The sequence below is a fragment of the Dromaius novaehollandiae genome, chromosome 3 (genome assembly GCF_036370855.1).
Source record: "Dromaius novaehollandiae isolate bDroNov1 chromosome 3, bDroNov1.hap1, whole genome shotgun sequence".
NCBI lineage: Eukaryota > Metazoa > Chordata > Aves > Casuariiformes > Dromaiidae > Dromaius > Dromaius novaehollandiae.
The window spans coordinates 34,758,568-35,046,925 of record NC_088100.1 but is presented as its reverse complement, the minus strand read 5'-3'; the positions used below and the strand labels follow the sequence as shown (position 1 = coordinate 35,046,925).

The window sequence follows — 288,358 nt, the reverse complement described above, 5'->3', positions numbered from 1 at the left end:
TCAGACAATGTAAATTTATGCACTTGGATACATTTTTAAATGAGAAAACAAATAATATTTAGGCTTCCATTCAGTTTTTGTCAATTGTCTTGAAAATATGCTTCCTGTTACAATTTCAGATGATCATTTCCTGATTCCAGATGTGTTACCTGTTCTCAGTTGTCCAAAGTAAACCCGTTCAGAAAAAAACAGAACTAGAGGGGATTAAGCTGTCAGAAATGTAAGTCTAAATGTAGGTGAAACCTACTCTAGTTGCTGTTTTAATCCAAACAGACACTAACTTGGCCTACTCAGAAAATAAAATTAAATTTGAAACAGACATCAAGAAGTCACATACTTTATAGAAGCCCTGCCTGGAATGGCCTAACTGAGCAGGGTCACTATGGATAAACTCTGAGACTGTTTATGAAAAAGTATCAGTTCCAGAGAGAATTGGTGTATTATGGCAGTCTTCATTGTTTTCATTATTACCCATGGTTTTATAGGGTTTAGAACTCTTCTGTAGTTTAAAGCATCATATCCCAACTGAAATTCAGTGTGGTATTATTATTGCAATAAATCCCCCCTAAAAAGCATTTTTTTAGCTTTCGTTTTGAGTTTGGCAAACATGATAAGAGATAGCATCATTTGGCTTGCAGTTGCAAAGCAGTCCTATAGAAAGCTGTCTTGCCAGCAGAGCAGCTCAAAACCTCTCTGCATTGGAAGCAAAAATGAAATTCTACCACTGTGATGGGGCCAAGATGCTCCTGTTTCAGGGATGGGGGAGAAGGTAAATGGTGGAGCTGAGATGGGAGAGTGGGAAGGGAGACAAATACTGCTGCTATTCCTAGACTGCCATACGCACTCCAGTCTGTCCCTTGGCAGCAGCTGCTGTTGCAGGCAGCTGCCTTTCCAGGCTTCTAGCAGAGGCAAAAAACCTGCTGCAAATCCGTTTCACTGCTGCTATGTCACTCTTTGTTTCCTTCCATGTCTAGAACTGGCCTTAGCTGCTAGTACGAATGACACCAGTCCCATAGGTGCATCCCACAAAGGTGAAGTTGGGTATCAAAAAGTAAAGCCCGTCTCCTGACTACCTCATAGCCTGATGTGACTACACCTGTCAGCTGCTACTAGCACCAGTGCAGTCAGTCTATCTACAGCCCAGCAAGAAGCAACCAAATTTCCTTATCCATACATCCTTCCACACATATCTGCACTTTAAATCAAGGCACAAAGAGAGGCTTGCTGATTCTTGATTGCTCTGTATAGTAGAAAGCTCTAGGTCCTCACCAGGCTAGAGCAGAGAGAAGGAAGGGAGAACAATAATGTGGAAGTATATGTTGCCTCAGGAATAAGTTGAGACATTCTAGGGGTTTACTGGAACTAAAGCCTCCCTTGTTTTACTTAATTTAGCTGGGAATATTGTCCAGAATTCTTAATTTTTTTTTTAAATGCTGTGTACAAACATGCTGTCTGAAATCTGCTCCCTTGACAATGGTCCAGAGTTATCTTACTCGATTATGCTTATCTGGATTGTCTGAATGTGATAGTTTAATATCAAAACTCTAAGGGCAATTGATACGGTACCAATGGTATGGAAACTAGTATGTTTATTCCAAATGCAATTATTTGTCTACATGGAATTTTGTGCTGTCTTTTAAATTCTGTTTCTTCCTGGAGAGATGTTAGCACACAGAGGAGAGAAGTGGGAACAGGGATAATAGGGTACTATGCTAAGAACCAGTATAGGCTTGATTTTCCTGTTGGCATTTTGCCTTCTAGTCTGGAAGTCGTCGTCTTCTGGAAGGCATTTTGCCTTCCAGTCTGGTTTTTAGACAACTAATAATAAAAAATGTCCTTGCTGGCATTAAGCCTTGACATATTGGAAGTATATTGGAATTTATGGCTCCATAGGTCTGTACATTGATTGCTGATGATTTGCATGCATATAAACCACACAGTTAAAAAAAAAATCAAAAGCCTGTAGACTAAGTATCAGGAGGTACTAACAAAGACTGTTCAGCTCATTATTAGCTCATGAAAGAATATGTATCTTGTTCATTTTATAACACATGAAATACTTTCAGGAGAGCCATTTAGCAGTTCAAATGCACACATTTTTACACAAAACTAAACATATAGCTATGAAACTCAAGCTGTTCCTGTCTCTTGGATACATTTTTCTTCTGTAACATCCAGCATCCGATTTTGTAAAATCCTTTGGTCTTAATGGAACAAATGGAGGAAAATATTTCAAGACAGAAGGACCACAAAAGTGGAGTCTTGCAGTTTAGAGTGCTGCTTGTGAGGGGTTTTGGGTTTTGGTTCTTTATGAAGTGATAGTTTAGCATATGTGGATCCAAATAAAAGAACTGAGTCCAGCAATGGTTTTCCAGCCCTAAAATTATCAGTTATTTTCTATGCTAGGAATACAAATAGTCCAAAGTGATCGACTCATTCTTTATTAATTTCCCTTCCCTTCCCTTCCCTTCCCTTCCCTTCCCTTCCCTTCCCTTCCCTTCCCTTCCCTTCTTCCCTTCCCTTCCCTTCCCTTCCCTTCCCTTCTGTTGTTTTGCTTTATTCTCTGGGCTTTTTGCATGTTTTGGGCTGCATTTGACAAACAATGATGACTAAGAGTGTGACTGATGGATTAGTCTTCTATTTTCTTTTTGTTTGAGTGAACCAAATTAAACAAATGACCACAACGTTTAACTTTTTTTGGTATCAAGAAGAGCATCTGGAGATGTTTGTTTTGAGTATGTACCTTTTTGAAACATATATCCACAAAATATTTTCAGCTAGTCTCACGAGGCCCAGTTCTTCTCTCATTTAACTTTGATAAGCCAGGAATTATTTCACTCAGAGGAGAATGTTAGGTTGCTAGTAAATGAAAATTTGAAGTAAACGAGAGTAGAAGCTTTCATCAGCTGGGTTTATCTTTTTTCTTTTTTCAGCTTCTCATGTGCCAGAAGAAATGGCAGCTTCCCAAGTCTGTGCGTAGTAAGAATAGAGAGTAAGTTATTTTTTCTGGTTACAATAGCTAGATGTGAACTGTCGGATTTAGGCATGCCTTTCAGCTCCCAGGTCTAGTGTATGCCCTGGTTATCTTCTGACTGCATTGGAGGGAAACTAGGGCATGAGCAGTAAAGGTGCAGTGCATGGTCCAATGTGTGGGCTTTGGGAGACTAGGTGGAACCACCTCCAAGATTTAGATGTACGGTTCTTGTCAGTGATTGTTTCTAGAAATTACTCACTTGGGTAATTTCTGAGCAGCATTAGAATATATAAACTGAGGATTTATCTGTGATTACCTTTTGAGGTTAATTGCGACATTCCAGTATAAAATTGCATCAATTTCTCTTCACCGCTGTCTCCTCCTGCCTGGCTTCTCACCAATCACCACAATCTCCTCATTCTCACTTCTGAATGTCATGGAGATGCTCCCTTCCACTGCTATGACTCTGATAAATGATATAACCAAATTATGGTCACAGGCAGCAGGAAGAAAAACTGAGAAGCAAATAATTTGCTACGATTGGAAAGGAGAAGCATCACAGCTAGAAATGTAGTCAAAAACTTTTTATTTTCAGACCTGTTACTTCACTCAGCATTTATTTTTGTATGCTGACAAAGCAAAAAAAAATTACAGAAGCTTTTCAGTTATTTCTTCTTTTTAATTGTTGCATTCAATTGTTGCAGTAAATTAATAGATTACAAATTGAAATACAAAATGAGAGGATTAAAATGCAGAGCTAACTTGTATGCTATAATTCAGTACTTATTTTTTACATATTTACAGTATGAAGACTGGGCCCAATGGCATGGCTGACGTTAAAAGGGTCTAATTGCCTAATTAAAGGCACTGTTTTACTAATTTTCATAGTATCTCTATGAACTGTACCACATACTAACACACTTCATTGTTAGAAAACCAAAGTTAGAGAATTAGGTCAGAAGGGGCTGGAAGACAAAAGGTCCTGGGACAAATATTGTTCCTCATATATCTGCAAAAACTTCCAGAAATTTGGACCCCGCACTAGAACATGAAGGGTATGTTTTGCTTTCTCTGGATACTGGGTAAATCCTTTGAATCATCTGTGCTTTTGGCAAACTTACTGGAAAACTGCATTTAACAACTACATTTCATTGAAAACCAGGTGGTGCACCTGAAATTCACTTTTTCAGTGAACAGAAAATCTAGAAGGGATGGTTAAACAGCAAAATGTGAAGACTATTTGATTTTGTGACAAGGTACATATCATCAGATTTGGGGCTGCTTCTAATAAAAAGAAGACCTGAATTACTCTTTTGGATACTGCCAATGGAACAACCTCCTATGAGGGAGGTGTCTCTTGTTCTCACACCCCAACTCTTGAATGCTATTGCAGTGGAAGGATTGGGTCCTTTTTTCTTATTAGTACAACTTCATTCCCCCCTCCTTCGTTCTTCCTGTTTTCAAAGTTTTCTCATCTATTGTCTTCTGATGTTGTTTTTATCCAACATCTACCTTTCTTTCGTTTTCTTGCATGAGTGTTTCCTCAGTGATTTTGCCTCCTTTCACTCTTCTTGTCCTAACAATTTCCCACCTTCCTTGTTGATCATATCAGATTCAAGTGATGAGCTTTCTTAATTTTTCTCCTTTTTTTTTGCATATTTTCTGACCTGAAACCTGATGATTGGTTCAAATCTGCCCTTCAAAAGGATTTTTCAAATTCATGTCTCCCTTAGTGGCTACAGAGTAATGTAAAGCTATCCAGGCTTTACGCTGACAAAACTCAGGTAAATGCTAGAGGCATATATATATATATAGTAACATGAAGCTTAAAATGATCTGCTAAACCTGCTTGAGAATAATGATCAACTAGCTCACAGCGTGTTTACTCTTGCTGTGACTGGGCTGTAAGTGGTACCTAATCCTACTAGTTTGAAGCTAGCTTGGGTACAAGTTGCTCCATGTCTATAGTGACTATACAGAGGACTGGCTGAAGTTTTATTTTTCTGACCTTTCCCAACTCCTGCTCTCCTTCTCATCTCACTAATGATTTTCTTCCTTTTCATAATTACTTCATCAGCATTTCTGTTCACCATTTCCTTCTCTGAAGCTCTATTATGCTAGTCTTCTGTAACTGTTAATCCATGTACATAGTCCATAGTCCTTGTACAACAGTTTCTTATCACCTCAGCCCAGGCCTTATTGTGATTTCCTCCTTTCTTGATTCTCTCATACTTTACTTTTCCTCAGCTTTAAGCGTTTTATCTCTCTTTTCTCACCATGTCCACTCTGCTGACTCTGAAGCCTGGCTTAGTGTTAACATCTACATCCTCTGGCTCTTTGCTTATACTGAGCAGGCCTCTGTCAGATATACTATTGACAAGTCAGCTGCTTCTATTTTGTATCCATTATTTTTCAGTTCTTCCAGTCTTCTACAGCCAAAAATTTCTGGCACAAGTCCAATGCAGCCATCCGTCTTCTGAGAACAGATGCCTACTGTAGTAGAGGTGGCTCTTAAAAAAAAAAAACCTTACAAAAAAGAAGATGCATCAGTAGTCCCCTTCACATGCTTTTTGCCTATGAACAGAGTGTTCAGAGCACTTTCACAGACAGTGAGGCACGAGTGAGTGTGTTTGATCCCAGGTCCCAGGACTGTGTGCTTCCCCAGGCTTGAGAGCACTCTGAGGGCCTGGATAGTCTCCCTTTTGAGGCTTTGGGAAACCAGGACAGTGTGAAGGAGCCAGAAGGAAAGTACGCAAGAGAGAACCTTTTCTAACCTCTGAGGGGTCAGGACTGAGGTTGAAAGTGCAGCTTCCTTGAGCATGTTTGCTTTTCACTTCAGGCCATCACAGAAAACAGAGACCTAGGTTTTCAATGCTACCAAGCAGCACTTAGAGTTAGACACATTTTTGCCCAGTACATGGATTACTTTGCTAAACTGAGGACTGCTGTGGCCCACGGCCAATGACTCTTGCAGGCGTGACTGAAGAGTGGCCCTGCTTTGATACAGACAGAGAGAGCTATTTCTAGAATACCTTATAGACAGCTATTGAACTTCCTCATGTTGAGAAGAAGCTAATATCTCTGCCACATGTTTCTTATAAATGCTTTAATCATTAAAAAATTGAGCAGAAAGCAAGTGCTGGTATCACCGCAATGGCAGATTACATTAGTTGTGGTCAGAACCAACTTTTCAGGCTTCTTAGAGATTTAGTGGAGAGATACTTAAACTTGGACCGTAGCAGCACTCCAGCCATTTATTCCATAAAACAGAGCTCTCATGAGCGTGAGTCAGGCAGTAGGTTTAATCAGTGAAGCAATCTTCATACCCAGAAAAAAGGGTGTATCATGGGTTTAGCTGCACTGAGAGGCAGGAAGTACTATAAAGTAGATGATCAGGACTGCTTTTTAGGGCTTAGCTGGGTGCTTAGTGCCTAAATCAAAGACAGATTGACTTTGACCTTCAGTTATTAAGAACTGCTGGCATTGCAGATTTCTTGAGTGTTACTGAAGATTAAAATCTCTTGCACACAGCCCTTAACTCTTCCTTGTTATCTTTCTACTGACCATATTTTCTTTTCTAAATTTGTCATCAATCTTCTTGGGATATTTCTGATTTTAAATATTCTGTTTTGCCCACTAGTAGTGAATGCGGTTTCCAAAACATATAAATTAGATGAAAAATGTGATTAAACAATGCAAGCGAAATTTTATAACTACAAGATTGATGGTCGTATTAAAGAATGGGGTGCCCTCCTTGAAAGTTCATAAGCCTGGCTCCTAGAGGATCCAAATTTCAGAGACAGCTCAGTTGCTTGAGTAAATACTTGGTGAAATTGCTTGCGCTCTTCTGTGCTTTGATCAGTGCTTCTTGTCTACATCTCAACTCCTTTGCAGAGCTCTGCCAATGAAGATAGCACTAAAAAATAGTAATAGTTTCTTCCTTCTCATCATCATAATGCCTGGTTGCTAAGATACAGTACAAACTCTGTAGTTTTGATGTCTGTTATTTGCATATTTGTGCTACATTCTTTGGCTTTTAAGAAAATAAGTTCATTTTCTGATGGGAATGCCATGCACAGTCTGGTGGTATGGTTAAGAGAAAACAGACTCAAACGCAGTTAAACAAATATTTTTACATCATCATTTAATTATTTCAGCTCATTGCTAAAATACAGTTTGTGCTATTATTTGAAATTAATTTGTCTTCAATAAAATGATTTCCCATTTCCCAATGAGGCTAGGGAGGAACTGACATATGAATTTACCCCTCAGGTAGTCTGCAAGACTAAATAAATCTTGAAGTCCATTCAGAAGGTATATGGTTACTTATGGAGCTTTATTTCCCTTGAAGATGAAGGAGATGATATATTTCATAGTCTGTACTATTGACATTTGTAGCATGATTGTGTATTCCGCATAAACAGAACTGAGTTGCTTCTAGCGTATGATGATCTGACATGATGGGTCTGTGGGCTTTTTATGATATCCAATTTAAAGTAAACCCCTCCTATGCGCTGACAATGACCTACAGAGGTGTTAGGATGGAACAACAAGTGTCTCAGCTAGCTTCATGAATATTTCAGCCTTTTTTGCAGAACAGTCTTCAGCGTCGTCTGGTCTGCCATGGAATAGACAGTTTTTTATCTGGATACAGTATATAGCTTGCGCAGACATCTTTTTGTGATGGTACTGGCAGCATCTGGAGAAAATAAAATACTAAACTGGATTTCATCACACTTTGGTTGATTGTGGAGCCCATACAGTTTCTTAACTTCAGTCTTAAGCAAGGCCAACAGGAAAGGCTCATGTAGAAAACAGCGATATTTTAGAAAGGGGACCAGTTATCCCCTAGATATCAGTCTGTAGGTTATGCTGAAAAGGAATGGTTGAAAGCAGTGCAATGTTTTACTGTCTGCTCCAGATATGATGTCTCCACAATTGCTCTGGTCTTTTGATATGACTATTTTCAGGAAACTGTTTAGTATCCCATAGCAGCTCCGTATTTTCTTTTAAGACACATTGCAATTAACAAATAGCTTCTCTTGAGAACACATCTCACATTTTCTGATGCTTCAGCCAATGCTGAAAAATGTTTCTTCTATTTTACAATTTGGCAGCTAGAAATATTTGCTGTCAGTGCAAGTAGCAGACATTTTTGTCACCAAATTTTCCAACTGAAATTTTATGCATTTGAGAAGGTACCTTCCTGAGGGCAAAGAACATTTGCTGGCCTGCTGTTCCACCTATAAATATTAGCATGCTGCTCCTTTTATACAAATTGTTCACCTCATTTTATGCCAAGGAGCACAAGGCTCCAAAACTCCAAAAGAGAGAGAGAAAGAAGCAAATATGGAAACGAATTTCAAATGTCTTATCAGTCTCTGGAAGAGGCTAGAGATATTTATTGTTTACAGTATATTGAAGGTAAAATATTAAAGTGAAACTCAAACTTTATCCTGTTGAACACATTATATAATTTGTTTTTATGTGGGGATAGTTATGGATATTGTACCTATAAAAATCATAATGCTTATCACTGCATATTAAAAAGTGATGTTTTTGCTTATGAAAGCTGCTGAGATGAAAATTCTGGAAAATTAAATCTCTTTTTTTGTTTCACATTGGCATTTGCTAATGTGAAAAAGAAACATTTACATTATGAATCACACAAATACCACAATAATGTATTATGAAAAGGAAAGCATTTCATGGAAAGTGTACTTTTATCCAAAACATAACTGTATAAAAATGGTTTGTCTTATGAGTAGCTCTGTTTCTAGTCCTGAGTGACAAAAGACATTTAATACCTTGTCCTGTTTGGTTCCCAAAAGCGTCTTGGGAAATCTGATTGGATTCCTTTATTACACTTAAGGCACCAAAAAAGCTGCTAAGTTCCAAAAGGCCAAATTTTGGATTTATGGAGCTTGTTGGAACCAGGTGTCATAAAACTTTGACAAAAGGCGGAATTTGAAAATAACAAGGCTGCGACATGAAGCCAATGGCACAATGTGCTCTGCTGGGTCTTTATCCTGGTTCAGTGATGCACAAGTCAGAAAAGCTGTTTTCAGGATAGTAGCTGTGACTGTTTATAGCCATTATTTAGTGTTTTTGTGACGGTATATCATAAGGCAAGGGTGTCACTTTCCATTGTACCTTGCTATACTTGTCCATGTCTTCTTTAATGGTCTTGGGCTATTTCATCTGGGCTGGTGTTAGGCATTATCTCAGCCAAGGGACTGTGGGTCTGTAACTTCAGGTGTTTAAGAATATGGTTTGAATAAAGATCCAGTAAACTAAGAAAATTCTTGCTAAAATAGCAAATGAGATGGGCAAACAGACAAACAAGCCATTTCATCCTGCTAGAAAGACAACAGAACAGCACGGAGCAAGTAGCAAAATAATGTGAAACTAGATTACAGAACACACAGGACCCACAGAGGAGCACTATGGAAATTCAGCAGTACAATAGGTTGAGGATAGCTGAGTAACGTAAGGCACAGCAAAACTCAGATTGAGTCCATGACAGCCATGCTTCATTTACTTGAAGGTCCATGTTCCACACAAAGACAAAAAAAAAGCTCACATGGATGAGGGTAAGGGAAAGATCAGAGGCAAAAGAGTAGAAATAGCTATATCTGACCACTCTCAGCAGGCTCTGGTTTCCAGCATCTTTTGTTGTACTCGTTCATTGTTAGCAGATTTCAGGTTATAGCAGTGTGTAGAGGAAAAAAACAGTAGTACCAAAATTTTATACAACCGATCCTGAGAAGAGAACATTATCCCATAAGAGCCTCAACATCTTTTTAGATTAATCATGCCTGCAGATTTAAAAAAAGAACTGCATAAGTATGTCATGTCAAAAATCTAATGTGATTTTGGGAAGACACAATTTTGCTTAGACTAGCCAGACTAGTGATAAACTATAAAAGTCAAATGAAACTTTAAAAAGTATTCATCATCATAAAAGCCCAGAAATTACCCCTCAGAATGGGCATTATTTTGTTATATCAAGCAGTGGATCTTTTAATAAATGCTGACTTTACTGAATAACAAACATCTAAATGTAAGAATCACCAGCGTGTCCATGAGACTCTCTGTGAAAGAAAAAAGTGGAGGACAGCCTTCTGCATTCCTAAAGGATTACATATGATCTTGCTAATTCAAGAAAGCTAAAAGACTGGTGGCTGAGTATCTAAAAAGGGCGGAATGGATCCTTGACAGAGGTAACACAGCCTGTTCTTCGTATGGCCATTAATACTTATTTTGTACTGATATTTCATCCTGCTGTATGTTTTTCTTTAATGGAAATGTTGGCTCAGGTTTTATCACCACAGCCTCTTCAGAACTGTAAGATCCAGTGTTCAGTGGCCACAAGGGGACTCTTAGGTGGGAGGTAAGAAGCTTTGGAGACAGGAAATAAAGAGAATCTTTTCATCACCCTAGCCACAGTATGTCTGCAGTTGCCTCAGTTTTCAGTTCCTACTTTGTGTTTGCAATCCTAGCAACTGGAAAAAAAATATTTTTACTTGCAAAGCGAGTTGTGTTTGTGCTGGAAGGCACTGAGATCCAGTGATGAGGGAGCCAAAAATGCCATTTTACAGAGCAAAAATTTAGAGCAGAGTCACAGTTTAATGTAAATGTGTGCATGAGACTGTATTTTGCAGAAACACAGTCATCTCCTAAGCCCCAACAACTCTGGACCTAGAGTTTTGTTTTACGGCCAGCTGAAATAAGTGATTTCTGTTTCCATTCTTTTTGTCCTACATTAGCTATATTCCTGTGCGTGTTGCAAGAGGAATGAGGTTTGAGAAAGCACAAGTAGGAGAAAGGCCTTAGTCCATAGCTTGATCAGTCCATGAAAGGAATTAGATGATCTGATTTCCTGCAATAACATGGGACATGACTTAGTGACAAAGGGAATCTTCACCACTGTGTCCTTTACATAGCATAAAATCATCCTGGAAGAAGTTGGGCCTACTATAGTAATGACTGCTTATTCCATTCCACTACACAAAGAAACCAAGAGCCTGCATGTGTCTAGTTTCCATTGGTCATTTCTTTGGATTTTGTTTGCTGAAAACTTTTTACAAATAAACTGCATATTTGCCTGATGTTGGGCAAATGACTCATTATACACACAGTAAAAATTACACAATAGAGTTCTTATCTGAAGAACTTGGACAATAAATGAAATAGAAACTTTGGAAATAATAAAGCTGATGACTTTATTGGATAAATTAATGAGTAATTCTAACCTGTGCTTTATTGCAAAATTAGGTTTACATTAAACAGAGCATAAGAGGAGTAGACTGTAAACCAACTCTTTGTAAACCCAAAGAATATCAGGAACAGTACGTGAAATTTTGGACATCACTGCCGTTTTTCTGTAGACATAATCTCCTTTTGCTGATTACATAATTAACATCTGGATATTTTTACATGTAAGTTTCATTTGCAGCTATATCTAATAATAAAAATTCCAACCCGTGATTTACCATCAACTGAGTGATGACAAAGTAGGCTGGAATTAGGTTAGATTTTAGAATTATCTGTGTGTCACATTCACAATACTCCAATAATGTTCATTCCATGCATCCTGGATCAACTCCAAGTCTGAAATTGAGTTCCATAGCAAAATATCAAGTGGTTCTTCTGTCTCCTTCGTCAGAAATCTGGAACCGAACACAGATTCTCAGACTTGCTGAAATAATGCTAGGAAACTCCCATGACTAACTAGGTTATCACAAATAGCTTCGCCCAAAATGGAGCTATTAATTGATCCTCTTTTCCCCCAGAGACCAAATGGATGACTGTAGAAAACACCTTAACATGCTAGATGAGATAACTTGCTACTAGCTGTGTCCCTGGGTAAAACGAAACTCAAAATGCAAGTGGAGGCAGTGGTTATTCTCACATGAATGCTGTAGATATTGACAAGATCCAATAATCACAATTCTTGCTAAAAAAGGGATATTTTTCTTTTACATGTTGTTTCTTTTGCCATTATCTAATTATAGTAATTGTTTCCTTGTGTTTATTATTCTTATGTCAGATATAAGTAAAGCTTAACTTTATTTTTTTCCTCACTTTATAGCTGCTATTTCAACTTCAGATAAACGTGACTGCAGGGGTAGGAAGAAAATGATATGAATTGTCCTGAAGATGATTTCTGCAGAAACAGACCTTCTTTCTGAACATTATATAAACAAAATAAGGATTAATTAGGTGGCAGTGTAGTGCTTTTATGGGTTTAGCTCTAAATACAGCATCAAATGTTTGTGTTATGTTTAGTTTGGGGATCTGCACGACCTAGTCACCAGAGTGAAAGTCCAGATGGAGAAGCGTTTGCAAAACACATGAGAAATGGACATCAGCTGATATTTTATCTTGCCAAACTGCAGGGCATTTGGAACAATGATTTTAATTTGGAATCAAAGAACAACTTCTTAGATACACACAGATTTACTTTGACAGGTCCTGATAAAATATTTTTCCACATACAAACAACAAAATGTACTGGATTATTTTTAGGAAAAGGAAAGCAAGTTGGAAGAGTGAACAAATAAAAAGTTTCTTGATGGAGACACGCAAAATACAGCTGAACATCATTTCAGCATTGTCTCTCACAGCAGTCACCCATGTTTGACTGCTGCTAAAAGATATTGTAGAAATAAAAATTGATATCTCTGTATTACCCAGAGCGTATGACACAGATCACTTTCTGAGGCCAGCAGAGAACCTGCTATACACTCATGTCCTGTGCCTTAAACACTTCTCCTGAGTTGTAAATGAAATTTTTTTATTTCGGGTTGTTCTTTGGACCCTGACTAACTCACAAACATTATGGAAAAAGGTAGTGGCCAAGATAATCTATTTCTTATTGTACCCGTACATAGAAATCAAACATTAGGTCAACCCACACAGCTTCCCTGTATTTTACAGGCTATCAAACTGTTATCTGCCTAAAAGGGCACACCTGGTCAAACTTATTTGTATTAAAATCTTTAACATGTGTGTCATTAGAGTGAGGCAGAAGAGATTAGAGCACCTATTGCCATATTGCCTTTAAGTTTTGACTCACATAGTGCCTTATAGCGTTTAAATGTTCTGTCCAGGGCATACACTTGAACATCACTTCAACACCTTTGTCTGCTACAGAATGTGAATTACTCTATTGCTGGGAGAATGTACTGTATTATGCATCCATTTTCCATGGAGATCACTTATTAGCTTGTGATTTGAATGTAGGAGACTCTTTTTCATCTCCAGGCCTTATACAGTCAATGTTCTATGCACCAGAGGAGAACACGTTTCACTACCTCAGTCCATCTCAGTATGGGTTGGCTACATTGGAGTTACCCATTGTATTGACTTTGACCCATAAATACCTAATATTTCAATAATTTCATCTTTGCACTGTCTGACACCTCTACAATGCTACAGCTCAGAAGGGCTGTTAAACTTACAGCCCTTTTTCTATTTGAGAAAAAGATGCTGACTGCAACAGGGATCTGTTTGGGCTCGCGCTGTGGCTCTCACACTGTCCCCCTAGGTTCTATACACATAAATAAGGTATGGCACAAACTTCGTATTCCCACCACCTTCCCTCCCCTTGATGTGCAAATGAAACCCAGGAGGAATTTCTGGGGCAGGATGATTTGAAACTCTGTTTTCAGATTTTCTGGTAGTAAGGTATAATATTGGTACTGCTAACAGATGTAAATATAGCTGTTCATCATTTTAGTATGAGTACAAAGGATGTGGCTGGAAGACAGAAGAAGGAGTAACAGATTTAAATAGGATATTGTTTTCATGTGGAAAATGATGTCAAATCTTTACTGCCTTACATCTGAATTTTTGGTTCTCTAATTTTTCTCTTTCCGGACAGAGAGATGGGAACATTTTTGCTTAAGTGTATACTGGTTCTCTTTGTTGCCAAATGTTGACAGTAAAAGCAATAAAAGTGTTCAGACTTCAATTTAAATAGCATTCTTACCAACAATGGGTGGTGCAAACTGTATGTATCAGCTTCCATGCTGTTGCACAGCATTGTGTTTCCATTTACAGCACAAATTCTGCATCTCTTAGACCGTCCATCTTTACAATCCATCTTTACAACGGATCTTTACAGAAAGATCCATTTACAGGAAGACCAGCTTTACAGAACGCTCCAGCTTTTCCGTGCTGGTTCCACAGAGGGGCATAGTGTCTGGGCAAGAGCCCACATGGTCCTGTCCAGATTCAGGGGAGTTTATCCTCTCAGCACTGTGCTAGGAGAAGGGAATACAGAAAAGGATCTGAGGCACAAAGTGAGGTAAATAACTTTCCAAGGTCTGAGCCGGGAACTGAACCTTCTCCTCTTAACTTTCATGTCATGACCTTTCTACTAGCCTCATGCCTTGCTCGTGCACAAATCAGAAAAGGCAGGTCCAAAAAGAAGTACGTTTGTTATTTAGGAACCTGGATCACCATGGATCACTAAAATCAACAAGACTTCTATTCATTCATTCAGTGGGATAAGGATCAGTCCCTAAAATCACTCCCGTTACCAGAAAGTGGAAGATTTTATGATGTGTGTGTTGGCCTTGGGACTGTTGCTGATATAAGCTTTCAGGTTCACCACCTGAAATACGATATGAAGAACTCAGCTTTCACACAGTCATGCACAATTAGCTATGTTTAACAAATGCTTTAAACTCTCAGACTGAAGCAATAATTTTGATTATGACTATAGCGATATAAACCAGGCATGAAATACAACAGCAGGATTCCCTGGAGAGCAGAATGAGCATTAGGAATGAAAACCCAAGTGCAGTGAGCTGGTACAAGTGTGGAACGCTTTTTTGTGATCAGCACACAGCGGTTTTCACACATGCCTGGACAGGATTGTGCGCTCCAGGGAGACATCTAGAAGGATCCAGGCATTTGTTTTAAGATAACCCGTGTGAGAAACTAGCAACACTAGCACATAAGTGGGAGCAGTTGGTAATTCTCTGGTGAAATGCCATGTACCCTACCTACATGTTGCTGGCTCTCGTTCAGTGGTGCAGCTGGTTTCTTTTCTGAGTACCATTAAAAATATTCTGCCTGCATTAAGTCATGTACAGTTTTCCTTCAAGGTAGTAAAAAGCATCTTTGACTTATGTCTATATTTAAACTAAGCAGACAGATTCAGCCAATTAACCCAAATACACACAACTGTTTTGACAAATATCTTTCAAATTATTTTGTTTTAATTTGTGTTAATGGATGTGAATGTGAGCCTCTGATAACACTAATTAGATGTGGTAAACTACAGGCTGATTTGTCAATGTAAATCTGAGAAACAATATCCATACAGTTACTTCTGCCAAGCAGTTGTTGTTGATTGAATTTTCTGAATAGCATGATAGGTTTTTAGATGGATCAAAAGTAAACATGAATTAATCCAAGCACAAAACTTGCTCAGTTTGCAACCTGAACTAGTCTTAATTCAGCAGATGGAGAAACTGAGTGATTTGTGTTTGCCTTTGAAATAAATCTCATACAGACTTCTGAGATATGAAAAAGGTGTGACTATGAAAAAGTTTAGTTTTCAATTTCAAATGGATTTTGTTTGGCCTGGCTGAAAAATAAGAAAATTTCTGGAAATGTCACAAGACATCCTGGGTTTAACTGATTTCCAACCCCAAATATCCAGAATCAGCTTGAAAATGTTCCTAAGGGAAAATCTAATGGCAGTTTGTCCTTCCCCTCTCCTTGGGCTAGACAAACCTTGTTATCACTGAATTAAAAGCATCCAAGTTTCAAATTTCTGCAGTATTCAGCCTTATTTGTTCAGTTCAGCATTACTCACAGCACATCCTGTCTATGATTTGGATGTTGCCATTGAGGTGATTGACACTTTTAATGAATCTGAGTATCACTTGCATTTCCATTTATAACTGGAGTCACAGTTGCTCAAGCAGTACCGGAGCAAACACATGCTACTTGGTAGAGGACAAGGATCACTGATCTTTGATAGAAGTCTTTTGTTTACATAATGTCCTAAAATCTCACTTGTATGCTCTTTTCCACCTAATACTGAAGTAAGTGCTGACTCTCATAATCCTCGAAGGAATGATGGCTCATGAAGGAGAGCTTGCCAGACTGAAACTGGAGACTAGAGCAAAGAGGATTGCTTGACCATGGCTAAACAGAGGTCTGTAGTATCCTTACTGAGAGAGTATCAAAGTGAGCTGGGAAGCATGATTGCCAGTGCGCTCATGCCTCCAAGGCCTACTATGCCCTGTGAATTTTCCGTAGTACAAATCCTGTAGTTTAAATAAACTGGCAAAAGAGCAGCACATAACCTTCCTCATCAGCTTGCTAGGGTCTGCAAATGGCAGCTCCATGTTTGCTATAATCTGCAAAAATATCACCTCCTTATTTATTTGATTAATTATTTTTTACTTCCAATAGAGCTTTGGCAAGAGTAAACATGCAACTGTAGCAATCCAGAAAAAAAAAAAGCTTCAAAACCACAGGGCGAATCACATTACACTTAGGGAGAAAGAAATCTAATCTGTAATTTTCAACCTCTCACATAACTTCATAAAATAAAATTGAATTCACATGGTAGGATCTACTTAAAGTATGTACAGAATTGTTGTTCAAGAGAACTCTGAAAGGTGACAACAGGGTGCTATATTAATAGGAAGTGATCAGATGGAAATACATATATAGTCAAACATTTGACTTCAGTTAATAATAAACTGAGAGCTATTACCTGACAGCAGTCTGAGTTATAGCCTTGCTAACTAAAGATCAATTGTTTTCTGTTCACAGATATATCGTAGTTTTTAGTGTCAGTTTCATTTAAATGGCAATATGCACAATGAAAATTCTAATACAAAAAAAAATCCAAAAGTAAATAATGATTTTTTAATTGTATAGACACTTTCATTCTCCATATTCAATAGAACATTCTTGAAGGGTCGTGAAATCACATATTCATGATCCATTCAAAACCTCAAATCTTATAAAACCTCCATTTCCCAAATATCTCTTTAGAACCTGAAACTCTGTACAGTTTGTGCATCTTTATATTTCCTCTCATTTAAACAGTATGCATGGAATATGTGTTTTGAGAGGGCCTGGTTGGAACTAGTGAGTCAAATTCATCCCTGCAATATCTCCAGTCTATTCAAGAGTCATAGTTAGAATAAAGAATAATTTGAAAATAAAATATGAGAAAGTTAAGTTTAAAATACAAAATTTATTTTAGTGTTCTTCATGATATTTTTTAGTAAAGAAGTAAGTTACTATTTTGGTATTCATTATGAATATTTAAAAATCTTTTCTAGCCTTGATTGTATCACATAAACAGATCAAAAGACATGAAATTTTCACCAGGACTGGAATATGAGTGAGACCCAAGAATAAATATTTTGATTAGAATTAGCTTATAAATGTGTCCAATCTGTCTGTTATGTACTACTTGTACAGTGTCATAACTGGTGTGGTAACTACTGTTATATGCCTTTAAAATAAGTGAGGGAGATAAACCTAAGATACTGTTCCTTGCTGAGCTGAACTTCGCAGATTAACATATGCTTTGAAAGCATCTTAATAGGACTTTATTTACTTTACTTCTCCTCTGTGGGTCCCCATTTCTGCAGTCAGTTTAGAACAAGACAAGTGATGGTGGCGTGCTTTTTATTCAGACTGACACCAAAAGCAATCAGCCTCTGGACTTAAATACTGGAAACACTGCAGAGAGTGAGACTTGTGGATAAAATTAACTCAGTTCCTTTCTGAAGGGCCTGAATCAGATGCCAAGACTAGTCTCCAGGAAGGTATATTTGAGGAAATGCATAGGAAAATTCTAGACAGGATACCTGAGACATCTAATGTCAGCGTATAGAAGAAAAATAACTGCATACAAAGGACACTTTCGGAGACATCTGAGGAATAGGTAACCTCTATAAAGTTCATAACAGAACACTGCATTCATTGATGGAGGCGGCATCTGAAGGAATGATTCTTCATGTGATTAAGTTCCAAATAACTCCAAGAGAAATGACCAAATGTGGGCAATTTGACTTTGGGAAAACCATTAGCTAGGGCTGAAGAACACATCTGAAGAACAGATGAAAGTTGCACTAGGCATGTGATAAAACAAAGAGGTGTGATCGCAAGTTAGGCTGACATGCACGAGGAAGTTGCATGCAACAGCAAAAGAGCAACCATATCTAGCCTTAAAAGGGAGGCATGTAGCGAAGGCTCATACGCTGCAGACCAGCAGTTGTTGGAAAGGCATGCCTGGGAGTAGGGACAGTATGAGCAGAGCAGAAGGGTACAGACCGTACAGTGAAGTCCAGCTGAGAAATATCTTCTGGGAGAACAGATCAGTGATATCCTTAACTGTAATCTAGAACAAGGAAAAGGAGAGAGTCGAGGTCTCTTTATTTTTATACATTTAGAAAAAAATGTTCATAAAAGTCAAAATTGACACTAAGGTGTAAGAGTATGAAACAAAACAGAGGAAACAATACCATAACATTAGCAGCACTTTTCTCAATGGCATACTGTCTATATCATGTACCGAATACCTTTCACCCATTGTGGAAATGTAGTGGCAAACACAAGGACATTTGCTATTGTACAGAAACCACAGAAGTGGACATACCGGAAGTCTAGAGATAAAAAATCTTGAAGTCATTCAACTTGGTGAAAATCCCTCATTAGTAGCACAAATAAGAGGCCAAGTTACAGTAAGGGATACATATATTTTACAAAGTCCATATCTGATATTTTTAAAGATACTGAGGATAGGATTTATCTCATCTCAGTTTAGAGATCTTTCACTTCAGATTCTATAATTGAGTTCCCAGCTTTAAGCTTCCTTTAGAACTAACAGAAAAATAGGCACTTCCATGCCATAATTTATGTAATCTATTTTAGGTATCTATTTTACAGGGAAATGAATTGCTTGGTAGTTGTACTTTTTTTTCTCCACTACCTAGAATGAGAGGTTCCAAGACTAATTTGAATATAAACTGTAAAACCTGACTGCAACAAATCCACCACGACTGTCTATTGAGCCATTGCAAAAATCAAGCTCTCTGTCCCTGCAGTGCAGAGAGTGCATGCAGCAAGTACAATTAGCAAAGATGTTCTCAGTGAGGAGGGAGCACTGAAAAGTTGGGAGAGCCCTTGAATTACCTTTCTGTTTGCTACAGAAAAAAATGGTGTTATACAGTTACGTAGAGACATCCACGTAGGAACACTGCAGCTTCCTCACATAAGTATCCTCACTTAAAAGCTGTGTGCAGCAAGTGTATTACATTTAGGTCAAGGGTTCACAACCTTTACGGACACAGTCAGTGTTTCAAATTTTTTTCCTCGTCGCTTTCTCCCTCCTGTTGCTCTTGTCCTCTCATCTTTAGGTTACCAGTGCTGCCTCTTTGGCCCTTTCTGTTTCCTGATGTGTCCTCACATTTCCAGCTCTAAAAACTACTGGTGGGGAGCCTGAATGAATCAGAACTGGAAAATCTCACAAACTTGCACGTCAGGCTGCAACTCTCTCTTAGTCTGATGAGCTCCACTTACATGCTTGACTACTTGGGACAAATCAGTGTCAGGGAAAAGCACATCTGGCAGGCCAGACTGGAAGAAGGCATAGGTAACCTATTAATAGTCCTTTTGGAAGGCACCCTTCAAGAGATGTCCCTTCGTGTGTCACTTTCACAGATAGGGAGGACTTCCTGGTTTGCTTGTATAAGAAGCAGTTAGTTAGAAGAGAACATCTATCATGATCCTAAGGAATTAAGAGACAAAAGAGAAAATTACATTGGCCAAGACGAGGCCTCGAATGCTATTTCTTTTTCTGAATGTTCTGTTTTGTTGTATTATTCCCTATACACATTAATGACTAAGAGGGAACATTTTGTTAGAACAATGCTGCTTTTAGAAAAAAGCTCTCTGCTTGTTGTAAATTAAGAAGACATCACAGTTAGTCTTAATGTGTAGCAAGTGCGTAGATGCAGTGGTCAAAACCTTTTTTATGTGGCTTTTTTCTTATACCAATTTCTACTTTCTTGATGGGATAATAGACAACATTTTCTGCCAAACAGGTTAAAATGTAGAATGAAAGAGGAAGGTATCTTAGCTGCCAAAGTTCACATATACAGTGAAGCAAAATATATATAAAAGCATTTCCAAATGCCTTATATTTTGTCTTCAGGGGAACATTTTGGCCCATCCTGTTAGATTAATGTAAACCCTGTGTGTTTCATTCATACATTAAAAATTGTCTTAAAATGAATGCTGAGAATCTGGCTTATTATGCAGCTGCAGAAATGATGTATTGAAGATGATTCGAAATCTAAATATGCATGCACAAATGCATACGCAAGATGGAAAAATGTATTGGACCATTTTTTCCATCTTCCAAAGGACAGTATAAATTTCTCTAAACTTCATTCTAGCTTTTTGGAAATTCCTATTTTAAATGATTTCTAAGGTGTAACTCATATTTTTCCAGCTGTGACTCTCATTCTCCTCAATTTGCATTCTTACAGGTTTAATTTGTGTATCTGAAAGCTGTAAAACTGAGCTCACTCTGTTCCAGTGCCCACTCCATCTCATTTTCCCAGGGCTATTTACATTCCCTGTCATGGCTCTCAACCCCACTTATTCACTGTCAGTGTGCAAAATCTTTGCCCTCCTGGTGTTCCTGCCTAATTGCATAACCGTATGCCACAAGCTCCTTGGGTTGTTTATATGTTTGCTAAGCATATCAGCAGACAATAAAATGATACCACAGCTAATGGGTCTACCAAAGTCCTATTCGCTGTAATGACCATATAATGATCACTATAAGTGACAAGAAACAGGCATTTGGCCTGAAGATGGACGTACTTCATGTCATAACAGAGAAGAAACCATTTTTTCCTATTTCAAATGATTTAAGGACAACTGGTCTGCCATTTTGTGTTAGCCAAAATAACATTCATGGAGAAGAGAAAAGATGCCTTGATATTGATGAAGTACAGCACATCTGAAAAGGGGAATGGTACCTGAATTCTGCCTCCCAGGTTCATTTTTACACCACCGGACATGGCAGACCAGATGTAGATCTGGGGAGTGAAAACTTTGAGAACTCCACCTTAAATATTGTGTTTACTTTTCCCAGTAAGTCTTATCACTTCTCAGGTATTTTGGGTTTGTAATTGAAATGTAATTTAGGTTTCAGAAGATGATGATGAAAACTCCCTCCAAGGCAATGAATTAGAAAACTTGCCTCTCCTATAGACTTTACAGCACTTTCTTTTTCCTAAATATATTCCTTTATTAGAAACAAAATTTGAACAAATTGATATAGCACAACCTAACCCTAATATTTTCCTGTATAAAGAGCTGTATATCTTAAGATATCTGGCAAGAAACTAACCTCAGTTTAACAGAGTATACTGCATATTTTACAATGCTCCCTTGCTATTTTCTAATCCATTACAGGACAATTTTATTTGGACTTATTTCAGTGTCATTGGTTCTGGTATATTCATTTGTGCAGAGGCACAAATGCAGGAGTTTGCCAAATCTTTCCTGTACGTAGGTAACTCAGACTAATTTGTTTATCTTTCGTATTTGGTGTCTAGAAAGGAGAACTCTGCCCTAATGCCTCTCTAAAATTTTCTTCCTGGAAAGAATTGCCATGGCGGGTCAATACTCTTAATTCCTTTACCCCATAGCTCTGAGTGAGTTCTAAAAGACATTTAGAAGAGAAATATTTCTCTCAAATCCTGACAACTAGTGGCTGGTTTATGGACCTGAAAAAAGTAGAATTTATATCCTTAATAATTTTAATCTATATAATATGTGTCTTTCCTTTTTTTAACATTATAAAAGTCTGATCCTTCTTGATTCCCAGTAAACTCTTGGATACAGAGATTTCCATTAGTAAGCAATCCCATAGATAAAACTAGTGCTATATAAAAGGAAAAAGTACTGTTATGATTTGTAATTTGATGTTGTTTCAGTATAACAGGATGATCCCTCTGCTTGTGTTATAAAGCAGTGCTAAAATGAGCAAATGATATGACTGTTTTGTCACTGAATATCTGTCACACACCTTACATGTTTCTTCCCATGATTTTACTTTTATGTACCTACTGCAGTTACTGTCTGGGCATTAAGAAAAGCAGATTGACATTAGGAATAGAACTCAGACTATTCTGAATTTATTGCAGACATGATTGTATTTTTTTCATGCTCTCTGAGAATCCAAGCGCCTTTCCTTTCTCCTCATCTGAAGGCAGAAGTTGGAGTGATAGGCAACTGCTTTCCATTATGAGCAAATTCAGGTCATCAATACAGCAAATATGGCTCTATGAACATAGCATGGGTTCAAGAAATATAGTCAATGTGAGCAGCTTGGGTACAGGCTGCTACGCTCCATTTCTTTCTTCTGTTTGCCCTTGTAATTTGATAATACTTTAATTCATTTCTTTATGTATGGAGTATAGCAGGATGAAATGCATTTCATTCATTTTTAGGCAACATCTTAGCAAACATTGCCATAGAGAGAAATACTGGAGACAAAGGAGTTTATGAATATTTTGGCAATTAAATCTAGAATAATCAGAGAAACTTTTACAATCTGATAGATTGAAATGGCAGTTTCATGAGTCTCAAAATGTTTCTCCCTAAAATAGTCTGGAGATGGATAGGAACATGGTTTTAATAATCCCATACTTAATAAAGGAGTTATAGAAATTAAGTAAATCCCTGCCAGATTTCAGCAGATGCCATAGTTTTCTCCTAACTGTTTCCTGCTGGGCTTTTCATGCTTAGTGCTGAAGATTAAACAGGAAAACTAAAATGGAAACAAACAAAAAAGAGCCTTTTATCTTCACAGTGATTGTCTTTCTGTTTTCATTTATGCCAACTGAAATAACTGTAACATTTTGGCTCATATCCTGCTACTTTTCATGATTAGATGATATTTTTTGTGACCGTACTAAATTCACCAGCTCGGGAAAACTTTTTACGGCATTGCCTCAAGTGAGTACTATGAGATGAATCATATTTAATCCTTTATTGACTTCCTCAAAAGGTCAAGATCCATAGGCCCCTGAATGAACCTGTGGACACTGGTGAAAAATATATGAAGCATGTGCTATGGTAGCTGTTGACATGAGCCTCATCAGACGGGCAGAAATGGAGCTGTGAAGGACGTGATGGCAAGATCATTGGCAATAGGTGACCAAATGTGCTCAGGTAACAGAGGAATAATAAACTATATCCGACATAAAATTCAGAATTGTCCCTTATCTGAAAAAATGCCATAGAGAAGGTTTATTGTGCACAGTATATGAGCAGGCAGAATGTAAACCTAAAAGCTAAGGTTCACGCTGAGGCATCTTGAGCCTGCGCTACTCTTACAAGTGGTTGGGTTTCGAGATGAGAATCCATCGTGTAGAGGGAGTGTCAGTGTAGAATAAAGAGATTCATTGGAGAATGAATCTTCCCAATGTATTGAAGGGTCTGGAACTGGCAGGACTCTTCATTTTCTTCTTCCATGACAAGTCCAGAGGGAACTTGGGAAGAGGAAGAAATAGTACATCCCCATGGAGGGCTTTATGGGATGGCCTCAGGTCTTCTTTCAGTTGCAAAGCTGGATGAAACCTTTATTATTTTTGATATGAAATGAAGGGCTTTCTTTGAGCTGAATTTTTCTCTGCTAAATTAGTTAATGCATATATATGAACTACTTAGTCTTTAAGTGGTTGGGATTGTGTACTTACAACATTTAAAAAATCAAACTCTGTATTCTGCACATTTTAGTGTCTAAAATTCTGTTTGTTATTTTCAGTCCTTCTTAGAATGAAACAATTAGCAATTAAGTATTGTAATACATTTTTTTATACATGTAATCTGACCAACTCTGAAGCCAGGATGGTGTTATTCTTTTAAATGTCTGAACTCCATCAAACAATTCAGGAAATTTCCAGGGGAAGAGATTTAATCCTGAGTTCTTGGCAGGTAATTAGGAATACACCAGTTATCTCACAACTCTTAAGGAGAAAGGATAGGGAGTTTGGAGAAATCATTCATAAAAAAAGAACCTCTTAATGTTCAAACCTGTGAAAAGGACTCAAGCTGAAATTCTCATTAGCTTAGGGTACTTTTATTGTGACTGAACCCACAGTTGAAGGAAGCTCATTTGAATCTCTGCTATATGCAGACCCTAGTTTTTGATCAGACAGGGAAGATATGCAGTCACATGGAGGTGTTCCCAGAGATGACAGTCATATCAGGTCTTGGTGTTTTCATGGTTCTTACAGACAGTGAGTAGAATCCTAAAGGGTTGCAATGGAAGCACAACGCAGGGTAGTCTGTGCAATATTTCCATTCAGAAAATGCAACAGAACATTTTGAAAATCTCAGCAAAATTCATTCAAAGTGATATAATAACTGCAGAGAGTGTAAGCTGCAATTAAGCCTGGACAAGTGAAATTTCCATCTGTAAACTCTGTGAGTGTAACCTGTATCTTTATTTCCATTTCTGCAGTGGCTAAAAAACCCAGCATTTTTCAAAAGTGAGAAGTAATGTAATAAGATGACAGAGGTGCCAGAGAAGCACTTACTGCAAGAGAAGTAGCCTGTTTCTCATTTATTAAGCCTGGTTTTGCATCTATTGTGTGTTTAGGCATTGCAATTAAAATGAGTTGTTATATTTGAAAACACGTTAGCAGTTACTTATTATTGGTATTATCATGTGGGTTTCAACTTACCACAGAAATAGCAGAAAAGTTTACGGTTATCATACAGATTTCAAGCTTTAAAATTTTTCCTTTGTTTCTCAGGAAAATGCAGTGGATTTGCAGTAACATGTAGTCAACTGTCTAATGCCATCCACGACTTCTGATGTTATCTAAGGGTTTGCAGAACTTTTGTTAACTATGGGAAGAATAAGGCATGCCCCTTGTTCCCTTATAATATCTTTGTTCATAAAGCTGCCATTTCAGAGTTTCTGGAAATGCAGACCATACAAGTCCAGCCCACTTAAAACAAGAGAATGCACTGAAAAACTTAACCAAGTGATTATATTTCATGGTAGCATGTGTAAGTGTGATATATTCATCCTGTAAATATTTAACGTGACAGAAATTGTAAAAAAATTTAATACCTTTTCATCTTAAATGGAAGTATGTTTCAATTTCTTTGCTACAAATAAAGTTGATAGGTAACTTAGTTCTGTATTTTTGGTTACTTTTAACCACTGGATAATTCATATGTTTAGCTTTTCACTCCTTTGAGTGAGAATTAGCTTTTCATTCACAGTCTAAACTTTCATAGGTCTAAACTGCTGTAATTCTTAACATATCAGAGGTAAGATGGTCAGTTCTAGAGAATTCTTAGTAATATCTTCAGTATTTAAGGAAAATAGTGGTAGTCGGCATTAGCCTATTTGGTAATACATTTTATAAGGCTGCCCATTTAAATTTTATGTCTCCTATGCAAAATATAGGAATGGTTAAACTGTTCATTAATATGCAAAAATTTATGGACCCACAAAACCTTTTGTAATTGCAGCAGCAGATTGCTGCATTATACAATGAACATTTCACAGCTATCACAGCCAGAAGTGAGGAACAGAGGCATCCAACCCAATCCTCTCCGTAATATAAGTTGCATAATTTTACAGTCTGCTCTTTCTAACAATTTGTTGAATGCATTTCAGGAAAACATCTAATCTCATTTTAGATGCCAAGTGATGGAGAACAAGCCACATTCCTTAGTTACGTGTTCTAACCATGAAGTACACCTAGTTAAACAAACAGGTCTAAAACTAAAACATCCAACTTTACATGTTAACAAAGCTGTAATAAAATAACGCACACACCCACACATTCAACACATTTACATGTACACATGGCTGTCTACACAAATTCACACAGACAGAAACACCCACACAAAAAAAGGTGGCATGTGCAGCCTACTCCTGTTCCCCTTAGTGGGAAATATATACATGATATGGACCCCCATTAGCTCGCTGTAGACTTTCAGTTTACACAGTAGCGGGTCCTGGGCCCTCTTGTTGCTGGCTGCCCCCTGTACAGACATCTGCAGCCAGGTCTTGCCACCCACCCCCTGGCACCATGGTCTCCCCAGCAGCTGGCCTGGACCTCCAGTGGCCAAATCTCAGCCCCTCTGGTGTCCTCAGACTTAGGGCCGCTGCGACACCCAGCTGCCCAGCCCTCACCCCCCACCGGCTGCTCTGGTGGTCCCACTCCAGCTGCTGGCACTCGGACCTCCAGGCGCACACAGAATAGAGAGCCCCTCACACAGAAAAATAGCTAGTTAGTATGAGAACTAAGATTTCACTTACAGCATTGAAAATATACTTCGAAACAGAAGATTTATGAACCTACAAATATACAGCATGAAGTCTCTGAAGTCTAACTTAAAATCAAATTGGCATCTCATGTCTTGTGTTGTCATTAGTAAAAGATATTTAATGAGCATTTTTTACATGAAAGAGAAATGGAGGAATGTTGAAAACAAAGAGCAAACATGGAGAATGCTTGGTATTGATTTGTGTAATTAATTTGGCAGTATTATTTAATCAAACATCTGTCACAAATATTTAAAACTAGTTTTCTTAGAAAAATTTATGAGCACCACTTAATTATTCACTCAGTCACCTGTTAATGGCTTGAGATGATTTTAGTCAAAATACAGCTCAAGTAAAAGGGGATCTCCAAGACAAAGCCTCTGAAAGCAGGTCAATAGGGAAAGAAGGTACTTACACTTTGTAAGGAATAAACTGCAGACTCTCTATGGTTATATAGAGCTCAATAAGAAGTCTTATCCCTCATGAACTGGTTACATCCAGTGTATTGTAATCTCAGTTCTAGAAGCCCACAGAAAACTGTTTTACCTATGAATGTTCAAAAGAGGACTTTGTAGCCCTGATCCATTCAAAGCATTTATGCACATTCATGAATTCACAGACAGTTTTTGTAATAATTCATTGCCCTAAGATGAATGCAGCTCCTCTGCAGAACTGCAGCCAGGTTTGAATTGTACGACATTTTGAAGTAGCAGTCCTTTAATGCCTGCTTTTATTAGGTCTCCAGAAAAAGAGTGCAAAAGAAAGCTGTGGTCACATCCTTTTCCAACTATTGTATATTTTTGTATGGCAGCTGTACTACCCTGTCTGTGACTGTCTAATGGAAATTTTCCTATCTGGACTTTTGCATTACTAACAGAAAATGCAATAAGGTTTGCTCTTTATTTGTTATCATTAATGAAGAAGCTATGGAGTCAGATGAGGCACTGTTACTATACTTAAAAGTAGAGTTTCAATCAAAAGCCTTACAGCAGATTCAGCTAAATGATATAATAGCACAAAAGTATTCATTTATTTAGAGAAAATGAAGCAGAGTCACATGCCTGGGCTTGTAATATCATTATTTGTTCATTATTTACGTCATTTCAGGAAAGGGAAAAGCCAGATTTGTTAATGAAGTAATGAAATTGTGACCATGTTGTATGTGATGCAAGAAGAAATGAGGGAATTGGAGAATGCTAGACTGTCATGACAGGAAATAGACAATATGAATAATTCCCTGTGCATGTTGTATGAAAGCTAGTAATACAAAACAGTTTTATGCTCCCATGATGTCTGAAAGAATAACAGAAGAGATTGAATGTCTAATTATAAAAGCTGGTTACAAAAGGTCTGGGTAGGAGAAAAATGAAATTTTTTGCCTTTGAAAGGTCCTGATTTGCCGAAACTCAAAATGTTCCTGGGAAAAGTAAGTGTTACCAAATTTTTCAATAAAAAAAAAAATAAAAGTTTTTAAAGTGTCAATGTTTTGATATAACTTCTGAGAAATAATGCATTCTGGCTTTCTCATTTGGGGTGACATTCTGTTCTGAAATCAAGGTAATTATAATAACATTAAATACAGCTAAATATTATGTAAAGATTTTCATTGCCCAAGCCATTAAAAAAATACTTTTATTGTGAAGATCCCTCAAGCTTTTGACATTTTTTCCTGATGTAATACAGTGAAATTCTGTTGAAAGTGACTAGGTATCTATCATTCTTGAGATTAATTAACTATGACATGAAAATACTGAACTATAATTTAATCAGTGATTTTCACACTTACAAGATGAGTAGTATTCATATTTCAAAATAATTTTTTGTTCATCAGACGTGTGCATCCACTTTTAATCTGTTTTCATGAAGGCAAGTTACTTATTTCAAAGCTTCATTACACCATCTAATCACCTTGAACAAAGAAATCATCTTGATATTGTGGCCTCAGGAGAAGCACATTGCAGTACAGTGAGCCTTCAACTGAGAAAATGAACCAGCAGTCCAAACATTTAATTCTGTTGAAATTTATCTTGACATCTCCAGCTGGCACAAGCTGTCAGAGGGAGTCATGAAAAGAAAGATGGTGTCGCTAATAGCCAGGTTGCAAGAGACATGAAGGTGGTGTGATACGGTGTTGTGGGAGATCAGAACTTGTCTGAGTACCAATGGTAACATAATTTCTTAATGTGCCATTCCAGATGGACTAATTAACACATACAGAAATATTATATTAGCCAGAAGATAATCTTCTGGCATTCATTTTATGTAGAAGTTCTCATACATCTTTATAAATTAAAGTCTGCAGCTTGAGTCACAAACAGAAAGCTTGGGCAGGCCTGGAGACTATTCCTTCCTAATGACTTAATGACCTTCAGGAGCAGTCCCATATGCGGCTTTAGAAAGGCTGCGCCTGGGTGTGAAAGAAAAAGGCAAGAGTGCCTATTTAGTTGTACGAGGAAAAGAAGTACACTTAGCAGCAATATGACCCCATCTTCCAACAGGAGGGGAAGGATAAGACAGAGAATGAAGAACATACCTAAAATAGACATCTGTATATTAAATGTGGACAGCCATTTTAACAGTAGAGAGTGATGTATTTTTTCAAGTATCCTTTCTATTAGCTTCACCTTTACCTCCTTGTCCAAACGGAGCCTTGGACACTCTATTCTCTTAATCCTCATGTTTAAAAAAAAAAAAAATGAAATCTCAAGCATCCTTTCATATAGGCGAGGTTAAAAGAGCAGTTATCAGTTGGGTATCCTTTGCATGCTTGGGGTCCTACAGCCAAACCATCTTCCTGTCTTCCTGTTATTTCCTGCTGAGTATAAGGATGAGACATATGAGCCCTGCAGAGCCTCAAACAAGACCACATTCCTGTGGAGAACGTCTGGGTTGTCTTTTTAAATGATCAAAAATCTATTCTCTGAGTTTGGAAGGTATTATAGGTATTTCAGATTACAAAGTCTATGTTCTTCTATTATAGTTCAACAAGCTCATTGTATTGATGTACCAGTCATTCTTTCCACTTTGTATGTATTTGTGTAGATCAAAACAGAAAATATTTTTAACTGAATGTGTGCTTACCCATCCAGAAAAGTTCCATCTGTTTCCAGATGGAATAAGCTTTCAGTTCCACTGAATTTGTGTTCATATCAGAGACTAAATATACTTAAAACTTATCACCCATAGCGAGGCTGCTTATTTGTTTTTTTTCCAAATAAGACCATAGCTATTTCACAAGGGTACCGATGAAAACGTTTATTAAGACTTTTAATGACATACTTTGAAGCAAGCATGAAGCAAACACAGAATCACACTAGAACAATAAAATTTAGTTTCTGTACCATGTTCATTTTGATTGAATAAGCAGACAGTAAAACCCTCTATTTCTTTTATGTGGAGTATTAATGCTCTTATTTTTAGATGGTCTGTTTTTTTGTTGCTATCGTAAGTCATTGGTCTGTTTATATACATAACAATTTTTGGGGAATTAGTAACAAAGTTGATCCAGAGCTAAATGTGAGACAAAGAAGACACAGCAGTTTCAATAGTGATCCTTATCAGAGAAAGGAACACTAGAACTCCTCACTGAAACTTGGAAGATAAGTGAAACTTTTTCAGCTATTTCCATTTATCTGGGTTTGAAATTGAAATTAAATTTGAGAATTAGTAATTTCATATTCTAGTTTAAACTTTAAGGAATTCCTTTTCTGAAGTTTCTTAGGATGTGATTCATTTCACCTTCACTGAAATAACTAGAAGTTAGTCATTTACACGCAAGTTACTCTAAACTCCCTTTGTTGTCAATGTTTAATTAATTAATGTCATACTGAAAAGAACAGTGAAAAGAATAATCCCCTGAAAGTTTTCCCTCTTGGTTATGAAGGCAGACTAGAAAACTACTATAAATTTAGAAAAAAAATTTTAGATTCCAACATCTATAGGCACATAACCCTGTTACCTTTACTTTAAGTTGCTTTTAGGAACTAAAAAAGTAGGCCACATACTTCTAATCTGTAGACTTTTTTAAGATATATTTTGCACATATACATTTGTTAAAGCCATTGCTTCGCTTGATCCACCTAGACAAGATGAGCAGCATGGTTTTCATGCCTCTGTCTGCGTTTGGCCAGAAATTTCATCCTGGAGCTGTGAAACTTTACCCCACCCAAGATTTACTTGAAACTTCTGTGAAACATTACAATTTTGATACATGAGCATCTTACGATGAACAGGTCCTGCTCACATGTGTTTTATGGTGTCCAAATAATTTTCGGAAAGGGGACTTAAGACACCCAAAGTGCTTTTGGAACAGATTCAGACAATTCCACTTGCATTCTGGTCTAGGCTGATTTCAGGGTCCTGTTTCTTAAAAACCTGTTCAGTGACCTCCATTCAAGTATTGCCTGAAATTCCTAAAATATGTTAGCCAATCAATCAATCAGTCAGACTGTTCTTTCCAGCACAGATTCCCATAAGCTCAGAAAGAGCAAGGACTGGGGACACAGAGACTTCACTTCTGTCTAAACTGTGATTCACAGATGATCCATGAGGGACCAAAATGCTTATTAAGACCTGATATACTAAACCAAGCCCTGACAACTTCTAAATCAATTGAAAAGCAGAGGGTTCTGTACAAAACTAATCTAATATAATGATTTCATCATCCATATACTGTTTTCATCCTGAAGCATGGTATTTAATTACCATATATTTTACCACACAAAGCTACACATTTTACTACCAATGAATGTCACTCAGCAGAGATTCATTGCACGTTCCACAGAAGTATTATACTTATGTGAAATTGGCACTGAATGCCATGACAAACAGAGTTAAGGATATGACAAAACTACATTTATAATCACCAACTGGTTCTAAGCTTTTTGCCCATCTGAGATTATAGCCATTACTCTAATCTATGGATAGAAAGGCGAACAGAGAGATTTCCTCTTCATGAGCACAGGTAATGTTATAGGGAAATTCTAATATTATGTTTATTATGTTTTGTGTTATTACATCTACCTTCATGCTGAGTATGGTTCTGCAAGGCATATTGGACTGAGTCACTAACCTCTCAAACCATGTAATTTATTTTCTGTAACATTTTGTCATTGCAGGTTTCTCTTGTTCATTCCTTCCAATTTAAGGAAGAGACGAGGAAGAGAATATTTAAAATGAAAGGCAGCCTCTAACCTTAGAAAAACAGCTTAAATATTTGATCTTATTCAGATGATGTATGACTGTTGTAATTGCCTTGTTTAAGAGCAGTAGTAGAGGTGTCAAAAATATGAAAAGAAACCAAATCAGGGCTGCAATCCATTGCTTGGGATGAGGCTGAATGAACAAGTTTTTTAAGTGGTGTGCAGAATTTGTAAATCAGGATTGCAAATTTACACTGAAATACTGTATATGAGAGTAAAGTTGCTTTTAGGCTGTTGTGTGGTGAGAAGAGACTCAGAAGCAGAGAACATACTTAACTTGTAACGACAGCAAATTACAACACCTTCTTACGCCAGTTCAGCAGTGTTGCCAGGCTCTTAGGAAAGATCTATTCAAAACAGAAGCTTTTCTGATCCTTTAGGCCTACTCTGCACTCACCTTTCTAAGGAAGGGACGAGACAGAGGTGGGTACTATTAGACACTATTTTCCCACTGCATCAAATCATATGATAACCACTTCTTCAATCCTTTATCTTCCTTATTTCAGAAAACTCCAGGAGAACAGACAGCATTCCCTGAAAATGAGATCTATTGAAAGTATTTCAGAAACAAACACCAGAACTGAGAAAGTCTTGTAATGAAAATCCATCTAGCAATTCCGCTGTTTAAAATGAAGGCCTCTAAGCTCATGCACCCCAACTAAATCTAGAAAACAGTTATTTTTAATCATTTAGACATAAACTATGTAGTGCATTATTGGGGAAAAAAAACTGTTTAACCTTCTCCAGTAATCAGAAGGCTATATTGGATTATTCATAGGTACAGTCTCATGTGCACTAATTTCAGTTCCCAAACAGGTAAGTATATTCTTTTTCAGTTGAACTGATATAGAATTGAACCTAATGGAGCTTGTTCTCTGCCTAAAATCTAGTCAGCTTCAGTCGGCAGGTAAGAGGAGATGGAAATACAGCCCAGTGAAGGTATATCAGACCTGCTTTATAAACACGTTCGGGAGAAGAAATAAGGAAAGAACCTCACTTGCGATGTCTTCCACACAGACCAACTGGTTCTGAGTATTACCCTCTGAAACACTCTCGAAGAAAGAAAGAGATCACTTCAAAATAGTTCTTTTAGCCTTGTCTAGCACTTGCAGGTTTATCACTACAATTATGTGTTTCAAAATAGGAAAGATAAAGTAGAACTTTTAATTAACAGGAAACTAATGACCACTATAAATATGGCCATTTCTGCACCATACATATCCCCAGACCAAAAAATGGCCAACTGTGGTGAAGAATGCCAATGTTAAAAAACACACTGCATTATAAAAACCTTTCATAGACTTTTAGCCAGGAAAGAGATATGGTTGAGGAAGATATCTCTGTAAACTGATTTTATTTTCCTTTTTTTTTAATGTGAGAGCTTTAATACTGCTTCCTTATTCTATTGTTCTATTGATGGAACAGTCCTCTTCCATGAGGAGACATTAATAACTCTACAACCTGAAATAGTTCAAATTCTGTGAATTTTTATCTAGAATATTCATGAAAAAAGTAGCAATGTGTCATCATCTATGTTCATCTCTTGAGACACTTGCCGAATCCGTGATAGTTGGGAATGTAAGATTATGGTTCCCTTGTGTCTTCAGTGGAAAATGAATCACTACAGGAACTATATTGGTCTTATTTTTTTTCCACCAATTACCTTTCTAGTTATGAGGGAGAATAAAGAATGAAGGGTAGGGAGGAAGCTGGAGGAGGAGAGCAAGATACAAATAGCTGCTTAGACATTTCACGCTGTACAAAATTTAAGCATCTGTGTTTGAGAGAATCTTTCTATTAATAGAGTTTGCCATTTGTGAAAACTTCACTGAAAATAACCCCCAAATCTTCCTCTCCTAACAATGAACTGTTAATGAATTTAGGTGGCTGTGGCTTCTCAGATACTTAAGCAATTAGACAATGTTGTCTTTCAGCTGGCATTTATGAGCTGCTTCCTGAACTGTAACACTGTGCATACTGCCACCAGCTCTCGTCTCTGAACTCCATGAGGGGGGCATGGAGTATACTCCAGCCTTCACCATAGCACAGAAGTCTTGCAGGTCCTCTTCTGCCAGTTCTTCCCTGGGTGTTTGTCAGCCTCCTTTGGCCTCAAAAAAGTTCATTGCCTTTGGGTTTTCTGATTCCACAAACAGATCAAAATGCATATGAACTGGATAAACACTGGCAGAAATTGTTCCACAGAAGTTGGAACATCTACCACATCTCCTCATTAAAAACAATGCATGCAATGCCTGAAGCAGGTTAAAGCCTGCAACAGTACAGCTGCAGCCTCACAGCAGAAAAACTGGATTGACAGGGCAGTGGAAGTGATCATACATTGATCCATATATATCAAGTTGGTATTTCAGTGTCTTTGAAAACCTGAGTCAGATGGAAAGGTTTAGCGTGAGATATTAGAGTCTGTTGTGTATGTCAAAGAGGCATATTTTGTCCTAGCACTAGAAAATCTCCTACTTCATGGGTCCAACATGGATGAATCCTTCTGCTTGACACAAATTCCTATTTGGGTGCCAGCCAGGCATATTTTATGTGATGTGTCAGCAAAACATCAGATCAGGATCATGAATGCATGTCCATGTAGACATACCCATGTCTCTGCCTTATTATGTGTCACTGACGTAGTAAGTTATTCTGAAAATAAAGTAAACATATCAATGAGGCAAACACACCAGTTTATAGTTAAACATCCCTCCACTGAGAAAGTTACTTGTTGACTGTATCCAGTTAGTTATATTATTTTCTGATTAGGCTTAAGCACTTCTAACAGACTGCAGATGAAATTGGACATCAAAATGGGAACACTTAGTCATCATAGGGAAGAAACATCTCTTTCTGCTTCTGGCATGGCTAGAGCAAACTGGACAGAAATCATTGCTGGCATTTTAGAATACTTTTTTTTTTTTTAAGTAGCAACATTTTTGTGGGTTCTCTTCTAGCCAAGGAAAAACAGAAGGCGAGCTGGCCTGGTATATGGCTTGCAGCTTCTTGGTGACAGGAGGAGGAGAGCTAATTTAGACATGGTAATGTCTTAAAGGGTTAATGATCATGCCTTAGGACCTCATGGTGGTAGCACTATAAAGAAAATATCAAAAGTTTTGGGGTTCTCTACTTAATATAGACACTCTCCAAAGATGGGCATGGGTGACTGAATAATGCAACAAAATTCTTCCGTGAGAAAACCTAGGTATCATTACGAATCCTGAAAGTTTACTTGAGAAACTTGGCTCCTTTCAGACTTCCTTCTCTGAGGCCTTTTCCTACATCTGTCACTGTCAATGGCTATACTTTATACTGTACATAAATTCCTGTGAATAATTGAAAATCTGGAAATCCAGAGTTTTCTAGGAGAAGATCTTAATCAGAATACAATAAATGCTCATATATTTGATTAGACTTCCTATATCTCTGTACTTTCTCAGAACTCAGCTAGATGTTTGGAGTTTTTTTGTAAATGAAAGTGTCTTCTCATCCCATGCAGCTTGTAAGATTGTAAGATTAGCTTAATGGATTTATGTGCCTTCTCACAACTTTGTTTATATTGTTATCCTCAGCAAGCATTTTCTTATTAAAAAGTATGAGTGGAAAATGAAGGGAAAATAGAGCATGACAGGAGAGAAGCTGAATAATGACTGATACCAGAAAAAATTTAATTAAGGATAAGTAGGGCAATACAGGTGAAACTTCTGGCCTTTAGTACCCTCTCTGCTACTGACTCCATCACTGATTTGGGAGTGCCTTTTATTATTTCTGATTTAATTTTGCCATGTATAAAAAGAAGGTGATGATGAACTTCCAAACAGTAGTTTGTGTGTAATCAATAGCACCTGAAAATTATTTTGAGACCCTCACTTGCTGTATAATACTGTTTGTTATACATTTATTTAATAGAGGTCTCAAGCAGCAATTCTAACAGCCAGGGATGGCTGAGCATGTAGGCTAAAATAACAACGAAGCTGACTTTTTTCTTAAAATTAAAATTGAACCACTGATGCTTTGGTTAACTTTCTTTAGGTTATTTTTCATTTTTATGTGCTCTGAACTTCCTGGTTCCAGTGGGCCATAAAAACAGATGTGCTGAAATACAAACACTACTGGAAGGTTGCTCCTGTGGTATTTCCAACCTGAAGGAAGGCCAAAGATGTTAGAAATCCCCTGAGAATGTCTATTTCCAGCCCATTTTTGCAGACAGATTTGTCTATCAGTCATTTCTTTTATGACTGTAACCAAAGATGGACAGGAAATAGCAGAACTCAAACACAATCTGTCTGTTATTGGGTTGCACATCTACAAGGTGCCGAGTAGAACTGCATGGAGAAAGGTAATCTCATTTCTTAAAATGTTTCCATATTTGGAAGCTTGGTTGCAATTTGATTTTGTATGAAAGCAAATGATATCAACACTCCCAGTGAAAAGGGAAGGCTCCTAGCCCTGTGCTATGGGAGATGGAGTTTATGATGGACCCTGGAAGTGGACCCTGCTAAGGAGTGAGCTGGCAGAAAATCAAATAGAATTTTATCTGATTTCAATCAGAACTCTACTGAAATCAAATAATCTTTTTGAAACAATATGCCCTGATGAACTCATAAATTCAGAAGAAAATGTGTTCTAGAACTTCTTTCATCCTACTGAGGTGTGGGCACTTCTAAGAAGATACAGATTACATACTCACTGGTGTTGCAAACTCCAGTTGATTCAGGTCACCCTAAAGGAAGCATCTAGGTGTGGTGCAGCTACCTAAAAATAGAAGCCTAATGCTGTTTACGATGGCCATCTGAAGCTGTCAGATATGCACAGAACCTATAGCACACCTGTGTCCATCCAGTCTGGCAGCTAGACTGCATGTGAGATGTGCAGGAGCATGGCAAATACTTCTATTTAAGCAGATAAATTGAGACCCTAGGGCAGGATTTAGTTTAAGATTAAGAGAACTAAATCTAAGTGTCTATATGTAGACGTCCCACTGATGCAGTGAGCACCTAAGTTCCCATTAAAGATGACGAAGACGAGTGATAGATAATGATGTAATGATGTACAGGATAGCTGAGCCTAGAGGGCTGTTCAGCTGACCAGCCAGAGTCTACTTTAGTGTGGGATGAATTTCTTCCTGAGCTCCACTGACTGCCTTGATCTCCAGTGATTATAATGGGGAACTCTGTCATTTACCAGTAGTTATCTATAGACACTTAAATTTATGTATCATGATGCTGAATTGAATTCTGCTCCTAGTGGTTTATTAACTGAATTGTACTCTCAGCTCCATTGACTGTACTGACTTTGTACTTGGTGCAGTCCAAACTGAGGTCCCTAGTACCGTTTTAGCTATTCCAGATATCTCAGATGTCATATCCACCTCCACTGTGCAGATGGCTCATGTACTTTATGGAGCCTCAGGTGGCACTACCTGTCTAAGTTTAGGTGACTGAATATCACGCTAGGTCTCCATCAACTATAATGTATGCCCTGGCATATCTCTAGCACACCTATAGATACCTACATGTAGAAAAACTGGAGCTGAGTCTCACCCTAGTCTTAAAAGTGAAATAATGACACTTCTCCTGATCTATACATCTGCATAAAAAAAAAAGAAGTCGCAGTTGAATACTCTTTGGTTCAGAAACAAGTTTGGGGTGATATTCACTTCTGGGGATGGAACATAGCATCTGTTGCCTTAGAAATTAGGCCACCTAAACTATTCTTTCATTATATAGTTCTTGCTGCTGTCATTTCTGCTATAAAAAAACTACATCCTTCATTTAGTTACAAAATTCCAGTATAGAATATATTAAAGCAAAAATGATAGCTAGCTTTCAGAGCTTCAGATCTCATTTGGTTTTACATTACAGTCCAAAAAGATCAGGAAAGTGGGATATGGTTTTTGTTATTGCATTTTTAAAATATCATTTCCTTTCTGTTTTCTTTCCTGTTTTGGTTTTGCATAGTAACTTAGAGTCATCATTTTGAATTCTTTCTAAAATAGCAAGGAATTTTGATAGGCAATACTGTATATGTGAAGGTCTTTTGAGATGATCAGACACGAACAAATAAAAAAACATAAAAGTATGCACTGGACAGGTGTTCATGTCTGCCTCTGGCTCATGAACAAAGCACAGGAGACCCACAGCCCTGCATTTTTTGGCTCTGCAGATAAGTAGAGTTTAGATTTTTATAATATCTTCTTTAATGTTGTTTTTAGACACTTTAGAAACTTCAGCTGTAGAAAGATTGCATAAGGTGCAATAAGGATGTCATTCCTACATCCATTTTAATGCCAGAAGGAATCACTTTGATCATTTAATTTGCCCTCTTGTACAACACAGTCCTTAGGGCTTCTATACTTTGAATTAGAGCACGACCTTCAGTGAAATAACTTATCTTGTCCACAAGGACTCTTCATAATGGTCAATAAAATGTTTCCCCAAATAATCAGCTTCACAGAAAAAAAAAAACAAACAAAACCCAGCACCTCTCAAACAAACCTGAAACATTTTTCTAAGCTGAATTTACCTAACTTCAGCTTCTAAGGACTGTGCAGTGGTGCAGAATTTTGTGAGTGAAGAATCGACTATCGAAAAATGATTGGGACACTTCAACTTTCTCTTAAACAAAATATATTGAGCTCTTCAAGAAACTGTTTCCTATCCTCTAGTTATTCTTCTGGCTTTTCCCACAACTATTTGAATTATCAAAAGTTTTCTTTAATTGTGGACATAAAACTGGCCATATTATTCCAACTGGACCTGTGCCTGATGTGGAGATAATGTAGCTTCTTTGCTGGCAGTCTGTTGAGAGCTAAAACATCAGCATTCCCTGTTTATAAAAGGCAAGGACTATGTTAATTTGTGATAGCCCAGCATCATTTGGATTGCTCAAAGTCATCATTTGCATCCCTGCGTAAAATTTGCTATCCCATAATCTTTGCCTTCATCTCTGATGCATGACTATATTACAGCATTCAATAGTTGCATGCGTCTGCTCACCAGCAATCCAGCACATCCTGTGTCAGTGACCCAAAGTGATTAGGCTGGTCTTCGTTATTTACCAGTCCTTCTGTCTTTCATTCATACCACTGACAGAAATGACAGATTTTATAGGATGAAGATTCTTCACTGCTCAGAAATAACTGCCCGTTTACCAAACCAGTCCATTACGTGCATGTTTACTTTCTATAAGTTTCTTTTAAAAATATGGATTCCCAACTAGCCAGTTCTATATTTTGCTTGTGTGTTAGGCAGCACATATGCTCACACACAACCACACTTTCACACACTTCTCTTCTTCTTTGTTTACTTATTCCTTTTCCAAAGACAGAGGTCTTTGCCATACAGGTAGATAATTCTCCTTACCTTAAGTACTTGCTGAATAGTAGTGGCTGTTGGAGATATCAGCTCTCACATGAAAGCAATAATTCTATGGAAGAATGAAAGAACTGATATACCAGTGTTGGCTCTTCATGTACTCTTTGCTTTCTCATGTATCTTGCTTCCTTTTTAATTAAGTGAAAAAGTCCTTTTAGATAATAATCTGTGTTTTGGGTCCATGGGATAAGATTAACATTTGTAGGTATGGAGATGCGAAACACGCTTTCATGTTTTGAGTTACTGGCCTGAGCACTAAAAATCTTCTAATTTACATCAGAAAAGGAGACCTCGTCATCCATGGAGCAGTCACAGTATCGAAGAGATTTGGAGATCAAAGGTAGGTGACAGGACAAAATTAGTAGTAGCAAAATAAGGCAGGTTTTGCTAAGGCAACAGTGGAGACTTTTCAGTAAAGGTCATAACCAGACATATTTTAAAATTGTGTCCATATTTTAAAAGTAAAAGTATACACTATTTACCAAATGGAAAGGAGTGCCTGCAGATGTCCAAGCAACCTCTGGGGTGAAGCACTGCAGCTACTTCATAGCGCTTTCCAGCACTTCACAGGAGTTCTTCAGAGGGCAAGAGGCAAAGAAAAATATTGTATCCATTTGAAATTGAGCCAGGAAAGCAGAATTTACTTTCTAAAATTAAAATCCCTCTCCTTCAGATGTTACCAACTCAGCACCATGGCACATGACACACTGAGAAATCTGGTGTTGTTACAGATTCAGAGTGGAGAGTCGTTTACTGGCTTGTCTGTGTTGCTTCCTGCCTTATCCATGATACTCCTTGGGAATTTCTGATTCTGTTGCTAACCAGACCCAAGCCTGCTAGGCTCGTGAGATCTGACAGAAACACAGTATGAGTGGCATATCTGCAAGTTACTATTATAAATTGCAGGAAATATATGCTTCTAATTTCCAATAGCCTGGCTAACTTCATTTTGCTTTAATAATTATTTCATATAACTTCTACTAATCCATGGGGATGTTTCTGTGTGTATGATTTGCTCCTAAAACTGAAAAAAAACCTTCCTTATTAATTCTTACCAAAGTGCTTTCAGATCATGATGCCATGTCCTGACTACCAATACCAGAAGGACTGTTGTTTGAATGGGCTGGATCACAGTCTTTAATGTTACGATGCTAAATAACTCTACCCATTTGTAACTGGTTAGTTAAATGCTGTATGAATTCTCAAGGATCTGAAGAATCTTATCATTTCCTTGATGATTATATCAAGTGGAGCCTAGGACATCTTGCTCTATAACCTAAACCTTTTCAATACTACAGCAGGAAAGTCTGCTTAAAAAGCAGAACCCTTAAATGAATGGGTTACTTTACCTTCAAATGAGTCCGAGAGCAGTGTTGAAAACAGGCAGATGTCTATTTTGTGAAAGCATAAACTGCACTTTCAACTTGGAACAACCTATTTCATCATCGTAGAAATAGGCATGTCTTATTATGACAACATTGAAATCACTAGTGTTAGAGTGCAATAAATGTGTTGTAACAGAATAACAGAAATAATTTTTCCCTTATTCCCTAGTGTTTTTTCTCTGAAGTGTGTTAAGAAATGCTTTTAGGTTGGCCTTGTTGCTGTGTAAATCTGCAGTAATGTTAAGTGCATTATTTTTAAAAGATATTTTTACAAATCTGGTACAACCCCCTGGATAGGGGGACCAGAATCAATTTTAGAAGCTGACATAAATTCAGTGGAAATAAACTAATCTTGAACCAATCAGATGCTTGAATTCATCTTGTCTTACTTTTGTGAGCTAATAGGAGGACCTAGACAGGCATCTGATTACCTTCTTTAGCCAAGGGGGAGAGATTGGCATCTCCAGAGAACGATTCAGCGCACACAAGAACTGTAAAGATAAGTAGGAAGATTCTGAATCTGGTACACAGATACAGGCATGTCACTAAAATGATTTTAAATGATACTGTGCAACTCATTGTGTAGGCATGGCCTCTGATAGTTTCCAAATTAGGTTAAATTGTCCAGAAGATACTAGTGACCATGCCTCTTCAAGAGAGGAAAACTTAAAAGAAAATGACAGGTAACAAATGTGGTAGGACAAAGAAGAAAACAGAGCTGTATTGTAGGTTGTTACTGTACCTTTCCTTTTGTTCAGCAGATGCTAACTTTTTCTGTTGTCTCATTGTATATTTGGAGCCATCAGAATCTTATGAAAGGGAATCAACTGAAAGTTCTGATTATAAAGAATGACAGGCACTGGTTGTGGCAGGCTTTTGTTTGCTTGACTGCTTTCTTCTATGGGAGACTGTTGATAGGATTTTCTTATAAATCACTTCACTAGTAATCCAGTGTTTTTCTAGAAAAATCAATGTAGTGACTCAAACAATAGTGACTTTTACCATTATTGAGAACCTCTTAATGGTCTAAGCTGGGGAAATATGTAGAGACCTTGGTGAGGATTCAGATTATTTGACTTTTTTTTTGTTGTTTTTTAGAAGCATAAATAGGATTTGGGGCAGAAATCCATCAGTCATAGACTATCTACCTTCCAATTCTCATTCTATCCCTGGAGAAGCTCCCAAAAGTAGATGTGTTTTGTCTGAATCTCAGCACTGAGCTTTAGAATATTCACCATGGAAATGGACACACAAATCTCAGCTCTACTCACTCCTTGCAAGGACTGAATGCATGTGTGCGACCAAACTGTGGCAAAACCCCCTTCTCCTGAGCAATTTGAAACTCAGTGTTGTAAGAGTCGTGAGGCAGACAGAGACACATACAGGACTTCAGCTGGTATATCAGTAATAGATACGTTGCTGTGCCTGGGCTGTGCCTCTGCGATGTGAAAGCATTTTGCATTTGACCATCCCTGGAAAACACAAGTCTAGAGAGAAGAGTTTATGCCTTGTTTTCCTCCCAGAAAACAATGTTTGGAGCAGAAGTGTGGAGAGGATGAAAGCTTGCTGTTGAAGCTGCAACTGTTAAAATTGAAGCAATTGGAAAGTCTGAGAAAACCTGGAGAAAAAACCTCAAGTGGTTCAAGGTACAAAGGGCAAATGACAGACCTAGATGTGCTGCATGGAATTTACTCTTTGAAAATGTCATGTCATCCCTTTTCCTGTCTATTTGTATCAATGTCTCCTCTGTGACTTCAGTCTATAATTATGGCAACTTACTGTTCAAATAATGTCATGGACCACTGGTAGCTTAAAAGGGAAAAGAGAGACAGACAGACAGAAAGATAGGGTGCAGTTATATAAATGCTGAATTATTCTGAATGATACTTTTATGGATCTTTTAAAACAATTACATTAGAGGAAGGATAACCAGAAATACCGTATGTGACATGTACACTGTTATTACTGTCCCACTTCTAAAATCTTTTGGATTAAGAGTGTTCATGGTCAGTTTTGCTTCGTATCCATTTATATGATGAAAAGTAGCTCACTTTTTGTTTGTTATTTTTTATAACTTATCCTGCAACCTGATAAAATATTTATAAAACTTCCGTGTTTACCAGAGAGGAAAAAGTACACGTGCTGTGGTTTGGCATTTATTTCATTCATCCATTCCAGCTGGAAGAGGTTATCAAGCTCATTTCTGCTGGCCTGATATATTGTCCTGACTGGTGATTCATTTTAAGTTGGAAACATGTGCTTATGTGGCACTCAAATCAGTCTTTCAGGACAAATTTATAAGAGAACAGAGTGGGTGACCAGTGATCACTTACCCAGTCCTTGAATTTTGCCTTATGGTATGACAATGATTAAAAAGATCCAACTGTATGTTACATTTAATGGACTTCACCTTATCAAGAGGTCTCCTGTGTATGAAAATCTGCTTTATGAGGGAATAATATGCAAGAGCAGTGTCCTGTGAGTAATTTCCCTTTAATATTTTTCCACAAAGAACATTCAACACATCAAATGTCAAACTGTTAGAAGGGTAAATAAACAAGCACATTCAGAGCAATGAAAAACAGTCTCGATGGCCTGAAGTGTACATGTATGTTAAAAGCCATACAACTGTGTTATAAACAGAAAAAAATGCTTTTAATGAAAACTTGGACAGTTTTATAGTTGTCTGCTTGGTGAGCAAAAGGAAAATGAATGTGTCCAATTCAGAAGCTGATTTAAGCCAAAAAGATTCTTATAAAATTAAAGCTCACAGAGTTGGAAATGAACCTTCTGCAAAAGGAAATGGAATTGAATTCTTTTAAGTTCAAAAGATGCCTTTAAAATCAGAAAATTGAACTGGAAAGGAACATGAAATTTTTTTGTACAAAATCTACAATTTATTTTCACCAATGTACAGGTCCTTGGTCAATGAATGTGAATCCTTTGGGTCCATCAGACAGATAGCAATGTAGTAAACAAACATAGTCCTATGCATTCAAATATCTAATTTTTATTTCTAACCAGTGATATCAATATCTATTGCTGAATGAGTAGTATTTTGTATTCATTTTAGGATTATTGTTATAGGCAAAACAATAGTGTCACAGTTCAAAGTACAATTATGCATGGAAGAAATGACATCATTGTGTTTTGTACCTAATTTCTCTCAGTTTCCATATTCCACTTCTTTCCATATTAAGTTAGCTCAGCTCACTAGCTACAGGGAGAATATTCTGTAATGCTGTGATTGCAAACTATATTTTCAACCCAAAGAGCTGATGTCTCTTCTCTCTGTTTTATCCTCACTTGTGATAAGTATTTTGCAGTTTGTTGGGGCACAGTTAACAAATTGATGCAGGAACAGAAGATAATATAGGCTGCTTTTCCTGTCAACAGGCTCTGCAGTGTTACTAAAAACTCGGCTTGTTACAGAAAAATAAATGCAGAAAATGAATGGGTATATGGGGTATCTTAGATAGGAAGTAGTGCTTTTATTATGGGTTAGCCTACAAAGACATTACCCTGTGCTAATGATGCCTGGAAACTCAGCACAGTTAAGAGTGTTAGAAATCGTGGACAGCTGAATAACGGAATCAGAATTAGTATCTGGCAGAAGATATCCATAATCTACTTGAAAAGATTACTGGCAAAAGAAATTGGAAAAATTAATTAACAAATAGCTTTCTGGAAAGGAACTTAACAGATATAGCCTTCTCAGTGACAGTGCTAATACACTTCGTTTAATCAGTGTATTATCAAGTTACTCTTTGTACTAACATTTCTTTTTTGACTGGCTTTTAGCATGCATGAAAGATGCCAGATTGGGAGCTTTGGAAACTGAGTTTATTTATCCCCAGAAAGCCTACAGCCTCAGCAACTGCAGTAAGAACCAGTGTTCACCTCCTCACACTGAGAGGCCTGTTCTGGAGAACTACTAATAAAGTCAGAAAACAGGTCAGCTTCCACGTACATTAGCCTTTGGCCTCTCTGCAGAGGCTGCCAAAGAGAATGCCAATTAATGACAGCTGTGTTGGAGATTTGTTGACTGGGAACTAAACTGAGATTGCAGATCGCTTTCACACAGCCTACCAAATACCCATCAAATGGCAATTTCTTTTTGACCTTGGACAGAATTAGAAGTATTTTCCAAAGAGGAAAACTTCTCAAAAGTGGTAGGTTGATCAGTAGAAAAAAAGAAAAAAGGTAGAAAAAAAGGTTTTTTTTCTCTTGGTAGAATGAGTTTCTTTATTAAAGACTAACAAAAAATACTTACATCCATATGTAATTAATATAAATATGTCAGAGAAATCACATCTATGAGGTAGTGAAGACTTTTTTAAAGAATATTTGATACTTTATTCATGCAGATTTTATTAAAAATCAGGTTTCATTAGAAGGGGAACATTTTTCTAGAAAATTTTATGAGACAATTGTTTTTTGTTGGATTGAAAATTTTGCTTTGACAGTATCAAACTTGTATTTTATCAAAATGCAGCAGGACCCTTAAACAGGCTTTAAAAGATTCTTTCTGAAAAGACAGGCAACAATTAATTGCCAGAAGAACTTCCAGGTTCCTTCAAAATGTGCTTTCAGCAAAGTACTAGTCAGGCTGAGTTTTAAGTGCACAGTTTTGAAAAGATTTAAGTAGAAATCCTACTATGTTTAAAGGTATTCATATTTAAATAAGGGGCAAAAAATCTTGCTGACTCAGAGTAGTCTTTGGTGGGGTCACTGTCCATCCACACCCTCAGCGAAGCTGCATGTCTTATGCCATGCTTACCAATTTACATGTGAATACCCCATGGTGTGCAGATATAATGCTCAGTTATGACTGGTAATTTTGAATCAGATTTGCTTTTTTTTTGATTTGGTTTTGTATTTGACTTTTTATATAACACCTTACTAGAACATGGTCTAGCAATATGACATTTTGAAAGTATAAGAAGCAGAAAGCTATGAATACACAGATGAGCATATTACACAGCAAACTTTTTGAGAAAAAATATATGATGAATAAAGGAGGTGACTGTTTTGGAAGTACACTTCTGACTACTTGGTAACATTATCAGTTAAGTTCTGTCTGTAAGAATGTAGGTTATATTACAGTCACTAGTTGGAGAGCCAAATCCTTATGCCCTAAATTGGGGGCATGATCAACAGCCTTCCTTGGGGAAAAAGTATAGCCATGGCCAAGAGAAAGGAGGTACTTACAGAGTTGCATGGAGTTTCCTCATTCATTTTCCCTCTGGGAGAAATGGGCTTGCAGAGCAGTTCCCAGAGCCTTCACCAAGACGCTGCAGATTCATGGGATTTGCACAGTCCCTCGGGTGGCTAGAAGCACGTGAAATCACTTCCCATTCTTACAGCTAACTCCACCTGACTAAAGAAGAGCACAAGTATCAGAAGGCTACCTTATTTTTATGGAAAATTATATCTATTCATTATAAATATATCTACCCCCTTTTCAAGTTGATTCTCCATATCCTTTGGGCAATCAGGGCATGGGGAAACTGTTGCATGGCAAGAGGCCTTTTCTAGGTTAAAGAACTATTGACCACTGATGTAGAAGAATCCTTGCATAAAAGTGAGTGTGAAATATTAAGCCCATAATTCTTATGTCACTTGCCCCCCTCTTTGATATCAGTGTAGCTTTTGCTTCAAAAACGTCCTAAGAGTTCACTGTGTTATGGACTGTAAACATTCAAGTCTAGTACAGAAAAGTTGTTTCTATTTTCTAGTGACATTAATTAGCACAAATATTTTCTTTTCAGCAAATTTTGCATTCCCGTGGAGATAGAGAGCAATACGCCTAAACACTGAAGGAGGAATTTGCCAGTATGCTGAATTACAAGTGCATGAGGTATGCCTCTTGAATATAGTCATTGGAGCATTAGGTCAATTACTGCCCAATTTCTTCTGGCTAGAAAATTGATTCTACACCTACAGAAGAAGATCCTTTTGGTAACATCACGACTATGCAATAACTAGCTTTCTGATTCTTTTCCTACTTTTGTGCTATATTGTCCGAATGCTTATGTCTGTGTCAAACATATACTATCTATTGCACCAGTTCAATTCTTCTTCTACAGTTTATTCAAAGGAAAGAGAGAGAAAAAGACAGAAAAAGGAGCATTTTTTTTTATTGTGGGATCTAAATAATAAGTAACTGACATAAGGTCTTTTTGATGCTTTTGGATCATGTTATGATTTCACACTATATGAGGAATCTCTATATGACAACTGAAAAAGGAATAATGTGAAAGGATACCCTCATGAAGAGGAAAGACATTTTTTTCTGTATTGTTCTAAAATAGTGTAGTGGATTAGGACTGAATGCATATTAAATTCAGGATAAGTCTGTGCAATATAATAACAGCTGGTCAATCAGCTTTAAACTGATCAAAAATTCTTTGTGGATTTATTAGGATCAAAGTTATTGATTACCTGGTATCTGATGCTGGATCTACTGAAAGCTGTAGATGTTTTGTAATTTTTAAAATGAGATTGCTAGCTTCTTCTGGCTCTCTTGAGGGATATGTTTATCATCTTTAAAATTAATCTCTTTAATGACAATTTCAAATTTTAGCGGTATGTAAAATACAAAGAGGAAATATAAATACTTAATAGCCTTATATCGCTCTGCAGATCACATGCAATTTTATGACTTAGTTGGCAACTACACTCTTGTAATGAAATTCAAGACTGAAAGACAATTAGCAATTAAGAGACTTTTACATGTTTTGTGTTACATCATTGAACAAGAAAAAGCAGTTAAATTCAGGGGACATTCTCATAAATGTTCTTATTGTCCTGAAGCAAGGAAAATTTTGATACTGCCATGAAACACTGGACTAAATTAGCAAAGTTTGTGAATTTGGAGAGAATCTGTGTTAATGTAACTACAGTTTCTGCTGACCACCCTTTTTGCTTACACTGTGCCAGCTTAAACTTAGTTCATTTTACTTCATTGCCTTGTCAGGAACCCTTTGACTTTTGCCTGCTGACCAAATGCATGAGAGACTCTAAATGCGTCTAGAAGAATTTTACTTTGCTGTTATTCATGCCTTCCATTCCTTCCTATAGTGTTATACCGAACTGTGCTGCAATGAGAAATCCTTTATGGATTTATTTATTTTTTTAGAGCACATCTGCACAGACTTTTGCAAAATATTCTTGGAGTCCTCATCAGTAACTATATATCTCTGTACACTACTTCTGTTCCTATAACTCTCGTCCCTTCTCATACAGAAAATGCCAGAAGCTCTTTAGGAACTCTGAATAATCATGAACTTGTTTTTCACATATTGGAAGCTGGAGGTGCCTCCAAGTTTAAAGTGCTCTAGCGTAGGATTGAGGCAGTGGCTTGATTTATTATTTCAGAGGAATGGATGCCTAAATCATCTCTACCATTTGTTGTGACACTTTCAGTTTCCTGAAATTCTTCCAGCTCTTTGCTATGTAAATCCAAATATGTTTAGCTGGAAAGGTCTGATAAAACTGTTTCTAATAAGGCTGCAAGAAAAATGCTCATAAGAGTGCAAATTAACCTCTAGCACATACATGTTTCATCTATCACTTCACATTATATATTTATAGAAAGCTGGCTCTTAGACTGAGATTCTAACACAAAATTTTTTGCTGATGAAAATAGTCTGATATTTTAAATTTTCTACTTTATTATTTTTATCTCCACTCATTTAGGATCTTTGCACCACCTATCAGATAAGACTGTAGCAAGATGAGGGGGCTTTGAAGAACTTTATTATTTTTAGTTTACTGCATCTCAATCTGTTCTCTAGGTCAAAGTTTTCCTTAGTGTATATGACTCAGTATCAAGCCAAAAATTCTTTGTGAGTTTTCAGCAGCAGAGTGATGTCAGCCATTTGGCTTTTTGAGTGATTTTCAATGGATTCAAGCCATTGGTGGATATGGGAAACTTATTTGGAAAGATGTTACATTTCTCCGTAGACTATATCCAACTTTTTGAATTTCTAATGATTGATTGAGCATAGCCCATCAGATGGAATTTGTGATCGAGCAGATTAATGTTTTCTAGTCTCAGCAGAAGAGTGCTTATTTAGCTATGGTATATATTTGGCAGAGAGCTGCTTTTTCAAACATGTTGTTGAAAGGGATTCTTCAGATCTCCTTAACTGCCACCGCTAATCACTAACTCTGACTTCAGTGCTAAAAAAATTGGCACAAGTTTTAAGAGAAAGAATTCTATGCAATCAATTAGCTGAGTACCTATACTTGCAGCCACATTTAGTATACAGAAAAAAAACCCCACTAGAAACATGCTTTACTATTTTAATCACTTTTTAAAATAGTGTGGAGCTGCTAGTAACTGCATGAAACCACATGCTGTCTTCTGATTTCAAACATTAAATGTGTATCTAAATCTTTGCACAGCTGAAGCCTATAGAAGTAAAAATGAGAAGAATGCAGGATTAAACTGTAACTTTTTTTATAAATACATGAATTGCTTATTAAGATGGTTGTGAAAAACTATGCCCAGTTATGTCAGGGTCCAGGAAAGTAAGAATATTTAGATTTTTTTTTAATAGTGGGCTTTGGAGAAACAAACAGGAAGACAACACACTAGTTATATAAGGTATAGCCCAGCAAATACTCCAAAAGCAGTGACCTGAAGCTACCAAGGGGCAGATTCCAGGTGCCAGCCCAGACTATCCTCCTTTTTGATACAGCTAAGAATGTAGAGATTAAAAAAGAAAAAAGAAAAAAAAAAAGGATAGCTTTTCCTTTTGAGAGGAAGATGTTAACAGAGGCAGAGACTGCAGTGAGCCTATAAGTGTCTTGCTGTCCAGTGAAGAGGTAGCTGTGTTTAATGGAGTCTGTCTTAATTTGCAAGAGAATGAAAAGGTTTAGGTTACACTGAAGTGCATAGTATGCTTCATTTTAATAGATTTCTTCTGTTGTTCTATTCCTTTGGAAAAAATCAATTAGACAGTTTTGGAGATGCTGTTTTTCTTGTTAGTCCTTGGTCAGGGTACCTGGCCAGAAGTGCAAGAAAGGTTGGACCTGCTGTGTTAGCTTTTGAGGTGGAAGACAGGGCAGTGCAAGCCAGGATTACACTGAAGAGACACGTCTTCTGAGAAATGTCTTGAACAGGCAAAATAAAATCGTCAAAAGCACCACCTGTTTTTAACTTCCAGAAAGCCAAAACCACAAGCAATGAGCAAAATACAATTATAAAAAAGAGATGAAGCTGATGGTACTTTATAGTTTAAAAGTAGAATTTCAAAATTATGAGAATAAGATCAATATTTGCCTGAACTTGAGGTTAAAAGTTTGTAGTAACATTTCTATATCTCATTACATTTCATTTCCAATATTAATTCAAACTGACTTAGACCTGATTGAAAACAGCCTGAGGAACAATATTTGGGGCAGTTGTAAAAGTAAGCAAAAGCATATTGAGTTGGAATGAGGTGTTTAATGAGTTTCCACAGACATTCTCCTTTACTTAACTGTATACTATTTTTCTCTGTGTGCATGTAGGGTGAAGAATAAGTTAAAATTAAAATGTATAGAAGTCACAGCTGTCCTTCTTGTTTTCTGCTCATATTGTTAACTTCTGTATATACTTTAGCATTAGTCTTCTTTCATTCTGACATATGCAGCATCTTCACTTTAATATCCCTTCCATTTTCAGTCTGCTTATACTACAGAAAGAAAGACTTAGCTTTCTACTCAAGATACACATTTAGATTCAGCATAATACTTAGTCTCCTAATTCCAACTTTCCTGAGAGAACAAAGGAAATATCTTCTCCTTTAGGAAGATATAAGCATCATCTTCATAAATCACAACACATTTTAAATATAGTGTTCTCCAAGCCTTAGTGGACTTACTTTTTACAGAATCTTTTTCTCAATGGTTACTCAGAGTAGTTGAAAGCAAAAAATTCTTATCTTATTCGTTTTATTGGCATCCATTGTTCTATGGGATTTGCACTTTCCTATAAGATTACTTTATTACCAATAAGTATTAAGTGTTTTTCTCACTAATTTAATTAATAGCTGGAACAAATCCTTACTTCGTGCTGTCATACCTCCATGAACTTCAGTGAAGCTGTGACAATTTCCACAGCTGCGATCTGCCCCTTACATCTAGTGACTTTTCCCAGATGACAATCACTTTGCTTTTTCATCTTTCACAAGTTTTTTCCCTTTTATTAACCCTTCTTGTTAGAAGATTTGAAAAGCAACCAACAAATAATAAAAAGAAGGAATTACTCAACCAATGAATTATTTAATGTTAAAATGTATTGTATCTGAGTTGGGGGTCGGGGGGTCTGCCAGTATTCTCTGAAGAATAGAGTTCAGTATTATTAGGACTTCCTTTATTTTTGACCTTATTCTTTTACTGTTGTATTTAGGGAGAAAAATGTGGAAGGATACTGAGCCTTTGCCAATACTGCAGTGCAGGTCTGCTCTGCAGTGAGGCCCTGCAATCCTCATCTCTTATCTTTCAGACTGCCAGGCATAGTAGTGCATTACAGCCCTCTTGTTATGCGCCTGTGTTTCTTTCTAGCAGAAACTGGCATGTAGGGGGTGGATGCTGTTCACCCACACTGCATCTGGACATGCAGCCAGGGCTTGCCAAAATGCACACCCACACTTGGAAGCCAAGGAGCGTTCTCATTTGCTGAGTTTAGTCTTCCCTTGGGAATTATTCTCTACAGAGAAAAAGGACAATAGCCCTTTGATACGCAGAGGCAAGAGAAAGGTCATACTGAAGGCAAGGTTGGTGTCAGTTTGATCATGGAGGTTATTTGCAAGGGTGTTCATTTTTGCTTTCTCATCACAGCTTATATCTACCTCCGCATGTCTGTTAACCCATCTGTTTCATTCTGTTGAAGTACCAGCCTGTCAGGAACTCATTTTCTTTTACTCATTTGTTTTCTACCAAGTAATGTGTCCTGGTCCCTACTGCTTATGTTCTTCTCCTGAGTTTCCTGGTAAATCCACATCATATAGAATGTTATTAATGTAATGAATGCCATGTGACCACCCAGCAGTGCCCAACAACATGAACTCATCCAGCTAGCACGAAAATGAATGAAGTGGAATGAAACCCTTCCCAAGGAAAAACTGAATGGAGGGAAAGTTTTTTTTTTTTTTTTTTTTTTTTTTTTTTTTGCTGCAGGCAGTTGGCCTTTTCTTAAAGCTCAATTTCAAAGCCATTGAATTCTTTCTGATGTGCTCATTAGCTACACTTTAGCGGATAACGGTGCATTTATTTTGGCACAGAGATGTTCGGCAGAACGAGTCTTAAGGCTATCTGAAAGATTCACATAGTTTTAATGTCAGCGGAGGGAGTGCATGGTCTGAGCAAGCAAAAAGGAGAGAACACACACTCAAGAAATCAGCGCAGTTCTTTCCTCCTTTGAATTGCAGGTGAAAGGGGTGAAGCAGGGTCTGCAGGAAAACAAGTTTTCTTCTTATATTTATATTTTTTGCAGGGCAAGGTCTCATTGTTTATGAGGTTGCTAAGAATAGTCAAACTTTTAGCTTTTATAGTTGAAGGCATATGTTTTGTTAATAAAGGAGGACAGAGCAGTCAGTGAGTGGAAGATCTCAGATACCTCTTGTTTGCGTAGTGGTGTCACTTGGAGATACTTGATAGTCTTAGGTAACACGTCTTACACACGTTCTTGAAATAATTAACATGGCCCTACATCACATAATCCTGCTATAGAAACGTACATTTCCAAATAGTAGAAGCATTTTGAAGCAATGGTTGCATGCCTGCAATATTACAAAGACTTGTTAAGAGTGAGTATAAGAAATATTGGACACGAGAAACAAACCAGCCAAAAAATCTCTACAGCCCTTACTGTATTTGTGCAAAAGGAATATATTATTTTATGCTTAATAGGCCTGATCAAAAGTTCACTGAAGCTGATGGGAGTCTTTGCATTGATGTAAATGGAGTCTGGATCCAGCTTAACATCTTTTAAGCTTGAGCTGCAGTTATAACCAGCAAAGTAGTAACACTGTGTAGAAAGCTTTAGTCAACAGCTGGACTGCCATGCTAGCCTTCTGCTCCATTGCAACCTGTTACCTAAAGGTATTTGGTGAAAGCTGTGGAGGCTAATGGAGAGCTGAGAGTAAACATGACTGCCAGTGACACATGGTGGAGCAGGCTGAAAAAATTAAAGGCACTCTGTGTATATGAGTGTCCGTGTGTGTGTGTGAGCTAGCAAGAAGGAACGGAGCCATAGTGTAATTGAATGTTTGATGTAAGCTTTCACCGAATCAAAAGAATGTATCTGGCTTGACCTTTGAAGTCCAAGGTGAAGCCAAGAATTTAACTGAGCGCAGACCCCTGGAGAGACAGCCGCTCATGCAATGGTTCTATTAAAATATCATTGAACAGTCGTGGGGGTTCTGGCTGATTAAGCCTCTTCTTCTTTTCAATCTATGAAAGGCAAAACACTCCACACATCTTGCATGTAGCAGCTTAAAAGGTATGTTTAAAAGTTTCCAGTGAGTGTGCTGACTCAGCAGAACAACATGTTGTCCAAGCACCAGTAGTAAACTAAGAGCCATTTATATATGAAAATCCATGGTCAGATATTCACCTCCATCAAGTGTATACTAACCGGTGAGAATCCAGTAACAGGAAACACGAAATTTGTTCATTCGAGGTGCAATGTTGAAATTAGCCCGAGAGGCGAAGGAGAACTGCGAGTTGAATAGGTTGGGTCAGTAGTATCACTTTGGGAAAGGCTGTAAATTTCACTTAGTTTTATTGGCAGCTTTCCTAGATTTCACTGAAGTCTTTTACAAGATCTGACATATATGACATGCCATTGGCTAAAACAGAGCCAAACCAGAGCCTTTAAATTCAGGCACAAGTAAGGGTTTGTTTTACTTGGTAGAGGGTTCACACGCTGTTCCCCACCCGGAGCATTCAGACTTCTCCACGGAAGAACAAAAGGACCAAATCCTTTGCAATGTATGTATATCCTGAGGGTCTCTGTCTGAACATGGGCTGAGCACGGTTTGCTGCCCTCAGTATGCCCACCCCTCAGCTGCCTACCCATGCAGGGGAATCCCACTTTCTCTTTCTAAGGACCTGTGTGAAAGTGATTTGGATTGAGTGTCATTTTTTCTACTTCTGGAGAGAAGGTCACTTCATCACGATTGGAACCTTTTTTTTTGTGGAACAATATTAATTGCAATCAGTTAAACTTTCTCAGATTGGGGAGAATTTCTTGTCAGCAAAAGAGGTCAAACTGTGAAAAGTCAAGGGATAAGACAGCCGTTTCGGATCTGGGATGGCTACGGGCTCTGCTTTCAATCAAATCTCTCAAATTATTCTACCAGAAGAGAAGAATGTTAATTTTTGAACGTTAAACATGTGGATGAGAGGACTGTGGTCACAGCCTGGACTGTTCTCTCATGTCTGTCATCCTTTGCTCTAAGTTTAGAGACACTTCCAAGGTGATGAAAGTGTCACTGGAAAACAATCTTATTTTTCAAAATCTTATGAACATAATAATTTCCAGTAAATATACTTCTCTGTGTGATTTTAACCTTACAATCTAAGCAAACATGTTTTCTGCTTTCTAAGTGGCATCAATAGAGCAAGAAATATATGAAATGATTACTCTTTATGAAAAGTAATTTTAAAAAACTCTAGTGCAAAACATTGGCAGGTTGGCTGCAGTATGTACTGTAAAGAGAAAATGTTCAAACATTCCTGAAGGGCCAGGGTAGCAAATTTCCATTAAAACTAATGGAAATTTGGCATCCAGGCACTCTAGGTGTCTTCTGAAGGGTGTCTTCTCCCTCCTTCTATGTTTGTGGAATATGTGGAATTTTGTAACGTAAAGCGGTGTTTTAGAAGTCACATTCACTACACAAAATGGAAGTTTGTATTTCTGACTCAGTAGTCATTTCATCTAAAAGTAGCTGCTACCAAGGGAATACAAGTCACTGGAGGGTAATGTTCTGACTGAGCTATGGTTTTAAAAACAAGGTTGCTTAAACATAGTATAAACATGGAACAATCTGTTCAAGCTTTAAAACAGTTTCTGAAATTGTCACAAACTAGATTGCTGAGGAAAGCATCCTTTCTCCTCAAAATAATCACTGAAGGTGAGGGTGCACATTGGAAGAGAATGCCTTGCAGGAAGTGTAAATCTAAGGTGAGCTTTCAGTAGTTGCTGGAATTCACTATACAGTGAGGTGTTCCAGTCCTTTCTAAAAATGTAGCAAAAGGTCTGAAGGATCTGTGCGCAATCCTGTGCACGTGGAAAAAAGGCAGACATCTCACATTCGAAAAACAAAATTAGAATGAGCATCCATTTTCTCTCTGGCCAAGCAAAACATTTGGTTCCTTAAGAATTCCAGGGTAGTTTGGAAAAGAAATTAAAGCAAAAGAATGACTAGCTCCCAAACCTGCCCTGGGATCCACTGACAGCTGTCAGTGGGCTGATCACAGACACAAAATATTTGTATCCTGTTGTAGCCTTAGTTTCCCAGTAAGTGAAGCTGCATGGCCCTCAAGATCATCTCCATGTGGTCTCTTTGAAAACTGGAATAATATCAGTCCAACTTAAACAAGGTTTCCACGCAATAATAAAATACTAACTCCCCGTGATTGTTTGCAAATAAGCAGCCTTTGAGGCCTCGTGAACTACTGAGTCAGAGTTGTTTTGTCTGGAATGACATTTCAAGAACAGCAAGCCTCTTTATTTATTGGATCTGAAAATTTGGAAATATCATTTGTTGCAAGCATTTGTAACAGATGGTTGTTAAGCGGTTGCATCCTAACAAAGAGAAAAGGGGCTGACCTGAGCACAGCCTCTCTATGAAGCATTGTGTAAATCAGCTATTCTTTACATTTTATAAATCTTTCCTAAAACACAGGAAAACATATTCAGAGAAAATTTTTAATATTTTCTTCCCTGTCTACACACCTGTTTACAAATCTAGTTTGTTTTATTCAACTGATTTCTTATGGATTCTCCCTTTTTTCTTTCTCCTTTAAAGCGGATTCCTTTTTATCTTTTGTCTGTTTCTGACTGCCTATTGTCCCTATTGTATGTTACGAGAACTCCATAAAGCCTTACTGACTGTGACAGCACTACCCTGTTGCAAGACTCTGTCCCCACTTATGATTTTACATTCCTCTTTCCAACAGATAATTGCCTGCCATATCTTCCAGCAAATGCCTCTTTAAAGCTAACTTCTGTCATGAAACTTCCTTGTGATGATCTCTTTAGCAATGTGATTCTCACCTCAGTGCATCAGACTGCTCAGCTGCGTTAGTACAGAAACTCCTTATGGATAGCATTTTCTCAGGACCAAGAATATCAGGTCAAAATAAAGATCCACTGCTCTCTTATATTCCACCTCTGACAGTGAGTTGTACTAAGTGTATCAGAAGAAAACACAGGAAACCTGAAGTAGACAATTATGGAACAGTCTGCCACAGAGAATATTTTTCTTTAACTTACCTCAAAGAGTGACATGTGCTAGAAGCACTTGTATTTCTACCCTAATCATTTTCTTTATCCTGCCTGATGCAGAACAAAAGAACAGAGGTGACTGTCATCCAAATAAATATTGAATTTCTTTTGATTCTTACTAAGCTTGGCCTTTATGAGAGCTCTTCAGACAGGACTTTTCCTTGCCTTATAATTTTCCAATGACCTTCGTTATTGGTTCCTGACTCTCTTTCGAGTAGATTCTATTAGAAAAGTGAAGTAAGCAAAGATGAATGCAAACTCAAGGAGAGAAAGTGCACTGAAAGTGCCACAGGTGAGAATCATCACTGCACTGTACATGTTCTGCAATGTAGTGAGGCTGCTCAGGCATTCAGAGAGGTTTTGATGGTTCAGTTGCTGAGCCAAGCATACGTAGTGTCTCCAGGTAGAGCAATGGGTTAAACCTGAAATAGGGCTCCTCCTAAAAGCATTTCAGAAAGTCAGACTCTTATTCTCTGAAAATCAAAGGAAAGGAATGGAGCATTTTCTACTATCCACTCTGTCTAATGAGCGTCATCTGTGAAGTTGTGCTTCTCCCAGCTAGATTACTGGCATTCAGAACCAACTTCATAAAGTGGAACTACACACTTAAGTTGCATAACTGTCTCGGATGCTGACAGACAGTCACCAAGAAGTAAAGGGAAATAACCAAAGCCTTTTATATTTATCTGACAATCACCAATTAATATTTTACAGTGTAGAAGTTATATAATTACTAATGGGAAATTACCTGGGAAATTAAAAAAAAAAAGAAAATAAAGACATATAATAATCTCACTAGCTGAGAATACTCAGCTCTTCATGAATGTAGGACATCAGCCAGTTGGCTGATCCAGTAAAAGTTCTGTCTTTTTGCAGGTTTATTTGTTGTATTTCGTAAATTTATCTCTTCGTAAAACTCTAACTACAGAAAAAATATTTCCTATATTTTCATGCTAACAGGGACCTTCCTAAACGTACCAGCTTAATTAGTGTCAGTTCTCTATAAAAAACAATCTATGTCATTTAGCAATAAGCAGATGTACGATTGTAAACTGAACAGGTATTAGGATGTTTCTTTTGCTGTATGCATCATGGGGACCATAGAACACCTATATACCTTTAGCTAACACAACAGATCAGTCTGACTGAATGCTTTAGAGCTGTTGGTCCTTGCAGTGGTTAATCAGGCCTCGTTTCTTTACAAAGGAATGACAGACAAAGCTGATTTCTGGTAAGAAATTACCATATTGTGCACATGTTTTTTTTTACCTACTTTCATACTTATAGGAAGTACCTAGTTAAATATGCCTCTTTTGGGTCCTTTTTCTTACAAATGTACACCCAAACTAATATGTGATTCCCATTTTATAGTCTTTTTTTTTTCTTCAGTGTTATCATCTCAGAACTAGTAGGGATGGATAAACAGGACGTATTCCCAAAGGCTAATTTTAAACACAGAAACCAGACTAAATTAAGCTCCTGTCCTGAGCTTTTTTCTCCAAAGGAGACTCCCTGTCTCCTTCTCTCTCTGTCTCTGTCTTTTTCTCTCTTTTGTGCTGCTGCTCAGAGGTACCTCGACAGGCTTGAGAAATGGGCAAAGAGGAAGCCTATGAAGTTCAACAAAGGGAAGTACAGAGTCCTGCCCCTAGGGAGGAATGACCCCAGACACCAGCACAGCTCGGGGACAACCAGCTGGAGAGCAGCTTTGCAGAGAAGGACCCGGGGTCCTGGTGGACAAGAAGATGAACATAAACCCGCAGTGCACCTTCATGGCCAAGAAGGCCAATGGTCTTGCTGGGCTGCATTAGGCAGAGCATTGCCAGCAGGTCAAGGTGATCCTTCCCCTCTACTCAGCGCTGGTGAGCCACATCTGGAGTGCTGGGTCCAGTTCTGAGCTCCCTAGCACAAGAGAGATATGGACATAGTGGAGGGAGTCCAGTGAAGGGCCACAAAGATGGTTAAGGGACTGGAGTGTCTGACACAGGAGGAGAGGCTGAGAGAGCTGGGACTATTTAGCCTGGAGAAGAGACAGCTCAGGTGGGATCTTGTCAATGTATATAAATACCTCATGGAAGGGTATCAAGACAATGGGGCCAGACTGTTTTAGGTAGTGGCTAGTGACAGGATGAGAACCAATGGGCACAAATTGAGATGGAGGAAATTCTGCTTGAACGTGTCTTCACTATGAGGATACTCAAATGCTGGGACAGGTTGCTCAGAGAGGTAGTGGAGTCTCCACCCTCTGGGTTATTCAAAACCTGACCGTCCTGAGCAACCTGCTCTAGGTGACCCTGCTTGAGCAGTGGGGTTGGACCAGATGGTTTCCAGAGGTTCTTTCCAGGTATTCTGCGATTTGTGAAAAGATTTTAATGTGTTTGAGAAGGAGGAGGGCCACATGAAAATGCTGCTTTCTGGCAGTCTGAAGAATCTAATGACAAAGTAGTCTTGCAAGAATTCCTGCAAGTGGTGCCACAGACATGTAAATGATTGTGCCTCTTCTGGAATTTTTCTCCATTTTTTCCCCAAAGTTCTAATAAAACTATGTACATAATGTAAATATTAACAGTCGAGGGAGCAGTTTCTTAAATACGTCTGTCCACTTTGCTTCCAAACTAGGAGATAAGCCATCCAAATATGTTCTGAAATTGGGGCAATACTATACTGGTCATCTAGGGATAAATAAGATTAAAAACTTTATTACAAAAATTTGTGTTGAGAATTTCTAAAGATTTACTGGAAAACATACAGAGTCAATAACATTTTTCTTTGAAAAAATGGCTGTGTTGTAAAACTTCAAAGATTGGGGCATAAATCCTGAGCATGCTGTATAATACTGTTTACATGGTGAGCAGTAAAACCATACCTAAAGTCTGCAGAGTAAATATGTTCAGCTGGATTTGTGAAAAATGTTAGGTGACTATAGATTTTAATGTAATTCTTCTGCATATCTATGGAGAAAACATGCAAATGTTAAATGACAGAATATAAACAAAGAATGATAGTAAATGTCAGACTTTTGCTTCTGAGATAGTTATTCTTTGTTTTCATAAGCAAAATATCACAACATAGCTTGTCTAGTAACTAAATTGTAATGACTATTCTGGTAAATGTCATCTAAACAATTTAAATATTTAATATTATATTCCACATACATACTGTTGGAGTGGCATACTAATAAATAACAACAATGACTCAAGTTTACAGCTCACCCAAATCTAATAAAAGACTCAAAATAAATTGAGATCAAAATATTCAAGCTGTGATTCAGTGAGACCCTTTAAATAAACACATGGGAAAACTATTAGAAACAGGGAGAACTTGGTTTGATAAAACATGACATTCCGCTTATGGAAAAAAATGTTTTGCTTTATTGCCTAACACAGGAAGCTTTCTGCTACTAGTTAATACCAAAGCACATTCAAAGAACAAAACGTCAAAACATTACTGTTTTTCCCTATTTGAACTATTTAAATACACAGACCCAAGAGATCTCATGGGTGACAGCAGTGACTTAGGGAAGAAATATGCCATTTTCAGTTACCATACTTGGAATCAGACATGAAAAAATGACTGTAGCAATAAAATTTGACTACAAAATAATAATAGAATAGAATAGAATAGAACGCAGTGAATTTTATTTGAATGCATTCATTATATAAGGATGGCAATTTATGGAGGTAAAAAAGATGAGTAATATACTCACATTAAAAAATAAGAAGTGTCTTGGAGGAATTTGAATACAGTCATTCTAATTCCCAGGTTCTTCCCTGTATCCGTAGATAATACTCCCTGGGTTAGACACAGTAGGTGGGTAGTATGTGGGTAGGAACCATGTTACCTACTTTTAATCCTGTAAAAGATAGTAGTTGTCTGCTCTATTCCATTCCCCCTAGATTGATATTTAATAGGGTTTTGCAGATTTCTAGAATGAACTTTTATCAATACTATTTGAGTTGTAGTATATGGAATGATTGCAGTAATGCAAATGGCTTATAGTCAAAAAAGTTACCTACAAGTTATACATGTGTTTATATTTACTGTACAAATCAGCAAAAGAAAGAGTTGCATGTGAGCATTTAGAAAAATCTTTTTTTTCTTTCTTTTTCCTTCTGTAGGGGGGAATAATACCACTCAAAACCTGTTTGTTGCCCAGTGAAGAATGTCAGAAACCTGGTGTCATCTAAGCATCAGCTGTTTCTGAAGGTGAGCAGTGGTCATGGTATTGAAAAGAGGGGGCAGGGGTTATGGTGAGAAGCTGGCAGGGATGAATCTACTCTTGCCTTCCCCTCAAGGCTGTGTGAACTCGGGCTAAATGTCTTCAGAGAAGGCAGCACTTCAGATGCTTTTTCAGAGAAGGCGGCACTGCTGTCACAGCTGAGGATACCTGGCATGACTTACAAAAGAAGAAACAGCAGCAGGAAGCAGAGCAGATAAGGACCAAGGTTTTAACAGATGATTTGGGAATTGGCAGTGATTTTAACAGCTCACTCAACTGACCAGGTCTGAACCTTTCCTAATACTGCCCTGCAGAGAACAATAAAACTCGGAGTAAGCAAGGTCGAAAGCAAGGAGCATAATCCTGTAAGAAGTAAAACAAACCATCATGTGACATTGAGCTGGCAACTGCTTAGAAATTACTGCTTAGATGGGATCATAAACTTTCTGGGAATGTTTCCATGTAACTAGAAATTTGTGACATAGTCAGTGGATTATCACTGATCAGAAATTCTTGGATTTAGCTGGAAAAGAAAATAAACTTAAAATTTTACAGCTGTGCCATCAACATTTCTGTACTTTTAAAAGATACTAACAAAGCACTGTTTTATTGTGCAAGGTATAAAGAGAGGAAAGTTAAGTTAGAAAGCTACTGAGAAAAGGAAAGTTGCTACTTCTGACACTGAGTTTCAACATAGTCAGAAAAAAAAACCCAGAAATGTGACATTTTATTGTTTTTTCCATATAAAGTACTTCTAATTTTTCGATAAAAATCAGCGTTCAGTAGTTAGCAGCTGCTGAGCCAATAGAGAGCAGCAGTCGCTGGAGCAGACTAACGTGTGCATGTTTCTGCCTCTTAACATCAGGAGGCTTACTGACTGAGAATCGTTATGACTAATGATTTATAAACAGAAAGAATATGGGCATAATTCTTTTGGTCTTGGACTCAGTCAGAAACAATTTTGTTTTGTCCTGCAAATAAAGAATGAAGTATCATTTAAAGGTATTTTTAAAGAGCACATTTTTTTAATTAAAGTGATTGCAGTAACCACATTATTTTCAGCTATTCCAGTAAGGCAATATACACACAATTCTATAGGAATGAGAACAAATTTTTTATTGAAAAGGTTACTTATTCTTTTCTGTACGTTAAAATGCTGTTAGAGAGGGAACAGAAGACACTGATACTCTCTCCATCTTGATGAATGAAATGATAGAGAAAGACAGAAGCCAGTGATCACATAAAGATGCCAAAATAGAGTTTAATTCAAAGGAATTTAAAGTATTGTACAATTAAATAAGAAATAGAAAAAGGCTGGTATGCTTCTGCAAGAGGACTGGATTTCTCTGCAAATACATATGCTTAGTTGGGATAGAGCAACATAAAACTGAATTTAAATTCTTCTAGAAAGGCCATAGATGTGCCTCATGGCTGTCATGTTTCTTCAGCCAAGAGCCTAGCTGTTTTTCCAGTATAAGATATGCATATGTTGCCAAAGGTAATTCCTTTCTCATGGAAAAGAGAATGTACAAAAAATTTAAATACTTAATTTGACTCTTGCAAAGAATACAATTTCATAGAATGTAACATTTCCTCTCACTTCTTCCTTTTCATGTGAAAATTTGAATCCTATGTGGTTAAGTTACCCACGCTTCAACAGCCTCCAATGGGGCAGAAGGTATGCTATGTACCAGACAGCTCAGGGTAACAGTAAACGACTACCTGGAGATACTCAAATCTATGGTATTCCTGTACTATAAGAACCGAGAAGCATAAATACACAGGTAAAGATTTTATGAAAATAATACATGAGTTGAAGTACGTTCAGGAATTTTTTGCCAAGTAATTTTGAAAAGGAACCAAAAAGAAAAAAAAGGAGAGAGAGAGGATGACGCTTTCAAGACAAAAAAAAAAAAAAACAAAAAAACACCATCCATTTGAGCTTCCAAAGAAGAGAAATATTAGTCGAATCAAATTATTTGCAATAAGTAGCTGACCAGGCTTACTTTTTGTCAGGCAACGCTAAAGTCACAGTCAGGCAACTCAAAACTTTCTGAAGTAATTAGATGATTACTACTACTTTCTGCCTGCTGCCACAGGCTTTTAAAAATTGTGCTATATTTAAAGTGTATATCTAAACTTGAGATCACTGTAAAAACATTGTCAATTATGTCTTTACTCATGAAGCTAGAATAATGCAAAATTTAAATAAGAATATTTATAAACAATTACGAAGTGCTACAATTTAAAAAGAAAAAAATTAGTGTAGATCTTTCTGAACTTTTCTGAACCTTTCACCTTCGACCCCATTAGGTACAACTTGGTTGCACCCCACCTAAGCTTCCATTTCAGTGTAAGGTGAAGCCTTTAATGCAGGCTTCTCAGCAGAACTGATTGATGATATTTCCAAATTCTCACTGAGATCAACACACAGACCTACATAGAGATATTTGAGACTCAGTATATCCTCTCCTCTTACACCTTTACCTCTCTTTAGTGTAACTGCCTCTGTCTGTAACACCTGTCATTAACCCTCCCCCTTTTGCCCGCAGCCTATATTCCCAGGAGCCAAGGCACCCATCGGGCCTGGCAGTGTAACTTGGGCTTGGGCTGCTGAATAAACTGCTCAGTCATGAGAAAGAGCTGTGAAAGGGCCTGTAGAAAGATAAGAAAGGTCAAATCACAAACAGAGATGAGATATTGCTGAGATGGGGATCATTAGTAACTCAAGGGTTCAAAGGAAAAATAACATGTAAAGGTATAAAATCCTAGTGGAAAAACTGAGGCTGTGGAGGCTGGCTGGGAAGCTTTGGGTCAAGTTGTTGGAGTCACCAATGTGACCAGCGGGTGGATGGTGGCAGCTCAGCAGCACTGAGGACTCATGCCCGGAGCTGCAAGGGCCATCCCTGCCCCTCCTGCCAACCAGCAAACACTTCGGTCTTTGTGCTGATCAGGGTGGTGAGCACATGGGTGCTTGGTCTAAAAGCTCAGTAAATCCTAGATAGCTTTTGTGTGTGATAACCAATAAATAATCTCTTTATACTTTTAAGTTTCAAACATCCTGCTTGCAGGGTCTCTGCATCCAGCAAAAGATGACCCAACTGACACAAAAACGGGGAGATAACATTAGCTTTTTCCATCTGCTGCTGTTTCCCCTTTACTTTCCCGCCATGAAGTTGCTACCTCTTTTCCCAGATAACAGCAGCAGCAACAGAAACTTGAAGCTGCTTGTCCACTTTTAGTGTCCGTTTTTGCAGTCCATGGCAGTGACACTACAGAAATATAAATTGGGAACTATTTGTTAGTGCTGTCTTCTATGAGCTTCTGTCTGAGCATTGCTGGTCCCAGACATTAAACACCATTTTAGCTGATGTATAGAAGCGTCATCCTTAGTCAGACAGCTGTTTTCCTGAAGCTGAAACCAAATGTTCTTCTGTAGTTGTATATACATATGATCTAATCCCAATGTTCTAACAACTATAGCTTTTGTATAAAATCTGTATAGATTTCAGATCAAGAATAGTGACGCAACCTAAGTGTCATTGATATCAGACCTTCATTTCCCTTTTAATGGCTCTGGTTGGGAATGAGGTACAGAACAGTGAGAAAGATTTGTTCATTCCTTCAGGAGCTGAACTTAGAGTAATTCATTCAGGATATAATTCAGGATACTTTCTCTTAACAAAGCGCTTTTGTTTTAAGGTTACCTGCAGCTTCAGGATAGCTTTATGTCACCAAAATAAAACCTGGACCTGTTGCAGAAGTGGATTTGACATCTTGCAGAACTTTTAGAACTTCTGGCCTGAATGTTATGAGGAATGGAAAGAGTCATGGATGAAGAATATAAATGTCACTTGAGGTGAGTGTGATAATTGGTTGTGGATCAGGGCAAACCTTTTTGAAGAGTGGAGTTAAAATTCTACAGCAGGCATTGATTTGTGGTCATTATAGCAGAAAGTAAAGTGATGCTCTTGACCTATACTACCTACCCTATGGCATAAAATAATTAGAATTTATTATAACCTTATTTGTTCTCTGTTGCTGAAGTTCTCCACAGGCATTCAAGCTTGCTTTCATGTGGCTTCAAGCTCCGTGGGTTTTTAAGAGGCATTGTGATCTGTGGCAGAAACTGTGATGGAAAAGGCATTTTGTTACCATTATATCAAATACACTGGAGATATTCGAGCCTTTAGCACCCTTTCCCAAGCTTTCTGGTTTCATGAGCCATTTTCCTGGCATCTCAGAATGGCTAAATTCTGATTTTGCAAAAGGAAAGGATGGGATTTTTTTTCCATTCTGTAATCTACTCTGAAACAAAGGGGCTTTTATGCATGTAAATTTGTTCCTCAGTGGGAATACAATCTAAGCAGATGTTTCTCTATAATGGTGATGCAGGGAGGAAGTATTTATTTTGTCTTCATCTGTTTGCCTTTCATTAGGCTGTGCTATCAGCTGTAGGAGTATTATTTTTGGTTTGCAGTTGCAGGTAATTGCTCAATAAAAAGGATCAGTTAAGAACAACAATTTGTTGCAATTAGAACTCAAAATTCATTGTCCTTACTCTGAGTGCTGTATGTGGGATTCAGCTGACCAAAAGTAGATGTTTACATTTTCAGTATCAACATCTGAAATAGTTGTCTGCATCCCCTGTATGGTTAATGGAGGGAAATATAGCATTAGGGTGAGATGTAATTCATTCCATCCTAATGCAGATGTCTACATTAAGATTTGCTCTCTGCAGGTGTCTGTTTCTCTCCATCAATTGTGAAAGGAGCCAAGATAGTCGATCCTATATGTATATATGTATATGTAGACATCTGCCTTCCGGTTAGACTGATATGTACCTAAATTCTTCTTGTCATTTGACCCTGCACACAACTTCACTGCTCAGAATCGCAGGATGGTTGAGGTTGGGAGGCATCTCTTGAGACTGTCTGGTCCAACCGCCTTCTCAAGCAGGGTCACCTAGAGCAGGTTGCCCAGGAAAGTGTCCAGTTGGCTTTTGAATATCTCCAAGGATGAAGACTCCACAACTCCCTGTCTTCCCTTGTCACTTAGCTCAGGTCACCCTTGGCCATTAGTAAATACCACAGGGAGTTTTCATTTGGAAGAAATCACCCATGCAATGGATGTACGTTGAACATATTAAATCCTCCTTTTTGGCACTTGATATAGATTCAGGTGTCCTGTTATTCTTTGTGTGTTAGTCCAGTGATATTTGATTATGATGTTTGTTATTATTAGTAAAAGGTTATGGGCTTTATACTGGCTGGACAATGGCAGATCTCAGGATTTGCCTGGGCCTGTCTTGGCTGAGCTGGTGTTAGCTTGGTTTATCTGTGACAGCAACTGTCTAGCACTCAGGTAACAATTGCTTAAAGTTGTTCCAGTTTAGTTTAAGTTTAGAGTAATAACAGGTAGTTATTTTGTGTGGACTGAACTGTCTATGACTAAAATAAAATGTGGTATGGAAGAGCATAGGCACAAGATGATACCAGAAGTCCCAGACTGCAAATACAAATCACAGTAGTCAATCAATGGCCACTGCAGGAGTGAAACCTTGCGCATCAGAAAAAAACCCAAAAAACAAAACCCAGCAGCATTAGATATAACAAGGAGAACAGAAAAAACTGTAAAATTGGGAACCAGTGAAAAGAAGGATCATGTGAGCAGACTGTGTTAAAAAAGAAAAAAAAGAAAAACAAACCACAAGTGGACCCCGAGGAAGATGTAGAAGATAGCATCACTACTGACATCATGCATCTCCTGACAAAGAGAAGGAAGAAACTCTGAACACAAGCGTCACATCCTAGTGAAGCTGTCAGGAAGCTGACAATTCATTGTAACCCCCCCACACTTTTTTTTTTTTTTTTTTTTTTTTTTTGAGGAAGACAGAAACTGTCAACCTGAGGACCAGAGGGATAAAGAAAGGATAAAACTAGAGGAAAGGGGTATTTGCTAGGACGGTTCCTGTGTAACAATTTTAACTGTATTCTTGCAAAGCTTTTTTGTATTAACACATAATTTGGTTTATCAGATCATTAAAAATTAATTGGACTAACAATATAGCTTTTTATATATAGTATGGTCCATTTTGCCCATAACAGCATTTTGGTTGTACAACTATTATCATTTGAGCAAAGCAGTCGATAATGAAGCTAATATGGCTGTTTATATACATGGGAATGACAGAAAAAAGAATGTTAAAGAGAATTTAGCAAATTAAGTCAGAAATAACTCTGGTGAAGAGAGAGGGAAAATACTATATTTTAACATGGAGATAAGCCATTTTGAGTAAATGACAATATTACAATTATAGAAAATACATGAAGAAACTGAGAGTTAAAATGAGGAAAATCATGGAAATTGATCACGATTGTTTTTGAGGAAACTGGAAAATAAATTAAATACTTCTAACTAAATGCAAGCAGAGAAAGAAGCTCAGTGGTGGAAATGGACACAAGTATGACAAATGAAAGCTAGGACATAATAACTATTACAGAGGCCTAGTTTATCCCAAAGGAAGAGACTGGGTTATAGAGTTACAGGATATTCCAAAAGAAAATGTTCAGCAGAGAAAAGCAGAGGAGGAAAAGGAGTGTATCTTTGAACAGTGGGAAAGTTAAAAGCAATCTTGAATGAAAAATAGAATCAGTTTGGTAAAATTAGTATGGAATGAATGTCTAAGCACCAAAAAAGATAAAATGGTAACTTAAAGACTTCTCATTGCCAAATAGGTACAGAACAGAGGACAGAAAAATACCTCAGCTGCTCTAAATTAGTGCAGTTCTCTTGCTTTCAGTGAAATAAGATGATTTACATCATCTACAGATAAATGAAAGAACGGTCTAGACAAAAAGAGAAGATGAAAGATGACAAGCATATTCCTAAGCAGGAAACAATGGAGGAACTGAAATGAGAACTATCATAAATGATTCCTGTTAGGGCTGGGGTTTATTAACTTTATCTGATCTCAGATTCACTTAGGCTTTGGAGCTTTGAACGCTTGGTCCAAATTAAAAGCTATTTATTTGATTTGTTTTTCGCATAAGAAATCTTGTAAAAAGAGGAAAGGGAAAGAAATGGAAGAAAAAAAAAGTCCAATAAAAAATGGGATGACAGCTGGAGAAGAAAGAACAGGGCATTAAGAACTTTGCATAATACCCTAGAAAACATATTCTTCACTATTCTGAGCCAGGCTGATGTTACAGCCCTGGTCTCTTTGTGACTTTGATCTGCTCTGTGGCCATGTTTAACTACATGGTACAGAGTTCTTCATGAAACATAGCTGTGTGAAAAGGTACAGTACGAAATTTGTGAATCTCCTCCTACACATAGTAACAAAAATATACATCCTGTATTTCATTCCCTTCTTTTAATGTTGCTTGCAGATTTAGTGTAAGATGTAACATTGTGTTTCTTAACATTTTGATTAGAGGGTATGTTGTTAGTTCCTGTATAAGGCCTATTTAGTATAAATTGGCATCACTGTAATGGAAAGGTCAAAATAAAAAAAAGCCGTGAAAGCATTCAGAAAATAACAGATGACTGAGTTTGGAGGGGGTAGGGGGTATAGATGTGAGTGCATAGTATCATACAGACTCCGGGCTCAAATTCCCCATATGTGTTGGAATTTACATTTGGAAATATAATCAGTTTCAGATGCTGGTTAAAGTTGCACCTTTGTCCTAGTCTTCAACTCAATCCCTGCTGACAAGATAGGTTTCACTGACCTCTGGTGTCTGTACACATTTTTTTCTCTACTATGTAACCCATTCTGGTTCCAAATAAAGATTGCCTTGCAATGTTTCAGATGTTTTTTTTCCCCTTTCTTCAGCAGAGATAATCAAATATAATAGAAATGCTGCATTCATGTAATAAATCCTCTCAATTCAGCAGGCTGTATTCAGTAACTTTGAATTCATATGTTGTGCTTGTAGCTTAATTGTCCTGAGAAATAATTAAATCATCTGCCATGAGACAATTTCAGCAAAAACAAGATTTGTGGCAATTGCTTCTATATCCTTATATTTTATTAGGAAAAAACAGTTGTTTCCACAATAGAATATTTTTATGAACTTTTTATAGGCCATATTTTGTCACCTTTATTGTTTTTACATGCTACGTTAGTGTAGGAAGTCCTCTACTGAAGTCAATGGGAAAATTGTAAAATTAGATACAAATCAAGGCCTAAGCATGTCAGAATCTGGATCAGAAAGAATGAATAGGGACAGAAAGAAATCCATGGGACCAATCTGAAATGCAGCTTGTTTAATTTGTTGAAATTATAGATATATGCTTTAGAGCATGTAACCTCCATTTTCACCTAAGTAATCTAAATTTCCATAAGCAATTGAGACATTAGGAGCCATCAGTATAATGTGCCAAGATGCTTTATGATTCACTTAATAAAAATGTGGCACACAAAAGTGATGTCTGTGTTCTTTTCCTCAAGTATGATACAACTCTCAGCTTATCCTTTCAAAAGATGAGGTAATCTGTATTTAAGGCCTATTCCTAGACAATGTTGTGGATAACTTGCAAAGTCATTTAACTACTCTATAACAAACATTATAACTACATTTCACACTAAGCTGAAACAGGACCTCGACTCATATAGCCCAGGCCTTAGGTAGTACAGCACCCTGTACACCAGCTGTGGCAATGGATCTTTGCGGTACTTCTTAGTAAACTTTCTGCCTGACTGGAAATCTTTCTTTACTTCCTTCTGCCACCAAAATCACCATTCATCAGAATACTTAATGTGGAATGGGATTTTCTAACGTTTGTTTTCTGTAGTCGCTACAGAAAATATTATCAAATTACAAAATAAAGTAGTATTAATATGAACCAGCAAATGCCTGGAAGCACTGGAAGAATTTTTTTTCAAATATTGAAATTCTCAGAGAAGAAACAAAACATAGAGTATATGTTTGATTCCTCCTCGCTTTCTCTACAGAGCCTTTAAGAATATGTGTGACAGAAAACACTATCTTGGAAGACAAGAACCAAAGGACAAAAATATAAGGTGGTCTAGTTACGCGTCATGGAAGGCATTACCTTGAAAGTGTATCATGGCCATCATGTAACTGATGTCCTACTGCTGACAGCATTGCTCCTAGTTACAATCCAGCATAGGTAGGGAGAAGCTCTTATTATGTACTCAAAGTACCTAATCTGTGTGCTTCCTTAGGACCATAAGCTATCTCTGCTGTCAGTGGAGAAAGATCAGTGCCAGAAGAGGATAAAGCAGAGCAGCAAAATTAGGTTATAAATAACTTTGATTCTAGCAGTTATCTTTGTAGAGGTATACTTCTCTATGTAGACCATAGAGGGAGCCCCTTCTCTTAACCTCAGCATATTAGATGCCTAAAAAAAAGATAGCATGAATAACCCCCTGAAATAACTGCTCTTTTATTAATGAATCATTGATAGTTATGAGAGGTATTCTTTTTCTGCCTATTTCCCCCCCCCCTTTTTTTTTCCTATCTGCCAATTAAAATCTGTAGCAATTCCCAGGCCACAAAATACCTTCCAAATTAATTTCCAGTACCTTCTCCAAAAGTTTTGTCTGGCAAGTAATACAAATTTCCAACCCTTTAATATGTACAAGCATAGTGAATTGACCATATAGAATGAAGAATTCTCAAAAGGCCTTGTAGCGAGTGGAAAGACCTGCACTAATACCCTCTCTTCATAGGCCTTGAAACATGAAGAAAGTACACTCTGTTTACAGGGATTTCATTCCATTGTAGTTTATTAAGAGTCCAACAGAGTAGCTCGTACAACTTCTACATGTGCCTAGCCTGAAAATCAGAATTTTGTCCTTTATTTTCCACATTTTACATTTTCCCCTCCCTGTATACCTAAGAACAATTTACATTCAACCAATACCTAGTAGAATGTTTTGTGTGCAAATGAACAAACAGTTATACTGAAAAGAGACGTGATACATGAGCTTGCTGCTGAGAAACCACACACACACAGAATGTCCACTAACTCATTCCTGCCATGATGGAAAATCTCTGTTGAAATGTCAGAGGCTTGTAACCCTATTAAGTGGAGATAAACAAACCATCTGAAACATCATCTTGGCTCTGCACTGAGCTCAGACAGCATCAGCTGTAATTATAGCTTTCCCTTTTATATGGTTCCACTTTTACAAGCTGGTGCATGTGACGGAGTTAACAGCAAGAGCATGTGTTGAAAAACCTCTTCAGGACACTCCCAGCTTCTTTTCCCAACCTGTGCATGTGTGTTTGCTGTTCAGCACTTAGCAGTTGATACTTTGCCACACAGCCGCACAAGAGAGGTGAAAATGAGAAACCTGCCTCCCCCTCCACCAAAAAAAAAAAAAAAAAAAAAAGGAAAGGAAATTTTGTTCTGACTGGTTCTTTTACAGGGTCTGAGTTAATTTTAGGTCTTACAAGCAGAATTTGTTTGTCTCGTAGATTAATCTTCTTTCATACAAAACCGATCACATAAGGTATTTTCTGGAAAATGCAAAAATGTTCCTTTAGGAAAGAGAATCTTCTACTAATTTTTTGGTGACAGGAACGATCTCACCAACTGTGGGAAAAAAAACCCCTCTATTGATTTCTTTCATTCTGGAGAGCATGAGACATGAGGTTCTGCAAGGAAAACTGGAATTGAGCATTTGTGTGGTTCAGTCTAGCTGGGACAGACACAGACAGAGCTGCTGCTGCTGCTGTTGCCTCTTTGCCCATTTCCTGATGAACTTCACATAAACACACTGCACACAGGCTGACTGTTGTTGCAGTCTCCTTATGGCCATATGTTTTTGCAGTTCCCTTTGCTGGTCATAGCTAGAATCTGGAAACAAGATTCTCTTATTAAAAGTGATTTATTTTTTCTTTGTCAAATTGTGTATGAGAATCTTAACCCAGCACTTAATAAAGGAAATATCAAGTATGTTAGGCTGGATTCTAGGTTGTCTTGGCTATCTATTGTAAGCATTTTTATTTTGTGGTATGAACAAATAATAAAACCAGAACAAATATATCCAGGCTTGGTCAAGATAAGTTGCAATGAAGAACTTTTAAGCTTTAGATTTTGAACTCCATTCTGTTTTCAGCTAGCAGGTGCTAGCAGCTATTGTTACTTATTAGTAATTTGGGATGGGACTGATTCATTTCACCAAAATCTAGCCTTTTACTAGGTGCATATTTTAAAAAACTGATCTAGATTTCTTGCACAGTTAATGGAGAGAGACAGGAAAAGGTAACCATATTCTAAGATAGGAGTATAACAAATGGGACAAATTGACCCCTCAGTTTTCCCATTTCTTCTTCTTCAAAGACTCTCTCCAGTAGCAGTTTAGACTACTGGTTTAGGCTAGATAACCAACATAAAGGGATGAACTTCGTTAAAATGTGCTCCACGCTGGATGATTTAGGTAAGATCAGTTCAAAGTGTTAGCTTGATTTGTCATAGGTGGATGTTCAAGTGATGAGTTAAGCTTTTCATAGGTTTACCAGAGATGGTTGATAATCTATTAGAGTAATCAAGATTGACTGGACCTGAACTAATTTCCATCTAAACTACTAGGATGTCCACAGAAGATTTGCCAGAGTCAGGCTGACAAGAATGGCTCCTTATTAATTTTTATAGTGCTGTAAATATGGTTGGTGTTTCCTGTAACTTCAGACCCATGCCTTAGAGCAAGTCAAATGGCTATTCAAGTAAAGGCCAGATTGACACAATTTTAGCACCATTTATATCAATCTGGACTATGTTAAAACTTCTGAGGATAAACTGGTAGCTGTAGACCAAGCCTATGTGATTTTCTTGAACACTACTTGTTTCGTTAGAAAGAAGTATCACGGCCAAATTCTGTCTTTCATCTTCATCGGTCCAGGGCTTACTGCAAGCTGAGAAAGTGACTGGGCATTATTATATTGACTTCCAAGGAGCAGGGAATTTCCACTGGTTATGTACATTCTCAGCCTTCAAACTGAGTATGGACATCTCTAAATCCAGGACTTGTTCAGACCCATCCACTGAACATCCTGAGTTTCCAGGATTTTTTCATTATAATACCATTTTTCAATAATACTATGTGGCTGACAAAAATGGAGCATGTGAGAATCTGAAGATGACAGAAATCAGTCAAGGATTATTTAAAGAAAATGTGATCTTATGTAAAACACTGCTCATTAACTGAAGAGGTGCATAACTTGGCGGTAAATAAGCATAGTTTTTCAAGACATTCTTTCACATTTCTTTAAATAAAATAACATGCCATTCTAGTTCATTAAGAGATGTACCTTCTGGTTGTAAATTTGGAGGAAGGGGTAAGGATACCTTTATAAAGTGTAGCTTTAATACTTATATTATAGGCAGCAGGAAATGTGCATTTGCAGAAGAAATTTCCACATTTAATCTTCCCAGACTGGTAAAAATGGGCAAACTTTTATTTAAAGAAAATGCAGCATTTGAGCATTAAAAGGATTAGGAAAAATAAACATGGTTCCAATAGCAGTTCATTGAAAAGGCTGTATTCCTTTCTGCAGCCAAAACATATGGCACGGATACATAATGTAGTAATCCATATACTTAATGTACAGTTAAGTATGCTGAGTTAAAACAGGGCACAATTAAATATTTTTGTTATGATTCATGATTTGGGAACACACTATATTTTGTATTTGTCAGTGTTTCCATTAGAAGCTGCTTAAAAAAGTGGGGAAAATGATGATTTTCTTATGGAATTTTTGGTAATCTATCACAGAGTTCCATGAGATACAGCATCAGTGCATATCCTGAACGCACATTCTCATGGAAGAGAACCACTTGAGAATCCAGCTTTTTGAAATAACACCTGGTTGCTTTGGAATTTAGCCTTATTTAAGCTCTCCTGTCCCTAATATTTCCCTTGCTTCTCTTTTGCCAGATATAACGGAATGAGAGGAATTCCACAGCTGAAGGCTTAAGAGCTTCTGCACGAGGCTAAAATGTTCCTTGAACATCCCAGTCTTTCTTCTATGTGATCTGTCTGTGCTGAGATTCAGCCAGCTTGCAGTCCTCTGTCCAGAGTTTTCAGAGAAAGCTACTCAAACTAAATAGCTCAAACATGCTGGAGATGCAAAAATTGCATCTCTTCGTCATAATGGTGCTATCAAAAAACCTGCAGTAACAAGATATATCGTGTTGTTGTTCAAAAAGTGGACACGACTGCAGAATTTTATACATTCTGGAACTGAGTAGGTTGTAGTGCACTCATCGAATAAGCTTTAGAAATTTGTCTGTCATAACCAATTTTTGGAACTAGAGATCAGCTTTGGTGCATAAGCTGTCCTCCCTGTTCCACTGTTAGCTTAACATCTGGATGATATACTCAGGGTGAACAAGGGGGAATCACTGCTTCAATAGCTGAGAATATGAGGTCTTATCAGGTCTCCAACAGGTAGATAATTGACCAGAATGTATGCTGGTCTCCTCTGGCAGCTTCAGGAATGGATGGAGTTCCTTATCCTGTCACGGTAGTTCCTGAACAAGAACCCTGTCTCCCACAGAAGAGGTATCACTCAAACTGGCATAAACGATTGGTCCAAATGGTCCAAAAAAAGCAGAGAGGGGAAGTGAGTTTAGGTTAGTGAACTTAAAGTGAAGTCTTCAGGAGAAAACCATCTAACAGCAGGTTTCTCTTTTACAAGAGGGTGTTCTATTTGGGTATTTTCCCTGACAGAACAATTTGGGAATTTCAGAGAAATTGGGGAATGATTCAGTACAGTATCAAACTAGTAGTTTATTAAAGTATTGCAGAGCTGTCTCCCATGTGTTTAGCTGAATAAATGTCAAAATGTTTCTTAAATAGAGTATTTTGGGGGGGAAAATGGTGAATTTGTTCTTCCCCTTCATTTTAAACAATTGTCCATACCTAACACCATAATTATTTGACTGATTTTATCTTAAATTCCACTTAGAAGCTGAAAAAAAGTTTGTGGAAGTTGGGGGTCCTGATGCCAGTCCAAGATGAGAGACTCTACTTAACAAAATTCTCTGCTAGCTGCAGCTTATAAACCAAATGCAAGTATAACCCTTTAGAGAGCTCACAGCAGTATTTTATTATTGAATAATCAAAGGCAGGGGTTAGATGGGCAACATCCAGCTTTGAAACAGTAGACCACTCCTCCTACAAGCAACAAGATACAAATCAGTGTAAGTCTTCCCCCTCTGGATAAACTAAAATCTAACTAATCTCTCAAACTGCAGGACCTGGTAAGAAATATTTCAATCATCTTTTAGATCTTTCAGCCAGTCATAGAAGTCATAAAGAAAAGCAAGAAAAATGAAACAATATCTAGAAAGCCTGGCATACAGAGGGTTAAAGATGAAAGAGAAGAGGAAGCACTTGATAACAATCTTTAAGTACATGAAATTTCAGAAAAAAAATGAAGCATGCCCATAGGCAGTGGGACAAATTGCCTCAAGGAAAATCAGCTTAGATACTAGGTAAAATTTCTTACCATAAGGAGATGTATCCATTGGAGAGCTTGGGGAAATTGGGGAACATCCAAAGTTGTGGGGTCTTAAGGAGCAAGTGAAACAAACACCTATCAGGACTGATGAAGATATAAACACTTCTGCTTGCAATTGAGGCACGGATTGGAAGACCCCATGCAACCCATTTTCTACATTCTCCATGGCTACCAATTTATTTTTTTATTTATTCTGGCTGGTGTTGGACTACTCCTAACAATATTCCCATGGCAATTTCCAAAAGAAGTAAATGTTGAAAATTTGAAAGAGCACATATAATTACTTAGATAACCTCTATTCATTGAATGCATAGCAGACTTTAGGATGACGGTTTAAATGTTTTGGCCATGTGCACAACAGATCAGGGAAGGTGAAAGAAAAAAAGAAAAAGAAAACTGCCAGGAAAAGTGAATATTTAGTAACAGAATGATGGCAGGGAGTATTAAATACATTACTATCTGAGAATGTTCAAAAGAAATTGTAAAGAACTGTGTAATAAATATAAGAACTGAGATTTAAGCCCAAAACAAACATTCAGTTGAAATACTTTTAACTTTGATAGATTTTGCACATTCAGATTCTTTGGATAAAGTGAAGAAGCAGAAAACTTTTTTGGATCAAAGTCCATCTTAAGTTTGTTACATTGTGTTAAGACATCTTCTGGCTCTTAATGATGACAAACGCTAGGGTCTTTAAAGGGTGATGAGCAAAACGATCACTGGGCATACCAAAAATGTGCATCATGCTGACCTTTGCTAAGTTGGCACTTTTGAGCTTCCAGAGACATGACATCCCTTCACGGAGGAAAAGGAATGCTGGCAGTACTGTATTTATTTGGAGCCAGCATATACTGTTTCTTTCATATGTACTTAAAAATGCATATGTTCTTTGTGGAAAACAGTTAGGCATCCAACACTGCTGTTTGTATTCAATGATAACAAAGTCAAGCAGCAAAGCAAAAGCTGACCTTCAGTCTGGTTGAGGTACCACTGCTTTATTTTTCAGCCTTTTTATAGCATCATTTTTTATAAAGAGGCATTTTTATTTCTTCTTTGTTGTTCTTTCTTGGCCAAGGACTATTTTTTAAATTAGTTTCTCTCAATAGGCTCAAGATGACTGCAAATGTTCTGGAGAGAAAAAACTTAAGGGGTAGCTTTCACAGGAGGGAGACTGTGGCTCCTTCCAAGCCTTCATGAAAGTAGGACAAGCAGACATGAGGAGAAATTACCTGTATGAAGGGAAAGAATTAAACAATAGGAAGAACTGCAGCAGACAAAAGATTGGTCTTGGTCATCATAGCTGACCGAAGCTGAACTTTACATTTTCTGTGATGTCAATGAAACGAGCCGTGTTCCAGATCTCATTAGGACACTGATTATCAAAAACTCCAAGTTTACTACAACTGTTTGGAAGTACCTTCCAGGTATTATGTCCCTACCAGAGGTGGAGTTTCATACTTGATCAATTTTCCTGAAGTGAGATCAGTTGCAGAAACATGCAAGCTACACTGACAGACCTACCAAATGCAGAGCACATAAAACTTAGGATATCAGTGTTACTTAAAGGGGATGTAGTCCATCATAAACTGAGCATATATAGTGTCTGAAAATCCATAGGAGTCTTTTCAGAGATATCTTTTTATGGAACAAATTGAGAATCCTTATATCAGAGAGTGAAAAAGGAATAACTCATATATACTATCATAAAGCTCTCCCTAATTCCTGTGTTATAGAAATCTTATGCTGTTAATCTCTCTTTAACAGATGTACTGTTGCAAATATAATAGTTCTGTCAGAACCACTTTCATTCCTTAGATTCTTAAACCTGGAAATCCTTCCTGTAGGCAAGCGTATTCTTTGTGCCAAAACACAAGACAATTTGAAAAACAATGCTGACGTTTTCTGAAGCAGATTATCTCCATGCCAGGAATGGAACATTTGATAGCCCCGAGAATTTCTGGGGGCAGAAATGCAAGACAGTTCTTGAGCCACAATGAACATCTGGCATTGTGCCTTCAGAAATAAATACTTCATTGTTACCTGTTTATTGTAAATTACTTTTTAAATTCATAAATCTTAGGGCATATTTAAATCCAATTTCTACATTGTGAATAATATGATAAATACGTTATTGAAAGAGTAATCCTTATATACAGTAACACTGCATCTGGCTGCTTCCAAGTGCTGCGAGCACGACCTTCCTAAGACAGAAGTATACTACCACCATTTGTGGATGATCAGGTATCTATGCACAGGCATGAGGGGATAGCATATGGGACTGTCATTACTCTGGCAGTCCTATTCCTACCGTGGTGAAGGATGGCTCAGGCAATAGCCCATGAATGGCATTAAATAGAGAGAAAGATCCTATTTCCTCTCTGAAAACAGATCATACTCTGGCAGGTTCAAAGAAGAAAACATGCTGTACAATTTCAAAGTAAAACCTGGCAATGTCACTGACTTCCAGCTCTCTACACATAGAAAGCCAAGGGCTTATAGAGTATACTGAACAAGTCAATGAGAACAAAATATTCAGTTTCTTTAAGTTTCTATGCAGTACAAGTTGTGAGGAACCGTATAAAGCAAAGGAAGGTTTTGGGTATTGGTTTGTAAATGTTTGTATCAACATTTCAATTCTCCTTTTAAGATTTCAGCAGTCAGACCAAGAATTAGGGAACAAATAACTTCCAAGTGATTGCAACATAACCAAGAGCAACCTGGAAAAATTACAGCTGAATTTGTCTTAAAAATCTATCTAAACTTAAAACTATTTACAACAGGGAAAAATAAAATGGGCGATTTCATTTCATTTGCAGGAAAAAAAGTAGCAGGAATATACAGACAGAGTATTTGGGTATTCACACACTATTTCTATTGCAGGATTTTGTTGTGGCTTCTGAAAGTAATGGTAGCTGCTTGTGATTCTGCACAGATACTTGTCAGAAAATACAAGACATTATCTAGAAAAGAGAAAGCTTTTTTTGATTGGAATAAAATTTCCTAAATTGGGAAATGATGTTACATTTTGAAATAATGCAAATACTTCTGAAAAAAACATAAAGTTGTTTTGGGTTGAACATATTCTACAAGTAACTAATCTCTTCTAAAGCATATTTTGCCATTTCTACATTTTTCAGGAGTTGGAATTTTGCATTTCCTCATGTGCATGCTGAGTCAGAGACTAGTAGAAATTAAATTAAAATCAGGATTCACACTGATGTCAGTGGGATGTGACTTATCACTGCACATTTCTTTATGCTTCCCTTCTTGAATGACTGAATTATTAGAATCAAAGGATCGAAGGATAATTCAGGTGGGACAGGACCTCAGGATGTCTATAGTCCATCCCATTCAAAGTAGTGTCAGCTCTAGGATTGGACCAGATGCCCAGGGCTTTAACCAGTTGGATCTTGAAAACTTCCAAGGATGGAGACAGCACAGCCTTTATGGGCAAGCTGCTCCACTGCTGGGCTGTCCTCATGGTGAGAAAGTTTCTCCTTATATCATGTTTAAATCTCTCATTTCACCTTATGCCCGTTGTCTCTCTCCTTTCCACCACATACCACTGTGAAGGGCTTGGCACTGTCTCTCAGTAACTTTCCCACAGGCACTCCCAGGCTGCTGTCAGATGCCTCTTCTCCACACTGAACAAGCCCAGCTCCCTCAGCCTCTCCTCACAGGGCAAGTGCCCCAGCCCTGATCATCTTGGTGGCCTCTGCTGAACTTGCTCAACTTTGTCGATGCCTTTCCAGTATTGAGGAGCCCCAAACTGGATGCAATATCCTAGACGCACTCTAACGAGTGCTGAGTAGAGGGGGATAATCCCTTCCCTCGATTGATAGGCTGTGCTCTTGTTAATACAGCCCAAAGTGCTGTTGGCCCTCTGCTGCCAGGACACACTGGTGAGTCATGCTTAGCTCACTGCCCACCAGGACCCCCAGGGCCTTTCCTGCAGACCAGCTCCCCAGCCAGTCAGTCCCAGCCTGTATCATCGCAAGGGGCAGTTCTCGCTGTATTTCATAATGTCCCTGCTGTACCATCCCTCCAGCCAGGCCCCTCTGGATGGCAGCCTTGCCCTTGAGCGTATCAACTGGGCATCACAATTTTATAAATCACAGATTTATAAATGAAGCACACTGATAACTGTCAAAAGTTGTGTTTGCACCTCAGCTACAAGGTTCTTAGCCCCGAGCAGAATATTCTGTAGTTTTTGAGGGAGTTCAGATCCAATCTCTCAGACAACTGCTTTGTATTCATAAACCTAATTGAAAATCAAAGGCCCAGAAAGGTCTGAAACCAATTTCTCATGCCTGAGAAAACATGCTACAGGAAAAAAAGGAACAGGGACCTAGAATATAGCACTGTGATTAGGACACAACAACCTATGCATTCAGCTTTCCGCTTTGCTCCAGGGTTCCTGCATGACAGCTGAAAGGTAAACGCCTGAATTGTTTAGAGAACAATGGCCTTAGTTTTGTACCTCAGTTTCGTGTCTGCAAAATTGGGATAATAATAGTACTTCCTTAAGCCTCAGGAGGGTAGGGGTTCTTCCAGGCTACAGCCTCAAAGGGAAAGCAGCATTGCCAGCATGGCCATGCCTGATGTCTAGAGGTCTGGAAAACAGCTCAATTCTGGAAAGAGATACCAAGGACCAGGAAGAGTTAGCTGATGCCCTTTTCTGGGCCATGGCTCCTGCGCTTCTGTATAATCCTGTCTGTATGCCTTTATCCTGCTAAGCTGAGACCTGTACACATACCATTTCTCGGCTGTATAGATTGGGAGGGAAATGTGACGCATTTCAGTGTCTTCCAGATTTAAGTAACCAAGAGATCAGGAGTGCTATATAGGTGTAGACTGTACACCCCTGAATAAGTTCCATAACAGCCAGTGCTCGGAGAAGTGTATTGCCTAGAATAACCAAGAAGGAACAAGGAGACTATTTTAAAGTTCTTTGGGAAATGTAAGTCTGTTGAAGAAAGCTGACCATCTGATGGTTGGAGGTAGTACCTCACTTTTTAAATAATAATACAGTGGTTGCAACACCCACCCAAGGATTTTGTGACCTGCGTTCAATTCCTTGCTCACCACAACAGGACTGGAAACCGAAGCATGTCTTAACTTAATCGCTAGACCTCACTTGAGTGAGGATGCATGCCTTTCCTCTTGTTGAGGCTGTGACAATGCATTGGAAGTAATTCAGGACTAATTAGACCAGGAGGTGGACAACCACAGTGTGTATTTGTTGTGGTAGGCTAAAGTCTGCTTTCTCATTCCCTCTGCCTTCCTCTTTTACCTTCTTTGAACCTGTCCCATGCGTGAAATTTCACCTCTTTTCTGGGCCTTCAGCTCTTCCTCAGCCCAAAATGCTGGGCTGGTCTCGGCTGGGCCTGCAGCTACCTTCATGGTTCTATCACCTTGTTCTTATGCTGACTCCCTCCTAGTGCACCTGGAAATCCCTTTTCCCTGACTCTTGACTCAGACTGGTGGTTATAGAGTCATGGCCAAAAATTTCAACATAATGCTGTTTTAATATCAAGATGAGATACATTAAAAACAAGATATTTGGACTCATGGATGGATCAGTGCCAAATATGAACATTCAGCTGTCAAAGTGACACTCATTTGATGAGTGTTGTGTTTTTGTGTTAATTACCTTGAGGACCTTCCTTCCAGGGTGTCCTCTTATATCTCAGGCTGCCAACTGCTATCCTCTTGTGTGTTTGTCTCTTCCTCTAGACTTCCAGGATTTTAGGGCTGCAGCCCATTTGTTTGACCTTCAGATATCTGACCTTTTTTCAGCATATTCAGCCTGTAACCTGCAACCTTTTCTTTCTTATGATTAGTGAAAGAATGATCTGTGACCAGTTTGCATTTATAAAGGGGAATAGTATTTTTATTTAGGACAAAGGTATTACTGAGAGAAAAATATAATAGAAGGAATAATAAATAAGACTATACACTTCTGAGTATACTACCTTCTCTGATGGTTTTATCCATCAGCCGCTTGGAATCCTGATAAATAAAAACACAATGTATCATGCTCTTTGTTCCTGTCTATTCATTTCTGACAGTCCATTCGCTGATCCTATAACAGGACTTTCTCTTTTACCCTTCATTGTTTGTCCCAGTTTTTAAACTAGAATGGAAGAATATATGAAATTTCTCTTAAGGGTGCATGCCTTTCAAATTTGTTGATCTGACCAGGGATCTCCAATGAGCTTAGGATACAGTATGTAATATCTAAACCACTGATGCAAACAGCTTTTGGATGGTTCTAGGTGCCAGTAGCTTCTATTGGTGTATGTTTCTTTTCTTTCAAGGTCTCATATCTCACAGAATATGGCAATATGTGCAAGTATCCCATGGCATTCAGTTCCCTCTAAAAGCTTAGCAAAACTATTCATGACTCAGGCAAGGAACAATTTCTTGCGGAATCTTCTGATCTGTCTTATGGATAGGCATGGGAAGATAAAACAGAAGTAAAAGCAAGGCCCAATAATAATAATGCTGATGCTACTATTATTAACTACATCATTCCTCAACAAGCAAAAGAGAATTTTAAACAATTACACCATTTTCTGTGAGTCACGTCTTGTATTGTTGGCCCAACTAGGTAAGTAGTGCCATTTATTCCATTTCCTTGTGTTGCTGAAGAAGCAGATAAGACCTGGAAAGTTTTCAAACCCACCTCAAGGCAATCAGAGGAACTCACACACATATTACGAGCACAAAGATTACTTTATAGAAAGCACTGTATTTGATAACTAGGATAGATGAAATAACTGAAGTGTTCACATTCTTTCTGCCCATCACTTTATGTCGGGCACCTAAAATATAGTGATGTTTGGTTTTGGTGAAAGTTTGCAATTAATATTAGGATATACCATATGTGATAAATCCTTGCAATGAGGAAGATTCTGAAATCTGAAATGTTTCATAATTGTTTTTGATTTCTAATGCTGTGTCCTAAAAAATTCTAGAGATCTCTACTAAGCCCATCAGAAAAATTTATTCATTTAAAATTCTATCCAATTGAATTCATCACAACAGGTTCTCAGCTGATGAAACTTCATTGAGGAGTTTTAAATTATAACATTGAATTATCATTCATAAAATATTTTCTAGTTCTGAAAATATCTTTTGAATGATAGGATCAAGTTTTTCTTAACCGTTTTCTCAACTTTTATGATCTTCCATAAAAATTCATATTTTTGGATTGCGAGTATTTATTATTTTATGTCTCCTTACTCACTGGATATTGCTGAGTTTTATTTGCCCTTAGGAACAAGAATCTCTTAAAAACATCAGTCTTCAATCACAAATGTCATGCATTTTTCCAAATTTGAGGTTTAATTTCTACAAAATAATATAAGCACATCAATGTATATTTTGGGATGAAAACAAAATAACTTAAAAAAATAGGTAAAGACAAAGACTGCATGAAAATGCTACTGTTTGTTCAGCGTAGGTCCAGAAAAGATCTGGTTTTATAGAACCAGGTAGGTGTAACAATGGCAGTGTGTACTCCGATGCGTACATAACTCTTCAGTGAAAATAAAGGTATATGAGAGACATGTAAGCATGAAGGTAGAGTTATTATCTTTTTTCCATCAACAGCAGCTAGGATAAACAGTCTACATACACAGTTCACCTTAATTGAAACCCCCTTAAGTTCACTGCCCAAATTTAAGCTGCCTCTGTAGACTTCTGTACTCAAAGGAAAGAGATAGGCACCTTGGGGAGATGATACCTCTCTGAGGAGCAGACAAATCACTCTGGCAGTATCTCTCTCTACTAGTTCTGTACTGCATATTGTTTAGTGAAGTCATTTTGGAAAAGAAATAATGCAGGTTTAAGAATATTTATCCTACTCTGCAAGGAAAAATACATAACATTTTTTTTCCAGGTACTTTAAAATTGCCGGCTTTGACTAGACATTCAAAACGCAAAAAGTTTTGCCTTCTTCAAGCTCTATACTTAGACATTTATTAGTGTATTGGCTGTAGGGCTTATATATTGCTTGTGAGTTCTGTCAGTTTTCACTTGAAGAAACAATGTAGGCTTGGGCAAGTAAAGTTGCGTTTGCAGCAGCAATTTTGAGGAAAAACTATCCTTTGGACCATATTACTGAAACACTTGTCCTCTCTCCAGTTGTCATAGCAGTGGCAGCCTGGAAATATCTCCAGAGAGTTTTTGAACCCAAGATCACAATTTGCCTTCCTGGCTAAGCTGTGTGCCACCAAGGGACCTGGAGAAAGCCATCCACAGACATAAATATTTTAGAGCAGCTCTAAATTTCCTCAGGGTTAAGGTCCAGGCTGTGACCACTGTCAGAGAAGTGCAAAGCTGGCAAAAATGTACCTTTTGTCCAGGCTTTCCTGTGACTTGAATTCCATTTAAATATATAGTTAGCAAGCAAATCTTGTGGTTGCAATTTACTGTTTTTTGCAGCTAATTATGGATGTGAACACAACATCCCTGGACTTTCTTAACAATTGTCAGTTCAGGAAATTCCAGAGCTGCAAGGCAAGGTCTGCAAAATGAAGATGCCTTTTGGCTTACCTTTCTGCTCCCTACTCATTTATCTTACTTCACGAACAAGTGCACTTGCCAGTAAAAGGCCTCACAATCTGTCTTTTGATTTATATGAAGTTCTGACAGAATTTTTCTTGGAACAATGCCTGTTATTTGACGTCAGAGCTTTTAGTACATTTGCTTTTCATCTAGCATTTGGGTTAAGCAAGCTGCCATCCTCTGACGCCTCTGCTTCCCCCCATCACATTTCTTGAATGCTTGATCCTAATAATGCAAGTCTGAGGGCTCCTTTCTCAAAGGAATGGCATTTGCAGCAGGGCATGGGAAATTTAATTCAAGGGTACAAACATGGTCTTTCCAAATCAACTCTTTTAAAGAAATAGTGAATACTCCTGGGAGCTTTTATAAAACCTTTTTGAACATTGATATGGTTCTATTGACTCCTAGCTTCTGAAATTCTTCCAGCATGAGTTTTTTCAGGGCTATACAGCTGTATTCTTCTCATTCTCCACTATAAGTTCTGCAGGCATTTAATGGAAGACCACTAAAATGATGTGGAGATACCTACTGCCTTCTACTGATTCTGCTGGGAGCCTGATATCTACCTTTTGCACTTAGTTTTAATCAGATTAGATGCCTAAAATAGGTCATGTCAATCCCTCCCCTGATTCTTAGGTTACGTATGTCTCAAACGGTGCAACTTCCCATGTTGAAAGGATTGAACAGAATGCCATGCTCTGTAGTTGGACATTGTAGATATAGTGGTTAGATTTATTTTCCTTATATCTAAAATATCAAAATCAAAACAACTCAGGTGACCTATTTTGACTTGTTGTGCATAGAGAGATACAATATCCTGAAATATATGCTGACATCATGTCTGAAGGCACAGAGAGATTCCGAGTTGCAGTCAGTAACAGCTACAAAACTAAATGAAGCCTGTCTGATTCATACCACTATGTTTGTAGTATTTCACGTAGATTGCAAGATTTTTAGGAAGATTTCAAATAGAAATTTTGACATCACACTGCCTTTCACCACTATGATACACAGCCTTGTAGAAGCTGTAGTTCGGAGACTGGGCCCCTACTTTCTTCAACAGGATGATTTTCTTGCCTAAACTTCATCTCCCTTAATGTAACATGGGGGTTACATATCCCCAGGTGCATTATAAAAGGCACAGTCTGGATTATATGAAAAGAGTGGGCACATCAAATCTGAATTACAGATCCTTTGTGGCCAAATCACCACAACAGAGAAATAAAGAAATGAAGAGATTTCAGGGTTGATCACTTCCAGTCCATTTCTCTGAAGTAGTGTCAAACATGGCCAGATCATTCCTGATATGTTCATTCTGAAAAATGTCTATTGAAGGAAATATCACTTATCCTCTGATCCACTTACTCACCTGTCCACTGCACCTGCAGTAAAAAATGTCCAGACTAGATAATCTTCACTCTACAAAGCACAGTACTTTCTGTACTATGTAAAAATTCTGCCCTCACTGCCACAGTAACAAGAATACTTACCTTTCATGTCTGACATGAGGATGATTCATGCAATTTGCCATCCACCAAAGCCTTTAGATTTTCTCCACATATGCTGCCATATTGTTTATTTTCCTCACATTATATATCTATATATATCTATACATATCCAGATATGTGTTTCATTTCAACATTTCAACATTTTGATCCTACTCCAAAAAAGGCAAATAAATAGGAGCATCATATGCAAGATAGGAAGATTAATATTTTGTTCTCCTCAGTGCTGGTAAAACCTCAACTGGGATATCATTTTGAGTTTTAGACACCCAAACTTCAGAAGAGATGTGTACATGTGGAAAAAGTGCAGAGAAAATTCAGAAGAAAGGGTAAAAGGTTTGAAAAATATAACGTGATAAGGAAAATCAAAGAAGTCAGTTTGTTTAGTCTAGCTGAGAGAGGACATGGTAACAACTTCCCAGAGTATAAAAGGTGATTATGGAAAGGCACTACTCAATTATTCTACTGGCCAAAAGGAAGTTGGAGGAACAAAAGCCATTTAGCTCTTAACAAAGCTTTAGTTTAGACAGCAGTAAAACCTGTTCAGATGTTGAAACACTGGAACAAGCTGCCTGAAGACATTGTGGAATGCCCTTCAGTAGGGCCTTTTTAAGAATATTTTAGCCAAGCATTTGCCAGGGCTTCTCAGGGTTCATTTCATCCTGTCTTGGAGCAGATGGTTGGCCTTGTGGAGTACCTATAGCATGGCACCATGGCACCTCTAGTCTTGCAGAGGTCTAAATGTAATGTCACAAAAGCATACACATAGTCAGCAGGGTGAGAGGGATGGGAACGGGTATCATGTTCCACCTACATCAAAAGTCCATGAATAAGCCTACACATAAGACTGTGGAACATCTGCCTGTTGAAAACCAGCCCCTTGAATGACTTTAAGACATTTAAGATTTCTAGACTATCTGGAAAAACTTTGTCAGATACCTTTGTTTTCTTTGCTATGGCCACAATCTATTTAGTGGAAAATTCTATGTGTGAATTTGTGCATAGGTAAAAATGTTGCCTTATATGCGTCTCAGCATTCTTCAGGTGAACTCTTTTATGTTCTAAGGTTGAGCAGCTGTTGTCAGCTGTCTATTGCTTGTAAAAAGTCAAATTATGCTTAAAAAGGCAAAAAAGCTTTTAAAAAGGATGATAAGTTTCAAATAGATCTGATTTCTCACTTTAATGCTCACTTTAAAGTGTTACTAAGGGGTATTATTTGTGTTGGAAGATCTCAGTAATTTAGTTCTAATAATCTACATGAATAGCAATGGGCATGATAGGGGATGTGTTTCTTTATTTGTATTTGTTACTGGAAAATTAGAGAAGAAACTCCTGCAGAATTAACAAGTTGTGGGGAAGCTGCAGTTGAGCACAACCCATTAAAAAGAAAAAGTGTCTCTTTCTGATATTTTGGCACTATTTCATACATATAGGAAAAAAATAGCACAGGACATAACGAAGTGTCAGCCATAATTTGTGGTGCTGTTAACATGAAGAATTATCCAAGTACCATTTCAGCCAGTTAACAAAGTTATCTGTCAGTCTCTTTGCAGGTTAAAAATATCTTTGCAGGTATACCAAAGGAGCAAAGCAGGTTTGAATAATCTAGTTGTCCTTAACGTTCATAAAGAACAGCTGGGTCTTTTGTCATTCTTTCTTTGACAAGAAAATTCATGGGTTTGTGTCTCAGCTTACTATTTCTGGAAATACCTAGTTTTGGCTTCTAGAAGATCATGACTTAATGTTCATTAAAACTGTTGCAGAATTTTGTGTTTGTTTTCTTTGTGTTGGCATATCAGTACAACAAGGCAACATTCAACTGTGCTGAATTCAGCATTGAGATTTGCACTGTTTTACAAGCATATAATTGCTGAAGGAATAAAGCACCAGCCATCGCTATGCCATTACCATTTGTGAGGCTGCATGGTCAATGCAGACAACAGTCAGTTAAACCACGTCAGCTCTTCAGGAGGCACAATGCAATATAATCTAAGACCTACCTTTGTGTCACAGGTAGACAGCTGAAGTGTCCCTTGAATCCAGTGTAAATATAGGAGCTTCAGATTTCGCAGTTTACTTTGATTATCCTGTAATGATCATCTTTAAATTCCAGGAATAGGTCATTTAGTATACCAAAAGATATATTAAATGAGTTATTTAAGAATGTAGAACTGTTTTTTACTGTCTTTATGGGAAATTTTGAAAGCAGAATAGAAAATGGATAGCTCCTTTGCTGCTGCCTCTCTCACATATTCTGACAAACTCATAAATTCAAGTTTGTGGCTGCATCTCTGTACAAAGGTCCATTGGCATGTGGTCAGCCTGACTTCTTAATATGCAGAGTTTCATAAAAATGTGGCACATAAAAATGTGTTCTAAGGGTCATTTGATTGTACTTCCCAAGCCGCCATCAAACGACTGCTTCAGTGCTAAAATTCAAAGTTGCTCCTGTCAGACCATTTGCTTGTGTCTGAGATGAGAAAGGATAGTCCTCAATCTGGAGAGGTCGTTGTCTTCCTTCACAGATGAAGGAAGAACAGACTCATCTGCTTCCTTAAACCCCTGGGGCTCTAAAACAATACTTATAATTAAATGTCATGCTTTATAATTTTAGGCGGCCACCTGAGGGGTGACCTTGGTTTCTGTTTTAGCCTTCATTTGAAGCAGATTTTGGTCACTTCCAAACACAAGATAGTGACTGGGCTGAGCCAGTGCTTCAAGGCAGAGGCATGCCATAAATTCTGCCAAGCATTGGACACATCTTAGTTTTCAGTTAAAAGATTAGTCTTTATTCAGTTATGAAATTGTATATTCTGGTTACCTGTTTTGGGGGTTATGCACTTGCAGTAGGGTTTTATGGATCTATGGCAAGGTTTTTTAATTTTCAGATCTCTGGTGATGACATGAAGAGCATGTCATAGAAAGAAATGAGTGAAATGAGTGCCTGTGATAGTTCACTAAGCCTGAGCCTGCTGCCATCTAAATCAGAAGACTCCTCAGATTGAACTCAGATTGACTGAAAGAGAAACATGGACAACAGCGCTTGTTCTGATCATGGTTCTGCATATCTGAACTTCCAGCAGGCCTAGAAACACATGGGAGCTGCAGAGTTATTTACCACTGGCATCACGTTGAAATGAAAATCAGAGCACAAGAACTTACCTCTAATACAGTAGTCTGAAGAAACTATCAGGCACCTTCAATTATTTGGAGAGAGATTTTGGAGCCAGTTGTTAATTTTGCTTGGAGAGAGGTGACTGCATGTGAAACTGCACGGGTATCACTAACTGGATATACAGAAGAAGTGGTCTGGCAAAGTATGGACAATTCAAGACTACACTACGTAGATATTTGCAATGCTGAGCCTTATCTGATGTCCACCATTTGATGAGGGACTGAATATCCAAAAACTTAAGTATCTGATAGCATTAGGCAGTTCTCAAGTGCTGGCCCACAGAAACGTTAAGTTGATTAATTTTATTTATTCTGCTTTAGACTTATGGAGGTCACAAGAGTATATTTCATGGTTTAACAGAAAGCTTACTTCATGAGGAAAGCTTCCTTACTTGAAGAAAGCTGTGCCAAGGTCAACATAGATTTCTTTCACTGACCCTCACTGGGACTTGTGTGCCTGTATTCAAACCCAGAATTTAATCTGTGCAAAAATGGTGCATTAAAAAGCTGAAATGATGTTTTGTGATGTTATGATTATTGTGAAGTTTCAGAAATGATACTTTGCTCTTGCACTGTTTATGTATTAGTTAATTTCCATTCATTATAAAGTACGTTCTGTAACTAAGCAGAATGCTATATGAGAGAGAATAGTCATTTGGTTTGTGTATTAATTTCCTCTGGGTTTTGATAAATGTCTTCCCAGCTGGTTTTCTGCATGTATTAGGGAGAAAAAAAGAAAGCAAGAAAAAACTGCTCTTCACCTTTATAAGGGCCACTTGAGAAGAGTTTAAAAAAAGCACTTAATGAGATTTCTGGTATTTTAAGAATATTGCTCTGATATTATTTATGAAGGTTCAGTATTATGATGGTCCATGTACATAGCTAGATTCTATAATTTCAGTCATGGCTTAATCCAGAATCCATCGCTTAATGTCAGAATAAAAAATTTATGATAAGGGGAAATCTTCTGTTATCACTGGATCCTGCCAAATCAATCTGAATTTGCTTCTCTTTAGCTCAGGTATATTAAAATAGGATAGCCTGGGTAAAAATGTTCTGCTGTTGTGTTTCAGTCAACCAGTGGAGTGCTCTATTTCTGCTTGTATAGTAGGAAAAAAACAACCATAGCAAAAGGAGGAACCCAAGCCTGTAGTAAGTCATTAGATAACGGCCAAGTAGCTCCTGTGTCCTGTTCTGTTACAAGATTAAGACCTAACTTAACTCCTAAATAATAGTGTTTATTATTTATTTATTCAGTTAATGATGATTAATGCATCTGTGTCTCCTCATAACAGAAAACTGTATACATTAGAGTGCAAATGAAGGCAGAGTGCCTAGTTTTACTCACACATAGCCTCTATTACAATTGCAATTGGTTGTAAAAATCTGTGTGCTCTCCTACACACAGTGGTTGTTCTTGATTCCGACAGCCCCTTCTCTGATATGCTTTATGGGAACTTTAAGGGTGTATAAGGAACAGCTAACACAGATGAGGAGGCAGATCTGGAAATCCCATTAACTCTGTCAGCAAGCTGGCTGCAAGTAAGAAGAGGGCTACTTTACATGTCGACCAAGAATAAGAGATTAACCGCAGGGAGTGCTTCCACTCTGCTGCTCCTTCATGTGGAAAATATCAGAGTTTATTTTCTGAAGGAAAAAAAAAAAGATGGTAGCCTGAATGCTTTTAAATGACCAGCAATAGCAGCAGATTAAATGGTGCAATTATCTAATGGTGATTCTCTCCTTTCTCATGCTGATATAATCACCATTAGCAGATTTTCCATACAGAAAATATTTTGCCACTGAAGTGAAAGGACAGCAGCAGGCTAGCCACACTTTCTTTGTCACTTCATGATTTCTGGGGTTCTCTAACACGCTTTCGCTGTGCAGACAATAAATGTGCTCTTGCTCCTGAAAGGCTAATTCTTGGGGTGTTTCTTCCTTTTCTGAGAGGGAGAGGAGAAACTTAGCAATTGTGCAGTAACGAGGAAGGCAAGGCTGGCGCTAAAACCAGGCAAGAGATTAAAGGAAAGGCATGATCCCTGCTGAGCCCATGTGGGCCCTTGCAATGATGCACTTCTCCAGGAATAACATCAGCATAAGGGCTAAAAAACCAGCAAACCAAAATGCCTCTTCCATGAAGCATTGCCTACTTCTGCTTTCAGAAGACTCACAGATGACAGAAATATGGTTAAAGTAACTCCTAGCTGATCAGCCAGGGCTAAAAAAACAGCAAACCAAAATGCCTCTTCTATGAAGCATTGCCTACTTCTGCTTTCAGAAGACTCACAGATGACAGAAATATGGTTAAAGTAACTCCTAGCTGATCAGCCAGTTCACTGACATACAGCAGCCAGGAGTCTGAGGCCTTTGCAGACTGGTGAGCACATCTGGATATAAAAGCCATGAGAAGCAGCAGAGGCAGCTGAAGCTGAACGGGAGCTTAGACCAGCCCCCTAACATCCACAGTCATTGGACTAGGAAAATCAGGGGTAAAATCCTTCCCTTTGATATCTATCAGCCTGTTAGTCAAAAATCTACTTAATTATTTTTTGAACCATCTGACCTTGCCCCACAACCTCCTATACCAGCAAACTTCATAAATCCATCACCACTGTGTAAAGATGTATTCTCAGTTATCCTTTTCAAACTGATTTTCTATTAGTTCCAGTGAGTGTCCCCTGATTCTAGTATGGTGAGATTTGGTGAATACAGTTCTGCATTTGCCTTTTGCACCACCTTCATGGTTTTACAAACCTCAGTCAGATCCCTCCTCAGCCTTCCCCATGCCAGAAGGATGACCCAGCCTTCTCCATCTTTCTTCGCAAGAGGTCTGTGTCAAGGCACCGTGGGCTGGGGGCTCCCTGGGGCTGGGGGGAGGGCCGGGGGGTCCAGTGCCAGGCAGGGGCCAGGCCGTGGTGGGGCTGCAGCTGGCACTGCTGCGGCATTGTGGGCAGCAACCGATGGCCCTGGGCTGGGCTGAGATGGGGCCAGGGCTGGGACTAGGGGGGAGGCCTGGGGGGTCAGGGACAGGTAGGGGTGGGGGGGGTCCTCCAGACCAGACAGGCTGCTCTACCTCCATAACAATTTTGCTTTCTCTTCACTGTAATCTTTTTAAATTCCTGTGGGTCCTTGAGATGCAGACACCAGAGCTGTGCAGAGTGCTGAAGATGCATGTGCACAGTGGTTTTATCTGATTGGAAAATTAGGTTTTCCTTTTTTTTCTCAATATTCTTCCTGATATGACCAGCATTTTCTAGCTGCACTTTAAGCTGATGCTTACAAATAATTTTCAGTGATACCTCCAGGATCTCTTTCCTGCATTGTAACTGCAAGTTCTGAGCTCAATATCACCTAAGTATGGTTTAGATTATTTTTCCCTAGGTGCATTGATAAGGAAATAACAAATTCTTTGGACTTGAATACAGCTGAAGACATTTTGTGTATGCAGATTCCATGTGGCTTAAATGAGAAGGTTGTGTACTGACTTCTACCCTGTCTCTTACCCTTTCCACATCTATACAGCCGGGTGTAATTCATTCACATATCTGACTACTATGGAAGGAATGCCATAAAGAAATGTTAGATAATGTTAAAGAAAGGCATGTGGGACATTATGACAAACAAGGAGATGAAAAATTATGCAAGAAAGAAGTTCAAAAATAAACAGTAACTAGCTTTTCTTGGGTTCCTCTGTGACAATTACTTTTAAATATAGTCAGCTGGATGTTAATAATATTGTAATCAGGAGTAAAAAAGCAGTAAAAAGAGAGGCTGTGCAAAAGCAAGGTAGGAAATCAAGAACTACCAAGCAAGTTACAGGAATCCTCATCTTGCAGCTGCAACCTGAATCATGAGGTCATGAAGAAGAAGATTCTCATTCCTTGTGCAATATAAATCATTTTGTTTCTCTGTTTTATTTACTGTGACAAAAAATAAGTGTACTACATATGACTGGAAAGTTCAGAAGTCTTATTATTACCTGCTGGTCTACCTAAAAATGGTGGTAGGACACTTTGCATCCGAGGAATCTCCCCTCTGTGATGTGTATCAGTCGGGGAAAGGCCATAAGTAAGACAAAGCCTGTTTATGTGATGCATTAATGCATCATGAAGTCTTCTTTCTGCTATTTTAGTGGTGCCAATAGGACTCCAAAGGAGCTGACAATCTGGCTTTTAGGGAAATCCTTGAATAGTTAAACATTCATTCCTCAGCACCTAGACAGACACAAATCCTACTGCAGTTACTCTCATATGGTCTCTCTTCTCTTCTCAGACAGATATCTTTTAGAAAAGAAACTGAAATGAGGCACCAGGCAGTGATTGTCATCAGGGTTCTTCAGGCACTGGAGACATCATGCTACCCCTGCAAGTTTCACTCTGAGCATGCCAGACCATGCTCTTTATCTGAGCATGCCAGACTATATGCCTTCTTTCTTGATCTCCAGCACCTTCCACCTCCTTCCAGCTAAGAAGCGATGGAGGTGATTCAGACCTCTATCTTACAAAACCAACAGCAAACTAATTAATGCATTGATATTGGGTGTTTTAACCTGCTCTGCTCACACACTCTGTTCATCTTTATCTTATGCTTTTTTGTTTTATCTTTTTAGAGCATTAGCTTTCAGGGTGGAAACACTTATCTCCATTTGTCTAGTAACTGACTGAGTTCTGTTCTTGGCTTGGTCCTAGTCACTTATGTACTGAGTATGAAGAATAAGTGAAATAGGAGAGGAGAAATGCTGCAGGCAAAATCAAGCAAAGCCCTTCCCATAGGGAAAATATATGCCATTGTTCCAAGTAGATATAGGAATGTCATCTGTTTTCTCAGAGGTGTGCAAACACATGTCTGTAATTCAAAGATGTATGACTAACACATGTGAATGTTTCTCTCTCGGCCTGGTCTAGGTCTAAAATGGCTGATGCTTGGACTTGATTTGTGCAATGCATATCTTCATCTCTTCATTATGGTAATCCTTGTTGTCGGACTGCAATGATTTGAATATTAATCATATTTAGTATCATCTGCACTCTATATTATACTGTCTCATAATTTTCAAAAAGTACTCTTCATATAGAAAAGAGTAATAAACATTTTAAAGAATGAGTGCAGACACTGATATATGCAGTCAAGTGTGCTCACTTCCCCCCTATACATTCCCATGAGCAGAAAACATCAAAAACACGTGTTTTCTCCAGGGCACGCAGCACAACTGCAATAGTACTTTACTTTCAACATTTTCCTCAGGTCGTCTGTCTTTCCATGAGTCTACACAGTAGGAATGTACTATGGAATCATTGGTTTCTTTAAAAAACAGGAGAAAGCCATTTTTCTGACACCTGTAGATTCTTTGGGACACTCGCTGCTTGGTGCTTTGGAAAATCCAAAGACAGATCTGTCTCACACGAGCCTTCCTAGGCTACACAGTGATGCCAGTATGTCCTGTTACGAGACTACAAAGCTTAGTCAAGGCTGGATGGATCATGTCTCTACCTGGGAGACTTAACTTCATTCCTGCAAAAAGATTTGATGTTTTGGAAAGGCCTTTTTGGGGATGAAAAGCCAAATCCACTGTTTCCACTACAGGAACATGTCCATGTTTCTAAAATGGAATATGCTCTCCAGCCTCCCTGGCTGTGTGGCAGCTTGCCCCATGAGCTGCCAAGGAGTCCTGGAGCTTGGGAGCTGGAACTTGTGCCCTGTAGGCACCTTGCTACATGATGGCCCACCCTGGGAGCTGCTGAAGTGCCATCGACCTGGCAGCCCCTCGCCTGGCTATCTGCCTGGGAGGGCTGTCACAGGGCAGGGAACCACAGTGACCCCAACTATCCAGTTCTTTGCCACATGGGATGCCAAGAAGCTAGGGAACCAGGTGCTGTCTGATATTTCAGTGAATCTCCATTTTCCTGGGGAAAAAAAAAAAACATTCTATCAGAAAATTTCCTACCATCTCTACTTAAAACAAAAATTCTCCAGCTTTCATGCTGAGACAAGAAAGAGATACAGTTTGTTTTCTACCTCAGGTGCAACTTCAGCAATAGAGAAAAGGATAATGTAGCTACAGCTCCATGTTACTGGGTCACAGTCTCTGGATTATTTGCAGAAAAATTTCTATTACCATTAGTAAAAAGAGAATACAACTAATTTGTGAATATTTTAAAAATGAAAGTGATGGGTTCTTTTCACCAGGATTACTGGTGCCACCATTTTCATAACTTGGATAGTTATGATAGTTAGGCAGGTATTTGTAAGTTTCAGAATCTTTAATGAATTTTTCAAAGAATTTTAAATTGAATGAATCTTCCTTTTGATAGGTAAGATTGTTTGTCTGCTTTCAAACCTTGCTCTGTTACTTGGAACATACCGAATACCTTTGCACATAGAGGACAAACAAAATTATTGATTAATACTGACTTTAATTATTTCTTCCTTGGTATTAATAGTATATCCTTGTAAACTGGAAAGTGTCACTAGAAGTTATTAAAAAGATCCAAATAGAATTATAGAATCATTTAGGTCAGAACAGACTCCTGCATGCCATCTTGTGCAACTCCCTGCTTAACGCAGGACCAGCTTTGAAGCTAGATCCAGCTTTGAAGTTGGATCAGGTTGCTCAGGATCATCTCCAATTACATCTCCTTCATGTAGGTCACCCTCCACAATCTGGTATTTCACACAAACTTGCAGAGGGTATATTTTATCCCCTTATCCAAGTTGCTAATGAATACCTTGAGGGTTATCGACCCCAGCATCAATCCCCGAGGAACACCATTTGTAGCTGGCCACCAGTCTGGCACCATATTGCAAGACCCACTATGCCCATCAGTCAAGCATTCATTTACCAGATGGTAGGAAGTATGAAGTGGTCAAGGTTATCTGTCCACTACTGCTATTTAACACATTAAACCTTTTCTTTCTAGTCCCTCACTGCTTCTTGTTCCTGAAGGCAGTTTTCTCTACTCATATCAAGCAACCCTCAAGTTTAACAGACCCAGCTGACACATGCTTTTGAACACTTTTCCTTTTTGACCTTCAGCTTTCTTATTTCGCTAGCTGTAACATGACCTCCTCAGGGGCTGAGATAGCAGGGGGCATATATGCACAGCGTAGGACAGAAGAGAAGCAAAATCTGACTAGTTGCAAACTCATCCTCTGTTTTACAGCGTGGGACAGAAGAGAAGCAAAATCTGACTAGTTGCAAACTCATCCTCTGCTTTAGAGATTTGTGTTTGCTCTTCTGATTTAACCATGAATGACAAACAGTAACAGAAAGCATTATATTGTACTGCATTCTCAAATGCGAAATACATGTATGGATTTCATTAGGATTTCATTAGTTCAGTGGAAAGCCCATCTGTTAACTCCAATGAATACGATGCAATAACATGGAATCCAAGTAGAACATCTGGTAAACTCTATAGAAAGTTCAAACAGAAATGAGTTGGTGTTTGACTCTGGAAAAAAGAAAATCTAACGTGAAGAAATGTACTCTTCCAATTCATGACTCAATAAAAAAAAAAAAACTCATTCATTAACATGCACTCAGCATAACAAAAATTGTATACTGCAAAGTGAACTTGTTTACATTCATTAGGAATAAGCTCTTAATATTTCGTTCTAAGAATGCAGTCAGTTATGCAAAATACGTTACTGCATTTCACTGAGAAACCTGAGAATTCAATTAATTCTGATTTTTAAAGCACTATCAACTAGTCTTACTGTGTTACAGACATACGCTAAAATCCCTCTAGGTTTTTAAAAAACACTTTCTGACAGCTCCAACCAAATAGCTTAGAGCCTGCTGATTCTCTCTGATAGAGGATAAATTGGATCAAGAAGTTGTGGCCAATGATGACAGGAAATGCTGAGCACAAAAGTGACAAACGCAGCCGTTAAATAACTTTTTGTTATTCTCTTGTCTGTTTCATGAAGCGACCCAAAAGCATGTAGCTGCCACATGCCACTTGCACCGTTGTTCACAGCATGAGGTAATTTTTACTTAGAAGCCTGCTGACAGCCTGAAACAGGAATTGATGATATCCATTAAGACAACATGGGTCTTTACCAACTCTAGCAGTTTAGCAATATTTTCAATAACTGCGTCTATATAAAAACTAAAGATAGATTACAATGTCAAAATACTTGGATCATGGATTTTTTTCTTTCCTTTTCCTTTATGAGGACAGACTTCTGGGAATTTTTACTCAAAAACAAAAGGCTTTAAAAATGCTAGATGCATACAAGCTGTGGAAAACCAATATACATATTTAACGTCTTTCGCCTTTCTTATTTTGTGCCTTAAAATTTTCAGATTCCGCTAATATGGGAGAACTCCAAAATGTAAGCTTTCTCTCATTGGTGCAGACAGACTATAAAATCAGTTTTAGAACAATGTAACAACAGTCCTAGCAGCAATGATATCCATAAATCTTCCTACCAGGGAGAGAATGAGGTGTTCAATCAGGTATATTTATATTGTAATTTGTTCATGAAATCTCAAGTTGGCAGCTGAAGAGGACAATTCGCATGCACTTGTTTTTCTTTAAATTACAAGAGCAGATATTATCATAAAACCCAAATGTGTGATTTTGCCTCTATTTTTAGGCATATTGAAGGCCTAGAAAATGTCAAGAAAATGTATTTTTCTGGAAAAATCTATCCTGTGAACAAGAACAAGTTGAATTAGATTTCCAGAGCACTGGGCCAGGTTGTCAGCTGGTGTAAATTAGCAAAACCAAAGAATATATATTAACATCATCTGATAGCTCTGTGAAATAAAAAATGACTCTGTAAGAACATTTTTAACTGTTTATTTTTAGGATAAAACTTTTACATGGATCATGTGTATAAGAAGTTTCCTTTGATTTCCTTTTTGTACTTCATTATTAAAAAGTCTTAATTGAAGTTATATGCCTTAAAAAGATTGTGATTTTCCTTTTTCATAGAACAAAGAAAACCTCTATTAGTGTCACAGCTATTTTAAGAGTTTACAAATTTTCATCTTCTAGAGGGAATAGAAATTACCAAAGTGAGTAGGAGAGTGGATCATTTAATCCAATGACTGTTCTTCAGTGACTGAAAAACTTTTGTAGAGGTTGAGTATTCAGACACTGAACACAGACCTTGTGTAAGAAGACATTGGTTTCTTCAAAATGTTAACAAGAAATAAAGAGTTAGCACATCCATCACATAGGCCATACTAGATGTTCTCAGTAACAGCTGAATATATCTTTTTTCTTACCCTGCTACATTTTTGGTCTGTAGGCATCTTGTAACAGAGGCCCTCAACGCTGGTTTTCTTTTGTTGATTTTAAATTTGTCCCTTCCCATTATTTCTGCTTCTTGTAAAAGAAGAAAATAGGATTCCTTCTGCCATTTTCTTCACTTCTGATTGTGTTTTTAATCATGATTTATTATTTTGTCCCCTCCATTAAACAGATATAACCTTCTGATATCTTTGCAGGGTTGTTCTCCTCAATTACTCCTCTATCCTCTTCACACAGTCTAAGAGCAGAGGCGAAAGAGTGCAGTACAGCAGTATTGCTCCCTCACATGCAGAAGTAGATATGGCCTTCAAAATACTCTGCCGCAGTATCACTCCAACACAGGGAGGAGGAAAGCCCCTTCAATTCCCTGTCACATCTGCTGACTTGTTTGTACCATGTCTGGACTCAGATTAGAACCAACAGATTACAGCCCATATTAATGCTAATTCTGGAGTCTGCAGAGTTTGATTAGCAGGTTGTGTTTGTATGAAGATTATAGATTCAGTTAGTGAAGTGACTTTACTGGGTTTTTAATGAGTTTTGAACATTGTCTAGTTTCTCAAGAAAGGGCATTAGGCGTTCTCAGTAAGTAAACAACTTATCAAGGCTTGAACTTGAAAATAAATTATTGACAATTTCTGTTCATTTTCTGGCAGATGAGAACCACACTGTGTCCTTCCCAAAGCATATTAACATTTTCAAAGTGGGAGACAGCAGGCAAGGAACGGGCTGATGGGAGGAAAGCCCCAGATCCCTTCCCAGTTGAGTCAGCAAATAATAAATTAGATGACCGAAAGATTGAATTTGGATCCACCCCAAATATGTGACTAGGAAAAGTAAATATGGTTCCCCAAGTCCATTTGGGTCCCCAAGGCTATTTCATAAACCTGTGAAGAAATAGGATTACACGAGGACAAGCACATCCCATGAGGAGCTCTGAGAAACATTATTCATTCTGGCAGCCTGGCCATACAGGGTGAGGCTAGCTCATGCATGTGCTAATTAGAGAGATGCATTACTGACTTTCTTTTGTTCCTCTTCACTTCTTCCTGTAAACTTTGCAACTATGCAGTCTCTTTTGGATAGTATAAATAAATACTTTCATGTGCTTTAACTTTGTCTGGCTTATGTCAAGGATGATTTTAGGGCAGCTGGCAAAACTATTAAGGCATGCCATTCCTTTAGGACAATGATCATAAAAAATAGGGTTATAAAATGTTCTTGGGGTAACCAGTATCCCAGTACACATTCCCAGACTATGCAGGGTAACAAGGAGTATTCCCTGAAGTGTTATTTTGAGAGATGGTAATATGCCATGAGACAAAGGACTGAAATCACAGTGTAAAACACTCAAGGCTTAAGGAACAAAAACAAAACTCAAGGAATTTCCGTTTTCTAGACAGCTTATTTCTCCTTGAATGTCTGATGTCCCATAATGACCACAACAATATTTTTGTACAAAGTGTGAAAACATGTTAAGCCTAAAGGAGATGTTAGCTTTGTAGGTACAGGGATTCCTGCTAGTAAGCAGCTGATTATGCAGTTCATCCCAGTGTGTGTTTACAAGCTCATTCATGATATGAAAGAGGTCAGCATAATCATGAGTGGTGTGTAGAAAGTAAATCGATCATTATCTCTTGCAACACTAGAACTAAAGGCCTACAAATGAAATCAGTAGAAGTCAAGGTCAAAACAAACAATCGGTTGTGGCTGTGGATGGTGGAGACCCGTGTACCTCTGTATGAGAGAATGTCCATTCAAAAACCTTTGCATGGCTTTAAGTAGAAAATGGACAAGGACTTGGAATACTGATCTATTGAGTTTATTAGATAGACAGAACACATCAGGCTTAGGCTTATTCTGAAAAAATGTTTTCACAGAGGAACTTGCTGGAATAGTTAAATTCTGTTGGAATACCTTCTTGGTAATAGCTTTGCTGTTCATTTCCTCCTGTCTATATGAGGTTTCAACGTGTTTCTTCTACATGGGGACTGTTATCAAGGCCTGATTCTGATTTCACTTACACAGCACCATTTTTATACTAATATACCTAAATAACTTTTTTGGTGTCATTCCTGATTTAGTCTGGTATGAGATCAATATCAAGACTTCATGGCTGTTTGAGTAGATGCTTTCTCTGTTTAACAGCCAATCCGGAAAAAAAAAGTTTGGCTCAAACTAGAAATATTTTTTGTTTATCATCCTTGGTGAAAAGAAAACAAAGTAAAAATAGTGTAATTCAATACAACACATTGAATTTGGCCTGAGATGAAACGTTTCATATATTCTAAGAAAAACAAAGAAGAGAGGATTCACAAAACAAAAAATTCCTCAGACTGCTGCTGCTGCTCTCTTCTTTTCTCTTTTACTCGCTAGTTCAAGGTTAGACTTTTCACTCATACTTAGGAAAGTAGATCCAGCTACTAAGGTTTAAAAGGATTTGAACGCATTTCAAGAAAAATGCCTTAACAACCAGGCTACACACCATCCTAAGAGAAAAATCCATCTCCTCTCCTGTCATGTTTTTACACACATTTTAAATAGCATTCATCATTACGCAAAAATCAGATTCCTCTTATTTGTCGGATGTCTACATCTAGATATCTTCCACTTCCTTTAAATAGCAGAGAGAAATAGGCATTTTGAGGATGAGATTCACCTTATCCTAATGTCTAAAGTAAGCATGACATCTTTCTTTGACCCTCAAGACCTAAGTGTGTACCCCCTCCTTGTGCCAGCAAGCTCTTCTACCACATGTCAGGCAAGCTCTTCTACTACATGTCAGGCAACCTGCAGTGTCACAGTGGCTGGAGGACACTTCTTTCTACACTGGACTCTACAATGCCAGGTCTCCACCTGACTCATACAGATCATATGGGGACTCTGTTACTCTGTAAAAACAGTGGAAGATGAGCTAGGGAGGAAATGACACTTGTTAATGTTTCCTAGGGCTCCAGTTTGTATATTTGCCATGGTCTTGGGTGAGGAATGCCTTGCTATTATTCAATTAGTCTTAAACTAGGGCAAATAAAATGCAAATATAAGCATTTATTTAAAACATCTTATATAGACAACAACTTTTTTGAGAGCTACAGGTTAAGAAATGAAATACAAATACTACTTTACTTACCTATATGGTCTAAAGATCTAAATAAGAAACTGTACAGAGCTCATTACTGACTCTCATCTTTGACTAGATAATCACCATAATGCTCTTTTCCCTGTGGCTTAACCACAGTTTGAGGTCACTGAATCTAGCATCATCCTCTTAGGCATATTCTAACAACAGTTCAGGTAAATTAAGCTTTAGGATCTTTATTTCTCCTCCTTGAATGTGGAGTAAGTCCTGGCAGCAAGCACAGGTGTAACACGGAGATATGAAGACACAGTGGATATTTAAAATTATGTGAGGTGAATCCCTGGAATCCCACCTGCCAGATGATCATCCTAAGCACTAGAGAAGAGGGTAATTCCTAGTCTTATGTATTCAGTATCAGTGACTCTTTAAATAGTTTATGCAAAGTAGAGTGCTTCCAACGGGAGTATCCAAACACTTCACCTAGCAAGACCTTGTCACTTGATGTCACTCAAAAGAGAGTGGAAGATATCAAGTGTTTAGAGTGGACTGAAAATTGGAAGTCCTGTCCATCAGATATTCACACAGTCACTACACATAGTTATGTATCCACGTAGCTTATGTGGATACACAAGCACTAAAGGAGATGCCTCTAACCCCCTTATGTTAGACCTGCTCTACTCCATATTCACATAGCTGATGGCAGAAAGGAAGCGGATGAGAAGGCCTCTTGGCTGATTTTGATAGCTGGGCTACAGTCCTTTTTTTCAGCTAACAATGTCAAAGGGTAAATTCAGGAGTATGAATTTGACTCAAATGTGCATTTGAAACCAATTGGTAAAAGAAGGGGAAAAAATCGCTGCATATACTAGCGAACCTAGTAGAGAAAGCTGGGACAGCGAGCCTTTATTTTCTTTCCTGCAGCTATGTGAAGATAGACATGTAAAAACAGCGTGATTCAAAATCGATCAGTAAATTCAGAGTGAATTTGCAATTATTTTAGGAATGGCTGACACCGTATTTAGATTTTGAGCCATTCAAAGTTTCAAAAATAGCTTTAGCTACACACAGTGTGATTGAGATGTGCTCGAGAAGGATTTGTGAGTCTTCTGTTGCAAAATGGAGAGTTGAACCTACTCATGCCCACATACGCGTGCATATCATGAAAAATTTACATTCAGTAGGTGTTAGAAACAAACATTGACATTTGTAAATATGCCTAGGAAGAAGTATGCCACCCCAATAGTGGACAAATCTGCTGCCCATTACTTATTTTAGTCACTCTTGTGTCACATCAGCAGCCTATGGGCTTCTCAGCAGGCTAAGAAACAATGTCATGATCAGTGCAATATCTACTATGCAATCACAGAAATAGCTGCAGGGCTGTAGAGGGAAGCCCAACCTCTTCTGAGAGGTAGGGGCTAGATCATACTGTGACAAGAAGTTCATACTACGATATATTATTTAGGCCAAGCAATTGAACCTAAATCTTGCCTACGTAGTTCTGCCCTAGACTACGGTCACATCTGTGATTGCAGTGTGGATATATACATCCCCTCCTAAAATAGCCTGACAGCAGGAGCAGCTCTACTTTGTAACATACTTTTGATTTTACATGCTGTGCACATATTCTTAAGGTGTTTTCTAATTGCATAAATTAAAACAGCCCATCCCACCAGCACAGCTCGTATGAACCAAAACCAGGATAAGCATTTGGGGTGACCCAAATGAAAATTCAGAGAGTCATTAATGAAGGCTCAGCCTCTGTTTCTCTAAGTAGATCCCAGTCTCAGTAAAGAAAGGAGTTTGCCATTGATGCCAGGAAAGAGGAGGAGGGTGAGAACTGTGCTGGAGAGGATTTGTGAGGTGTGGAGCTATTTTAATACTACTGGATGAAAAATCTATTACTAAAATAAGACTAGGGAATGAATCCTCCCCCACCAAAGTGGAGGAACGTTGGCTTCAATAGATTTAAATGTTCCAAGAAAAAAAGCTACATTTTCATAATTCTGTCAATGTTCCTATTCGACTTGATCTACAGAAATTACTGATACTTGATGACAGGTTTGCCCTGGGCATTTCATTTTCAAGATCAGTGCTTTGTATTTGATAAGGAGAAACAGACATTAGGCTCTGAAGAAAAAAATTATTGACCAGAAAAACATGCACTGTATGTCACAAAATGGCACAGTTCTGGAACATTCCAAGTGTGTAAACATAATTAAATTTTAATTAAAGGTTAGTACATAAACCAGATCTGAAGTGTCAGAAAACGTGCAATCATTCAGTAATTCTTGATTAAGAACTGTGTATTTCATGGCTTAATTTCATGTTCTTTCAAAAAAGCAAATATGCCACTGTTTCCAGAAAGAATGCCTTCACTTTATTTAAAAAAAAGGGAAGGGGGGAAATATCTGAAAGTGTAAATCCTGACTGTATTATTAATCATGGAAAAGAATGTAGCGTAGCAGAAATAGTATTTGAAACTGCCTTGTAACTTGTTTGGTTGCTCTTCAAAAAAATATATAAAATACTATCATATAATAACAGGATTGTTTTAAGCAGGCCTTGCATTGTCTGCAGTGACAGCGCTGGGCTGAATGCAGTGGATGACTCAGTCCATCATGTCATCTTCCAAACCAGGTTAAGTTGTGGGAGTTTATTTGCCCCTCTGAAGACATTTAGAGTGTACAGCTCTGCCCTTCAATAATTGTAAGGACATGTTAATGCAAAGTCTTGCCAAGACCATTGACGCAAGAGCTAGAGCGTTGATCCTGTTGATCTGAGTGAGACCTGTAACAGGATCACCAGACCTTCCAGCACAGCATTTGAAAACCTGGATTTATAGAGGGCTGTCACAGTGCCAGGAGGCTTGATAGATCATCACGTTACGTGTTGCAGACTCTTTTGCTGGCCTTGGCAGTCTGAGACTGCTCACATCAAGCTTTTTTGAAAACCTATATTCTTCCCCTATTGTACACCTATTTTTGTAAGGAATTATCAGCTTACATTTGGATGACATCCCTTCCCCCAAGGTGAGCTAGGTGGAATTTCTTGCCTCAGCATATTTTACAGGGAGTATGGTGAGTTTTCAGATTTTGCCAGATGCTGCCAAGCCGTGGAGGCTTGGCTTTAAATTAATGATGCTCAGAATGGTTGTCTGCAATAGCCAGTGTCAAACTGACTAATACATGGTGGATCTTACTAGTATGGAAAAACTCAAGGTTTCATGTGCTCCAGCACCCTGACTATCTTGCAGTCCAGCAACTGGAGACTTCAGATGTGGGAAGTAGATTTAGGTTCCTCTTGCATGTATTTTGGAGCAAGGGTCTGAAGTTTTACTCCTCTTCCAAACTTGTGCCCAGTTACCAGATTACAGATGTTTGTCACTTTTGCATTCCCCTAAAGGAATGATTCTACTTTACACACACAATTAAATTTTCATTTGGGAGTAAAGAAAGCAAGGCCAAGCTTTCTAGAGTCTTCAGCTCCATTGGGGAGGGTCAAAGCTCAAATCTGTAGGCAAGTCAGGCAGGGCAGCATGTTAAAACTGAATTGTGCATCTCAGGAAAACGTCCTACAAGCAAGCTATTGTTTGTCACAGTGTGATTCTATGGTGAAAAGCAGGGAGCAGTCCTGGCTCTGGTGCAGAGACAGAATATAAGTCTGAAATATTGCTGTATTTCCAAAAACCCCAGTGCTTCGGGTTTTTAGAAGCTAATAATTGATAATACAACATGCTTGAAAATTTAAGTATGTCCACCTTTACAATATCTGTATGATATTATGAAGTATATTGTGGTCAGTTAAAAGGTATGCTAATTCTTTATAGTTCCTATATAATTCCAGACTTTGTAAGTACTTGAATCTTATTTTTAATAAGATAGTATATTACTTGGTAGCAAATTCACCAGACAGACAGGCATGATTTCCAAGAGTAAACCCTACTTGCATCACTTATGCTGGAGGTCTCCATTTGTCCCTGACAGATGTTACTTTCAGTAGTAAACTCACCAAGCTCAGGTCTTACAGAGCCTTGAGGCCTACAGGCCTTTCACAGGAAACAGTTCTACTGAAGTCATTAGGAGTCCAGTGTAAGTAAAATCTTTGAGAATTTGAGAATATTCTCATATTCTCAAGAATCTGAGAGACAGTTTGCATATCAGACAGTAACAGCCTCACAAATCATGAAGATTAGAAGATGAAATATAATTTTGTATAAGGATATGCAAACAAGGAACAGAACTAACTATTAACTAAAATATTTTTAACATACTGTTACTGATTAAAGTTAACTCCCTACCCAGGGAGTGATGCGCCCATACACTTTTAATTTAACTTAAATAATGCCAGATTTCATTGGTTCATTTCTGACCATTCTGCTGTGGCTGCATTTCCCAAAGTGCATGATTATAAAATAATAAGACAATTAGAGTAAACCATGCTTCAGTACATAGCTAACATTTTGACCTCATGAGAAGATGGCTCACAATATCATTCTGCTCTTATTGCTATTTCATTCTTCATTTTTCCTGCATATATATGTAACAACTGTAGACAGATGATCTGCTATATATTCTTTCTCTAAAAATGTTAGCATATGTACCATGTAAAACTGAAATATAAAGAAAGCAAAAGGCATGTATACATAGCACCACAGCAATAGAGTGGTTATAGTCATTTGCTACAGCTCTGGACTCAGGCCCGATCTTCCCTGCCATCACCCAAACCATCAGTGACTGTCTTGGGGGGTGGTTTGAACAGTCAGAAGCAATTACATGTGAAAGTTGACTGCAACATTCCCTCATATGTTATTGAGGGAAGGAGGCTGGCAGACCACGTGCCTGGCATAATAAACCTTTGAGGCTCAGATGAAGCTTGATTGATGTGGTATCACCCCCAAGTACCTCTTTTTTTTTTTTTTTTTTTAATCTTATAGGATTCACTAGCACAAATTACTTTTATCTTCTCCTTACCCTGACTTGTCCACCTCATCATTTCTTCTGTCATTTTTCCTCTTAACTGTCTGAAGCCTTGCCATTAAAACCCGCCTGTGCAACAAATGTCACAGATATCTTAAGACTAATGACGCATTTGCCAAAAGCACAAATTATGCCATGGGCATATGAAATTTTCTTTCCCCATTGTTGTGTCTGTCAGGTCTATTCAAAGGATAATCTTCCCAGGGCAAGCTTTCTCTGCCGCTCCGCGGTGTACAGAGCATAGTGCAATGAGTCTCAAGGCACAGTAATAACAACCCTAACAGCTCTGCTGATAATCCGACTGACAGGGCTTTTTTCCCTCCCTTATTCTGTCTTTCCTTTTCCATACTTCTTTGCCCTTACAGCACACTTATGGAAATAAAGAAAATAATTAGTTTCAATATTTATTTTAGTTTGAACTTTTGTGCCTCTATAGAAACATGTTTTTCTGCTTTTAAAGGTATTGAGAATTATATAACTGCAATGCATTTTCTCATATGTACCCATGCAGATGAGCTATGTGGTATGCTGTCAGCATCTACCAGTCATGTTAGGATAGAAATATTTACTCTCTAAAATGAAATCAAACCTCATTTTCATTGAACTGTTCACCAAAGTATAAATGTGAAAGTATCATCTTGAGATCTATGTATCTCCTGACAGCTTCAATCATACACTGGTGATCTGTGTTAGCTTTTTTCTTTAAAAAAAAATACATTGTTTTTTTAAAAATCTTGATGTTTTTACTGACTTTTAATTCTAGAGGGCAATGGAAAATGAGACACAGATTTCCACTGAAATGAGTCTTACAATTTTGAAATATTCAGTGCCACTTCATTTGAAAGATCAAGAGTCTGCCCTGGCATACTAAATTTCCTGCTGGAACGTGAGCAAAATGGAAAAGTGTTGTAGATGGTCTGCTATGAGAGTCTCCCTGAATAGAAATAATTTGTGTCTACAAAATAGCATACTAATTGTTCTGGAAAACGTTAGCACTCTCTGCTCTAGGCACTCTAAGAGGATTGCGAGGAATTGCAACTCAGAAAGTAAAGGGAAATGTGTGTGATATATATTTTCAATAGGGTTGAAAGAAGGATTAGCCGTCATCTGGGAATGCATTCCAGTTGGAGCAAAGAGCATTATTATCTGTATCTAAGGTAATCAGCATAAAGAGAAAACAATATTTTTCCTTGAACAACAAACAATGCAATTACAGCAGCGAGTGAAACATATCAAATGAGAGAACCTGTGTTTGTTAGCTATGTATGAGTCACATTGTAAAGGGGAAGGTCAGAGAAAAAGGTATGGGACTGTAGTAGCTGATATGAATTTTCAGTCAGATGTGCTTTTTCGGCTGCATCTGGGCTGATGTTTTGACTTTTGACATTGCCCCCCACCTATTCCTAGTTGCTCATCACAGCTCCTCCACTAGAGGAGATTGCAGTAAATCTGCTGGTATAAGAGCATACATAGTCACTCCCTAATCCAGTTTTGCCAGCATGGTAGAAGGTAGCTTAAACAATTTAAAGAGTTCTTTCTCTCAAGTGTGTTTAACAAATTTCATTCCATACTTGAGAAAATGATGTTGAATCGTTTGTTTTTTGTTTTAATTGCATTTTGATTTTAGCTGGGTTGCATCTGCTGAAGAAAATTTTAGTTTTACAGAGAAGGCTTGTACTAGTGGTCCATATTTAGGGCACATAGCTGATATGCAGAAACTTTGTTTTCATTTTGTTTGATTTGGAGCAAATAAGTGAGTCTGGGACCACTTCATGCCAGCAAAGTGATCTAGTTATCAGGCTTAATGAACATTTCATATTTTCAGCAGAGCAGAGGAGCATCAACAGGAGAGACTGAAAGAAAGAGATAACTTTCTAGCTTGCCGTGGACTGCCTTCCTTTCCACATAACCTGGCTAAGTGCAATATCCACGGCTATCCTGGGCTCCCAGATCTCTTAGCTGTGTTTGACTACAAATGCTATCCTAGACCTGAGAAATGATGCTGAGTTATGTACTTGGTTTCAGAGAATATCTGTCTCCTGAGGAAATGTTTTTATTTGAAAAAAATCACAATCAGCCTCAGCCCTAACTACCGCTAAAATCTTGGTACATTATTGCCATTCTTAATTAAGCTCATTATCAAATAAGGTTGCTCAGCCCAGACCCTTAACTCATCCACAGAGGAACTCTCTGCTCAACTGTCTCCCATTTCGATTCTCACTATTCCTCAGGTCAGCGTGAAACTAACACAAAAATTAGTGGGGTACTACCTTCAAAATAAAAAGGAAATGTCCCGATCCAGTATCGGGAGGGTTTCGTTACGATCCCAAGGACGAGATTAAGACGCTAAAACCGGTCAAATATCGTACAACCTTTTAACTTTATTTTCCACAAAGTGGGGAGAAAAGGTGGGGGGGAAAGGTGAAGGGGAGGGGAAGGGAAGAGGGGAACAGAACAAGGGTAAGGGGAAAAGATAAAGTTGGAAAAGGAGAGAGGAAGCTAGCTACCACCACTCCGAGGCCGATGATGTTGCGCTGACTCCGTCCGAATCACAGCTCAAGCTGGGTGCCTCCGACGAGGGACGAGAGGGAGCAAACAAAGGAATCCCTCGGTAATTGTAGCTTTTTCAAATTAAGTTTTCCCACCCCTTCACGTGGTAGTTCAGACCAATAGTAACATTTGGGTCTGGGGTCTCCTGCCCCTTACTGGGTCTCATCACTGTCCCTAGGTAGGCCTTTTACTGTTGCCGTTTCTGCTGACAGGTGTGTCTCCATTCTTGGGTCCAGCCATTAGCTCTCAAGGTCCTGACAAAGAGGTGGTAACTCCAGCAATTAGCACTGTTTCAGATGCAAATTGCCGGTAACTCCCTTATCATTCCCGCCTGCACCAGCTCTGGGGCCCTTTCTCACCGAACTAGGGAGTGCGGCTTAAGGCTTCAGCAAATTTAGCCACTCATGCCAAGCAAGTTCTATAGAAGTTGCGCTAAAAACGGACAATAATTTGCAGTCCAGATCCCAAAGTCTCTGCCCGATTGTGGTCTCGTTCAGTGCAGGCTCGGTGTGTCCCGGGTGGTCGCAGGGAGACCATCTCGGGGGGGTCGCAGCAGCCCAGTCCTGTTTCTGCCAGGGACAGATGGCTTGTTCGGGGTTATGGCCTGCCTGCACCCCATGCACCAAGAAATGTTTAAGGCAACAAATTAATTCATCTGTCCGCCACAGGAAACACATCTGGAAAAGTTTTAAAAGGAGAGTATAAAAGAAAAATAAAAGAAGAGTTTGAGCCTGACTGCTCTGAAGCTGAAAAGTCAGTCTTACAAGTTTAGGGGAAGGTGTTACCTGAATTCATGATAACAGAAAAGCTTTTAATTGAGATCTGGGAGAAAAATCTGAGAAAGATGATAATGCATGATTCAGAATTAAAGCTTTGTGGAGATTGTCAGAATTTATTAAATCAAGAAAATTATTTGATTCAGAATTCATATAATAGCAAGCAGACATTATTTTGATCTTTTGTATATGACTGAGAATTCATGCTTGGACAAATGGTCTAAATCAGAGGGTGTCCAAGCAGTGAGAGTATATAAAAAAATGCAATTCATACCATCCATTTCGGAAATTTCTGTATGGGCCAGCACTAGTGTGATAAGCATAAATCACAAGGATGCTAGCAGCACAACTAGCAAAGATGTGTGCCTCAGGGAAGCAATAGGCAATGCTACAGCTGAAGATGAATACATTATTGATTGGAATAGAACAGATTACTGAAACAAGTTGAAAACTAAAGACACACGTATTTCTTTGAGGTTGGAAGTTGGTATATAGGAGTGGCATTGCCCAAACCACTTGTGGGTTTTGGACAACTACAGGATAACCCAGAGGTAGCAGAAGATATAGGGGCTCATCCTGATAAGCTAATTGATACTAATGTAATAGTAATAGCTCTGCATAATTAATTCCTTCTCTGAATGATGATGCTCTATAGTACTTATTATTTCTGATGAATTAGCAGTGTTTTAACTTCTGTTCATATCTGTAGGAAAATATGAGGCCCATGTGGCTCAAAGAACAAACAGCCCTTCTAAAAAAAAAGCTACGTAGCATTGTTATGATGTTCTTATCACTTAAAATTATCTACTGAGAAAAGTGAAAATATTTTATTGTCAGCCACTGCCCATTAGACTAAACAATGTTCTAACAGTATTTTATGATATTATTCTTACTGCTTTGCATTGTCAGCTCAGAAGATGAGGAAGTAAAAGGACCATGATGATTCTGAACTGCTTAATCATAAATGACAGCTTGAGACAGCAACATAGGTTTGATATTGATTTCTTTTTCAAATGAAAGACTTTTTATAAGACCAGTCCAAAGTTGTCCTATGGCTGACTCAAGGGAACTCTTCAATCTTCCTTCTTCACCAGAGTCCTGAGGAATATGAAACTCATGTCTGCGGTTGGGTATTGGTATTTCAGCCTTAGCTGAGCAACTGAGTTTCAGCTGGCAATATTTTGTTCTTCATAAGACACAGAACAATTTAACTGCACTCTCCTGTTGAAACAATTTTAATCCTTTGCAGAAAGCAAAAAGATGGATTTAATACAAGGTTGTTTTTTAAAGACAGCCCCACCAAACCGCAAGTTGGATTAAATGTATACAAGTAACATTACAGATCCAAAATGACTCTGTTTTATGTAATAGCAATGGCATCTACTTTGTAAATATTCTAAAACCACAATACTCCTTGATATGTATATATTAAACACTAACACAGTTACACATACTCCCTCATGATTTTTCTAATGGTTTAAAAGATACAGATTTGTGACAACTCATGGTAAAAAATGCATCTATATCACATATGCACTCATATATTCAAACTTCAAAAGAATATTATTACAAAGTCAGGCATTTAGAAGTTATAAATACCAGAATTACGGTTGCCTGAGCAACTTAAATTTAACTTCTTTGTGCCTGTGGATGCAGCTTTTGATAAGATGATCAGATGCTAGTTTTTTAGCAGGATCCTTTTCTCCTCTAGTACACCAGAGGAGGAGCAACAGTCTGTTGCTGAGCATCCATCTTCCTGGTTCAGTGTATGAGCCAATGCCTGATTTACTGGTGCATCTAACTACGTCCTTGAACACCAAAATAACCTCTCCTGCCACAAAGCAAGTCTTTTAGAAATTAAAGTGGGTAAGAAATACAGGGTGCACACATTATGCTCTACTCCCTAAATATCAACCATCACCCTGGCATTCAGAGAAGTATTTTCTCCAGTTAAACTATCACACTGGCTTTTGTTCCTTTAGGGTGGGGATGGTTTTGCCTTACAGGCATGTAGGAACCCAAAGAGCCTCCAAATGGCTTTGCCATCAAATGCCTCATATAAACAAGATTTAATTTGAAAAGTCAAGTGGCTGAACAGAACTGAAATACCAAAGTCACTATGAAGAACACATGTGGGATTACTCTTACCATAAACCCTACATTAAAAGCGTTTGAACTTTAATTATTGTTATGACTGAGGTGCTTGTTGACAAGGGAAACATTTTTTTCTATTGACTCAAAGATACATATTGTATATCTGGTTACCCATGCCTATTTAGATTGATGCCTGGAACAGCAAGTAAGCTTGCCTGACACAGCAGCGAAAAGTAATAGCAAATTTACTGGAAAAAACATTATTCTTTCCCCAGTCACTCAAAATCCAGTTCTTCTGAAACTATGAGCTAAGGTGCATCTATGGTCAGGTGCAGAGACCTGCAAACCAGCTCTTCCAAATCTGGACTGATGGCTCCAAGCCAGCTTGGGTCCAGAAGCCCTTCAGACACATGAGCATGTGGTTGTGCTGATACCTGTTTTCCCTCAGGAGATTTTATTAACACAGACACAGTCCTGTGCTAATGTGTACAGACGGTCAAGAGTCAGTTCTATTTTCCACTATTAGTGGCAGAACTCATGGTGACTGTGTGCACTTGTCAATGCAGGCACTAAGTCTGCTATATATAACATACTTAAAGCTGGCTCACTGTCCAGCTGAGACTTGTACAAGAATTACGACTGGAGAAGCAACATGAAAGTAGAAGAGAAGGATGTGGTTTGTGTAAGAACAAAGGGATAGAAGAATTTCCATGAGTCACTGGGTTAAGTTCTCTGCTCTCACAGGTATTCAAGCTGTGTAACCTTTTTCATAGAGTTCTTCAGCAATATTTGGCGACTGAAATAATCCCAGTGAAGGTCAGCAAAATGAAGCAGTGACAGAAGAATTGATGAAGGCCTGTGTTCTTTGTGTCAGAAGCCATTTTCACATCCCTTTTTTTCCTAGCAAAACAGGTCTTTGTTACCACTCACCTAATGAGATTATATTTTGCAGTAATAGATTTGAGTGTCCCTGATTCCTATCTCAGATGATGCAGCAAGGTCAACGGCAGGCCTCCAATTCTAAAGGCGCACTGAAAGTTTGCTGTTTCCCTCTGTTGATTCATTCACCACTCTCAAAGGAACATTTTGCCCTCCCCTTGTCAGATCACACACAAATCACTTTTATTACTTAACAAGGTTAGGATGCAAGAATATAACACTATTTTTATCAAGGTCATCATTAAAAATGAGCTGGACTTCTGAAAGAAAGTCATTCTTCTACAGCTGCTTCAGTGTCTTAATTATCTCAGAAGACTGGAGAAATGGCGTCCCATCTTTTGTGCTGCTTTGATGAGAATTTTTCTTGAGCTACATACTTCTTCCTCGCATGCCTAAAGTGGCTGCCCCATTTCTTTTCCTGGACTGAGTGGCGCAAGCGAGAGTTTTGGAGTACTGCCTCCTCTTCTTGTCCAAGCTGGGATGACATCCACCTCTTGCATACACTGTACGGGGCATGAGCACCACAGCTGGAACTGGAGAGGAATAGGTTACTTCCTCCTCTGCTTCTGCCTTATTCTTAATTTGACAAAGTGCTCATAGTGTCTGTCTCTCCGTGACCTGTTATGAAGGAAGATTTATCATACTTATTTTCTTTCATGGGTCTTCTCAGCTTTGAGCATTTATATGTTGCAAATCTGAAGGCTGTTTAACCCACACTAGGTTTAAAATTAGCCTCTGACTACCTTGAGGATGAGGTTAAAAGGTGTTATGGAGCTGTCTTTTTCTCAGCTTTGGTGCCAGTTAGAGTCTTCCCAGTTCCAAGTTCTCAGTCTCCATATCAGTGTAAGAAAATCTCAAAACTTGTACAAAGACTGCGTCTCTCTGAGCACATACTGGGGAATCCAGTCACAACCTGGGAACTTGCATAGCAGCACTTGGTTTTCTGGGTGAGTCACTGTGATGCAGACCAGACAGATCACAAGATGTTCAATTCTGGGGAGTAAGAGAATTATTGTGTCTCCTGGAAGAAAAAGAAATCAAGGCCGTGGGTAAAGAGCATTGTGTGAAATTCTCAGGAAAAGCTAGATTCATAGGAAAGTTTAGGCTGCCAAATAGGACTTGTTGATGTTACTTTAAGGTATCAGGGAAGATAAATCCCAGGCAACACAGGCCAGAGCAGTGTATGCTTTGTGTTTAGAAGGCTTTGTGACCACACTTGTTTACAGCCCCTTTGAGCAGCAAGTCAAGCATTAAAGTATTTGCCTTTCAGTCTGAAACGGTCTTCTGAGTCTACATAGTAGTGGTCATATGTAAGTGTAATTACAACTTCACAATATAATTTAAGAAAATCATGTTTAAGCACATATGCGGTGACTGCTGTTATTCTAGGAAGCATACGCCACTGTACCACAATTTTCAGGTTGTGCTAACATTTCCATTCAGCATCCTGCTACTCAAAACATTGCACAGTTGGCCACTAAAAAAAATTGTTGAAGCCTAGTTTACAAAACTCTGAACGTATTTTTTAAACAAATACTTAAAAAAAGGAAAAATAACAGCTTTTATTTGTCTAAAATATATCTGTTAAAAAAGCCATAGTGCACTTTAAGAAAAAACTACGGCTTGGTTGAATCTACAAGCTATTTTTTACTCCCTGAAAACTAACAGTACGAAAATGTTATGAACGTCTGAAATTCACTCTCTTGAACGGCAGAAGTATTTGAAGGGAGCAGCAGGTAGGACATGCTAAATGTATATACAAGCTTTTCTTTTCGTTTATGGTTTAGTTTATAGGTAAGAAGGGATTCCTTGCATATGTATGTGTTGATAAATAATTAGTGATGAACGATCTAGTAAGCTATATTTCCATAAGATTTATATCACACTATCTTATAGCACTCAGTGGTATACCAGAGAGATAACAGTAATTTCTGAGTTTTAAATGAGTCAATATAACATGTCCTGTCAACAGACAGTTAAAATTCTTATTAAAAGTCACTGTTAAGCTCCCTGTTGTCACTGCTATAAATCCCCATAAGCTTTACACAATAGGTTTCAAAAAGGTTCGTTAGTATTACAATATTTAGTGGCACATTTATTTGCATAAATTTTGTGCAGGTTTTACACGACATTGGTCCTCACTACTCTGACAGTTCTTCGATAGTCTTAAAAGTTTGCAGAACAGCAGTTTTCTTTTACAAATACACAGCACAAAATAGGTAGAACCACTTAAATCTGTGATAGAGGTTTTGCTACAATTTTAAGCCATGAATTTCAAGAGATAACTGTGTTCTTAGAAAGTTTTGAATAGTACATGTTGGAGTGAATAATTTAGGAAGAGAAACAGGGCAATTAAACTAATAAAAGAGGAAAAGAAACAAAAGCTTCAGTTTCTATGCACATTAGGTTATAGAAACTCAGAACTATTATGGCAGTATCTGAAAGCAATGTTTTGCTTAAGTGGGAAAAAAAAGCTGCTTTGCCCTATAGACACCAGAGGGCAGAGTTAAGGTCATGTGGTCACTTTGATCCTCGGCAGTTGTGTTTTTAGCGTGCTAACCCCGTTGGTCTAGTACTTGGGGAGAGAGAGAGAGGAAAAGACACTTAAAATAGAACCTCAATTTTTTTATTTAAGCTGCAAAATCACTCAGAACTATGAAATGCTGGAAGCAGTTTCCTGACTCATGATTTTACATTACAAGATGATCACTGATTCAATTATCATTTGCTATTTTTCATAGAGAATCCCTATTTTGTTTACTGACAGAGAACCAAGATTGAATGATGACAGAGATGGTTGGCTGAAAACCTGACTCTTAGGATTGTTCTTCATCAAGTTTATTCAATTTCCTTAATTTTTAAAAAGAAAACTGAAAACCAGAAATTTCATTGCATTATGGCCACGTGGGTTGCCAGATAGGCTGCAACCTTTAGATCAGAAAATTTTAACGATTTTCAGTCTGTGATTCTCTAACATTTTTTCCAGTTGATGTGTGGACTCTAATATGATGTTTTTTACCTGCTGGAAATAGGCCTTTTGCTTTTTTCAGTCACCTGTAAATCTGACTAGAATTTCGATGCTTGAGCTAAAGAAATGAGGGATAGCAATGATAGGCTGCTATCCTAAGTGTGGACCAGAGGCACAGAAACATGAGATACCATGTCAGTGACTTTCTTGGGTCCCAGGAAAGATACAGTGAGATTAGAGGAACTCGATCTCTTACTCCATGTTCCAAAGTGGGCTTGACACTAAAGGAGTAATAATTTCTGCTCAGACATGTTATTTTCCTCAGAAGCCTGGCTCCTTTTTAGGATTCTCTTCTAGTCTTTACTATATATAGATTCCTGCTTCTTAACCCAAACATCCTTCCACTTACCCTGCTAATCTCTAGTTACAAGAAAGGCAAATTTACCACCCAGACTTTTTTACTCAGCATTTCACACAGCCTTAGTTTTGCCCATAGATTTCCTTCCTTGGCTCCAAGTCATAGTTTTTTGACTAGCCAGTCCAAGTTACAGTCCCCTGCCACTCTGTGCTCTGCATCAGCGTCCACTTCTATACCCCGTTCTGTTGCTTTTTTCACTAAATTCTTGTGGTGTCCTACATTCGACTCTTGTCCTGTCTCTTTGAAGAAGGCACCTTGTCCTTTGATGCTTACTGGGTGTCAGCAATGGACCACTCACAGTGCAGAAGGGATGGCTCTCTCCCTTCTGATGTCTGCCGCCATACAAGATGCAAGCAGCCTGGAAATAACCATGTCAAGAAAATCCCAGAATCCTCCCTGAATACATGGGAAGATAGCACAATACCACACTGGGGACAGTGAATGAACCATTCAAATGTGAGGAGAAGAAGCACAGTCCATTGTTTTGTGGGAATGATATATAGACAGGCGGCTTTAGAAATGGAGAGAAACTTGAGTGTGCTCAGCAAGAACAAAAACTTCTGGGATTTTTGTGGTCAAGCTTTAGTAAGCTTCTAGAGAGTTTATGCAAATTCGATTTCTCCAAGAATTACGGTATGGGCACTTTCTCATATGGATAGCAAAAAGCACATCAGTAAGACAAGGACCACCTTTTTGCCAAATGTCAAGTTCCTGATCCAACATATGAGGGCACAAGGGCTGCCAAAGTAAAGATTACAAGATTATTTTTTTAATAGCAAAAAATAGCATGTTTTTCTCTTGTTTCAGAGCAGAAACATTTTGACTGAAATTTTCCAAAAGATTTCTTCATGAGGCAAATGCCCTGCATGGAAAATTTCAACCTAAACAGTTAGTTTGGCAAAAGTATAAGCAGCTAGGTCTTATAACAGGAAATGTTTGCAGCCTTAATACTAAGCGGTGCTAACAATACGGTTCATAATTTATTCAGCAGCACCCTATCACAGGCTGATGAACATATTCAGCTGCTTGCAAGGACAGATTTTCAGCTTGGAAGGCATGAGGCATGAGCATTAGCTCCAGTTGGTCCTGGCTAGTTTGTTGACTACTAAGACTCTCTTTTAACCACAGTCTTTATCCATTTTTTTGTGGCGTAGCTGATTATATTACAGAGCTATGCCACATTTTGGAAAGTCTTTTACTTGAGTTTGGCACATCCTGCTCATGGTGATTTCAAGAAAGATGAAATGAAGAGAAAGACAGCTTTGGAAGCTTCCATCAGAATTGTCATGACTGAAGATAATTTTTGAAACCTTTTTTTCTCTTTCATGAAGATGCTTTCTGTTTTTGTGCGGTTGCTCTATCGGGGGGAAAATGAGGTCATCCACATTGCCAAATATATGAGACAAGCCAGCTGTATATTACTGAATACTACAGAGCAGTGGTGCCAAGACTGAATAATGTAGGCTACTATTATGTAGGTTTCTTCATCTTTTCCATTAGACGGACAGGAAAATTGTGGTCACTGACCATAGGTTTTAAAATACTTTACATTCTCAACACTGTGCTGCCTGTAGCAGGTCTACAAAAGTCACCTTTCTTATGGGATCTTCTCAGCCCAGTTACTTGGGTACATGCATTTCCTACTGGTCCAAGTTCAGAAACATGTCAGGTGGATTTCCCTGAGCAGCCTCTTCTTTCTCTGAGCTGTTATTTTAAGTGTAACAAGAAGACACAACACTGGCAGTCTTTCAAAATTTTCAAGCTCAGCCATGAACTTGAAGTGCAAACACTACTTGCTCACTGCTTTCCTTGAAAAATTAAACTTCTGAAATGGAAGAAAGAGGATGCCTACCTATGACTGACCACCATCCCTTCTGGATCACCAAAATGGATGGCTGCAGCAGGCAGATAAGAAGGCAGTCGTGTCTTAGGTTGAAACTGCTCATCCAGTGCATTTCACTGACACAGCATCCCTCCTTGAGCTCCTGGGGAGAACCCTGGGGTGCAGTATCATAGCCAGCCCCTCAGTATTCTTCTTTAGTAGACATTGGAAAAGCCTGGGGTCAAAAAACTTTATAAACTTTGCATTGAGCATGGTAAAATTAATGGTGGTTTGGCCAAATAGTCTCAGAAGGTATGGAAAAAGCCTTTAATTGCCCTTTCAGTATTCATGCAATGTTCTAAGTATGTGACCTATATGAACATAGAAATAGTAAAACAGAGTTAAGGCTGAAAGTAAATATTTAATACTAAGAAAGTAATAGGCACAGGAAAAATGCAAAATAAAACATACTATTACAAAATCAAGGCCTTAAGAATGAAGATTAAATTTAAATCTTATTTAACTATGTTAACTGTTTCAACATGCCAGAAACACGTTATTGGACAGCCAGATAACATCACAGCTTCCATAAAGAGATTTCATGCAATAATTATGTGATTGTGATTAAGGCAAGCTGGTGCTGTTGCATACAACAAAAGTGCAGTATTATGTCTGCATGATTTCAAGAATAAAGTGTCAGCTGACAGATAGTGACACTATATTAAAAAAATCCCATTCAAAATAAGTTTAATTTAATACCTAATAAAACATTGAGGAGGAAGAATTACTTATTTCATATGAAAGCTAGATATATTTTTAAAAATAAAGGCTGAAATTTTGAATGACTCTAGGAACTGGCCCTCAAAGAGAACATCCAGTATCCCAGAATTCTTGATAAAACTGTGGATTCACACAGTAAAACAGGATTTTCTTCTTTCTCCTTGTTCTAATGGAGTTGCAGCATTTTGTAGCTCACCAGATAGTGATATTTAATTATTACATCAAGAAAGCACCCAATGGTTCTACAGGTTTCTACTTAAGCATTAGTGGAATTGCTTCAATGCTAGATATAGAGACTAGATAATTTCACCTCACCGTCTGGCAAAAGGCTGATGATTGACAATAAATTTATAAGGAAATAAAAGCCAGGAGTACAAATGAAGAGAGACAGAGAAGTCAGAAAGTATAACTTTCTATGAGTTCTGAAGACTTTTATCATGCTTCAAACTTTTTATAGTTAGATTTGATCCTTGGAAAAGGAATTATGAATAAAAGGAATAACAGACTTTTTTAAAAAGACAGTACAAAGTACAATATTCTATTTGCCACAAAGGACCAAAAAAACACTTTTCATTTTTGCTAAGAAGCTAGTGCTGAGCCTTGGTCACATGTCATTAACAAAGGTGCTCTAGACATATTGATTTTGGTTTCACTGTGAATTTTGTGATTGACGCCATTATATATCTACTCATGAGAAGCATGGCCTAGTGAATCAAATGGCAGCTGGAATGTTCCTGGATGGAAAGTAAGATTTCTGCTTTAAGAAAATTAGTAAAATTTAAACATTTGGTTTCATTTTATAATAGAATGAAAATGACATCCTTTGAAATATTTAATTTAAAATACAAGAGACAGTCTTGCCTCTTCTCTATAACAGTCTGCACCCCAGTGGTTAGGATGTTGGAGTAAAAGCTAGGTGGAAGATTTTCAATGAGGTTTATTTTACTGGAAAACAATGTTGTTGAAAGAATTTTCAGACACAGGGCAACATTTCTTATCCAAGATGTAAGAGTGCCCTTACAATGAAATTTCAGCTAGTTCTCCTGGGTGCCTAATGAATTCCCATGGAAAGATGATCATTAAATTTAGACTTAGTTTCCTACTCTGCACAGGCTTCCCATGTCATCTTCAACGAGCTGCTTTGGTCCAGATTCTTTAAAGGAACTGAATTTCTAAGTCCATTATGTGTACACATTTTTTCCAGTTTAACTGCATGGCCTAGTCATACGAAGAGTCAAAAGCACATGTCAGAGCAAGATATGAGAACATCAGTTACAGACCATCAGAGGATAAGATAACAGCTTGACATTTGCACATTTAGTAGCTGTGGGAACAAATTCACTGCCATTGAGTACCGGTGGCAAAGGTGGCTGGGAAGATGTGGGCAACCAAGGTTCAAGTTCATACTCCGGCCTCAAAACTGCAGACTTTGAATCATTAAATTGAGACCTTGATAGAGTTGGCAACTCTATCTTCTGATGCATTTTATAAAGCAATCAAACTACATTTTAAAGATATTTTTCCCAATAGCCTGTATAACTGGGAACGGTTCTAGAACCTCACTGCTTTGATTGTCAAACAGCCCTTTCCATATACTAATTGAAAGTACTTACCATTTCACAGTCATTTGCCAACTTTGACCTTTGACTTAAATAGCTCCTTTCTTCACTGGAATATGCATACCCACTGAATTTAGAAGTAGCAATCATATCCCTTTGAAACATTTGTTCTTCTAAGTCAGATAACCCATCTCTTCTACTAACCCCTTCTAAATAAAGCTTTCTCTCGGCTGCAACTTTCAATAGCCTTCCTCCACACATCTTCCAACATGAAATTTATCACTGCACTACACAAGTACATCAATACTTCTCTTTTTGTGGTAATACCTTGCTGGCTGCATTCTAGGATCTGTTGCCTTTTCCCAATATAGACAAGCACTGATAGTTCAAAGCCAGAGTGCAACTTATTCTTAGGTCCTGGTCTTTCTCTTCTCTTTATATTTGCCAATGGGTGAATCTCTAGAAGTGAAAAAAAAAAAAAAAAAATCTGTTTCAGGTCTATGCATGTATGCCCTAAATTTTGACCTATCAAATTTCATCCTGTTTTTTTTACTTCAGTTTTCAAGTCATTTGCTTTTTCTGGTTATATATATCCATCTCTCTGTATTTGACGATGCCTTGTGTCATCAACAAAACTTCATTTGCTGATTTTCAGTACTTGTGCCAAGCTCAGTACTGAAAATGTTAAATAATATTGGCCTAGATCCTTGAGGAGCTCCAACTGTAAATTCCTTTCAGCTCATTCTGCTCTATTTAACACATGCCACTTCTGTTTCCCTTCACCCACATAAAGTTTTCTGCACCAGTACGTACTTACTTTTATGTTGGACTATAGACTCAGCCTCTGCTACTACTGCCATTATTTATTTGAACAAGCTGGAGCAGTTCAGAGAGTGAAATTCACAGCTGAGAAGACTCCAATGTCTAGAGGGGAAAAGTCAAGACCAAATTTCTGTTCCAAATTAATATATCAGAGGCTTGAATGTGATCTCCCTCATCACAGTAAGTAACAGACCTGGAAGATTACTGACTTCTCTTCATAATTCCCTTTTTCTTATTGTTGCAGAAATATCTTTCTAAGCAGACACTGTGGAATCAGCGTTTAATTCCAGGACAGTGTTTGGAGCTGTGAAGTGCAAAAAAACTCCCAATTGCAAAGGCAAGCAGGACCTCTAACTGAGAATAATATTCCAGTAGTCAAACAGCTGTAAGTTATGCACAGCAGTCATCAGTGAAGTGCTTATATGTCTCTAAGGATATGTGCTTTAGCCACCCTGTGTGGCAGCTGTCGTTCTGCAAGGATAATGTACTTCCAGTGTATCCTGCTCACAGGTTTTAGTCAGCTACACACGACTTCTGAATGTATAATCATGAGCCATATAAGTTGTATAAATTGTAGCATATGCAGAGTCAGAAAGATGGTCAAGATTATGCACAATTCTGCAAAGTATTTCTTAATGTTTGATCACATTCATTGTTTTATTCTCAAATTTCATACAATGCAGTCTAATGAAGTAGTAGAATATCTCCTACTGGCAGCTGGAAAAGCTAGTGATATCTGGTTTTCTCTCCTTAATTTTCCTGTTTTAACATAAGCATTTTTCTAGCATGAATGGATGCAGATTTTCCATCAAAAACTGTTAGCAGCAGATGAGTAAATGTCTGCCAATGCTACAGCCAGTTCATGAAGATTCCAACTTCATGGTCTCGCCAACACAGCAATTAGGACCACATGGGCTAGAGAGGGAAGGGAAATCTATGCATAGTGATGACAGTCCCATAAGGCCCTATGGCTGCCTTTCCAGGCCGAAATTTCAGTCTTTTTTAAACATATCTGCCTATCGTAGAGTTTCTGGTGTGTGTGTTTAAAACCCACAGTACTTCTTTCTATTCTGTTTGTTATTCATCTCTTCTTTGTGTATTCATATTAATGTCGTATTATGTCAGGAAAAGAGTCAGTTTTCAAATTATTTAATGCAAGAGCAATTGAAACTTACTAATATTAAAGACATATATAAGTTGTGCCTGCATAGGTAAATAAATAGATAGTCATATGTGTATATATGTGTGTGTGTATGTAAATAGATATTAGAATATTAAGCACATAAATTTTTATATCATGAATGACTCATGGGAGTGGCAACAGCTTTTGGAAGCCTCTACAACTCAGTCACTGGCTTTGTTTCAGTCCTGATCAATGTGGAACATGTGTCACTAGTTTAGTAGTCTGTGTGAAATTCATTTGTAGTTATGGTCCAATTCCTTCTCAACAAATGTACAAATGTACACTTCGATATCTGGATGATAGTGATATGTTTTGCAAAGGGTATCATAAGCCTGGATAGTGGAAACAAACTGTACTACAGCTATAAAATTTAATAATTACTTGAGCAATTAAAATACATGAATGGTAAATACATATATGTATAGGTTGTCTGTGTTTTAAGCATAAATCCAAGTGCAGGTGATAATTATATGATAGCAACAATCGGGGGGAAAAGGACCAACTTCCTAAAGTGGAATTAGATGTCACTGATATACAGACAGACTGTTCTCTGTCCGTAAGAGCAGGACTGCATACCTTTCAAGGAACTACCCACCCTTGCGCAGTAACAACCGAAGAGAAGACAGATGATTACTGAGTGATGGCACAGTTTCTGAGGTGCCAGGGAACAGGCGGCATGCACATTTGAGCCAGGATGGAGGCATAAACACAAGCTGTTGGTACTGAGGCCAAAGGATCACACAGTTGACAATTCACAGCTTTAAAGGTGGTTTTCAGTCACTTCTGTATTCCCTGGACAGGCTGTGTGCTGGTTACCCTCAGCGCAGTAGTCGGGCGTCCCTAACACGGGTGTCACCATGCCCTTCAGAGGCCCTCTGCATAGCCTGAGGTTTGCATGGTTGGCACAACATAGTCCTTGCAGCAGCCACCAGGCATGTTATGGCCCCACTTATTAGTAAAGAAGATGAGGCTGAAGCATGGGCCCAAGTCTTGGTCTGGGAGCAGAAAAGGGCTCTGCTTGGGTACAAGAGCCAGCTTGGGCTATGGGTCTTATGGCCAGAGAATAGTCCTTGAGCTGGTTTTTGCTACTCTAGATATTACCTTCAGGTCTGCTTTACTGGCCTCGTAGTGTCAGAGTACATTCTCCATAAAGAAAGGGATGATCCAATGGTTGACTATGAAAATTTAGCTGGAATACAGTGTTGCAGTAGAAAGGCCTCATAACATAGGCAAACACTGGGGTCATGGAGACTTGCCCCAGGATGCATCTGGCAGTCTTCAGACAGGTACCAGAGCCACTGCAGTTACTGAGGCACTCCTCAGCAAAGTTATCAGTATTTTGAACGATTTTCTTGAGATGGTTCTTGCTATTAAGCACTGTGCTTGCAAGTGAGATTTTAGTGTGAAGACCTTTGCGTTTATCACATACTTAAATAAATAAAATCATTAACATTGCACTGATAATGTTCACCAGCATTCTCTGCCCCTTCATTTGGGGTCCAGAGCAGATAAGAAACGCCTGTAATATGCTGAACTACAGAAGCACATTATTTCCGCCAGGATGGGCGCTGCCTGGAAAAAAAACCCTGACATCTAGCGATCGAAGGTTGTAAGGAACTGCAGATCCCAAAGGGCTGAAACCAGACTTAGTTTTTTAAGCCATGGCACACTGCCAACAGGATGCAATTCTATTACAACATTGCAGTGAAGTGGTTAGGGTCAGAATTGCATTTAGGCAAAGTCATTGTTGGATAACTGCCCATCCAGCTTCATTCATTCGCATACAGTACATATGCTTATAATGCATTTCAAGGCCTCTGTAACATGGACTTGAAACCGAGAGAGAGAACAATAAAGATTTAACCAACCAGCATAGCTGGTTCTTTTCCCAGTCTCTGAACTCTATCCAAAAGACATAGCCAGAAATGGTTTGAAGAAAAAGCCCATAATCCACAGAAGAAAAGAAGAAGGTGGAGAGAAAAGGAGTTTTTGGGACATCATTTAAGAAAAAATAAAATCTTGCTTACATATGGGACTAAGAGTCTACAGATGCACACAATACAAAACCTCATCCTCAGCTTCAGGCATACATTTCTCAGGAAATTGCTAACCTCCAGCATGGTCCCTGATACTGGTTTGTGAGTTACAGGAGCCCTGAACTTGTACTTCCTGTTCATATACTGTTCTCCTGATATGTTAAGAAAATGGAATTACAACAGTCTTGTACTAGGATCCTAGCAGTCAAGATGTACATGGCTGCAAAATTAAGATGCTTGTAAGATACAGTTTAAAAAAAACCCTCCTGGGCATAGCTATGCTGTGATGTGCAGTGCAGTGCACAGATCTGATATATAAGGAGAGCCTGAGAAAGCTGAGACTATTTAGCCTGGCGAAAAGAAGGCTCGAAGGGGATCTTACCAGTGTGTACAAACACCTGATGGGGGATAGGGGTAAAGAAGCTGGAGCCAGACTCTTCTCAGTGTTGTCTGGTGACAGGACAAGAGGCAATGGGCACTAACTGAAATATGCAAAATTCTACTTAGAAATAGAAAAGCCTTTATTTACTGTGGGAGTGATCAAACACTGCAGCAGGTCCTCAGAGAGGCTGTGGAGTCTCCATCCTTAGAGATATTCAAAACCCGGCTGAATGCAGCCATGGCAGGGCTGGACTGGATGATCTCCAGAGATGCCTCCCAACCCCAACTATTCCGCAATATGTGTGGTCTCTAAACTAGCAGTGAACTACAGCTCTAGAACAAAGCAGCAAGGCTGCTCAGCCTGCTCAGCCGCATCAGTCCTTGTTCAGTGCCATCTAACACAGTTTTACTGTTTCTGACACCCAAGTTGGTGTCTCTCAGTGCTGCTACAGTAGGACAATTAAATGTATCACCTCTTTCTGTGTCTTTATCCAGGGCTTTGTTGCTCCATGACAAAGTGTCCCATGCAAGGCCTTGTACATCTGAAAAATGTCCTTCAATTTGATGTTCTTCCTCTAGTTTTAATGACTTTTTGTATAACATTCTGAAGGTCTAGAGGTTCTATGCTAGAGTTGAAGAGACTGGGCGCTTGGAAAAATTTGCCCCAATGTAGTATTATTATCTGATCATGATACAATTAGTAAAATCATTTTTGTTGACAGGATTACACATATTTGACACACTTTCTCCGTTACAGAAACCTCACTATTTGCTGCAGAAATGTCAGCCAAATAATATGAAGTGATATCTTCTGATTAGAGCTGGATTTTTAAAATAACCACTCTTTCTATTAATCAGTTTTATGTACTTCAGCAAATACTGACAGATATATTTTACTTAACATGGGGAAAATTAGAAGACAAAAAGAGAGTTTTAATGGAGAAAACTCTTTCTTTCTGTGACAACTCTTTGTGGCATACCTTGGATCAAGTTACAGCATGTCAAGAATATGGGGTGAAACTCTACGCCTATTGAAGTCACAGAAAAATAGTCCAGGATTTCATGCATGGACTGAAATTGGCAGGACTTAAATGTCGTGAATATTCAATTTGCTTGGAATTAATGATGGAACAAGCCTTTGTGAAATGCTGGTTTTGAGAAATATTTTGAGAATTTTTAGAACTATTCAAAGAGACACACTCATTTTGCCTATTTGGTAAAATTTTTGGCTTTGATTCTTGTCTCACAGTAACCTTGAACAGGATGGTGCTTGCTATGTCCTTGAGTTTAGTTTTTTCTTACTATGAATGGCTTCTTTATAATCCTCTACATTCATTTATTCAGGAACATCTTCAATGATATATGCCTCCTGCTTGCATTAGTCTAAATTAAAACCTACTTGTTTACCCAATTACTGTTGTGTATATATATGCATATGTGGGTGTATGTATATATATACACATATATATGAAGGGCATTGTCACTTCTGCAGTACACCATTAGAACTGAAAGAGCAAACTGGCTAGGATAATAAAACCTGGCACCTAATTAATAGGGAAGTGCTATCCATTATAAGTTAGAGCTCTTATCCAGTAAGATTTGATGCAGCTTTGCATAAACAGGAAAACTCTGCAACTGCTCTCCTGTCAGGTAATGTAGTCTGTGAGCTGGTCTGGCTGACATTAATCGGTGAGCTTCTCTTTGTACTTAGACTACATCTTCTGATGACCTTAAGCATCACACTGAAATACATTATTGCTTGTGGGCCATCACTGTGCCATTAGTGAATATTTTTTGAGTGACTTTTAAATAAAGTATCTTTCTGTTAAAGGAACACTTTTTTTCGCAGGGTCAGTACACTCAGTTGTCCTGCAGATTTAATTTTTGTGAATCCATGGAACAAACAGTCCCTGGAATAGGTGCTTTGACAAGCATGGCATCACTGAAAGTTGGAGGTACCTTTATTTGCCTGCAATGAATCTTTCCTATTTAAGCACTGTGAAAACAGTCTTTACAGCTTTCATCAATCTTTAAGCACTCTGGAGAGGCATTTTAATCCACATATACAGATGCAGCAGATATCTCAGAGAACTGAAAGGACCTCCTGAAAATTACCCGGCAAGTCAGCAACAAAATTGGCAGCTGTGGGCTCCTCCTTGAAGATATTCTGTTTCTCCAGACATGCTCTTTCCCAAAATGCTGTCACATTGAAAACATTCCCAACCATTTCCTTTGCTTACCTTCTTGGTCTGATCCTCATGAGTAGGGACAAGATTGTCCTTTCAGGGCTAGGCAGCCAGGAATGATGCAAATGGAAGCATTCCTAAGCATTTCACTGATTTTGTGGCTGTCTGGATTTCTCTGCTTAGGAGACAGATAAAAGCAGCTACTGGCATTATGCACACACTATTTTCTGCAGTGGTTAATGAATAATGGTCAATTAGTTAGTACTGCCTAGAGTTTATCTACTCATTCCCTAGATAATTGTATAATTGCTTCAGACTGTAGAAACTACATTTTTTGATTTTTTGGCTTATACTATGTGTATGCATCTAGCCAGCTATATATCTCTAGTGCAACTTCAAACAGTAGAGAAAGAACATCATCATCACCAACTCCAGTGATGCAGTTTTGATGGCCTCGGCCTGGCTGATGAACTGCTGTTAAAGTGACATCCCAATAGAAGGCAAAAGTGGAAAGGAAACTCCCAAACATACTGCTTATAAATATGTATTGCCAGTGTAACCCAAATGGTTCCAAGACAGCTCAAGCAATGGCATGATGTGGTTTCTAGGCTGGAATGCAGTTTTTCAGGAGTTTGGATAAAAAAAATTGTCTAATCATCTGCAACCCTTTTACAGGTTTCTTTCCTCTAGGTTATGTCTTCACAGCAGAGGTAGCCTGTGCTCTTTCGCTAGCACTGCTCCCAGTGTTGCTTCTGCTACACAAACAAATCTGTCAGTCGAACTATCCCTCAGACCAGGCTCAATGGCCCAGCTGAGCGTTGCTGGTTTGGTGAGGCTGGTAATATTCCCCATTAATGCGGATGCATTAAATTGAGCAAATGCTAAGGGTCTCCAAAATTTTCTAGTATTTCCAGAACAGACCAATTCCTTTCACGGCTCACTATGGTTCAGCATATTGCCATATGAAATGTCCCCAGAAATCCTATTAGTGCATCTGAGAGAGGACAATACCGGTGAGGACAGGTATGGTTGTCCCATGCATTAAGGAAGATGCCAGTCACTGACAAGCTCAGCAGTGAAGCCATATCCTTTGCATGACATAATTAACAAAGAGCACTAGTGAACTAGAAGGAGAATGGTAAAAGTTGTTCTGTTTTGAGGGGGATAAAAAAAGAGAGAGAGGAGGGAAAAAAAAAAAGCCAGGAAAGGAAAGTTATGTACTGTCAGGGATGTGAATGGGAAAAATGTGGTACTGCTTTATTCTGCTTTAATTCTATTGGCCAGATTCTTATTTGCTGTAATTTAATAAAGCTGCAGTCCTTCAGTTTGCACCATTTTCAGTAGATGAGGATCTGGTTTTAATAATGAACACACTAGAAACTGCAGGAGAACAAACAATATTAACGTACACGTTGCAGCATAGGGAGGAGATTTTAAGTGACAGAGGTTCAGACTTATATTCTGACTTTGATACTAAGGTAAGTGGCCTGGTTTTCAAAATATGCTGATGACACAGCAGGTCTTGCTGTTGTCAATGCTATATACGGTCTTAGAACTCTCCATCTCATGCAAATTCCTTACCCACTTCTTCTACATTTTCTTCAATAGATATATTACATGTCTGTTGCACTTGCTGACTGCTCTTCTATCCAAACATACATCAAACCGCTTGTGAGACTCATTCAGCTCTTGCTGGGCAATATCTGTAGTTGTGCAGTTGCACTTATGTGCCTTTGCCACATTTCGCATATCATAATGCTTCTTAAGGGACAAGGGGGAAGCTTGTACCTCAATTTATCAGCCAGGGACTGATGTAGTCATGAACTTTTTCCACCCCCTAGAGAGAATACTGTGCTTCATTATGTGCCTGAGCTCATTACCTTTTGTTCAGGTGATGCCAGAATCTGGCCTTCTGTCTTTTGCAATCACTGAGTGGATTTTGTCATATATATTTTTACTGCCAATAAGTACATTGGGCAATAATATTTCCTATGGCATCTCAAATGGACCAGAAGTGTTCCACAGGAAAATAACAGATATGTTAGCAGATGTAAATAATGCCACAACTTGTACTATGGCTCTGGATCAGCAGGAGGAGCATGTTAAAGAATGTTTAACCTATTGCAAGAAAATAAAAAAGAAAGATACTGTTCTAGCAAGGCTGGAACCAACATATTGGGTGAATAGCATAGTGAAAATTAACTGACAAGTGTATTCTTCTGAGTAAATGACAAAGTAGAGACTAAGAAAAATAACATTACTTCAGAATAAGCCCAAATTAGTGAGATTCTTGGAAAAGGTGACATGCTTTTCCATATTCCAGTCACAAATATATTCAGTAACTAGGTTGTCCAAAGAGTCTTTCCAGGAAGACTGAAGATGATTAAGAGAAGTGACATGCTGTAATACCACGGAGAAGCAAAAGGAAGTGTGTACAAAAAGATCTGTTTTGCATAATCTGTTTCAAATAAGTGTGTTAAATCATTTTCTGCTGCCACAGGAGAAAGATTTGTTGAAAGTGCTTTGTTAACTTTGCTTGTGGAGGAATGATTGAAATTCAGGCAAGGAAACAAAAACTTTTAAATTCATAATCAGATAGACTCTTACTAGAGAAGATGAGCTTGAAAGGCTTCAGAAAGTCTGCTTGCAAATAATGGACAGTAATGAGGTGACTTAGAGGGAGCTGTTTATAATAACCCATAAGATGAAAATAATGCTGCTGTGATAGTGCAAGAAAAGCCATCTAATCTCACAAGAAGCAGGGTAAATCCTGAGTTGTTGCTGATGACTCAGGGAGTCATATTTACCAAATTGAATACAACAAGTAGTAGAGCCGCAACTTACTGATGACATAACACCATCTATTCCTGCTGATGTACAGAAATTGCTAAAAGACTCAATGAGAAATGAATAAAAAGACTTGCATGACACTCTGAATCATCACAAAGATATTAATTGTCAAAGGAAAACAAGAAAATGTCGTATCCCTTCAGGAAACCTGGCTGTGAGGGCTATCACAGAACATAACACAGAGAATCCAAGTGGCCTCTGTTCCATGACCTATAGGTTATAACATTTTACCCACTAAGTTCATCTAAATCATGAAGAGAGAATGAAGAGGATTTGATTTGTTGTGATCTGTCATGGTTCCTGGACCACATGTCCACAAATGTCTTTTCTGGTAATGCAATTAATGCCAGATACCAGTCTTAGGTCATTGTGCATAAAGAGTTAACTGCTGGAGGATCTTGTGTCCACATTGCAATTAGGGTGATCTGGTTGGCACCCTGGTGCATGTCCTTCACCAGGAGAAAAAAAGCTTCATTCTTGAGATTATACCACAAGTATGAGCCCAAAGGCAAATGTGTATAAGAAAGAACCCCTCCAGCACATTAAATTGCTAATTTATGTTCCTATAGATTACTTCATTATATCCACAACTTATCCCAGAAAGCCACTCGGTCCTGATGTATAACTATTCAAGACGGGGAATCTTTGCTGCCACCTGAGAAACTTGTTTTCGATTTAAATAACCCCCTCCAGTCAAAAATAGCATGCTACCATTTGTCTGGTTGTTCTGGCTTTACCTTCTGGCTTTTAGCTTCTGCTACACTTTTGCTCAACAGAATAAAACACCGTCTTTAGAAAACTTTTTAAAGAATCTTCTGAAAGAAACCTGACTTACTAGTTGTTGCTGAAAACCAATTTAATATCAGTGATACAGGAAACCTCTAAATGGTTGCTGTGTTCTGAGTTAGGATAGCTTATTAAACAGAGAGGGAAAGAAAATTTCATGTGACATGATGAAATACACTGCATTTCCTACTGAATATGAGTACCGTGGAGTAGCTGAGTTATGGAATGAGATTTTACTTATATACTCAAAAGAAAGGAATTTGGGGGATAATAAATTTCCTCAGAGCCGTCAGAATGGAATGTTCTGATACACATTCACTTGAAGCTCAGAATCACCCTGATGTGAAGTGATACTTTGTGGATTTGTTTTTTTTCTAACAAAAAATCCACAAATTAGTTGACGCAGTGCATGACATCAGAAACAAGTCTCATTGGAGCTGACTGATTGTGTCAGAGCTTATACGTACCTTTTGGAGGGCTAAAATTAGACTTTAATATTACCTCTTTGAACTATTGTGTGCCTCATTTTTAAGAGCAAAAAGAAAGCAAAAGCCAGTTTAAAAGGTTGATTTAATCAAGTATAAAATTACAATTTCTTTTTGCACAGTTCTTAGTATGTTCATACCAAAATGAGAAAGCTGGTGGCAATGAGCTTGGAACTTGAGGCTCATGAATCCTTCTCCTAAGAGACAGAATCACAGAATGGTTGAGGTTGGAAGAGACCGTTGGAGATCATCTGGTCCAACCCCCCTGCTCACAGCAGGGTCACCTGCAGCAGGTTGCTCTGGATTCCATCCACTTGAGTTTTGAAAATCTCCAATGATGGAGACTCCACCGCCTCTCTGGGCAAGCTGTTCCAGTATTTGAGCACCCTCAAAGTGAAGGAGGTTTTTGCTGTTTCTAAGTGGAATTTTGCATGTTCCAATTAGTGTCCATTACCTCTTGTCCTTTCCCTTAATATTAGAGAAGAGTCTGGCTCCATCTTCTTTACCTGCCCCAGTCAGGTATACAATGTACGCATTGGTAAGATCTCCCCTGAGCCTTCTCTGCTCCAGACTAAACAGTCCCAGATCTCTCAGCCTCTCCTTGTGGGTCAGACACTTCAATCCCTTTATCAACTTTGCGGCCCTTTGCTGGACTCGTTCCAGTATGTCCATGTCTCTCTTGTGCTGGGGAGTCCAGAACTGGACCCAGCACTCCAGATGTGACCTCACCAGTGCTGAGCAGAGGGGAAGCATCATCTCCCTCAGCCTGCTGGCAACGTTCTGCCTAATGCAGCCCAGGATGCTGTTGGCCTTCTCTGCTGCAACAGCACATTGCTGTTTCATGGTCAACCTATTGGCCACCAGAATGACCAGGTCCTTCTCTGCAAAGCTGCTTTCCAGCCTGTCAGCCTGTTATGGTGCCTGGGATTATTCCTCTGCAGGGGCAGGATTTGTCATTTTCCTTTGCTGAACTTCATGAGGTTCCTTTCTGCCCATTTCTCCAGTCTGTCAAGGTCCCTCTGAATGGTGGCACAACCACCTAGTGTATCAATCACTCTTCCTGGTTTTACATTTTCTACAGGCTTGCTGAGTGTGCTCTCTGTCCCATCATCCAGGTCATTAATGAAGATGTTAAACAAAACTGGGCCCAGTATCAACCCCTAGGGTACTTTGCTAAGACTGGCCTCTGGTGAGACTTTGTGCCACTGATCACGAACTTTTGAGCCGAGCATTTAGCCAGTTTTCAGTCCACCTCACTGTCCATTTACCTAGTCTGCAGTTCATCAGCTTGTCTATGAGGATGCTATGGGGGACAGTGCCAAAAACATTACTAAAATTGAGATAAATGACATCCACTGCTCTCTCCTCATCCACTAAACCAGTCATCTCATTACAGAAGGTGATCAGGTAGGTCATACATGATTTCCCCTTCATAAATCTATGTTGACTACTGATCAGCTTCTTGGCCTTCATGTGCTTGGAAATGCTTTCTAGGAGGATTTGCCCCATCACCTTCCCAGAGATGGAGGTGAGGCTGACCAGCCAGTAGTTCCCCAGATTCTCCGTCTTGCCCCCTTTGAAGATAGGAATGACATTTGCTCTCTTCCAGTCCTCAGGAACCTCTCCCAGTCATGATAACCTTTCAAAGATGATCAAGAGTGACCTTGCAGTGACATCAGCCAGCTCCCTCAGTACTCATGGGTGCCTCCATCAGGTCTCATGGACTTGTGTATGTCCAATTTTTTTAAGTGTTCCCTAGCTTGATCCTCCTCCACCAAGGGTAAGTCTCCATTGTTCCAGATTTTTCTCATGGGTCTCAAGGGTTTGGGATTCCTGAAGGCTAGTTTTACCAGTAAAGATGGAGGCAAAGAAGGTATTAAGTACCTTTGCCACCAGGGCCTCTGCCCAACTAGCAGTGAGCTCACATTTTCCCTAGCCTTTCTTTCGCTGCTTATGTCCTTGTAGAAGCCTTTCTTGTTGCCCTTCACATCCCGCACCAAATTCAACTCCAGGTAGGCTTTGGCTTTCCTGACCCTGTCCCTGCATGCTCAGACATTGTCTATATATTCCTGCTTCCACCTCTTGTGTGTTTCCTTTTTATGTCTGGTTTCTGTCAGGGGGTCCTTGTTCATCCATGCAGACATCCTGACACCTTTCCTTGACTTCCTGTGCATGGGGATGGATTGTTCTTGAGCTTGGAAGAGGTGATCCTTGAATATCAGCCAGCTCTCCAGTACAGTATCCCATGGGATTCTTCCAAGCAGGTCCTTGAGCAGGCTGAAGACCAGGACAGAGATACTGGTTTTTGCCTTGTTCTCTCCCCTCAGGATCCTGAACTGAGCATGCTTACTGAGTGCTAAGTGTTTCTTGGCTACTGCAGACAAAGCTGCCCCAACCTTCACATCCTCAACCTGTTCTTCCTTGTTTGTAAGTATCAGGTACAGCAGAGCATATCCCCTTGTTACCTGTTGGTCACCTGTGTTTGGAAATTGTTATCAATGCAATCCAGAAACCTCCTGGATTGCTTGTGCTCTGCTGTGTTGTTCCTCCAGCAGATATTGGGGTGGTTAAAGCCCCCCCATGAAGACCAGAGCCTAAGAACATAAGGCTTTTTCCACTTGTCTGATGAAGGCTTTGTCTCCGTCTTCCTGGTGGTCCGCAGCACAGATCCACCACAACATCGCCCACATTGATCTGCCCTCTAATCCTCACCCATAAGTTCTCAACTGGCTCATCACTCGTCCCCAGGCAGAGCTTCAGGCATTCCTGCTGCTCTCTCACATAAAGGACAAGCCCCCTTCCTTGCTGCCCTGGTCTCTCCTTCCTTAAGGGCCTGTATCCATCCATTGCAGTACAGTAGCTGTGGAAACTCTCCTACCATGTCTCGATGATCCCAATGAAATCATAGCACTGCAACTGCACACAGATTTCTAATTCCTCCTGTTTGTTTCCCATGCTGTTTCCATGCCCATCAGCATACAGGCACTTCAGAAAGGCAGCCCAGCATGCTGATTTCCCAGAAAAGGTATGAGAACTTTCCCCATAATACTCCTTGTAGGCACTTCCTCATTTATGTGCATACATTTGACATGATCCCACTTCAGCCTTGTTATGTTGTACTTCCTGTTCCCAACACCCCACACCCTTTTCTTGACAACCTGGTCTATCACTTCCTCACTTCATTGTTGGTTATCCTCTTCTTCCCCCATCATCCCTAGTTTACAGCTCTCCTTACTAGTACGCCAGCCTGTTGGCAAAGAAAGATAATTGTTCCCTGCTTAGTGAGGTGAATCCTATCCCTTCCAAGCCATCCTTGATCTTCAAAGAGGGACCCATGGTCATAGAAACCAAATCCCTGCTGCCAACACCAGCTGTGCAACCAGTTGTTGACCTGCAGGATCTGTCCACTCTTCCTCAAGCCCTTCCTCCTCACTGGCAGGATTGAGGAGAAAACTATCTGAGCCCCCATGCCCTCGGCCTTTGCCCCCAGGATCGTGTAGTCATGTTCCAGCTCTCCCCTGATATTGCTGGTGCCTGTGTGGAAGAGCAGCAGGTGATAATAGTTCAAGGACCAGACAAGTCTCGGTAGCCTCTCTACAGCATTTTGGATTCAAGCCCCTGCCAATCAGTAAACCTCCCTTGGCAATAGGTCAGGTCGGCAGATGGGGCCTCCATTTAATGGAGGCAGCAGGGAGTCCTCTGCTGTTGCTGCTCGCCACTTCCTCTGGGGGCTGCCAAAAGTCTCAGGTTCAGGCAGCTCAACCGCTTTGCTGGACATCACTACGGCCCCCCCATCTGCTGCCTGGGCACTGACCCTCTGCTGTGGCTGTGTTCTGTAGTTGCATAGGTGTGTTGTGTTGCCCTATAGACTTTGGTAAAACCCTACTAAGATGATAGAAGATGTAATAACAGTAAAATTTATGTTGTATTTTGAGGTAACTATAAAAATGCACTTTAAAAGTTGACTGAAAATAGAGCCAGAGGCTTCACATGACTATTGCTTCTCATCATTTAGGCTGGTTTTTGACCTTGGGATGAATCCTTGCTATGGGGGATTACCTCAACAACACAGCCCAATTGTTGCTGTTGGTTAATAAATATTCAGAAGTTTATGAGAAGCTGCGACTAAGTGTGTGGTACTTGACTTCTTATTGAAAAACACATCCAAATAGACTAACCAAACAATGTGCTCTACACTTTAGTTTGGGAACGTTTTGTTTTCACTGCAAGTTTAGCATAGCAGGTACTGAGGACATTTTGGATGTTTTCAACAGCCCATTTTTCCTTGCCTGAAAAGTGGTCTCTTTAGAAACAAGATACTACGAAAAGCTCCTATTGCAGAAGAACTGTCTGCATAGAAAAAGAAAAGGGTCAAAACACAGCATTTTATTATTAGTTTATATTTATCATAGCCCCATAGAAAACAGGGTCAAAGAAACCTCATGGAGTCACCTAAAGTTTCTCCACAAGAAGGCTGGCTATATCCAAACAATTCTTGGCAGATGATTGTCTGACACTGATCTTCAAAACACCCAGTGACAGAGATTCCAAAATATTCAGGGACAGTTTGTTCCTGGCCTTACTCTGCTTACTGACAGAACTGTGTGACTTGTGTCTAATATACAGTTCCTACAAATTAAGATGGCAAAAGGCAGACTGAATGGTTTATTCCATGTATTACCTTTTACATATTTAAACAGTGTTACTACCCCCTCCAGCCACTCCTTCTCCAGTCTAAACACTCCAAATTCCTTTGGCCTTTTTTTTCCACAGATCATCTTTTCTAGATCTCTGATCATTCTTTTTTCTTCTCTGTACTTTTTCCAGCTGGTCTACATATCCTTTGAATAAAGACCTCAGAAACATAACATTGTGCTCCTGCTGTAGTCTTACCATTTTGAGTAGACATACCTTATTGATGACATTTCTGTTTATACACATCTCTCGATGATATTTGCCTTTTTCCCAGCCACATGACATTGTGAAGTACTATAATGCTGAAGGATTTTCCTGAATTCCAATTCCGGACAGATTGCTACCTAAGCTGTTGCTTAGATTATTTATACAGATTATTCTAGATGCCTAAGTATGTTTGTCTTTACTTTTTGGATTATGCCTCCAATTTATCCCTACATACCATATACCTTTAGTCTTGCACTAATCTTACAATAGTTTACGAAGAACATATTTCTTAAAATTGCGTATGCGAATGTTATGTGAGACGGTATCAAAATTCTGAATGAAGTCAAGAGATATCTGGCATCTATTGATTCTCTTCTGTCCACAAGGCCACCTACTCTACCATAAGTAGAAGCAAAGCTAGTTTGGAGTGGTTTACTCAACAAATCTATGCTGGCTCTTACTCATCTCCCAGTTATCTTCCAAGTGCTTACAAATAGTTTATCTAATTATTGTTCCAAGAACTGAAGTTAAATTGATTCCTCTGCAAGTACCTGACTCCTTCTTTTTCCCCTTTCTAAAGATAGGCTCTGTATTTGCCATTTTCCAGGCTCCTGAAACCTCACTGTTTGTGAGGTTGAACCCTGTGAGTTCTCAAAGACAACTGCTAATAGCTTGGACTCTGGTTCCGTCAGTTTTCTAAGTGGCCTCAGGTGAATTCCAGCAGGGCCACCTGATTTGACACCACGTTGGCTGGATGAGTGTTCTTTAAGTTGTTTTGCTCTTCTGTCTGAAACTCTTGTCTTTTTATTACTGAGGTTAATTATGATAGCCTTCTGGCCACAATTAATTTCTGCATGAAAAAGCAACGCTACTGGGGACTCACAGTTTTTTGTTGCCACCATCTATCAGATTTTAACAGTGTTCATTTCCCCTGAAATGATTCAAAGAGATAAGAAAATTTAATCCTTTTACAAATAAATATATCCAGACATTGGAACTAATTCTGATATCATTTGCACAAGAATAAATCAAGTGTCATGCTCTCCAGGTCATTGTTGTTAAGGTGAAGGAAAGCAGAAACAGCTGCCAGAGAAAGGAAACTAATTTGAATAACAATTTCTAGAGCATGGATTTAGTGCAATTAGGTTCCATTTACTGACCAAAGAATTATTGCTACTGCATATAGTTTGTGTCAATTAGAAACTTTTTGAGTGAGAAGTATTATAAGCATGTCTGCAAAAGTGCTAATTAAAAGGAAAAGATAAAGAACAGGCTTATAATGTGGTCTTATGGACTTCATGAAGAAGTGCTCACTATTTTTGTACTAAGAAAAAAGTTATTTAAAAATTAAATTTCCAAATGACAGAGGAATAATATAGGTGAAGCCAACTTCTGCAGGATCCATAAATCCTTGCATAAATTCTTTTGATGGGAAAATCTTTAAATCTTCAGTTTCTAGGAAAAGAAAGAATGTTGATTCTGGCACTGACTGTTAACCATCTACATATCATTTTTCATGAGCTACAAAAAGATGAAGCCAGTTAGGCACACATGTCAAAATTCCAGCTTGTGGAAATGTATAAAAATACGTCAGGTTTATTTAGAGACTTTTAGCTTCACCAGCCTATGATTTAGCTAACAGAGAAGTTTGACCTGATTAGTCCTTTGAGTTAACCATGTCAATTTAGAAATGCAGCACTCGCATTCTATCCAGATGAAAGAATGAAGGCATCTTTGTTGCATATCTTGTCCTACTGTAGCGCTGAAGCCTGCTTCTGGGATTTTGTTCAGCTAAAGCTTACGCGTCTGAGAATAGCCTCAGCCTGTTACGTCATACCAGGTGTTAGCCAGCTTTGGAGACCTCTGTCATGGGCTTGCGACTTGCCGCAGTCAGAAGTGATTACATCAGATGACATGACCTCACTGGGCATACTGGGCAGTAGTGACAGGAAGGTGCCACCATTCTCCTTCTGCTCCTATTACACAGGACAGCCCTCTTTCCTCATTTACTGTAGTGTGGACACTTTCTGTGTCAGATAATCATTGGACAGAAAACAGAAGAGCTCCTGCGAAGCAGGGCACACCCCTCTCAGCAGAGTGGCCTCAACACCGCTGCACACAATCCAGCTCCCTGAGCCTTGCATCCTTGCACCATACAGGGAACTGACTGAATGGGCAACACGGAGCTGCCCCTGCTCTGTAATTCTGAGTACAGTCTAGAGATACCCTTCTGGGAAGTAAGAGCTCTGAGTCTGAACCCCTTAAACTGGTAGAGAAACGAGGTCTGTAACCTGTGAGTGAGGGTCTTAACCGTTAGGCTATTTGCCAACATTGGGTCCTGCTTTCAGCAGCTAGGTTTTCAGAGAGGAAGTCCTGCTCCACCAGGCACCTGGCCTCACAGAGAGACTGGTTTTGATCAAAGGGAATAGGAATGCACAACTTTAGAGAGAAGGGTGTCCGGACAGCATCTTTTCTTAGTATTTCCAGCTGACTACATTTGAGCACCTGCTTTCCCAGGGAGCAGAAGTACTGACCTGCTCTTCAGTTTGAATCTCCTGAATAGCCAGCTTTGCAGGTCTCGACTGGAGGGAGAATCTCCAGTCACCTACAGTCTTGGACAGTTCAGACCTGTGCCTCAAGCTGCCAGTAAAAATAGGGCCAGCTAGACGTTCTGCCAGTAAAACTTTTTCTTTCATCGGACATGTTCAGGAACTTTGAATTTCCAGGATTCACATTTCATAAGCAATTTTGCCATGTGAAGGGGCTGAGGATTCCTGGGCTTCCAGCACCTATCTTCTGTTCCTAGGGCCAGTACTCCCAAGACTTCCAGGCACTTTAGTCCATGAAAAGGAACTGGCTGTGAAAAACATAGTTTCCTTTTGGGGAAATATTTTTAAAAATCAGTTTTCATCCTGCTTTATAGAGGAGACCTTTAAAAATAGTAAAAGTGTTTCCAAGAGAAATAAATTCTGAGTTTTGATCAGCACTAACTGGAAGTAACCTGAGCGAACAGCTAGTGGATGAAGGGTCTGGAAGGACTGCCAGTTAGATTGTCTGGCACGTTCCATGTTCTGATATTTAAAGATTTATACAGATTTATACTATTGAAAATGTAAACTATGTGAAATTTTCTGTGCCAGGTGTCTTCCTTCAGCTGAATAGTTTCAGCAAATTTCAGGCAAAGTAGTTTAGCTGCTGCTGAAAAACAGTTAGAGAAAAATCCTGCTTTGCATAAATAAAACAAAAATCTATGCGACCCTCAGCCTTTCCACAAGAACTTCAAATTTGCCAGGAAGTCAGTTTTGTTATCAGAAAGAAGTAGAAAAAAATAAGCTTTACAAAAAAAAAATCTCATTTTGCATTTTTTTGGGAGAGATTATCAACAAAAATATTGGAAGAGTCACACTCACTGTGCATGCTGGTTATAATTCCCCCATCCCTGCATCCATCCATCCTGTGTACTGATTAAGGCAAGATGCCTAAGGGTGGAGGGGAAACAAAATAAAAGTGTTTTGGAACACAGAAGGAAAGGCTCTTTCACTGGTCAGGACCAATAAGAGGCAAAATTAAGGTGTTTATTAGATGTTGAATGTCTTTCAGCTTTAAAATTTTGTGTATAGTGTGATGTGTACTACCTGTATGTCTTCTGTATTACCAATATGTCACAGTGGTAGGTGTCACCTAATTATCTGTAGGCAGTGAGACAAACTGTTCCTAGCATTATCCACACCAGGGAAGGCCGCAAAGGGCCCAGATGTCTTCTAGCACCTGAAGGACCACATTGAGGTCTGTGCTCACTTTTTGAGATAATCTGTGTTTTGAGAGGGTTTATTACTGCCTATGGGCTGTGCAGAGCTAGGTCAGGTCCAGTCATGCTAAAAACTGCTCCCACAGTGTAGAGCATAAAGAGGGAAACAGACACTCCTGGGCTGTTCATTGAGTTAGCTGGGTCTGAGATGGCTGGCATTAAGCCAGAGTTGACAAGCTCAGTCAGGCAGGAGCTGAGTCCTGCCGAGCTATCTGTGTCTCTGCACTGTCTTCCCCAGCATTCCTGACCGTGGCAGCTTGCTAACTCAGACCATGGGTCCACACTTTTACAAACTGTTTGCCCAGCTTAAGTTTCCCCTCAACCTGGGCCTTTTTAGTTTGGGACATAGATGCAGGAAGTGCAGAAGTATCTGCTAGATTCAGCCTTAATCTGGCCTGGCCAACATGTTCCACTTCCATTATCCAGGATACCTCAATCTCAGAACATATTGGATAAGAGGGACTTGACTATAGAGACATGAAAATAATTTCTTGCTCCATGCTACAACTTAAAGGAGGGAAGTAGAGCAGCAATAGGTTAATTTGTGAACTTACGATCCAGCACTGGAAAGTACTTCTTGTGTCATTGATTCAAGTCTCCTGCTACTTCAGAAACCACTTCATCTAATCCTGTTCACAAATTTATCTTAAAATTGGTTAGATTTCTAGTCCATCCTACAGCCTCAGGAAAGTAATTACAGCGTTGGTTTGATTATATGAATTATTATGATTTCCAGACCAAGATAAGCTGATGCTTTGGCATCCGGTTACGAAAATATTCTCATAGTCAAGCTGAGACAAATAAGTGAAATATGCGGGCTGACAAATACCTGTTATCTCCAAACTCATGCATATTATCCATCCTACTCATTGTTATCCTGCTCCAAAGATCCATATTTCAGAGCTCCTGAAGGCTGGAAAGTGCTGCCAGAGGAGAGGATTCTGCAGAAGGCCCTGCAGCTCTTTCCTTCATGGGAGGCAGAGATGTACTCAGGGCAGAGCCAGGGATCTTTTAGCATATGAAAATGGGGCAGTATGGCATTCAGTGTAAGAACATGTATAATCTTATCAACTGGAGCTGCTGATGACATTGTCCTGCCTTTTTTTTTTTTCTTTTTTCCTTTTTCTTGTATAGTAGAGCATGTAGAAGTCGTGGGATACCTGGACCAGACATGCTGAGTCAACTAGGAAATTCACCACTGGCTTGTTTCTATTTATTTCAGTGGGTTTTGGATCTGGCTCCAAAATTATCTGGCATGCCAGAATGACAGAGGTTCTTGGCTGGTTGGCTAGAGGAAGTGTGGAAGTGTTTTCTTTCTTTTTCTCTCTTTTTTTTTTTTTTTTTTTTTTTTGAAGTATTGGCTAGCTGTTTTCAAGAGAGAAAATCCTCCAACCTATTCCCCCAAAACCACTGTCCTCATATTCTTGAAACATTTTATTTTACTGTTACAATCTCTCATGGAATCTACAGTGAATCAAGCAGCTGTTTGTGGGGGTTTATATTTTTGCTGCCCTCAGAACTTGACCCAGTAAGTCAGTGAGCACAGAAGTCCTTACTTTCAAGTTGATGTCATGTAGATTAAGAGAACACATTGCGTAGATTTTCACTGATTTGGGGGTTAAAATAAACAACTTGGGTAAACTCTTAAGCAGGGCAAAGGTTCCTGGGATAAAAGTCACCTGCTGGTCAAGCTATTCTATCCCTTTGAAAAAGTCTTTGCAACTTTACAAGCCTTGAAAGAGTTTAAATCAAAGCCAGGGAAGAAAGAAGCCTCTATCTTGAAACTTCTGCAGCATGATCTTTTAGCCATCTGATTTATGTTAAAACAGAGTTTCCAAGAGTGTCCAGTTTGGTTCAAAGACTAAAGATCAGAAAGTGCAAATTGTGGAGTTTTCTCAATTTGTGTCTAACTTTTCAAGAGTGGAATAAAATTTGACTCCTTTATTCTGTGATGCTGATTACACTAATTGCATGTGTTGGGAGAATGTGTTGATACAGGGATTTCATTTTGTTTTGTTCTTAGAGCAAAGTTCAGTCCTACAGAATCTTGTTGTGATCTTAGAATACATGCAAGCGGAATGAATGGACTGTTCACAGCAAGATCTGTAAATGGTCTCCAATTCCTACTTTTGTTTAAACTGGCATCTGCAAAAGTACGTTATATTCTGCTTTACAAGCTAAATTATATTTATTGCTTTTAAAATATGGCCTTGCTATATAAAAATATAATAAACTATCTTAGCTCGTATTGTATACAGAAGCTTGAATAGTCTTTGCCACTGACACAGAATGTCAGAAATTAGAAACAGATGGTAATTACTAGGAACAAAGATGAGGTTTCAGAAGAGAATGGATGCAGTGCATTCCAGAGCACATAGAGTATTTTTTCCACAAATATTAATGACCATTATAAAGTCATTGTGTTTAGTGAACCTACATATCACTGACTTACCTAGAAAGTGAAGCAATCCATTTCTACAGGCTGACGTAATTTAGAAGTTTGGGAAAGGTCAACACAACTGAGAGGAACCTTAGTTTATAGTAGATAGTTTCTTCCACATTTTGTTTTGCAATGTAGTGGCTCTTGCCATTATCTGTTTCCCTGTTTTGCTCCGCATCTATTAATCATTCAGATATACAACATAGTTTTTGCGTATTGTGCTTGACACAAACAAAATAACATAATATTTTACCGAATTATCAGAAACTATAAATTGTGTACTTGCAAATAGGACCTCTGTTAATCATAAGGAAGAATTGCCAGCTGTGTGGTTTCAACTCTTTGGCAAATGATCAGCAATTAAATATTGTATTTGACTTTATGATCTAAAAAAACAATTTCTTTAAAAACATATAATAATACCTATTTATCTCTATGGAATTATAGATATGTACAATCACAGGATATAGTAAAAAAAGACTATTATACTACAGAAAGTAGCCATGTAGTTTAATAACCAATTTCAGAAAACCTGCTTTCAATTGAACTTATTGCTCTATTCATCCCATAATATAAGGGATAATTTGCCAGCAAAATGTTCTGTGAAGCAATTGGATTAATATTTTATAACAGAATCTCATAGCAAGCGGATGTGCTAAGAACTGAGATACTCAATTTGAATCAAGCAATTTCAGCTTCAAATTTTGAAATATTTCAAACCTTTTGTAATTAGGTAAAGGATGTTCTCTAGTGTCTAAATTTAAAATAACAAATTTCATAGATGGTATTGTTCTAAAGTACTCTAAGCATGAAGTCTGCAGCTGGAAATGGAAAGAACAACAGGCAGTATTAACCACATCTCTGCTGTATTCTAATTCAATGACCTGGCAATATTGGCTTAAATGGTCCTTCAAATGGTTTACTGTGAGGCACTCAAGCGTAATTCACTGGCTTGTATGGCAGATCTCCAGAGGTCAGTTATTTAAGATGTACCACTGCAAACCATTTGTTTTACTTCTCTGGACCCACACAGTAAAAAGAGGAAGCCTACATGAGCAAACAGTTCCTTCTCTGGAGACAGATATATTGCCATCATTCCTGGCATCAGCCGAGCTGATGACCACAACCAGTAACCATCTGAAAAAACATGTCAACTTCTGCTCCATCAGTAACAAATCAAAAAGCTTTCAAGGTAGAAAAAGATACCAATGCCAACAGGAAACCAGCTAGCCTATTCATACTTGTGAGAAGACAGAGGGAGCTCTAGAGACAAAAACAAGCAAGCAAACAAACAAACAAAGCCCACAACCAAAAATGCTGGATCAGTCTCTTGATAACTACATTTCTTGAAAAATCATCTTTTGGATTGAAAATCAGTTTGTACAGGCTATTCTTTATTCTCATCTACTCCAGCTCACCCAGTGTCTAAAACAAGGTAGCATATAATGAAATTTCCTTCAACAGCCCAATCCTCTATGTCAGGAGCTTAAAGATAAGCTTGTTGTTAAAGGTCATTTTGCTGGAGTGGAGTCAGTGGGCTCAGCGCCCTGTTGCCAGTCTTGCTTGGGAGGCACAGATCCACTTCCTTTCACACCAGCAGAGATTTCCATCCAAATGAAAGCTGTGCAGTTTTGGCCTGTTGAGGTGTTGGCCACTGTCTTCTCCTGGCTCCCTGTCATTGAAATCCTCTCTGTCCTGTCACAGAGAGACGGAGAGAGTTTCTCAGTGTGCAGCGATGGGGAGGGTGGCCAATGCATTTATGTTAGGTGAAGGAGAACATACTTATAAAGAGCTAAAAGACTAATTAATTTCAACAACAAAATGTGAAATCAAGTGATTTCCTTTGGGATTAGACATTGATAAATGTTGAGATCAGACAGTCTAACTGGCAATGCTCTAAGGAGTCACCTACCAAATATAATTCTGTAGGTAAGACTTTCTGGCAGGGTAGGTGATTAGCTTACTTGTACTTCTTTCAAGCACTTTAAAATTCAAAATTTCTGTAAAATAAAACTTCTTTCAGGAATAACATTAATAGTCATTCACATGTGTGTATGTGTATATGGATACATGCGAACACATTATTTAGAGAGAAAAAAATTACTGCAGCAAGGAAAACTATTGGTTCTCATCTCTATCTCCTTCTAATTAGGATATAAAAGATCTCCAGATTTTTCATAATTTTGTATTTAAATTTATTATCAGTCACTGAAATACAATTTGATTTGCTATTTAAAGTCACTGGTACAGATTTGTATTTTGCAGCTATCTTTGATAGTATAGTTTGTTGAGGATCAGTAGATTATGCCCGAATCTGCTAAGTAGGGGCAAAATTGACTTAAAAACCTGTTTTAGGTATTGGTTAAAAGTATATTTCAAAATATATTTACAGTATACTTATTTACTGATTAATGTGAAAATAACTTGCAGGATTAGCCACAAATCTAAACAAGTATGTGAATGTTTTCAGGATCATGGATTGCATATTTTTAAATACCAAAGATTATATTATGCTTCCCATCTTATTATTTGGCCCCTGTTGCATTTTTCATTCAAATCCACCATATGCTCAATAACAGTTCTTCATAAAATGAAGATTCTTTTATTCATTTAAATATTAGATATTCTCTGCAGAAAGTGCCATCTTGTGGTGTTTTCAAGCAGAAAGAAACTTCTGCAGAACCTTCTCACAAGTTTTACAGTGTTCAGCAAAAGCAGTCTCAAAAACGCAGAATTCAGCCACTTCAGTTCATACAGATGCTTTACACACATACATACTTATAGACATTTCTCAGCCAAAAGGTGGTTTTTTTAATAAAATCAAGACTTTTCTTTGTTTTTCTTTGGAGATTTCAGACTTTAGTTCCCTTGCTGATATTGCTTTCTTAGTTTACTGAGAGGTCATCTAGCTTGACAGGGGATGTTTCCACTACTGAACATTCACATGAACAAAAAAGAAGGGCCTCTTGGCCTCTGTAAAGACTTCTCACATCATTTAGCTATGTTCCAAAAAACTTCTTCCTGGAGGAGTTTCTCCAAAATGTATATACGTTCCTGATGCTTTGAAAAATTTCTGAAGACAGTCCATAATTAAGAAGATAATAAATACTCCTATTCTATCCTAAATATTGAAATGGAAGAGCAGGATTCTTTGTCCATATTGATAGGATCCTACCCAAATGTGTCAAAGAGCAGTGTCCATAATTACTCTATTTCACTTGAGCTGAAAATATGTTTTTGCATCCAAACATACCCCAGAGCTGGGGGATTCAGGAATTCATAGCTGGATCTGGATCTTCCACTTAGTCTTTTCCAAATCCCAGGTCTGAATTCCTTCAAGCTTTAAGGGGATTCCAATCTTGAGACAAGCTTCTTGGTCAAATTTGTGCACACAGAAGTAAAGGCCAAGACTGAATGTAAAATCTGCCTACTGTTAAAACACTCTGACAGGGCACTACCGTACCCAGCAAAACATCTCACCACGGTAGCGGAGTCCAGTGTCAGAGAGGCTTGCTGTCATACCCAGGCCTTCTTTTTCACATTCCTGCCTAGCTTCCAGACTGCCGCTTCTCCTCTGCTCCAGGGAGTTAAGCCTTCTCCTGCTCCCTGCCAAAACTCTGTGAGAAACAGCAAGCAGACAAAAAAGGAAAGCAGGGGAAGCCAACACATCTGTAATTAAAAGTCAACAGAAAAAAAAAAATCAAACTGTTCTCATGTGTTTTTTGACCTGAGTGTGTTGCTAATGGTGCTGCGACTACCACAGCCTCACTCTAGCAGCAATTTTATTTCAGTGTACCCAAAGGATTCCACGGTTGTACGATGAAGCTGATACAAGAGCTGTTCTCTTTAATGTGTAAATAGGCCTGGCAGACTATGCAGGCTTGGACCGTTTTGTTTGGGGATGTACAAGAGCCAGACTGACGTAACAGCTCGACAAAGTGGGCTTGCAGCCAGTTTGGCACAGGAGGTGCTGCTGCTTCACTAGAAATGCTGCGGCACGCTCTGATGGAAAAATGGTCTGAAGGGCACCTGCCACACACTGCTCTGATATGCGCTGCAATAACATTTGCAGCCTTTACAGGGAAGAATCATCTGGGTGAAGGAAAACAGATCTTGGGTAATGCAGGTGCAGCGTATTCCTGCCTTGGAAAAGAGGAGGCACTTTGCTCTTGGCTGCCAGAATGACTCTTTTTTGCATATTTCAATAGTTTTGGGTTTCAGAGTATTGAAGTAATCTAGTTCATGTGATGTGATTTACACAATTGGATTGCCAACACAGGTGTGCATAAGCTAGCCTGAAAAGGGGGAGATGGAGGATGTCACACATAATTTAAAATGTGTTTGCAAATGCATTTACAACCTTCATTTTACACTAATAGAATAGGATACCATCAACTCTCCTACTGAGTTGGTTAAGATACTTTTGCAACATATTAACAATTATACAGAAATGCTCATTTGTGGTAAAGTATATTTTCTATCTAAACCCTTTGTGGCTTTGGATTCAGATGAAAACTAACTAATGTTCATGCCCTGATCTTCCAGATTCTCTCTAAAATGTTTGTCAGTACCTGTTATAGCAGCATATGACACTTTGGAGAATCTCAGGAGCTCCCACTGATCCTGTAAGCAGATATGTTTCTGACCCCTGCCTGTCAGTGAACTGGCTATGTTATCTCACAGGTACTGCCTGGAAGTAAAAACAAATAAAATGTTGGGTTTCACTCACTACTTTTGTACAATCATGGCATGCAAATGGCTCTCAGCAGTAGGCAGCATTGCCCTTGAGGAAAGCAGGGTCAAAAAACATGCTTTGAGAGGCTGCTGTTAATCAAGAAATGTTCCTGCAAAAGTTTGAGGGAGGCAACAGCCCTCTGTAGCCCTGCAAATACAGAGGAACTCAAAGCAGGGGAGAGGGCTTGCCTGAAGCACAACCTAAACCCTGAGCAGAAGGAGAGAGGGAAAGAACGGGTCCTTGTCAGGGCTGAGCGAAATTTAAGGCTACGTTTTGACTAGTGAAGAGTAGCATGGCGTGGGAGATTGCCACCAGCCTGGCTACCATCACGATCAATAAATCCTTCTCATTCCACTCGCCAGACAGTTTGGTCCCACACAACAGATGCTGACCAGGAGCAGTCCCTGTCCCAGGCTGTCAGTATTCCCCAGCTCCACTGGGGGCAAAGGGAGTTGCAGGTACTCACTCTATTTCAAAATCAAGATTTATCTTGAGCTACTTACAAAAAAAACCAGACTGCTCCTGTTCCACTCCTCTCATACAGTTTATTGTCATCTACTCATCTAACTTAGCTATTGGGCTCCTGTGGTGTTTATATTCAAGACAATGACAGGGAATTCAGGCTGCACCCAGGATATCAGATCTGGGTCTTCATGTATGGAGAGAAGTAATCCCACAGATGATAGGTTAAAACTCATCACAGACAGCCTGGGTGGGGTTCTGAGATCTCAACTCAGCAAAAACTTTAGCCACATGCTTATCTTCATGCAGGCAAGTATTGTGTCCAAGGACCAACACTCAGGTGTTAGAAATAAAGCCGGAATGTAAACATTTTGTTGGATCATTTCCTAACTTCTCCTTATTGTAAAAACAGTCTGATAAAAAGTCCTTCAATCTCAAAGGGGCAAAGCAGCAAAACAGAAGGGGAAAAAAGTGTCTGTTAATTTAGAGCTGGCCTTGCTTCCTGCCTCAGAGGCAGTAGGCAGGCTTAAGGCATAGCCTCAATGATTATTTTATTTACAGTTTAGCCCGCAGGATTACAGGGGCAGCTTTAACAAGCTGGTAACCTTCCTAAACAATATTCATCAGAATTTCAGCACATCCCTGGTGGCCAAATTAAAAGAACCACAGTCATGAAATCAGCCCTTTCGTTAATTTGTTGGAACAAGCAGTAAAGCCAAATATACTAAGCAAGCCAGTCTCCTAAGTGATATGAATGGAGGTTCATGCTGAACAGAAACTTATTCTCTCTGCCCTAGAACCACTTCATTAATATTGTTAGAGGCTCTTTCCAGGGATTTAAAATAAATCGCTTTTTAGTCTGAAGCTATGGGTGTCTATGTTAAAAGCCCTAGCTTCATTAGGAATTTCCCTTTATATCTAACAGTGGATTCTAGAAGTCAAGGCAGCTTACAAAAATATCTGTTATTGCCATGTTTAAAGTCTTCAAACATTGTTGGTCTTTACTTTGGACTCTTTTCTGGATTCAAATTATATCATATAGATAACTTTCCCCTTTCTTATTCTACGTATATAAGTTATTTGTTAAACACTGATCATATACTAGGGGTGGTGTATGGCAAAAAAGAAGACTGAGGGCAGTCCTGCAATCAGACTCTTTATTCTTTATTTGTCAGGTAAAATGCATGTTGTCTGTATCTATATTGCTAATCCCAAGAACAGTTCCTCATATCTGGATTCAGGAATGTGCCCTAACCACATCCTACTTCTATGATAAACTAAGATGCTGCTGTATTAGAGAGGCCCCTCTTCCTCTTTCTTCTCCACACCTTAAGAATCCTTGATTTCTGTGCTAAGGATATGAAGTGAATGGCTCAGAGAGGATTGTGGCATGTCCAGAACAAGAACTTGACCTGGAACAGGGCTCAGAAGTGCACTGCAGTGTGCATCAAAAAAGTAAATCTAGAAGTTAACCTAAACACTGTCTGTGAGACCTGACCACTAGTTCCATCAGAAACACAAACTATGGTATGTTTTTTGTTTGGAAGTGACGCCAGTGCTCACGACTCCAAATCACCCTTTCTGGTGTGTTTATTCATTTGGCTTTCTCTAGCTCTTGTTTTTTGGTTAGCAAGTTCCCAGTTCTTCTGGCATCACTTACTAATGTGTCAGACATATTTAGCCTTCACTGATTTAATCAAAACATCCACAGCTGATATAATTTGGGTTTTTGGGACCCTCTCATAATTTAGCAGTATTAAGCAGAAATTCATGTCTGACCATATCGTCTTTCCCAGTCAAGATTTTATCTTTTCAATTCCCTTTTCCAACACTAAGTCTAAATGCACATATTTCTTGCAAGTAACTACATGCACACATATTTTAAATTCATAATCCAAAGCAATATCAGTTTATATTACCTATTTGGTTTGGTGAAATTCTAGTTCATCTCATATGGCAACCTCTCATAATTTCCAGAATTATTAGTAAACCCCTGGATGGCCTGTATGTCACATTCCACCTGCCTTTGAGTGACACTGTTCATTCTTTTGTGTTGTATAAAGAAGTTACCCTACCAGTGTAAGTAATATATCATAGCACACAAGAAGACTAGCAGCTGCATTTTAAACTTTGATTCAACTTCAAACTGCAAAACAAAGTGGGAAGACTGTGAGAATGAGAGGACCAGTTAGATTTAGCATACCTTATGCAAAAGGCACTTTAGCCTTTGATTGTTTATGGATATGCGATAGTCAGAATGAAGAGTTACACCCACATGTGCACACAGAAATATATAAATAAAGCAAGTTGCTAAAATGTTGTTCTCTTGAGCTGGCTCACTCATTTCATTCACCTGTACAAGTGTTCCTCTAGGAGCAGGGAAACAGCCAGGCATGCTCACACACACAAACGTGATATTGAAACAGCAGCAAGAGCCCAGCCTTCATAGAGACAGCCTCTGAAGTTCAGAGTTAACGCCATCACTGCTAGGCATGCCAAAGCATTTCAGAGACCTCTGGACAGGCAGCATTCTTCCTTTTCATGATTTTTCTTACTGATACGTGCTCCTGCAGTATGCAGTCTACCACATAAATGCACAAGACTGCTGTCCTTTTAACTTTGAATATTTTACCCTTTCTCAACTACAGAAGGCTCTTGTTACTATAATCTGAATGGATTTTAACAAGCTTCCTTTGCCTTCTGCCATGGCAACAGTGTTCAGTAACTGCAATATGCCCACTTCCAATAAAATGACATTGTGCATGAGGCCTAATGGACACAACATATAATGATGTGAGATTAAAGATGATTCTGAAACATGCTAGTAAAAAGAGGATATTGAAGTACATGCTAGTAGTTATGATCAGAAGGAAGTTCCAACCATGAGTAATTCTTATGTTATTTGAAATACTTTGAAAATAATATGTCCCCTGTCATCTTTCTGTACCTTGCCTGAATTTTGCTTTTGTTATTCTGCCTCCAGGCTGAAGCAGCATCCATGCCTGAATTTGTAAATATGAGATATGCAAGATACTGTTCGGCAGTCTGTATAATATCTTGTCTTGACTACATGCTGGTTCTTCACTGACCTGACAGTGAACCACATAACAAGCTTTAGTGGAGGTCCAAAAAATTTTTCATGATCATGTTCACTAAAGAGCTGCATTATGTCCACATCTAGAATTAAAATTTTTGTGAGGTGTTTTTTGTTTTAACGTGTTTATAGTTGATAGCTACAGATTTTTCAGCATTTCTGCTTACCTTTCAATCTATACTTTTCTAGGCATAGATGTTTTCTTGAAATATAAGTGCATTTCTTCCTGCTACAAGCTGAATTTTCTGCTACAAGCTGGATTCCTTTTAGATATACCATTAGATACATTTTTTGCAGACATCAGAAAAATCTGAAACTATACCCTCAACATTTATGTAAAGGGAATACAGTTCTTAGCAGAAGTAAATATACTTAACGGTACCAAAAGCAACTTAAAGCTATCTGTAAAATATATTAACTTTTTTTTACTTCAGACAAATTTTCTTTTTAATCTGTTTTTCAAAACTCCTATCTGAATGCCCAAATTAACTGACAATTAGCTAAATATCCTTTTGGGTGTCCATAAAACAAAATAATCTACAAAAATGATATTTTAACATCCTACTAAGAATTCAGTGTCAATGATACTTTCGGTCAAAAAGTTGTAGAAATGTGAAATGGAAAAGGTCATCTAGTTTATCCTCCTCCCAAAGTTAAACTGTTCCCTATACTAAATTTCCTAACACTTTGTTCACCTTCCTTTTAAAATGCCAAATAATGGAATTTTCACCACTTCCTGTGGCTGACTGAATGCTGAAAATAATATAAGTGTCTTAATCGCTGTCTTTGTGATGCATTTATGAAGTACTGTAGTGGAAAATTACCTCTGTTATTTGAATATGTTTTAATTTTTCTTTCAACTAGTTCTGCTTGCAGAGGTATTATGGCTGAGCATAGCACACATTCTTATGGACGTGGCATGTGGAGGGTGGTAAGGTTACATCCAGATCCCAAAATGTGTTTTACGCATGGTTTGCTGGGCGGCATGGAGAGAAGAAGGACTCAGCAAATTCTCCCATAGACACGAAGCTTGTATTACTGTCCATGAAGGCTGCCCCAAAAAAGGAGTTCTGTCTTGGCAAGGCAACTGGCAAGAGGAAGATGAACACCTACCCCAGCCTGAGAAAGTCTCTGAGGTGTACGGCAAGAAGACTCAGAAGCATGATGTCTGGGGGAAAGGCAGTTTCCTTTATGCAAGGAACTGCAGATTGGAGGAAGTTTGCCATGGAAGGGACAACCACGGACCACACTGGGTTGCAGTGCTTCTGGACCAGCTGAAGGAAGACATCCAGTATCTGTTCTGCTACTGGAACTCCAAGGAGACAATCACCTAACTGGGTTACTCAGCATAGCCTGTGGTCAAACACAGAATTGACTGATTGTCAGCAAATGTGTGGACTGTTGTATTAAAGGTGCTTGGGATTGTTCTTTTGGCATTGAGGCCAAATGGCATTGAACAGTCCATGTCCAAAACTGCCTAGGAGAAATTATTGAGCTAGACATGAACCGCCTATTGGGAACAATCCTTGGCCTGGTCTAGCTCCTAGGCCTCACCAGGAGCTGTCTGAAGGTGTGCTAGCTAGCATAGGCCAAAAATGTGCCACGGACTTTTCCAACAACTTAACCATATAACCAATCCAGTTTGAGTGACTGTGAATTTTTTCTGATACTGTTTATTCAACTGTATATATAAAACCTCCAGAGTTCTATTACAAAAGATTTTAGTGATCTAAACAATTACAAACAACAGTCATAATATTAGTTAAACATTTCAGCATCACATTTTTATACTAGACATATGTGGTCTTAAGGACTGTTTTTATAATTTTGTTTTAATTTTGGAATTCTTTTAAAAAATGTTTTGAACTTTTAGAATATGATGTATGTAATTAAAATTTCAGGAGATTCCATTTCACTTGCAAAAGCAAGTCATCTGGTCAAAAATATTGCACAATATGTTTTAGAAAAATCTGCATTCCCTCACTAAATGGGCAGAATTTCTTCCAGTCCTCGTTTGTTTCCATTTTGCATTTAACATTTTGTTTCTCTGCTTCATGATACGCAGAGAAAGTTCTGACACTTTACATCTGTTAATTCAATTCTCCCATTTTTCATTCCTGTTTTCAGTATTTTTTTTGCTTGTTTTATGAGGCTGAGGCCAGAAGCTGGGCATGCATAAGTGAAATGTACAAAAAAGTATTCTGGCCACCAAGCCCATTTTGAGCAAAAGGATGTGTGAATGTATTTTGTGACTGCAAAGTCAGCAGTTTCCACAAAAAGTTAATACTATCCATAGCCCAGTGAAAGACCTTGTTAACAATTTTGGAAAGGCTTGTTATGCTGTATTGTGTACTATATTAACTCTTCTACATGTGCAAAGCAATTATATTTGCCTGAAAAAGTGAGAAGCAAAATATAAATACTTTAATGAGAATTTTAATAATTTAACTACATTTTTTTAATCTGAAAAAAACAGTTGCATCAGACTTTGTGACTTATTCTGAGTTCTTCTGTAATTATGGCACATTTGCTGCCAAAGATTCATCCTTTTCAATAGCAAATGACAAGACACCAAAAGATATAGCAAATAAAAAACTGAACCCAGTGACAAATCATTACATACAGATTCTTGTAAGCTGTGTTCTTGCATAGTTATTCTCGTCAACCTTAAGTCACATAACTCGCTTTGATCCTTCACTTACCTGCATTCAACCTTTCTGAATAACAGTAACAGAGGAAATCTTTTGTGATTGCTATAGTTTGAGTTAAGGATGAATATGATAGTTACCTAAATGAGTATGGTGGCATCTAAGTGCTCCTTTACTTAACTTCACAAATTCTTTGCAAAGTACAGCATTGCATGAAAGAAACACAGGACCTCTCAAATGTCCCCTTACTGGGAAAATATGCTTGAATTTCTTGTTTCAGCCAAAAAAACAGAAATGTTGTTGCTTCATCTTTTGACCTACTCATCCTACACATTGCTTTGAAAAAATCTAGATAATAAAATAAAAAGAAAGAGATGGAATTACCATCTCAACACAAACACTAATGGCATAATCTGTATCACTGAGAACTCTTCTAATGTCAGGATTTTTTTTTACAAGATCCCTCCAGAAATTCAGACCAAAGCACACTAAAGAGGGTCCCAAAATAGGATGTCTCCATCCCACAAACCTCCCCCAAAACAGTGAAGGAAGGGAAGTAAGAGGGAAAATGGAGGGTCAATCTTTTCTTTCCCAGCTTTCGGTGCAGGTACAAGATGGTCTTTCATGGAGAAAAACCCATTGCAGTGATATGTATTTGGCCTGCAAGGATGAGCACCTTCAGACGCCTTGGTACTCAAAGCCTCAAAACATCTTCTGTGGATTTACCTAATTCATCATGTCTCACTTTTTTATAAGTAATGCCAGCGGTATTAGGAGCGGAGACTCTTTCTTACATAATATCTTAGGAATTAGACTACATATCCAGGAATATACTATCTGGGTTCTGGGTGCTTTTCAGTCAGGAGGACAATGTTTAAACATTGCAGATAACTTTGAGAAACCGTGAGAGAAACAAACCTTTGAAAAAGTAGTGTGCCCATATAGACTTCTGTCGGGAGAGACATCTGAGGGTGGCAGCTTCTCGTATCAAACTGTCGTTTCCCACCAGTTGCAGAAGTGATTTATTTTTATACTTTAATGATTTATCATTAAACTATGAGACTTTTATTCTGCTTTATCTTTATCTTTTCATATTTTGAATAGGAAGGGGATGAAATCAAAGAATGAAGGGAAATGAAATACAGAGCGAAACATTCCTACAGTTGCAGAATCACCCAAGAAGACTGCTGAAGTGCTTGGCACTGCTACAACCTAAGAAGATGCTCAGAGAGATCCAAGAAATGTTTTTCTTTCCAAAATTCAGCTTGAAAAAACAAATACTGCGGGAACCTTCTAGAGAGCTGCTTTTAAGGTACAGCAGCCCATCGCAGCAGCAGCACAAAAGAGTCCCACCGAGGAGGAAAGTCTCTCTTTCAGACTGTATCTTTGACAGCGGTCAGGGGACTGGTCTCTTCTGTGTGTCTCAATCTATGCAAACCCATAGGCCTAAATCAATTTTCTGCCACTCTAAGCACACAGTTGCTCAACAGGTTTTTTAGAGGATTTTTTGCCCTTGCTTTTGAATGCAATCCCTATGGACATGGGGAATGCACCCACAAAAGAATTTACCTGTGTGCTTAGAGATTTCTCTCCTAGAAAATTCTTCTCTATACCAATATATTGAAAGGAGTTCACTGTGAAGTATGTTGTGGTTGGTAGAGGTGGAATCTCCATTTTCTTTTTGTAAATAAGGGTTTCCTTTTGCAAATAATTCATCTTTTTTTGTGAATGCTTCTAAAGGGTGTGGTGGTGTCCTTCAGCGTTTCAACATGTCTCAAAAATAATTAGAAATACATCGCGCAGTAAGTGGAGATTAATGCTCATATCCCTGTTACTAGGTCACATATGGTCTGAATTGTAAGACTTGAAATAACAATCAAACCTAACATGCTTTGAAAGTGTTCCGTTGACAAATTTTATAATCATAATATACTTCACTCTAGAGTATTAACTATGTCATATACATAAACTATGCTCCACAAATGTTTGTTCGGCTTCAGAACCAGGCCAAGCCCCAGAAGGGCAAAGACAAACAAAAATGACAAAGGAGGTTAACAAGACATTTTAAAGTCTCAGAACAGTTTAACTGGATTTTAATTCTTATAAAAGCTGATATTTCATCCTGTTTTATCTCAGTAACCCTATATAAATTTCTAAGGATTTTTATCTCTTCATCCCAATTTCTCAAAAATTTCCGAGATATGTAGTAGCAAAATCGGAGAGAAAGGTTAAATGTGGACTGAACAGAAGCACATGTGATAACAAAATTGTGTAGATCCTCATGAATTTATCATGCTAAGACATTTTGCGAGGCCAGTTGATATTAATAGATGAATTCAACCCTGCTTCTATCCCAGAAGACATAATTTTAGATAGTTTCATTACTATAGCATTTTTACAAGAAGATCTTACTAATATTTTCATTTTTCAAGTCATCTTTAACTTTCCTACTCTTTACTCTGAGTTCTTGCCACACTGGGACTCTGGCCTATGAGATTTATTTAAGGATCTTCATTTCTTCATTATATGAGCTCTTTAAATAAGAATAGAGTGTCTTTCTAAAAGCTACAGTTTTAGTTCAAACAGAATTTATGGGCTAATATAGAAACACTAGGAAAAATTCTCTGATCTGTATTATTGTCTTAAAAAAATTTATGAATCTATGAACAGACCATGTTTCTTCATGATCACAATAAAGATAATCATCATAGGGTTAAACCCTACAGATCCCCTGGGAAGTTTAGGAACAGGTAGGTACAAAGACTGCTTTCTTTATTCCCTCGTAAGAGAGGTGGGAAAGAGATGAATAAAAGGAAGATGGAGGAGCAGGAGTAGGTATGGGACTCCTCACATGACTATTTGCTTCTCAGCGTGAGTTAGGGCTGCAGAATTTGCCTTTTAATTTTATATACCAGCAGTGCTGAATAAAAAGATGTAATAGCATTATCCCATACTTTTTTTAGCAGAAATTTATACCAAACCTTTCATGCATAGATTACAGGGCACTTAAGAGACAAAGTCTTTATTCCTTCTGAATAGGTGCGGAAACCAAAGGGCAGAAGAGTGAAATGACTTGCCAGAAATATAACTGGATCTTACCAGTCCCATTGATTAGCCTCTTCCTTAGGTTGGGGTTGATGAAGGACTGAACAAGGAAAATGTTTTTTTGCAATAAACAGAAGAGTCTTCTAACTATTGTGCTGTTATTCTTCTGGTTGCTAGTAAAGAGTATCTGATCCTAGTGTGATTTTGTGAGGAAGTGTTATATATTCAGTTAAGGTGGCTACATAGTGCTCGTGTGTACATACGTACATGCACTATTCTTACTGAAATTTCTTTCCTGCCTTGAAGCATATATTAGAGATTAGATAATTTACCACTTCAAAAAAAAAAAAAAAAAAAAAAAAAGAAAAGAAAAAAGAAAAGAAAAAGAAAAAAAGAAAGAAAAAAGAACAAACAGTGAGTCTGCTACTTGTGCTGTATTAGAGTTTTAAACACATGCATTTCTTCAGGAAGTGTGCAATCTAGCAGAACAGTTGTTTATCAGAAACGAATATACTACCTTAACTTTACTCCTAGAGGTGCATCAGGCAAATATAATAATAATAAAAAAATGCAGGCAGCTAGAAAAGGGGTAGAGTTTGCTTCACAGTGCAACAGTGTTTTTGGTTGCTAAAAGTACTGAATTCTTGTTTATCAAGGAAGATGCTATGAAACAGAGAAAAAAAGTCCAACATGGGCATCTCTGGATGCTCACCTTACAAATACGTATGGTGGTAAATATTTTAAAAGCAGTCTACTGAAGAAGGTGATAGCAACATAAGATTTCCCCATTATTTGTAAGCATTGGTGAAAAATCTGTGAACCCAAGACCAGAGGAGGCACAAGAGTCAAATATCCAACACCTAAAGGAAGGAAAGAGCTTCCTTCAGCCAGACTTTCTTTTCTTCTTTTTCTCCCCTATCTATTATCAAATAGAGTCATTAGCCCAGAAAATCTACACACTGAAAAAGGGGTAGTTAGACACTTTAGTAGTCAGGTAGGGCAGAGCTTATCTTCTGGCTTTTTATACTTCCCTTAGTGAAAATAGGGTTGGATTATTACTCTAAAATAAAAATTCTGCCCCTGGCAGTGTCTACAGTAGTAGAAGGTATATGTTTTAATCTCATTGCTGAACATGTCAGCATTAATCACCTCCCCTGTTGGATTCTTTTTCACACTTGCTAAAATAATATTGTAAAAAAACTCAGAGAAATTTATGATCATCTTTTGTTCTGTTCTGTGCTTGGACACATATCAGTCTGCTTTGTCTGACATATGCCATTAATCTGTTTCTCCCATAAAAATGTCCCAGTTTTCTTCAGAGGCTATGGTATGCCTACCCTGGACTAGCTGGAAGGCCACTGACTTTATTCTAGTCTTTAACCTTGCTGTGGGCTTAGCTGGCTCCAGCCTGGAAGACTGAGGTTATCTGTGACAGTAACTCATCTCTGTATAACACAGGAAATAGTGATTTTCGACTAGTTTAATATTTACATTTCTATGTCCTTATAATATCAACAAATGGGGATATTCAAGACTAATTTAGGGCCTGATTCAAATTCCACTGCAGTCCCTGACACATTCCCACTGACTTCGATGAGTTTCAGACCTGGTCTGCAGAGAAATCACAGTATTAATTGTGACACTGTGTGTAGGAAAGGTCATTCCTTGTTGCAACTCCCCCAAATTCTGCCTGGGTTGCAGAGTCACCAAAGCAGCACAGGGAGCTGTAATCTGCTTAGCTCTAGTAAATCAGCTTGGGTTTCACCCATCCAGAGATCTTGCTGGTGTTACGCAGTTCCAGCTGACAGCACTCTCTGTTATTTGGGCTAGAAAACAAAAAAAAAACAAAACTAAGCGCAGCATCAGTTGCAGTCCTTTCTCTGAGTGCGGTGTAGCTTGTAAGCACGAAATCACTGTCCCTCTCTTCACCTGTGGTGTTTTCATTTCTGAACAAGAAGGAGACACAGGAAAACCATTAAGAGAGAAGAGTGCCTGAAAAAGTGTTCAGGTGTTAGGAAGGAGTAAATTTAAAGAGGAAGAACAATACGGCAGATTAAGTACACTAGGTAAATGAGAGCATGTCATTAACCTGAATAAATACCAAGGACGGAGGGCTGCACATACAGTATCACGGCTTTGGTAAGGAGCACAACAAAGACCAGTGGGGGTAAAAGAAACAAAGGGACAATTTAGACTGATTATCAACATATAACTCTTTTCACTCTGCTACAGACCCCTAGAAAAGCATCACAGAGAGCATTCAATGATATGCTCGACAGTGCATTAATTCCTGAGGCTTGATCCTCAGCTGATAAAATCGAGAATAGCTCTGTTGAAGCCAGTGCAGGTCTACAGATCATATGGATAGCCTTCAGTGTCAATAAAATGGACTGGATGATTTAATAGAGCTGAACAAATATCACAAAATATTTTCTAGAAATACTCAATAAAATAAAACTGAGTTCATTTTGGCTGCATTTCTCCCCCTTTCTCATTCCTTTTCTGGGAAATGGTATATTTGTGAAGGGGGAGCTCTCAATGGACTGGCCAAGGAGAAAGAATAATTCTGGAGAAGTGCAGGTTCCTGGACCATAGGGACCTACATTTCTCTATATTCTTTTCACTGTTTAACCCTTGATCTTAATAAACATTTATTCTGGAAATGCATTCATGGAAATAAAACATTTCAAATTATACTTTTGAAGTGTTTGCTCAATGTGACTTTGAAGCAAATAAATATACTTATCAGCTGGTCTGGAGTGACATTCTTCCAGTCAGAGAAGAAAATCTGTATTGTGAGACATGTGTGGCTCATTACAATTCCTCAGCATTCAAGCTGTTTGAAAAGCAACCTAATTTCCATTCACAGAAATTAGGCCTGACACCAATTAAAAAAAAAAAAAAAAAAAAAGAGTATAAATAAATAAATAAATAAAAAGGCAGCGTGCTAGAGCCTCAGGTCTTCAGTGAAATCAGAAGACCTAGTGCTAAAGCAGCAGTTTCATTAATATTAGCTTCACTGAACTGTTAGTTGAAAGAAACTCCCAGAATCTGACTGGGGGCAGTTTAGGCTACTTGGGAATCACAGAGCCCAAGCATTTGGACCTGGCCTAGAGTCCAGTTTTGCGTCTGAAAACAGGGAAACACCAAAAGTCACAGCTAGCTTTCACAAAGTTTCCAGATCCCTGCTGCACAGCCAGGAGCCAAACCCTCATTAGTGCCAGGAATGCTACAGCACATCTAAACAAATAAATAACATTTTTCAGGAGCCATTCTCTGCTCTCAGGCCAGCTGGCATAACTTAACTCTCTTCCATACAGCTGAACTTTCTTACCTGCCAAAACAGGATAGGCCACCTCCACACTGCCTTTGAAAACAATCCATGCCCTGTGCTAAACCCTGACATGTATCCAGGCATTAGAGACTTAACTGGACTGGACCGAACTGGGCTACCAATTTATCGATGTGGACAGCTATGTGCCAGTGAACAGTCTGACTGTTTAATTTACTGGAACATAGCCCGAGACTTAATGTTCCTAAAAATGGACAATCAGTGTTTCCCAATCAATCTGGGAGAAATCATGAAGTCACAAAGACATTTGTAAACAAAGAATAGGAAGATCTGGGTTCTTTTAATAAAATTACATGCAGTGTGGAACAGATCATGGATCATTTGACATCTTGTGAAAAGGCACTCACTGGTCTAGATAGTAGATGTATTTATTTTATCCAATATTTTGTATTTTTTTGTTTTTCATTTGAATGTTTCTTTTTCCTTTATTTCACAATTATATTTCTTCCTTCGATTCCTTACTTTAACCAGAAATATCCCCCATTTGTGCATAATTGATTTATATATAAGCAGCCTGCCATACCACTAAACAAGTTCAGTATGTGACCCCAAAATGAATTCAATCTGTCATTAGTCATACAATAATGTGAAAAGAAAGTCTTATATGACATGGCTTTATGTGTGGGACACCAGAAATCAACAACATATTTTGGTAAAATTTCCAGGAATTTTCCAAAATGTGTTTAATTTCTGTATAGACATGTTTATTTCAGGATACATTCTGACATCAGATAAAAATCACAAGGCATATGAAATCAGAAATATTCATTCATTTTTTGCTCTTAGCACTTTTTGATTCTATGGTAATAAAATGTAGAAAACCGTGAGCTTATTTAAATGTTGCCTAATGTGGGACTCCTCCATCTCAAACTGATCTGATGGCACTTTCCAGGCCTACTTAATCACGACTGCAAGTAGATTAACTCAGTGTTTATCCACTTAGCCAGAAAGATCCCCAAATGCTTGACACAGCCTCACTGGGCAACCTGTTCCAGGGCTTAATTATGCTCACAGTGATTTTTTTTCCCACATCTCCCAGCTAGACCCTTCTCTGTTTCAGTTATGACCGCTGTCTCTCAGTATTGTTCAGGACAAGAACCCAGACTGCAGTCTCCTGCCATCTGAGGAGTCGTGCTACCCATTAGATTACCAAAAAAAAAAAAAAAAAAAAAAAAAAAAAAAAAAGCAAGCAACTCCTACCCTATATTCAGAAGCAAACTTGGTAAAATTAAGGGAGGATGCTATCGATTTCTCATGCTCCGCAGGATGGTGGTGGGTGACTAACAGAGGCAGTGAGAGACTTCACAGAGCTAGGTAGAAATTTTGAAGGAGAAGAGCAAAATTGTCATCTAGCTGACCAGAATGATAGTACCGGTCTGCAGGATTCAAAAGCCATTCAGTGACCAACCTATGCTGGACAACTCAGCAATCACAAGTAGACTTCACTGTAAGACTTTATGTAGCAGCCTAAACACAATCCTAATAGTGTCATAAAGTACAGGGTTTGAGGGAAAGCAGAGAATGGAGAAAAGAGTGAGAAAGTGCAGGGAAATAAACAAAGGGCAAAGATAGACAGGAAGCATACAGAAAACTTCAGAATATTCTGTCAGTAACTTTTCCGCTTCCAAGCATGGTCCAAGTGAAAGTATAAGTCATGACGTAGGGCAGTTATATGGGCTTGTGCTTTTTAATTTTTCTTCTTTTTTTCTCCCCAAGATTCAGGGAAGAATTCTGGAAATGTTGTGATGGAAAAGAATAGGAAACTGTGCTAGTGTAAAGCCTGATGTTGGTTAGGTAAGACATAACACAAAATTATTTACCTGAAAAGATAAAAAATAGTTGCTTTATTTTAACCTCCCACAAAGCAACTGTATTCATTCCAAGAAACCACGCACAGAGAGCAGATAAAATAATGGTAGTGGAGTGCTGCTGACAGATACATTTCAACAGCAAGTTAGAAATAATCCAAATAAATGTTTTGGAACCTGAGAAGTTGGCTGTGTGACAAGTTTTGCCTTTCACCATCTTAGATATAGAAGTGGTTGATGACACTGCAAGCGGCTTATTTTCTCTGAAATCACAACCAGAAAAGAATTAAAGTAAGTAGAGCATCGGTGTTGCTTTAGACACCACATACATACCAGGTGTTTTGTCTCCTTAGAAACAGAGTCGAGGAGAAATGGACAAATGCAAATTGTCTCTCAGCTCTACAGCGGCTGCCAGTGGAAGTGAGTAGCAAGGACACAAGGTGGTGTGATGAGGGAGGCCCTTAAGACACCTAATAATAGTTTGCCAAGTTTGTGGCCCTTGGGAATCCATCCTTGGACCCCTGTCAGTTCCATGGAATAGCAGAAAAGGGGGAAAAGGATAAATTTCTGCACCTTGTTGGACCATTATAGTGTTCCCTCTGTTCTTGGCTGCAAATATGGCAGTAGAGCAATGGATAATCAGGGTCTGCTTTGTCACTTCAGAACAAACATCTAGTCACATCACAGCACAGCACATCAAGAAGAGCACGTAGGTAAATCTAATGGTTACTGAGCAAAAGCAAATATGTTCCTTCAGCATTTATAGGGTGGCTGAAATATGTTCCCTCAGCATTTATAGGGTGTCTGAATGCCCACATATCACAGATCACGCTGTTCACATCTTCCTGCCCCTTAGTCTGAAATAAGATTTGGTCTATTTTACTTGTCCCTTTACATGTTTGCATTTTTATAAAGATGCAACTAAAGTCATGTGTGCTCATATTCATTATGAGATTAGGCCTTCTTTACAACAGGCAGTCACACAGATGTGTCTAACATGGAGTCACCAGGAAAGAACAACTGGTCATGGAAGACTAAGGTTTGGTTACTTCAGTGTTCAAATAAAAATTCTCTTGATTTTCAAGGATTTGGGATCAGACAGCCACTGCAGAAGTCGTAATGATCCATCTTTGATTTTGCACAAGTAGTAATGATCTATCTTTCATTTTCCTCAGCCAGGTTGATAATAAAAGCACATGACCTGTTAAAATGAAAAACATGGTTTTATCCCAGAAAACATTGCAATGGAATTGCAATTTTTAATGCAGTTTTGTGTAATAATAATTAGCACCTAGCTGATTAGTAGATGACGGACTTTTGACTCAGCTTGGGGGTTTGGGGTTTTTTGGGGGGGGGTTAGGGTTTTTTTTTAACAGTTTGCTGGTTTAACAGCTTATTTAGGGATAAACCCTAGGTCTGTCAGTCTGCTTTCTTCTCTGGCAAAGGCCACGACCGGCTTTGAAGGAGCAGCAGTCAATCGGAAAGACCATTGCAAAGATGGAAAGGAGAGTCAAATTCACATACAACTTGTCCACATAGGTTAGAAATGAACTATTCAGATCATTATCAAATGGACTGGAAAAATTCTAAGCCTACTCATTTCCCAAGGTTTAAAATATCTGAACTTATTCTAAACTCTAATAGTATTTATGAGCTTTTGTTCTTGAAAACTAAAGCAGAAAATGACAGTGCAAGATTTTCTTCATTATTATTCCATCTATGCAGCAAAGCATAAATGCATTTTGCATTGCAAAAAAGAAAAATAAAGGTTTTTCAGATTGCAAGTTATGGACACAATAGATGATGGATGATCAAAATGGAAAATTCTTTTGGTAACTGAGATGTCCATTTAAAGTAAAATTCTAGGTTGAAATAAGCAGAACTCTTCCCAAATACTCTGAATGGTCAGATGACCTGAGTTTTCCTTGTCCAAACAACTAAAGCTTTGATGTCCGCATAAATACCACAATACGTAACAGGCCTTCCAAGGCATTTTTAGTCTAACTGAAATTTATCAACTAGACCCTCTGAAAGTTCTTTTCAAATTGCTAATGAATAGAGGGCTTGTAAATTGTTACGATGCACAAAGTACGTAATTATGAATTAGGCATACTCTGATACTAGTAATAATTACAGGCATTCACATTTTTACTGATGTGAACTTTTCAAGACAGTGAGAAACTTTAGGGGGCACAAAAAATTAGTGTTTGGCGCTTCCTGATATATAGTATAATTTTGTTGCTATATTTATAAAGTATGGAGGAGCCATTTCATTACATGGCAAATTCAGTAGTTTTACAAATTTCCAGGTTTTTGTTAAAAAAGAAAATCCTCCTGTTTAATGGAAATATTATTGAGCTTTGGAAACACAGTAACAACACTTGCCAGTGCAAGTCTCAAGGTCCCATGCAAGCTAGTGCGTGGATTAAAACCCCTCCTTTCCTGCAGTCTTCAAGGAATTCTTGGGAAAATTTAATTCTTTCTTTATGTAGGGGCTGCACAGCTGAATTTTCCCCCCTTAAATTTGTCATGCTTCAAGTCTCTGTTGTTGCATCTTTCTAAACTCATCACTGAGGTTTTTGGTTTCTGTGATTTTCTGGAAGTAAAATAATCACAGACTAGAAATAGACCATGTTTTCCAGATGCTGTGCACTTAAATTAATATTAAAAAGTTTCTGTAATCTATATACTGTAATGCCCATTTTGGCAAATGGGAAAATTATGGAATTTGTAAAAACAGAAAGGAGAATTCAGAAACAAGAAACAAAAATGAAAATCCCACTAGACTGGGAATGGTTTTACTGCAAAACAGTTTTTCATATGGTGGCCTAGTAGCCAAACCTGCAGAAAAAGATGTAACCAAATGGCCTGTCTAGGCATGAAACTGTGAGAGCCAGGAGCTGTGAGTCCCTTTCTCCCACTCTCGCTCCTACATTGAGCAGGTCTTTGCTAGCAGCTCATTCACTCCTACTGTTTTTACCTATCTAATCTCCACTAGAGCAAAAATTCAATAGACTACTGTAAACTTCTCATGCAAATATTAATACCATAGGCATATCCCTTCCCAGGAATGATCATTTTAAAGGTCAGTAATTTATTGTGCTATGTATCTTTATTACCAGGATATATATATCAGGATGTATATATGCAATATATCTTTATTATTGGTAGTATAATAGAATGAACACTTGTTACGGTTCATAAATCATAGATAAGTTGCAATTCATATTCTTTCCAGTATGTGCCTAGAAACACTTAATCACTGAAGGAATGATCATGGTGACAACACTATTTGATGCCTGTTTGTATAGTAATCAAAGGAGGTATATTTTTATTACGTTATGCACTTCTTTTGGGGCACATATTCTGAAATTTTAAATTATCCTTAATATTTCAATTCTTAATGGTGCAAAGCCAGAAGCAATAAGGTTTGCAATGAGTGCCACAAAGAGAAGTCTCTGATTTCTAAGATTTTTTCTTTCCACCATTTTACAGTAGGTTTTACAATGCTTACCTTCTGATACTATAGTCTAAGACTGATGCTGCCAGTAAGGCCATGGTCAAAAATCACTGCAAAAATTAAGCACAGTGGTTAATATTGTGCCTGTGCTCTGAACCGTCAGTTATTTGGGTTTTTTCAATCACATCTCTGCTGGAAATAAGCCCCATTGCAAATGAACCCACAGAAAAAGTAGTGTGAACACTTTACACCCACTTCAGAGAAAAATTCATTTCCTAAGTTGAACCTGCTTCTGAAGGCTGAGTAAAAAAAAGCAGCTGCCTCTTTATCTGGCTGAAGCAAATGAGACAATTCCTTCCACTGACCCTGCTGTGGGAGCGACTACTTCCAGCGCAGGCGTGATAACAAACAGCTGGCAGAGGCAGTGGGAAGGAATTACCCTCAGTGTCACAGCATTTCTGCATGGGTTGTTTGACCGCTGCCTGACACTGCTGGGCATTGAGGAGGGAAGGATTTGTCTTACCCTTCTTGCCTCTCTCAGTCTATTTGTAGGGACTAAGTGTTAAATAGCTGGAGAAAAAGGGTTAATTAGTCACTTCCTTGACCTTCATGCATGGGTAGAGATGAAACCACAAATAAGTATCCCTGTGCTGTAGCGTGTCCCAGTACTATGGCTGGGGTGGGATATTTATGCATCACCCTCAGTTATTGACCATGCCTATCTTCTAATTCAGTCCCTGTTACATGTGAGTAGATTTTTTTATTTTTCAGATCTATGCACTGTCCTATTTTAGACTGATTTGTACAAAGAAATCTTGCTGTGATAGAGCATTTGTCCCAGATTCCTTTCATACTTTACCAGCATCAGTGCCTGATCATGTACTGTTGAAATCAATGAGAATTATAGAATTAATTTAAATAGATGCATTCAAAAAAGTAGCCAAGGAGACAAGAACAGGCCTATGTATCAGCATATCTGATAGCAACATGAATGTACAAAAGCCTGAAGCAAATATGCCTCTTGACTCCAAAATAGTATGTATCAAATGTTCTCAAAACTCTGGTATAAAATTAACATTTGCATCAGCTGTGCTATCGCCGTCAGCAACTCCTTCACTGGAAATTTCAGGTCACCCAAGCCTTCCTTAAAATTGGACAGAGATGTAGCCCTCCCTAAGAAAAATATTTTCCTTCTGACTTGTGCTTTTCCATTGAGAATGTGTAAGGAGTATAGTGTCCTTAGGAACTTTTGGTTTAGGTTAAAACTATGCAATGTCTTGAGAAATACCAAATTGTTTTTTTTGTTGTGAATCCATGGCATGAGATGGAAAACCTGGATATGCTTACCACTAATTTCTGCATGAAAAAGGCATGTAAACAGGCTTGCATTGCTCACACAGAGGGTTTTTTTTTTTTTCAGTAATAGACTTGTTATTCAGTTACAGAGTTTGAAACTGATCAGTTTTGCGTGAACTCCTGGTCTGATTGTACAACTAAGATTTGCAATTAAATAAAGCCTTCCAAAATATTGTACTTTCAATGTCACTGATATGAATAATTAAAAAATGAAGGTATTCTGAAATATATAAAATATGGAATCATTTTATTATACATTTTAAATGTCAAGACAAATTTTGGTCTACCTATGTAGGGCCTTAAGAAATGTTCTGGAAAATATATTTTCAACCTAGTATAACAAAGAATTGTTGTTTGATTTTTTACAGCAAGTGTTGCTACCTTAGCAAGATCTTAAAATGAGAGGCTTGAAAGATTTCAGGTGCAGCTTTTTTAGTTTTTCCTTGCAATTTTGGTTGTAGATGTACTGCTGAATCTCAAATTCTGATTCATTTGACTTACTAACATGCTGATTTTAAAATTCAAAATCATTTCATGGAAAATGTGAATAGCTAATACATACTGTTGAGCATATGTTAAAAGGCACTTCAACAACAACAAAAGTTTCTCTAGATCTTACACTTGCACTTTGGTTTTACTATGCACCAAAAAACCCTCATGATAATGACGATCGAGAGACAAAATAACAGCAATAGACCTGAATGCCAAAGAACTGATAAGAGATCAAAACATCCAGCTATCAACAGGGGGAAAGTTTCCACATACTAACCGCTTATCTCAGGTCTCTCAGATCTGATACTTAATGGAGAGTACAAAACGCCCTCCAAAGACTAAGGTGGGGAATAAAAATCATAATACTGCTGAATATCAAAGCACATAATCTTTGAAAGAGTACAGTTACTCTCCCTCCACCAACTGCTGTGTTTCACAAGCTGAAAATAAGACCTTTTATGATAAGGCTCTCCCTTTTCCCTGGGAGGCAACCTCTCCTCTTTCCTCCTCCTCCACTAATATCTGTTTTATCTGAAAGATTTTAACAACCTTTTCTTACAGAGAAGATCTGATAAACACCTACTTTAGTTGTGAGCATAGCTTTCAGATTTTATTTAGCTGCTAAAGCTCCTGTTTCTATTTCAGAGATGAAGATGGGACGGTGACCCTGAAAACCCTGAAAACATGTCAACATTTTTCTAGCTATAATAGCTGGTCAAGTAAAAGATATTAGTGCTAAAACTTTTCCTTCAAAATCAATCTCTGTGAACTACTCCTTTTTAATATTATCATTATATTCAGTTCCTATGAAAATGAAGACTAACAGTGTTAAACATTAGTTGTAAGTGGGCAAACATAAGATGATTTTTAATCCTTCCAATGGCTCTGTTGACAATAAAAAACAGGTTCAGTTATACAAGTTCCTTCCGAACACCTCCCCTGAGCCTCATGCCAGGAGCCTGGAGCCATCCTTTGCTGCAGTCAGATGGGGCAACCAGAATGCAGGACAGAACTGGGAAAGTTACACGGGAGATGTCGTCAGTGACATAAGGTAGTCTCCCTCTGGGATTGTTTTAACTCCTGCTTAATTCCAGCTCTCTGGCAAGGCTATGAATGTCTACTAAAGCATTATCCTTATTTGTTAAAACCTACTAATAACTTTTTGCCTGATCCAAAGTTCAAATTTGGGCCAGGCCAGCTATCAACATTAAGGGAGAAACTCCTTCAGAAATTTTATTGTCCCTTTCAGGTGAAATGATTACTGACCTGCTGCTGAGTGGGGAAGCTTGACAGTCCTCAGCTGGACTCTCACTTCAGCCCAGCTAGTCTCATCTTTGCTTCCACCTTTCAACCCTGCCTGATGCCGTCTTGGTCTTCAGAGACAGCCCCAAGTAGCACTGAAAAACCCAATGCACCCCTCCTTGCCCTGAGAGGAGCTCTGCTCCACTTAGCTGACTGTTCCAGACCTCAGTTACTAAGAAAGTAACACTTTACCTAAGGCATGTCACATCGTACACAAAAGTTTTATTTCTCCTGAGTTGAAGATGTAATGGCATTTTAGCAAAAATGGCCAGATTGTTATGTTAATTTGCAAATAAAACTTAGCTTATTAATCCATTCCCTGTTGTGTTCCCACTAACAGGTGCATGCAGACATCACTTTTCTGTAAGGTGACTTTATCCATTTGGTTTTCACAGAGTGCTCCAGGTTCTCCCTCTCCCCCCAAAAGCAGGTTTTGAAAGAAAACTCCTTAGCTTCTACTGCTATGTGACTATCACAGGACTTAAAATTTCAACATATTACACAGATGAGCCAATTAGTTAGTTTTAATAGTGTTTTTTAAACTTTAACACTGTTCAGAATTCTGCCTTTTCTTTGCTCAGGATCAAGTAATGAACTGCTGTAGGGATTCACATCTTTTTAAGTCACATTGGTCTCTTTTGGATAAACTACCACAAGAGTTAGCAGCCTTGTCCTAAACTCTGAACCTCCAGCTCCTTTCTTTTCTATATTTCCATGTATATTTACAAACACAATCATTTACTAAAGAGATATTGAGGAGGTCATCTTCCTTTTATCTTTACTGCGTTCACTTTATAAATTGTCACAGATTAGAAAGACTCCTTCACACCAAAACAAGAGGGAAAATAACCGGAAAGAGAATTAAGGATGACTGTCAGTGTCTCCTAACTCAGTGGACGGAGTGTACATCGCTAACAGAGCAGCTGTGTTCCAAAACAGGTCAGTCAGACAACATATTTTCCACTCAATTTTTCCCACAAAAATGAAAAAAGTCTTTGTGAAAGATAGCTATGTAGGCATGGAAGAACACAAAATCCATGTCCTCCATCCACATGAATTGTTTCAGCCCAAGCACAGGAAGCAGAGCTCTTTCTGTTTTTACTGCATAGCCTTGATTCCTAGATCTGTGACAACCAGCGGAACTTATCTCCTGATCTGTACACTTGTTTCATCTTCAACCAGATTCTAAATATTTGAAAGTCATGTGTCTTTATAAAAGGGAAGATGCAGAATCATCCTTTTGTCCTAATGTGACGAATACCTTTGGAGCTCTTAGGTGTTTGCATGGTCGTCATGACCTCATCACATGCCAGAAATTTCCACATTTCCTGGATAGCACAGATCACTGAACGACATTTTCTCCTTACATGATCTCTGAAACGTCAACAGACAGAGCAGGTTCTGCAGCTTGCATGAAACAGCTTGAATTAGAAGTATGTTGGAAACTGGCCATTTATTAATACATCCAGTTCTTTGACTAGTCATGTGTTTGTATGAAGAATGCTTTAGTATCAGCCAGCTATCTTGCTATCCCGTTAAGTCAGCTTAAGATAATATGAAAATACAAATATGGCCTATCTTACATGGCCTGTCTTAGGAAGTCTCTCCTAGGAGGACTCAGCTTCTGGAGATGCCTGCTTTTCTCCATTGGCTGTAAAATGAAACTCAGCAGTCAAAGTTAATACAGATGATCCCACTCTCACTGCATACATTTCAAAGTGAGTGATATCCATCTGCTCAATCTTATATGTATATCAACTTGTACATGAACATAAATCCTGATAAAAATATCAAAATAGGAGTAATGCACATAGCTTATTACTAGTTTTTCTTTCTTTCCTTTTTTTTTTTTTTCCCAAAAGCAGACATAAATGTAGTCGACTATTTGGAGTAATAATGGGTTTATCATGACTGACCTCCACAGTCTATCTTTGCTTGCTAATATTCTCTTGGCCTGTATATTGAACAATTGTACTTCACCCTTCTCTCCAAGAGAGAAACACCTAGCAATCTCTTTATTCAGTGCTCACATTAAACCATTTCTCTCATTCAGCTGGAATATAAACTTTTCTTTGGGATTTGAGTGATCAGTTTCATCAGTCAAATACTTAATGTTGATAATCAAAGGCTCTCTTGTAATAGCACTTGCCAAATCCCTGCAGTCTTGAGAATGGTTATAAACAATCCCTTGAGCAACCATGAGTAGCAAGCAAACTAATAACTATCTTGACTGATTTATGGGAAACATACAGAGAGAAAAAGTCTGTAATGCAGACTGTAAATGCATCATATACTCTGAACTGAAGAAGGAATTCTGAATCATGTACTCTGGCCACCTGCAAAGCTCAGTATCAGATTGCAGCAACAGACCATGGAAAATAACTTATATTCTAAAACTAGTTGGATTAGATGGCTCCAAAGAGCAATTTGGTATTCTCACATGCTCACTGAGGAGACATCCAGAGCCAGATACTGGGAAAAGTTAAATAGAGGAGCATGTATGAATTGTCTCTCCTTTCGAAGCTTACATGATTGTTCATGATTTCATGCTATTTCTTTGAGACAGAGCCCAGGCTCCCCTCCTGAGGTGAGGTGCCTAATTCAAAAAAGCTCACCCTTAAAAAACATGGTCAGAGGATTTTCCAGGTTTCTTGGCCTGCTGGTGAAAGCACCAAACCAGGAAGTGGTAAAAACTTGGGTGGTTGTTCTTCTGTACTGTAGAGGACCAGAAGCAACTTACATGTCATTGGTGCATTCCCTAAACTCTTGGCAAGCATGTCATACAACCTCCTGTCTACTCTCCATCTAAACCTAATGAATCCTGCATTCTTGGTGATACAATACGCAGTTTCACATCACATTCAGCTTCCAACACTATCCACTATTACCATAAAATCCAGATCATTTCCTGGTCTGGCAGTTAAGACCCAGCCCTACTTCCTAATTCCTAGGCAAGTGCTGTAGCATTTAACAAGTTTCTTTCATAAAAGTAAGCATGCCGCATCATTGATTTCAGTTGGTCAGGACTAGATCATTTTTGCCAGTGACTGGATCAGAACAGAGTTTAGTCAGGAACTAAATATTTGGGTTCCCTGAGTGTGACACTTTCACAAGGATTTTGATGTACAAATTAGGTGCCTAAGAAACTGCAGCCCAAACTATAGGAAATATATATCATAAACCGATCTACAGTTAGGAAACTACTGTAATATTAGCTGTATAGATGGTTTTCTTGGACTTAAATACCTAAATTTTATCATCTTAGTATCTAAAAAATCACTTTGGATCTTGCTTTGAATTTATTCTTAACTTACTTATAATAGAAACGTGCACTTCATTCTTCAAGTATCCATTGTTGAGTCTCTCACCTCCAACTGCTTATGTTCTGTTAATAGCAATAGGGCACACTGGGAACAAAGAAGAGGGAGTACCCTGAAATTCCTTTCAGTATTCCATATCCTGCTATCCTGAAGAGGCAAGTGTGTATGTATAGCTTGAATAAGAACATGTGGGATTTTGCTAAGCCAACATTTTGTACTGGGTTGCTTTGTCCAAGAATAATAGTAACACTTGGTAGGGACTGACAAGTTCACCTAGCTCTTCAGAGGCCACATCGTTCGTTGTTATAAACTTACCAGAGGACAGCTTAGAACAGGAATATTTGACACACCCTTGAGAGATATCCAACTTTCTCTGCAGGAGAAACTCAGGGAGTTTCTCCACCAAACCACCCTCTTCCCATGGGCCGAGAAGCCCCATTTCAGCTTGGGCCTGACCTGGCCCTTGCCCAAGCTATGTTGTAGGTGTGTGGATTTCCAGTCCTGTTCCCTGTTGTTCCTCAGTTGTTGTTTGGATTTCCTCAGACCTGACTCGTTACTTCAACTTTATCTGATAAATGTTGTGGACTGTCAATGGAACATGCTGCTACCAGTAACCCTGCCCTGCTTTCCCCGCTCAGATGCTGCAGCACTGCGCCCTCTTGGTGAGGTGTCTGCCCCTGCCTGCCTTGCCGTCACCTTCAGCCCCCAGCTCACCTTCCTTGTGGAGCAGCCCTGCTCTTGCTGCTGGTTACTAGTGGAGTATCAGGGAGCAGTCAGTTGGACTCTGTACTGCTGATCCCTCTCTGCTGATCTTTGCCTCCCCACAACCCTCTGAGCCTGACGGTCCAGCTAATTTTCAGCTCACCTTACAGTCTACTTATCCAGTTCATGTCGCCCCATGTTGGCTATATAGGAGACCATGTCAAAGACCGTGGTAAGGTCAATGACACCTATTGCTCTTCCCTTGCCCAGTGAAGCAGTCATCTTGTCATAGAAAGTTACTAGTTAGTCAGGCATGATTTATTCTCAGTAGATTTGTGCTCACTGTTACCAGTCACCTTCTTATCCTTCACGTTTTCAGAAATGTTTTTCAGGAGACCTTACTCCATAATCTTCCTCTATCAAGTACAACAATCTGTAATTTCCCAGATTTCCTTCTTGCCCTCCCTGAAGATGGGTGTGACATCTCTGCTGATTGCCACAACCTTTCAGAGATGATAGAGAGCACCCTTGCAATGACATTGGCCAGCTTCCTCAAAACCACTGGATGCATCCCATCTGGCCATATACATTTGTGTTTGCACAGTTAGCTTAATGCTCCCAGTCTCAGCCTTCCTCTACTATGGGTAATGCTTCTCTCCCATAGATGCTACTGCTAGACTTAGGAACCTGGGAGGTCTGAGGGCAGATCTTACCAGTGAAAACCTCAGCAAAGAGAGGCATACAAATAAAACTGTGAATTGTAGTATCAGAAATGGCCATCAGAGATGGCACCAAATGGTACTGTCCTTTCTCAGATCAGACCAAAAAAGGATTGCTGGAGAAGGTTTCAATTCCAACCTACATGATTTCTCAATGAATCCATGGATGCTCAGAAAATGACCATTTCAAAATCTTGTTTTATCTAGGAGCAAAAGATTTTATATTATTATTCTAATTCTGCGGCCAACCAATCAGTCAACCCTGTTTGACAGCAAAACAAAGGTTTCCATATCTAATTCTAAGCTATTTCTTGGGCACAACAAGAAAAACATACAGCTGTCTTTGGTCAGTCAGTAAATCACTAACTCTAGGTTGTTTGCTTTATTGATGAAACGTTGTCTCAAAATACTGCATACAGAGCACATGTTTTGAATTTTCTGTATATCTGTAATAATAAAATGTTCCTTATTCCTAATCAAAACATGTGCTAATACCTTCTAGGACTCTCTTCTTCTTAACTATCTTGAAAGCTGATTTGCATTTAGCTACATGTTCCTTATTATAGATTTTTGTAAGTCTAGGAATTTCAATTCAGTTCTGAAAAGGGAGGCATCTCTGCATTCTTTAGATAGTGTGCATTGCAGAAATATCAGAAATGTGTAGCATTATTTAGGAATTTGTGCATCCAGCAGACTATGCATGCTTTCCATGCCTGAATAATCTAAACCAGAAAATATATATGAAATGATCCTCCCTATTATCCCACAGATCTGACTTAACATAATGGCTTTGTGAATCCTTGGCACTCTACTAGTAGCTGCTTTGTTCTTACTCAGACTGGGGCTGATATGGCTATCCCTGAATTCTGTGATTCACTTTACCCTGACTTTAGAAAGAACAATCTTGTGTTCATTGCCTGGCTCTCACTGGCTGCTACCCATAACACGCAGTAAGTGGCAACCAGTCTGAGTCTGAACCACAAAGTTTGTACATGGGGACTGGTTTACACCCTTTAAAGAAACTGAGCTTAACTGGAAAAAATGAATTAAAAAGCAAGGACTGTAACCAAGCTTCCCTGAATCTCAAAGGTGAGAGCTGTTAGAACTTTGCCTGCAACTGAAGCACACTGGCTGCTTTGTCATGAAGCTGACCAGTTAACGAGTTTCTTTAGCTTCTGTATATCATTAGCTGGTATTTGCACCAAACTAGTTTTTGAGAGAAAGGACTGTTTTGTCATTAATACTGTGGATTGGGATCCAATAGATATAGGATCATTTCCCAATTCTGCCACAGACACCTTATGATACAAATGGAGTGTTATTCAACTTCTTTGTATCCCTATTCCCCAAATAGGGGATAATATTGCTGCGATGCTGCAAGGCCAAGCTCTATGTTTGTACAACACATTATGAAGATGCAGGCCAGTAAGCAGACAGAGAGTGCAGATATCCTTACCCAGGAGAACTTTCCACTGAAAGTGAATTTGCTCTCATCTAACAGTATATCAGCAATCTGTAATGATTTCAGCAGCAGGCCATTTGGTAGCAACCAACAGCCCCACAATATGGGCAGAAGTCTATAGCTGTTATTTCACGCAGCTGAGATCAGGATTTGGCCCTTGCATCGAAATTGCCCTGATGACTTCTACTTCTAAAAATAATCTAGAAGAAGATTGCAGAGGGTGAATGGTATGTTGAAGTACAAGCTGATCTACGAAATCTTTTTACGAAGATTTAAAAGAGCATTTGCCACAATGTCTCCCTTTCCATTTCAGCTCCAGAGGTCAATGGTAAGAAATGACGGTAAATAAAATAGTTTGACAGCTGAACAGAAAGGAGAATTAGCCTAATGTTGGTTATGGCCTATGTACAATATTGGCGGCAAAACTCAACCCTTCCATTCCACTCCATAAGCCTAACAGAGCAATTTTACTTCAACTATGGAAAAGTGGTTTGTTGAAAGCACTCATCCAAACGGAGATCTGGCTGAAAGGGATATTGTGGGCAACAGAATTTTGTGTCCTTTCATGAGTGCTTATAAAAATGGTACTTTTTGTTCTTGCTATGACTTCTGGCAGAAGATTCATAGCCTGTTGCCTTTTTGAGGTTGAAAATAACTATGACAGTGTTATTTGTGTAATATGAATGTCAGCTGTTGCCTCTGCGTTGTACCTCAAAGTGAGAACCTACATCGTCCCTAAGGGCCTAGTGTATATTAGAGCTACATGTAGGGATTGCTGTGAACACCAAGCCTTCACAAATCAAAGTGGGTGTGAGGTTTTACTGACTTTCGGAGATGCTGCAGCTGCTCTGATGAATTCATCCTTTCCCTCTGGTAATACTTATGTTTTGTAAGACAGGTGTGTAAGCCAGGTTGTAGTCAGAGTTCTGTCTTCTATGATTTTGTGCCTTCCTAACTGTTGTCAAAGACTTGATGTCATCCTTCATGGGGCTCCCACAGCCTCAGTCAGGTTGTTTTTTCCAAACAGATTATTAAAGATAGTAGGAATAGGGAACCAACATCTCCCTAAGAACAATAAAAAATGTGAAATGACCAGTTCTCTGGGAACTATGGTTAGCAGATGACTTGAGCGATTTTTAGCTAACACACTAGAGGTTTGGAGCATATTTTAATGCTGATTTATGGAGATGTTTGTGGAAAGTAGGTATTTCTCCATACTTCAGTGGATTTGGGAGACATCGGAGCTAGAGTAATGTCCCTCCTGGATCTGTAGTGTAGGGTGATGGGCTTCCCAGTAAACTTGCATAAAAAAAGACTCTTCTCCTTCCTGTGAGTGGCCAGGATGATACCACAAGAAAGGCAGAAGTAAGGAGGAGACATCTGTGGGGGTCAGCTAAGCTAGAGGAAAGGAGTAGGGCCTTCCAAAAACATCCACTTTGTAGAATAAAAACTCACACTCACTTACTGCTATGAATGGTCTCTGAAGCACGCATTGCCTGGAATTCAGGTGGTCAAAGATTTGAAGGTTTTTTTCAGTCTCACTGTGGTGGCATCAGACAGATCATACCAGATATCCAGATCCAGCCATATACCATAGTCTGGCTGAGTTATACAGAGAAAGAAAAAGAAAGCAGCTCACAGTTCAACATAATATTGAGACACTATATTAGAGTGTGCTCAGCTAACATGCGCTTGGCCAAGAGTGAATAAAACAGGTTAGTTCTGTTAGTGTCAGGAAGGGATTTTTGCTGTTGTAGACCACTGTTTTTAGCAAATATAAACCAAAAAGATGTAAGTCCAGTTGTTGTGTGATGAGGCGAAGATTTTAACTGATCTCTAAGCATCACTGCAGAGCCTCTAGCAAAGGGTATGACAGACTACCACTGAATCCTCATAGAGCTAAATTTTCACTTCTTATGTAAGTATAAGGTGTTTCAGAGAGTTTTATATATTCTTTAACTACCTAAACCCAGATTAAGCTCATGTGGCTGAGTAGGGCAAGAGAAAATGATCTTTCTTTTGGCATGACACACTTATGAAGCGAAACTTCAGTGATCTTCACCAAGAAGTTTAGAGATTAAAATCTTACTACTGTTCTGCCTACTGAAGTCAAGCCAGGAACAACAAAGGAAGGCATTGTACTGATGTCATTGTCTGGAGCTCTTGGGATCACATTTATCAACTAGACATGCTATGTAGGCTAAATAATGGGTTGCAAGCACTGAGGGTCTTAAATCTAAAAAGCTTCATACTGTTTTGATAGCTTTAAATAGAGCTCTGCTTAAACTGGCAGTAAACCTAGAGAAAATCCTGTATGCTGACAACATTTTCATCTATGTCACTGTTCTTCAATAACATAAAAACGTTATGTGAATTCATGCACTGGGAATATCTGGACGCAAGAGATTTTTAGTTAGTAATACCTTCTCTAGGATCAAAGGTAGTAAGTTTATTTGGAAATAACTATTTGTTCTAAACATCAGAAGCGGAGAGTGTCTGATGTTCATCTGGAGTGGTTTAAATGGCTCTTCATATACATTGCCTAAAAGATTCTCAGTAAAAGTGAGCTATTCTTAAACCTTAGATCCACAAAACAATAACCAATGTACACAGATAAACATCAACACATGGATGGAAACAAAGCACATAGCCAATTTTTATTTGAAGTCTTATCTGCTCAAGAAATAGTTTATAGCTTATACATAACATTGCTTTAATTTTGCTCAGATTTTTAATTTCATTTTCTTAAACTCTGTCTTTGATTATTTCTCAATATGAAGCAAGTACTTTGTCGTTTTCACTGAAAACAGCCAAGCAGAAATGTAGGGTTTTCTTCCCCTTCCTTTATGGCTTCTAAATGACACAGAAGAGAAAATGCAAAATCCTTATAGTATTACCCATAAATTAAAAACTGCCTGCACCATTCTGTGTGATATGGACAATCGTCTGCAAAGCAGTTATATACCTCAGTAGTAGAGTGAACCAATTTATCCTACAGGTTACTTCTAAGGAAATTAAACAACTGCAGCATGTCAGTTGAAAATTCCTTTCTCATTACTCTATTAAAAAGAAAAGGAAATATTAATTTTCAAATTGTCATAGTTATTTCTAAGATGAATCTTAATTCATCCATAAACATCATAGAAATTCAATGTTAAGTTTGTTTCTGCGGCTCAACTATGAAATATTAATGGTCTGAGCTGAAAGACATTCTGGAAGTTATGTAAATGAACATAAGAAGCACCCTGAAGTACTGAACCTGGCTGAAATAAAGCATTTTGGTTTCATTCAACAGTGAGAAAGAAAACAGTTATATTCAGAAATGTCAAAACCTATTCTTAAAAAAGAACAAGAAGCTTTTAAACTGAAATTTCTACTCTGGTTATAATTCAAACTTTGAGCCTAATTTAGGACCAAAACTAGATAGTCAAATCTAGAATATTCTCCTGTTTAGATATTACAGTTATCATTTCTCCTTTTAGCCTATTTAACCCTCTTTGCATTTTAACTCCATGTTACCAATGCCCCTTTTTGTTGCTCCTCAAATAGCAGCATGAGGATCCATACTGTAAAACTAAGCACTCAGACAAGAGTCAAGTAGCTGTTTAGAGGCTTTGGTTCAGGTACAAATGAGGCATAATTTAAGATACTTCTATGCTTTTAGGGAGCACTTTAGTGATCAAAGGGTAGAGGAGGGGACTGTTGTGTCTGGTGAGACAGATCCTCCTGAAAAACCTAGAGGCAAGCAAACCTTGGTAAGTGAGAAAGTGGCCACCCTTGAAGGATTCTTGCATTTCCAGGAAAATTTTTATTTGATGACCATTCTAGCTAATCTTTGGTTCCGATGTTGGCCTCTCAAAATCTGGCTGTCTATCAGTGCATTGCCTGTACTTAACACTCTGTTATGTTGGTGACTTACATTGCAGGAAACTATGTTCCCAGTTTCATTGATTTTACACTGATTTAAGTATAGAATTCACATTGGGTTTTCTGTAGGAGCTATTTGATTGGCTCATCTATCAAGCTCTGAAAATTTTCCCCTTGGTGCTACTGGGATCAGCATTTAAAAACCCACAACTTTACTAAAACAATGATCTAAAATGTTAGTGCTTGGGAATTATTCCCTTTCCCTTGCCTAGAAGATAGGTGCAGTTCTTGTTGCTGGAATTGAAGCATGGCTGGAGATCTTAATGAACACACTCAAAAATGATGAAAATAGCTCCTCCTAAATAAAAAGTATGTATCCAGTGTTATTGACACTTATGCGCCCATCCAAATACTGTTCTCATTTCTCTGAGTAGACAGTACCATTATTAGCATCCCGTAACTCCAGTATAAAGTACAGGCAAAGCAGTAAGGATCTTTTATTGTAGAAATGGAGAACAATCATCTTCATGTATAGCTAATGGGTGTGACAACATGTAAGTCTGACTGATTCCTTTAGAAAGTATAGACATAATGACTTCAGCAGTTATAAGGTGTTAACGAAGTACAGTTTTTATTACCCTTGTCTTTTATCATCACTTTAGATTCTGAAAAATCTTTGAGTAGTGTTACAATTTGTGATTCATCTGGAAGGAAGACTGGCTAAAATGAGGAGTAAGAATTAGATATGTATTTCATTTATATTACTTTCCTCTATTGTAACATTAACATTTTCTCTTTAGATTATATTAATTAATCCCATTATGTATACTCATAATCTTTTACCTCTAAAACTGGAAAAACTGATGAAGAATGAATCCTTAACAACATACAGTAGTTCTCAAAAATGGCAACATTATTAAGAAAGCTTACAGCCTGCCTAAGTGGGCACTACAAGCACATTCCTAAAACTGTATTTATGGAATAAGTGTTGCATAATGAACAACCACACTGATCGTTCTTTGTGAGGTCATTTTTATTAGTGTCATTATAATGCTCTGAGATAACTGACTCTAACACTTTAATCTTACCAATCAGACATATTCTGGCTACTGTAATGGAAACCTTCAGCTGCCCTTCAGAACAGCTTAGAGCAGCCAGAATAAATGGCAATTGTAAAACATTGTTCCTTAAACTTAATTAGGTGACAGCTTTTTGTGGCAGCTTTATAAAATTCTAAGCTCAGCTTCTGACATCACAGTATGCTATTTACTGTTACATCTCTTAGAAATAATCATAAATATAGTGGCAATTGACATGAGAGATATTGCTTTATTTTTTTCCAAAATTGATTTAACTCTGCAGGACATAGTGTTTCTGAAGAACTCTTTATTTCTTTTACTCTCGAAGCGTGTCAAATTGTACACAGATTGTTTAAAAATTCAGAGAATTCAAGGGACTTCTGCAACACCCACACTTTGTGGCTTCTAAATGATGTCTGACACTATGTGAGAGATGGATTGACCAGGGCATCACAAGGATATGTAGCAGGCGGGTGGTGGTTTCACTGTGTCACCCACAAATCAACCCCATGGCTGCTTTGAGCCTTAGCACAACTCTTTCAGTAGGCCAAGCACATGTTTTTTTCAGAAGCGTAGCATAAGTGTTTCCAGAGAAATTCAAGCAAGCGTGAAGTTAGCTAGCCAAACTGTGTTGCTGCTCTCTGAATTTACAATTCTGAGAAACTATTCTACTTAAATGGAAAAACAAACAGATTCCCCAAGTCTTAGCCCCTTCCTCCATGTGCACAGACATCTGGCATAGAAGTTTTTACAAGCTAAGGGGGACATCATGGGATCCTAGTACTAACGTTTCCCTGCTCTTCTCTGTCTCAAGGACTCTCTCAAGAATTCTTTTTCCCATTATTTGGTAAAAATCATTAAAAGCAGTCAGTTTATTTTGGCTGAGTTTGTAATTGATTCAATCCATTTTGAGCTATTCTTTAGTGGCTTCACTATCCAAATGTGCATGCATCTTTTAAACTTAGGAAATGTCGGCACATGTGCAGTGTTCTTATTTTCAAAAGTATTAAAACATTTTTCCCTTTCACAAGGATTTTATTTCTCTCATTACACCATAAAAAAAGAAGTAAAAGCTCCTCATGCTGCTGCCAAGTTTTATTCTCATAATAATAACAAAAAGTAAATTGAAACAAACTCAAACAAACAATAAAAATAGACTATTTTTGTTCTATATGCATATGCTCACTTAATTAAAAAAGGGTTACAACACACTTGATCTCTCATCTATTGGTGTCAAAAGATAACTCCCATTTAATGACCATCATAAAGGTATATCATATCAGAGAAGTTGATTATAGGTGACGATAAACACAGCAGAAATATTAAATAGACTAATGAAAGCTTGAGTACTTAAATAGTTGGATAATTTCTATACTAAGAACACCACCTATTTCTAAATGGTGGGATATCTGTGCCAGGGTTGGAAAAATGGTCACAAGAAATGAAATTGAAATTAAATTGAATGAAACTGAAACTGAAACAAATTTCTCTAATGAGCAATATGCTTAAAATGAGTTTCTATGAAGCCAACCACTATATTATATTGAAAAAGTATACCTATATCCTTCAGAGATTTACATAAAGCCTGCAATGTTACAAGCAATGGCAGTGCCATATTTCCTGGGCTGCAAGGCTACAGGTTTTTAATATAGGTTTGGGGCTTTGAGGAGTCCTCACAGTCTGTATTACTCAGATTGATCAGTTGATTTTTTTATCTTCTGAAATTTCATTCTGGTACAAAAATTCTTCATCTTTTATTGTTTTCTGAAGTGTTTCTCTGCCTCTTCTAATTTCTGTTGACTGCTCTGTATATTTCCTTTCCTTTCCTGCTAAAACCCTATTACATGACAAAAATTAACTCAGAATCCAAGAGGATATTGCACCATGGATTTATATGGTATCTCTAACATTTGCAGTGTTGAAATTGCACACCCATCCAATATCCAGAAGTGGACTGCAGAGTCTTTCTTTCTTTAAATGTATGTAATTTTTTCTTTTATTAGTTTTTCTTCTGTGAAGATTGGTAACATTTCATTAAACAGGTGACTTTTGATATTCAGATGTTGGGTTGAATTATTTATTTAAGACTGACCAAGCAGGTACACAGTATTGTTTCCAGCCAGGTGAACATTAGTCAGTTTGGCAATAATATGCTCATTTTAGGTCCTATTTCCATCATGAAATGTAGAAAAGTAACTTTTCTTTAAATTTTAAAGCTAGAAAATAATGAACACTTGGAGGGGTTTCAGAAGGTAGAACACCAATGAATGTGAGCATTAGTAGAAGAAATTTATCTTAGTATTTCAGAAAATATTCATCACTAAATTCAGTCAGAATTCAATGAGATATTTATGTTAATGATGTTCTCTATATCTTTCTGAATGTAGCTCAATCTAGTTGCAATATTCTCAGTCATCTATTTGAGTGCCTCTGCCAGAAAGGAAGGGACAGAGAAAAAAATTCCTTTTTCTAATGGACCTGATACCCCATAGTCCTGCACTTTTCATAATAATGGCCAAATTATTAAGGCCAAAGGTCTATATTCATTGGCAAGTTGTCACCAACAGTGATAGGTAGCAAAGGATAAAAGATCATTTTTCCAAATATACCCTAACTGCTAGCAATCTGTTAGCCAGAGCTTTAATTAATAGTCCTTTAATTGTTCTTTTGGGGTTGGATGACCTCTAGCTTACTTTTGATGGATTTCTTCCATGAATACGTGTACTTATTTTTTGAACCAACATAAATTTTTGACATCCACAATGCCTTAAGGCAATAAGTTGCACCGTTCTGATACCTACTTTCATCTGTTTTGCACCTTCATAGCTGATAATTTGGTATGGTGTGTCATAGTACCTGCACTGTGAAAAACAAGGAACAACTATTTTGCCTCCATGCTTTCTGTGCTGTCTGAGATCTTAAACATTCCTGTCATATCCTCTCCTCAGCTGTCTCTTTTCCTGGCTGAAGAGTCCTACTTTACTTAATCACTCCTCTTATGGAAACTGTTCCAAACCGTTTGCCACCCTTGCCTCCTTTTTCTGAATACTTTTCAGTTCTGCTGTAGCATTTTTGAGATGAGAAGAGCAGGATGATACACTGTGTTCAATATAGGACTGCACTGTGGACTCAGGGCCACATAATACTTTATCATACATAATGTATCATAATGATACTACATACACATATAATGATACATAGGCTCTTCCATGTGGGCACCAACCATACTGCCAGGGGAGACCTGGACCATACTGGGCATGACTGCATAGCTCTGGGGGTGAAGGTCAAGGGCATGGGGATCCGGATGCCTTTCTTTCCAATCCTTCCGCTGAGGTGGAAGGACCTGAGGAGGACTGACTAGATCCTGCAGGTCAACAACTGGTTGTGCAGCTGGTGTTGACAACAGGGTTTTGGTTTCTACAACCATGGGAACTTCTTCAAGGACCAACAGCTGCTTCGTAGAGAAGGGATCTCTCTCACAAAATGGGGCAAAAGTATCTTTGCCAACAGGCTCACCAACCCAGTAAGGAAGGCTTTAAAATAGGAATGATGGGGGTGGGAGACAGTGACCAATGATCAATAAGGAAATGGTGGATGAGTTTGGTAACCAAAGGGTCTGGTATGATGTAAAGAGAAGAGACCTCTTAATCAACAAAACAGGGCTAAAGTGGAATCACCTCATGCTTATGCATGTAAATAAGGAGGTGCCTTATGGTCAGTACACTGGGGTGCCCTCTGAAATGCCTGTGCACTGATGCACAGAGCACGAGGAACAAACAGGAGGAGTTAGGAGTGTGTGTGCAGTTACAGGGCTACAATCTCATTGAGATCATGAAGGCATGGTGGGATACCTCACACAAGTGGAGTGCTGCCGTGGATAGATACAGGCTCTTTAGGAAGGACAGGCTGGGACGGAGAGGAAGGAGAGCTGCCCTTTATTGTGAAAGAGGAACTGGAATGCCCGTAGCTCTGCCTGGGGGCGCATGGAGGGTCAGATGGGAGCTTATGAGTCAGGATTAGTGGGGAGACCAGCATGAGTGACACTGTGGTGAGTGTCTGCTATAGACCGCCTGATCAGGAAGTAGACAAAACCTTGTTTAGACACCTGGAAGAAGCTTCATGTTCGCAGACCTTGGTCCTCATGGGGGACTCCAAGCACCCTAATATCTGCTGGAGGGGCAACACTGCAAGGCACAAGCAATCCAGGAGGTTTTGGAGTGTAATGACAACTTCCTAACTCAGGTGACTGAGGAGCCAATAAGTAGAGGTACTCTGCTGGACCTCATACTTACAAAAGGAAGTTGAACATTGGCTAGCAGTGCACCCTCACGGCCAAGAAGCTCTATGATATGCTGGGCTGCATTAGACAGTGCATTGTCAGCAGGTCAAGGGAGGTGATCCTTCCCCTCTACTCAGCATGGGTGAGGTCACATCTGGAGTGCTGGGTCCAGTTCTGGGCTCCCCAGCACAAGAGAGATATGGACATACTGGAGGGAGTCCAGTGAAGGGCTGCAAAGATGGTTAAGGGACTGAAGTGTCCGACATAGGAGGAGAGGCTGAGAGAGTTGGGACTATTTAGCCTGGAGAAGAGAAGGCTGAGGTGGGATCTTGTCAATGTATATAAATACCTGATGGAAGAGGTGTCAAGACAATGGGGCCAGACTGTTTTAGGTAGTGGCTAGTGACAGGATGAGAACCAATGGGCACAAATTGAGACACAGGAAATTCCACCTGAACGCAAAACACTTCCTCACTGTGAGGATGCTCAAACACTGGAACAGGATGCCCAGAGAGACTGTGAAGTCTCCGTCCTTGGAGCTTCTCAAAACCCGACCGGACAGAGTCCTGGGAAACCTGCTCAAGGTGACCCTGCTTGAGAAGCGGGATTGGTCCAGATGGTCTACAGAGGTTCCTCCAAACCCCAACAATTCTGTGATTCTGTATTCAAGATAGGGCTGCACTGTGGACTCAGAGTCATGTAATGATACTTTATCTTTTGTAATCTGTACCTTTCCCTGTAACTCTCAATATTTGTCTTGCTTTGATGGCTGCTGCTGAATTATTCACAGAACTACGAATTATAACTCCAAAATATTTTTTCCTGATTAGTAATCTCTAGTTCAGAGCCCATCACTGAATATGCATTTGTGTGTGTGTGTGTGTATGCCGTTAGTTAGTTATTTTGGATATATTTAGTTATTTTTCTTTTTGCACGTTTCTTTGCATTCACTATCATTGATTTTCATAAGCCATTTTATTCTCATCATCACACATAATATATACTCATTTACTCCTACGCTGAATAAATGGAAGTTGTAAAGCAATCTGTTTTAATTTAAAAATGTTTTACACTGAGTGGGCTACTTTCTTACTTTACCCAGCAGTAAGTGACTTCTCATCAAGCAAGATAAGAACAATTTTTAATAAATTATTTTTTGCAGCATAGCTTTGTTTAGAAGAATATAAATGTCAAAAATTTGACTTAATCTTGTATACATTCAACATTGACTGGGAACAATCTCTATGAAATAAGTGATCTGTAACTGCTTTTTGTTTTTTTTGAAAATCAAGAAATTGTTGATACAGACTAAACACCAGTTTCTCACATTTAGACTAATAAATTGGTGCTTTTTCTGCACTGCCTTTTCTGTCTGCTCTGGGTCATCACATGCCTGTGTTGGTAAATAACTGAATGGCTGCTGAGTCATAATGACATGTGATTTTTTTCTGTCTGCTTAACTCTTGTGGACTCAGAGCTTTTCTTTACAGTTTCTGCAGAGTTCCTATGTGAGCTCAGGCAGGTCACTTATTTTGTAGTTCCTCAGCTGTTTATTGGGGATAATAAGTCAATGAAAATAAACTGAGAGACAAGGTATGCTCAGACGCCAATGGCAATGGAAGCTGTGTATGTCATGACAAGCAGCGTGAAAGCAACAGAGTCTCAGATTGATGAGTTAAGCTCCAACATTCATATACGTATAGCTGAAAAACAGCCTTCAAAATGACAACTTACACCATGGTAGTGAGGATAATAATTTTATTATTTGTTCCACAAGGTTATGAGCATTTGCAGTGGTAAGTATATATTCAGACAATTACATGTTCAGACTGTGAAGTTGGATTTTTGTCTTTAGGGTTTCTTTCCCTTTTAATTACTTATTCCTAGTGACTGCACCTACCTGACCAAATGATTTAAATGCTAGCTCTCTGATCTTATCTTTGATGAAAGATGCACAAAGAGCAATACTTGGAATCACTTCTGGCCTTTTTGACGTGAGTTTTGGCTACGTGGCGGTGTGCTTAGCTGAAAGGACAATATGAAACAAAGGCATACAAGACTACAGATCTACATATTATTAATGGCACAAAAAATAGAATCCACTACATGTTACTGTTAAAAACAAACTTTAGAGAGTTTCTATATTGTTAAAATGTCTTTAGGAACATCACACACTTCGTGGAAAAATGTTAATTCACAGAGGATTTTAAAGAAAATTAGGTATGTTATGAAGTGCTTGCCGGATTGAATTTACAACTGCAGCTGTATATCCCAAAGTATTATTTCCACCAAATGACAGAATTTGTTGGAAATACTAATAACGCCTGTTCAAATGTGTTCTTGTTAGCTTGTGCATTCATTTTTCTGCCTGCATTCATTTTTCTGCCTGCAGAAAGCCCACAAATTTTGGAAGAATGAGGAAAAAAAAAAAGTGAAACTTGTCATTGCCCATCCTAATTGAAACCAGTCTCCTAAATGTCAGTTTCCTAGAAAACAGTATTTTTCAGGTCAAATGCATATTCATCAGCCTTACAGTAGACGCTTCACTTGTGAGTGCAGAAAGTGAACCATGAGGGGAATCAGTCTCTGGCACAACCCGGGAGGGCGTCACATGCCGAGCGAGGGCAGAGTGCGGCTGTCGGAGGTTAGGAACAAGACTCCCACCTTCATCCTGGTTTAGGGCCAGGAAATGGATGTGTCCCAGATCAGCCCTGCCATGAACAGAGAGCATCTTGTAGTGGGACAAACTGGCCGTTACCCAGAGATCATTACAGCACTAAAAATGTTGAGTGCTTAGATTAGAAAATTCACAGGTTTCTCTGGATCAGCTAAGGTCTCCAGCAGCAGTGCTGGAGCAACTGGAACAAGAGAGATTTATGAGGTCCAAATTGCTACCTAGAGACACGTGGGATTATTCTGAGGTGTTGCTCTCCAGTAACGTGTGGGTGTTTTGTAGGTGCTGTGGAACGCAGAAGTCTCACTTGAGGTCTGGCAACTTTTATTGATCTCAGTAGCTTTGTAAAGCTCATTACTGGAACCTCAGTGACCTTTATGATACTGGTGCCTTTCAGCCATTCCTAATTCAGCTTTGAATGTTCACTTTGGTGTTGCCCATTTGGTCTTTGTGCATTTTACTTTGCTGTAATCTTTCAGACAGACTTCATTTGAAGTGCAGCTAATAAGTTGCTTTGTAGGTAGGATGTGGCAAAAATGGGTTGCAAGCATCTGTAATTAATGTTTCCTTTTAAAATCAGCTTGTTAAAAGTAACTTGGATCTGTTTTTTAAAGAAACCAACAGCTATTTTCTCCTGGCTGCACTCCGGAAAGGATACATTTGATGCTCAAAGAGCTTTTATTAAAAATGGTAGAGAAAGGCCAAAATTTGGACTGCAGTGGAAAGCTTAGGGAAATCACTCTGAACAGGGAAGTTATTACTGTTGCTGCTGAATATAACCCTCATGTGCATTTTGTTATAATTTGAAATGGAGAAAAGAGAGTGAATAGGGATGCAGAGGAGAGATTTAATGGAGAGTCTACAGATACCTCCAAATAAAAAACCGTGAAAATGTAGGCAAAGGGGTAAATTGCAAAAAATAAAAATTCTGGTGTATTTTATTAAGATTTACTAATTGTTTGTGGCAAAGATGCACTGGATGCAGAGTATCCAGTAAAGCGAAACTGAAAAATCTGGCACATGTCATTGCTAAAGTGAATAATGCAGTGACACATACTAAATGGATTCTTATCCTTCACATATTATAGTGTGATTTTGGATGTACAATGAAAAATTGGCACATACTGAAAATAAATGTGGTTTTTTTCATTAATATTCTCTACAAATTACTTTGTGTTGGTACATAGAAAACTCTAGAGATTTGCAAACTGAGATATTTAGCAGTCTAGTTATCTGAAATGAACCACCAGAAGAAACTCCCCTGATATATGAGGAATATAAAGCATATTATGAATCTTATTTCCCAGTAGCTCCATAGATGCTGGAAAGAATATTTAACATGGAATATCATAACATCTTCTAGCTGTTTGGTTCAAATATTAGAGGTCATATATAATCTCATGGGCTAAATTTCTGTAAATAGCACACAACAGCATGTATGTTTAGCTGGATGTTGGTCAATGACAATGTGAGAAAATGCATTTCTTCTGTTTAGTGCATTTGTACTAAGAAACAAATGGACCAGCCAAGTAATTATTTTAGCAACCTAAAGACTTATATGATATTTTTGTCCTTGATTCTTTTAGTAATAGACATTAACTAAAATTCTAAAGATCAAAAATTATCAGCACTGCTGCTGTTTTAGACATCTCATCACACTGCAGCCATGCAAAGATATATTCTTATTTGGGGTAAACTATAGAATTAAAAAAAAATCTATGAGATTTAGATGGGAAAATGTAAATTCAGAGATAGATAGAACAGATTTTAATTACAGAATCAGAAAATAATTTAGGTTGGACAGGACTTCTGCAGGCCACCTAATCCAAGCCCTCTGTTCAATATAGGGCTGACTTCAAAGTTAGATCAGGTTGTTCAGGGCCTTAATACCTTCTGTCATCAAATATGGATATGAAAGAAATTTTGTAAAAAGTAAAGAGCAACAAAATACTTTAAGGTCATTCCCTTTTTGTATGTTCTGCTTGTTCTAAATTGAGGTTTCAGACAAGTTCACACCTCCTACAGAGGCAAAGCTCCAAGATATCAGACTCAGCGTTTCAAAGATGACCATTACCTTCGCCTAACCTGAGCATACATGTAACACAAACAACAGGTCTTCCCTGACTTACTGTTTATTCAGACCTATGACCCTGTGGTTATCTGTAGAAAAAAGAAACTCAACTGTTATGAAGTATGAGGATGAGTTAGTAGCGGTGAAGTACAACAGGAACTTTGTGCCATCTCTTTGACTCCGGTCCCTCCTCCTTCTGGTTATATTCAGTGAAGATTATCTGAGGAAACTATTTTAAAGGAAATTCTTTTAAAGCCCTGCAGGTTACATGAAACACAGACTCTGACAGAGCTTTAAGGTTGACCCACCACACTTTTCTTCAGTGACGAATGAAAAACTACTGAAAGGACTTCAAAGTCCTACAACCCAGGTAGTAAAAAAACAGGTAACTTTTGAAATAGAGAAAAACTCAGCTCTTTCGGGTGAGCAAGATTAACACAAGAAGGTTGAAAAACCACCCTCTGCTACTGCGTACACCGTCTCTCAGGATCGGTCCTTCAGCCCAGGCTTGTTCTCAGCCCAGTAACTTTCAGCGTCTTCCTGGACTGTATCAGTCTTCACGCTGTCCCACCTGAGTCACAAGGAAAAGCTCTTCCAAGTGCCTCCAAAGGCTGGCTGTGGGCCGGCACCCTGTCCGCAGCCCGGCAGCCTCCAGGAGGCCCCTGCGTGGCAGGGGGCTCCCAGCCTGCTGAGCCCATCGTTCCCCCGGCCCCCGGAGCGTCTCTCGTCAGGGAGGGCTCAGCTGCTCCCCAGGCAGGTCCAATCTGCTCTGCTCCCCACATGTTTCTACCTGACAGCCAGGATAAGGCCACCTTCTCCCTTGCCCAACAATGTTGCTTGAGTTGAACAGAACATATTGTGTGCATACAGTAAACGGAGCACAAAGCAAACCTTTCTACCATCTGTCACGATGTGTGAAAACATGAAAACTCTGACATGAGCTAGAACATCTCTTTTAGAAAGAAGATTGGATTGTTATCGGGGTTGGCTTTGGCAACGAAGTTTGAATCCAATTTTTTTTTTCCCTGAAACAATGTGAGAATATTCAGAGCCAACTTTTTGGTTCAGGCTGTACCTGGGGGAGGGGTGGGAAGTGGGAAGAAATCAGTCATTGTTTAACATGGAGCCTGGCAGTTCTGTCAACAAATGATGAACCAGAAAAATATTTGCCATTACAAAGAATTAATCAATTACTGATTTACTGTTATTCAATCTAAATCTGAATCAGGTGCCTCTTGTCTAGTAGATTTTCATATGGACTAAGCTATCTGCAAGACTATGCCTTCATTAGAAAATATGAAAATAAAGTAGAGAAGTTTGAAAATGATGATTTAAACAGTGGTTACATACACTGTTTTCCAATCATCTTGAGTGAAAAAAGAATTCAGGGAAAACAGAGAAACAATTAGAAGGTAAGTCTAAGTGAAAACATTCACTGTCTTATAAAACCGTGCAACTTTCATAAAACTCCCTATTCTGTATTAGGATGAAACCCAGCATACACATATAATCAAATGTCCCCCAGTTGTGACAGTTTAAGAGGTTACCTCTTCTTAGTTAATGATTGAACTTACTGCAAGGTCAATTCAGGGCTATGCTGTTAGCTTATCTTAGGTGTGAGGTGAAAATTAAGAGTTTAACTCATCTCCACTGTCACTTAAGCTAATGCATTTTAACTTACAGCTGGGTCGCTCCAGGACCACTTTCATTCTGTTATGGGGTTATCTCATTAAGGTGAAATAATTTAATTGTGTTTGATCATATGTCTGCACTCTACGAGGAGGAACAGAGCACTCAGAAGTGGTGCACTTCAGCTGGTGCACTTCTCTGTGGCATGGAAGATCTTGGATCAATCCTCCAAGCCAACGGTTACTTAATCTTGTTTGGAAACTGAAATAGCTCTGAAAGATAGAAGTAAGAAAGCCATGTAAGACTGGCCTTATAAAAGCCAGTAGTTAGAAGAGGCAGCTGAGAAGTGTATGAGGCCCTAGTCCAGGTCTCTCAGCTGAATAAGGTGCAACAGGGATTTCAATCGTTCTCTTACATACCAGGAGACGGCTTATAAATTTGGGCATGGCAACTGCACTCCCTACCCCCTTTTGTCCAAAAATTCTTGTCCAAACAGACCAAAGGTATTGGCTTGGACCTGAGCTTTGCAAATGGTTTGTGAAACAAACTGAAGTGTAGCCTGGGTTTAAGATCCAAAACAGTCTGTGAAAATAGGAGGAGATTTTGCACAGTTTCTGAGAAGATTCATTTGGAAAGAAGATACCATTTGGAGCGCAGAAACAAGGCTTTCCTAATAGCCGTTGAAATCTCAAAGTTTATCAATAACTTTGATTATGATTCTCTAAATCATTTCTTGATAAAATCCTAAGTACTGCTTCAGAATGATTTCTGTATTAAACACTTTAGTAAGTGCTTTATTAAAATCTAAATATATGATATGAGATTTCACTGAAGGCTGGATCATAGTAGCATTACCAACGCTGAATATTGCCTTCCTGTCTACATCGCATTAAAAAAAAATAGTAAAATAGGAGATGAGGTAGTAAAGAACCACAGAAGTTCCTTGGAGTTTGAAGAAACAGGCCTTACGGTGCTACAGACCTACAGAGCTCTTCTGCTTAGCATACTGTGTGGAGGGTTGTGATGTGCTGTTGTCAGGGTATAGAAATACTTCATGAAAAGAAAATATTTGATGCTGACAGCTCTTTAATGTACCTAAGCAAGAACTATCTGACAAAATGTCAAGTCATCCAAAGTCAAAGTTAAAAAAATGGAGACTTAATTAAAGTGCAAATGACAAACTGTTGAGGGGCACTCCCAAAGGAGATAATGAAATAAACACGTCCTTTCTTCCTCAGCTGAAGACTGAATGCAGTTCTGGATATATTTCAGCCAAGCACAAAGTACAGAATAAAAAAATATAAAGGATTTAACACGTAAGCCTTTGGGTGAAATGTAAAGTCTGGTCACAAAGACGAGGGTAGACTAGATATTCTAGAGATCCCTTTTGACCTAAATGCTATGAAAAACAAACAGAACAAAACAAAAACAAACTATGAATCAGATCACTTCTGAAGTAATAGTCTCTCCAATGGAATGTTTTCTTAATCTGACTATTTTTGTAGTGCTGTCAAATAAGTCAGTCACATTTTCCTGGTACAGTTTGTCCTTTATTTACTTTTTACCCTTCCACAAGTTTTAGATATTTAAATATACTTAAATCTACATTAATGGTAGTATTTTCATGAGGAAGGAAATGTGATCCACTGGACATTATTTATCAAATTGATTACCTTTTGTTTTGCAGATCAATTTGCTTTTCTTCAGCCAGCAGGGCTTTTCCAAGAATTTTTAAGTGCTATTATCAGTCATTTGAAAAGGTTATTACTTCACTCTGTAACCATGTAAATTACATGTAATCTGGACTGATTGACTGTCATGTGTCCAACTGTCTGCATATTGCCTTTCCTGCTCTTTGACGAATGCTCTTTCCCTCAGAAAGGCTTGTTCAGAGAAGCAAGAATAAAGGGAATAAGGTAAGACTGACAGCTGGGATTATGTGTTGAAAACTATCACATAGAAATCTGTATTCCCTTTTTGTGCCGTTTCCCTCCATGGTCTGTAGGTTATATAACGCAGTGTCAGATTGACTGTGGTCTGTAGAGAAGATTGAACAGACTAGCCAAAGAGGAGTTCTTATTTCTGGGAAAAAAAAGCACAATGAAAATGGAATAATTTTCTTCAAAAAAAATTTTTTTAAGTTTTCTTAAGACACTTTGTTTTTATGACAGTTAGATTTTTAGATGAAGGAAAAAAGCCTAAGTAATTCAATTTTTTTGAAATGGTATTTTTATTGAAAAAAAATTAAACTTTTCATAACCAACTCTAGCCTTCTCAGCAGTGTAAGCAAAATTGAATTTTATCAATTCAGAATGGAGGATAGAGCCTAGGCAAACCTTCTGCTGCCAGAAGGGACATAGCAGAGAAAATGCTGGACTTGAGCTTCAGAGTCTCATAGAAATACCTGGTGAATTGGGCTTACTGCCCCTTGGAAGAAGAGAAGGAAATTCTGGTGGGATCACTTTTCCTGGGAGCTCCTTCCTCTTCATGCCTGGCCATGACCTCTCCCCTTTACCGGCTCCTCATCACAGCAGCTCTATAAGCTACTGAGTATCCTTCCAAAACTGGTATACTTAAGAGAAACTTTCTGCAAGGACCTGGATAACTTTCAGCAGCAGCCAGCCTGCCCTTGCACAGCCATTCACCTCACCAAGCATTTTCTGTATTCCAAAAATATTAAAAAATTCCTCTAGTAGATAAGTATGTGATGTAGGAATTACACAGGACTTCAGTCTATGAAGCTTTACAAGTCCTATACACTGGATTTAATTTCCCCCCTCATTTAAAAGTAGAAAAAAGCCAAGTGAAAACTGACCATTACAATATCCTTGTGTTTGCCAAATCACAGTAAAACTTAAATTGTGCACTGGTCTGTGAATGGGTGCGTGTCATCTTCATCAAGAACAGTGAAGGTGCAAGACTTAATAAATTACTGCATTAATGTTTATCTGTTTATCACAGAATGTTTCCCCAGTTATCTACCATCAAGGAATTCATCAGTGACCAGTGCAGCCCTCTTGGCCTTTCCATATGGACTGAAAGGCTCCTCCTGGGTTGAACTGAAAACCACAAGCTATGTAAACAAAGGATATCTTGGTAAAGGTCCAACTCTGTATTTAGCAAATGTTAAAACAAAGCAGCATTCTGACCAATAATACATAAAATTAACACAGGTGAGGGGTTTACGGAAAAGCTGGTTAAAGATGCATTTTTTAATGTCTGATCATTAAGAAAATATTTTGTTGTATATTTGTCAAAATCCTTTAGATTTTCTGAGAGTTCCATGAATATTTCCTCCCTGAATTGAATGTTTTTCCTTCTGCAGAATTTAATGACTGAAATGTTAAGATGTTCTAAGTTTTTGGCATGTATGTTTGGTGAAGGATTAATAATGAAGAATATGATTTTAATTTGTATTTAAGTAGCTGACAAATGTATCATATAGCTACAAAAGAAATTATTGTTATAGAATTATGCAAACTGGATATTAGATTGCAGTCTCTGTTCTTCTGTTATTTAAACTTTTTTCTCTATTTATGTCATAACTCATAAAACCAGGAGACACTTATATGCTTAACAATACATTTGAAAAGGCCTGAAGCTCAGATTCCTTTTATCAAGGAACAAAATCTGCCCTAGCATTTTAGCCCTCTGAAAAAAGAAGCTGTGCATCTGTAGCTTTGACCAGCTGGTCTACTCTTAGCATATGCTCCAGGAGAGGAAGGATTAAGATTGTTTTCACACTTGAGCCGAAAGTACATATATTACATAAAATTGAAATCTGTTTGCGAAAGAAAGTTTCAGATTTGAGTCTGTTTAACTACGTGGTCTTATGTTGGCACAGTGAACCACATGCATGGATCCATCCACTAGACCAGGGCCTTTCACATGATTTTAACTTGCAGAAGCAGAAAAGACCTGCCATTTTGAACACATGGCTATCAAAATACTGATGATTTGCTCAATTTCCCTTTCCTGTTTTCTCCTTGCTACCACATAGGTGTGTAATTTCAGCTGAACCACACTTCAGGACTGGTTCTACAGTGGCTGCTGGCCAAAAAGAAGAGACAAATTCACAGTTTTTTAGATCTTAGTCCTATATTGGATCCCATAAATGTCTTGGTACAGTGTCCCAGAAAGAGGTACTAAGAATGGTTAATTTCCATATCCATGTGTCTTCTTGACATTCCTGAAGTTATCCAAATCCTTGCTGAAAGTTTCTTTTGGGTATACCAATTTCAGAAGGACGCTCAGAAGCCTACAGAGTCAAAACAGCAAATGAAGCATCAAAAATATTTTGCATTTTACCATGTATTTATTTTACCATGCATTTATTTAACTGTGTATGCAGATAGCTATTTTTGGCTTGAATTATTAAATACAACCATAATTCTTTAAAATTCCAAAGACAATCACAGCTTAATGAAGTAAGAAACATTACACAGACATCAAATCTCAGCTTAGATTCTGTATATGTTTAGGTACTATTTTGCCCTGCTCATACACTTATGTTTTCAACTTCTGTCCCTTCAGAGTGTTCCAGTTCTCATTCTGTTTGACGACCTCAGATTTCAGCAAAGCCTCTTTTTGTCAAATCATGTAGACCCTCAAAGTACAATCTCCCTTTCATTAGGCTTGGGTCACCAGTAGCAACAGTATCTTAGAAGGTTTCTTTTCCCTCCAGCATACTAATTATGTTGCTTGCTTCATCATGAGCACAGTGATTCTAATGTAGGCATTAATGTCCTTGTATTAATTGTACTGTTTCACCGCTAATTATGGTATTCATTAACAGTATATTAGTAATACTCTTAATTCAAGTGCCAATATCTGAATGCATTAAGCTCACATTCTAATCTGTGTCCCTCTGCCCATTTTCTTCAAGGTTCTGGTCACTGCAGGTGAAGCAGCCCTAAACTCCTTCACTGGCTCCCTGTGATCTTCCGGGGTGCATTTAAGACACAGAACCTATTTTTCAGATGAATTTTACAAGCCCCAGGCAGACCAGAGACTACCATTTGATGTATGCGCTCCTTTAGCAGTGGCTCTATTTTGGGATGTTGTTGGCCAGAAGCCATGCTGGAGCTAGGGAAGAAGCAGTCTGAGCTGAACAGATGAAACTGTGTCACAAGCTCCTGGGGAAGATAGGGCATCTTCACAAGTCAACCATTCTGGAAATAAGGGAAATCTTTCTCTTCAGAAAAGAAAACATAGAAATGACTCCTGCCATGCTAAAGCCCTTTTTTACTAAATTCCTGCCATCAAAAAAAATCCTATAAAAAAATTTAAAACCACCCAGTGAGAAGCTTTTACTCTTAGAAAGAGAAAGGCTGAGAGATTCTGAACACCTCAGTAATCAATCCCCATATATCTCCACCTGCACTGACCCTTGTGTAAGCTATGTACAACCCTTGTTAGAACCATTTTTATACAGTGCCACACTTTGAATATGTGTATATACTAATTGAGAATAATATATAGCACATACTTTTACCTATATATAATACGACCCCCACTAAAATTTTAAAAAGAGTATACAGTACAACTATTTGGCATAGTGCTGTGCAACAATTTCAAGAAATACCAGAGAATCCATGAGATACACTTACAAGGACAGGCCATATGCAGTAAAGGAAGATGGAAGTAATGCCATTTCCTACTTGCTTTTAAGAATGAAATGAAAAGCAGACTGGTTAGTCCTCCACCTAACAAATAAAAAAATGAATAAGAAAAAAAATCTTTTAAAAATGTATACCGTTTAGGCCATTTCCCAGCTGTTTCTGATAAGCTTTCTCAGATACCAGAAAGCTGACTGCTCTAAAGAAAAGTTGTCATTTAAAAGTAATAGTATATTTTTTGTCAGAGGCAATGAGCATATCCTGATTGTGTTTCCTATTGGATCTGCAGTATATTATTGATAGACATGAACTTTAACCTGTGGCTTGTTCGTGTCTGTTGGCAAAGGGAAATTAAGCTGAAGATCATTCCCTGAATTTAGTTCAGCGTGATTTACCGTATTAGGAAAGCAGATTCAGTATCAGCATTCCAGATGAGTGCAGTTAGCCACTAACTAGCTTATGGAAATTACAATACAGTATTTTAAAAGATGAGCATTTAATTTCCAAACCAAACGTCATTGCTCCTTGATTTCAATTCATGTATTGCATTTTGGAAGGTAAGAGCTATACTGGGTAGTACACAGGTCCTTTTCCCCCTAGTCTTTAATTGGTAAATGTAAGAATTTATAGCTTTCTTCACAGTAACAGAACACATGAAATGATAGATATAAGTACAGTATGTTTAAAATACTGTGTCACACTGATTTAAATTTTATGAGACCAATCTTTGGCTCCTTACTTATGCATTACTTATTTAAAATCTGATTGCAGAGAGCATGAGCTAAGCTCTCAGAGAAAAAAACCTGATCGTTACACTTTTCTGCTGCACAAAGCACAAACAAGAATGTATTCACTGTCAGTTACCACCTTTTGCAAACTCCCCAGCACACCCAAGCGAGGCAAGTTTTCTGCGAAGTACTTTACTAGTAGAATTTCATCACAGAAACAAAAATATAAATGTCACAACCATAAATGTTAGAAGACTCTCTTGGCAAATAGGAAAGACAGAACAGATATTCCTTTAAGCACTCTTTCTTTTTTGATGAGAAATGGGGATGATGCACAACTTGAGCCAAGGGACGAAGGGTACCCCACTGCTTCCCACTCACCTTTGGGAAAGCATTTCAGTGCTGTTCAGCACCCTGACCCCCCTGTCACACCCAGGTAAGCAATTCAGCCTTCAGAGATGCTTTTGGGACCTGTCATGGACATTGCTCTCCTTTCTCCCCGGGAACTGGAAAGGAATATTTCTGATGTCACTGCAGTGCCCTCAGCAGTAAGAGGTTTCTCTGTCTGATATAAACTAAGGTCAAAGCAAGAGAGATGGGGAGGTACCAGCCCAGTTATTGCCATGTAGCAGCTTTCAGGGATATAATACAGGTTCATCCTTCAGAAGTGGCTCAGCTTCCTGATAAATTTGAGTTGGAAGGAGATTAAGAGGAAGACATCCCTGAAACAAGCTGAGATGCTGCATCATACTCCTGTAAAGGGAGGTGTCAGGGTCCCTGCGGTGAGCTGAGGCCCAGGCAGGGAAAGTGGGAAAGGCAGCTATTTATGAAGCAGAAACAGTCCTGTAAGGAAACATGATCCGCAGTGTGAAAGTTATTGCTGCACAATTCCCAGACAAGTTCAATCAATAAATGTGTGGTCTAAATAAACCACATCCCTCAATCTTGTTTTCTCCTTTTAAGTCCAGGACAATGGGCCCTGTGTGGTGAGCAGGCCTCAGCACAGTGCAAATTTCAATCTGTTTTTCATGGAATACTTTAAAAAAAATCCCTTTTGCTCTAAAGGATAGGTCAGTTGTTGAGTATTTTGAAAGGCAGTAATACTGTCAGACTTTCAAGAATTACAGTCATAAGAACAAGAATTTAAGTGTTATAGCTGTTTCTACTCAGAAAATGGAATACAGATCAATGAGTTTTATTTCACTTGTAGATTTTAAAGTAGAATTTTAAGACTATTAGCCTCCAACGTGGTTTGGTGTTTTTTCTTTCTTTGATATTCAGATAATGACTGAGTCTGTAGAGGAGTGTCCCCCGCCCCCACACCCAGTACGATTATTGTAGGGCCATTAAGGACTTAAGAACAGATTGTTAGGACCAGCTGCTTGGCATTCATCTCAGAGAGATGGAAAATGAACACAAAGAGAAGATATGTCTTCTTTATCATGAGATTGCCTGCGTTTTACTTTTGTGGAAAACAACTTAGACCTTACTTAGTTGCTGGCTAGCTGCAGCACTACAGGGCTCTTGGCTTATGTTGTCTTTATCTAATCACTCTGGGAAAAACCTAAGGAAAGTTATATACCCAGTGTGGCCAGTTCTGAATCACCCCGGGTCTCCTCTGGAGAGTCAGTTTTTGCCGTTTGGTAGTTAATAGACTTTAAAGGTCCTTTGCGCTTCTGCAGAAGTGTGAAGAACCCCCACACAGATGTTTGGCCCTTCATGTACCAAGAGGCAGCCGCATGCTTAGACCTTGCGCGTGCCACCAAGTTTTCGTATTTGGATCCTTCTCCTGAACCATAAACTCATCACAGCACCTCTTATTTGAGCTCTGATATCTGCACAAACAATGTCAGCCCCACAACATTACTGCCAGTTCTCTGATTTCTTTCTCACCTTTCCCTGAGCAGTCCCTGAATCACCTTCCCTATCCCCTTCGGTGTTACAGAGTTGACAGTTGAAACTGGGCCACAGTTTCAGCATCGCTCTCCTCCCCTTCACAGCTTCAAAGGGACCCCAAAACTCATGTGCAGTGAGCTGCGGTGTTCCCTGCCTATACACTGTTAAAAGACACCTCCAAACCAGTGAGTTCCAGAGGTTTCTGCAATATCTTCAGCCTGCAGAGGCTGGAACCAGAAGCTGACTCCTTACTCTCCTCTGCCCCCAGGCAGCTCCAGCTGTGCCTGGGGTTTCCCCAGGAGGTCCTCTCCATCAGGAGACATGCAGGCGGCATGCTCAGTCAGCATGGGCTTGCTGAGGACTTTTCTCTTCAACAATTTGGTTTCTCAAATGGACAGTCACCATAAACCTTCGGCATGTGCGCTGTTAGCAGAAGCTGTAAAATATTCACAATTTCACAGCAGCATTTACCTGCCCAGATAGGTCTTGCTGGCCCATCCAAGCAACCTTAGGGATGCTTTGCTGTCCATCTTCTGCTCCAGTCACCAGCAGTGACACTGAGGGAGCGCAGTTCAGCCTTTCTCTCACATGAACCCATCAGGTGTTTTCTGCCCTAAGTCTTGGAGTTTCCTGCTCAGCTGCCATCACACAACTGAAGACTTCCCCAAATCTTCCTGCAAATCCTCATCCGCCTCTGAACCCCAGCACTGTACACCTTTTCAGTACCCAAACTATCATAGTCCCTTTGATGAATCTCTGCTACCTCAGAAACTCTCAGCTCAGCTCAAAACCACCCTCACAGTTTCCACTCCTCTGCAGCGTGCAACCAAATCTTCTTATCCTACCCCTAAGACCTGGAGCCTCCCACTACACAACTTTAGCTCAAAATGCTAAATATACAGATGCGTCTGGACATCTATATCGACATACTTATGTGAAGCATCCAGAGGCCCATGCTCATCAGTGCAGCAATTTCAAAGGCTTCCAGCCCAGCCCCTCTGAGACACAAAGCCAACTACATTGTTCCTGTATCCTCACTAACTCTGGGCTTTACAGTCACTTCTCTACTACAGCTTCAGCAAATCTCAGCTCTGTTTTATATCATTAGGTAATGAAGCATAAGCTGCCTGTGACTAGTTATTGTAGCTTCTGGTGGAAATGTATGGCATATTTCACCTTCTATTTGGTAACTAATTTTTAAACTTATTAAAGCAAGCTTGCCCTTGCCCTTGCCCTCCCTTGCCTTCCCTTGCCTTCCCTTCCCTTGCTTTTCCTTTCCCTTTCTTTTCCCCTTTCCCTCTCTCTTTCCCTTTCTTTTCCCCTTTCCCTTTCCCTTTCCCTTCCCTGAAGCTCCATATCATGTTGAACTCAAAGGATGAAAACCACAAAACTGTAACAAAACCATGACAATCCTTTATTTAAATGATAACTAGATGATGCCAAACACATTTGCCCCTGATATTTATTCCCTATTGTCAGAACCCTTGGGAATAACAGTCCAATTGAAACACATAGATTAAGTCACCAATGGAAAGCAAAGCAAAAGCACTGTGAGCTGTACGAAGCATGCCATATTGACACTAAAGATTATCCATTGCCTCAGAAATCATTTATATCCATCACTACTTAAAAGAAACAAGACAAGGCGCTGATAAACTGAGTAACAATTATGTGACTTACTATGCCAAAGGTATGAGTCACTCATTAATACCAACATTTGAGATTGGTTATATTAGTGAATTTATTTTTGCAGCACTCAGCAAGAGATGAAATTAAAGTGAAATTGACTGAAGAAACAAAAATTAATTCTTATGCCTTACACAACCATTTGTCTGGGAATATAGTGGTCACACAAGAATTTAAGTACCTGCATGATTTTTGTTTGTTTCCTCTTAATCAGAAACTGAGGTCATTCTGAAAATGTTTATTACGGTATGTATTATATATATATATATAAATAGTGGTATATTTAATTTTGAGAATTGACTTAAGCTGTAAGATTTTTTGCACAATACATATCCAGCCAACTCCTATGATAATAATGATATTGAACAGAAAATGACAAATGAACTGTCTGAAACAACCTTTCTAGAGTTGTGCTTGCCTGTACTTTTCGGAGAGACTCTGCTGGTCAGTGCAGAGAGAACAAGGACCATCTTTATTTTTTTATTGCTTTTCATGCCATGTAAACCTTGGCTGCCTGGTTGTGGTGCTCCTGGCATCCTTGCTGGACTTTGGGGAAAGATGTGTCAGAGCCTTGGCTTGAGCATGACATGGTCATGGGGAAACCTTCAGTCTTAAAATTTTTGAGTTTTCATGCTTGAACTAAATAGCCTGCTGTTCTGAAATAGCAAAACACTCAAACAGGTACTTAACTGTAAGCATGCATAGGGCCTCCATGCATTGGAGTATTCATGTAGGTTAAGTATATTCTTAAAAGCTTTGTTCTAAAGAGATGGAATTAGAAACATTAGCTTTATAAGCACTGTAATAACTGAGTCCATGTATCCTGTCCGACAGAACTTTAACATTTTGTGTGTGCCAGTCTTTAGTGCTTGACTATAACCCAGCAGGTGGTTTCTGTAAACAGCACAAGAGACCCAGAGAAGCTGTACTGCATCAGGTAATGACACTTTTCTTCCATGCATGTAACAACTGAAAAAGGTGAACCTCTATCTACTTTTGCAGGAACTTTTGTCATAGAAAGGATAGATCTCCAGGACAACTTACAAGGAACAGAGAACTCTGACATAATGAAAAAAAAAAAAAGCTTTCTGAATGTCCTTCAATCCTTTCTGTACTCTTCTAAAAATTATATTGTTTTAATAAATAAAAATCTATTCTTCCACTGTGAAAACACTAGCATAGCAAACAAGAAGATGCTCTGGGGCCATCTATTTTCAAGTAAATCAGATCATAGCAAAAGTGGAAACTCTTCCCTCAACTACCTGTTCTTGCTCAATTATGATTTGAAACATTATCATAAATCCTTTATTGACTGGGTGATTACGTGCAATATTTTACAAACATTCAGTATCTTATACTAGCACTGGAAAAATTTCAAAAAAGAAAATAATTTTAAAAAAGATTCAAAATGCTAATCTCATCTCCCATTTTACAGCAAAGGTGCAACATGGCAAAAGAGGAAACTTAATTATTAATAATGACCACATCATGAAAAATATCCAGCTCTGCTTTTCATGTCAGCCCATCCTTTCTTACTACAGACCAATATCTATTTTGTGTAACTAACTTTCAAAGAATGCTTGCCATAAACACATTTCAGCTTTCGGGTTTCTGGAAATATAAAGCCGATTCAGTCACAAATGATTGATTTCTAATGAAGTGTGACTAATCACTTTAATTATATACTACTCTTTCTGCTTTTTGAGTGAATAATCAAAAATGGTTACTTAAAAACATTGTAAACTGTAACACTTATTTCTGGGATGAATTTTTAGACAAGTTATAATAATGGGTGATACAATAATATCCCTATGAATAAGCTCATAACTATGTGAGCAGTCATAATCAACAAATCATGGGCCCTTGCAAATATTACACAGTAAATTTTTCATGTTTATTCACATTAATATCTTCAATTCATTGCTGTTGTTATTTAGCCAGCTTCATCTCCTGGGTAGCACAGTTTTGCATAAATCAATACTGCTTATATATATAAGAATAGTATCGGCGGTATTCCCCTTCTCCAGAAGTATGCTGCTCTGGTAGCACATGGCAGTGCAATGCCCATGGCAGAGGGAAAAAAAAAGGCACAAATCTTAAATATCAGGAGATTCATTACTCTCATTCTCGGGAGGAACACAGAAATGTAAATGCAGTTGGTGACTTCCCTCTGCTGGCAATGAGGAGACCTATCTGTCTACCAGACCTGAGCATTCCTGCCCAAAATGGCATTGACAGCTTGAAGAGGCCCATCTGGCCTGCTTGTGCACGTTTGCACTCAGACAAGCACTGAAGTGCAGCAGGAGTGAGCCTAAGCAGACCACAAGTGACTACAGTGCTCTGGCAGTGGCAGGGGTTACTCTCATCAGTCCTCCCCAGAAAAAAAATCAGGGTTCAAACAGGGATACACACAACTGAGGATAAGTATGGCTGTGCCAATAGTGTCAGCAGCAGGGCTTTGCTTTTCTCAACCATGGGGTGATACTCTGTGAACCACTGAGTGAAGATGGACTCCCCCAAAAGAAGATGTGGAAGAGTATCTTTGTACGCTGCTTGCTTGTTTTAGGGTTAGGATTTGTTGTCAGGATTAGAGTGGGGGGAGGTAAAAATTCCTCCAGGTAAGTATAAGCAACCAGGACAGAACTTAAAGGGTAGTGGGACAAAGTTATGCACACCGGAGTCAAAAGAGAGAAACTATGGGTAGTAAATTAGTCTGCTCTCAGTCTGAAATGCCTTTATTCCAATGGAAGTAGTATGCAAACTAAACTTGAGAAGTAGAAAGTCCTAATACATGACCAAAACCACGATTTAATTGTTATAGAAAATTTGATGGGCTATTTTTTATGCCATGAATATTATATGAAACAATCGACCTAGATTTGTTTAAACATGCTTGTTGGCTAGTAAAATAGATTATAAGAAATAATGGTCTTGAGTTTTGTAGCAGAAAAAAAGAATAGGTTAACAGTGTGAGAAAAAGCCTGGGGAGGCTGTGGACTCTCCAGCATCAGAAAGCTTCAGGAACATTTCCAACAGCATCTATCACGAACAGCAGACACATAACTGATCCTGCATAAGTCTGTGAGATAGATAAGATGAACTCTTGAGGTCTCTTCCAGCCAACAGTTCTGTGGTTCTCTGATCTCTGCATAGACTTAAAGCGTGATTAAGCCATCCAAGGAAGCACCAGAACTTACTCAGAAAACAAGTGGTGAAAAATTTCAAGGTCTGGTATTTTTTTACTTTTCTATCAGAATGAAACCAAGATTTGCAAGAAAAAAAGAGTCAGACAGTTCATTCATGGACTGATTATAGTATAGCTGATAACACACTACTTGGGGGACTCATGTAAGGCTACATGCAGCTCAAGGTCTTGGCTTTGTCTGGTTTGGTGCAAGTTCATTTTGTCATGATTATATTGTTCTATTTTATTAAAAGATCCAAAAAACGTAGGTGGTACTTAGATGCTCACATTGAATGCAGATGATACAGACTGAAAGACTTGAGTCTGGGTCTCACATGCTACATCTGTTTTCAGATGGCTCTTTGACCAGAAATTCCATCTAGGGCCTGAAGCCAACTTTTATTCCCGCTGTCGTTGTTATGACATCTAAATAGATGCAATACTGCCAAAGTTCTGTTTTCACTGAATTTATATTTCCTGATAAATTAAGCTGCATTTGAAAATTTCTGAGCCACCTAGCAGTAGCATAATATGTTCCTCAAAGTAGATTTTGACACTTTGGGACTGCAGTGTAAAACTATAGTTGCTTCCTTTGTTCAACAATAGATTTCTGAGCAGTTCAGATTAGTACAGTAGTAAGGAGCGTCAAACCTTCCCCCAAGATCTTAAAAAGAAAATACAGTTTCTGCAGACCCTGAGTAATTGACTTTAACGGTTTGCCTTCTGCAGAAGACATTAACTTCTATGGAAATGTGCTAATGAGCCTCTGAGGCCTGCATGTCATGATTACCAAGTTGTGTGCTTGTAATATGAGTGGAGAGAAATGATTCATGTCTCTGTAAGTTTCCTTGAAAGCACAGAAGATAAATCAATCATTATCAGGTCACCTATTTTGGATAATAGGTTTCATGCTGCAATGCATTAATTAGACTGAGGTATCTTTAAAATAGAAGGAAAGTTTGATTTCTGAAGACATAATTAAATCTCTCTCTTTTTAAAATTATATTTAAATTCCTGCTTTGCTCAGTATGAAAAAATATTTTCATTTGAATCTATATTCCCTCACACCAGTTTAGAAATGTGTTCACAATATGATAGCGACATATATGCATGCATATATCGTGGTTCCTCTAGCTCCAAAACGCTTTACAAACTATTGTGAGGTGCTGAATGCTATGGGAATTGACTTCGATCAGTATATACAGAAAGGGTGTTGGGAACACTGCAGATTTAGATCATGGCTGTGTTGTGATTATTTTATTGGCAGGGAAATTAAGCTCCATATGGAAGGAAATGTAGTAACAGTTTGCTGTCTGAAACAGAAAAGGAACATAATGTGCAGCCATAACTAAAGCATCCTTCAGTAAAAACAACTGTATCGCTGACCATAACATGACGATTCAGAGTTTACCTCAGGGAAGAACTGTTTGTTGAATCTGAATCCAAAAAAGATGGCATTTTTGTTGCTGGAAATTTCAAAGAATTTGGAATGACCTCACAATTTCCGTCTGCTGAACGTGCACAGACAGTCACTTCAGTCCTGGGGATTGCTCACAGATACTCTTCACTTCTAGAGAAATTTTACAAATAATATATTAATCCTTTTTCCAGCTGCTCTGGAAAATCCTTCCACTCCTGCCTAGTCTCAGTAGAACATGTTTTTGTTCCTTCTAGGCTGGCCTGCAGCTATGTGATATACAGTTGGGCATGAAGCATTCAGCATTTAGGAAACTCAGCCCAGCACACGGTCTTTTGACATATCCCACCTGCTTATACATCACAGTCATCTCCCATTCTTTCCTGTGGCTGTCTATGCATTACTAAATCAAATTTGAGTTGAGTTGCATGTGTTCAGGGATTAACAGTGAGTTTAGCAAAGGTCTGAATTTGGTTTCCCTGACTGATGGTAAAATAAAGATAAGCTAGTTAAATATTCCTGGTTTAATTAGGATCATCTTTCTATAGGGTCATGAAAATGTGATTAAAGTTATTATTTGAGATATCATATGGTTGCACTGTAAAAAAAAAAAGAAATAAACTTCACATTCTTTCCTAAGAATACCGTATAAATATTCTATATGGTTGCACTGTAAAAAAACCAAGAAATAAACTTCACATTCTTTCCTAAGAATACTGTATAAATATTCTAACATACACTGACAGTTTATCATAGTCAGAATCCCTATAGCTTAATAGAGAAAAAATAGCTATTGAATATTTTGAGATTTCCTCTTTTTAAAACAGTTCATTCTCTAACTAAATCCTCAGACATATTTCTCTCTAGGCCATCTAATGCATATATACTTGCATAAAATATAATAACTGATTATTTACCTTACATAGTTTGCCTTAGTGGCTAATGGTTTTACCCAGACCTTGTCAGCTAACCAACTGTCCAGCCATGCTTTCATGCTCCCCCCCCCAACAGTAACCCTTTAGCTCCAGATTATATCCTATAATTGGCACAAATCAAGATATAGATTTAAATACAAACTGAGTTTACATGTCAGTATGAAAACCGGAAAGTCCTTATTCTCGTATTTATTCTATTATCATTTCTCCCTGCTCCTTCTTGTTGTCTGAAATGTAATATAAGGCTTAGTCCTACAAACACTTTCAATGAACTTTTCACCATGAATGTCAAAAGTAAATCCCCCACTGGATTCACACCTTGATTCACTGCCTTGTCAATTCATTCAGATGACATTATCACCAGAGCTATTCAAGACAGTCATGATGATTTCTACTGCAGAAATATCCTTGCGAGAAAAATAATAATAACAATGTGTGGCCTTTTCCTCTAAATCCCACAGCTCATTTGCCAAAGAGGAAACAAGATCTTTGCTCTATCTTAAATTAGGCATTTAAGATTTACATGTGTAGCGCACATGCCATATATCATTCCCTACCACTCAGGGTTCAGGGAGAAAATATATTATTTACACAGCTCAACTGTAGCTTTCTGGAAGTAAATGCCCGTTGGGATTTTACACATTAGCTTTCCAGTTTTAAAATATTTGTATGGGGTTGGGTTATGCAAAGAAGGAGACTGTTCCAGGTAAAAACTTAAACTGAAGCAATAATAGTTCGGAGACTCATTTTCCTTGGTGATTGGAGTCCTAAATCTAATATGACCAATGGAGGCAAATACAGCTGATAGCTGCTTTACAAGACATGGGTTTCAGCACGGTATGTATTTTGACAGCTGTTCAATTTCTGCCATTATTGAGTTGGACTGGGAAATATATGCAAGGGGTTAAATTGTGCCCTTAGTAAGTAAGTGTGTGTGTATATACACATTTCCAACAAAATTCACACCATTAACAGTATTACGTACTCACTGCCAAGGCTAGAATTTGGCTTGGTCACAAAATGGACAGGACTTACAACACCTGGGTTTCATACTAAAATGGCTTGGCTTTAATATATTACAAAAATGAACAAACAAAGAAAAGAATTACACATTATCTTCTGGGGCTGCTGCCTTCAGTGTAGAAAGGACTCCATGAAACCGTGCAAGAGAGGGGAGCGCATCCCCTTGGCCTGGGGAGCCGCATCCCATGCAGGCTTCTGCTCAGCAGCGGTCAGCAGCAGGGGCCCCCGTCTCACCAGCTCACCCCACGGCACAGTCGGGCACCGGTATTTTGGCTGGATAGTTGGCTAATGACCAGGCACACAGGGTTTAATCTTGGATCCACTGGAAATATTGGCAACAGTCCCACAGACTTAGATTGTACAAGACTGGGTCTTCAATGCAGAATGGTACTAAAGTATTTCAGTATTTTTACTACAAAGACTTCAATTTTTGTATAACAGATTCATATTTATGTAATACATATATATATATTTATTTATACACACAGACACAGACACAGGTGTGAAGTTAGTATAGCTTTACTGAAGTCAATGATGCTAAACAAGTTCATGCCTATTGATCTCCATTAATTTAAACTAGCAAAGGATATGAATCCTCTGAATTTAAATTAAATATATTCGTATGTGACAAGTAAAGATAAGAAACTTAACTAGGCAACAAGCTTAACTTGTTTTAGAAGTTCTTTCTGTCTTTCTTTAGAAGAACTGTATTTCATACAATATACTGCCATCATAAATTTTCATCCAAACAGCTTCTCATTTGCTAAATGTCTGGCTGTTCCAGCTTTGGTTGTCATCTTAACTGAATTTTCAAAACATGTCAAACTGAAATTGTTTCTGATGGAGACAAATGTCCACTTGGGACTGAGATGAGATCATTGAAGTCATTTCTACTTGTGACCTAAGCAGAAAAACACATTAACTAGTCATTTTTACCACAAGCAAAATCTAGTTTTGCTTCCTATGAGAAACATTTATGTGGTCTCAGTGAAAGGGTATTAAAGTTTAGATCAAGTTGGAACCACGGCAATCCAATATAAGTGACTTCCCATTTCCTCTTAGGTAAAAGCAGGCCTTTCCTGAACAAAGCAGAACAAAAGTCAGAGTGCATCAATGTGTACTGCATAGAGCGCTTTTGGGCTTCAAGTTGGACATACGATGAATTAATTTTTATCCACGATCATCATATTTATGCTTTAAAATTGTGCAGTCTTGCATAGTTTAGCATTTTTGTTGTTATGCATGGCTTATCTTTGTCTCTTAATTTCAGAGGCAATACAAAATACATGCACATCCCATGCTGCAGAAAACTTGAATTCTCTGCACACCATAGAACTATTTTGCATGCTTGTTGAGTAGTTTTTATCTACAAAATGTCTGGTATATGCATATTGTGAAAGAACTTGCTGAATATTTGCTGCATGCCTACTGCATGCATGTACATTTCTGAATTTGTCGGTTTATGACACAACATATGTATATATTTTTTTAAATGCTTAATAATTATTTCTTGTCTGAATAAATATGGAAAGATATGTTAGAAGCTAATTGCATAAGTGCAAATGCAAAAAAAAGTTGAAGCAGACCTGGACAGTAAGTAGCAGAGTTGTAACAAGGACAATGCAGGACTGCGGTCATAGGAAGCTCTTTCAGAGGGCTTTTATTTTTTTTCCCTCTGAAAACATACCATCATGCAAGTGAGAAAGGAAAATCTCTTTGTTCCAACCAAATTAGAGTTCTACATTGCCCTCAGCACATTTTTGTTTGTCTGAGCTTGCTGCTTCATATTTAACTGTACGTCATTTCTTACTGAAAATATATTCACCTTAGGTCACATTATTTAGTGACCAGTCAAAAAAATACAAAAGGAATTTCTGGTATAAAGTTTCCTGTAAAAAAATAAGGCATCATTGTTCAGTGACACCACTTGGCTCTTTTCGTTTTCTGTTTTTATCAAAATAACTGTGGATCTTAATAAAAAATACAGGGAAAATTCTTGAATAATTTAATTAGAAAGCGATAAAAGATGAGGGACAGTGAATGAGAGCCATGACTTCTATAACATCAAGTACTTCTTATAAGCAAATTACTGGTTTAATTCGTAGGTCTTGGTTTTGCTGTTTGTTACCTTGTTTTGTTTTACTGACTTCACAGGAACAATTTCTGTTTTAAATTGATGTAAGCAATAACAGAATAAATCTCAAACTGTCTTGAAAAAAGAATTCCAACTGTTGATTGGGTGGATGTCAGCTCTGTTGAAATCCTGATCTACTGCTTTTTCCCAGGAGTCCCAAGAGAGATTTATTAAAGTATTGCCTTTGATATGGCATACTTTTTTGAAATTAGTGATGTTTCTGAATTATTGGTGATGCTATGAGTAACAGTAATGGAAAGAAGAGAGCCCTGAATGCAATCAAAGGCAATGCAGTATTTCTTATAGTGTCCATGGAACACACACAGCTTTTCTGAAATGGAAAGTTCCTATAAATTTCATAGTATCTTTCTACTGGATACCTTTGTGCATATTTATTCAACTTCCATTGCAGAATGAACTGCAAACCCCTTCGATATGATGTGATCAGGGCATGTAGTGTAGCTCCTATAGACCAGGAAGATTAATTCCTATAGCACCCACAGTACAGTGGAGGAACAAGTGGTCTTTCTGCCTGAATTATAATTGGGAACAGTTAGAGACATTTGAGACAAAGTGTCATCAGTCACCAAAAACTCATTAGTTTTGCTTGTTAGGAAATAAATCAAATAAATAAAAAGAGCCATACTCTTTTCTTTTCACACATCTACTTCTGCATGCAACTACCCAAATCCACAGCTCCACATCACCAAGATCCCTGTGACCCCACTGAGAGCCTCCAAAACCTGCCTTACTCCAACAGCCTGAGCAGGGCCCACATCTAAGATCCCAATTCCTCTGTTTTCGTTTCCCTCTCCCATTCACCCTTGACAGTCTTCATCTCTCAAGTCATTGGCTGGAGCCTCCAGTCAGAAACCTAGGAAATTAAATCATCTGCATGCTCAGTGAGCAACACCGCCTGCTCACAGGCAGGAGTTCAACAAACTTAAGTCAACAGACTTAAAGAAATAAGAGTTCATTCGGTATACAGAGCGGAGAAGGGAGGAAAGAAAAACGCAGGAACAATTCACAAGAGGCAAATTATCATTAACCTCCCCAAAGCTCTCTGGTAATTATCCAAAGTCAAGTCCTTCTCTTAAAACTTCGTGAGTGGGTATCTGCTTGCTCCTCCCTTTTCCTGTTACAACTCACTCATCAGTGGCTGTCCTGAGGAAGGGAAGAGGCTGAGTCTTGGAGACCCTCAACAGCCTACCACATTTTAGGCTTCTGGGGAGGGAGGGCCTCACTGGAGCTGCTTCCATCCTGATGAAACCGTTTGCTGTTCCTGCTCAAAATAGCTGCTGGTTGCTGTTCGCCTTCACCAGTTCCCCATCAATCATCTCTAGCTGAGTTTTCTGCTATTCCCAGAAACTGTATTTGTTTCTAGTCATCCTCATGGGCCATGTTCCTCTGCAGTCACTTAAGTTAATGGTGCTCACCACGTTGCTCTGACACCCACTCCTCTGGCTGCAATCCTGCCCTCTACTACCATGGCGTGCTGAGCCATGTCTTGCACAGAAGCCTGTGGCAGTATTTCAGCTCCAAAGAAAGAGTGTACTGACCAGGCAGGATCCTCTCAGCATCCTTGCCACAACAGAGAGGTTTTTGGTACAGACTCTTTCCCCTTTTTTCCCAAAAAATTCTCAGAATTCTTCGTGCAGATTTTCATCACACCAGGCTACAGGCTGCAACCTTAGATCACAGCAAAACCCTCACCACAGGCTTAGAAACTGTTTTCCCATGCTTTCCACAACATAATTATGAATGACATAATATCATTCCCTCAGCTTTAAAACATAGCTGTTTTTAATAGAAATGTCACAAGGTATTACCAAGCTGTGTGCAAATTAGACTTGTTTCAGCCTGCTTGTTGGCCTGCTCCAGCTAGCTCCTCTTGCTTTTCCACAGTTGCCCACAACACCAATGTAGAGACAATTTTTCCATTCTCCAGGGAGTGAGGGCTCTTCTTGCTCAGCCTTCAGACTACTAGGCTGTATGGTTACATCATACAAACCTGAGTAACTCCATTACCATTGCTAAAATTAGTCTAGACTTTCACCAGGGTATTCGAAAGCCAAATACGGCCTAAAGGTGCTGCGACATATTGGGTCAAATATACATTGCCAGCTTAATATAGAGCTGTCATATGAAAAATTAAGGCCCAGTTTGCTATTGCATATGACAGCTCCAGATTTAGCGTAGAAGAAAACCAGATCTAAGTTCTATTGCTGTTAAAAATTGCATAGCAGAGCTTACTTACCTATGCATAGTGAATTTAATGGACTGCAGAACCAGGTTCTTAATTCCTGATGCAGGCAATCTGTAGAGGCTGCTCTCAGTGTGAGGAAAAACGGTCAGTGAACCTCAGTAGTTATATGTTCAGGTTCATAAAAATCATCCTTTGGACCGTCCTGCCAGTGAAATTAGTTTGGCAAGTTGTATTATTTCCAAGTTGTAAATGTACATAACATGCAGAAGGGGAACAAATCTGTGGCCTCTGCTTCAATTTTCTTTTTGCTCTATTTTCCTTATATTTTCATGCATTCGTTCTTTGACTCCTTTAGTAAAAGAAATGCTGAATGACTTCCCAAATACAGCACATAACAGGAGCACCATTTTTGTGGTATTAAACAGTTACAACATTTGATTATAATTAAATTGAGCTTGTGTACCAAGAAAATGCAGTATTAGCCAGGAAGTAATGGAATATATTATATTTGAAATTTTTATACCCATAAAAATAGTGATTTATGGTTTGACACTGTAGCAGACTTATCTGGAAATGGTTTACGTTAAAAGAAGATTTCTGATACCAAAAATAAGCGCTTCTGAAATGAGCTAAAGAAAGAGTTGGTGTGAGAAAGAAGCTAAAAGCAAAAGAACAAAAGAAAATGAAAGCCTGGGAAAATAAAACAAATTAAACAAAAACAATTAGCTCAAGTTGCCAGAGTTACAGTCTGGATTATTACTGTTATTGTTCTTCAATTTCAATTTCAAGAATGTTTGACTGGTCAAACAGTCTCTGTTTTTCCTCTAATTATCTTGATTTTCAGAAAGTTCATGAGAACATCTTTTTAAGTCACCCTGGTTAGCTGGTGCTTGATCACTGTCCCAGCTGTCATGCTCTGTTTTGGGTGTCCAAATATCAGCACCAATTTGAAAGTCCCAGGTCCAGGACAATACTCTATTTTCTATATTTCTGTATTTCTATATTTCCGTAAGAAGAAAATAAATCCATTTGTAGCTGTAATATTTGAAACTGAGGCATTTGTCTTCTTCCATCAAACAGTTCATCTCTACCTGCATTCTGAAGCCATTTTGCCAAAGGTTAAACCTGTGTATGCTGCAAATGTAGAAGCCAGAAGGCTCTGTAGAATGCTCCATTCATAAAAAGTTTGCCCAAAACAACTAGAGCAAAACTCCAATATTGTGGGGTTTATTGTGGAACAATACAGACATAATCTGAACTCCTGAGCTTCATAAGAAATCTGGTATAAAATACTACTTATTTTTATAACAATTGCTGTTAAAATCTGAAGGCACTCCCTGGTATTTACCATGAGAGATTTAAACAAGATAATGGTGCTTTTTTCATTCTTACTTTTTTAATCCCTAAGATTAATCCCTGCTTTCCTTTTAGCAAGAAAAGTGCTTTCTTTATCCTCAAATGAAAATGAAGTCTTTCATATGCTCAGCCTTTCTCCACTGGAATTTGTGAAAAAAAAAAGAGTATATTTACATTCCTCAGAGAGGTTAAATTACATTATGAAAGTGTCATGAACATTACATATATTTACATTCAGCTCCAATTTTTAGTGGCTTGGTTGTTGCTATTGCCATTTTCTGTAGACAAAATAAAAGCATTCAGAGCTCAGGACCACCACTGATGGCTACTCTTTTCCCAGAGCATCTTTTGCTGTTTTCACACAGGCAAAAAGGCGTCCTCATATCCATGCTTATTGCCATGCATAATATACAATGCTGAGCTACATGTGTATACTGCCGTTCTGGCATAGCAACGATACAGAAACACATGGAACACAAGGTTCAGACGTATTTATAAGAATACATTAAGGAATCTGACATTATATTATGCACGTTGATTGGATTTCTTTGTATGGGTCACAGAAACAAGAAAATGGTGCAAGGGAAGGAGATGTTCAAGTAAAAAGGTGGAAAAACGGGTAGGAAGAAAAAAAGTAGCAGAGATTATGCTGCAAAGCAAAGTGGATCATGCGACACTATCTGGCTTTGTAGTTGTGTGCCTCAAAATATCTGGCCAAAGACTTCCTGAGGCAGTAAGTGGAGATGAGCAATATATAGGTTTATGTAATAATTTTTCAAAATGTTACGCTTTCAGAGCTTCCCCTATTTGGCTTGGCTTTCACATCCTGTACTTGAAACCTCTAATTTCAAGTGTCTTCCACCATCTAAAGCATGGCTAGCACCATTGTTTTACATAGCTCTTTTTCAGAGTCAGGCAGCGTTTGGATGCCCAAAAATGGATCTGTTGCAGTGCGAACTGGAGGAAACATCCCAGACATTTGCTTTCTCTTCAAAATAGGGAGGACTCTAGGCATTTTATTAGAATTGAAGTCAATTCCCTTCAGTGACCTTCAACAGCTTCTGAATCCTGTGGTCTTGATGCTGCATCCCTTAAGCCTGGGAAATGGAGTGGAAGCCACTGAATACTGGTAGTGGCATAGGACATCACAAGAAAGGCTTCTTGCAGAAACCAAAGAGCAGAAGAGAAGCACAGCATCAGGCAAATAAGCAGAGAAATGGCCCTCATGAATCCATTGAGAAAGTGGATTCTTCAGTAAGAGAATAAGTAAGAGGATTTTCACAGCGGTAGAGGCCCAGGCATCTTTCCAGCTGCCTCTCAGCAGTTTTAGGAGCCAAAAAGAAGTGCCCAACAGGTCAAGCAAGAAAAGATCATCCTTTTTATTTTCCTCCTTATGAAAGCAAAATTGTATTTAGTAGAGTTTCAACTATTGATTAGATGGAATGAACTGCAGAAGAAGAAAATAAGCAGAGGAAAATCTATTATGCACTCAGGAAAAGGTAGGAAATATAGATGATCTACCTTTAGTCAGCACCCTTTAGAAGAAGAAAGCACTGTAAATAAAAATAGTGTCTATTTAATGCTGTTGAAAGACACCTCATGCAAAATTTGAAAAATTAATTTGATAAAATTCTGCTGAGATCCTGTATTTTATTATTCTAACTCTAGACTTACCTACATCATTTATCTTCAAAGAGCATCAGTTTTAAAAATACAAATTCTGCTTATTCCCAACTGAAACTATCAGTTTGTTTGCAACATTACACTTCGTTGACATGGAACTGTCTACTGTATCACAGAAAGGGGGTTTTGATGGAGTAACTACAAATAAAATTCTGGCTCTTAGTTTAGTTTGGATAAATATCAGCATTTGGATGTTAAATTATCCAAATCTTTTCTGAATTAACTAAACCTTTGGATATTGCCAGCTTCTTCCCTTTGACCCTTCATAAAATGTCTCCTTCCCTGTAATAATTCATTCGTGCCAGCACCCTATAATTCAGCAGTATGCTGCAGTGCCGCCTCACTAATTTGTAATCTGACCACACGCTACCCATGCTTGGACAGCTCCCAACAAACTTTGTGAACCCTGACAGCTCACAGCAGCTCTGCTCTGCCCTTAAAGCAACTCATTTCTTGTTTCATTACTCTGATTCTGTACAATAGAGCTTCATGCATAGTGGAGAAGTATGCTATTGCAATTAGCTATAGATTTTCATATTAGAGAGGCAGCCACAGTGTTGTGAACACTGACTATTTAGTCATGACTTTCATGGCATTTACTGTCACTAAAGACCTAACTGCTTGAGTCCAATAATTGTGAAGGATTGTCCAATGTCATGAAGATGTTAGGGCAATTATAAGCCTATAATTTCAAAGAGAATCTGAAAATTATGAGCATGTACTTTCTAACTCACTCGCTAAGACTCACAAACCAAAGAACTTTTAAAAAATAATCCAAAATAGTTTTTCTTTAAAAAAAAAACCCGCATGATTTCAGGGTCACATCTCCTAACTTTTTTTTGTTGTTTTTTATCTCCAAGACTTGAAACACTACAGCCAGATTTGTACCAGAAAGGGGGTTAACAGCAGCAGCACAACTTACATTTGATATCTTCAGGAATGCTGCAATGAATTAAAATGTAGCTGTAGCAAAATATACATGAGGCAAGTATAGGGCTATTACGGAATCATTAAGTAGTGTGGCCGAAAAGTTAGGGAAAAGAAAGAATTAAAGAAAAATGAATGTTACAGGAGTCAGAAGAGTCAAGGAACAGAAAGGACCTGCTTTCACAAAGACCTTTAATAAAGAGCTAAGTTATTCTAAGTGTTTTATTTCAAGAAGGATGACATCAGCAGAGGAATACTGACAAAAATAATAAATAAAGATCTTAAGTCTTTTCTCTGTGCATGTGATCATTTATAGCTCATCTCAACCCACAAAAGTTGTCAGGAGGTTCAAGAGAATATCTGGCTACAGTTTTACAGAAATATCACCCCTATATGTGATGGCGATTAGGGACAATGGAGATTGAAATGAAAAGGAAATAAACAGTCCTAAATCTCAAGACTTCTCACTGACTCCAAGCATATTGTTTCTCATGCCTTTCAAAAGGATCTTTAAGTGGAAGCAGTATACTGTTTGGTTTCTGATGTTCTTGGTTTTGTTTTTGGTGGGTTTTGGGGTTTTTTTTTCATGAAAACAGTCATTCATCATTATAAAACTTCTAAAATAAAATGTTCCATCAAATGCTCCCTAACAGGTAGTACAGAAATGAACCTGATTTTTGTTAAAAAACATATGCTGTTGCCTTTTCACAGAGGATGCTTTTTTTTCCCCCAGCAACCAATAAACAGCATTATGGATAAAAGGAAAAAGATTATCAATATTGTCTTCATATCTTACCTGCATATCCAATTCATATCAAGGGAGTGCAGCATTATGAAATTATTCTTTTTTTTCTTTTATAAACATGACAAGATATTTTCCCATCAAGTTTCCAACATATGCATGCGGTAACAGGAAGTTTTGATATATATTAATGGTAACCCTTGTGCTCTGCCCATGGAGGTAAGATCAAGACAGAACTGAAGTGAGTATAGAAGGTAGTGGGTAAACCAGAAAAGGCAAATGCACTGTAACACACAGTGCTCAGCTTCATAAGCCAGAAACTTCAAGCTTTTTTCATCTTTTTACCTGAACTGAGTATTACTGTGTATAAGGAATATTGACCAGATTTTAGTTTTGTCCTCCACAAGTTGGACATTAATGTCATGGTAAGATAAGAACTTGATTTCAAGACTATTATTTCCAGAATCTGGAATTATTCCTCACTGTACTTATTGGGACAAAAAGATAACACACAGAACATGGCATTGTTGTGAGCAGCAGTTTGTTTCTTATTAAAATGACTTGGACCTAGTTCCCCCAACTCTTTGTTTGCCCTAATAACTTTCACCAGATGAATGTTTTTCCAGCTTTTCATTCCCAGTGTTGACATATCTCACATCTGTGAGCAGTATTTTTGACCCATCTTCACTTCTTCTCGTATGTTACACTCACATTTTTCCAAAAGAGCTAACTTGCGCATGAATCATGCTTTCTTTCAAGATAATCTGGCTTTCTTCCACACTTGTAGATTCCACTATTTTGTTTTTTGAACAATACTTGCTAAAGTGTGAAAAGACACATAAATATATCTGTAGGCATATAAGAAATCTAACATTGATAACGTCGAGATTTGAAATTGTTTAAAAATTGTTAATGGTCAATGGAGAAATTCTTAAACAGTGTACACCTTTGGAGTTTCTTTAAAAATCAGTTGTTAGATTTGGGCTATCTCTTCAAACTCTAACTATATAGGATGAACTTCTCTAGTTATATCCATAATAGATGGTATTTTGAAGTCTTCAGCACTTTTGACACTAATAGTGTCAAATACTTTATTCTGAGTTCATATTCTCTCAGACCTATCCTAACCAGCTCAGTAGCAAAACTAAGGGGTTATCCATATATATGGAATATATTTAAATAGTTATCATGCTTACAATTATTTATATCTCTATTTCTCATAATCCTTGAAAAACTTTCCAGTTTGGGAGCTGACTTCTTAATTAACTTATCCCAGTTGCATATCTGATGACAAAAGAACAAAAGGAACTTGTTCAATGTTAGAAAGCGAAGGGAAACTGAACAGGAAATTGGACTGGAAATGATGTGAAAATATTTTAATGTGATTTTTCATAGCTTTGCTTTTAGATTGAAGTGATCAAAGTATTTTAATACTTCTAGAATACTGACTATGCTAATTACACTCTCTAAAACCAATAAAATCAAGAGCTTAGCCATTACTGGGTCTGACAGCTTGGCAGAACTAAAAAAAACTCGAGATTGAGAAGGCATTTTACAATTCAAGTCATGAAAATAATTGTTTTACTTCCTTGAAAAAATAAGAATTGTGGTGCCAATGCAGAACTGCTAAGCTGTTTTACTGTGGAATAATCTTTTTTTTCCTGGTATAAATGCAGTATTTAAGACTATAAGAGGCCTCCTAGGTAATCATATCCACTACCCTCTAATTATAACATGCAAGTGAGTGATAAATCTTGTTTAGCAGTATACCATTCTGCATTTTAAGGCAGGTAAACTTCTGTTGCCACACTTTACTGGAAACTATTCCAAAACCTCATTCCTCTGGATTAGGAACCTTTTTTGAAATTTCTATTCTAAAATGATTAATGACTAGCGTATACCAATAGATTACTTCTCTTTCCCTTCTCCTTCACCCTTCCTCAGCCTTTACCCTGACCATATATTTATAAAAACTATCACATCTCTTCTCAGCTTTCATTTTGATCTGTTAAAGAACCCCAAAATCTCTAAGTCTCCTCTTGCTCTGTATTCCTTAAGTCATCCCAGAACCTGTTCTACAGAACCTATTCTTCTTCTAGGCCATTTTTTTGAATGTGCAAGGCCAGAATTGTTCATAGTTTTCCAGTGAATTTCCTCTGATACCTTGTAGAGGAGGATTCACCCATATACTGGAAATCCACTAGAAATACTTTATCTGATAATTTATGGAAAATAATTTGCTTTTGTTACCTCTACATCACACCTTTCTTACATTTCTTACACTCCAAATCATTCAGTTCTTTGTGTATTTATTGTGATCTCTCAAATACTATAAATACTTTATAATCAACTTTTTTTGTGTGCTAAAGTCATTAGTGATAACATTAAATTAGAATCTATCCAAAGTACCATCTAATCCACTAGTGTCTCCCCAATTTCTCACTCATGTTAGATAATTATTTAGTTGTGTGAGTGCATTGCATCTTTGCTCATATAAACTAAAGGCACATGTTTAAATATTTTTTTATTCTCTATACTTATAAGAGTGAAATTCTTCTCTTTATACTATGTAAAGTTATGACCTTTAATGGCTGAATGTTCACAATGGTTGAAGTTTGTACAACTTCAGACTTACTTGCAAAACATTTTCAAAATACCTGATAATCTTTATAGCTGTTTCAGGGTTAACAGGCAACAGGTTTGTTATCTTTGCAATAAAGATGGCTCTCAGTGTGCAAATATGGGAAGAGAGAACTAACAGAAGCTGGTCAAATATTTAGAAAAGGCTGACTATGAATAAAAAGGGTTGTTTGAAAGGTAAATGTGAGATATTAAATAGTAATGCAATGGAAGATCAAAGAATAAGCAGAAATATAGCAAGTATGCATGAGTGACTCCTGGAAATTTCACAAAGACTACATAAAAAGCTGTCTGTGACCCTCAGGCAAAGAATTCTGATCGGATCATGATCGAGGCAGAAAAGTGCAAAATGTATTAAGTTGAACAGGAAGTGACTTAAGTACTAAGTAAGTAACTTTTTTTCTGTCCATCAGTAAGTCCACCTAGCATGAATCAAAGACAGAAGTGTAGAAAACCAACGCAAAGTCAGTCATTTGGTCATTACTCAGTCCTCCTCTATCCAATTTTATTACGATCTTATAAACAAGGACAAACGTGTATTATCTTCAAATTTTCTCAAGTAAGACTGCTTCAAATGACTTAAAATTACTTGCAAGTAGCAATTTGCTTAATTCCAAGTAATCTTATAACTGCTGTAATAATCACGGTCTTCTCCAGCTTTACAAATAATTTTGCCTATGACAAGACATGAGAATACTTTACTGAAGTCCAGATTACATCTAATGCATTTGCCATGCATACATTTCTTATTTCATTTAGGCATTACCAACGTAGTCTGCAATGCTCTATCTTTGATAAATCCCAGCTGCATTCTTCTCCATTTTCTATTTACTTCCGTAAGTGAAATTGTCCTTCTCTTGCACATTTGCAGTTAAGCCTTGCAGTCATTGGAATAAGGCTGAACAAGCTCCACTTGCTCAGATCATGTTTTCACCTTAATGGAATATAGTAGTTATGTTTGCTATTCTCTTGTCATACAGTAACAGCTTAGTTTGATAGACTGGTTAAGTTCCAGACTAAAAAGTTTACAGACTCATCTTGGATGGATGGAAATTAGGTGTTTAAAAACAAACAAAAAAAGCAATCCTTGATTCTTCTCATACTCCTCTGGCATGGTTTTCTTTCCTTATCCCTGGTCCATCTGGTCCCTATAGCAGATCACATGCAAATAGATATTCCTTCCCATGAAGGCCTGTTTGCTCACTGGCTCAGTAGTCTCTAGGGGTTGATTTATAAATGTTTTGTTACCATTATGCTCTTATCGATCACTCTGAAAGCCTCAGCCTTGCCAAAGCAGTTTTTCCCCCAGGTAGGCCTTGCAAAATAAAGAAAACTAGCATACTAGAGGCAAACAAACTGAGCAGAATATGACAGTGTCATGGATAATGAATTGTTAAGAATGAAAAGACAGGCCATTGTCAGGGGAGCACAGATCCTGACGACACATTCTGGCTGCCTGTGAGTTGGGATGGACTAAGCAGAATTTCAGGAAACAAAAGCTCAGAGATTATTTCTTTTTTACTTTTCTAATTTGTCTGGATCAAATAGACTTAAACTGTTCCCTTTGTTGTGCAATCAGAGCAACCTACTCAAGCTGCCCTTGTTTTGAGCAGGGGGTTGGACTAGATAACCTGCAGAGGTCCCTTCCAGCCTCAAATGTTCTATGATATTGTCCCACTAAGCCTTGCATAATGTCTGCATCTGACGAAAAAGTAAGCTAAGTATTTTTATATTATATTATATTATTATATATTATATTATATATATATAAATATATTATTATAATATATTATATTATATTATATTATATTATATTATTTTCCTCTTTTTTCCCCCCTCATAGACCCTTTCTGTTTACCATTTGCTGTTCATACGCTTTCCATATGCTGCAATGGTGTTTTCTGTCATGTCAGTTGCCCGCTTCCCTTCACACCCCTCCCCCCCCCCACACACACATAGTGCTTGTTCCCCTTCTGTGATCCTTCTAGCTTTATCTCTCTATGAGTAACAGACAGTTCTAAATAGGGAAATTCCAGCTGTGCTAGCAAATGACTGACTTGCGAAATAGGCAAAAGCAGCTCTTTCTGGTCCTTGAAAAATGTGCACGTCTGTACTTTGTTGCTTTTAGAAGTTAATTCCTAAATGTAGGCTAATTTCTGCCTATATTGCAAATGTGCAGGATGGTGCTGTCAGCCAAGTTACGACCTGAAAAATTAAGGTGGCATTAATTTGCTTCCTTGGAATGAAGCTCTGGGTTCTACTTTTTTTTAAACACGTAACGATGATAGAGCTTCATCTTGGGAGATCTGCTGCTTCTCAAATAAAATGAAATATCATTCTCAGAGGCTTGTGTTTTTGTTTTATACATGCATGTGTGTAATCTATGACTTTTATAAGCAACATTTAAATGACATTAGAAATGAAAGACCATTTTTTTGAAATTTATATTTTGCAAAACTGTAAAGGAAGCTGAACTATATTTACCTGAGCTTTATACAGATTGAAAATGCTGCCACATATAAATCCAGATAATTTCCACTAATAACATGATTATAATGCATAGTAATACGTTAAAATATTATTATAATATAATTGCTGAATCACTAAACCTCTCCCGGCTTCTCCCTTAGAGTAGCTCAGATCCTGGAGCTCCAATCTGACTCATTAGAATTCAAAATGTACTGCCACTGCATTACCTTCTAGGGCCTCCAGACATTTTCCCCTGCATATTTGAAGTCATGATCAAGGATCAATAAAAATAATAATCACTAAGGAAGGAAGCCAGGAAAATTTAGCTATACAGATGTAAGCTGTGTTTTGCCAGTTAGCTTCAGACAGGAGAATGATTTTACTGCTACAAACTGCCACAGCAATCATTCAGAGTGAGATCCTATGCTCTACTGCCCATTAGGATTAAGACTCTGATCCTGACATTTGGGACAGCACTTAATGCCTGCAGGAGTTGAGGACAAAGATCCCAGTATCATCCAGTAGCGGCCAGTCTGAAAGCAGAGGCCAATGTGCGTATGGGTAGGGTCAAGTTTCCCGAGTCCAGGAAACTGGTAGGGATGGGGAATCTTACCAGGAAGAGGGTAGAAGGCACTCCAGATCTAGGGACCAAGAGCAGAGAGAGAGAGGAGCTGTTTGCTAAACCAAGCATGCATTTCTTGATTCTGGAAAAGTGTCAGGAAGAATTGAGATTAAGGTATACTGGTACTCATAACAAGCAATTCAAGAACCAGCTGCAATTTCAACATCCAGTTTGACAAATTGCAGCAAATCATCTCCAGCACAGCCTGGGTCTGAAAAGGGGTGCTATGCGGACAGGTTTGTACAGGCTTATTTGCCTTTACAACGAACCTTGCCTTAGCGAGGTGTATTCTGGAGACAAAGAGTGCAGTCCAGTTTAGTTTCAAGTTTCACCTTTAGCACACTGGTTTTGAATGAATCTATAGCTTTAAGTGAATCCCAGGCATTGCAAAATATCAAGCAAACAAACAAAAAAAAACCCCACGCAAAAAATGTGTTGAATCACAAAGACTAAACCTAGCTAGAATTGATGGCTCTGCTTATTATTTCCATTCTAAGTTTTCTTTGGTTTTGAGTATAAAAATCTGTCAAACTGTATAGAGCAGCAATAGCTTCTATTTGATTCAGAAGTAAAATTCTTATTTCAGAAAAGTCACATCTACTCAGTATAAGTGGGAGCAACAATTCCTGTTCTAATACTCTTCAGTCATGTCTATTTGCTAGAGCAGAGACCCAGACACTGGAACTCAACTGTCTTTAAATGTTGTAATAATTCCTAGGATGATTTTTTTTTTTTGTCTGGGAAAACTAATAACAATGCTCTAATGCAGTTCAGGAGTTAGAATGGGCCACAAGCCATTCCCTAGAGGTGATTCAGATGTGGCCTCCCTGATTTGGAAAGTGACGGAGTTTAACGATGTGGTCAAACCTGCCAGCTGGCCTCAGGGCCAGAAAATGGACCCTGTGACAGTTAAGCTAACTAGAGGGGAGACTAATCTGAGGCACAGTAAAATATAGAGGACTATATATAAATATAGTCCTCCAGATACTAAATAAAGGCAAATGGTCTTACCGAATTTTTAATACTACGTAATTACTTTAAAAGTTATTGTTCAAAAACGAGTTGTCTAACAAATCAGTTAGATTGGATGATTGAATTGAGTTAGACTGGATGACTGGAGATATTGCATTTTAAGTAGTGCTTTTTCTAGCATGCACCTAGTTCCTGTACTGATTCCACATGTTATACAGACATTTTTAGCATATCCTCTTTGTTTCAACCATATGCTTGCTTATTTTTGGTTGGATTTGGCTTTGGAAGATTTTAAAAAAAATCTTTAGTAATAAATAACTGAAGGCTGTTTTCTGCCAATGTTATCTTTATGCTCCATTGCTCCATTTATCTAAGATCAATATGCCACTCTACATGTAAACCATTTACAACTTCAGTGAAAATGGGAATTTATTTCAGTGGACATCATTTTTTGTCCACTTTCCCAGACTGATAGCTTAAAATCTAATTTCTGAGAGGTTTATGCTACTGCATGCAAAAATACCTTAACATGTTAATTGTGAGCCAATAAATTCTCTCCTTATGTTTGGCTTCATTTATTCCTTATGTTTCAAGGAGATTTGTGCAATATAAAAGAATTTTAGGCAATAGCTCTGCATATATCAGATATAAACAGAATGAGAGAAGGGAATGTCACTGGTTAAGACCACATTCAATTATGTGGCATGGTTTTAAGGTAAAAAGACTTACTGTCTACATCCAGAAATGAAGGAGGGCTTCAGCTATGCTGTTCATTCCTGTTGCATGTACATTGACTAGCTGCTAGTAATCAGGTTGGATAGCAAGGGGAAAAAAAAAATCTCTGTATGCTGAACACAGAAGGTATTTCTGAAGTCTCAGGTTTTATGGGACAAGCTAGGATTCTGGGATAAGGATGTGGGCTTGAAGGATGAAAGCGACCAATGGAGAATTGAAAAAAAATGTATGGAGGGAGACTGCTCTCCAGGGAAAAGGAAGCATGGAAGAGAAAGAAAGAGGAGGAGAAGACTAAAGACACATTGTGAAGCTTAAAGTAAAGGAGCCAAGAAGTGGGAAAAGGCAAGAAAAGCAAATTGAATAAATCTTTGCAAGCAAAATCCATGCCAAAGCTTCTATCTTCCTGTATACACCAGCAAAAGTAATGTATGAACAGCCCACATATCTTCTATGTTTTCTTTGCATTTTTAAGTTCTATTTTCTTTTTACATTTTTCCACCTTTAACTGGTATAGCAATGGTTTCTTCTTTTTCTTGCTTTCCTGCTTTGACCCCTTTCTCTCTCTGTAAATTCATTGGGGGCTGGTTGTTCTGAGAATATAATTTAGATCTCCCCTTCTTGAACTACCCGCATTATAGCGTCTTTGTTATGTTTATGAACACTAGGAACAATCTTTGGGAACAATTCATGCCTCCTGTCCGACCAAACAGGTGAGGAAAAAAAACTGCCAGAGAAATCCTCTTATTCCATAGCAAAACTATTCATCCCTAGTCTGTGGTACTGTTTGGTCATGTGTGACTTATGTAAACAATTACGAACCAGACACATATTGGGAAACAGTTTATAAATGTATGTTTTATTAACTGTATTTATTAACATTATTAACTGTTCCTTGAGAACAGGAATATTTATTAGTCTTTCTCTAGGGTAATTTCTACTGAATAATGATTTGAAAATGATTAGAATAAAAATAAATATAACAATCTTTGTACTCTAATGTCTTTTCTATTAGATCACTGGACAATGGAAAATGAAAGCTGATTATGCAATTGTTCTTAGCTGCCAAACACACCATTACTGGTAATTGGCTTTCCAGACTGTTTTGACAGTTAATATGTGGATGAGAAATGTCTGATCTAAAATGGACAAGCAGCATTTAACCTAAGTAGCCAGTGACTCATGGAATATATCTTGGGTGAAGGCATATGAGCTTAGAGTGCACAGAGGGGGCTGCATTTCAGATTTCAGTAAAGATATCCTAACTGAGGCAAACAGAATGGGGAAATCAGTCTAAGAACCTTATGCACTTAAATGAAGCTCAGAATCAGAATCAGTCTCTATGATTCAATATTGATTCAAGCTAAAATCAGAAGGATCCTATTATCACCGGTTTATACTCAGCCCTAAATTAAAATATCACCTAAACTTAATCAAATCCTCATCTTCATTCAGCTTTCACTAAAAATTATTTTCAGTATCTATCACTTTCCCCAGGCACTATTGCATTCTTTAGTATGTACCTAGGTAGTCCTTTACATGAATATACACATGTAGAGGGAGAAAACAATCTCTCTCATGCAAATACTTAAAAACAGGTATAATACAATGCCCAATATAATAGGCCTGTGCATGACCACACTCCATAAATAAAATGGAAAAGACTGATAAGCAAACAACAAACAGAATTCTATGAAACAGTGACGTTATGTGTCTACTATGATATTAATACTGTGAGTGATTGTTCAGTGTGGTAAACATCCAGAAAGAACCATCAACTTTTTAGCCACAGTCAGCAGAATGAATATGGGAGAATGGACAGGAAGCTTTCTATAAAAATAGCTTAATCACCCAAAGTTCTGTTTTAGGAACAGTTTTACTGGCAATGAGTTTTTAATCTTTGTCACCTGACTATTGTTTTTTCTCCTTTTCTGTGATAACAAGAAGGAGAGAAAGAGAGAAAGAAAGAAAGAAAGATTCATTCGCCTGTTCTACTTTGTCACATCCTTGGGGAGTCGCATAGAATGCCCCAGGGCATTTCCTGGTGAATCTGTGCCATAATGATAGTGTAAGCTAATGCGAGCTGACATGAATGTACAATGCTACGAGAACTGAGCAAAGTTTTTCCATCACAGTGGAAGTATGACTAAAATATTTTTTTTGGAAAAAAAAAAGAAAAAGACATTATTTTACTATATATTTACCCTATGCTATTAAACCCTCAATACATAATTACATTATTGATATTTTCAGATAATATATATTAACCATAACAGATATATTAATATTATGTTGATATATAATCAAGAAATAATCCTAGAGTGCATAAAATTTCCACCAATCTTTCCAAAATTCTGCAAATTCCAAGCTGAACTAGAATGAGTCAAGAAACATGCCACGTCACAGTATACATCTCGACCAGATGTTTTTATATAGCAATTGCTTCAGTTTTTCATCCCTTAAAATCCTTAGCTCTGTGCACTCCAAAGGAAGTGACTTGCCTTGCATATCACCTTCATCTCCTGAGCAAATGCTTTCCACAAAAGAGAAGCTTGAGTACAGATGTTAGGGTGTACCCCTGCTGTGTAAGCCCAGGAATGTAATCATGCTAAATTGATTCGGAAGGGAATTTAAAGGAGGCAGCTCCTTCCTTTTCTAGCACTCTGTTTAGAATGAAGTCTTTTAGATACTCCTTCTGTGCCTATTTTTATCATTCCAGCTAAAGGAAATCTCAGGACTACCAAATTTATCTCCATTTCTGTCACTCTCTGAAAGCTGTATGAATCTGAACCCAGTGAAGCTTTGTGACATGGTGAAAACAGCGGTTTTATTTCCTTAATAGTGAAGGTATTAGGAAGTATTGTTCCTAACAGAAGCCAAATATCTTTTACACAGCTTCTTAGTCACATTTGGAAAGCATTGGCATGCCATTACTATGTAAACCATACTAGAAATACTATGTTTGGTCCCATTAACATCACTGCTGGTGTATAACAACATATAGTAGATATCATCATAGAAGTGCATCCCTCAAACTATTTTTTTTCCTGCCATCAGCCGCTTCTTCTGTACCTTTCCATGTTACAGCTCATCATGCTACACTCATGCCATTACACTGGATTTGAAGGATTAACATATATCATAACACACCAGGCCTGAATTTGGCCTGTGCTCTCCTCTGGAAGCTGCAGAGAGAGGGTGAGGAATGCCAAAATCATTATGTTTTTCAGTGTTAGTAGAAAAAAGGATAAATGAAAATTTTCATTTCAATATGTAAGGAATAAGTTACTCCTGTTTAATAATCACTCAAAGAGAAAAGAAAAGAAGAAAATCACGCTTCATAAGTGGATTTTCCTTTAAAAGTTGGTTTCATCCTTTTCACATTCTCTCAGTGCAGGAATCATTTCTGGAGTGATACAGAAGGGGTGCCAATTCTTACAGCAAACATGAACATTTTCTCTGTTTTAAAATTCATATCCAATTTTGGCAAAGGAATTGAAATGTTATTTTTAAAGATATTTGAATAAAGATTAATCTACCATACTTACTATGGAAAGAAAAAATATTAGGTGCAGATTTGGAAATCCAAATGCATAATATGGAACACCTGCGAAACCTATCTTTTTGTAAATTATGTTAACAGAAATCCCTCCCCTCTGTATCCCTTTTCTGTGGAAACCTCTCTTGATACAATCATTTGTCTTCCTAGATGGCCTTGAGAGAATTAAGATTACTAGTAGCAATGGAAGAAAGAGAATAAAATGTCTTGATGTGTATTTAAATGACCATATTTGCTTTTCTTAAGGCCTAATAAGTTGCAATTTCTCTATATTTAGGAAAGGGTGTTCTGTTTCGGTCACTGTACATTCCTCACCTTCTTTTCCCTTTTAAAAGAAAATTAACTAGAAGGCCTTTTTTAAAATAAAATTTTACTAGCAGGGTTCATGGAAGGACTTCTAAGGTCCTTCACAAAGCTTTCTTTCTTAAGCTCTGGCTCTTTTGGCCCAGCTCAAGACAGAGCGGACCAACAGAAAGTATTTTTGAGAGAATTACAGTAGCATGAACTCCCTAAAATGTTTGTTTCAACAAGTGTGGGCCAAGTAAGGGCTATGTCACTCCTAGCCCTTGGGACACCTGAGCAGAATTCCCAAGGGAGAGGAGCCTGATGGAGCCTCCGTCCCTGGAAACTTGCATAGCTGGCTCAATAACCATTCCTGCACAATGCCGTCGGTGTTAAACTGAGTTCATTTGGGGAGATTCCTGAACTGAGTTCATTTGGGATGATTTCTTCATCTCACAAAGATGATTTAATTGCAAAATCAGTTGCAATCTTAGGAGGAAACATCTCTGAGAAGAATCTCAGGATGGAGGTGAATAGTTTAAAAATGGATTTCCCCAAATGCCTACATGTTTATTCTGATATTTTTTTCCATGAAGCTTCTCTGCAGAAATTGCTCTGAGATTAACCATCACTCCTTTACCAAACTTTAATCTCAAACTATTAATATGCTTTTCTTACTGATAACACAGCAATGTAACATTTCAAAGAAATAAGAGCTATATAGTTTCTCCTTCCAGTGCTTCTGTGTTTCTTCAGTCCATCAACGCTGATGGTAGTTTTCTCTGACTCTTATGAACACTGAATTGGCTGCTTAGCCATTAAAATTCATCAGCAATAAACTTACATGTGCCAGTAAAAGCTCAGGTGCTCAGGTCTAGAGAATAACCATGTCTGTACCTTATTTTTGCAGAAACTCCACTTTTTTTAATAGCTGATCTATAACATTGACCATATGCCAGAAGTGTATGGGAAGGAAGCAGGCTCTACAACTGACACCACCAAAACGGAAGCCATTTTCAAGCCAATCATTTTATATGAATTACTTAAAAGTTTGTATTTCAGCAGCCTCTAACATAAAATGGATGTAGATATTGCTCTATCATCTACAATACAACAAAGCCTGTATTTAGAGAAATTTAGCAGACAGACGCAGTGAAAAAACGACATTCAGATTCCATGCCAGGCTCCAGCACCATGAAAAGTTGGCATATGCAAGGTAAGAATGCCATCACATGTTTTACTGAATTGGACTCCCTGGAAACAGTGCTTCTTCATAGCTCTTTAATGTTGCATTTACTTTGATGAATTTTGTTTTCACAGGCTTAATATCTATGTTCCCTTCATATCCAAAACAGACAGCAGGAATTTCTGATGCAAGAGCCAAGCACATTAAGCACAGTATGAGGTTTATTAGGTGCAGATATATAGAAAACAATAATAATAATATCCTGAAGAGAATTAATCAGAAGAATGCTCTGTTCATTACACAATTGTATTAGTTAGTAGCATTTATATTGTAAATGTTAATAATTACTACTGAACTTGGCTTTTTCACAGGCACACATAATGACCAAGTTCTTGCCCTGGATGCCTGCAAGACAAAATTTTTTGTCTGGAAGCACTTACCATCAGGCTTAATGAGCAAGCAGTTCAATTGGTTTCTACTCTGCCCCTCGAGCTGGCCATGTACCTTTTATAGGGCTATATGCTGTAAGTCTGATTCATGGAAGACAGGCTTAGATTGTGAGTAACCCATTTGTACCTTCACTCCTCATGTATATGTCAGTATAAATAAAAAAAACCCTGCAAGAGCTCAAAGGGCAAAAGTGGTGTGAGAAAGAAGAGTCAGGCCGAGTTTGGTTCACTTTTGAGTGTATAGGTTGCTAAAAATTACGCTGGCAGGAATATCACATAGGCATTGCTCTCTTGCTGAAGTTTGGAGGAATGCAGTGCCCTCCAACTTTCGCTTGCCCAAAATATCCTCTGCAACAGCAGTGAAGAATCACTGGCATAAAGATGGCTCTCCTCTAACTTGGGATTCCTTCGCACTTGGGAACACCTCATTCTCTCCTCTCCTTTACAGCTGGCTAAAGATTTCTTAACAGTATTGGATTAAAGGGACAAGGACAGTGGAGCTGACCTGGGAAATCAATATCTCATTTTGCCTGTTTAATGATGCTAAACCTAAGCTGGCTTTCAGTAAAAATTTATAGTCAGAGGCTCCTTATTGCCCTTTTTGAATCTCTGTCCTTTCGGCCTGCTTAAAGATGAAAAGCAAAAATTACTTACCAATCATATGCTCAGGTGACAACACAACCAAATATAACCAGTATTATTAAAATAAATGGAACAGCAAGTAATCATAAATACACTTCTAGTGATCCAGTGAACTTCTAGTAAAGTGCCATAGAGACTGGTGCCAAGCCTGAGGCTATAGAGCATTGCCACAATAACACAGGACTGGATCACTGCCCATAAGCTTTGGCAATAACATTAAGTTTGGAGAAACAGTAAATAGTGAGATGACACATCATGCAGACAGTGACTTACCTGTGAACTCCGGTAGGTGCTTATTGCTTAATAAGCAAAGTCTGATTAAACAAAATTCATCGTAATAAAAATCAAGTAGAGAGTTATAGATCATGAAACCAGAAAAACAGGGCATATACATAGAATGGGAAAAGCAGTGACTCCAGCAGACTTGAATAAAATTAATCAACAGTTCTCAATTTGATATTGAAGCAGGAAGAGCTAATGGGCTTACTAGATGTGCATAGAAGGAATAACTAAGAATAGGGAGGACTTTCATCATTTTATGTGGCATTAGTGACACTGATTTTAGAGTATTTCAATCTATTTGGCACCCACATTTTTAAAAGGTTGGGGGGAAAAAAAAGAGAGGAATGTTGAATGAATGGAGGAAACAGAGGAAACAAAAGCTCCCAATATGGTTAGAGGCTCAGTCTGCTTAGTTTGTTGAAAGGCTGGACCATTATTTTCTCTAAGGGAAAAATACTAAATACTAAAGGGCTCTTTAATGTAGCAGAAAGATGTAAAGAAGAGAAATGGAAAGGCTCAGAGCTCAGCTAATCCAGGTAAAAACATCAAACTTTTTAACAGTGAAGCTCAGTAAGTATTCTAATAAACTAGGAGAGAACCGATGGATTTTCCATCTTTTGATCTCTCACTACCAAGACAGGACGAATTTTTAAAAATAATTTTTCATAAAATAAAAGTTATTGGGCTTGAGCAAAAGACAATGGGGGAAAATTTAATAACTTATCATATGTAGAAAACAAAACTAGATAATAGCATGAACAAAATTACAGTCAGATGGTTAAAGCCTAATCTCCCTCTACAATAGGTGGGGAGAGTAAAACAAAAAAATCAGCCTGGAATTTGGCTCTGCCCTGAATTGTCATCTAGAGAGAAAGGAGAGGTAGCATTCCTAGGCCAAATTTAACTTTTATGACCTCTTCCCTGGCATCCAATTTACAGGGTGTGCTGCTGACTTCATCAAGGTCAGAACAGAAGAACAGAGAGAGACAAACCAGAACAGGTTTTGAAACCAGTTCCTCACTGCTTCTTCAGTCCCCTTTGCATGAGCCATCAGACTCGCATAGCATTTAGGCCAAAGACAACAGTTATCTTTAGAAGGTTTCAGGACACTCTTACCTACCAACTTTGCAGTGATGTTGCAAACCTCTGTTTCAGCCATCCAGCCCTACCTCTGAACTACCTCCTTCACCAGTTATGCTAGAAACCCAGGTGCCTCTACTCTGAAGCATTAGTGCTTGAAAAAACAGTTCCAAAACCATTACCTCAGAGCATTATTCTGGGAGAAAGGCTATGTACTTTACTGAAAAATCACAGGAATATTAGCAACAAATGTCTCTACCTACTTTGTGCTGTTTACATTTCAGTTCTGTTTTATTAATTGCCAGGAGTCCGTGACCATTTTCCTTACTCACAGTGCCTTTCTATTGACTTTTCTCCAAGCTTTGGAGTCAACTTCATCACACCAATCAACCAAAGAAAAGAAAATCGTGTGCACTTGATTGCTGTCACAGTTGGAGGTGCTCAACTATGTACAAAAGATGACTGGCTATGAATCTCCGATACAAATTTGGTTGCCTTTGTTGCTTACATGGCTTTTTTTTCTTTAAGTAATTTCACTCAGAAAACAAATGTCTGTTGAAACAACTGCTGCAGCTGTGTGATGCTGCAGACCTTTCAGAGTCATGGAAAATTCTCTTGCTAATGTGTTTTGGGATTCATTCTCACATCAGTGGTGTCAAGGCAGACTCTGTTCCATGCCTGTAACTGTTCCTCTACAGCAAATACACAATACTGTGTGTCATAGATTTTCATTACTCATCTTCTCCCTCCTGCACCATTTGCTAGAGTGTAAATGCTGGGATGGGTATGCTTTGCAGTCATGGCCCAGTTGCATGTACTGAAATTCGTTTCTCAAATAACTTCCAAAGAGCTATAGTACAAATGTCATGGAGCTGTTCCCACTACGTATTTCTTTTGGCCATCCTCTGGTGTTCCTAAATTTGTGCAGATTGCTAATCGTCCAAAAGGCTCTACATGTATGCAGGTCAACAGACTGGAAATCCTGGAGCAGATTACAACATATTCCAGCTTTTGCAGCTCTATATTTCATTGACTTACCAAACTATTTACTGTGATGATCCTTGGCCACTGCTGACTGTCACTATTATTTTCTTGGAGAATTATTATAGATGCTGAAGAAAAGACACAAATCAGATGGATATTTGGTGCTCGTATGCAACCTTTCTTATTCTCTCAGCAATTGCTGTGGAATGGCAAAGAGCCAAAGTTTTTCTGATACTCACAAATAATTGCTAGCAATCAGACAGATAAGCACAGGGAAGCTTCACTGTCAGAGCAATTGGCAGTTGGTCTTTTGTGAACTGCAGAGAGACTTTGGCACAAAAAGGATGTAGAAAACTAGGACTTGAAATAAAAATCTATCTATTAAGGAAGAATAGAGCTTTATATAAAAACAATTATCATCTTTTTACAGATCGCTCCCAGTAGGAAAATATTTTGTGTTTATTACATTGGGCTTTTTACCTTCACCAAAGTAAATTCCTAATTAAGATGACTGCAAGAAATGTGAGGCCCCCTCCAAATAGTTGCTATGGGAATTAAACTAAAATCTTTAGCTCAGTCTTTAGGAATCCTTAGCAACCCAGAAGCTTACAGGCCACTTATTTTCTAAGCTTGCTTTTGTAAATAATAGAATTGTCCTCAGAAGGAAAATATTTGTATGTTGTACACCATAAGCCTAGCATCTGTTAACTGTTTTTTTGTTTGGTTGGGGTTTGTTTAGTTTTATTTCGTTGTTCCAAAATACATGAATAATGAGGTAGATTTTTTAGTATTTCAGGCAGTAAATCTGGATATGACAGAATTTTGGCTCTCTCATGTGTTAAGGTACCATAAGGAATTCTAACCAACTTCTAATCAGAAAACATTTGTGTATTTTCTTTGCATGAATTTTGCAAAAAAGTCTAATGTAATCAAAGAGATTCACAAGACCTTTGTTGGTTATTCTACACAGAAGAGGAAAAGCTGAATTTTACCTGTGGTTAGGTTATTTTATCTGTGGTTAGCAGAGGACATAAAGATACAATTAAAATTACTCCAGAGTCACATTGTCTCCTCTTGCAGCAATGATATCAGGAGATGACATATGAGGATAAACAGAGTTGTGAGCTGTTAACCCTATTGAACATCAGTCTTGCAAGAACTTGTCCAAAGCATAGATGACAGAAGTGCTGTTCTGTGATGCCCTTGGCTGCTTGACGTGGGTCTGCTGCTGCTGTGGTTGCCACTCAGAGGCAAGGCCACAGGCAGACCTGGCACTCATGGCATGAGAGAGACAAACAAGACTGACAGGGTCTTCACAGAAATGCTTCTGGGGAAGAGCCCAAGCCTCTACTCACACAGGAGGGACACCAGAGGCTACGCTCAAGCAGGGCAAGGACAGTAGCTCCGGCAATGGAGGAAACTGGAAGCTTGAGCCTTCTGGCAATGGGAAGAAGGCTCTTTCTCTGCCTGCAGATGTGCAGTTATAGAGCAGGTTTAGGGCCCTGGCAACAGAAGAGGGGAGCAAGGCTTCTTGGGGAAGCCTTCTGGCTGGCTGTGCCAATCCCTGGGTTGGAACCAGTGCCACCAGACCTGTACTAGTGGCACCCATCCACTCACCAGACCTGCTGTCTCAGGAGCTTTGCTGCTCATCCAGGGCCCAGAACCAAATCCCAGGCTTTGAGGAAGGATCCCTGAACTGCGCAAAGATTCATGTGACCCTAGGACCTTTTGCAGCTTTTTCCTATGGGTAAATATGATATTGCCAAGGGAGAACTTGAATGGACCAAGCAGCTCTAGTGGTATGGTGAGAGACACGGGGGTGCACACAGGAGTGGATGCATCTACGGATCAACACCTGGCTGCATGGCGGATGCCACAGGCAAGACACTGGCTTTTATGATCATGGAATGAGGACTGCTGGAAGAGGTGAGATCTATCTGACAAAGAGGGGCATGAGGATCTTTGCCAACAGGCTTTGCTAATTTAGTGAGGAGGGCTTTAAACTAGGTACACTGGGAATGGTGACCAAAGGCCAAAGGGAACATAGAGAGGAAGTTTTCAAAGAGCAGGGCAGTGAGGGAATCCCTCTCACTTTGCTTAAGTGGTGCAACAGGAGCCTATCTCAAGTGTCCATACACAAATACCTGCACATGACAATTAAAAAGGAGGAATTAAATGGCCATGCACAATCAGAGATCTATGACTTCACTGAAATTACTGAGGTGTGATGGCATAGCAGAATCTGTGGGCATCACCCACTGTTGAGGAAGATATTGTTAGGGAGGACATAAGCCAGGTGGGCCTGTACAAGTCCACAGGACCAGACAAGATGCATCCAAGGGTGCTCAGGGACTTTGCCAATGTCATCACAAGGCTGCTGTCCATAATCTTTGAAAGGTTATAGCAATCAGGGAAGATTCCTGATAACCGGAAGAAACGGCAACCATCACACCCATCTTCAAAAAGGGCAAGGGCAAAGATCTAGGAAGCTACAGGTTACTCAGCTTCACCTCATGAAGGTCATGGAGTAAGTCCTCCAGAAAGCAATTTCCAAGTACATGAAAGTCAAGAGAGTAGCTGGGAACAGTCACTGTGGTTTTACCTATCTTTCTATGATAAGATAACTGGATCAGTGCACTATTTTTTAATAGATACTTCCACAGCATTTTAACTTGCACAGTGAGAAGACAGTAAGCATCTTTCAGTCACAAGAGAGTCATAGCCCACATGGATGCTTGGAAATACATTGATGTCTACGGCTTCATTTTTGCTTCTCTCTCATATCTTGGCTCATATGATTGTTTCTGAATGTATGCATTTCTTAAGTTCAAAAGAACTGCAGAATCTCAAGCACTAACCAAACACCTGTCAGAGCTCTCCAAGTCAGGCTTAGTTTTACTGATATCATGCACTGTCTTAAGTTATATAGCAGCAATATATAAACATTTTGTTCAAGAACTTCAGGGTGTTTTGAAAGATCTATGAATGCAGAGGAAGACATATATATGAAAATTATAAACAGTCCAGTGATAGACCATCCTTTATCAAGGACCAGCAATAAATAACCTTACTATCACCAAGCCCTGAAAATACATGTATACTGTTTTAAGGACACCTATCTCATCTGTTCTTGAAATACTCCAGATACACAAACTCATTCTTCATTTTACATATTTTTTCTGGATTTCAACACTACACTCTTAGAATACTACACAGGACTGTTACTACCTACTATGTGTCAACAGGAGTTATGCATGTAAATCACATATTATCAAGCATAGTCGTACTACTGTCAGCAGCAGGACACAGAGAGCAGCCATCTTCAGTACTCATTCATACATAACGAGAAGCTCTGAAGACATTATCTTCAAGAAATTACTCTGCTTCAATATTGTGCATTTTCCTTATTTCATCTAACATTTTGTATCACCAGTTACATTTTCATGAAGGGAGACACAATTGGTTCTTGGTGTTTGTGTTTATTTGCCAACACCCATAAAAAAGAACTAAAGACGTACTCAGCTATTATCTCCAGAGCCAAATTAAGTTATTCTTCTCTGATTTTTTTCTTTAAAGAATTTGTTAAGTTTCTCTTTTTCATTAAGAAAGTTTCACTTTCTTATCCAAATGTGTTTATATACTAGAAAAAAATAAATAAAATATCTAAATTTGCCATTTTGGAATGTTATGTAAATCATGACAATTTATTTATATTTTCACTTAAAGTGCTAAGATACTGAAACTTAGATTATAATCTTTAAAATGGAAATACGTATAACTGTGCCTGCTCGTGAAGTACAAAATATCTAACTGAATTAAGCAGACATTTGCTTATAATGTTATACAAAAATCCATTCTCTAGCATTCAGGGTTTGGATATCTCTATCAGTTTTCCACATATTTTTCCATTTATGAAAGTGTGCCAAAAATTTATCTTTCCACACAAGAAAATGAACATGTCTGTGGGGTGCAGAGTAGAGGTATACCTTCTGTTCCTCTTAAGTTTTAACGATTAAAAAAATAAAAACAACAATCTTATTGCTTCCAGACTATTTATATGTTGAAACTATTGAACTATTGGAAAACACTTAAACTAAACAGTATACTAACCCACAAGTGTCCTATGTTTGGATACTTCCTTCACTTTCTCCTCAGCAGAGCTTTTGTGGACTTTCAAATACACTTCAGAACTTGTTCACTTGGCCAAGTGTTCTCTTGGGTGAAAATCATCTTCCGTTACTGCCAAACGGGGACATTTCAAGTGTTATTTGCAGTTTAAAATAAACTATTTTAACACATGCAAACTATAAATTTGATTTACAGTTAAACAGTTAATATACTGTATTTGGCCATGAATCCTAGCTGCTTATAATGTAGTCATAAATTTAAGAGGTTTTTTATGATGTAATGTTATCTACTTATTGACAGTTTATCTTGTTAAAAATATTATTGAGAAGCAGGAATCTAACACTGCTGCTAGTACAATATTTTTTTCCTCTTTGAAATACTACTGATTCTGGAATCCTTTTCTGATGACTATAATCAGGTGAATTTCCATGTGAGCAGCTATGTATTCCTCACCTGTAAGTTGTGAATAGTATTCAGTGCTGACTGGAAGATGGATTGCTGATTGTGATTTTGAATCACTAGCCAACTGCTCTATTCCACAATATCAGACAAAGATCCACTGGACTCATTTTATTCCTAGAGGCAATTTCTTGAAATTATCCTAACAAAGGGCAAGGACCCAGGGCAGGTTTTTGATGCATAAGGGACTTTGTTTTAAGGATAAATTTGACTTGACAGTGGAACTAGGAATACAGGCAACTACAACAAGGCAGGGATGGGGAGGAGGCATTGACTTCTAGTACTGAACACACAAGAAACAGGATCCCTTTTGCTCCATGGAAGAAAAGCACACTTTAATCTTGAACCTCATCAGAGAGGAAAGTAATAAGGTCTCAGCAGGGGCCAGGTCAGAACTACAGGGACTAAAAAGAATCTTCTTAAATAAATCATGCAATTTATTACCAGATAATGTTCCCAGAAGAATCAAACTTAATGAAACTAGACCTCTTTCAATTTTTTTTTTTCTTGCTAAGGTCAACCACTTGTTACAGCTACAGTCTATGAAGCCTACTAGGTACATTTACTTTAAAAAAAGCAGAATTAAAACACTTAATTCTCATCTAGAAAGACTTTCACATGCTGGAAATAAAACATGGATTGCCATATCTGTGCAACAGTCAGATTGGTATGCTCCAAAGGGGAGAAATTGATAGTGAACCAAGTTGTAAAGCTCTCTGAGAGGTCGGATCCTGTCTGAGGAACACCATGCCAAAAGGTCTTAGATTGCTTTTCTGTGCTTAGAAGCATAGTAGCTCTCCAGCTAATATCTTCCCCAGACCACTGGCACAAAGCAGGTGTGCCTCAGCTCCAGTTCTGGAAGCCTCGTCTGCACTCACCTGCTCAGCTCTAAATTAGCCTCACTTGCCAAGATTTACTCCACATATTTTGGGAGCAAGTCTTTAAATTCACTGGACAGAGGTGTCTTTGGTTTGGAAATATTATATTCAAATATCATCAGGCAAAAGCCAAGAGACATATTTTTGTTGAAGTCTTCACTGAGAGGAATATTGTTTTTCTGCAGTGACTGTTCACAGATGTGGTGAATACAGATGACAAGCCAAAGCAACCAGCAAGGAGATACAGGATTTCTGTGAATCATGGTGAGATGACTGTCAGTGGTTCTCTCTATTCTCTTGTTCCCCAGGATTTCCAACTTTGGTGGCTTCTGCTGTACCATCATGGTACAAATTACTATCAGTTTATATGTAAAAATGAGAGTTGATGTACCCTGCTATGCCAGCGAAATAGAATTTGTCAATAAGGAGCAAAGGAATAGGAGAGGCAATGCATAAAGAATGTAAATCACAATAAATAGTTATGAAAGGAACAGCAATGAATTCTCATGCTACTTGAAACAAAAGAATGCCATACATTTTTATCAGGGCAGTCCACCACATCTAATATGATGCCTTCTTATGTATCTGTCTATGTGGGGTTTTTTTCAATGCCTATTGTAAAAAAGACAGGCCACCGAAACTATTTGATGGACTGGCTTTTTGCCAAGCCATGTGAACAGCTCCTGCAAAGTTTGATTCTCTAGCCCACAAAACTTTTACATTTTTCACCCAATTCAAGGGTCGTCTTTCTGTGATTTTAAGATTCACTTATTATCCCACTGGAATCCAACTATATGTCCCAACATGTCTTTTTCATGACTGTGTACCTAACAGGCACAGATTTTGTCATATGTCTCATACTGTATCCTTCTATAAATTAAGGGGATACTTTTCTATACTACTCACGATATTGTATGATGTCATTACAGATGGAGAAAGACTTTAGAAAAACTCTCCTCTTTTTCCCCTTTTCCTAGGTCTCCAGTTCTTTTATTGGACATTTCACAAACAGCAACACTTTTATGAGAGTGCTACTGAGACAGATGTGCTGATGAATAAATATGATAAAAAAATCTATCAGAAAGAATATATAGTGAATGTCCCAAAGCATAATTGCTTTCATACAAATTATGTGCAAAGAATAGAGCAGCACTGTAAACATATTAGAAAACCATAAAGACAAGAAAAACTCTTGATTTTTCATATTTCTAGATCCTTATCCAATTTACTTATAAATATGAAGCTGGATCGTTATCAAGTACAGACTCATTTAGCTTCACTGATGGCAGCATAATGTTGTATGATGAGGTTGTGAGACAGAAATGAAAATCAGGAATTATGTGCTATATTTGAGGTTCCTTGTCTAAGTAACATTAAAAATAACAATTCAATAAATGTATTGTGGAGAAGGGAAGGAAAAGAAAATTGGAGAGAGAAGATGCATTTCTTCTCTCCAGGGACTAGGTAGTAGGGCAGCCTTGATCAAGCACTGGCATTCTTGTAATAAACTGAAGAGCAATATTTTCCCCCTTGAGCTCCAGGTTATATTTCATACACTGTCCTGAAAGTCAGGACAAAATAAAAGCTAGCAAAGCAATTAGAATAGTGGAAGAGTTACGATGGCTGACACAGTAACAGAAGGTAAGAAGTTCCAAATTATTCTTTAGTTTGTATGGTATAGGAGTCTGTTCCATTTGATAAGATATGTTTCTTTCCCTATAAAGAGGCTTTTACAAATGCCATGCCTGCTTTCCGACCCAGTCTAAAAAAAAAAAAAAAAAATAGAAAACATATCAGCCATAGTGCCAAAAAAATGAGTACTTGCCAAGCACAGGCTACCGAGCATAAACTGTGGAGCTCTGTCTCACAGCAAGTCTTTGTCGGGTTCTACATTAGTTTTTATATGCCTTGAAAGAGTGTTGTTCCATTTTGTCTCCAATGTTGTCTCACCAGATTACATAAAAGAATTAGTATTTCCTACAAAGCATAAGTAAAATGTGTATTCACTATCTTAAAAGTGATTATTTTTGCACTGAATGAAATTCTGAATTAAAAAAAAGCTCACTGTCTAGAACAGAAACAAACAAGACTTGGCTGGGTTTAGTAAAAGAAGACATTTTCTGATGCATATATAAAGGTCTATTCATAATTTTCCGACAAGGTCTTGCTTAATTTAGAGAATAGCTGTAGGGAATTTGTGTTGATGAATGGATGGATGATACATATTATATGTCATTACATTTTTGTATTATTAAGTTCTAGTCTTTTTATTTTTTTTGTATTTCCCTTTTCTTCATTCTCTATAAATATATGGATCAACATTTACGTTCTCTTAGCCCATGGATCCCATGGGACCCCATTTTTCCCCGTGCCAGATAATGTGTAAATGGTCACATTTTCCAAAGCCTTCACCATGCTGAAACTCCCGCTGTCTCATTGTTAATGACAATTTCTGCCTCTAAGGTGAGGATAAGGAAAACAAAGAGGACCAACAGATACATATGAAAAAGTCTTGTCCAGAAGGAAGCCTGAAGCAGAATTACCCTCCCTCTTGCTCTCTTGTTTTGTGTTGTATTTCCTGTGTTCTGGCTGTGGAGGCAGAGGTATGAGCCACTTTTTTGTTTAGAAAGCAGCTATTATATAGGGATCACATTGATTACAAGCTTAGCCTATGAATTGCCGTAAGTCTTTTTTTGCAGCCATACAGCATCTACTGTTAATCTTTTCCATAGTTGCCTGCATCTTAAGCTATCATTTACTATGAATGCATGCTCAACAGGAATGTCGTTCAACCATCAACTCCTTAAGTAGAGATATTATGAAAAACAATTATGTTGGTTTAAGTGCTTTTTTTATAGTCCATCTATTTTTTGCCAAGATTTTGGCTACAGCTTTGAAACTAAGCAGTTAGCAACTGGGACCTAGAAATGGAAAAATGGAAGCCTTCAGGAGAATAGTTTCATGCAAACAGGAAAGATCAGGCTGCTTTCCTGATTAATGGCTCATTTGTTCCAAGTAGTGATGTCACAGCTATACTCCAATGTTTATTATGAGGTAAATAAATATTCCACTTGACAAATGCACTTCTCTTTTTTTCTAGTAAACCAGCATATTTACATGGATTCTCAAAGGGGTCATAAGCAAATCAGTTAGGAATTATATGTACAGTTAGATACCTATGCAACACCATACACATCTTTTATTCAAGAGAAGGATAAAGAGCTTGGAGGTAAAGGAACAAGACTGAAAATGAACAGAAGTAATTTGCACTCCCTTCTTCACTGAACAGCTGAAATACAGATTAGAAAGAATAAATACAGCAAAATGGGAAAACAATGGCCACCTAAGCTAAACAGTCCCAGAACTCATTCTCTGGCCTCAGAGCATGAGTTGGTCACCTCCACACAGTTGAACTCTCAGCTTCCAAAATACTGTGGTAGGGCCAAAACTGCCTATTGGGAATAGCCGCAGCCTGTGCTAACTCCCAGACCATGGAACTGGTTGGAAGAGAGCTCGTTGCCACACCAAGGGCAGTTGTAACACTTTGGAGGTACAGATGATGGAGTCTGAGAGACCAGGAATGTGCCTTGGTACTGCTTGGCTCACAATAGAAATGCAGCTGGTGGATTCAGTTTGTACTCGTTGTCTCCAGCTGGCAATCAAGATCCAGCTCCTATGTTAGTTAATGATAGCACTACCATGGTAACTGTATCAGGAGAAATATTTATATTTTGATATTTAAGAGACTCTTCCATTCCTTTTTGAAATTCAATTTTTTTTCTACCTACGACACCGTGGCATCAGTCTTGCAAACTGTTTTATGAGGGTTTAAGTCATGGCCTTTATGAAGATACTTTCATATACATCATGTTTTTTAAGTAGATCTGAGTCCAGATGCATGAATAGCTCATTTGATTGTGGCATATTTTAATTTCCAATTTGTCAGAGAGGAAAAGGTTATTTGACCAAGATTTAGAGTATGCCAGTTAAAACCAAATAGTATAACATAAAGGAGCATGAGAAAGAGGAAACTGTGGGATGGTTAAAGAAAACATGTTTGCAAGGAGGCACATGTTCCTGCTAGCAATACATATAGCAGGCATGGAAACAAACAGTGAACGGTGGTGAATAAGACTTTTCAAAGTGAAGCACTATGTAGATAATAAGAAGATTGCCTGGAGCTTAAACTATTCCTTTGCCTCATTGTTTAAGCAGAAAAGGGGACAACGTATCAAGGAAAAGAGACCAACTTACATTTTCAAGAAGTAAAAATGTCTTTTATCAGTGGGCAAGAACAGAAAACAGCATAATTAGAATTATGGAAAGCCACCAAAATTCCGGATCAATAATTTTGAAAGAGGTTCTGTACTGAAGATGATAACACAGGATTAGGAACATATTTTTGCTCACAGCTTACAGTGAATAAAAGAGATTTAAAATTAGGGCAAAGATAGGAATACAAAATGTTTCCAAGCAACAGTTTTCATGAGTTGAGTAAGATATGTATTAAATAAGTTAGTTGGGCAAATAGCTGGAGCAATATATAGGCAGGAAAATCCTGTAGCAGTATCACTAGGATTTATTTTTATTATAGTGGTATGTAGAAGTCCCATTTACCTGGGGACATATACATGCAGTCCTGTATACCTGCATAGTAAAAGACTTTCCCATCTTCAGCCATCTAACACAAAGGCAGGCCACTAAGGTCCAATAATGCCTCCAGGCACACATAATGCAGACACATACAGGTCAGCAGTCTCCTAGATTTTAAAGGAACTTCTACATCTGATTGGAGGATATGGGCCTTAGATTCAGAATCTCAGTTACTGCCGCTTATGATTACCAGGAGTAAAAGTATGCCTATCTGCTATTTTGCAAGCTTGCTTTGCCAGAACGCCAAGTCATCTGTATGTTAAGCTAGGCCAGACTGGTGATCAGAGAGCTCCAGTTAGCTCACTGCTGTTAAGCAAGGCATAATACCTTGGACTCCTGCTGAACTAACAGTACTACATGATGTCTGGCTACTGTTCCCCAAGACCAGCTCACATCTGCCTAAAAATACCACAGATAAATACCTGTGGTTTAATCTCTGACCTTATTGTTCTGTGGTGTTTTCTTATGTGAAAGAATTGAGGCTGACCATCATATTATACTGTAGAAACGTGCTTTTCTGCAGGTGTTGTTATTTTCTTCTTATTGTCCCCACCTTGCACCCTCACCAAGTTTTCAGATGGTATAAAACAGCGAGGAGTGGCTGATATGCCAGATGGTTGTGCTGCCATTCAGAGGGACATTAACAGGCTGGAGAACTGGGCAGAGAGGAACCTCCTGAAGTTCAACAAAGAGAAGTGCAGAGTGCTGCACCCAGGAAAGAATAGTCCCAGGCACCACTACAGGCTGGAGCCTAACCTGCTGGAAAGCAGCTTTGCAGAGAAGGACCTGGGGGTCCTGATGAAAAACAAGTTGACCATGAGCCAGCCATGTGACCTTGTGACAAAGTAGGCCAACAGCATCCTTGGCTGCTTAGGAAGAGCATTGCCTGCAGACTGAGGGAGGTGATCCTCCCCCTCTACTTAGCACTGGTGAGGCCACACATGGAGTGCTGGGTCCAGTTCTGGGCTCCCTACTACAAGAGAGAAGTAAGTCCACTGAAGGGCTACAAAGGGACTAGAGCATCTCTCATATGAACAAAGGCTGAGAGCTGGGACTGTTCAGCCTGGAGAAAAAAAGCTCAGGTGGGATCTTATCAATGTGTATAAATATCTGATGGGAGGGTGTAAAGAGGACGGGATTGGCCTCTTCTCAGTGGTGCCCAGTAACAGGATGAGAGACAATGGGCACAAACTGAAATATGGGAATTTCCATTTGAACACAAGAAAACACTTCTTCACTCTGAGGGTGATTGAACACTGGAACAGGATGCCCCGAGAGGCTGCGGACTCTCCATCCTTGGAGATATTCAAAACCCATCAGGACAGAGTACTGGGCAACCTGCTGTAGCTTGAGCAGGGGGACTGTCTAGACAATCTCCAGAGGTCCCTTCCAGCCCCAAATATTCTGAGATTCAGTGATCTAACTGACCCCAGAAGTCCCCCCAGCTCACATTGCACCACATCACAGAAGCCTGTTATGCAAATCAAGGCCAAGCATCAGGAACACAGCATTTTCCTCCCCTTTGATCTCAGCATGGGTCAAACAATTTCAGTAGTGAATGTTTTGTTTGATTGTCTGTCAGGTCTCTCCAAAGAGAAATTACCATTTGGTTGCTTTAAAAATGTATTTAAAAAAATCTACTGAATATTCCATATATAAACAAATTTAAATATAAAATGCATTTGTGTTTTTGAAAATACTTTTTTCTCATTAAACAGTTAACACAAATCTTGTAATTGCTTCTTTTTTATTAGTAACCTTTAACATAAGTGGAGAGAAGGCAGATGCCTTTTGGAACCAAAACTGTATGCCCTTGGTGATAAAACCGTGTATGGCAAAGGAAAAGCATGTGAGGCTGTCTCAGCAGCAGGGTACTGGCTCATAAGAGCTTCCACAGAGTGCCAGTTTAAAATTGCCCTTGTCCCACAAAGGCCTCAGCTGCCTTTTTCCCCTCCCTTGACACCACCTCATCTTCTTACCCCTCACCACCCACACCCTAACAACATGAAACTCCTCCAATTGATCCCGCAGAGAAAGGCAGTTGGGAAATAGCAAATGATGTTAAAGAAGAGTAAGGAGCATTTCTTAGGCCAAGCTGTGCTAAAGAGGATTCCTTTGACAAGAATTTAAATGGCTTTAGTGCAAGCAGTTGCATTCTTTTCAAATAGAATAAAAAGACAAAAGCTATATAGATTTCTGTCATTACACAACACAGCCTGTGACAAGCAAACTTTAGTACCTTCCATCAGAAAGAGCAAGTTTATTGAGTCTAATTCTAACCCTTTACAGTGCCATAGCCACTGTTCCACCAAAGTGCTTGTCAGACACTGTGGGAGAAGGAGGATCTGTGACCGTTTTGAAAGGTGTTAATACAGTGACAGCATGTCAACATGCATAGATTCCCACGACACAAAGGAAACATCACAGCAGTCTATGGAACCCCCAGAAAGACAGTCCAACAACACCAACAAGGAGAACCCAGACACACGACGCAATCTAATATTGCAACTCTTTACTCATATACACCCTTTTGAATTTATCGTAACACTTTATCTCATGTAAAGACTCCCAGAATTTGTTTCTTAGGGACCCCAATATAACACAAGATATTAGAGACAGATATCCAGCATGTTAGGAAATAATGCCATCGTTATTTCCTCTCTGCTTTGCCTGCTTGCTCAGTGGTCATAGGAAGAACTGGAAAAAAAACAGGAGATGGATGCTAGGGGGAGGATTGTGCTCTGCACGTGGTTTCGAGCAAATCTTAGTCTAAAGCTCCATTTCTTGCTTTGCTTTGCTTGGCATTTGGTTTTGATATGTTCCTGATGATTACTGCTGCTTTATCTCCACAGTCTCACTCCCTCCTGCACACCAATAGCAGCAGAAATTGTCCAAGTCCCTGACAATTTTATTTCATCTCCAGCTGAAAATATACACAAAAAGGAAACCATGAAGCTATGTGAGTCATGAATAACCGCTTGCATAACTCAGAAATTCATAAAACTTGGAAGCAGCTGTATCTCATTTCCCATCCTGTTCTTCCAACCTGTTCAGCCTTGTTCTACACATCAGCAGGGACACGGAGAAGCCGTCTTCCGAAGAGCATCATAAAATATTAACAATATTTGGAATAGCGTATACAAAGCACAATACTCAATGTTGTAAAAAAAAATCAAGCAATCCTCTTGTCAGGTGAGACAATGTCATTAGTGCTATTGTTAAGTTTATTTACACATCTTTATAAAAAGGAAATATAGACTCATATGAGACAGTAGTAAATGCTGCAACATATAACATCAATATTTAGCAGAATAAATCTCAAGCAAACTTGATCTCTTTGTCTCTAATCCAGCTACTGTGGTTTTGTTAGTTCAATGCACATGCATTCTCATAAAACATCTTGCATAACCAAAGTAGAGCTGACTCAATATTTATTGAAGCACAAAGGCAATTTAAAATATGAAGAAACTGAGAAATTCTGTTGGGAATACTGGCTAGCTGAGGACTATAAATGTTATATAAGCCTTTGCCAGAATCTGCTCACAATAGTTATTTGCAATGATACAGCGGTCATTGTAACATACTGTGTCTGAGGCTCCTCCTAACATTGAAGACAATGCTAGGCTTCAGTAAAATCCAGGAATGTGTTACCCCACTGAGCCCTCTATAAAATCTAATTTTACATTTTCCAGTAAAATTCCATGGTACAGTTATTCTGTGTCATTGTTTTTTAGGCAAAAAAGAAAACTTGCTCAGCTGTAGCTATTTGTTTTGATTTTTGAGGCATTCTGGTAGCAAGTTTCAATTGACTAAATTTGCCCTTGTTTTTGTATCCAAATCACAACAATAAACATGAATTGCTATGCGTAAGTATGTGTGTTTCATAAAGCTTAAATGGGTATTAGAATTCATTAGAAGTAGGAAGGCCAGTAGGAAGTAGGAAGGCCAGTAGGAAGCCATCTGCGGTGATTACAGAATTTGACCCCAGAGTCAATCATTGTGGTCTATGGTCCTAGCTCCTCACTTATGCACTTAATTGGGGGAACTAATTAAGTTGCACTGCTAATATCAAAGTCCCTGCCCCTTTCCCATCATCTACCTTTAATTTGTCTCTAGCTGGAACCAGTTAGGACATGTCTGACAATTTGTTTGTTTGCTTTTGGTTAAAACAAGCAGCTGCATCAGCGCCAAGATGTCTTGCAGAGAATGTATCAATTTCAACAGGATTTATAGTGGGACACTTCGGACATTCAGGGAGGACTCTTGGATTGTTTCCAGTGATAGACACACGAATTCAAAAGTTGACCTTTCTGATCAGAAAGCAGATGTTTCACCACAATTCTCTTTCCTGAAAATATCTGAAAGATTTTGGTTTTGTTCTAATTCAGAAGAAAAACAAATTTTGAAACCTTAGCAGTTTTTTCAGACAGAATTGCTGATTTCAGTCCAGCTGTTCATCCTGTAAGGTTTCTCTTGAAGTGTAAACTTTCCACTGGGGACGAAAGACTGTCACAGCAGCAGCCCTTCTTTCAGTGTGTGTTTCTATCCATTTCAGAATTGGAGCCTTAGACAGATCATAATTAAGAGCAGATTATTCTCAAAGGGCATTTAAGTCTTAAATATTTTTCTAGATCTGGGCCTAATCCTACAAACCCTTACCCCTACGTCATCCTTAATGATGTAAGACATCTAGGCTGAAGTTAGAGACATTTTTATGAATAATGGTTTACAGGATTTTAAATTTAAAGTAAGGGACCTATAGTGATATTTTTTATGTTTGCCTCTCCTCATGACAGGAACTACAAAGGATGTGGCATCAGACCTTCTGAGGAGAGTGTGCGGAGTGGACATCATCTTTCAAAAATAAAAGACAAATACTGAATGTTGATCATAACTTACAGATTTCAGAATTATCCAAAGACATCTATTACCAGAACTTAAAGTGCGCACACACACACACACACAAAATGAGTTGCATAAATAGACTGTAGCTAGCACTGCTCCATGAAGAGTAATCAAAGGGCTCCAAGTGCTATACATATAAATTGGAGAGACTTTGCAAAATTCTTTCCATAGCTTATTTTACATCCTTCCAATTTACACAAAACAGATTTTATATTAATAATTATTTCTACAGTATGTATAAACAAAAGCTAGCTGTATTTTATGTCCTTTTTTCAAGCATACTCTTCAAACAATCATTTATGCAAAATGCAGGTTTTCGTAGGTTTAACACAATTAATGCAGATGAGAATTTTAGTCTTTTTTTTTTACTTTTATGACACTGAAAATACAAATTAATCACTCTTACTTTCCTCAAGCATGAAAATAGTCAAAAACAGTCATCTCTGTTGCTTGTGTACAGGATTCTGCCCTAAGTACTATAGAAAGACCTTTAATTAAGGGCGAAAGAAGTGAAAAACTCACAGCAAATATTCTTTTAATAAGCATCAGAAGAACTGATGAATTGCTTCTTGTGAAACCATCTGTGATTTGGGGTAACTCACATGCCCCCATGGAAGACACAGGTCTGGAACACGTGCTAGAAGTCTCACTCAGATCCTTTCAGTATGATTTATTTCTGGATTTCTGGGCTATTTAAATAAATGGGCTAGGGAATTTCTTAGACTGAGCTGAGATAAACCTACCCTACTAAACTAAAAAGTGCCAGGACCCATTACATGGCCTTGCTGCCACATGGCACAGTCTAACCATATATACTCTAAGAAATTCTCCTGTTCTCAAAGAAGGTGGATGCTTCACCAGCCCACAGTAACTCCTGAGCTCTCCCTGAAAAATTGTTTGGGAGAGTGCAGATGGCTGGGGCCAAAAGCAAGCCACTGATTTCTCTGACCAATTAACTATATAGGATGTTGAATCCCAGGGCCAAATGTTGAGTCCTGTTACATGTACTGTTGGGTACCAATGTCAAGTTGCCTCCTCATGTTAATGAGCTTATTCCAAGAAGATGCCATTTAATACATATTATTTTCACCCACCCCCACAATTTATGAATGAATCAGGAAAGGACTTTATCATCTCTCCTTGCTTGCTCTTCCTTTCATGGAAGTGCAGCCACCTCCCAATTAACTCTTTCACCTCTTTTATATATTCCCCCTTCCCACAACAGGCAGCTCTGCAAAGGTCTGGGGAATTTTCTTCATCTGTAACTGTTTTAAGGCACAGAGAAATCTGAAACAGCAGAGATAACTGGTACTTATTTCCAAAATGATACCAATTTTAAAGGAATGTGAGATGCTTCAGACACTGAGTATGCATGGAAAAGTATGGTAATTTGAAACAGAATTTCAGCTCTGGCTAAGGCTTGCTAGAGCTAATGGGATATTCCAGAAAACAGAAATATCCCAGCAAGCTAATTTTCTGATAACGTCTTGCCACAGGAACAAATGGAATTGTGCTTCAACTGAATGGGTATTAATAAATTATATAACAGGAGCTGGAGAGGCTTGAAGACAAGTCACAAAGGGACTGAGACCAGCAAAAGCACTGCAGAGTACATCTGTACCAGTCCAAGCTCCAAAATACACAAGACAGTTGTCATGGAAAGGACAAATAAGACAGCTTTGCTTATTGGAAGGACATAGCAAGATTAAATTGGGGGGGGGGGGGGGCAGGGAGGGCTGGGAGGGCACTCGGGGCCCTGACATTGCTTTTTAGAATTGCCTTCTTTTCTTTTATTTGAGAATAAAATACTCAAAATTAAACTTATTTTTCTTGTCTGAAGTTTTGTTGTTTAAGGCATAGGAAGAATCCAAGGTGATGAAACCAGCGGAAGTCACATCACAGAATGTCTTGCTCTCTGGCCATATGCACTGGTACTCATAGGCCATGCGGCACTCCTGTACACCAGGTCAGAGCCCCGGGCCCCTGCTCCCCACATGGGCAGACGCCAGCATACAGGACTGTCGGGGATTTCCCCAGTGTAAAGGTTGCCACTGTTGTCCAACACAAGGGAGAGAGCAGCCCGCCGTGCTACCAAATCAAGGCAACCAGAGGGGCGTAGCCTGCATATTTCTTTTCCCAGCTATAGCGTGATCTTCTGGGGAACACATGCCAATGATTTCACGAAAGGCAAAATGAATCTTTCTGCATGAAACTAGAAATTTAAACAATATAACCCAAAACATTAAAGACATATTAAAAAATTCGAGAATATTTTCTAAATTATAGTCATTACAGAACACAGTCCAAGTGAAATCATGTCTTAAAGGAGCTATAAGGCTTTTATGCACACAAAGGCTGACATGTTTCAAGACACTGCCATTGAGATTTGGGATAACTTGCAGCATGTTGCTTCATTCTAAGCTTTTGTGAGTAAAGTATGCATGATCCGTAAACATCCTTAGCTTAGTGTAATCATGTTTTCAACATCCTTAGCTTTCTGACAAACCTTGTCAAATTTTGGAATTACTAGTTACATAAAATCTAAATACTTTGGTAGCTGCTTCTTTGTAAGTCAAGGAAATAACTTATCAGTCTTATCACATGTTCAATTAGTATCTGTAACATTCCATAAAGCTTTTTGCCCAGGAATAATCTCTCAAAGATTGCCACTAGCCAACATTATTAGAATTTTCTACTCATAGCTAGTGAAGAATATCTCAGTCTTCAGAAGTTAATGAAACACTGCCCTCCCTCCACTAACAGACTAAGACTAACAGACTAACAGAGTAAGTATTCCTCAAGTCCTAAAAGATCCTTTTTTGCTTCTTCATTTAACTTGCCATTCCCCCTCTGTCAGCTGTATTTACCCGTTCCAGCTTCTATGAGTAGCTCAGTGACTAGCTTTTACTAACGAGTTGTCAGACAGAATGAACTCAGATGAGAACAGAAGCTTCGCTCCAAGTTTCTGTTCTGTAGTTTTGTAAAGAGCCGTGTTCACTTGCAAGTGCAAACCTGTAGTACAGCCATCCCAGCAGGAAACAGGTGGGCAGAAGAGCTGCTGACTGAGGCAGCTGTTAGGGACATCCCAGAAAATGGGAAATCACAGATTTTGGACACAAGTGGAGGAAAACAATATGAAAAACTGTCTAGTCTTCATTTAAGTGAACATTCATTAACTGATACTTACGTACAAGAGCATAGCAAGGATAACTGTACTCCTGTATAAACAGCTGTTCCATATCACCCCATTCCAGGGCTTCTTCTCATGGTATTTGCCATGAACAGCTATGTTCTGCAACTTAGCAAATTTCTTCCTGCCCTTCCAAGGGCAGCATCTTTCTCCCAATACCCTACAGACATCCTGCATGGTTATCTCCTATCTCCTATCCCCTGCATGGCTTTTTTTTTTTTTTTTTTAGTAAGGGTTTTACCCACAGACTTACTCACTAATATTTCCATCCATGTTTTCCCAGTTCTGAATCTTGCCTCATGACATATCATCTCCATTCTTTTTTTGGGATGTTGTGCTACTACTCCTGTCATGTTTGTTATCATTTCTTCATGGGTTAGCTCACATATAGATAGCTTATGTGGATTGAAGAGCTACCTCTACTCACACTAATTTTTTTTTGTTTCTAGGGCAATAACCTCTGATCCCCTTCCTAAACTCCTTTTCGACAAATCACATTCTTCCCATGCAAAGCCAGTATCAAGTCTTCCAGGTGTTCATGAAACACGAATTGTTGAAAACAAATGTTGAAATGTTGAATTGTTGAAACAAATTACAGACATACTCCAGGAGACCTTGCCTGAGTTCATTTTCTCTAGCCATGAGGAAATGAATGAAAATCTTTCAAAGGGACACAGAAAGAGGTATTCAGATATGAAACTTCACTTTTCACACTTTAATGAAGAATGATTATATTTTTGTGTTTTTCATAAACAGGAACATGGCAAAAACAAACTCTGATACCCCCTATTTTGAAACCCAATATTTATGATATGCTTTCCTTCCTACCTGTTTTTTGTTGGATTTTTGATTTTTTACCCTTCAAGGTAGTAAGTATGTGAAATTTTCTACTGCTTGGTATGCAAGATTATGGCTATTATTTAATCTTTGCTGCTCTTACAAACACCTTTCTCTCATGCTTACATCAAGATAGAAGTTTTGCATGTCCTCCCTGGCCCTAGCAAGAACTAACAGGATGCAATTTTAGGATTGACAGAGCATTAGTAAATGACAACAGTTCATAACATAGTCAAAATATGAGGAGTGGTTAAGACAAAGTAATTCATCTGTTAGGTTGTTGATCTGTATTATAGATACATATTAAGGCATTGCTATATGTATCACCCCAGCCTATGGCATCACCAGATGATTAATATATTTCCTCCTGTACTTTTTACAAGGTCTTACAAAGCCAAGGGAAACAATGGTTATAGTGGACCATATTGTTTAGGAAGGGAGGAGTCAGGTAAATCTCAAATTCCATTAACTTCCTAAGCAAAAATGTAAAACAGATGAGAAATTTATGTTCCAAAAAGCTTTTTGCATATCAAAGCAAATCAGTTCTAATCAAACTAAGAAGAAGTTTCATGTGCCTTATTGCAAATATTGAGCAATAATCAAAGTTATCTTATGGTATGTTTCTCTAAATCTTAATGTAAGAAAGAAAGAGAAACACAGTCCCTAGGATACGCTGAAACTTCATTCATATTCAACAGTAATCAGATAATCCTTAGATAGAAGCAGGAGACAAAAGTCTGGGGTTAAGGGTTTGGTGCTGAAAAATATCTTTCAAGAACAGAGCACTCCTCCCCTGTGATGACCAAGTCACACCTGAGAAAAAGCCTAAGTGAGAGGTAGGCAAATTGTTGCAATTAAATTCCAACCCATCATGTTAATATTCTTGTTCTTAGGTTTTTTTCTGTAATTTTTTCCCCAACTTTATAATAGAAAACTAAGTCTTTGCTTGTTAACTCTTCATTAAGGTCATCTCTTAAAAGCAAACTTACAAAACTTTACTTCTGTTTCTCCAGAAATAACATATTCGAAGAAGGCATTAAATACACAGTCCTTCAAGTGTCTGAAACACAGAACAAGTTTCGGTTTCACACGGGCTCACGGGTCTTTTCCCACCAAGTTTCTAGGCTCAGTGTGAATACTGGTAAGTGAATTTCTCAGGGAGAAATTCTCCCCACATCGGCAAACACCAGTGTCTTTCTGGCAAGGAGGAGTTAGTTGTGAGACAGTTTGCAATTTAATTTGATTTAATCCTGTGTTGTCACAGAGGGCCTCTTGTGGCAGACAGATGAATGAATCTTTTTGCCTTAAACATTTCTTGGTGCATGGGGTGCAGGCAGGCCATAACCCCGAACAAGCCATCTGTCCCTGGTGGAAACAGGACTGGGCTGCTGCGACCCCCCCGAGATGGTCTCCCTGCGACCACCCGGGACACACCGAGCCTGCACTGAACGAGACCACAATCGGGCAGAGACTTTGGGATCTGGACTGTCACAACTTCTACAGAACTTGCTTGGCATGAGTGGCTAAATTTGCTGAAGCCTTAGGCCGCGCTCCCTAGTTCAGTGAGAAAGGGCCCAGAGCTGGTGCAGGCGGGAATGATAAGGGAGTTACCAGCAATTTGCATCTGAAACAGTGCTAATTGCTGGAGTTACCACCTCTTTGTCAGGACCTGGAGAGACAATAGCAGAACCCGAGGAATGGGGACACACCCGTGGAAGAAACTGCAGTAGAAAACAGCCTGTCTAGGAACGACGATGAGATCCAATAAGGAGCAGGAGACCCCAGACCCAGAAAATTACTATTGGTCCAAACTACCGCATGAGGGGTGGGGAGCTTAGATTGGAAGGTATAATTGTCCAGGGATTTCTTTGTTCGGGGTCCCTCTTCGGAGGTACCCAACTCGAGCTGTAACCACTGCACGCGTGTCATTTCGAGCTTTTCAGCGGGAACCTAGGGTCGGACCCTGCTCGAGTTGTAATTACTGCACGCGCACCGCCAAAACTTACACCCAGGGTGAAGAGGACCCACCTACCACCAGACGGGAGCCCCTCCCCCACTGCCGAGACTCCCAAAGGAAGAGGACCAACGGGACAACGCTGGATCCACGGGTGGTGATATCTTTTCTCTCTCTCTCTCTCTCTCTCTCTCTCTCTCCCCTCTCTTTTCCCCTCTCCTTTGTTGAATCTGTTTGAAACGTGTGGACCATTGAATTATCCTATTTGACCACATGCCTTATCTTTGTGTTAATAAATCTTAAAACTGGTTGGCTGGTGTCGTTTCACCTTAATTCAGTCCAAGGGCATCACGAACTTGGTCGGTGGTCCCAAGGGGAGGGAGGTCGTCCTGGACGCCTCCTCTCGGGACGCGACAGCTCTTTACAATTATTCATACACCACTACCACACACTCATCTTTTGGGAATGCATTTCGATGTCCTTTAGGCAGTGCCTGAGACAAAGAAGATCAGTAGACCACTGGAAATATTTGTACATGCATCAAAAATAGCCGGAGTGTTTCCCTAAATCAGTTTTATATATCTAAAAATAAAACCAGACCCACAAATCAAACTTTGAACAAAGTTTCAGCTTTGCAGAGGTCTAAAACTAGCAGGATGCAAGGGCACATATGGGGAATACATGATGTGTTTGGAAGGATAGTATTACAGCAATATACATTTCCACCAACAACAAGCAGAAAGGTTGAACATATATTTAAACAGGATTAGTAAAAAGTTGAATGATTTAGCAGAGAGTGAAAATGAAATACAAGAAGTATGCCAACAAAATAGAAAGAACAGTAGTTAGAAATCCTACACTGAGCAGTATAGAAAGGAAAATGTAAATGAAAGAGGAAATTCCTAGGCTCTAGTGAAGCATTGCTGACTTTAAAGTGAACATTTCAATGGAATAAGTTTTGGTGAACTTTAGGCATTTCTGATGTTTACATTAAATCATTTATTAAATTCAAATCATTGGCTCAGAATTTCCTGAAATCCTGAGTAGGTATATGGAAGGGTTTCGGTCTATAGGAAATAATATAGAAAATCTCTTCTTTTAAGTTTCGTTTCAGAAGTTTAAGAAAAAGGATAGTGCATGAAATTTGCTAGTTTAACATGTTAGTTGATGTTTATTGTATTTTATTTTCTGATTTATCATCTGAGGATATTTCGGTGTTGTGGGATTGACAGTATATATTCTATTTTGTCTAATATTAAAAAAAATAAATCCAGATGGATGAAATCAGATTGTCTTGCAGACGTTGAAATCCAGTGCTGTTTGAGTGTAGCTACTTACACAGAATTTAAATGTCTCCCATTAAAAAAATTTTGTTTGTACCACTATGAAGACCCAAATTGTGTTGCTTTGCATTTGTGCTCAACTGTTACTCCTCTTTTGTTTTATTTATAATCATTTGTCACAGAACTGTATGGCTAACCACTTCTTCCAGTTCGCCTAATTTATTTTAAATGTTAGCCTGACTTAAAACTTGCAACATAAGTAAGGTCTGAGCTGGCTATTTTAATTTGCTTTATTAGCTAGGTGACTGCCATAAAAGACACAAAAGACTTGCATTCTACAACTGATCTTCTGTTTTATGAGTCAGTTAGACATTCTGAAAAATCAGTTAGTTAATTACTAATTAATTAGTTAATTAGACATTCTGAATAACAGTCTTGTTTCTCTGTGCAGTTATATCTGCCAACCATTTTAGGAGTGACTGACTGTATTATGTGTGTGCACATGTGTGCAGGCTTCCTTTTGAGTAGTAATATTAGGGTTATTTGTTATTCTCTGTATTTGTCAAGCTTTTTATTTTGGATTAAAAATTTTTCAGAATTAACTAGTAGAATCCATGCCTGTCTCAATGTGTCCCTTTCAAAGTTTTTCCTTAATATCCCTTGGAAGCATGTTTCTCCAACACTCACCTGCACCTGGAGCTTATTGCGCTGCAATTTAGGATTTGAAATGTATTCATTTTATTTTGACTGCCATTTAAGTGTTAATGCGAATCCAAAAATCCTATAAGACTTGCATTTCTCAGAAACTGTGTCTGATGAATAGAGTTGATTAAATATGTTTTCATAGGAAAATGCCAACATATTGAAATCATACTGAACAAAAAAGAACACCTCATTTAGGAAAAAGAAAAACATCTATGCAAAAATGCTCTTCTATCACCTTGCTGGAATAGTATATTTCTCATGTTTATTTTAATTTTTCTGCTATGTAAAATAATTATTTAGCTTTCCTTTATGATTCAAAAAAGAATTTCTGGTTAATCTTGCAGTTTCCTACTGAATGGAAATTCCAAATCCTGACCAGCTGTTTTTTTGAGCCATCTTCGCAGCAGCTATCAGATGACAACCCCTTGGTGAGAGTTGTAGATGTGTATTTCTGTTCCACTATACAAAAGTAAGTGTCCAAGAGTAGAGACCAATGTGGCAGATTGCTAATAATCTATTTATCATTACTCAAACAAGTGGTTACATTCAGTGTTTTCACTTTGCACAATAAGTCCAAAGCAGGTGTGAAATTCATTTGTTTTCTCTTAAAAGGCATTCCCTACCATGTACAGCACAAAGGGAAAGTGGCCTTCAGCCATTTTTTTGTTCTTTTCATTCTGCACTGCTCCAGCAGCTGGAACAAACTCCACACAGTTTGATTTAGGGCATGATATCACAAGTACTTCGACCTGACATATATTTGGGGTGCTGTCAAAAGTGGCAATTTTTCAGAGCTGCTGAATTTGCATTATGCATACTGGGATCTCCAGCAACCAGTTAAGCTGGCAGAATAACATACTTTTGTTCACTGTGAACTTGCTTCATCCTCAACATTTTTTGTCAAACTTTTCATGTTTAACAAACCAACATTTCTCTGACAATAATCCTTTACAGCACAGAATGGTTTTAATAATGAGAATTTAACCTTCTGCCACTGTTGCTTATTAGGCAGATGAATAATACACAATGGTTCTGATCTGAAAGAAATTCCCTTTGCTTTTTTTTGTAGAGACCTGCTCGAATAAGGCATAGTGACTGGCTCTGGGCTGCATTCCATAAGAGCTAGTGCAGTCTCTCAGAAAATACACTTGCTCTTCTGTGTATAAGACCATTCAAAGAGTGTATTAAGCTGACTCCAAAGCCTTTGCTGAGACTAGAAAGATATGGTAGTGACGGATCTGTTTTTGAATGCATGATTTTACTGGTGTTTGTCCAGATAGAGTTGTTACTAAATCTTCTGTATGTATGCTGTCCTCTCTACTTAACGAAGGCAGAGCTTCCTATACTATAATTCAGCATCCTGAAAACTGTTGCCAGCATGAAAAAGGCAGTACAGGAAATGATCACATTTGTCCCTTACAATGCAATGCCATTTAATGTTAATTAATGCAAAACAAGAAATCAAGAGGCGAAGAAGCAGTGATGGAAATGTAGGGTATATATGAGAAACCATTAAGAACAGCTAGGAGATAGGACAGACTGCCAAGAATCTTTCCTTTCAAGACTGTTAAAATAAATTTAATAACTGTTTCCTAAAGATGGTTAAGGAATAATAAAGTCACTTCTGATGCTAAGGGTTAATTATATGGCTAACCAGAGCTCCGTTCCAGCTGATGTCTCTGCAACTGCTGAGCTAAAGACCCTTCAGCTAGTGGTCAAGAGGTTTATGTAGTAATTTACTGCCTAGATTAGGCAGATTTACCTTTTCCAAAATGGTTTTAAAAGTGTTTAGTAACCCAGATCAGTAAGTCCTTTTCTTCTGTCCCACCCCAATGTGGATAAATATTTAGGAATGCTGATTCATGTTCCCACTGAATTTGATATTCCGGGGTCACAGCCGGAAAAAGCTAAATTGTTTAAAAAACCTATGCAATTCAGATAAATAAATCATATCACTTAGTTAATCACAAAATTAAGCATCTCGATAACCAAAGCATCTAAGTGATGACTTAGAACTTAGGCTTATCACCTAGAAGAGGAATTTCATCTCTGGTTGTTGGATAGAAACATCATCAGACTTTTATTGTCTTCTAGCAACTGAAATAGAAGTGTAATTATAAAGATTTGCAATTCCTTCCCATTGCAAATTTCCATTTATCACATCAGGTGATATTTATAAGAAGGGGACATTGCAAAAAATGCTTCAAAAGTGCTTTCTAGAAATATGTGCTTTGTTTATACTCGGGTTGCTGTCTTGACTAGTTTACCTGGAAAGCTTTCTGGAACTTTGCTAGTTCATAGACTGAATTTGAAAATTTTATCTCATCATAAACTCAAATTTTCAAACATTCCACTTTCAGATAATATTTGCCTAGGATCATTGGGAGCATATCTGATGTGCAGACAACCTGACTCCTGAACATAAAAATGCATGGATTTCAGTGTGCCTAGGATGAGAGGCTTCAAAGTTATTCTCTGTATAATCTTCACAGCACAGTCATGGGTTTTCTATATTCTCAGTAACTTACACACTTCAATCTTCAGAAATAACCTACTGAAAAGTTAATAATCCTGCAGAAATTTCTTATTAAACCAAAATATTTTTATAACTTTTTTCAGATCAGCAGTGTTTTCAAACATCCCACAATTAATATTTACCTGTTTTGATGTTAATTTTCATTTTTACTTATTACTAAAACTATTTTTCATTTTAAAAAGGATCAGCTCTCTTTCAGACTATTATTTTTCTCCTAGTTGCTCATGTTGAGCCCACAAGGTTGAATCTGGGACATACCGATCATTCTGTGGCAAAAGACTAATGCCATCATAAGTCTCAGTTTATGACTTCATGGTTGAAACAAACAAAAGAAAAAATGGGATTGTGAAAGCACTGGCAAGATCACAGAAAAGCAGTGGCCAAACTTCCCTGTTATGCTTTATACACTACAATATTCTTTCAAGAAGAACACATGCCTCCTGATGTTTTTAAAGGTCTATATTTGCAGTGTTGTAGATAAACTGCTATTTTCTAACAAATACAAGTCCTCACCACAATGCTTTATATCAGGCTGCAGTGATGGAGATCGCCTTTATTATACTGATCACTGTTACCATGATAGATGTTTGTATCCAAACTTTGATTTGGTTGCACACTTAAAACCATTTCACTGAAGCTATCGGAATTAATTTAATTTGCATTGTTCATTACTAGCTATAACAATAAACAATAAACAGAAGGCAAAACCCTACCATTGGTCATGTCCATTCACTTTGAGTGCAATTCATGTATTATGAACTAGTGTGTGACTTTTTTAAAAACTGAAATTGATAACAGGATCACCAGTTAGGCCGTTGACTTTATCTGCTTTTGTTGGCATGTTCCATGAGGTATGGATTTTGCCTGTACCATCCAGGATTATCCCAAATAATATCCGAGTACAGTTCAGAGGATAACGTGAGACAGAGCCTGTTCCCAAAAGGCCACCCTATACTGTGGAGAGACAGGAAAGGTGGGGGTTAGCACTATGGCTGTGACCTGGGCTGTGCCACTTGCACTTGAAGCCAGAAAACAAGACATTTAATCATAAACATAGCTCTGGATGGTGGGGCGCTGTCTGGGAGACCAAGGCACACTCCAGACAGTCTGGGAGAGGGTAGCACAGAACAGGAAGCCATGGAACAAATAGGTGTATTTCTTTGAAGGAATTTTCAAGACCGGCTCTTCAGTGCCAGGTTTGTCTCTGGGTATCTATCATGGCATGCACAGGCACCAGGGCAGCTCAAAAACTGAAGGGGAAGGGAAAGAGGGAAAGGAGGTCACAGCATGAGGAGATGCTGTAAGGAAAGATGCTTGGGAGGACTATAGAAAGGGATAATAGATTATGCCTACCCACCTAAGGGCATCTACCCTAGGCAGTGCTTTGGAGCTCCCAGAGCAAACATTATAAATTGGTTCATATCAGCACTTCTGTAGCTTGCTAGCTCTAGAGTGGACTGAGCACATGACAAGGGAATAACATTTCTCCTGGATTTTGCCTAGGCCATAAGGAACTCCTCTGGCCCCAAGAAATCAAACATCTTTCTTTTGCCTGCTTTTATAGTTCAAGTTGCTGGAAATAATGTGAGCCTGTAGTGCAGCTGACCAGAGCACTGTTTTTCTAGAATGACAATGGGGGGTTGTGTTTCAAGATCTGAAACATTCCTGAGGAACTCTGAGGACTTTGTAAGACAGAAGGAGACAAATCCGGTGCAGATTTGCCCATATGATATCTAACAAATTGTACCTTCCCAAAAGGAAGTGAACTAACATACATGCAGGGTACTTTGAAAATAATACTGTGGAAATTTATTTTTTGACAAAATATCTCTTACATTATCTAAATATAATCTTACTAGCACCAAATGAGTGCCTTATAATAACTTGGAGAACTCATCTCTATAGTAAGAGAGAAATGACACATGGTCCTCCATATCAGCCTTCCTCCTAACTGTATTTTGTCCTGAGACAGGGAATGCACCTGAGCTCCATCCAGCTTTTAAATCTATCTCTAAACTGAGACATTTGTAACCCATCACTACAGCAAGGAAATCATGTTTTATAATGGTAGACACCAAACTCTGAAGGTCCTATGTCATCTGATAAGCCAGGTAGCTCTTCACCCTTCAGACTGTCTACTCTAACCACAGTTCAACTGTAGCCCATTACTAGTACTTCCAGCTATGAGGACCACACAATTTTGAGCAATATCTTCAATCTTCATGTTAATTAATCTAAACTCAGTCTTACCCTGGCCACCAGCATTCACTAAACATATACATCCCAATCAAACAAGCCTGGTTTCTGACCCTTAAGCTCCCACTTCCTCCAGAAATAAAATGAAATATGCAACATTTCAATTCTCAAACCACCGACTTTTGCACCTATATCCCCCGAAGTCTACCCTGAGCCTAATCCAAGCCATAAAATGAATATTCACCTTGGGCCATGCTTTCTTGAACCTAACTTAAAATATAATTGTTGCCCATGAATGAAGCCCCAAAAGAACAGATAGATTAAAAAAAGATTTTAAAAGAGAGCAAACAGAGTATAGCTAACACAAATCTCTTTCATAACACTAAAGAGCATGCAGCCTCAAGCATTTAAAGGAGATCTTTCACCATCCTTCTCCCAAACCTTGACTCCAACCCAATTTCTAAATCCAGTAATGGTCAGGGGCTGCAACTTTCCAGCAAACAAGCTCCAAAACATCAACTGTCCTTAACAGCCTTCTTAATCTGGAGCTATGCAGCATCCAGCACATAACTGCCTTCTTCAGTCTGTAGATTCCCAAACACTAGTCCTAATCCTAGAACTGAACTTAACCATGATCATGGAAAAAATTGTGACAAAAAAAGAGAACAAAGTTTTGGTTTGAAACGACTCAGTCTTTTTTCCTCATTCTGAGGGCGAGGCACCAAATATTGAATTGGGTTCTTCAGTCATTACATTCCTCCAAATAACGTTACCCTTAAAAATAATTCTAGCCAAGGAACCATCCATCCAGTGAAAGAAACATAAGCTGTTGACCACAATTGATTCCAGACTTTTCTTCAGTCTTCTTCCTGAGAGCTGCTCAGTACCAAGAACAAAACTAGACACCAATTTCAGAATTGTAAACCCCCAACCTAAGACTAATTATGGCAAAAAGGAACGATATATAAAATAAAAAAAAAAGAAAAGTTGTTGACGAGTCTCCAGCTCTATTCCAAACTCTTGCGGGCAGAATAGAATTAACTGGCTTCTTCAAGTTTTTATATTCCGAAACCCTAATCCAAAACTGATCCTAACGCTACCTATTTCCACAGGACCCATTCTTCCAATAAGAGAACATAACTTATTGACCACAGTCAACACCTGCCCAATTTCAGGGCAAGGCTTGTTTTTTGTCAATAATTTATATTGTCTTACATTGGAGAGAAAGGTCTGCTGGCCATATTTGAGTTAAACTTCTGAATCGAATTAGGATTTGACAAAGTTTTGTCCAAAGGCACTGTAGATGAAGATTCCTAAGAGTATTTTGAAGCATATATCAAACTACAAATTCGTTTTACAGAATCAGTGGGAGACACTGATATGTAGACAGTAATAAGGCTAGGAGGAAAACTTGGACTATTAAGTTTGCAAGAAAGGAGCTGAGGAAAAGTCAATCTTGTAACAAGCAGTGGAACTGCAGAAGAACCTGGACTCTGCTACAATGACAAGATCTGCTCAAATCTCACTTAATTGTAGTTTTGTTTATTTGTAGTGGACATAGCATCAATTTGATGCCTTCTATAGCTGTTGACTGTAAGTGACACAGTGTGTCACCCTGCTTCAATGAGTCATAATAAGTCTAAATAGCTATTCATCCTCACTCTAGTGAGTTCCTTGTCCACCATCACTAAGAATCAAAAAATAAGTTGACTGAAAATATTTCTTCAATTTGCTGGCCTGTGAGGCTAGTGGCAATAGATCTCAACCAGTATGCAGCTGTGTTAGTCTGGCGCTATACTGGTGTAGAGTTAGGGAGACGGCTGGTGTTAATTGTGGACATTCCTTGTTGGGGAGTGGGTAGAGTTACAATTAGCACTAGGTTGGGTTTGGAAAAGGAAACATGACAGAGTTTCCAGTATCCTGAGCCGTCTCCATGTCCAGATGAGGGCTGTGAGGGATAAGGGTCAGTGGTGAGGGGAACCATGTCCACAACCAAGGACAGTGGCAGACCTCCCTTGAGCAGTAATTCTCAGGAGCTGAAAACTCATGAAGTCTTCCAGTTTCTGGTGGATAAGTAGGAACCTATCATAGACACCACAGATGGCCCTGTGACTGTAGGGGCAGACAGTGAGGGATTGGACAAGATAGAGTTAAGGAGCTGAAAGCCTTGGGAGGAATAAATAGCAGTATGTAGACAAGGTAGTAGCCACATGGGATGAGAAGGAGTGATGATGGGAACTTGACCTTCGGGAAAGTACCAATCCGGGCTAGAGCTTATAGAAAGGGCTTGCTTGCTTGGATAAAGTTGATTCTGATCCAGCACATCAGAGTCCGTGAATCAGACAGCCACATGTGACCTCTACTCCTAATGATTGTTCTTGTTTTCTTCTCCAACAACGATGTGTGTTTGCAGCAAACTCACCACGGATGTTGAGAGGTGGATGTGGGAAGGGGTTCTTGCAGAGAATATGGTGGAAAATCACAGGCATATGTGGTACAGATGAGTAAAGTAAGGTAACAGTGCCAGAGGATCTGCTGAAGTTGAATGGAAGCAACATGTGTCACAGGTAAACTAAGATCATATGTAGGGAGCCCCTACACCACCCTATGTGATCTCAGATGAGAACTCAGATATGGTTACTCTAGGCATTTCAGGTAATGCCTTTGATAATGAAGATAATGAAAATAATAAATGGTCCTCTGCTGAGTTTTCTTCTGAGGAAGCTTATGGCATCCTCTTTTGCCTAACCTCCCTTTATATGACTGTTCAGAGAGGTGTCATATTACTAATAAAAAGGCTTGAAAGACAGTATGAATGAACCCTGAATAATGAGAATTATCTGTTAACTGATGAGTTACGTACAAAGGGATAATTCATAAATGCTACTTAAGAGAAGGAACATGGCTGCATCTTTCCCATTTGGGGAAAAATCTGATCAAATGTGCCTGGAAATTAAGGTGTGAATTGTTCTCGGTGGGAAATAAAGTAATGAAAAACATGAGACTGTATTTCTAGGAATTTGTGGTTTTGTGTAAAAATATCATCATTAAAAGATCATCATTCACTTTTTTTCTTTAGGCAGCCATATAGGAGTCAGCAATCAGTATTTCCAAAACCAAGCTGTTGCCCTGTATAAATAAGTTTGGTAAAAGGAAAATGCGCTGTACAGCAAAACTATAAGCAGTGGGGGAAAAAACACAGAATAAAGATGTGAGTAATAAGCAGATATTTTCTTTGTGACATTTATGCCCATTTGAACTGAAAGAAGGGAAAAACCTCTTTTCTGCTCAACACTCTTTAAAGCAGCCTGTGAATACAATAAAATAAATCCCAGACAAATGATTCATACTGAGCTGTGACCCTTAAGAGTTGCTATGCCTTTTTCCTTCCTCTGAGCACAGATGGTAGGAGCAACAGACAGCAGAGAGAGACAGCAGACTGTCTCTCTCTGGCATATACCTCAGGTTGTGAAGCCGAGTAGCCAGCCTTTGAGGAGAAGAGGGAATACATTATTAGAAACCGGAGAATGGGGCTTTCCAAGGGATACACACATACAACCCATAGACAGTGCTATGAAAAGAAAAACATTCCTCTTCTGCATTGGAAAACAGCTGTACTGGAGACTGACCCTTTCGAGAGAGAAAAGACAAGTTAGTAATAACAAGAAATTATCTGAAAGACCATTTCCTTTATAATAAATAAACAGATAAACAAGTAAATAAGCATAGATCATTCTTTCCACCTTAACTGAAGATATTTTCAAGTCCCTTGGGAATTTTGATTAAAAAAAATAATAATAATTTACTAGTTGTGAGAGACCTAGACCCGTGTTACACCTCTGTAGGTAATGGATCTACTGCCAGTAGGACATGCCAGTTGCAGGGACAAAGGCTGATCTCAGGACCTGGACTACTAATTAAGCAAAACTGACTTCCTAGAGCAATCTAGTATAGACATTGCCAAATTAAGCAAAATTAACATTTAACACTTACAAAGGTCCAGCTCATTCTCTCCAATGATCACTGCAGCTGTTGGAACGTGCTGTGGGGTTGGTTGAGTTGTTCTGTGATGTACAACATGACTATAGCTGTCTGTGACACCTAGAATCACCAACAATGGCAGTAAATAGGAGGGGTGGAGAAGTGTGTATACAATGCCATCATTTTCCAGAGCCTGTATGGAATGTCGAATTACATACATACATACAGTTAAAACTTGTTGCACTGTGAGACATAGAAATTTTGTTTATCCTGGAGTTGCTCAAAAACTTACAAACTGTCTAGCCTGGTAAGAAGTAGCTGGAATTGTTATAGAATTTTAACACAATAATACTTGCAAGGAACATGTCAAGAATGTAGATACAGTAAATCTATAATATTGTTCAGGTGTAAGAGTTTGGTTATTCAGTCTGCTTTCTTGAAGTCAAAATAGGAAACAAAAAGTAGGTTAAAACAGACAGGAAATCAAATTTGGCATGAAAGCTGAGATACTCATGCTGTGTTTACATGAAATAGAAGAAGCTACCTTTTTCCTCGAGGGAGGAAATTGCACATCAAAAGATACTCAGTTACAATATGAGACACACGACAAAGAGTGTCCTTTCCATATCCCAAATGTAACAGCTGGAATACAGCATATGGGTCTTGGGTAATGGAACCTCGGCAACTGGAAAAGCATTCAGCTTTAATCCCAGACTACAACCGTGTTTATATTCATTTTGCCCAAAACCTGTTTCTAGTCTTCATGTGTAATTTTGCTTAAGTTCATTATTAGGCTTCTCATTTTTGGAAGATAAGGTACTTTGGAGTGAAACAAAACAAATAAGCCTTATATCTATGTTGCCTTAGAGACAGTGATTCCAATAAAGCAGTGTATATATGTATCTCTGAGGGGTGAGGGCACAGAGGTTATGTCTTTCTTAGTAATTTAGAGCTGTGGGACACTTTCAAACAATGACACGGAAACATCCATGCTGTTTAATTGCTAGCATTTTCCCTGGCACAGTTTTAACCCGTGCCCATATCACTCTGATGGCTAGCACCTGAGCAAGGTTTGGAGGACAGGACGGGGCAGGAATTGTTCCAAAGAGACGATATGGTTGAGGCCAGTCTGTATTAGGGAAGGAGAGAGTTTAAGTGTATAGGTATGTCATGCTGAGCTGCTTGTCCTCCAAGCCAGAAATCAGGCAGTATACCTATTACTTTCCAGCAAAAAAACAGTCAGAAGGGTGTTTAAGGGCTGGTGTGGAGAGCATTTCTTGAAAGACAGTCTAGGGGCGAGGCTATGTATTGAGTTCTCTACAAGTGTTTCTTCCAGCAAACAGGTTCCAGTGCCCCTCTTACAAAGAAGCTGTTGAATTCAAAATGTTCCAAGTTTGTGGGCAAGCCCCAAATCATCGGTTCTTTGGACACCAAAAAGTATCATTTCCATACTCAGTTTGCGGCACGCATAATGTCAGACCTGTGTTAGCATGGGAGAGTGACCACATCATTAAGGATTCATTTAATACCTACTGTATGGGCAAATATACGGTGTCCTGCTGAATGTATTTCAACCTCTCAGAGGATGTTATAATAAATTATAGTATATTATATCAACATATTAAACACAAATTACTGGCCATCTACCTTACTTTTAGAAAAAATCCATTATGGCGCTCTTGTAATAATAATCTAAAGAGGAAAATTCATGTGTTGTACGTATTAAGCATGTGCCTCAAGAATGATGATAAAATTATATAGTCTGTGTCGTCAGTTTGTAAACACAGAGAAAAATCAGCACTATTCGTGAAGTCACACCAATCTAGAGCAAACATACAGAAATGTTCTATAACTCAGTTTTTTTCCCCCAAATCTAGACCTCTATGGGATAAATTCAAGTTCATGTTAAAGCTAGAAGTGCTATTCACTTGCATGAATTCTCACAAAGGATTGGGTTTGGCTGTATTGCATAAAAAGCTAGCATTAGTGATTCATATAATTCATTTGCCTTATAAATGTATTTCAGTAGATGAGCTAGCTGTTCTTCTCAATTTAATTGTGATAAATAAACTTTGCCACTATACTGAAACCTCACCTTCTACTAAGGCCTAAAACTGGAGAAAATATATTAATTAGATATATTCCTCTGCAAAAAGTAGACAAATTCCCTAAAAAAGATGTATTTGGAAAATTTTCTCTGACCTTGACGGTCCTATAAATTATAGAAGAGTCATTAAACAATTTTTTTTTCTGTCTGTGTTACAGATTTCTTCAGACTTACCAAAATCTTGTAGTCTGTTTTGGTTATCTTTGTAAATTCTTAAGACAAAAAGAAAACCTCAAAGGTTCAGTTTTTCAATTACACAGCAAAAATTACAAACTCATACAAACAAATCCTTCAATGGAAAAGACACATTTCAGTCTCAAAGGATTCCTATTTTTGCAATTATAACCACAGTTATAAATTTTATCTCTCAAATGAAACCTCAGACAACTGTTACTTCAATAAATTAATTTTAATTTATAGTCAATTACAATAAATGGTGGAAAAAATGTAAGCACCTTTGGGGAATAAAAAGACATTACAATGCTGGTTGTGTAATTCTACCCTTAATTTTAACCCTTCTTTGTTCATAGCATAACACCTTACTGTGAAATGATCAAATTACTGTAAGGCTGGAGTAGCAACTTTGACCTCTAGCTTTGAAACTCTAGCTATAGTAGTGAAAAGTTTATGTCCACAAAAGACAAAATAGACATAGTAAAAGATTATTTGTAATGGCCCTTTCTTGGAATACTGAGCAACTACATGTAAAACTCCTAAAGACCATAAATACTTCTAACTTTTCTTCCTGGCAAAGTAACCGCATCGTTTATCCCAGTCCAAAGCATGAACTATACCAAAGTTGCAAACATTTTTATTAAAGTTTACTTCCTTTCACATTAAAAGCTCTACTTCTAGAAAAGATATATTATACAAGAAACATGATAAACCTGACTGCAATTTTGTTTCAACAAGCTAGATATATTTGCTTTTCCTTTAAAATTCATGTGTTAAAAATGATCTTATTTTCCACTTGCATGGACTAAATGGATTTTGTATTCCTGAGGACATAAGAAACTATTCTGGAATTGACAATGCCTTGGTTTTTCTTTAATGCCTATTTGCATCAGCTTAACAACTGTTTTCAGTATTACAGGAATTATTTTTTTTAATTCTTGTGTTTTGTTTATTTGTAAATGTGGAATTCTATAGATTATTCTCTTCTCATTTAATAAAGAAAGTAACTTTTCTTTCTGAGCAAAAGAAATCCTCAACATTTGTATATAAACATGATGATAAAACTGTGCTGTTTACCAAAAATAGAGTTCAAAAAACAGCTTAATAAAATATATTCCCCATAGTTTACTATATGCTTTATTCTAAGTGCTATACATCCTGCAGAATGTTCTAAGTAGCAGGTGTGCAAGACTTTTCTTCTTTCTTTATAAAGTCAGCTTTATCAAATAATAAACCAAAATACATACCTGTGCAAGAACTGGTCCGGATATAAGTTTTTTAGATAGTGGGCATAGAATAATGTTTGACACTTTTTATGCTGCACTTCCAAAGTATTTAGATCATGTAAATTACCAAGTTTATTCTTCTACCCATACGGTTCATATGCTTTGCCTCCTTAGTGTGCTAACTCAAATGAAGTAGGCCACTTCTTGTCCCACCTTATGTGCAAGGCTATCATTTAAGGCATTTTGTTCTGAATTTATTGAAGTTAAAACGAACTGAATAATATTCTTATCACTCAGTCATCTGCTTAGAAAGATAAATAATTGTTAAGAAAATAATACTATCAAAATATATTAGGACTGGATCCTCAGCTGGTGTGAGTGGCACTGCACCAAGTCAAATATACACACCTACATGGAATTGCCACAGTTGAGGATCTGGACTTGATTTGTTTTTCTGTTTTTATTAAGGGTCTAATTGTCATATAACTTAGAGCCACTTGACACCACTCTGGCTGTTTAAAAGTGTCTTAGTGTTTACTTTTTGGCTCCTTTACAATATCAGAGATATTTACAGGGGCCTTCATGACACGCAGAAAGTCTGATGCATACAGAAATCTTGTCTTCATAGAAGTCAGCAGCAAAATGCTATTGAGTTTACTGAAGTTAGGATTTTCCCCACAGCAGTAGAAGAAAACTCTATGAACAAAATATATGTTGCTAAATACAATTTGCGAATGATGACATCCTGAAACAAAGCCTTCAGTGGTAGGTATAGGACTTAGTGTGGAACCTCCAAGAGAAGTGTGCTTTCAAGGTATATTTTTATATTACTATCCCTAGTGAGAGTATAAAAGCATGTTTTGTTATGCTGATAGAGTACATGTATTTGCATTTGGTTGCTTTTTTGGCTATGTGATCACACAGCTTTCTTTATGATCTGCAAGTTTATGATAAAAAACAACATCTTAGAGTGACTATGAGAGTTACTGCAATGCAGTTGAGACCAAGAAATTAATTCCTCTTATTTTTGGCTTTCCCTCAGCTAATGTCAATGACAAGGCTAAGCTCCTTCTGGATAGAAATTATTTTGAAGGAAATGGACGGCATGGCTGAGTAAAGGGGAAAAAAAGAAGCAGTTTAGCCTTGTGCCACAGCTATGTACCATGCATTCAGGTCATAACCTTACTCTGAGATGTATGGAAAGAAACAGATGCAGAAGAGGCAGCTCTGACTGCTTTCAGGCTGGAAATTTGTCCAGGTTCTTATTAATGAATTTTCACAACTTTTTTTTAACAGCAAAATGATGTAATAGCAAAAACAGGCAGCTCTTGATTATTCTTCTCTGCCTTTCCCAGCAGTTTGGGAATTCATGCAACAATTTGTATATATAGATCAATAAGTTTTATGAAATATGGAAAAAAAAAAGAGGGACCTGAGAATGAAAAACAGAAATTTGATGCTCCTAGATAGTCACTGAAGAACTGTTCTAAACCCCTCCAAAGCCAATCAAAGTATTGGTAAGCATTAAGGACATGATGGAGGATAATGCTGAGAATATAATGCCTTTACAAAAACTGGTATTACCCTTTCACTGGGCGTTCTGATTTAGCTTTGATTCCTGATCTCAAAAAGATGTAAAAGAGGTAGGAGAGGTTCACAGGTAGGTGTTAAAGAAATTCCATGAGGTTGAATATTGACAATAGTGAATTACTTTTTTTGGTATAAAGATAAATATGAGGGGACAGAACAAAAAAAAGTGGATACTATAAAAACAAAAATCAGATATTAACTTCTAAAAATAAGGAAGCATTCACCAATATACCAAAAAAAAAAAAAAAACCCATTTGCAGCTAATTTAAAGAAATACTTTGAGAGCCATAATTGACTGTGGAATTCATTACCAAAACTTATCTTCAAAGTCAAGAATTTAATAAAATCCCCCTTCACCCCCCCAAAAGAATACACATGTGTAACAACGGTCATTTTTAGGCTCATAGGAGTATTTTATTTAACCAAGGACTTACTTAGATCATTTGCAGCTAGAGTGAGGGGATTTACTCACAGTCATTGACAGCTTTGCAATGTTCATCTAGTTTTGCCACTACAAAATGGCAAAAGGCTGCTCATAAGCTCCTGCATGTTATCTGTGAGAATTAGTTTGTCCTGAGTTCAGGAGTATCACAGAAGTTCAAGTGGCAGCACAAGCCACTATTTAATCTTCTCTAGAGACTGGATCAAGGCATTTTAATCCAAATATTGATCTTCTACTATGTGGAAGTTCCTGAGTGAGACAAACTGCTCACTCCGATGAGAGTATTCATGGAAGCGTCATTATGTGTTTGCCCCATTTTCGTGTTCTTCTCTGGACAGTTGTTGGCTGCTGCTGGAGATGAGATACCAGGCTAAATGGATGTCTGTTCTAGGCCAGTAGGGTTTTATTTAATTTTTATGTGTCAGACAGTCAGATCTAGTACAAAGCCTCATTCTTGCAAAGAGAAGCTAATCTCCAAGGAGCTCTGCATAGACGGTGGTAAGGGAGCCACCACCAGATGGTAATCCACAGCTAAGTCCCTGCTTTAGATTGCCATCCTTTGAAGAGCCTATTTCTCTCTGCTAATTGCAATGAGAACCAAATTTTTACTTCTGTGAACACCCTCTCAATATTGTATCAAAGTGGGTATTTTAAATTTATTACGGCATAATGATGCCACTAATTGATGGAAAACTGAGATGAAATGTCCTCTTCGGAAAAGTTGTATGCTCCCTTGTGCACTTTCCTTGGATAATTCTAGATTGATAATAATCATAAATATCAGTTAACACAGGACAAAGATGGACAAAAATTATAGTAGTCTTATTGGTTTGATTCTGTTTGATAACCTCTCTTCTTGAGAAAATGAAAATGATTAAAGGAAAGCTAAGTATTGTTATCATATTGTTATCATAAATGTATGATTTAAAAGTGCTGAATTTGAATGTGAAACAAGTAAAAATGTTGCTCGTGGCACTTAAGAGAATCCTCTCTCCCGAAAGATTTACTTAGCCCTCAAGAACAGAACTGCCCTATGAGGAGTGAAACAAAACCACAACAACCTTACTCAATACTTAATATGTTTAATTAAGTTGATGTAAATCCAGAGCAACTGTGTACATTTTATTGCAGCTGGTTAAAATGCTTATTGCACAGTTGTCGATGAAGTTAACTCCTAGCAGGCGGCCCTTGGAATTACCTCACATTCAAGGGAAACTTGGAGCTGGTTGAATAAGTACACCGACTTTCACAGAGACTCTCAGTGCTGCCCTGGTGAAACAGAAAACTGGATCTGGCAGAATTTGTTAATAATACTATTCAGCAGAAGGCCATGCACTTAAACTTGAAATTTCCCATTTTCTTAAAATCACAAAGAAAACGTATTTCTTTTTTCCTAGCAATAACAAGGTTGGAGGTCCAGACAGTTTAAGAATTATCACAGATTGATCTACAGCTTCAGTAAAGGGCAGCTCAGGGATTTTCTTGATGGTATGTCTTCAAGCATGAGAAACGGGAAAGGATTCAGAACAAGAAATACCCAAGTTCTGGAAAAGCTGCTCAAACAGTTTAGTTCTGTTTCCAAAAAAAAAATTAAGAAGTGATATGATTACAAATCAAAATCACCTGAATGATGAAAATTTTTCTGTAGTGAAGAGTAGAGGATTGGATGAAGTATTATGTCACACAAGACTTCAAACTAGATGATTCAGTGGCCAAGAAAGGACAACTGTGGTCTCTGCAAATCAATTAGCAGATACAAATGTTGTCAGTCTGTGTGGAAATGCAGCCTCTTCTTTTTGCCAAGAAGGAGATCTTCAGTCTGCCATAGGTGAATGAATGTTTGTTTGGACAGACCAGGATAAATCTCTTTGTTACCATCCCTGAAGCTTTATTGAACATAGGACATATCCCCCCTGCAATAGGGCAGATAATACAATACAATCACTAACTTATGGAATCACTAGGCAAGAAATTATTGTAAGAATGCCAAATAAAAATAAATGGCTTCTGTGTGTTAAACTAACAGCAGGGGCAATAAAGTGATTTTCATTGCTTTTTTTTGTATCAATCAGCTGCATGAATACAATGACCTTCTCTTCTGAGCAGCCATGTAGAATAAATCATACCATAGTACTTTATGGTGTGGGGTAACCTATTTTATAAAGTCCTTTTCAATAGGAAGTTATCATCACCTTTTTAATTAATCGTATACGTCTGATTTTAATAAACATGGAAATCATCTGCAATGATGCTTGAAGCAGCATATAGTGTGTGATTCTCTGTCTCTTCATCTGAGTTAACACCACACCCATGGAAAATATTACATTTTAATGATTCCAGAGTTTGGTTTTACTCTGATGGGACTCTGACAGCCACGTTAAACTGACCAACTGTGATTTACAGCTAGTTTGTCTTCTGTCTGGAAAATGTACAAGTGAACTGTTTAAAACAGTAGCTGTTTTCCTCATTCATCTGTTTTGGATCAAATTAATCCTACATTTGGATGAAAGATAACAAGAAGTTAATGTTTATGGTGTTTCCAAGTATTTACTAGCTATTACACAATTGCAGTGCCACAATGACATAAAACATTTTGGCTCATTAAGAGCAATTGTCTTTATTGCATCCTGGGTGATAAATCATAAGAACACATTTTAAAATTTCCATGTAGTGACAGCCACTTCGATTCATTAGAAAGATAATTAATTGATGTTCAGAAAGGACAATACTTTCCAAATTACCATTTCCACAGCAATTTGAAGCATGCTTGTATGTCTGTTAGTCTTTCTACAGCATCTCCTTATTAGACTCCAGGAAACAGGCAATAAGAAAAACCATTTTTGCTGTTGCCGTGCTCCTCATTGTACTGTAATCAGAGTAAAACTCAGGAAAGCATTATCAACAAGTAATGCTCTACTAGATGGTGAAACTACAAAATATTAAAAGACCCCAATCTGGTGTGAGTGTATAGTCAAACCAGCTTTCTTCTCCCCTGTAAAGCTGTTTTGTTCAAGCTGTATTGTATTGGAGTTGATGTCTTTCTCCTTACTTATATACCAGAAGGAAAACTCCTGTATTCTCAAGAGGATATCAAGAAATGACCTGGATTTTCCATAGCATTTCCCTACTTTCATCCAGTAAACATTCTCTGAGTGGAAGTTATACCCAGGGGTTATACCCAAGGGTCTGCACTGATTTGTCTGAGACAGAGATAACATTTATATCTTTTCAGACAATATTTTTTGACTTTATGAAGTGAATACGCTATTCAGACATAAATATTGATGCCATGGAGAAGACAGACTGTGCTTTAAAGGCCTACAGATCTTTAGATCCTAAACTATTGACATTTAATTCTTTGTGCTCTGCTAGCTGCAGATGTCTCTAAACAATAAATTGTGGATCTGCATATGTATTCCTGATCCCTCGTCCTGCTACATTTCCCAAGGAAGTAATATTCAGAATCAGGCTGGATTTGGGCTTGTAGCTAATTCAAAAGTAGGTTAAGCTTCAATGAAATTGGCTTCAAGCAGTCATTTCTTGCAATACTCTTAACATAAATAGTAAATACCCCATGCACTCATTGCATAGATGGTACCATCTTAGCTCGAAACTTTGGAATAAATTTACCGCAACTGAAATAAAGCCAATAAATAATATTTGCTGGTCATGATTCAGATTCTCAAATAGCAATACAGACCCTATCATCATATGCTATTCATGTGCATAATATGAGTTGCAAAACCAACATGTACATCTCCTTTCTGACCCTTAGTAGGGCACTATTTTAAAGCTGTGTATCTTTTCAGACTCTATAGCTTGACTGAGGGACAGTTCCCCTCTTTGAGGACACTTTACAGCAAAATCTCAGCTTTCAAATCTAAGTTATAACTGGAGCTCTCTGAATATGTCAACATTTACTTATTTTTGCAATCATACGGTGTTAGGAGCCTGCTGGAGGAGACGCTGCTGCAGCTCCATGTTCCTGTCTGCTGCCTGGCCCTGCCTGGCCCTGCCCCTCCAGACCTCCTCCCAGCCCCACGTCCAGCCCCATCTCAGACCAACCCAGGGCCATGGGTGCCAGCTCCAGCCTGGCCCCTGCCCAGCCTCAGCAGTCCTCCCCCAGCCTTGTTCCTCTGCACTCCTTGGTGTTCGTGCAGATGAGCCTTTTATCACAGCACCTAACGTACAGAGGAGAGAATTTTTTTTTTGCTCTTATTCTCAAAAATCGCAACCTCCAGCCAAAAGTAGATCACCACACCCCAAAAGTGAAACTTCCACAGGTATTTTAGGTGCTTTTAGAAACTCACCTCTGACATGCTACTGACAGTGAATTGAGCTGATTTGTATAGAAAATGTCACTGATGGTTGTTCTGCTCTGTCATGAGCCCTTCTATCTCCTTATCTATTTATCCTTATAACATTTTTACACCGCTTTGTGCTTTTTAGATATTCCCCAAAAGATAAAACTTTAATTTCTCTAATTTATAACTCTATCTGAAAAATGAGATTATTTTGCTTTGCTGAATCTGTTCTTTAGTACCCAGGCTGTTGTTTTTGGCTTCATTATGGTCTGAGTATTAAGTAGTGTTTTTTAAATATTTCTTCCATTTTCTCTTGAAACATTCTTCTTTCATGGCAGATAACATTTATTTTATTCCAAGCTTTTGGTATACTAAGGAAATCCACTAAAATCTGCAGGACTCACTTGTGTGTGAGTGTATTTTCACCAGAATGCATACAATGTAAGGTAATAGTTGGTTCTGCCCATATTTTACCTCACTCGACAAAATCATTCTTAAGGAACATAATTACAACACACTTTGGTTCAACTACTCTGTCAAAGAATCATAGTTAGCATTAACTGCTTGGCTTATACTGAAATCTAAAGACTTTCTTTTTGGAGTATTGATTCTTCCAGTGGCCGTATGGAAGGATTTCTTTGCCAGTAGCAAGACCTCTAAAAGCAGTGCTTTAGTTTGTCAGATTCATAAAAAGCATACACATTCTCTCTGTGTGTGATAGGTTTAAAATATACCTACGTTTCTATGTTACCTGACCTTTTAATGCCATTTTTTGTACACTTCAGAAGTCAGGAAACAAGTAAACTTTTTTATTTTGGGCAGCTCCCAAGAAGCGCAGTACTCATTTGCTCCAAAGGTTTGTGAAGGCCATGATAATGATACAGTCCCAGCAAGGACTGAATATCACACAGCTTTACAGAATGAATGATTGAAAGCACAGTGAGTCACTACACAAAGGGCTGTGCCTCTCCTAGTATTTGCAGTATTTGCGCCTGGTATTTGAGAATAGTTACAAGACAGAATCATGTGAGTTGGATCCACTGGCCTACTCCTCCACAAAGAGTATCCACACTTCAGGATCAACTGTATGTCTGTGCATATGTTTGCAGCTGTGAATGATCTTTCCCGAGATACAGCTTGACTTTAGAATTCAGTTAAGGTTAAGGTAGTTGAGACTAGCGCCAACAACTGGGGCAGCCATATCCCTGGTGCAGGGGCAGAGGAAGAGGAGGTAGTCACACGAAACATGTTTTGTACTTGGCCCTCTGAACATTGTTCATATTAAACTAGCTACATGTTCTAATGCAATATTCCCTATTATTATTTCAGTACCATAATCCACACATATAGCTCACATCATAGATATTCTATACTGTGCAACAGTAAACACAGCATCAGGAGTGATCAGAAGCATACTGGGGTTAATTGGATTGAGGGACCCCTGGATGAAATTCCAGATGCACCCAGTTAAAGGTACAATCACAAATGCTGCAGAACCAGTGGTGTTTCAACAGATAATATACTGATTTATGTAAGATGATACGTCCGTTAGATGTGTAAATTTTAGATAGTGCCGCATGAAATAGACTTCAGTTATGCAAAACTAGGTTTTGCTCATGCTTTCTTTCAAAGCTTAGAATCAAGGATGTTTTTGGTCAGAGTCCCATGGTGCAAATTTCAGTTCGGCTTGAGTGATCAGTTTTAATTGAAGCCATCTTTAGAAAAGCCTAATGCAGTTGCCGCATCCAGTAATTCTGCAATGTTATATTTTGAAATATTTGTAAAGAGCACTGCTATGCTTATGTTTCATTTCTAAGTGTTTCTTTGAACACTGGTGGTACATCCAAAAATGTGATACAGGAAGCTATTCAATTGCCCTGCACAGACATACCAGAACTTCTTTGTGAGTTTGGACATGCTGAACAATGTGTGATAAAAATCTTCTTGGTGAAACTGACTCATCTGAGGTTTGGTAATATTCTATTATTTATGCAATCTTTATAAGAAGTGAAATATGATTCGAAGAGCTTCCTTTTCATGGCACATTTCCAGCAGTGTGTTAATTATTATTGCATATATTTTAATATGTTTGTAGGGAAATATGCATATAAAGTTGAAAGATAAATAGCCTCAACACAAAAACAACAGTTGTGTCTCGTAATAAGTCTTCTTACTTTTCTTTCTTTGTGTGAGAGACAAGGTTGGGACCCAAACTAAAAATTGACTGAGAAGAGTAGAGCTCCTCCAGCTGGGGAAATAAACCAAGACTGAAGTATTCAGCTGAGGGGAGATATCTGGGAAGCTGAAACACTATAAAAAGACCTAACACTGACTGGGGTTCATGTTACACATGAATTTGCATTGTGTAATTTCTTTAGGAAATGTTGAAATGCCAAATAGGTATTCAGGTCCTGTGCAACTAAGACTGAACAGGAGCCAGCATCTTCAAAGTGCTCATTACATAAAACCCTGCGGTAGTCAAATGATGATTAGTATGTATATAGAAATTATATGCCTAGATATCTTTCAGGATCTTGGCTTTGTTGTAGAAAAAAATTGCAGTATGATATTTCCAAATGGAAAAATGTGTGTATCCTTTTTGTTTATTCCTGATATGAAAATTAAATTGCAAGCAATGATTACTTTAATTAAAACAACCTTGAGACAATATAAAACTAGCTTGTCTTTTTCTTATGATTGAACTGGCTGGAACTACAGGAATTAAAAGGAGGACTAAAGAAGTTATTTTTTAAAGTTCTTCAGGGTACTCAAAGGAAGAAAAACTGCCACTAGAAGAGTTTAAATAAATTAAATCATTAACAGTGTATATTTGCAATACTGTATAGCAGCACTACAAAATGTGCTCTCTGATGTAAACAAATGTTGCTGTAAGCAGGTTTGTGACATGGCCATACAATCTGCCAAATCTTCAGAAATATGTTTCCAAAAAAAAAAACAGTGATGAATTTCAGGAAGTTGAGGGGTCTACATTTTCTTCTGTAAAGAAGGTAGAATCTAATCAAAACTAAATAATAATTCTTTCCCTTTTGAAAATTTGACTGGCATTAAATTCATTCATCGCTGGCTTAAGTACACACAAAGTACCAGATTAAGGGAAGCTGTTTCTGGTGCTCCCAAACAATGAAATTCAGCTGCACAAGAGGAGAGGTTCAATGTTATGGAGGATGTTGATTTAATAGATTTTATATTTTGCTTGCAGGGCGGGGCATTAGAAAGACGTGCAGCATTTCTTTCTTTTCACAGATTTCTGTAAGAATGCTATCAAGAAGAATCCATGCAGAAAGACACCGATGAAGAGTGTTTAACCAGGCTTTCTTCTTTAGCATATGCACTTTGGTCGTCAATAATCCATTATTTCTCCTTTCTTTTCACATCAGTGGAAACGTCCAGTTTTGCGACTCCACAGTCTTATGATCCCATAAGCTCTAGTGACTGTATTCTTGGCTTGAAACAAATGTAACTTGCTGATGATAAATCTTTCAAAAGGATTTTTTTTTGGTGGGAGGGAGAGGAAGAAGTAGGTAGATTTGAGCAGATGACTGGTTTGTTCTCATCCACAGTTAAGACCTGTGGTAACACCCTCATAAGGTCTGCAGGTGGCTGGTGAGGGCACTGTTGGGAGAAGTGGTTTGATTTCTGTAGTTCACTGAGGACGAGCATCATGCCATGGAGAAAGCTCACTTTTTATGTAAAGAGAGGTTAGAAGACAGTTTCTATGACCCCAATGTTTTTATGATTGGATATTAAAGGCTGCAAGATTTGCCTTCTCTGTGAACCTTGAGGTGCATATTGAGATATCTGGGCTGAGCAGATTGTTTATTAGGCTTTGTAGGTTTTTTCTAAGTTGTCAGAGAAGTGATTTGGTGCTGGATTTGAGTTAGGGCTCAAAAGGCACAGCACCACAGTGGTAAGAGATGAAGCATGTTGCATGAATACCTTGTAATATGCTCTGCCAGAGGATTGCCAGCCTCAATGACTTGATCTTCATGGTCTAAAATGAATATAGTTCCTTTTTGCTTGCTGGCTTGATTATTTAGTAATTCAGCAACATTGTGTATATTCTTAAGCATGTTGTGACCTAACAGCTCTATGCCTTACAATTTAGCATGGAGTCCCAACAGTTTGAAGTTTCCATCATTTATTTACTGAAAACAGTTAATTCCTCCTCTGTTGTTTTCAAATGTTTGGCATTCGTGTTGGTAGTAATCTGAGCCATTGTTGCACAGATTCATTATCTCTGTCAAGGAGTAAAGGAAGAAGAGTGTAAGTCCCGTTTTCTTTGTCGTTCACTTCTTTAATTTGAATTTACTATTTAATATGCATGCCTTCATACTCTACTCTGCTTGTCTGCTATTTAAACAATAAAATTATTCATTATCTGATGAAAAGTGTACCAGTAAATCTTTCTAAGCATTACCATTATCATGGTCATAAACCATTAACATACTTATTATATGAAAATACTTTTCAGTCTACAGACATCTTGGACTATACAGTTTCAGAAAGTAGTTAGCAAAGGGTCTAGCCAAGAACCGTAATATCTTGCATGAGGCATGCCTATGAAAATGGGCCAAAAATTACTATCAGACCTGGTTAATAAACTGTAGGACTTGTCTGTTAACTTTCATTGCACTTAAGGTGCAGAGTATACTAACAAAATATTATGAAAGCTGTGTAACAGATGTTTATTTTATCTGCAGTAGGAGAAGATTTTCAGATATAATAGCAGGTATTTAATGCTTGTATAATAGTTCACATGAACATTTTATTTTATTTTTCAATATTGCAACAATTTCCTGCTTTATATCCCAAAATGACATAACTAAATCTCTTATAGAGCATTTCTTCTGTTATGAGGAAATATAAATAAAACTCAGTACAAAAACAAGGCCAGCATGCTTTGCTTTCTGTAGGCCACATACACTGAGAAAATAGATGAATACAATGGGACCTTTCAGGAATCGGAGCTAAAGATCTTACATTTCTGTATGGGATTTTAAGAAGGAACGCCTTTGGTTCATTTCACACGTGTTTTACCCAAAGACCCCTCACTGCCCATCATGGATGTAGATGCTTGCAGTAAGTACAGATACAGTTTTATTTGGGAACGTAATTTGTGCCAGCACTATAACAAAGTGGAAAGAAATGCTATTTCTTTCCATCAGGGAAACCCAAGTCTTCTACATTGGATGCATTTTATGTTAGTCATGTCTAAGCTCTGGTTGCAGTTTGCCAGCTCAGCCATGCCTACGCTACCAGAGGGAAGGTTTGTCCTTTAAGCCAGTTCCCACCTCACCACGTGGCTCCCCCAAAACAGGTTGGTGCAGCAACCTATATGGATCCAGCAGATGAGATGGGAAGCCCGTCTTGAGCATGGATCAAGTGCCAGGTGAACAGAGTACACCAAGAAAGGGAGACTTATTCTAGTTATCTCTGTGGAAGTAGATCTGTGGTTTGTTTCTTGTATTTTCTGCGAGTTAACATCCTTTTTTATGTTATCGATTTAGATATATCTATTTTTTCTTGTGTCTAACAATATTTTACTACTCATTAACTCTATATTAAATGCCTTTTGTAGAATACAAATTCTACACTTCACACTAATCATTAAACTTTTTTAAGGAGGTATAAAAACAGAGATGTACAGTAACAAAGTAATACAACACAAAACAGTCCATGGTGTGCAAAGTCAATCAAACACAAGAGTTTTAATGCAAACACACCAAGGAAGAGTAGAAATACAGACAGAGATACTAACCTATATGTAAATTTAGAAAAAAAAAGGTTTTGGTATATATTTATCAGCATTTTAATGTGTTAATGATAAATTTTCAAGTATTTTAAAGACATCAAATAGAAGTGTTTACAAATTTTATAATGCAAATATTTACTACAGATAATATTTTTAAGTCTACAAACTGCAATCTCTAGCTGTTTGGTTTGAGGAAAGCACCAGCAATTTTCTGTTTACGTGTTTATCAGGTGTCTTATTCCACTGTCAAGGACAACATGTACTCACCCGCAGCTAGTCACAAATGTATTCTGCTCCTATCTTCACATTTGGGAATTTCTATGTGTAAACAGAACACATGCACACCCTTTCAATTGGACTGATCTATGCTACTGTACAAGGATTAGTAAAATCTAAGCAACCTATTAAAGTGGCATGGCCACGCTAAAACTGGAGATGCTTATTTGGAACTGAAATATTAAGAGTTTGACAGTTAATAAGACTTGTGGAATATCTTTTCTGTATCAGACGTACTTTCTGATGCCATAAATGCATCATTTTAAAATTCTTTTGGAAATAGGTATCTGGAAGGACATAAAGCTCAAATACTCAGTAATAAAAAGGATAGAAATTACTTTCTTATGAGCTTTAAATCTTTGGATTATACTTTTTTACACCTGCATATATACTGAAGGATTGCTGTTTATTCAGACTAGTGGAATATACAGCATAATTATACTTGCATAATAAAGCAGTACACAACAAATAAGTCCTCTGCAAAATGAAAATCCTATTGCAAAATGGTTTATTTTAAATACATTTACAGTCACATTTGCATATTAGGGTGGTGATTTCCTAAATTAACTGTTTTTATTACCCATTTGAAAATAAGTATGTGTCTCATTAATTGCTTGAAAAGACACTTTCAGGAAGCAGAAGACTGCACAATTCAGTAACAACAAACACCAGTAAGAAAAGATTTCCCTTCCTAGTTTTATTTTTCCTCATTTTTGTAAATAATGCAGTGATATACATTTCTCTTTATTTCCTAAATATAATAAGAATAAAACAGGTTGAATACCTACATACAATAGAGGAGACCTAGGCACTTTGTAGTATCTGGAGTAAACTGTATTTTTGTAAATGTAAAAATATGTATTTTTTAGTATTGGAAGTTATTTTTATATGTAATGATATTTCATTTAGTACAACTTTTGATCCTCCAAGAAAAGATGAAATATGTTCCACAGTAGATTCTGAGAATACAGTGAGTTTCTTATATTCAAGAAGTAGCTGAAGGTGTTAGCGGATATATTAATCAAATTACTAAGTCAGAAACAAAAAAAATATTAACTTTGATATTGAGTTGGTTTGCATATGGGAGTCACACACACACAGACACAATTACATACCCACATAGGCTAATGAGGAAGCAAGGTACCTGGAGAAACTTTTAAACCTGTATCCCATTTTTTTTAAATATAGTCACATTATAACAGAAAGTGCTTAACTTTTTTTTCACTTACTATGGTATTGCAGTAAAGGAAAATAACACCTTAATGAAAAATCCTGTTTGATAATAGGACTCATTCATCAACCATACATATTAAAGGTAAGAAGAAAATAGTTCTGAAATGAGAAGGAAAGTAAATAGAAAAAATAATTCCTCTAAAGTGTAAAGCAAAGTACCATCTAACAGAAGCTACATCAATATGACCTCAACTGATTCAGAAATAATGAAAAAAACATTACAGATCTCCTTCTCCCCAGAACAGGTAATGAATCACTTCTCAATTCATTTGATAAATTATCAGGATTATATTTAATAACATAATACCCTGCATGATAAGCATAATATTTTACAACAAAACCTGAAGCTACAGTAAATCATGGTCATGCACAATGATTGCAGCTTTCCCAGTTCCTGTGCCTTTAGAGACTTAATGTGTTCCAGATTTAGCTGTTTTTATTGGCCCTTGGTGTATGAGTATGTAACCAGCTCTGAACTCCTGTGTCAGAAATACAAAGAAAAGTGCATGGAGCCCCCTTACAATTATCTGGCACTGGAAACATAGGAAAAAACCTTCAAAAATCATTATTTTCCTTCACTAAGATCTCCATAGGATTATATTGGACTGAAAATAATAGGCTTTTGCCATACACACCAGGCGACCAGTATACCATACCCCTTTGTCATTGCAATGAAACTTAGTAAGTATAGAGTAAAATAAGATAGCAGTCAACAATTAAGATGAAAAAAAAAAACAGTATACAATGTACAAACATTTCACAGACAGTTTTAGATCTCATAAAGCAAAGTATATATAAGGGAAATGACTTGAATAGTGGTACACTTTTCAGCTGGCATTGCATGTAGACAGCATCTGTAGTCCTATATTAAAGGAAAAGCATTGCCCTAAGCTTAAAGTTATCTCACCTATACGTAAACCTCTACTACTTCTGTTGGATACTAAGAATAAACTCGAAAGTAGAAGAATCTCAAACAATGCAGATCTGGAATTTTTCCAGAGGCAATGTCACCATAAATACCACTATTTTATGACATTATCAAAAAAAGGCTAAACATATATGTGTATATTTATGTACATCTGTGTATATAAATTATGTGTTTATACAAATATATATTATATATGTATGTGTATATATATTTTATGAGTCTTTCCCTGATTATGAAATTCTTGTCTAAATTGTACCTAGTTCCAGCCTTTGGACAGTGGAAGTGTAACGGTGGAGTGGTAAATTTTAAATGTGGTAAATTAGCCTTTTTATGTTTCTACATCTGAATTTTGTCGTTACTCTTACCCACATACCCCAAAATGTTTTTTTCTGTACAATATTAATAATGAGTATGTTTGGCATACTTTTACTGTGTCATACACTGATGAGGTACATTTGAAATTGTCTAGTCACCCTTGTTCGGGAGATAGATCCTGAAAGCTGGCAGGTTCTAAAAACTCCCATAGACCTCAGTGGAAAATATGCACTAATGATGTTGTTTGTTCAGGCCCTTAAAACCGTAATAATCTGAATCAGTCTTGAACAATTACATAAACAAAGCAATAAAATGTTCAATGTAGTGCCCTGGCCCTCCATTCTCAGTGACATTTAATAAAGTAAGAAAAAATTTAATCCCAAATGACAATAATAGTGGCACTGGAGAAAATGCTTGACTGTGAAAACAAAACTCATGGTTTCAGTCAGCCAGCCAAGACAACAAGGTCAGCTTCTCCCTTTGGCTTTTCAAACAAAAGCTCAAGCATGCAAATCCACAGGTCAGCGGAAATGATTACCATGAATAAATCTGGACAAATGTCCTGCCATTTGGAAGCCTATGCAAATTAACTTTTTGATCCTCTAGGCTCCACTAATCCACATGAGACAATGCACATTGCAAAACCAACACAAACAGTGTCAGTTCTTTGATTATCAAATCAAAAGAAAATAAATATTTTTGTGAAAAACAAAATACAAATTTTATTCCTGCTTTCCGTTTCAGGGCAGAAACAGAAGGAAAAGGAAAGGAGGCAGTGTTCTGTCTCAGAAATGTCTGCAGCTTTTGGAGAAAGTAGAGTCATCCGGTGGCAAAACACTGATTTTTAAAAGGCTGATTGACAACCCAGGCAAATCTTCAAGGCTGCGCGACAGAGCCCAACTACTATGCGACGTCGCTTCTTCCTGCGCGGAGCTGCAGCAGCAGTAGTCTCTGATCCCCTGCCACATCACAGCTTTAAGTGGCTGCTTTCCACACCAATGGCACTGACACTTCGCTGGCTGCACATCTATCCCGAGCCTTTGCACTTACAGTGCCTGGCACCAGGCCCCACTTCTCTTTGTCTGGATTTTATCCAGCACTGCTTTTCCTGGTCATATTAGAGCTCTCCAGCAGACTCTCACTTAGCAGTATTTTTTTACTTCCAAGATATTTTTCTTTACTTGTACATTTACTGCCTCCTGCCTTATCATTGCACTAACTGCAGACAAGACACTTTCTCTAAAGCAAAATATCATGGCAGATAAATGCGGAATGAACAAGGTTAATGGCTCTAACAGAAAAAAACACATACTATTTAATAAAGAATAACCTTTAAATCCACCACTGGACTGTTGTAGCAAGCATAAAATTGTGATGGGTGATTCCAAGAAAAAAAGAAAAAAGCACTTTTTCTAATAAACTGTCTAGAACTTTTTTCTTAGCATTTTCTTAGGAACTCAATGCACAACAAAGTAGCTTAGGTTCAGTTGAAGAAAAGCAATCGATACCCATGTCTTCTAGGGTTTAGAGGCTTTATGAAGCCAACAGAAGCCAAATTGCTGAGTATACTTTTGCATCACAGAAAGTCTGGTTTAATTTCCAGGTCCTGGGTATTGTTGACAATTAGGTCTTCAAGTATATTTCAAGCTATATCCATGCAAATGCTGCATTATAGTCCTCATTTTAAATCACTTAAATGTGTGTATTTTTAAGCCCATTGGCACAAACTTTCAAAGGTCGCTGCTGCCTGGTGCTAATGTGGAGAGGGTGCCTCCTGAAGTCAGATGTGCAGTGCGACAGCCTGTGCTCGCTGTCTGAGAAAGGCTCTCCGGAGCTGGAGTCACACTTCAGCCAGTGACTGAACATTGCACTCTGATAATGTTTTCTACATATTGTTCAGAACTATTCAACTTTTTCCTCTATACAAATGGGAAAAAACACAGCTCAGACATGGACATCCCCTCCGGTATACAGTGCAGACAAATGGGAGAGTGGAAAGTGCAGAAGTGCCCCATAAACCTTAGCCTAACAGCTAGGCAACAGCCTAAAGCTCCCAGCTGTCCTGGGAATAAACCACACGCACTGGCCAGAGGATACATGGAGACTCTACAGCCTGATTTAAGATTCTCTTTGCTACAAAAGCAACAGACCCCAATTGTTTTCAGAAGGGCTCATACAAAAGAGCATCGAAAAGTCAGCGGGAATCTTTCCAGTGATTGCTTTGAACAGGCCCTAGGTGTGCAGTAGGATTTGAAGCCTTCTTCCTCTTCGTAGCTGTGTATTCTCTCTTTCTGCGTGTCGTTTGCTGGCTACATTCTCCTGTCTTTTGTTCTACATTAGGAGACACATTTCTCATTGCCTTCATTTGTTTCATTTCTCTGATTTTCAGATGCAGACAACTGCTTGCTACTTGCAATACCTTTCAACACAGAACTTGCTCCACAGATATACTGCCAATCTCACCTACTTACAATGCAAATGAATCATCTCTCTTTCAATATGCGGGATCACTTAAGAGTATTAAGGAAACTATCAGTCATCGTTTGAATGTTAAAAATATCTGTGCTGTAAAAGTTGTTTTTCCTTAACAGTATGAATCTAAGGATAACCCCAGTGTTTTAGTGGGCTGCACAGACACAGGGATTGTGAGTGAGCACAAATCCAATTTTATAATATCGTAGAAGGAAACAGCATGACTGAGATTCTACCCTGACTTTTGCTGGTTGCAGCTCTGCTGTACATATTGACTAGTCAAAGCTACTTTTGGCTATACTACGGCACAATTTGCTAGCATAAGAACTGTTGGATTGGGCTTTTTTGTTTATTTAGCCATATTAATTCCTTCCAAATTCATGACTGAGGGCTGGAGGATAAAGTGAATATGTGAATTTCCATAAAGCAGCAGGCAGTTATCCTTCCACCCACTGATCCACCAACACAGGAAGTCCAGAGGTTCCACACTGGAAATCATGGCTAGCACTGTCTCACTAGAAATTCCTCCTCTGGCCCATCATCGTTTTTAGTGCCTATCTATGTACAAAAAAAATTGTGAACTTGGGAGAAATTCACTCAAAGGCTATAAAAAAAACCTTAAATGACCAATGTGTCCCACTAGACAATTAGCTGAGATTCCAGTGCATCTTGAAAAAGTGACCAATCATATAATTTTCACAGGTTTCATTATCATTCTTGAAGGTAAATTTTATAAAAATATTTAGCCTGTTACAACTTGCTATATTACTTACTACCTTTTCCAGAGCTAAAGTGTTTTGTAAATACTCTGCTCCCTGGAAATTTGCTCTGGAAACTTTTAAAACCTAATATTTAGAAAATATGTATACAACTCTTGTTTTTGCTGTAAGGAATAAGACTAGAATGGCTGAAAGAAGCATTTCAACTGACTGTGTGGAAACAGAGACTTTGAATGCAATGGCAGAAACTGTTTGAAAATCTTCTTCAAATTAGGACAGAGCATCCTCCCTGAAGGGTCATGAGTTCAAGAGGTCAATTAACCACAGATCAGGCTAAATCCAAATTGTTCCAGGTAGCTGCCATGTGAGACACAAGGACGTTGCAAGATGTGCCTCTGCAATTAGGCATTTCACCATTCAACAGGCTTTTTTGATCATCGTTTCTTAGCATTTGCATTATGTGGCTCTAAAGACTTCAGCCAAAATATGTGTACCAATGTGCGAAGATCTCTGCAAACGTGAAATAAGTTTCCTTCTCTCTCTCTCTCTCTCTCGCTCTCTTTCTTTATTTCTATCTTTTCCCCCAAGTAGCTCCAAATTAGTTGTTCCTTTGCTGGAATGATTTTCTTGTGAGTACATTTCTGTCTAGACTTGGGAATGAGATTATGCAGAATTCAATGAAGAACCATATTTGATTAAGATAAATGACAGGTAAGAAAAAACAGGTTCTAGTTAAATGTATCAATTCATATACATATATATATATATATATATGGCTTTTAATTTCGGGGGAGCTATTGTAAACAAGAAAAGTGTCAACTCTTCACAGTCATTGCTGGATTATCACAAAAAGGTTGGATATTAAGTTCTAAATACTGAAATCCACAGGAGAATCAGATGAGTATGAGATAAATATTTGAAAGAATGAAGATTTAGAGAGCTCTTGCTTGCTGTGTTGAACCATGTGTTTGTAATGTGGTCTTTTTATTCCCTTAACTTACTGTCTAATGAAATAACAGCTAAAATGTTCAAACACAATTTTCGAACATGAGGCTCCAAAAATTGCTTGGTTTTCAAATATAATAAATATCTATCATTCATATAATTTTAAGTCAAAACTAAATATTGATATAAGCATGCATGTGGCATATTTTTCCCAAGATGTCTGCTCATTCAACACAATATGGGTTATCAGTTTAAAACAAAACAAAACAAAGGGTTTTACTTTTGCTATTTTGTTTGTTTGTTGTTTTAATGGGATTTTATAAGTAGCTGCCAGTGGCATTTCCATCCTTTTCTCATGTAATCATCTGTTTGTCATTAGAATGCCAGAATATGCTGAATTAGCTCAAGTGTTGAGCAATGAGGAATATGCTCAAAAATGCTATACTGTGCTTGGGCAGATCAGCATCTTTTAGCAATACCTTAAAAACCATGTGGAATTGTTAAAGTTTGTTTCCCCAAACAGATTTTAATATTTTGCCTGAGTTTTATTTACTTATCCCTTCAAATAAAGAAAATCCTTTCAAATAAAGGAGAACTTTGTTTTTATTAAAAAGTAAAGTAAAACATGTCTGAATTATTTTTTTTTCCTATTCATTCAGCATTCAGGCTTAAGCCCACATTGTTTGAGCAACCAGTTCCCCCTCCGAGGCAGCTGGGATTGGCTAGGTACCTTTGCTCTCCATCCCAAATTTCCCTCTGGATCTGGGTGTTCTGGGTTCTGGGTCTCCATGTGAGGAATTCCCACCCTGAGGGAGATGCACCAGACTCGCTAAATGGAGCAGGATACCCCCTTCAAAGGCAAAGCAGCCTCTCTCCCCCCTTTCAAATGCATCCCACACTTGTGGGGCTTTGCTCACAGCTAGTGTGCTTTGTTCATGCACTGTTTTGTTTGTTGTTTTCTTTTTTAATGGAAAATCTATCATTGCAATATTTGATTATTCCCCCCCACACACTAGTGGCTTGGTTCATAATTAACCTATTTATCTCAAAGTACGAAACCTATATGAAAATACAAAGGCATAAATTTTGCATTAAAACTCTGTAAGAACACTTGTATACAGATCTCCTTGGTTGCATTGCTTAGTGGGTCCATCTTTCTGTTGCATTTCCTTTCCTAAGGTCGCACACATAATTTGGGCCATAAGGAAAGAGGCAGAAAGAGACTAAAGCACGTACTCATTCAGCAGAGTGAGGGAGTGAGAAACCTGTGGAAAGGGCTCTGATAACCTCATCAGTGTCAATTAATCCCTGCTTCTAGACCTGCTGATGCTGCTCTTCTGCGGATCTTCCCGGCACATATTTCTTTGATCCCTGTAACTGCCTCCTCCCTGGAATGTTTTTCTTCCCCCATACTCTGAGATCGGACACCACGTGTACCCTACAGGGGAAAGGAATGACACTCCTGTCCACTTCTTTAATAAGTAGCTGCCAAAGTTCTGCATAAATAACTATGCCGTTAATATATAAGTATTTACATGGCTATCATTTTTATATAATGCTTTTCATCTTCAGCTTTTGATTTTTGTAGTTCAAGATTCAGCCTCATCCATCATTATGTTGTTGAAAAAGCACATTAACATTTTTTCTGCAAAAGAAGTACAAAGCATACAGAGCACAATTGTTATCACTCAGCGTGACCTAAATACTGTATAGATCTTTCTGCAAAAGAAACATTCCATTCATTTTTAGGTATAAGGGAAGGAAAGTTTAAACTGAAAATGTGAACCCATCTGCTGAAGTGATGTTTCTTGTTGTTTTCTTTATCTGGCAGTTCTCTTCTCCATTTCTTAAATTTCCTCTGTTTTTTATAATACAAAAAATAATATGGAGGCAAAGTAAGACAGAGAAGAACATTTAAAAGTCATGAGGTTTATTTGTTTTGTTTTGTTTTGTTTTGTTTTTTTGTTATCACTGTGGTTATAGAATTTAAAACAGGCCCTTTTATTTAACACTTTTTTTCTCTGACATAAGATATACCAGTTTTCTACATAAGGGTTTAATTTTTTAATCCAGTGTAGCTCCTTACAGCCCACTCTACTTTTTTCTTCTCATTTTTGTTTGACTATAGCTTGACTTTTAAGGCCGAGTTTGTGGTGTGCAGAATGCATTCAGTTATAGCATTAGTTTCTTGTGCATGTCTGACAACATTGTACTCAACATCAGAATCTGAAGGATGCAAAAATCCTACAGTGACAATATAAGGTTTGAAATCACTGAAACAGAGTCATAGTGCTTTCTGCATTTTCTTGAACTCAGTGACACCTCCCACTTGCAGAACCAACTATTTTGACTGACTGAGCACTAGGTAGTGAGCAAGCTGAGGAAAAATTTTACATTTGCTAGCAATACTTGAGCACCCAGGCTTTTAAATCTGTGCAGTTTAATATGATGTGCTGGGAGACATCTATGCAAGCACCACACTGTGTTGCATTCTGGACCCAAAATTAAGTTAGTTATGCAAATGCAAACCAGGTCAGTGGAAGACTTTGGCAATACATGCAAGAGAAATGCACATGGTCACCATGCAGTGAGCATGTGTCTCTTAGTAAATGTCTAACTCTTTGCAATGTTTGGTAAGAAATTATTACCATCTGCTAAAGAAGAAACTTCCTCAAGCACACAGGCCAGCTACAATCCGAAACAGATTTTCATCAGACAGACATGTGCATTACAGGGCCAGTTGTGCCTAGCAGCGAAAGCTGCAGCCAGTGGACCCCAGGTTGATTTTCTTGCGAAGTTTCCTCACATAAGCGTTGTTACAACTAGATGACTTGCAGTGACAACACCAGGAATCACAGGGACCCTAGAAAACCACAAGACTGGTGGTTTTCAAAACAACTGGAACCATTTCTTGCACTGCATCGATACCCGCTGAGGGGAACTTGCTCCAGAGGCCAGGTAGCCTGGGCCCCGTGGGAGAGAATGAGGGTGCATCTCTGCTTGACCCTGGCACGTATTGCTGTCTCCAACAGCAGCTTTTTTATTCTAAACTCTTACACAGTGCTGGGCAGCGCAAAGTGCAGCACAAAGAACAGCCATTATTACCTTGGGTGTTTGGTTACTGGAATGCTTATGACTTCGTATCTCCAAGGGATGTGGATATTGCATTACAGAGTCAGGGGATGAATCAGTGCTTTGGCAGTCATTCGGAAGTTCCTCAACAATATAAATAGAACCTAGAAATGAAACTATAACTTCCAGCATACAATTTATGGGCTAAGCGAGATTGTGTTGCTTACCTTGTTCCCAGCTGCCATTCATTATCCTTTATTACCTCCGCAAACTGGGGCTCAAGGCCATGGCAAGGGCAAAGCAGAGCGTTATCGTACTGAGAGGAAACCAGAGAGGGACTGCGCTTCTGCACTAATCAGATAAGAAGACAGATGGTGAATACCACACCATCAAGAATTGGGAAATGAGCCAAAAAAAGGATATCTGAGAGGATCACTGTCATATGTGGAACAGACTGTCAGATCGGTTCCCCTGTAAAACATTCAAACTCTCACCCCTAAAGAAAGACGCTGCGGTCTACACACTAGCTGGCAATACCAATCTTTCCTGTGTGTTCTTCCTACGATCCACTGAGCACAAATTGCTGTGATTTGCCCCAGGAGAGGGTAGTCCTTTGCTTCAAGAGGGCCTGATGCACACTGGAAGGAAAACTGCATATTCTCTCACCAAAGCACATTCATTTGTGAGCAACTGATGTGACATATATAATGGGAATGTAAGCTTTAGAAGTAGTAACTAGTAGTACAATATCACTAAGAAGGAGAGGATATGTAAGAAAAAAAGAATGTTTAGGTTACTTTTAATACAGCTTTTAATTTCTTGACTCCTATCATTTAGTTTTTAACCTTAACTCCAACTTTTCTTTGAGAGTTTCACTCTGGTGAATACACGTACCTGGTGTATACTAATTTCTGTAACAGGGCTGTACCACAGTTTGGCATAGTTCATAGTCCTCCATTGAAAAGATTCAGAAAATGAATACTATTAATTTAGTTTTAATTAATTTAATTAAACTTAATTACATCAGTATTTAATTAAACATAGCAGCATAAAATGTTCTGCTGCGTGTTCATAAAGAAGTTTTTTATATACACACTTTACAACTTCTTTTTAGAACAAGGTAGAAAGCAGTTTTATGACTTCATGGATAGTTCAAAGACTTAAAAATTTTGTCTTAAATCCAGAAAAAAATGAAAATT

The 288,358-nt window shown here is 38.3% G+C and overlaps 1 long non-coding RNA gene across 3 annotated transcripts; it reads left to right on the top strand.

Annotated features, from left to right (window-relative positions):
• The first annotated feature begins 45,957 nt into the window (after window positions 1-45,957).
• Window positions 45,958-155,161, top strand: LOC135327835 (uncharacterized). Of its 3 annotated transcripts, none has more exons than XR_010388244.1 (4): window positions 45,958-46,161; window positions 59,925-60,012; window positions 63,728-63,884; window positions 152,932-155,161. It is a non-coding gene; the product is annotated as an uncharacterized LOC135327835 (long non-coding RNA). The 3 variants fall into 3 exon arrangements; XR_010388243.1 differs by lacking the exon at window positions 152,932-155,161 and adding an exon at window positions 87,494-88,710; XR_010388242.1 differs by lacking the exon at window positions 152,932-155,161 and adding an exon at window positions 72,939-80,552.
• Window positions 155,162-288,358: the final 133,197 nt, after the last annotated feature.